The sequence below is a fragment of the Prionailurus bengalensis genome, chromosome B2 (assembly GCF_016509475.1).
Source record: "Prionailurus bengalensis isolate Pbe53 chromosome B2, Fcat_Pben_1.1_paternal_pri, whole genome shotgun sequence".
NCBI lineage: Eukaryota > Metazoa > Chordata > Mammalia > Carnivora > Felidae > Prionailurus > Prionailurus bengalensis.
In genome coordinates, this window is record NC_057349.1 from 75205963 (window position 1) to 75459775 (window position 253813).

At 39.4% G+C, this 253813-nt stretch overlaps 3 protein-coding genes and 1 pseudogene across 6 annotated transcripts; all 4 read left to right on the forward strand.

Annotated features, from left to right (window-relative positions):
• The first annotated feature begins 1996 nt into the window (after positions 1-1996).
• RIPPLY2 (ripply transcriptional repressor 2) lies at positions 1997-6440 on the forward strand. Its single transcript, XM_043593181.1, has 3 exons — positions 1997-2347; positions 2672-2736; positions 6167-6440. Exons 1-3 carry the CDS (start codon positions 1997-1999, stop codon positions 6312-6314), a joined length of 564 nt encoding a protein of 187 aa, XP_043449116.1. The 3' UTR covers positions 6315-6440.
• Positions 2385-102186, forward strand: LOC122490368 (cytochrome b5 reductase 4). 4 transcript variants are annotated; one of them, XM_043593032.1, is made up of 17 exons: positions 2385-2633; positions 12480-12633; positions 38094-38194; positions 41975-42056; positions 52639-52668; positions 56528-56588; positions 58020-58077; positions 59820-59913; positions 63303-63335; positions 65335-65457; positions 81320-81460; positions 82990-83142; positions 85950-86100; positions 86407-86493; positions 97155-97319; positions 101034-101157; positions 101658-102186. In XM_043593032.1, exons 2-17 carry the CDS (start codon positions 12507-12509, stop codon positions 101667-101669), a joined length of 1542 nt encoding a protein of 513 aa, XP_043448967.1. In that variant the 5' UTR covers positions 2385-2633; positions 12480-12506; the 3' UTR covers positions 101670-102186. The 4 variants fall into 4 exon arrangements, with proteins under 4 accessions (XP_043448967.1, XP_043448964.1, XP_043448965.1 ...); XM_043593029.1 differs by lacking the exon at positions 2385-2633 and adding an exon at positions 8804-9030; XM_043593030.1 differs by lacking the exons at positions 2385-2633; positions 101658-102186 and adding an exon at positions 8804-9030 and having other exon boundaries at positions 101034-101163.
• Positions 102187-105156: 2970 nt separating this feature from the next.
• On the forward strand, positions 105157-175542 carry LOC122490498 (annotated as a pseudogene).
• An 11360-nt stretch (positions 175543-186902) lies between these two features.
• On the forward strand, positions 186903-241554 carry MRAP2 (melanocortin 2 receptor accessory protein 2). The gene is made up of 4 exons (XM_043593034.1): positions 186903-187075; positions 210463-210596; positions 223267-223366; positions 240018-241554. The coding sequence occupies exons 2-4, from the start codon at positions 210470-210472 to the stop codon at positions 240409-240411; spliced, it is 621 nt and encodes a 206-aa protein (XP_043448969.1). The 5' UTR covers positions 186903-187075; positions 210463-210469; the 3' UTR covers positions 240412-241554.
• The last annotated feature ends 12259 nt before the right edge of the window (positions 241555-253813 follow it).

Sequence of the window (253813 nt, forward strand, 5' to 3'; positions counted from 1 at the left end):
AAGTGCTGCTCCTTCTCCTCTGCCTCCGGCACCACACGCACAGACTACACTATTTCTCTAATGATCCTTCTAGAAATCCCAATTTAGATTTCTTTTACCCTGAAAGGCTTTCCTGGTTGTCCCGAATAAACTTGTCAATTCCCTCCCTTGTACCCCTTCTCTGGTTAAAATGTGCTTTTGAATCTGGCACTTTTCAAACACCTTTGCTTATCTGGCCATTGCAATGGTCATAGGTCGCAATGACTATAACCTTCTTGAGGATAGGGGAGGATATCTTATTCACCATTACATCTGGAAAGCACAGCACTTATCCCATTACAGACACCTTAAAAGATGTTTATAAAATTGAATGATGAAACATTTCATCAGATAGCTTAGTATCTGTTAAGGGTTTAGGTTTTTAAAAATAGCTTAAGGGGCACCTGGGTAGCTCAGTTGATTGAGCATCTGACTCTTGATTTTGGCTCAGATCATGATCCTAGGGTCATGGGATCTAGTCCTGGATTGAGCCCCACATTGAGCCCCAAGTCAGGCTCTGCACTGAGCTTCAAGCCTGCTTGGGGTTCTCTCTCTCTCTCTCTCTCTCTCTCTCTCTCTCTCTGTCTCTCCTCCACTTTGCCACTCGTGTGTTCTTTCTCTAAAATTAAAAAAATATATAAAAATTTGCTTAAAATTTGTTGAGGGCTTTCCATGTGTGGCATTATAGCAGGCATTCTATAAATTTGATTTAGCCAACAATAATTCTAGGGCATTAAGACATGCATTAGGTACCTATCTTACTGATTTCATTATCTGAAGCAAACAATATGTCTCTTAATATGTGGATCATTATAGATCTTGAAGTATTAATCGCATTATTTTCCTACACAGTAGCTGAATGAATAGCAGAGACACTATGGCTTACATCCAAAAGTTTTATCTACAACTTTTAAGAAGTTCAGCTCTATTATTTAAAACATTTCGAAAAAAATGTGGCATTTGTATATCATCTTTCCTTTGAAGCATAACAGTTCTTACCAAGTATAATGGCCTTTTGTAATAAGTGAGGGTTAACTTAAATAGGAGAAACAGGGGCACAGAGAGGTTGACAACTTGTCCCATAACTTTTCAAGATTTCATTATCATTCTACACAACCCTGCCTCCATAAAATAATTTTCTCATTATCATTGAGAAACAAAATGCCAGCTAGTGACCAAAGTGTATACATGAAATTCTAGACTTATCTTCAGGGGGCCACTGATTAGATGTTGGGGAAAACCACACAAAGATACGAGAATTTAATACAGAGCTATCTGCCTAAATCACATGACTCCAATCTTCGGCTCTGGTGGCTGGAACAGTCTTTTACAATCCACCTTTTGTGAATTTTTTTATTCTCTACAAATAACAGGCAGAACCCAGTCTATCAATACATTAACAAAGATATCCCTTTGTCAGGAGCCCATTGATTCACCCAGTTTTAATTCTGCCAGAAAGAGGAGTTAAGGCCATTCCTTTTCATTTAGTCCGCATCCCAGCCTTTAGAGTACGGGGATGCCGAGCTACTTGCATTTACCACATTCTAAAAAGGCCCGAGTCAAGCAATTACCAGCCACTTGGCCTTCTTGCAGAAATACACAAAACGTGTAGAATTGCTTCATTTTATCCCCTCCTAGACTCTTCACTTGGAAATTGGCTGCTCGGGCGAGTGTTGTTTTTTCCCCCCGCAGCCATGTGTCGAAGAGCGATTAACACTCGCTCGACAAAACCCATTCCCGGGCCATTTGGGAGTTGCACGCGTTCGCACCCGAGGTTCGGCCTGCCGCGCCTTCACGCGCAACCTTTTTGTTTCTGCGGCTAGCTGGGGAGAGAGGGGCGGAGAGGGCGCGAACCGCTCAGTATGCAGCAGGCAGCCGGGGCTATATAAAGCTCGGGTCTCGGACCTGGCAGGGGAAGAGGTCTGGCTTGCCCGAGAGCAGGCAGCCGCCTTCCGCCCAGCCCCAGCCCCGCCGCGCCATGGAAACCTGGCAGCCCTCGGCAAGCGGGGCCGGCGAGCGCGCGCGCCGCCGCCGCCTACCGCCCGCGGCCCCGGACCGCCCCGCGCCGCGCGGGGGCGCGGACTCCGGCTGCGGCGCCTCCCCCACCCCGGCCCTCCCGCCCGTGTCTCCCGAGCTCCTCCCCTCCGCTCTCCGCCCCCCACCCGCCCCCGGTCCACGCTCTGTTGCGGGCTGTTCTCCCGGGTCTGGGCTCACATCTCCCCTGCGCGCCTTTTGCCCCCCACCCCGCAGATCCGCAGGCCTCTGGAGACCTTGGGTTGACGCCAGAGGCGACGGGGAGGAGGGGGCGAGGCACCACGCGGCGGAGGCGGTGAGTGAGCCGCGCGCCTCGGGCCGCGCCTCCCAGGGGCGCAGATGATGTACCGGGACTGGGTATGCCCTGCCCGAGGGGGACACACGCCCGGCCTGCCCCTCGCTTAAGATCGCGCCCGCCCGAGGCCCTACCAGAGGCCCTGTGGGTCCTGATGCTGCGAGTTTGTCATCCAGAGCAGCGGACACACGGATACGGTCGGGAGCGAGGCTGCTGACAGCCCCGGGGTCACATTCCCTGCCGGCGCGAGGAACGCTAGATCGCGCGCTTTCCCCGTTTCTACAAGGTGAGTGATAACTGCGATTCGTGTCCTTTCGTCCCCAGATGCCGGATGGCCCCGGGATGACCGAAGCCGCAGGAAAGCTTTCCCAATACAGACACCCAGTCAGGTGAGTGACAGGCCTCCCCGAAGGTCTCCCGTTCCTCCAGCGGGAATCGCACCGCCTAGCTCCACGGCTGGCCTTGCAGCATTTCTGTCTCGGGAAATCTGTCTTCAAGGATCGCAGAGGTCCTTTACTAATCGAATTGACGAACGTAGTTCACGCTCTCACCTAAAAGAACTGTTAATCCATGCACACTGAGCAAACTCTTAAAAAATATATTATAAAGACGGAAAGTGGATGGTGTCGTGAAAGTAGACCGGTGACAGCGTGTGCCAGCAAACCAATTTTTTCTTTTCTTTTTTTTTTTTTTTTGAATGCTGAAGAGGTCCGGTGAAATTGACTTCACAACAGGCAGAGTGTGCATATTCTTTTTTTTTTTTAAGGTTTTTTTCCCAATGTTTATTTTTTCGAGAGAGAAAGAGAGAGACAGAACGCGAGCGGGGGAGGGGCAGAGAGAGACACACACACGCACAGAATCGCAAGCAGGCTCCAGGCTCGGAGCTGTCAGCACAGAGCCTGTTGCGGGGGGCTTGAACTCGTGAACCCTGAGATCATGACCTGAGCCGGAAGGCGGAGGCTTAACTGACCGAGCCATCCAGGCGCCCCAGACTGTGTATAATCTCATTCTCTTGCAAACCATACGGAAGAATGATGTTCAAAGCGGCAGTTTTACGGCAAAATGAGCTTGACATGTAAGAGAAAATGGAGTGTAATGAAAATCCTAAAGATTGCTAAACACTGTAAAAAGGATAGAAGTTACTCGACATAACAATGAGGACCTACCCTGCTGTTCCTAGGCACGGGAAGTCGGCCTTTCTGTAGAATCCTTTGTAGCTTTTATTCAGGTGAAAGGTTATTCTGTAGTTTGCTTGCTTCAGAGAGCTGTGAAATGCAGACATGTATGATATTCATATGTACGTGCTTATAAACAGCATGTAGAAGGCAATATATGTTGATTAATTTCTTACCATGTGCCAGCACTAGTAATGGACACAGGAAAAAAATAATCACACCCCTTTAACAAGTGTTGTCATGGTTTAGTTTGGTCAGTTTTACCTGTATGGGCCAAACATAAGCACCTAACTCTGCCAGAGGGAGTGGGGAAAGATCTGGAAAGTGTGTATGATAGGTTGTGGTTACCTAGCTGAGTCTCAAAGTTAGCCAGATGGATGGTAGGTGTGGGAAAAGGGGACAGAAAAAATAGCATAGGAAAAGGGATACAGAGTCATAGAACACCATAGCTCCCTCTGGGAGTATCAAGGAGCTGGAATTTGGGTAAGTGAAGGTGTGGTCATTCCAGCAGGTAAGCCAGAGGCCGGATCTTGCACACCATGGTAGAGAGTTTTGTCCTAATCCTGTATGTGGCATTGGGAACCCATGGACTTAATTCTGTAGATGCTATTGGGGGTTACTCAAAGGATTTTAACCAGAAGAGAAGTGTGATCAGATTTGTGTTTCAGAAAAAGCACGAAGAAAATGGTATATAGGCTTAGTTAGAACACCGAAGTGAAGTTGGAAGTTATTGTAATTCAGGCAAGATATGCTAAAGAGCCATTCTGACGCATTGGAAGTGGGGCTGGGACTGACAGAATTTGGGGAAGGCTTGGGTGACATAATAGGGTTATAATGTATTGGATATAGTAGGTAAAGAAGAGGTAGAAAGACAGAATGGCTCCCAAGTTTGTGTCTGATGACTAGATGAATGCTGCACCAACAGAGTGGAAATTAGGGCTTAAAACAGATTTGGGGAACAAGATAACGAGTCTAGTTTTTCATTTATCACATTCAATGGGCCTATGGGATATCCAAATAGATGTGTCCAGTAAAGAGTTGCATCTGTAGGTAACGGGCCCACAGTCAAGATCTTAAATGGAAGTACGGACAGCTTAGAGTCTTCAGTAAATGAATGTTTGGGGAAATCATGGTGGTGAGTGAGGTCTTCCGGGGGACTTCGGGAGGAGAGATGATCACTCTTGATAAAACGCTTGGGAAGGCCAGTTTTAACCTGTATACACAGAAAAAGGGATCCACAAAGGAGACTGAGAAGAACCATTCAGCCCGGGGGAGAATTCAGGAAAGTGTCAAGTCCCTGAAAGAAAAATGGTCAGAGATTCTGGGAAGAGTGTGGTAACAATTAAACAACATTCTTTGGATTTGACAGTTCTAGTTAAGCATTAGAAAATCAATTGTTTCCTATATAAGAAATTCCTTTCTTCTTCTGAACTACTGTAGCCATTAATTAGTACTTCTTTATTTTATTTTTATTAATTTCTATCTTGAGTACTATTGTGTATTTCATTTTTTTTATTTAATCACCTTCTTGAGGATAGGGACCATGATTTTTTTTTATCTTTGAATGATGAATTATGTCTGGCACAAGGGATCGCTAAAATATTTACTGAACAACTTAATTATTGATGATTGCTTATTTAGGCATCAAAATTAAAAACTTTTTTTTTTTTTTTTACCGGTTGTCTAGAAACATTTATAAACGATATTACCTACTTTTCTGCCCTTTAAAATGGAGTATACTGGGCACAATGTAACCTTCTCTTTGTTAGAATCACTCTGTTATAAATGGGTGCCTGGGGCTGGGGCTAATTACCCTACACTAAAATGACTGCACTGTTGCTGGTGAGTCAGCCATATCCTTCTTTTCTTTTCCTTGTATGAAAAATAATAGAAGGCCATTTGGCAAGATTAATATTTGTCAAAAATTTGAAAATATGAGGTAATTGGGTTACATGAAAATTATTGTATAAAGCCAGTATTATTCTCAATATCTTAATATGGATTTTCCAAATTTAGTTGGATGGGGAAAAGGAAGGGAGATGTGATCAAGGTTGGGGTCAGAGGAAGCTTTTTTATACCCCTGGTGTGAGTGCATAGAAAAACTTTTTAAAATATTGCTTTTTGTACTTTTCTAAACTTACATTGGCTACATCTGTAACTAACAGTTAAATTTGTGGGTTTTAGTTGAGATACTAGATGATTTTCGCTTTTCTGGAAGGTGCATAACATTTTGTTGTCTTTATAAAATTGGCTATCAAAAATTTTAATGTAATAGTAGAATTCATTTTTTTCCCCCAAAGGAATTTGGAAATTGGAAGACAACCTTCTTCTGTATATTGTAAGAATAAATATATCAGTTATACCTGAAGAAAGCTGAATACTGATCTTATGCTCATAAAGGGTTTAGTGCGAATTTATTTGATCCAATTTATAGCTTGGATAAAGATTTAAAAATAATTAACTAGTTATTGATACTTTGGCAAGTAGACTCCCATGAAACCTGTGATAGTAACATTTTAAAACTCTATCTAAAGGCATACATCAATTGCTAAGTATATGGAGCTCTTGAAATTTGAACATTTCATGAATATAAGGATTCTGAATGTGAAAAAATAAAGCATATTATGTTGTCTGCTTCTTTCAGACTATTTTGGCCCAAATCAAAGTGTTATGATTACTTATATCAAGAAGCAGAAGCTCTTCTGAAAAATTTTCCAATTCAAGCCACAATTTCATTTTATGAAGATTCTGATAGTGAAGATGAAATTGAGGAGCTGATCTGTGAAAATTAATCTGATTAGTTACTTTTGATGACATTAAAAGCTTATAGAATTTAAATTTAGTGTACAAATGTATCATAATCCTTTAAACTAATTTATTTGTATATAAATTATTAATAAAATGAAATATTTTGGAATTACAAAGTAGTTTGGCTTTTTTTATCCTTACACTATAATCCAATTATGGAATTGAAAAATAAGTGCAGTGTACAAATGTCTTGATTGTATTGTAAACATGTGAGGCTTACAAAAGATAATTTTGATCTCTTCATCAAATTACAAATTTAACTTTAGTTATAATTCTGCAAGTATTTAGCTAAAACTTTGCAGAGAGTGAATATATTTAATTTTCACCCTAATCTTGTAACAGCTGGTATTTCTTACCGATCCTCATTAGATATTGTAGTTGCAGATGAATATTATTAGATAATGAAGAAAGTCACCTTATGTTACTAATCACACAATATTATGTGTTTGCTTGCAAATGGTGAAAAACACTTTAAATCATTGTCCATAATTGAGAGTGGGAATTAATGTCAGGGCTATTAAATTTTAGAGATGTTTAATGAATGAAGAATCAAGTCATTGTCACTTTAATACTCCTCTGCTGTCCTTAAATCCAGTAGTAAAATAGCATGGGTGTTCAATAATCGTAGTGCTACATTGAGGGATTCCCAGAACTAAAACAAAACAAAACAAAACAAAAAGTATGACTTACATGGAGTCAATAAAAGGGGAGCCAAAGGCTAGAATTTGATATTTTTCCATTTCTGTCCAAGGGGGAACGAAGAAATTTGGAAGATATGAAGTGATTTTCAACAACATCACCTTCCTTTGTTCTGGTTCCTTGCTCCTAATATTGTCATGTAAAAATTTTTCTCGTGGGAAGTGAATAAGAAATTGTCAGTGATTAGCTTTTTTAAGTTTTTTTTAAATCTTTTTAAATGTTTATTTATTTTGAGAGAGAGAGAGAACGTGAGCAGGGGAGGGGCAGAGACAGACAGAAAAGAGTGAATTCCAAGAAGGCTCTGCCCCTTCAGCGCAGATCCCAATGTAGGACTTGATCCCAGGATCCATGAAATCATGACCTGAGCCAAAACCAACAGTCAGACACTTAATGGACTGAGCCACCCAGGTGCCTCAAGCTTTTTTTTTTTTTTAATGTAGACTTATGAAAGAACACCTTATCATTTAATGAAAGAGAAAACAGGAGCACATTGCAAGGTAAAGGTAACATAGTAGAGAGACTATGCTTGTGAAGTTCTTTAGCTTAAATACAATTTTTCACAATAAGCGTTTTAATCGCCAATAAAATGTTTCCTAATATCCCAGAATGCTGATAGGTAGAGGTGAAGGTCCAAGATGGTTACCTGGCTAAGAAATCCTCTTACTTGAATGGCTAGATTCACACAATTTGCCTTCTAACCTTAAGGACAAGGCGATTGAAATAGAGTAAGTTCAAATCATGTGTCAGAGTCAGGAAAAATTAGTAATGGCCTCAATTAGAGTTATTTACAAGTATATTTTTTCTCCTGAAAACGTTTTCTCTTCACTGGATTCTACACTCAGGAGGTGTGTGTACCCCAAGGGATATACAAAAAATCCACCAGGTCACGAATCTGGACTTTGATCATTAGGGACTGGTTTTTACCTGCATAGTATTCGAGCTTCTCTCATCAATATGTTGGAATAGTATGAAGAACCACCGCCATTTATTGATTTATTGGCTACTACTAACCAATCAGGCACTATACCAGGTAGTTTACATATGACATCTCATTTAATCCTTACTGAAATTTAAACCCATTAGGCAGATGGGGAAAATGAAACTTTGAGACACTCAACTCGCATAAGGCCTTATTTATTAAATGCAGAGAGATGGCATTCAAACTAAACCTATTTGACTCAAACATAACTGCTCGTCACTCCATCTGGGGTTGTATCAGTAAGCAATTCCCTGTATCCTTCAGTGAAGATAGGAAGTTAGATGAAGAGGAAATGCTTGTGAGTGGTGATCGGAGCAGGAGACTTTACTTCTTCGACTCATTCGTTAGTCATTAGCGGGGGTTCTTAAAGGTGAAGCTTCACCTAGTAGGAGTGGCTGTTTGCATTTGACACCTTAATTCTTAAAGGTTCTCTTTCCTGTACAGACAGGTGTCTTACAGTAGAGAGTTTCAGAGAAATCAAAATGCTTTGAAAGTGTTATTTTGTGCCATATTTCAAGTAGTGTGGTGGTAGTGCTTAACAATAGACAGACACTTGTGTTCTGGTTTAACAGTCTATAAGAATTTATTTTCAGATTCTGTCAGCACCAAGGCTAAGGAACAGCTTCCCTCTGTCTTAAATGCTACCACGGAATAGCTGTCACCTCCCTGCGGTGCTGAAATTCAGACTTCAGGACTAACGAAGCATGCGTACTTCTCTCTGGTTCCTCCCCTGCCGGCGCTCCGTTCTTTCCTTTGGCTCCGCCCTCCGCGGCCTCAACGTGCTGCGTCATGGCGCGCCTCACCCCGGGCGACCCCGGAAGTGGGTCGGGGGCTTGGCCTCTGCCCGGCCTCGGAGCCGGAGCGGTAGGTGTTACCGTAGAGGGGGTCGAGCCGAGAGATCTTGTCCGGCGGCGGACCCCGGGCAGGGCCCGGGCCAGGGGTCCAGGATGCTGAACGTCCCTTCCCAGTCTTTCCCGGCCCCCAGCTCACAGCAGCGCGTCGCCTCCGGGGGGCGTAGCAAGGTAAGCGGGTGACACCGTTGGTCTCATTCAGCTCGCCGCCCGCCGGCGTTCCTTGCTACCCAAAGGTCCATTCTCTCCTAAGGACCCCTCTTCCACCTCCTGTCCTCCGCTCTCGCCTTCGTTCCCTCCTGCCCTTGCTGACGATTTCTTTCTGATCCACTTATGTCCGCAATCATTGAGTTCTCCTAACCTCCCTCCCTCTCACCTACTAGCCCCTTTCTTTCCCATCCGCAATTCCCTTAATGTGAAGTCTTTTCCCGCGAATTAAATTTAGTCGTGTATGACTGGGCCAGCACAGTGCTTGACGTTATCATATCGGTATTCAGTATTAGCTTCTTTCCCTCAGCCTATCCTCATCTCCAGTCTTTTGTTCTACACTTGCCGGAAGGAGTTGTGAGTGATGTGGTTCCCTAAGAGAAGGGAAAGGTTGGGAAGTAGCGACATTGGCCAGTGACCGTCCCTCCAAAGGTGGCAACTAGGGAAGATTGGGGAAGCGAGAACAAATGTCTACAGTCCTCCGGAGGGTTTATGGACACTTCTTTTAGTCATGCTGCCTTTCTACTTTTGGTACCTGTTTAATCACTGCCTTTTCTACTGACACCACTTGCTGACTTTGAAGCTAATGTAATACTCTTTAACTTTTAGTTAAACATAGTTACTGTTAGCAACAGGTGGAATACAAATGTATTTTATATTTACAAAATTTAATAAAATTGTCTCCTGTGTTCATTGCAACATAGATAATTACTCCAGTTATTTGTTAGTTCCTCATTCTATAACTTCATGTTTTGTTTTTGAAACTTCCACCTGCTTGGGCCACTTCCCCCCACCCTCCAATTCTGAATTCTTGGATCTTAGCATTATTTAGGATCTTTACCGACTCCCCCCCCCCCTCCACTTAAACCTGGAGTTTGACTCTGGATTAGAATTATGGATTCAGGAATCTGTAGCTTTCATTAGCTTTTCAGAAGTCTGTAACTCTAACAATAGTAATAACATGGCTAAAATTTATTCGGTGCTTACTGTGTATGGTCTAAGTGTTTTGAGTGCTTCGTGTGTATTACTCATTTAATCTTTACAGTGATCCCATGAAATGAGTGCTTTTGCTCTCTATATCACAGAAAGGGAACTGTTTAAGACATGTTGCTTTGGACCCCAAAACTTGATGTGATGTGACTCTGGCTGGGACATTTCATTTATTGCTACATGTATTATCCAGCCATCTAATCATCTGACCCCTCCTCCTTGATGTTTGACCCGTTTCTCTCCTTGAGCTAAATTCTTGGCTAAATAAGTATAGCCTTTGCAGAGAAAGAATATCTGAATTAGAATATGAGTTTCTGGCCTTCTGTTCAAACTACAAACCATGTTCTCAGCATCATTTTAAAAGAGAAAGCTCAGAAGCAAAGACAAAAGGTTCACAGATGGTGATGACAAAGGTGAGTCTTTGGGTCCAAAAAGAGAACAAAATACAATTATTGTGCAATTCAAGAGGAAACTCAGACAACCCCCCCCCCCCCCCAGTACTTTATGAAATAAGGTAATCTTGCAGTGTTAGAACCTGAGTCTGGCTTGTAGGACATGGGTAGACGTTGAGAAAATAGAAGCTAGTTGGGGAGGTTGTATATCATAATAGTTAAAAGCATAGATTTTTGAGTGAGAAAGACCCAGATTCTTTTCCCAGGTCCTATGACTTAATCTCTGAGTCTCATTTTTCTCAGGTGTAAATGAGAATAATAGTACCCATTTTATAGGGTTGTTCATAGGATTAAATGAGATAATGTTTCTCTTAGCACAATCTTGGTATATGGTATGCACTCCTCTGTGTTACTTGCCCTTAGGCTTTTATTCAGACCCCATGGATTGTTGTGGGATTGTTGTATAAAGCCCTCAGCACAGTGTGTGTTACAGAATATGTACTCAATATATGGTAGCTTTATTATTTCTACTGACACTAGTAAATAAATATTTATTGAGAACCTACCATATGCTGGAGATGTGGTCTCTGTTTCCAAGGAGGTTAGTCTAATAAGCTAATAGGCTGCACAGACAAATAGTTACAAATGTCATAAGAATTGTAACAGTATGTTATGGACACAAGGGGTTAGGGTCAGAGAAGGCTTCTGGAGGAAATAATGTCTGTGGGAGAGAGGAAGGGAATTGATCCAGGCAGAGGAGCAGGTGTTTCATACTAATCAAGGAATCAGTTCCCATTTAGCTAAAGCATGTAATAGGAAGGAGCAGAAACTAAAACTCAGAGCTAGTGAGGTAAACTATGATCAGATAGGAAGGGCCTGGTAAATGAGGGAATTTAGAGACATTATTTATTGTAGAGTAGTGTGGAGAGCCACTGAAGGAGGGAGGGCCCATGATTAGAGTTGCTTAACTACTCAGTAGATTATGGAATCCTCATAGATAAGAGAGAGAAGTGATTTTGGTTTGGGATGGGAAAAATCATTTTCTCATACTTTACTTCATTTACTGGGACCAAGAAACCTAGAGAATTTCAGGGATGGTAAGAAGGGGATGATGTAGTTGGTAGGAAGGAATGTGAAATTGCAGTGGTACCATAGACCTATTAGTTTGGTTATTTGGGGGGAAATGAGTGCCTGCAATAGGTAGGATTCCGGAAAGTGAAATTGATAAATATCTTAGTCTATTCTGTCTGTTGTAACAGAGGGCCATAAATTTTATAAGGTGACTTACAAACAATGGAAATTTATTTCTCACGGTTTTGGTGGCTGGGAATTCTAAGATCGGTGCACCAACAACTTCAGTGTCTGATGAAGGCCTGATTCCTGGTTCATAGCTATCTTTTCCCCACATCCTCACATGGCAGAAAGGCTGAGAGCCCTTTGAGGCCTTTTTAATAAGGGCACTAATACCACTCATGAAGGCTCCACCTTCAAGACTTAGTCACCTGCCAGAGGCCCTACTTCCTAATGTCACATTGGAGGTTAGGATTTCAACATATGAATTTTGGAGGGACACACACATTCAGTGTATGGCAATATGCTTCCTTGAGTGTGCCTTCTTTTACATTAAACATTTCTCTGGTACTGTGTAACAAACTAGTTATATAAGTATAGGCAGGAGCTTAATTCCGTGTGACAGAGCCGGAACTAAGACTTGTTTTCTGACTCCAGGTTCAATGTTATTGTTTTACTAGATACCATTCTGATGACTGTTTGTGTGACAGAGTTTCTAAGCCCTACCTCATAGCCCAGGTGTTTTATATTGTTCTATTTATAATTCGAATATAGCAGAGATGATTTTGACAACCACCTAAATCTATAAAAAAAAATGTAGAATTATTGATTTGAATTTTCTTATTTTTTTGAATGAGGGTAAGAGTAACGAAGCAGCCTTAAGAGAAGTGGGAGGAAGGGGAGGGGAGAGCAGCTGACTCAAAGAAGCCACATTGAATTCTTCCCTTTTCCTTTTTTCAGGTCCCTCTAAAACAGGGCAGAAGTCTTATGGATTGGATTCGACTCACTAAAAGTGGAAAGGATCTAACGGGATTAAAAGGCAGGTTAATTGAAGTAACTGAAGAAGAACTTAAAAAGCACAACACAAAAGATGATTGTTGGATATGCATAAGAGGTACGTGGTTATTTATTATGTACTGCAAAAGGTTTTGTCTGGGCTTTCCAGTTGAGTGCCATATGACCTTATGGTCCTATTTATTACTTGGTGTTACGATACACAATAAGAGAAGAAAAATATACCTTACACTGGGCTATAAAATAATTCTGAATTTGCACAGTATTTCTTAGATAACTATTTACATAGCATACCTGTGCTGTACTCCCTTTGAAAGAAAACAAGTGTTTGTGGGCAGTTTATTCAGTAATACTCTCTGTATAATAATGTCCTGCCTTAGTGCCTTGTAACAGAATCTTTTTGAATGGGAGAAATTGTTCTGCCAGAAAAAAAAATGTCTCTGAGAATCGAAAGTAAATCAGAAAGACTGTGTTTAAGCCAAATCTTCAGTTTTCACATGAAGCAGTTTTTATTATTCAATATGTTTTTCTTAGCAATATTAATTACCTAATTTTTATAGCCTGTAGAAAACTAATTTTTTTAATGTTTATTTATTTTTGAGAGCCATAGCATGAGCAGGGGAGGGGCACAGAGAGGGGGAACACAGAGCTGGATGTGGGGCTCGAACTCATGAACCGTGAGATCATGACATGAGCCGAATTTGGACGCATAACTGACTGAGCAACCCAGGCGCCCCTAGCCCGTAGCAAATTAGAAATGCCAAACCAGAAATAAGTGGATTGGAGAGAGTGAGCAGAGATAGAGGAGGGGAGCTGATAAAAGCAGACCTCATGGTAATCAACAACCTGACATCTCGGAGAGGAACAGAAGTAATAAAGGGCATGGAAATGTATGGTGGGCCTCCATAGTGAGGTCACTGAGTCATGCAGACATGGTTAAATATGCCCACTACCCTCAGTTTAAAGAGTCATTTAGTCATGCAGTGCTGTTGCACAATTGTGATTTTATCATTGTGTAATTATGGTATGTTGTCAGTTATCCTGATCAGTATCCTGATCATATCCTGTAACCAGTATGAGAGAGACCGTGTCATGTCAGTCATACTGTTCAGTCCTTCATGCCTGGCACATAGAGGACATCAATATGTGCTTGTTGAATGAATGTGCTTAACGTTGTTAAGAAGTTCTATTAGGGAGGTGTGTGGTTGTCATAGTAGGTTGGTGATGTGATCAATGGAAAGATACCAGTAGGGACGATGAGTTTGCTAGAGATGGACAGACAGAAGCACAAACTTGGTAGCTTAAGCCACAGACAATTATTGTCTCACAGTTCTGGAGGCGAAAGTCTGAGATCAGGGTGCCTTCTGAGCACTGTGAAAAAGAACCTGTTCCATGCCTCTCACCTAGCTTCTGCTGGTTTGCTGCCAATCTTTGAAGTTGCTTGGCTTATAGAAGCATCAGCCCAGTCTGCCTTCAGCTTCACATTGCATTCTCCCTGTGTGCTTGTCCGTTTCCAAATTTCCTGTTTCAATAAGGACACCAGTCATGTTGGATTGAGGCCCTACTGTACTCTAGAATGACCTCATCTGTTATATCTGCATTGACCCTGTATCCAAATAGGGTCATGTTCTGAAATACTGGTGGGTAGGCCTTCAACATACGAATTTTGGGCTGTACACGATTTAAGCCATAACACCTAATTCGAGAGTGAAAGTGTTTCCAGTGGCAGGGAGGATGGACTCTCCTAGCAGGTGATGACATAACAGAACAGCTGCTCAACCCCCCAGAGTTTCTCAGGGGAATACAACTGTGGCTAGTACCCACAGGCTGGAAGGAGGATTCTGCTAGATGCAAAAACCTCCTTTTGCCCTTTTAGAGGGTTTTTAATACCCTCTTTGCTCTCTTTCCATGCTGCCTACCTGTCTTAACAGGTATAAGTATCTGGTACACAGTGACCGCCCCACTCTGCCTGAGTGTTCTCTGCTAGACTGGGCGAAGTGGAGGTCGGTGTCCCAGGAGCATCTCTCAGCTGGTCCAGGCCACAGGCACATCTGAATTCTGTTTCTACAGTAGGAAGCCACTTCTCCAGAAAATTCACTTCTCCTCCGTATCTTAGTGATGTTAGATAAATGAGGCATTAATGAAACACAGTCATACTTTACTATTCATTTAATGTACTGCTGGAGATAAGGGACTTGTTTGCTATGTTTGAAAAGCAGTATGCACACTGCTTCCAGTTATGTATCTCCTGTAAGAATTGAATGTATGGTAAGACTGGTAAGGTTGTTGATTTGAGAATACATTTATTAAAATTTCTATTGGAGGATGTGTTCTACTCTACTAACAATAAGGCTTTTTTTCCCCTTTGCATAAAGTGTGTCTTCTCTTTTCCTTCTTGACAAGTTCAGTTAATGTTATCAAGAAACACTCAATTTAGGCCCTTCTCTTTGAGCTTTCTCTCTAGTAAGAGAGGATTAATGACTGACTGTTAGACACATCTGAGTGAAGTGTCATAAGAAGTTCTAAAGAAAATGACATCAGATTGGAGGGAGGGAGACACGTGATAGTGATAGCCTGAAAGCTGGGGACAGGTTTTCACCAGAAAATGAGGAAGTGCACCTAAGTTGAGGGAAAGGCCTAAACTATAAACACAGAAAGGCTTAAGATATGTTCTGGATGACCTCAGCCGTAGCAATTTCTTACTTGACGCATCCCCAAAGGTAAGGGAATTAAAAGCAAAAATGAACTACTGGGACCTTATGAAGATAAAAAGCTTCCGCACAGCAAGGGAAACAACCAACAAAACTAAAAGGCAACCAACGGAATGGGAAGATATTTGCAAATGACATATCGGACAAAGGGCTAGTATCCAAAATCTATAAAGAGCTCATCAAACTCCACACCCGAGAAACAAATAACCCAGTGAAGAAATGGCAGAAAACATGAATAGACACTTCTCTAAAGAAGACATCCGGATGGCCAACAGGCACATGAAAAGATGCTCAACGTCGCTCCTCGTCAGGGAAATACAAATCAAAACCACACTCAGATATCACCTCACGCCAGTCAGAGTGGCCAAAATTAACAAATCAGGAGACTATAGATGCTGGAGAGGATGTGGAGAAATGGGAGCCCTCTTGCACTGTTGGTGAGAATGCAAATTGGTGCAGCCGCTCTGGAAAACAGTGTGGAGGTTCCTCAAAACATTAAAAATAGATCTACCCTATGACCCAGCAATAGCCCTGCTAGGAATTTACCCAAGGGATACAGGAGTACTGATGCATAGGGGCACTTGTACCTCAATGTTTATAGCAGCACTCTCAACAAGAGCCAAATTATGGAAAGAGCCTAAATGTCCATCAACTGCTGAATGGATAAAGAAATTGTGGTTTATATACACAATGGAGTACTACGTGGCAATGAGAAAGAATGAAATATGGCCCTTTGTCGCAACGTGGATGGAACTGGAGAGTGTGATGCTAAGTGAAATAAGCCATACAGAGAAAGACAGATACCATATGGTTTCACTCTTATGTGGATCCTGAGAAACTTAACAGAAACCCATGGGGGAGGGGAAGGAAAAAAAAAAGAGGTTGGAGTGGAAGAGAGCCAAAGCATAAGAGACTCTTAAAAACTGAGAACAAACTGAGGGTTGATGGGGAGTGGGAGGGAGGGGAGGGTGGGTGCTGGGTATTGAGGAGGGCACCTTTTGGGATGAGCACTGGGTGTTGTATGGAAACCAATTTGACAATAAACTTCATATATTGAAAAAAAAAAGATATGTTCTGGAACTTAGGTTAAGTGTTGGAGAATTATAAGAAAGAAGACTAGAAAAGTATGCTAGGTTAGATCGTAAAGGGCCTCAAAAGTCAGGTTGATGTGTTCTTTAAAAAAAAATTTTTTTTTTAATGTTTATTTATTTTTGAGAGAGACATAGACAGAATGCAAGTGGGTTGGAGCAGATTGAGAGGGAGGCACAGAATCCGGAGCGGACTCCAGGCTCTGAGCTGTCAGCACAGAGCCCGACGCGGGGCTCGAACTCACCAGCTGTGAGATCATGACCTGAGCCGAAGTCGGACGCTCAACCGACTGAGCCACCCAGGTGTCCCAAGGCTGATGTGTTCTTAATTTAGATGGCAGTGTGAGCTATTGGAGGTATATGAATGTGGGGACAGTGTCATCCGAGTATGTCTCAGAAAGATTAGTCTGGTGGTGGATGTAGTGAATTAAATGGGACAGAAAGCATTCAGCTCATTATAGAAGTTCAGGTGGTAATAAGTGAACCAGAGTGTTGACAAAGACAATGCAAAGTAGGATGAGTGGGAGACAAACAGGTTACTGGTAACTTCTAAAACAGTCCTAAATTACAGTAAGCATGTGACTAAATGCAGTCACCTTTTTCTTTTTAGCTGTTCGAATTAAAAATATTAATGATACTTTCTGAAAAGGGGAATATATGGCAAATTTAGCTTTGAAGGGCAGAGATGTTTGGGCCCAATTTTTAATCAAACCTATACCATAGGGAAACATGGTATCATGGTATCATTTCTCCCCCTTGTTAAAATATTTAAATTCTTTACTTGTCTAACAATTGCCTCATTTTTAGTTCTGTTCAAACTTCAGCTGATTGGGTTAAGGGAGACACACTTAGTCTTTTTAAGAAATCTTAGAAAATATACACTTTGGTATGGGTTTTAATGGCTAATATTATGGAGATTATTTTCCCTTTTGAGTATATATCAGTATTTTTGCACATGTTGAGGTTTGTTGAGTCCAGTCATATTCCTGGAAATGATGGGCACAAAGAGCACTTAGCTGGCAGCAGACTAAAGCATGAACTAAAATGTGAACACTGGCGTAAAACATAAGACAGTATATGGAGTTTCCAATTTGTTCACCTAGTAATAACCATTTTCTGTGAAGTATGTAATTATTGTAATGTAATAGGAGGTAATTGGAATGTTGAGGGAATGGATAGGAGAGAGAATGCTTTTTAAAAGATCTTGTGGAATTTACCATTAATGCAGACTTTTGCAGTTTTCCTCATTATTGTTGTTTCTCTCTCAAGGACTAAAGGTGATTTATAAACATGTGAAACTTTGAGCAAACATCTAAATCACTCATCTGTGAGAGCTTCACAGAGCCTAGATCAGAATTTGTTTCCCCTGTAGTATATTTTGTTGTAGTACGTACTCAGTGTGGGTAGTGATGTAGTGATGTATTAAGTCATGAAATCATTTTTTGGCACCATGGAATACGGCCTTTAATCGTGGTGAGAGTGAGGGCGAGTGTAACCTGATACTCAGTAACAGTCATTTGAATGACTACTATTTAGAAAAAGTTGGTTACTGTTAAGTAGACTGGCCACTCTGTTACAAACTTAGAGGAGTAAGTTGTTCATAAGGGATTTAATGGGTTTCGTTTACTACTTAGAAATAAACATGCTTTGATTTCTCCTAATGCTGATTATCATATACCAGTAAACTGAAGAGGCCTGCTTGAGACCACTGTAAAAGTGACTTTGGGGGTGCCTGGATGGCTCATTCGGTTAAGCATCCACCTTCTTGATTTCAGCTCAGGTCATGATCTTGTGGTTTGTGAGATCAACCCCTGCGTTGGGCTCTTTGCTGGGAGTGCGGAGCCTGCCTGGGATTCTCTGTCTCCCACTCTCTCTGCCCCTTCCCTGCTCGTGCTCTTTTTCTCTCTCAAAATAAATAATAAACATTAAAAAAAATGACTTCGAATGGGTCGGTGTTTTTCATGTTTCATTACTGATTAGAAAATATTGGCAAATGGATTCCAAGAAGTAGTATTTAGTCCTATTGTATTTCTAGTTCATCTTCCTAGATTTCTAGGTACATTTACAGTAAACCTTTTAAAAACTTATTTGTGAGATGTTAGTGTAGATTTTTGTGAGTACAGTCAATCCTCATTATTCATAATTTCAAATTTGCAAATTTGCCTACTCACTGCAATTGCTTGAAACCTCAGAAATCAATTCTCACAGTTCTTTCATAGTCATTTGCAGACATGCACAGTGCAGGGAAAAATTTGTTTGACCCTAGCACACATTCTTACTTGAGGCCGAACAAGGCGATGCTCTGCCTTCTTATTTCTGCTCTCATACTGTAAAGATGTATCTTTTTTTGAGGTCTGTTTAGTGCCATGTTTTTCATATCTTGTGCTTTTTGTTGGTGGATTTTGGTTTAAAATGGCCCCCAAGGATAGTGCTGAAGACCGTGATGTGCCTTACAGAGAAAATACCTGCGTTAGATAAGCTCCGTTCTGGCATGAGTGACAGTACTGTTGAGTGTGAATTGAATGTTCATCAATCAGCAATACATGTTGGGTAATGTGTCTTTAAACAGAAACACACTGTAAGCACAGTTATATGTTAATTACTTGAGAAAACTGTGACCAGAGGCTTGGAAGAACTTCATGCTGTCTTTTCCCCAAGGAGCACTGTTTCAGTATTTGCTAATTCATTGTTCACAGTGACTTTGTAGAACATAACCACTGAGAAGAAAGAGAATTGACTAGGCTATTTTGTATTTATACTCCAGAAATAATAAAATAAGCTTTATTCTTTTGGGGTTAGATTAAAAGTCACCAGGAATAGAGCTGATTTTTCCAACAGTAGGCTCTTTTCTTTAGGTTTCCATAGGTCCTTGCTTTACTTTTATTTTGAGAAACTGCAGTATTATTTGTCTCCAGCAAAGAAACCTTTTTTTCTCCCCTAAGAACAGCTTTTCAAATTTTTAATTTATAACGGAATGCATTATCACAGTCATACCGAGTGTATCTAAACAATAATGTTATTACAGTTAGCTTGGCTATGCTGTACACGGTCTGCTTTGTGTGCTGTTCTCGTTACTGCTCAATGGCAGATTTCCAAACACCTCTCTTCTGGTATCACTTGCTTGTTTAGGAAATACAAATCAACATTTTTTATAGCTACATTTCCCCTTACTCATCATTTCTTTTTTTTCTTTTAAATATACTTTATTCTCAAGTTAACTAACATACAGTGTATACAGTGTGCTCTTGGTTTTGGAGGTAGATGCCCATGATTCATCACTTACATACTATACCCAGTGCTCATCCCAACAAGTGCCCTCCTCAATGCCCATCACACACTTTCTCCCGCCCCCCTCCCCCATCAACCCTCAGTTTGTTCTCTGTATTTAAGAGTCTCTTACAGTTTGCCTCCCTCTCTGTTTGGAACTATTTTTTTCCCCTTCCCTTCCCCCATGGTCTTCTGTTAAGTTTCTCAAGTTCTACTTATGAGTGAAAACATATGGTATCTTTCTTTCTCTGACTTATTTCACTTAGCATAATACCCTCCAGTTCTATCCACATTGTTGCAAATGGTAGAATTTCATTCTTTCTTGTTGCCAAGTAGTATTCCATTGTATATAGAAACCACATCTTTATCTATTCATCAGTTGATGGACATTTAGGCTCTTTCCATAATTTGGCTATTGTTGAAAGCACTGCTGTAAACATTGGGGTACATCTTCCCCTATAAATCAGCACTCCTGTATCCTTTGGTTAAATTCCTAGTAGTGCTATTGCTGGGTTGTAGGGTGACTGTTCATGTCTTCTGCCCATTTCATCACTGGATTATTTGTTTTTTGGGTGTTGAGTTTGTAAGTTTTTTATAGATTTTGGATACTAACCCTTTATCCGATATGTCATTTGCAAATATCTTCTTCCATTCCTTCAGTTGCCTTTTAGTTTTGTTGATTGTTTCCTTTGCATTGCAGAAGCTTTTTATCTTGATGAGGTCCCAATAGTTCATTTTTGCTTTTATTTTCCTTGTCTTTGGAGATGTGTCGAACAAGAAATTGCTGCAGCCGACATCAGAGAGGCTGTTCTCTATTTTCTCCTCTAGAGTTTTAATGGTTTCCTGTCTCACATTTAGGTCTTTCATCCGTTTTGAGTTTATTTTTTATATGGTGTAAGAGAATGGTCCAGTTTCAGTCTTCTACATGTTGCTGTCCAGTTCTCCCAGAACCATTTGCTAAAGAGACTGTCTTTTTTCCATTGGATACTGTTTCCTGCTTTGTCAGAGATTAATTGGCCATACATTATTGTGGGTCCAGTTCTCTGGGTTCTCTATTCCACTGGTCTATGTGTCTGTTTTTGTGCCAATACCATACTGTCTTGATGATTACAGCTTTGTAGTAGAGGCTAAAGTCTGGGATTGTGATGCCTCCCACTTTGGTTTTCTTTTTCAACATTACTTTGGCTATTCGGGGTCTTTTGTGGTTCCATACAAATTTTAGGATTGTTTGTTCTAGCTTAGAGAAGAATGCCAGTGCAATTTTGATTGGGATTGCATTGAATGTGTAGATTGCTTTGGGAAGTATTGACATTTTAACAATATTTGTTCTTCCAATCAATGAGCATGGAATGTTTTTCCATTTCTTTGTGTCTTCTTCAATTTCTTTCATAAGTTTTTTACAGTTTTCAGCATACAGATCCTTTACATCTCTAGTTGTGTTTATTCCTAGGTATTTTATGGCTTTTGGTGCAATTTGTAAATGGGATCGTTCTTGGTTTCTCTTTCTGTTGCTTCATTGTTGGTATATAGAAATGCAACCTATTTCAGTACATGTATTTTGTATGCTGCAACTTTGTTGAATTCATGTATCTGTTTTGGCAGCTTTTTGGTGGAGTCTTTCGGGTTTTCCATGTAGAGTATCATGTCATCTGCGAAAAGTGAAAGTTTGACTACTTCTTTGTCAATTTGGATACCTTTGATTTCATTTTGTTGTCTGACTGCTGATGCTAAGACTTCCAATATTATGTTAAACAACAGTGGTGAGAGTGGACATCCCTGTTGTGTTTCTGATCTCAGGGGGAAAGCTCTCAGTTTTTCCCCATTGAGGATGGTATTAGCTGTGGGCTTTTCCCAAGTGGCTTTTATGATGTTAAGGTATGTTTCTTCTATCCTTTCTTGAGGGTTTTTATTAAGAAAGGATGCTGTATTTTGTCAAATGCTTTCTGCATGTATTGACAGCATCATATGGTTCTTACCTTTTCTTCTATTAATGTGATGTATCACGTTGGTTGATTTGTGAATATTGAACCAGCCCTGCAGCCCAGGCTTACTCATCCATTTCTATTCTGATCTGTAGATTTTTACATTCTGATCCAGAGATTTCACATTCTCCACCATCAAATGCAGATAATCTCATCTTTGTTGATTTTATTTGTTCTATTCTACTGACAATTTGCTTTCTTTTACTCTTTTTCTCCTAAATTGTCGACTTTTCCTTTTTTTTTTGTTTTTTTTTTTTTTGTTTTTTAAGTTTTCCTCTTTCCGTACCTCCCTTTCATTCACTAAAAATTCAAAAAAGGAAAAAAAAAAAACTGGTGGTCTTGGGGTGTCATCTAACCCTCAGGTGTTTTGTTGGGTTGACACAGTGGTTTATGAAATTCAGCCAACATCTTGAAATTTTCCTTGTGGGAATGTTTTTGATTACAAAATTCAATTTTTAAAAGAGATATAGGACTATTCAAACTTCTTTTGTACTTATGTCAATTTTTGTAAGTTATGTTTTTTCATTGAATTTTGTTAATTTTATCTCAGTTGTTGAACATATTGTCATAAAGTTGTTTAGAACATTCCCTAATTACATCATTAATGTCTTTAGATTCTATAGTGATATAGTTCAGATATTGCTAACTTTTGGCTTCTCTTTTTTTCCTTGATCAGTCTTACTAGAAGTTTACCAATTTTATTAACTTTTGGTTTTGATTTTCTTTGTTGTTTGTCCATTTTCTATTTCATTGATTTCTACTCCTATCATAGGAAGGTGGCTATTTTAAGACTCTGTTTCCTGCGCATTGGCATCAATATATTTATGGAGATAATTTGCAATAATGATAGTTTTGGTGAATACGTGAATTACCTGATTTCTAAGTTCTTATCTTTAGACTATTAGAATCTACTGCCTCCTGTTTTGTATTCAACTCTAGATTGAGTCCTGGTTTAGCATTTGAGGGTTACTCACTTTAAGGGTTATATGTAAATTAATTCATTAAGAAATTACTATGGGGTGCCTATTACTTGTAGTTGTTTTTTTTTTAATTAACAATCATATAGGCTATACTTCTGAGACAGTTTTTATTTATAGTAACCATGAAACATGGCTTTTGCTTTTTTTTTTTTTTGTTACCTTATGTATAATTGTCATTCATAAAAAATAGAGAAGATGGAATTGAACTATTCCTCCATCTTGGCTGATTCATTTAATCAGTATTTCTTGTCACGCACTCTACCAGGTTCTAGGGATAAGTTGGAAATATAAAACGGAGATGGCTTTTAATCTTATGGAATTTACAGTGTGGTAGGGAACACAAAGCATTAATCAAGTCTAACAAGTATCGTGAAGGAAAGGTACACTGTGCTGTGAAGACGGCAGAAGATTGAGCAGAGATCTGAAAGATAAACTACAGTCAATTAGGCAAAGAGGAATGGGAACAGTATTCCAGGCTCCCAGAAGAAGCATGTGCAAGGGCTGGGTGGTATGATCATATGAGAGAGAGATCACGTGCACACACATCATAAGTGTTCACTGTGAATATAAGGTGTTTAACATTAGTGATAATCTCTATTCTTTCTTCTCTTCTCTTGTATTGGAAAGACACACTCTTTTCAAAAATGTCATTCTTTCCAAGACATTTTCTTTCCTAAGGCTAGTCTCTTTGTGCTTTTATCAGTCCTCTCCAGCCTCCTCATGATCTTGGGCATTTGCCCATCCAACATTGTTTAGCATCCTCAGTTCTTTCTTTTCTTTCTTCCAGCAGTTTCTTCCATTTAGTCTCCTCGTGACTTGGTCCTCTCTCACTGTTTCTTTCTCTGGGCTTTCTTCCTTAGCACTTGGTGCTGGACCACTATTAGGCCATCTATAGCATTTTTTTTTTTTTTTGGCCATTTTTAATAGTCTCCCTATTTAAATTGAGTTTTGGGATACTAATACACTGCTTCTCTCCCTACCCCAAGCATCTGGCACAGGGCATGGCTCCTGGTTAGTGTTCAGTAAATGTACCTTGAATCATGTGTATACAGTAAAACCTTGGATTGCGATAACTTGTTCTGCGAGTGTTCTTCAAGGTGAGCAAACATTCCTAATAAATTTTAACTTGATAAATGAGCAATGTCTTGCAATACCAGTAATATATGATGCCAAACATCACATGATCACAACTAAGCCAATGGTTCTTCTCTCTCTCTCTCTCTCTCTCTTTTTCTTTTGCTGTGGAATTGTGGGTGATTGTCTCCATGCTCAGATGCTTGGTCTCAGGCTGTGGTGTTCAGCAGAAATCAGTGATTTTTCAGAACATTGGAAGGTGCCCACAATTGGCACTAGTGTATTTTTTGTCACTTCAAAGCACCTATGGACAGACAGTCTTTTGCTTTTCCATAGAAGAGAAAGCTTAGGAATACTTTGCTTCATTCTACGTCAGGCTGCCTGCAGATATAGACCCTTTCCTCTGATGCCTTATTGCCAGTTACATTAAATACAGTATATGACAAGAATTTATTAATACTGTACTGTAGTCAGCATCCGTGCAAATGTATACAGTGGCCCCCATGCAGGAAAATGTTGAAAAGAAAGGCAGTAAGGAGAAGGAGGAAGTTTATGGAAGAAGGAGAAGATTACGGTGGTAGTTAAGAAGGAAATCATCAAGAAGTATGAATGAGGTATGCGAGTAGCCAAAATTGCAAGATTTTATAAGAAGTCTATGTCTGCATCTCGTCTGCAGAGGAGGAGGAGAGAAAGTGGAGGAATCCCTCACTTCAAGTGAGATTAGGGAGATGTGTAAAATGTGGGAAACAGTGCAAAATTTTGTAGAAAAATACCACTCAAATAAGGCTGTAGCAGTGTAAGTGATGAATCTGTCTAACAATAATGCAATGTCACATTTCCATGAAATCCTCAAAAGGAGGCAAAAACAAGTGTCATTGGATAGGTTCCTTGTTAAAGTTGTATGAAAAGAAAAAGATCCCATAGAACCAATAGATAGCAGTGATTCCATTAGTGATAGTGAAAGTTGTCATACACAATAACCCTCCTGTCTCTTGTCTCCTTCACACCAGCTACAATGGTTTTCAAAGGTAAGTGCAGGTTAATTTTTTTCTTTATATTTCATATTTTCTTTATTATTTTATATTATGTTACAGTTTGTAATCATTTTTATATGAATATTTTTGGGTTGTGGAACGAATCATCTGAGTTTCCATTATTTCTGATGGGGAAATTTGCTTTGATATACACGTGCTTTGGATTGCAAGCATGTTTCTGGAGTGATTTATGCTCACAAACCAAGGTTTTATTGTATTTTGATATGTGTAGGAGTTATAAACCACATTATGGTTTTAATTATTTGACAAAATAGTAACCAGTTGAGAAACCTGATATTTGATGTTTCTACGTTATTGGCTCTTGGAGTTTCTTAATCAGTTTGAAACTGATATTTGATGTTTCTACGTTATTGGCCCTTGGAGTTCCTTAATCAGTTTGAAACTTTATTATTTGTGGATAGTTTTCTTATATAGATTCAAGGTCCATTATTCATTTTTGAGCCCCATTTTAAAATGTATTAGTATTTCCATTAGACTCCTTTTTATGTTTCTATCTCTGTGAGGAAATTTCCCCTCCATTAAATGTCATCTACATTTTCTACTAGATTTTTTAAGATGTTAATTATAGTTATTTTAAGATCCCTGTGTAATAGTGCCAACATATGCACGATCTTAAGTCTGGTTGTGTTGCTGTTTTTCTCTTTTGACAATGAGTTCTTTTGTCTTTTTTTTTTAATGTGACTTTTAATGTTTGATTGAATGTCACGTTGGTGAACAGTAGAAACCCAAGGTATTTACCCTTAGAAACAGGTGTGCTTTTACTGGCAGACAATTAGATCGAGTCAGTCTAGGTAGTAGTTGAGCCAGTTTGGGGGTTTATTGTTGCTAGTGTTACCATCAGTATACCACAGACTTCAAATTCCTCCAGCAGTGAGTTACTGCTAACTTGTTTTTAGTGTGCAGCCTGCAGCGTTGGAGGGTTTTCTCATTGTTCCTGTTCCGCTCTTAGCAGACCGCTTGCCTTACATACCCATATAGGGTCTCCTTCCATGCTCTTGCCCCTCTCCCATTGGCGGACTTCCCTTGCTTGTTACTTGGTGCAAGACTTGTGGTGGAGACAGAAGGGGTTTTGCAATTTCCCTGTTTTAGCCTCAGTCTTAGGCAGGTCCTGTGCACCTGCCCCAGAGGCTGAACTTTTCCAGTGCTTCTGTCACTTCCCCAGTGGAGATGTTCTCTGCCTTATACTCAGTGCAGGATCTAGAAAGCAGGCAGGTTTTCTGCCTCTCCCCCACCCCCTTCCTGACAGCTGAGCTTTGCCTTGTATCTGTAGAGAAGGAGGAGGACAGGGCAGAGGGTGTAGGCTGGGAGCAATTTCCCTGTCTTCCTTCCAGTGCTAGAAGACCTCTGTTTTGTATTGGCACAGAATCTGGGCACGAGTGGGCTTTCTGACTCTTCTCCAGTGTTTATCTTGCATTTGCCTGGTGTTGGACCAGAATAAAAGAGGAGCTGTGTTTTCTTCCCTTTGCAGCAGCAGCTAACTTTTGCTTGGTATCAATACAAGGACTCGAAGGTGAGAGACTTTACTGTACCTTCCCAGCAACAGGCAACTTTTGCTGCGTGTCAGGATTCAATCTGAGGCATGGGTGAATTTCTCACTTCTGCCCCACCAGTAGCTGATAACCACCTTGTATTCATGCAGTCCGAAAGTGTAGACGGACTTTTCTTGGCACTTCTGCTTTACCCTCAAATCTTAGAGCAGGCACTACATACCGGTGCCAGCAATATCCCTTTCTCAGCTCTGCTCATGCTGATTCTCAGGAGCATCTCAGGGGGTGGGAGACTATGAAGAAGAAATTTGTGAGTGGGTACAGGATTTTCTGTGTCTGAAGCCCTCAGATTCTAAATTGGCATCAGTGCACATTTGACCCTTAAGCATTTTGTTAAAATTTCAGTTGTTTTATAGCAACATCTCTTTTTTCTGTGCTTTGTCAAAGATGAAACAATTCTTGTGTCCCATCTCCTCTGAGGGGCTCGTCACTCTGGATTTTAGATAAATGGTTGACTTATGACCTCACCTCCCTGATGGGCTCAAAAACGTTTGGTTTTTCTGGATTGTCTGGCTTTTTCTTTTTGTTAAGAGTAGGAACAAATTTTTCTTGTGGCTTTCTCTTCTGAATTTTGTCATTATATCAAGTAATCTTTGCAGCTGACTTGCTTTAGAAAATAAAAAATAATCCAAAGCACAAGGACATATTTTCTTCTTTTTTTTCCCCAAGTAGTTAATAGCAAGTCAGTCGAGTGCTGGTAGCTATCACTGTAGAACTAAAGCATGGGCAGACAGGGAAATGATCCCATGGAATAGGGAAAACCCATCTTTTAGAGAGAGGGTGTCTTGCTTAATAGGATGTAAACTTTAAATCCAGCTTAAGTAGATAGCACATGTGACTCTTGCTAATGATGTTTGCTCATTGTTCTCCCTAAGAGAGGTTTGTGAATTGTTTTCAAAATATTTAGACTATAACTGATTGCTCAGACCGTTGGTTAATTTTTAGTGCTTTTGCTGATTAATTTCCTTTTAGATAAATATCAGGGTTGTTTTTCCTTATACTAATGCCACATGAGATGATCTTTGATAATTATGCCCTGTTGACCTTCTGAAGTGCATAGAGGCCTTTTTCACATTCTATTTAAATTTTCTCATGCAAACTGAGGCATTCAGGTCAGACTCTCTTAGCTTTTTTGTAGATTGAATTTACCATCATTGAAGTTGTTTGGTGGAATTAGAAGCTCCAAGTTGTATTCCGGACAGTTGTTACTTAACTTTTCTCTAGGTTCTGTAAAGTAGTGCTCGTCCCATTTTTCATCTTTCTTTTCCTTTTTAAAATTGCACCACAAGTTTACAATTTAAGTTGTTTAGAAACCAACCTTAATTTTAGAGGCTTTATTCAAATGTTTGTCCTTTTATGTCGAGAGTGATGAAACAGAGAGCTAAATGGAAGCTGTCTGTATGTGGACAGAACTTTTCTATGAAATGCTGCACTGGCAGGTGTCCCCAGCCTCCTGTATGCAAGTCTTTAGGGGTAGAATCCTCCTCCTCATCTGTAAATAAGTATTCTGAGGGCTCTGTGGGAAATGGGAGCTGCTGGGATGGTGGTGGTAGGAGGTGGATCTTAATGTTTTGACATGTAAACTTTGCTTCAGGTTTTTAGTTCAGACCTCTCCTCCACTCCCAAGTGTGTTTCCTTCAGTAAGTGTTTCTCTGGTTCATCCTCTCCAGAGAGTAAACTACACTTCTTGCAGGGTTGGGGAGGGGCTGGTCGCTTGGTTGTGTAGGATGGGGGAGGGGATTTAAGGCTTATGTTGCTTCTTATATTGAATTTTGAGACCGTCATGCACCCTGACTTCAGAAGGGCCTGGAATTTCTGAGTCTTACAGTTTTGGGGGGTTATTTTGCACACATTGGCTTTTTATAGGTTCCCCTCCAACTTATACAAGCTTTATTTTTTTACCTTTCTTCATGCTGCTAAGTATGTTGTCACTCATGCATTTGGCTTTCAGACTTCCAAAACTTTATTGCTGTCATCTCCTCTTCTGATTTCTGTGTCTTTATGGCTTTATGTGTTATTTGCCCTTCACTGTCATTTTAGAAACTTCTCAGGAGTGTGGGAGACAAATGAATGCTTTCAATCTTGAAATGCTTTCAAATCTTGAATTACTATCCACCATCTTGTAAACCTAGTTTCTAGTCACTGTTCTTAAATACCAAGGCCACGTTTACTTTAAGTTGTTATGAAATCCATTTGTCTTTCATAAATTTCTTTTCCATATTTCTCCGTTGAAATTATCAAGGTATTATTATCTAGTTTTCTAAAATAATATGCAGGGTTGAGTTTTAGGTTATAGCTAATTGTCTCCTATTGGACTAACACTCCAGCAAACACCAACTATAAGCTCAAGACAAAATATTTTTTAAAAATAACTATATAAAGAAACTGGCAAACAACCAAAACAGACAGAAACTAGAGGTTAGGAGTTATCCGTATTTAGAAGAAGGAACTACAGGGTGAGTTTCCCATTTCAGATGGTATTTAACTTGAAGTCATGCCCAGCTTGGTACTGTAAGGATGGCTAAAACTCAGGGGAGACTCCCAGTCGTACTGGCTTGAAGAACTAGATGACAGAGTTTGGGGCATCTGGAACAACTGGAAAGTGAGGGAGAAAATCCAGAAAAAGAGAAATCTAGAGATGAATATAAACTGTCTAAATCTTGCATAGACAGACTCTGACTGTTCCAGTAAGGCTAAAAGCACCGAATGGAAGTTTCAGTTTTCATTCCCATAGAGGGGAAACAGAGTTTTGGGGTTTGAGTCCAATTAATCGCATACTAAAACAATCATTCTCTTTGGAGGAAGGTAACAGAATTTAGAGTTTCTGCAACATATTATTTACAATGGCCAGAATATAATTCAAAATTTGCAGACATGCTGAAGAGAAAAGGCAATTATCGGAGAGTGACTGAGATGATCCAGATGTTAAATTTAAAAGTATTCAAGAGGATTTTAAGGCACCTATTATAACTATACTCATGAAAATAAAGGAATGCATGTATATAATGAATGAACAAATAGGAAATCTCAGCCGAGAAAAAGAAACTATAAAGATGTGGAAATTTAGAATTGAAAAATATAACACATGAAATAAAAATTTTTACTAAATGGGCTTAATAGCAGATTAGAGGTAACAGAAGTAAGATTTAGTAAACTTGCAGATAGATTAATAGAAGTTATATAATCTGAAAAAGAGAGGAAAATGATTAGAAAGAATTTGAACAAAGGCTCAGGGACCTACAGGACAAAATAAAAATGTCTAGTATATGTGTAGTCGTAGTTCTAGAAGGAGAGGAAAAGAAGAATGGGGCAGAAAAATATATGAAAACATGATGGCCAGAAATTTCCCAAATTTGATGAAACACATGAAATTGTCAATTTAGAAGCTTAGCAGATCCAAGCATAATCAATACAAACCATATTACATAGAGGCACATTATACTCAAACTGCTAAAAGCCAAAAATAAAGAGAAAATCTTGACAACAGTCAGACACACACACACACACACACACACACACACACACACACACGGAAACAATAAAAATGATTTGTTGAAGGAAAAAAACCTACAGCATCAGCCCTGAATTCTGTATCTTTAAAGTTACAGAATTCCTTAAAGAGAAAAAGGAAATAAAGACTTTTTCAGATAAGCAAAAACTGAGAATTCAGCACTAGCTGACCTACACTGTAAGGAGTTTGACAGGAAGTTCATCAGGTTGAAGGGTAATGATACCAGATGTAAGCTCAGATCTTTAGGAAATTGTAAATATGTGAATAAAGAGGAAAAAATTACTTTTTCCCCTCTTAACTGTTAAAAAAAGGTAACTAATGTTTAAAGCAAAAATTATAACATTCTACTGAGGGGTTGCACAAAGTATAGGGAATGGAGAGTGGTAAATGGTTTTTATATTAAATGTAAAAAGGGGTACAGTATTAACTCAAGTGGATTGGTTATACTTAAGGACATATACTATATATCCCTAGAACAATCACTTAAAAAATAATGTAAAGAGGTGTAACTAAAAAGTCAGTAGATAAAATGAAATTCTAAAAAATACTTTGTTAACCCAAAAGAAGGCAGGGAAAGAGGAACAGAGACACAGGCAGAAAACTTGGAAGAAGAAAAAGAAAATTTGAGAATAAGAATGAAGACTGATAAAATGGTAGCTCTGAATTCAGCCACATCAATAATCAAGTATAAATGGACCTGTTATTTGAATTGAAAGAGATTGTGTGTTTGTGTGTGTCAAGACCTAACTACATGATGGCTATAAGGGATACACTTTGTTGGTTTGTTTATTTTAGTGTTTTGTATAATTTTGTCTTTAGTTTTACATTCCCAGTCAAAACATTGGTTTCCAAAGTACCTTAGGTCAACTCCTTCCCTTTTTTTTTCTTTTTTTATTGAAGTATAATTAACACACAGTGTTATATTAGTTTCAGGTGTATAGTATAATGATTCAACAATTCTATACATTACTCAGTGCTCATTACTATATGTGCACTCTTAATCCCCTCCGTGTATTTCACCCATCCCCCAACCCGCCTCCTCTCTGGGAACCACTAGTTTTTTTTCTCTGTATTTAAGAGTCACTTTTTTTGTCTCTTTTTTTCTTTGACCATTTGTTTTGTTTCTTACATTCCACTTATGAGTGAAATCATATGGTATTTGTCTGTCTGACTTATTTCACTTTGCATAATCCTTCTAGGTTCATCCGTTTATTGCAAATGGCAAGACCTCATTCTTTTTTTATGGCTGACCAATATACCACTGTGTATATAATATACCACATCTGTATCCATTCATCAATCAATGGACACTTGGGTTGCTTTCATATCTTGGCCATTGTAAATAAGGCTGTAATAAACATAAGGGTGCATGTATCTTTTCAAATTAGTGTCTTTGTTTTCTTTGGATAAATACCCAGTAGTGGAATTATAGATTCTACAGTATTTCCATTTTTAATTTTTTTTTTCAACGTTTATTTATTTTTGGGACAGAGAGAGACAGAGCATGAATGGGGGAGGGGCAGAGAGAGAGGGAGACACAGAATCAGAAACAGGCTCCAGGCTCTGAGCCATCAGCCCAGAGCCCGACGCGGGGCTCAAACTCCCGGACCGCGAGATCGTGACCTGGCTGAAGTCGGACACTTAACCGACTGCGCCACCCAGGCGCCCCTCATTTTTAATTTTTTTTGATGAACTTCATACTGTTTTCCACAGTGGCTGCACCAATTTGATTTCCTACTGCCGGTACGTGAGGGTTCCTTTTTCTCCACATCCTTGCTAACACTTGTTATTTCTCATGTTTTTGATTTTACTCATTCTGACAGATACGAGGTGATATCTCATTGTGGATTGATCTGCATTTTTTTTTGATGATAAATGATGTTGAGCATGTTTTCATGTGCCTGGTGACCATTTGTATCTCTTTGTAGAAATGTCTGTTCAGGTGCTCTGTATAAGGGATACATTTTAAATATAAGGAGACAGAAAGGTTGAAAGTAAATGCTTAGAAAAACATGTACTGTCTAGATAGTAAGTATAATACGATTGGACTATATTAAAATTAGATACAAGCTATAACCAGACAAAGACAAGAAATCTTACTAGAGATAAAGAGTCAGTTCATTAGGAAGACTGTTTATGCCTTGTAACAAAGTTTCAAAATACATGAGACAAACATTAATAGTATTGAAAGATAGACTTAAAATCCACAATCATTGTTGCATATTTTAACACCCTCTCTCAGCAGTTGCTAGGAGAAACTAGATAAATATCAGTAGATGTAAAATAAAAATAATGTGCTATTTCTTTATTGAACACAAGATGGCAAAGTAGTCACAGTTTCACTTGCAAAACTGGATCTGCATTTGAATACTGTGAAATAAGCTATGATTTTACTGTGTTAACCCAGTAAACATGTTTCCTTTAGAACCCTTCATTTATTTTAGAGCCAACAAAATGAACTGTGGTAAATAGAAATACTACAGGGGCTCCTAAGTGGCTGAGTTGATTAAGTGACCAACTCTTGATTTCAGTTTAGGTCATGATCTCGCGGTTCGTGGGATTGAGCCCTATGTCTTAAAACTGGGAAAACTCGGGGCGCCTGGGTGGCTCAGTCGGTTGGGCGTCTGACTTCAGCTCAGGTCACGATCTCGCGGTCCGTGAGTTCGAGCCCCGCATCGGGCTCTGGGCTGATGGCTCAGAGCCTGGAGCCTGCTTCCGATTCTGTGTCTCCCTCTCTCTCTGCCCCTCCCCCGTTCATGCTCTGTCTCTCTCTGTCTCAAAAATAAATAAACGTTAAAAAAAAAAATTAAAAAAAACTGGGAAAACTCTAAAGTCAGTTTTTAGTCTGATTTCTCATTAGTACAGGACTTAACCTCTATAAGATCTACAGACCATCATCCATCATGTACTTAAATAGTACCAGTGTCTCGGAGCTCACTGCTTATTTAAAGGTTTGAGTTCAATGTTCAGTATCATTTTTATACCTAAAAACTAATGTTGCCATTTTGCACAGAAAGAACTCTTCTCCATCTTGGTAAGTGCCCCTCGTTTTTCACATATACTTTTTATATTTGTTGTAATTTAAACCCTAACTGTTACTGCTAAAGACTAAGGCATCGTACAACACAATGTTTAACTTTATGTGTAAGAATTTTAAAAACCCACAATAAAACATAAAAGAAAAGAAAATATACCAGTTGCCTAACCTAGCTAACAATATTACTGTGATTGAGCATTAAATGTAGTCCTGAACTTCCTAGCAGCCAAGTAAAAGAGACACTAGTAACACTGGTCACATGATCTGAACTTAAAAAGTATTAAAAAGAAACAAGCAAACAAAAGGAGACTCATTAGTTTTTTGAAAAGGAGAAATCACCTTTGAGTTTTTGATACTAATGTTGTGAAGAATCTGAGTCCCTATATAGCGGTCACTGACCGCAGATGCTATGGTTTAGCAATATGCAGAAACATTCTTTAGCCATCCTCCCCAGCTCTAGGTAACCACTAATGTCCTTTCTGTCTCTTGAGACTTTTAAATTTGGGACATTTCATTTAAATGAAAGCATGAACTATATGGTCTTTTGTGTTTGCCTTCTTTCACTTAGTATACTATTTTCAGGGTTCATCCATGTTGTAGCATGTGTCAATACTTCAGTATTTTTTCTGGCTGAATATTACTCCACATATGGATATGATACACTTTCTTTATCTGTTCATCAGCTCATTGACATTTAAGTTATTATGAAGTATGTTGCTATGAACATTCATGTACACGTTTTTGCATGAGCATATATTTTTCTTTCTTTTGAGTATCCACCTAGGAATAAATCTGGATCACATACAGTCTATTTTTAACCTTTTGAGGAACTGCCAGACGTGTTCCATTCTCGGCAACATTGTGGGAAACTTTGTTTCAGAGCACTCTTTTTCAGTTACCACTCCAACTTCCCATAGGTAGAAAAAGCCTTTTCCCACCTACAGAACCTGAATCACATATCTCAGATAAGTGAACTCACAACTGGATTGCAGCAAGCCTCAACTTATTCTCATTGCCAGCTCTATAGCAGACACCACAGTGTAAGACTCAAGTGACATTTATACCTATTAATCTATCTCCCAGATGAGGCTCCCACACTTTTTCAGGTTATGTAACCATATGTGAACCCTAAAAGCTCACCAGTAAGGAGTGAACTGCATCCCCATGGTTCAGGCCACACACCCACTAATAACTTGTCATTTTTTCTTTGTTCTATTTTATGTCAGAGAGTCTCAAAGCATGATCCAGGGGTTCCTGAGGGAGCTCAAAACTCTTTCGGTGGGTGGTCCAAGGCCAAAAATTCTTTGTAGTAATACTGTTATCTGCCTTTTAAAAAAATACTTCTTTCACAGGTATATAAGATTAGGTGCAGAAGGTGACATGAGAATACAGGTGTCGACTATTAAGCCACGCTTTAAAGATATGTGCCAAGATTTAAAACCATGGCACTTCTCTAGCTTTTTTTTTTTTTTTTTTTTGGAAAATATAGTTATTTTTCATAAAAATACCTATTATTTGGGATAATATATAGTGAGCTTATTGTTTTTATTTTTAATTTAAAAATATTCTTTAAATTTCTTTCTTTTCTTTTTCTCTTTGTCTTTTTCTCTTTCCATCTTTCGTTGTTTTATTAAAGAACAGGGACAGGACCTGTGGGCAGAAAGAGCTACCTTTTTAAATTTCTTAATTTTCATTTATGAAAGGTAAAAACATCAATAGATATAACCATCATAAACAAAAGCTCCTTTGGGGGTCCTCGATTTTTTAAAGAGTGAAGAGATCTTCAAGTCCCCAAATTTGAGAACTACCGCTGTAAGTAAAAGTGGTATTTTTGTAGTCAGATTTAAAATTAATCTTTGTTTAAAATTCAAACATAGATTTAACTCTAAAGCCCCACATGGTATTCATTCAACAAAAATTTATTTACTGCCTATCACGTACATGCCAAGTATTATGCAGTATTTCTATGTTTTTAAAATTTATTTATTTTGAGAGAGAGTGTGTGTGCGAGCATAAGCTGGAGAGGGGCAGAGAGTGAGGGAGAGAGAGAACCCCAAGTAGTGTAAGTTTCTGAGGATGCAAAGCACTAACTGGTCATTTTAAAGTGCGTAATTGTTATTCTAAGAACTTAGTTGAGAGCTCAGAGTTCCAGACCTATTAACATAAAAGAGAGAGCTTACTGTGAAAATATTGGCACAGGTACTACCAGTACCTTGCCTAAAAAACTTAGTGTAGCCATTGTTCTGAGTGCATGTTTTCGATTGCACGGCAACTCTGCTAGGATGAGTTAGCTAAAAATGTACCCCTGAATATTGCTTGGGCATTTAAAAGGTGATGTATTTAAACATTAGAGCATATGTTCCTGATAAAACTGTTGTATTTTAATTTTAATTTTTAATAAGTTGTTCTTTTTTATCTATATTTTTTCCCTTACATTGAGATATAATTGACATATAGCACTTTTTAAGTTTATGATGTACATTATGTATGATGTACATAATGTATGATAACATTATGATTTGTATGTGTATATATTGTGAAATTAACTTGCTTTTATTAACAGTAGTCAGGCAATCTGTCCCTGGTCAGAATTTATAAAACAAAATCCAGAAAAAAAAAAAAGCAGTACAAAGGAGGGAATGGATAGATAAGATGGATGGATGGATGGATGGGTGGGTAGATGGGTGGATGAGTGGATGGATAGATCAACTCATCAATAAAGTCAGTAGATACTCTCCTTAAATCTTCCCCTGCAACTGAAGGTGACCCAAGTAGATGATCTAAAAGCACCAATTGGACTGTAACCAGAGGATCTTGGTCACAGCAATTTTGTACCATTCAGGATTGGTGTTTTATGAATCTCTTCCTGCCTATTTTTGTTCTTAATGTCATTATTAGGATTTAGGTTTTGCAGAATTTATTAATAGCCTAGCATAAAGTTGAGATTATGTCTGTGGGCCCCCAAATACTATCTGTTTAATAGGCAATCAGTTGTATACATCTGCCATACTTGAGCAACTAAAGCTGTAGGAAGAAGTTGTGTCGTTGCAAAATTTAGAAAGTTGCAAAATTAGTTTCTAAAAACCAGGTAGTAAGGATATAGGAAGCTAGAGGCTTGTTTTTTAAAAAGCATATATGGTACAAACAATACAGTGAAGCATAGAAGGAGAGCGTAAGGTTCGGTTCTTTGCATTTGTTTTCTTCTGCCACATTGAAGTTTTAGTTTTCAGGAATGCTTTTGAAAAGGAAAAAGGAAGGACATAAAATAGAGGAAGAAAAAGAGAGAAGAGTGAGCCTCGGCACCAGACGAAAAACATCATTTGCATTTTTGGAGCTAGGTTTATATGTCATAATTAACAAATCATGAGCCAGATGTGGTTGGATCTAACATTTCTTGGGCCGAGACATTAAGTCTCAATTCCTTATAGTGAGGGATTGTCTAGGCATTCCTGGTCTTGTCCCTTTAAAGAACATGGGGAGTTGTTCAGGTCCAGAGTGAGTTGATGAGAGAGGCTGAAGGTCAGTCTAAAGGGTCGGGAGGCTGAAGAGAATTTGTGTGGGGTGTTTTAGGCTTTCTATGCTGATTCTGGATAGCTGGCAGGGCTGCCTGCCTGGTTGTCTTTCTGCTGGTTACTGACAGGTAATGAAATTCCATCAAAGACGGTGCGTGATCGTGTGTTCTAAGTCTCATGTTTTGAGAAACTCTAGTCAAGGTTTGGTTACAGGGGAAGTTTAGGATTCTTTTGTCTGGAAGGCATTCTGTCTTTAAAAAATCAATTGGGAATAATTCTGATCCTAATCATTATCTCTGGCATTTGTGGACTATGGATTTCGAAGCACTAAACAATAGGAAAAATTCCTTCCAAATTTGGTGGAGAAGATGGATAAGGAAGAAGGAAGGGGGAAACTCCACCGGTTGCTTTTTTTTTTTTTCTCCTCAGACTTATTTGGAGGACTGCTGAAGATTTTGTGAATTTACTTCTTTTTGTTGCCTAAATTGCTTTTTAAGCAGTTTTATAAAGAAACCTACCTAGTTGGTTATTCTCTAAAATTAAACTTGTGGAAAAACTACAGTGCCTTTTTGGGTCTGAAACCCAATCACTTCTTTCCTCCCAAGATTATTCTGTAGATGAACATTTTAAGTTATCTGAGGTGATTTAAATTCATGGAAGTCATAACATAGAGAGGGAAATGTCCTGGATAGAAGAAAACCACTTGTTCTCATGGCACCCTTGAGGTGTCTTCAAGGCTGGATTTATCTACTCTGTAGTTTTCAAGTAAAGGACTAAAAAGCAACTCATTTCTTTGAGAAGGCTAGCAACTCCTAGCCTTCTTGCTTTGAGAACAAAGCAACTCCTCCTTTGTTGTTTCCTGTTCTTTTTTTAAAAAATGATAACCATACATTTAAATGTATGAACAGATGAAATAAGTACTCTGGGAAGATGAAGGGTTTATTAAGATCTAAACAATAATCTTTGTTCCTTGGGCAACTGCAGAAAAGAATTGTGCTTGCTTTCCCAGAGCATGCCTAAGTGGCCCAGGCACCCTTGATTGCTTGGTGTTCACTGAGATGATCAGACACATGGATGAGACCTTGATTCTTTTTCATCAGATTCTCCTATCAGGGCAGTAGAGGATGATGAAGTAGAAATATTAGAGAGAGAGAGCTTTTAAAAATTATAAACAGTGTTTGATTATTTCTTTGTGTTAGGCAATTTTCTATAGGGTTTTCAGATATTTGCACGTCTTATGAGCAGAAGTACTGACTGTCTTTTCAAGGATGTGTGCATAATAAACAACCTCAGGAGGTAGAGCTAGTGACTCTAGAGCAAAGGACCACTTGCCTACTGTTGGGTACAATAAAGAAAATATCTTCCTCCAGAACGAAGGACAGGTGTGCTTACTGCTCGTTATAAAAGACTCGAGTTTCCTAAACTCAAATTTCCCCTCTTGTCATGCAGCACATTGAGTGTACAGGTATGATCTGACCCTCTTCCCAAAGGTCTGTAGGAATTGAGGTTCAGGGAACTCATGCAAATGCTGATATTGTGGGTACTGCTAGTGATGTGAGTACTAAACTGTCCTCTGTGTCTGATGTTTTCTGCCGAGGACCCATGAAACTGGCAGGCTAACTTGTTAGCTTGCGAGTATGGTGAAATCTTTGACCGTTGATGTTTTTAATACTTAGAAATAATAATGATTTGCTAAAAAGGATGTATTTGAAAAGATTTATTGAAACTTACATTTCTAGTTTGTATAATTTTTAAGAAGTTTTTTTATGATATTATTTCCTCTTGTTTTGATACAGGGTTTGTTTATAATGTCACTCCATATATGGAGTATCATCCTGGTGGAGAAGATGAACTAATGAGAGCGGCAGGATCGGATGGTACTGACCTTTTTGATCAGGTAAGGTGGTGAAATTAATCATACTATTACAGTGGGAGGGTTCTCTTAGATTTAGCAGTGTGATAGTTGTAGAAAAAAATAGTTGCACAAATTTCATATGCATTGGCTTGAATATTGAAATTTGGGAAGATGCTCGAGAGTAACAACTGTTTAATTTGTCTTTGAATTATTTTACTATAATTTTAGAGATGGTTTCAAATCTGTATCCAGGAGTCTCCTCTTAAGTGCTTGCTGTCTCCTCTGCTAGCAGCTGATTACTCAGTTTTAATTAATTTTGATTATGATGACGATTGGCTTATGGACGACAGTAACAATTGGAAAAAAGAACAAGCCATTTAACTTCTCTGCCCTTAGTTTTTTCTCATTTGGGAATTGTTATATAATTGGCCTATCTTGCTGTACTGAATCTGCTTATCATGTAGAAAATCAGATGATTAATGAATAGAAAACTTATTTTTCCTAGAGTGATAGCAGAGATTCTGAATGTATATTTCAAAAGACGTTTATTTAAATTAGTCATCTTTCCCCTTACATTGACTAAAAACAAACATTGGCTCTTATACTATTTTAAAGTTACATAGAGTTATGTTTGCTGTCAATAGGGTGAACTGTTATTTTGAAACAATCTTTTTTTTTTTTTTTTTTTTCAACGTTTATCTATTTTTGGGACAGAGAGAGACAGAGCGTGAACGGGGGAGGGGCAGAGAGAGAGAGGGAGACACAGAGTCGGAAACAGGCTCCAGGCTCTGAGCCATCAGCCCAGAGCCCGACGCGGGGCTTGAACTCACAGACCACGAGATCGTGACCTGGCTGAAGTCGGACGCTTAACCGACTGCGCCACCCAGGCGCCCCGAAACAATCTTGAGAAGAACAGAAATTTGCTTTTGTCTCACATATACTTTATTTTGTATTTTGTGATGATTATCCACATTGTAGTACTGGGATTTTACCATTTCAGATACCAGAGTCAGATTGGGTTATTTTTAGAGTTGACTTCTGAACAAATATAATTTGATTTCTGTTCCTTCTACTTTTTCATCCATTTTAGGATTTAATTTTTGACCAGGTTGCCAGAAATATAGTTTGTTTTATATTTAAATGTACTTAATGTGCATCTGCTTAAATAGCAGAATCCTATTTGCAATTAGTGTTCTTCCTTGGTTGAAGAAAAGTCATGTTTGGCCATTGGTCATAATAGCATTCTCCTTGGGAGGTTCTTATTGCTGGTTTTTTTTTTTTTTTTTAATTTTTAACTTTTAATTTTTACTTATTTTGAGAGAGAAAGAGACAGAGAGACAGCATGAGCAAGGGAGGGAGAGATAGATAGAGAGAAAATCCCAAGCAGGCTCCACACTGTCAGCGCAGAGCCCAACGCTGGCTCCAACTCATGAAACTGCGAGATCATGACCTGAGAGCCATATGCTTAACCAACTAAGCCACCCAGGTGCCCCCTTATTGCTGTTTTAAGGCAAATTCTTATCGTCATTTGGTAGTTGTTATTGTCTCTCAATGCAAGCCAAATAGAAAAGTTTGGAAGCATTTGTGTGAAAAATTGTCTGCCATACTTTTTTCTTATATCTATTCTGTAACCTCTTGATTCTGAATATACTCTTCCACAAGAAGATTCCTCAGTAAAATATAGTCCTATTTATATTCCTCAGTGTTGTGAAGTTAATATGGACCTTATTTAAGCAAAATTGTTTCGGAGAAGTCACAAGAACTGCTATAGTGTTAAATTCTTTAGCAGTTTAAACAGTATGTTAGTTACCAGATTGCTGCATTCCCCTTGGCTTTCATAGGACCAGTGATGTTTATTTAAGACTTTCACTTACCACAGAAGTAAACAACTTTATATTCTAGATTCTGTGGTGAAGCTTTTTATATCTTTAAACACTGGAGAACTTATTCATGGCTAGTATTTGAGTTGCACAAAGAATATTAAATAATCTTTTCTCTGTCAGATTTGTCTTTACTTTAGATCCTGCTTCTGACCTCTTGTTGTGTATTTTCAGATGCTTGATGAGCAATTTGATAACCTGTTGGCACTTCAACTCATTTTGCTCTCAAATAATATATCAACCCATCTACTTCCCTTTTATTCCCCCTCTGTTTTCCTCTTTCTGGTAATGGGGACTTGAAGCCACTTAAGTAATTTTTGCCTTTTCTCATTGTGCACCGCTATCTGGTCACTAGCGAAATCCCATGATGCTGTCTTTAAACATTACATTCTTTTCTCTCTTCCCACTGCCTTAGATCAAGTCATTATCACCTTCTCTGGCCCTACCATTGTAACACTGTACAGATCCCTTTACTTTCCAGTACCAATGTAAATAACATGACAGCTAGATTATTGTTCTTAAAGACAGTCATCTTAGCACCTTGTTCTACAGCTCTCTGATGCTCACCATTGACAATGGGATAAATCAAAAGTCATTATCATGGCCTTTGAGGCCTTCAAAAGACTGTATTAAAGTAAATATCCTCAACATGCATTTGGCTTTGAGCAAATGGAAGTACTTTGAGCCAATCACCCATTCTATGATTGGGATACCTCATACTTTTGCCTCCTTGGATATCCTTCTTCTTCATTTATCTGTTAAAATTCTACCCAATGCTCTAGCCCCAGGGATAGTGCTTTACATGTTGTTGGATGCTCCATAAATATTTGGTATATGGAATTTTAATTTATATTAATAAATGGAGGCTCCTTTATAATTATATACATATATTGCATATTTGTTATTTTAGTATATATTTACTAACTCAGGAGTGTACACAAGCATTCTCATATCAGTATTATTTGACCTGATTATTTTCCTGATTATCTAGTATTTTATTGAATAATTTATTAGTTTTCTTTTACTGGTCTTTTACAATTCGACATCTAGGTTGTTTCCAATATTTTGCTAATATAAATAGTGCTGTGATGAATATCCTGGTACTTGCATCTTCGTGTGTATGTGAATATTTTCTCAGGTAAATTCACAAATTACTCAGTGAAAGAGCTGCGTGTCCTCCAGAGGGTGTTTAAATTTAATTCCCACTGATGAGTCAGGCAACAAATAATGGCAGTTGTTTTCCTTGACGTGACAATCTCAGTCTGTTCGTTTTCAAGAAAATGTCTGTCAGATACCCAAGTCTGAATAACCAGTTTGTTTATCAGTCATTTTTTTTTCTTTTACATATAAATGGTCTTCTGAGACAAAAGCTCAGTTCAGTTTGCAAATCCAATAATTGCCTGGGTATTTTCCTTCAAGGTGAGGATCTTACTTTGCAGCAGAAGCGTTTTTGAGAACTTCTCATTTTGTTACACAGAATGTAAGCAAGACCTCTACTCAGACATTGAGACTTAAGAAAATTAATAATTTATTCTACTTCATAAAGCATATTCTTAAATGAAACCAATCCCCCGGCCCCCATGGGTATGTGATGGTGAAGAATATAAAGATTGAAACCTCTGCCTTGACTTGCCAGCATGCAAGCAGTTTTACCTAGCATTGCCTTTTCCACGTTAGTGCAAGCATCAACACTGGTGAAAAAGACAAATAACATCTTAGTATTATTATGAAACTAGTTGAGACCTCATGGGTATCTGAAAGGTCTGTACGCGGTACTTGGAGAACATTGTACGCTGCCTTCCTGTCACTGCCTTACTGGCTAATTGAATCTGCTTAGTTTTCCAGAGCAGTCTAAGTATGTTTAGTTTTGCTCCGAATAAAATTAGAACATCTCATGGAGTCAGAGTCATGTCGCTTCTCTGTCATTTACATCCCACACCAGGTTCATCGTTGGGTCAATTATGAATCCATGCTGAAAGAATGCCTGGTTGGCAGAATGGCAGTTAAACCTGCTCTTCCTAAAGGTAAGTTGTGCCAAGTGCTAACCTGGCAGTGATGTGTAACATGCACATACTTTTTTTTACTTAGATTTTGACAGATAGATTTAAATAAATCACTATATTGTTCTTATTTTTCACCGGCTTCCTGGTCCAGCCACTGTAAAGATTTTAAATGAATGAATGAATGAATGAATGAATGAAGCAATGACTTAACCTTAGAATATTGACAGGTTTTGAGAGAGCATTCATACGTGTGAAGAATGAGCATTATGGAAGTGAATGGACTCTATTTACTTCTTATTTAGTTTTCATTATTAGTCTTTTATTCTGTTGTTACATGGGTTAGCTAGAACACTTGGTTAGAGTTGAATTTTAGACTCGTTTTTGAGAATTTATTTTTTTGAATATGTAATATAGTCACATGACTCAAAACCCAGAAATTATGATGTTATACAATGAAATTTTTCCTCCCAGCTTTGTCTCCCATTTGCCTTGAACCTTCCCCTCCTTGCCCCTGTATTATGGAAAACCCTTGTTCTGATTTTAAACTACTTTTAAAATACACCCAATTCCCTACCCTAACCTTCTGACCTGACTCTACAATCTGTATGGTGTTGGAGATCACCTCTTTGCCTCCTAAGCTTCTTTCAGAAGAGCACTCTCTGAAAATTTTGGACATGCAACAGGAATAGCAGAAATGCTGCTCTTAATTCTTGACTGTGGATAGAACGGTAGTTGTTTCTTTTAAGTAACTCCTGACTTTGACACTCAATTAAGAATAAATTGGCTTATTTGACCTGAGTCTTCTGTTTATTAGTTCAGTGAATTTTGTCACTCAAGGCCTCCGTCAGCAGTGTGGAAATAGCACAGGCATGCCCAGATTTGAACCCTAGCTCCACGGCCTATTGACTGTGCAGTCTTTGGGCCAGTTTCTACCTCTGACCCTCAGTTTTCATCTGTACAGTGATTCATAGGACTAGGAAGTAACATGAGTAAAGTTCCTTTCACCGTGAGTGTAATAGATGCTCAAAAAGGATTATTTCTTTTTCTTCCCATTGTTACAAAACAAAAAAGCAGTATGTGTGTATACCAAAAGCACACTAATGTGACTTTTAGTGTCTGGAAGTTCTTCCAAACCAGTTTACGTTTTAAGCCAATTCCTTTCTCCTTTTAACTGACTCCTAAATTCACTAATTCACTGCCAGTGGGAGACACAGTATTAATTCAAGTTTCTGAATGACTACTTTTACCTCATCCTGACTGTTCCTTATCTCATTTACATAATCTGGTACTAATGGTCATGTCTTCTTCTGTAGTATCAGAAAGTATGCGGGTTCCTGAGGCTCTTATTCCATAAGGGACGTAAAGTTAGAAAAAGGACTTTTCTGGTTTCTTTCTTCCTCTCTGGAAATGAAAGACAGATGACTCTCAAAATACTTCACCAAATATGATAAACACCATTTAAAATAAGCGGATTGGTTCAAAATCTCCAGATATTTCCCCATACAAAAAGGGTAAGTTCAGGCAGCAATCCAGGGTGATGAGCTAGCTCTGAGGCCTCCGTTTCCTTCTAGCACTTATCTAGATGATCTGGATATCATCTAGATTAAGAGCCATGCCAGAATGTTAACAGTCACACAGTGGGTGGAAGACCAGATTGTGGGTCTCTAAAAGCAGGGAGTTGGAACTGAGATCCCTTCCTATGGCTTGGACTCTTGAAGGTCTGTGTAATGAGTGAAATGGGAAAGCATGAAGAAAATCTGTCCAACACAAGGGAATGTCAGGTTATTTTGTCTGCCCTGACCTTATTTATGAGGTGACAGGGGAGAGGAAAGAGAGATTTCCTCAGAGAATTTGTAACCGCAGCCCTGCCTACATAAGAGTTGGGAATTCAAATATATTCCACCTATGTGGTCTCAGAAACCTCAAACCAAAAAATAAAATGGCCTCCCATTAGTAGTTTCCCAGGCTGTTTGTCAGAGGTGTATACACATTTTTAATCGTGAAACACGCTTATGACCTAAAGCCCTCAAAATTCCCACAGGTACACATCAGATAATTATTAGTGTCCAATAAAAAATTAGACAACACATGAGGAAACAAATCATTGTTTCTTGTTTCTGCAAGAAACAAGAGCAGAATTTCACCCTTAGGGCTTCATTATTCATATACAGACTAAAACTAGTTATATTTGAAATGTTAAGGACAGTAAGAATCTATTAGTAACATGAGTAAAAAACAAGAGACTGTTAAAATTGTTAACAGAGACTGTTAAAATTTAATTGTGTTGAATTAAAAAACAAGAGAAAATTTCTAGAAATGAAAAATAGAGGTGGTGAGTTTAAAAATTACATAGCACAAGTAACCAAAGAGTTTAGACATAGTAGAAGAGCTCAGTGAATGGCAAGATTGAGCAGCGTAAATTATACAGAATGTACCACAGAGAAACAAAGGGGTAAAAAAATATGCAAGAGGTGTGGGGGATCCAACCATTGTAATCAGATTTCCAGAAGTAAGTAGAAGTGAGAATGAGGAAGAGGCAACATCTTGAAGGGATAATGGCTAAGAATGTTCTAGAACTAATGTCATAAATCCTCAAATTCAGCAAGTTTGGCAAATCCCAAACAAAATAAAAAGAAATCCACACATGGACTCTTTGTAGTAAAACTGCAGAACACTGAAGACAATGAGAAGATCCAGAAACAGCCAGAGAGAGACGGATTTAGTAACAGACCAGTGCTTGGTGAATTGACAGCTAAGTTACTAGTGTAATTTATAAGCCGCTATAGCCTGTTTACCAGAAGAACAGTAGAAGCCAGAAAACAGTAGAACAGTATCTTAAAACTGCTGAGAGAAAATAACTGGCAACCTAAAATCATTCAGTAATGAGGAGGATTAGATACAGGTAGGTAAGACTGAAAAGGAAAAATTAAAAAATAAAACAGCAACCACAAAACCAAAATCAGGAGGTTGGAAGGGTCAAGGAGACAGGCTTTCTGAATCCTAATCACAAAGAAGTAAACTGTGGTGAGTATTCTTTCTCCTCGTCACCACCTGGCTCAGGGGGGTATGAACACATTTCCTACGCAGAATGAGATATGGAGTCAGATACTTTGTATTCATAAATTAAAAGTTTCCTTTTTAACACTGTCCTCAGCTGTCACTGTCCTTAAATATTGATTACTGAGGCAGCATAGGATCTACAGAAAGCACAAATTTCATGAAGCTGACATGGGGTCAGAGCACATCTCTGCCACTTATAAGCTGTTATGTTCTTTGGTACCAGTTGACAGATATGAGAGTTTTCCCTCAGCAGTAAAATGGGATTTAAGAAGAAAACATGCTAACGTTATTGTGAGGATTAAGCAAAGGCATGTTTGCTGACCACTAGCGCCTAATAAGCTGCAGGGGGGTGAGCAGTGGAGCTGGTAGAAGTAGTTGCCGCGGTCCTAGCTACCTTCACCCCTCCACCCCTGCGGTACTGAGGCTGCTTACATTCTGTTCCTTTGTGTGTCCCTACAGTTATCAGGCGTAAACCAGCATGGACTGAAGTGTTTCACCTCGAAAGATGGTTCTGTTTCCATAAAAAAGAAAGTATTATTGTTATTGCCAGAGCATGTGAGATTAGGGCTGTGAATCCAGGTTTCACTCTAAAGCCTTTTTGGAGTGTAAGTGTTTATGCTAGGGTGAGGCCAGTAGCTGGGAGTGATGAGACAACTTGAAAAGCATTAGGAAGCAAAGACAAGAATTTTACAAATCAGAAAGGTGTTGATTCCAAGTAAGTGGATCGTTTTTGTTATTTGTTTTGTTTTGTTAACAGTAGAGACTCAAGATACAGTTTGAACTCCAGGCTAACCAGCAGGAGTAGAGCATGTAAAATGAACAGGGTAACTAAAGAGAAAGATCTAATGTGTCAGAAATAAGGAATGTTCCTGATAATTAAGGTGAAGTTCCATTTTAACATAAGTACCAATTGTGCCTTTCGTGTATGAGCAGGGATTGATCATTGATCTCTGCTGGGCCTTATTGATAGAAATTATTAGAACAGGGTAACTTTGTAATTGTCCAAACTGGGGCAGCTCTGAGCATGCAAGGAGGCTCTGTGAGTAATCGTGGTGAGACAACAGGGGATAAACTGTGACTGGCAAACTGCAGCATGTGTTCACTCTCCGGTTGGAACTTCTGGATGAAATGGGAACAGAGGATGAAAACAGTTGAAGGAGGAGCAGAGAATGAAAACAAAGATGAAGTGAGAACAGTAGGGGGAAAGAGACTATCGCTGGCATGGGGATTTGTGGGGGGGAGATGGGCACCCAGGAGCTACACTGAAGGAGAATTTTAATGCATGGACTTCTTTCAGTACAAGATCCCTCACATACTCTTTTAAGGAGGTGGTCTGCCAGACCCCAAAGCAGGGGAATCCAGAATTGGCATTTTATGGCCGTCTCCACAGCTGGGCAGTTCTGGGAGGATAGTTTTCAATTTATCTGGTGGTTTCTAGCGTGGCGGTGGTGAAATGCACAGGTATGTAGGAAGAAAACAGCAAAGCTAACTGCACCAGAATATAAAACATGATACTGGTGGATCTTTATCAAGCAAAGAATCAGTGTTTTTTGTAATCCTTTGTTTGAAAAGCATTACCGTTTATATTGTGCTTTAAAAAGATCAATAATGAATAAAAGGAGAAACTTCCCTTGGAAAGTTAAGCTTCGGTTCTTAATTATTTATTTATGTGGAACACTACGTTGTCTGGCAAAGATGAAAAATGTTCTTGCTTCTCGCCCTATTTTAGTTCTCAGCTGCCATTATTGTAGCTGCATGCCACATGTGGCTGTTGAATGCTAGGATGTGCCTCGTCCAAGCTGAGATGTGTTAAAAGTGTAAAAGACTGCATTTTAAGACTTCGTTGTAAAAAATGTAAAACATCTCATAAGTTTTACATAGATTACACATTGAAATGATAATATTCTGGATCTATTGTGGTTAGTAAAAAGACATTACTAAAATTAATTTAACCTGTTACTTTTTGTTAATGTGGTCATTAGAAAATTTAAAATTATGCTTATGGCTTGCATTGCATTTCTTCTGGGCAGCACTGTTCGAGACCAAATTTTTTAAAGTGGGTAACTTTAATGAGTCGATTCTTTGCCTTACAAAAGGAAGCATCTATGAGTTCTATAAATGGAGGGATTCTCCAATTGAATAACCATGGCCTTTAAATAAGGTACATTTAAATAAAAACCTCAGTATCTTCACTTTTATTTTTATACTTAAAAAATTAAAAAAAAATTTTTTTTTAAGGTTTATTTATTTTTGAGACAGAGAGAGACAGAGCATGAATGGGGGAGGGGCAGAGAGAGAGGGAGACACAGAATCGGAAACAGGCTCCAGGCTCTGAGCAGTCAGCACAGAGCCCGACGCGGGGCTCGAACTCACGGACTGTGAGATCATGCCCTGAGCCGAAGCTGGACGCTTAACCGACTGAGCCACCCAGGCGCCCCTTAAAAAATTTTAATGTAAGTAAAGTAAGTAATGTAAGTAAATATAAGTAATGTAAGTAAAGTAAGTGTACTTTAAAAAATTTTAATGTAAGTCATATTTTAAAAATACTAATCATATTTTCCAGTGGCATAGTGCAGTGTCAGAAATGTCTCTCTCTCTCTTTTTTTTTTAATTTGTCTTAAGTTCATTTATTTTTTAGCTCAAGAGAGAGTGAGCAAGGGAGGGGCGCAGAGAGAGAGAGAGAATCCCAAGCAAGCCCCCCACTTGTCAGTGCAGAGCTCGAAGGGGGGCTCAAACTCACGAACTGTGAAATCATGAACTGAGCTGAAATCAAGAGGTGGACACTTAACTGACTGAGCCATCCAGGTACCCCAAAAGTGTCTCTTCCTAATTTCTCATCAGTTTATCATGGTTTCTAATACTTTATGTTTTTTGTTTTCATACCCACTCTCTCAAGCAGTTACTGACTGTAAAGCACTTGGAACCATATCAGTAGAATACTTAAAGGTGGAAGAGGGTTTAGAGCTGTTTTAACATCTTTACTTTAAAAGTGAAGATGCTATATGTTAACTCACTCGAATTTAAATAAAAACTTGAAAAAACCCCAGTAAGTGAATAAAAATAAAAGTGAAGATACTGAGGTTTTTATGTATATGTACCTTATTTCAAGGCTGTAGTTATTCATTTGGAGAATCTTGCCATTTATAGAACTCATGAGTGCTTCCTTTGGTAAGGCAAAGAATCACTCATTAAAGTTACCCAAATTTGCATAATTTTTTTAAATTTATGCCAGTGATTTTCAACAGGGGTTGATTTTGCTACTCAAGGGGCCACTGTCTGGAAACATTTTGGTTGGCACAACTAAACTAGGTGCTCCTGGCATTCTAGTGGGTAGAGGAGAGGGCAGTGATGCCACGGAATAGCCTACCATGCACAGGATAGACTCCCACAACAAAGAATTGTCCAGCCCAAAATGTTACTAGTGCTGAAGTAGTGAGACCCTCTACTTTAGTTTTCTATTCTTAAAAATGATAGTATCCACAGCACACGTATGTGAAGCTGGTATGTAGACAAGTAACTATTGAATGGGCTGGCTGCTGGCTGGAAGTTCGAAGTAAAGTCAAAGTTCTCTCATCGAGGAGCTTCAGTTTCCTCGGTAAAATGGGCTCAGTGGGTGGGCAAAATATAAGCTCAGGTGCCAACTGATAGGAGGAAAGCAAGGCCAGCCGAGGCTTAACTAGTGGAGAGAAAGAGCAAGGTGTTGTGGTGATATGGACCTTACCAGATGAGTAAATTTGCTGTGTTAGTCAGGCTGCCTTAATTTGCTTTTGCTGCTGTCAGTCCATTGTCTGAGTGATTCCTGCCAGAAAGATATAAGGGAGAGGTCATTGAAAATGGGGGTGAGAAGTCCCTGGTCAAGGGCAGGTGCAAACCTGAATAGGAAGTGTGTCATGCTTTGTGGGTGCTACTGACCAGTGTTTGGTTTAGGTTAGTATTTGTTTTGTTTTCAGGGAAAGATGATTTTTGAACATGCGTATATTCATGTGCAGGTGATGCCAAATAAGGAAGGAGTGGTTAACCCTAAGAGGATATGACAAGAATGGAAAATAACTGATAAATTGGGGGATTGAATAAAAAATATCAAGTATACCCTACCTACAGAGAAACCACGAACTTCTAAAAATGCAGTTTATTCTGTGACTAGTGAAATGAGTAGTAGGAAGAAAACTGACCGGGAGTACGTACACATTCTAGTACTTTAAAATCTCTTTAACCCTGGAATTTTTCAGAGTATGTGTTTCAACTATTAATTACTTATTTTAATTCTGCCAGTAAACTATTTCTAGGGTGAGGGGTAATTCTGAGCCTTGAAGTTTAAGGGATGTATAAAATTTAAAGGTAATTCAGAAGATGATTACAAAGATGAGTAAAGGAAAGTAAAAGGTAAAGATAGTTTAGAAATATTGAAATCATTAAATTTTATAAGATTTGAGAAATTAGTGTGTAACTTGAAACGAAAATAAGACTTAAGCCTCATTTATGTTATGAGGAGTTCCATTTAGAAATATGGAAGAATTTCTAGAGAAAAAATGATTATTAAACATATTGTAGAGAGCCAGGGAGCCATCTTCTGGCAAGCCTGAGTAGTTAAGGGAATATAGAATGCTGCATTTTGGTCTTGGTGATAAGATCTCTGGTAATAAGACTGAGCTCATATCTGGTGGTTACGTGATACCGACCTTTGGAAATAAGAAGATGAGGTATGTAGCTACATGTTAAATGCTCAAATATAAATACTCAGCATTTGTCTTCCTAGGATGCTTTTCTTCAGGGCCTCAGTGACAAATACCTGGATATTGTCAAAACGTAGCTAAAATATTACCTCCTCAATGGAGTCCTTTCAAATTCCTTCCAACTAGAGATATCCCATTCTATGCTTCTAGGTATGCTACATACCTCTTTTAAAGCATTTATCATATTGTGTGTGTTCAAGAGAATGTATCAACATTTTATTTTTAATTCCGTTTATTTAATTTTTTTGAATAAGTAATGCATTCACATGATTCAAGTATGTGTAATGCATTCAAGTATGTGTAAGTAATGCATATCACATGATTCATACCTCGGTCTCCCATCTACTGGTTTCCCCTCCCATGTATACACAAAGGTAACCATGTTATTCTAATTTCATTATGAATCCTTCCAAATTTATGGGTGCATAAGCAAACAATATATATTCGTATTTTCCTAACTTTTTATCAAAATGCTTTCACATTATGTCAATATGTTTATTAAGATGATGGCCAACAAATATTTATTTTTTTAATATTTATTTATTTTGAGAGAGAGCGTGTGCATAGGGGAAGGGCAGAGAGAGGGGGGGAGAGAGAAAATCCCAAGTAGGCTCCATGCTCTCAGCACAGAACTTGAGGTGAGGCTCAGACCCAAAAGCTGTGAGATCATGACCTAGGCCGAAGTCAAGAGTTGGATGCTTGACCGACTGGGCCATGCAGGCACCCTGATCAAATATTTATTTAAAAAATGAGTATACTGGTAAAACAGATTTTTTTCTTTCTTTATCGTGGGGGTCCTCCTGTGGCTTCACCCAACAGAGGTAAACTAGATTGGGGCCACAATTGAAAATCCTTACCTACCCTTTTACCGCAGAAGAGTAGAGTGCAGTCCGTAAACTGCAGTGCTGGCTTTCAAAATTACTCTGATCTCTCCAGAAAGCAGAGGTTCTTATCAGAGTAATGCAGTTTAACCAACATTATGAGAAAATACAAATTCTCTTGGCTATGGAATTAATGATCTAGACAGAACATCAGATTTCTTGTCAGTCTCATGTGACTAAAAGGACTCAGATGTAAATATGCTTAATAATAAAAATAGTCTTTTATTTCTATGTGTCAGTGTTTTGAAAGAGTTGCAAAAGTAGAGTTTTTAAAAGTAATTTAGATCGTGTAAGTAGAAAAATCTCTTCCTACTGGTACTTCTTGCATTAAAAAAAAAAAAAAAAAGATTCAGAAAAAATGACCTATGTAGTAGGATCCAGAAACTTCTGACAGGTTCAATCAATTCATGTCAGGCGAGAAGTAAATCATATAAGATAAACATATATTTTTCCTTAGAAACAAATTATGTGGGGCAATTTTTCAAAAGCTGTGATCCTCTTAGATAAAAACAAATTGGTTTACTTGATAAATGACATTCATCAAACTGCCAAGTATGTGGTACACCGAAAATAGATTTAATTTACTTTTATCTGTGCGTTTGTTGGTTGTTCTAAGATAAAACAAATAATTACAACTAAGTAGGAAAGACAGATGAAACCCACTGATGAAAGTAAGTGATCAAGCAAGGACATCAGTGATCCCTTGCAAACTGTAATGACTAGATTTTTATTTGGCACTTGATAAGCAGAGCTCATTTTGAGGTATAAGTCAAGTGGTTTTTAGGTCTTTTGTCTTTCCAGAAAGTATTAACACTAGCAATGGCATAGTAAGAAATATGATGCTGAGTCTTAGAGGCTATGAAGTCTAATCTTGGCTTTGTTGCTAAAAAGCTGTGGATTTCATTCAAGTCCTTGACCCCTGACTTTCAGTCTTAAATGAGGGGATCAGATGGTAATTTGCTGCATGTTGTTAAGATCCCTTTCAGCTTTGAAATTATTTTGGTAAAATAAAGAAAATAAAAAGAATAGTCATCTGGCCTCCTTAATCATGATTATTTTATGATAGTTGAGTGAAGCAGAGGTAATTATGGTATCCCTGGTTGATTGAAAATCAGAACATAAAAGATTTGAAAGCCTTCATTTAAGTGGTTTAGTTTTTGTTTCCTATAAAACAAGGTCACCTCAGCAATTGATATCTACCAGTTTACTGCTTGGATATTTTGTTGGCTTGTCATTCTTTTTTCCTCCTCCTCCTCCTTCTTTTTTTTTTTTTTTTTTTTAACTCTGTTAACTTGCTGAGGGTTTTATTTTGACCATATGGTGTAGCATCTTTGGTGGTCAAAATACAATGTAGATTTGTGAGTTGGTTGCTGCCATCCTGAAAGAAAATAACTGTTAAATATTACTGTGTTGTACATACAAGTGAAAGTCTTATACTTTCATCATTTTGCCGTTTAAATTTGGAGTAAGCAATAATCTTTTTATGTACTGACCTAGATTAGATTAGATAAGAAAGGTATAAGATGTCTTTCTTTGGGTTGTTAGCGTGAACATTTTATTTATAATGTGTAATATAATAAATTCTGAATAATTTTGATTACTTTGGAATATGATGACCTAAACAAAACTTGGGTTTTTATATGCTTTCTAAAGAAATTAACCAAGATATTAGAAAAAAGTATTCAGCGAAGTAGAGAAAAGCTCAGTGAAGTGGGATACAAACACCTGGAGAAGAAATGGCCCAGCAATTTTCAGAATGAAGCTTCCTTGTTTGAAACATCGACCATCTATTTATTAGCCTTGTTTTTCTCCTCAGACCTGAACAGAAAGCTCTTCAAGGAAGGGGCTGTTATCTTCAAATATTAACTGATACTCTCTTTGATGTTATAGTATTATTATCTGACTTTTCTTTTCTAAATCACTATACAGACTATCATGAAGAAAAGAAAGTCTTAAATGGTAAGTCATATAAATTTATGATAAAAAATGGATCGTATTCTTATGAATTACATTCACATACAGAATTGTTTTACAGAATTATTTGGGGTAGTATTTGGATTTTTTTTGGGGGGGGGGAGGATATTTTTTATACAAAAGATGTCTTTACTTACCTAAACTTAGAGGCTTTGGCAGAACTTTATAGATCCCTTACTCCAGCCATTACTCTTAGAGTAAGTAGTCCCTCCTGGAACATCCCTGAACATGGCGATCATCTGCCTGCAGCTTGAATATTTGTTAGTGATGAGCAGTTCCACCCTCAGAAGCAAGACAGAACAAGTCATATCCCCCAGGCATGGAGCTGAATGCCAGTGTTTGCATATAGATGCTGAATAGCCTATTACTACTCTTTCCAGGCTCAGCAGCTCTGGCTTCTTCAGCCATTCAGTATGACTGAGAATTATGACTGACATTCTCCCCTCCCCACCTCCAATCAATCAATCAATCAATCAATACATAAATACATACATACATACATACATGCATACGGTGTAGTGGTCAGTATTGACTCTTAGGAAATGCCTGGGGCTACGTTGATTGAACTACTTGTTTAAGGTATGGTTTTTTTTCCTATTTATTTATTTATTTATTTATTTTTATTTTTTTCAATATATGAAATTTATTGTCAAATTGGTTTCCATACAACACCCAGTGCTCATCCCAAAAGGTGCCCTCCTCAATACCCATCACCCACCCTCCCCTCCCTCCCACCCCCCTCATCAACCCTCAGTTTGTTCTCAGTAAGGTATGTTTAGAAATAGGTTTTTTTCTCCATGTTTGCAAAAGAAAGTTATAGAAATTCAGCTATAAGCTAGATTGCCAGATTAGTTACCCTTCCTTTTTTAACCTGAGGAATACCGTCGTCTGTATTGTAGACTGACTTATTTCAGTTTTTAATGTAACACCTGAAGCTTTTTGTCTGATAGTATAGCACTGTATTAAATGAAAGGCCTATCTTGGGTTCCATATAATGATTGACTCTTTTGTGATAATAGGCATAAAACCATTGCTTAAAGACTAATTACTGATACACTGGGCATTTCCATTCCCACCACATATGGCTTCCAGAACCATTAGTTTCCTGTTGCCCTCCTCTGGATGCACTGCATTTAACTAATACCTCGGTTCAAGGTGGCCTTAAGAATGGAATATTAACACGTGTCCCTAAGTGTCTGGCTGGCACAGTTACCTATCATGATCTTGTATTCTATAAGATTGTGATATTTATATTTATATTTATATTTATATTTATATTTATATTTATTAGCTGCTTCTCATTTTGGTTCATTCAAGACTATGTGGTAAGTCTGTGTATTTGCAGATGTGATCTGTCTGCCAGCAATGTCATTATTCAAATAACTATTTTAAATCCTGAATGAGATAGATTACTGTGGTATTCCACTAGAGACCTGATCCCTTCAAATTAACAGCAGTCATCAAGCAGCACTTTGGGGAAAGAGAATATCCATTCAGTCCACCTAACTTTAGTTAATTATTTTACTCCACCCCTCATTCACCACAGATTCCTTCAACTTTTTAGAATGATATTATATATAAGGTGTTTTATTTTGCTTGGCAGATGTTGAAATCAAAGCACATTCCACAGCCTATGACATTATTCTGTTCTAAAAAGACATATTTGTATGACATTGTATAGTCTTTTAGAATGTTTGGAAATTGTCTCCTTTGCTGTCTCAAGATTGCAGGGCAAATTTCTTTACTAGTATGAATTTGAGGAAGCAGAAATGGTGGTTTTTGTAAGATCACAGTGCTGATACTGACTTCAAATCCAGATTTCTTGGTCCTAATCAGGTCCTAATAAGACCCTAATAAGATCAAAATTGAGTAACAATCTGTGAATCCTGTTGATAGCTTTTTCTTATGCAAAGTCTTAGATCGTGATGCATTTGTTTTTTATTTATATATCTAAGAGGCCTCCATATGATAAATGACATTAATCTCATAGTGAAATATCTTTTAAGTGATTTTTCAAATAATTTATTAAGATTATCTTTTCTTATTTTTTGTCATTTGAGATAAAAATACATTTTCATTTTTATAGTCCTGTTGTTATACTTTTAGTTTTCTGGTAGAGCATTGTTCTTTAGGATTCACTCCTAGTTAGTTCATAACTGTGGTTTTGTTATGTCCCATCTTTGAGATTTCTTTTGTTTATCTGAATATTAATTGTGTTCTGTAGAGTTGCATAGGAAGAGATGGAAACTGAGTGAGTAAGGCCTGGACTCAGGGCTCATGATCAGCCTCATCCCCCAAAATATGGCTGTTTGATATCTTGTGCTTGCACTTAAGTTGGATTTAAACAGAAGCTTCTATGGCTGGAAACAATCTTGAAACCTCTACATTAGTTTGTCTCAAAGATGCCTCCCCTCTCTGATTTTATATTACTGTGACTTTCTTTTAAAGTTTTTAATGTTTATTTATTTTTGAGAGAGAGAGAGAGAGAGAAAGCAGGGGAAAGGCAGAGAGAGAGGGAGACACAGAATCTGAAGCGGGATCCAGGCTCTGAGCTGTCAGCACAGAGCCCGATGTGGGCCTCGAACCTACAAACTCTGAGATCATGACCTGAGCCGAAGCTGGTCGCTCAACCGACTGAGCCACCCAGGTGCCCCATATTACTGTGACTTTAAAAAAAAATTTTTTTTAATGTTTATTTTATTTTTGAGAGAGAGAGAGAGAGCATGATCAGGGGAGGGACAGAAAGAGGAGACACAGAATCTGAAACAGGCTCCAGGCTTTGAGCTGTCAGCACAAAGCCTGACACAGGGCTCGAACTCACAAACCACGAGTGAGATCATGACCTGAGCCGAAGTCGGATGCTTAACCAACTGAGCCACCCAGGTGCCCCAACTGTGACTTTTGATGTGAGACCTCCAGGATTCACCAGAGACGAAACATTAAATTTGTTTTCCTGCACAGTTTGAGGAATAGAAATGTAATTGTTGCAGTGATTTGCAACAGCCTTTTGGCAGCAGGCCTCTTGTTTTTCCAAACCGATCCTTCCAGATACCAACAGCACAGTCCTGTTGTGGGAGGGAAATACAGAATGCTTTGCAGAATCTCTAGAGTTCTTCCACATCTCTGAGTTCTCAACTAAAAATCACAGTTTTAGTGGGCTTTTAAAATGCTGTGTTGCTGCATGCTGACAGGATTGATTTCAGTGAGATTATGGAGTGACTGGAACCCTCAGACATTTCTGGTATTAAATATAAATTGGTACAACCACTTTGGGAAATTGTTAAGCAGCAGCTAGTAAAGCCAGATCTACACACACCTTGTATACTTGCAAAAATGCGGATATATGTTCTTTAAGAATGTGCAGGTACATATACAAGAATATTTATAACAGTGCTATTTATGTATAATAGCCCAAGACTGCAAACAACCCAAATGTCCAGCAACAGACTGTATAAACTCTCATATTTATACAATGTAGTATAAATACAAACTACTGATGCGTTCAACAGCATGGGTAATAGTTCAGAAGCCTCAAGGTTTGATTTATTGCTTACTATCAATCATACTTATTTGACATAATGCCAAACAAAAAAAGCCTCAGACCAAAAGAGAACATATCTTATGATTCCATTTTTATAAAGGTCAAATACAGGCAAAAACTAAGGATGCTAAAAGTCAGAATAATGGTTACCCTTGGGGGGAGGGGTGGTGCTGGCTACAAGGTAAGTTTTTGTACATCTATGATTTGTGTCCTTTTATACTATTTTAATAAGAATTTTACTAAAAAGAAGAAAAAAAAATGCTATCTAGATGAACGGTAGCTGTTTTGTTTTTCTTTGTGAAGGCATGCTTCCCAAGAGCCAAGTGGCAGATACACTTGCCAAAGAAGGTTGTAGTTCTCCAAGGTATGGATTCTTGTTGTACTTTTTAAAAGCTAAATTACTTCTACACCAAAATAGACACATTAAAAAAAATAAACAGCTCTGAGTTTGAGTTCATGCTTACTGTATTAATCATGGTGCTTTGACATAAGAACTGTAGTGCTCATTTATCAGGCATTGTTGGAGAATGGGCTGTTTTCTGTATGTGTGAATTTTTAGTATAACTAAAGTTTGATCCATTTTAAACACTTATGTGTTTAAATCTTTGTGTTTAAAAAATTTTAAGTTAAAAAATTTCAAAAATATTTTTGACTTTAAAAACTATTCAAAAATATTTTTCTGATTATAAAATATACATTCATGGTGGAAAACTTGGAAAATCTAGAGAAATAGAAAAGAAAGTGTTAAAATCAGTTGTAATCTATCACCTCTGGATGTGTACTTAATATTTGGTCTTTTCCACCCAGCTTGATTCATATAATACCTATTTCCATATTATTCTATTTTGATAATACTGGCATTGCAATGTATTTTATGAGCAGTATTCCTGTGTCCTATGTCATATTCTGCAAAAGCCATTTTTTTGTCTGCCTTCCATCATATGACCATACCATAATTTATTCAACTACATTGTTTTTCATATATTTAGTTTGTTTTACTGGTTTTTATGGAAATCCTTCAAAACGTATTGCATGGCAACTGTCTTAGTAAATTACGTGATCTCTAAATATTTTTGTTAAAGTTAACATTTCAAATGCCCTCAGGGTTATATGTATTCTTTGTAATTTTTTTTCTTCCTTTCTCCCCACTGCCAGTCTATAATATAATAGCATCCTGCTATATTTGTTAAATTTATTAAAGTATTTCATATACAGTTTTAACTTACGGGCATAAGGAAATCTCCTCTAGGATTTACCCCAGGGTGTCCTTATGTTTATAATAAGTGCAAAAACAGTATCAGTTTAATGAACATCTATTACAAAATGGAAGACTTGGTTTTACCTTAACTTTTACTGTTGAACCATTAAAAGACCTTGATGAATTATTAATCTTGATAATAATATATTTGTGATAGGGAGGAGTGAAGGTAATAAGCATGTAGATTTTGTCATGCTTCTTAAGAAAGTATGTTGTGTTACTGCTCTTATATAAAAGATTTTAATATAATGTGTAACCTTTCTAAAAAGTATCTTTTCAAGGATATTGTTTGTTTCAATCCAAGTTGGAATAATTACCCCCTAATTATAAGACCTACCCCCATTATTTAGAACAAAGTTTACCTAGAGAAATATATTTTTCACTATAGATTTTAAGCTGCATATTTAAAATCATATACTTATGTTGTCATATTGCACATTTTTAAGCCATATATTTTTAAAATCACATATTTAATGACTTAGTATGTGTTACTGTACAATTATTGATATAATTATTCATTCTTTTAATATTTTATAGCTATGACTGGTTCCAGACAGACTCTTCAGTGACTATTGTAATATATACTAAGCAGAAGGTAAACAATGTCTTTAAAATCAGAAAAAAAGTGAAGTCTTAATAAATGCCAGCTATTTTCTAAGCACTCTTTTTATATTATTAACTTATTTACTCACGGTAACTCCATGGAGTAGATCCTTTTGTTATCCCTATTTTATACATGGGGAAAACAGAAAGATTAAGTAATTTACCCAATGTCACACAGTAAGTGGCAGATCTAGCAGTTTGAACCCAGGCAGCCTGGCTCCAGAGTATATACTCTTAACAGCCATGCTATAGTGTCTTAAAAAAAGCTAGACTACAAAGTATTTTATGTACTTTTCCACGCACACACGCATCTGTGTGTGTGTATGTGTGTGTGTGTGTGTGTGTGAGCATGGATAACAAAAGTGAGAATCCCAGTTAACTTCATTGTAAGAACTAATTTCTTGTGTATAAATTGGAATTTGAAGGACAGTAGAGACTATGATACTTGGTTTAGTATGCTTAAAACACTAATGGGATTCAGACACCCTCTTGAAACTAAAATTAAGGGGTTAATTGATTTACTAAGTACGTATTGAATTTCTGCTTTATTTGCAGGACTATTTTAGAATTCAGGGATCTAATGATGGGCTAGATATGTACATACTTGGCTTTCATGGGGCTTGCATCTGAGAAATCAGATCAGTACACAGACAACTTACAACATCTGCAAACACATCCTTCAGCAACTGGCAAGGTTCTCACACTGGAGGAACCATGTAAATTTAAAGACAAGTTCTGGCAGCTAGGGATTTCTGAGAATGCGTGCTACTTCTGCAGTAGCAGAACCACAGATGAGCTGTGAGTTCCTCTGACTGTTACGGCATGATGTGACAACAGGAGTGATGGTAATCTGCTTGATACAGCCAAGAGGACCAGAGGCACTGCCTGAACCGCTTCCACTCCTTCTCTTTATTGTCTCCTCATCACACAGTCCGAAGCCAAGAGGGCATGGCCTAAGGAGGTTGGGGTCTGCTCCCATTGGTAATGTCAGTGAGGCACAGAGGATGAATGATTAAGGGAAGGGGGAAGATTTCTATGTGGAATAATGCGTGCATTATACAGTATACATGATAGGTGCCACAATAACTTGTACCAAGGCTATGTAGAAATTAGAGCTGTCTAGAAAGCTGAAGTCAAGAGGCTGTGTAATTTGCACAGCATCATGCAGTAGTAAAAACATTAAAATGAAGATACATATCTTGATTTCTGGTCTGATTCTAATTTTTTCCAGAGTATTTATTCAATAAATATTTACTGAGCACTTACTAGGTACCAAGCAATATTCTTGACAGTCTCTTACATTCAGAGCTTAGAGATGAGTGGGTGAGGTAGATATTAAGCAGAAACAAATATATAATTAAAATTGCAATATGTGCTTTGAAGGATAACTAGGTTGTATGAGAGAGAAAAAACAGGAGTAATATTTATTCACGTTGTGGGTTCTATAAAGAAATGCCTTATGGGGGTGCCTGGGTGGCTCAGTTGGTTAAGTGTCCAACTCTTGATCTCAGCTCAGGTCATGATCTCACAGTTTTGTGAGTTAGAGCTCTGGACTGACAGTGTGGAGCAAAAGATAGATAGATAGATAGATAGATAGATAGATAGATAGATAGATAGATAGATAGATAGATAAAGCCATATGAACATCCACTGATCATCTTAAAAGTATAGTAGTTATAGAAATTTGGGGCAGATTTTACATTTTAATCTTTCTCTTTCTGCTTTCTGTTTAAGGATATTAATCTAGACTCAGTAATAGTTGATCATCAGGATGATTCCTTTAGAGCAGAAATACTTATCAAGGATTATTCATATATTATACACATTGGTAAGTACTTTATTCTTTATTAATGGAAACAACTCCAGTTTCCCTTAATTCTGGCAATAAACTTGGTCTACACTCTAGGTAGAAAAAATATTTTATCTGGTGTTGTCATTTTGTTTTGTCATTTTTGATTTATCTTTTTTCTATTTTTTTCTTTACACTAACAACAGTGCAGGCAAATGGCAGCCTGACCTCACCTTTCCCAAGTTTAAACAATTCAGTGCAATCAAAGTCAGTAATGATATGAAATATTTGTTGCCCTGGCTTTGTTAAATGTCTTTTACTTGATATCTGCAAACAAATCTCTGGAGACCTGTCCCATGCTCCTAGAACAGCCATCACTAAGTGCTCATTTCATTGGCCTGTTTTTTTTGCCAGCTCCACCATGGGAAGTGCAAGGCGGCACCAAAACAGCGTGGACTGTAAAGTTGTATTGTATCCCTCAGCTGCCTGTTCCTTCATAACCTACAATTCACTCTGTCTGCTTTGAGAAATTAAAGATCAAAAGAAAGAAACCAGAGCTCAAATCTGGAACCAAAGATGCCAGGTTTAAAAAAAAAAATTTTTTTTAACATTTATTTATTTTTTGAGAGACAGAGAGAGACAAAGTGTGAGCAGGGAAGGGCAGAGAGAGAGGGAATCACAGATTCCAAAGCAGGCTTTGGGCTCTGAGCTGTCAGCACAAAGGCTGATGCGGGGCTCAAACCCACAAACCATGAGATCATGACCTGGGCCAAAGTCAGACACTTAACAGTTTGAGCCACCCAGGCACCCCAAAGATGCCAGATTCTAAATCCATATTTCACCCATAATGACTCTAGGATTTCACCCTTTTCTGCTCCAATGAAGGCGATATTGTTCTAGTTAGAAGATAGAAAAGAAACAAACAACAACAATAAGAAAATTATGTTTTAAGCAGTCATTCTTTAAAAAAAATTTTTTTTAGTGTTTTTATTTATTTTTGAGACAGAGACAGAGCATGAGCAGGGGAGGGGCAGAGAGAGGGGGAGACACAGAATCTGAAGTGGGCTCTAGGCTCTGAGCTGTCAGCACAGAGCCCAACGCAGGGCTCGAACTCAGAGTGTGAGATCATGATCTGAGCTGAAGTCGGACACTTAACCACCTGAGCCACCCAGGCGCCCCTTAAGCAGTCATTTTTATATGAAGAACATCATTTACTTTTGCAAAACAGAGACTGATTCTCCAGACATTGGGTGACTTGGGATTCTGTTTGCTGCCTTACTGTATTTTTTTTTCCTCTTTCCTTTTTATAATTTTAGTTTTTGGTTTTTTTAAATTTACATCTAAATTAGTTAGCATATAGTGCAACAATGATTTCAGGAGTAGATTCTTTAGTGCCCCTTACTCATTTAGCCCATCCCCCCTCCCACAACCCCTCCAGTAACCCTCTGTTTGTTCTCCATATTTATGAGTCTCTTCTGTTTTGTCCCCCTCCCTGTTTTTATATTATTTTTGTTTCCCTTCCCTTATGTTCATCTGTTTTGTCTCTTAAAGTCCTCATATGAGTGAAGTCATATGATATTTGTCTTTCTCTGACTAATTTCACTTAGCATAATACCCTCCAGTTCCATCCACGTCGTTGCAAATGGCAAGTTTTCATACTTTTGATTGCCGAGTAATACTCTGTTGTATATATATATACCACATCTTCTTTATCCATTCATCCATCAATGGACATTTGGGCTCTCTCCATACTTTGGCTATTGTGCATAGTGCTTCTATAAACATGGTGCATGTGTCCCTTCGAAACAGCACACCTGTATCCCTTGGATAAATACCTAGTAGTGCAATTGCCAGGTTGTAGGGTAGTTTTATTTTTAGTTTTTTGAGGAACCTCCATACTGTTTTCCAGAGTGGCTGCACCAGCTTACATTCCCACCAACAATGCAAAAGAGATCCTCTTTCTCCACATCCTCGCCAACATCTGTTGTTGTCTGAGTTGTTTATGTTAGCCATTCTGACAGGTGTCAGGTGGTATCTCATTGTGGTTTTGATTTGTATTTCCCTGATGGTGAGTGATGCTGAGCATCTTTCATGTGTCAGTTGGCCATCTGGATGTCTTCTTTGGAGAAGTGTCTATTCATGTCTTTTGCCCATATCTTCCCTGGATTATTTGTTTTTTGGGTGTTGAGTTTGATAAGTTCTTTATAGATTTTGGATACTAACCCTTTATCTGATATGTCGCTTGCAAATATCTTCTCCCATTCTGTCGGTTGCCTTTTAGTTCTGCCGATTGTTTCCTTCGCTGTGCAGAAGCTTTTTATTTTGATGAGGTCGCAGTATTCACTGTTTTACTGTATTAATGAAATACCATCAGTCCTGAATTTGATCAGAGTAGAAAAATGTTTTTCTTTCCTATTTTCTCCATTCAGTAGATTAATCAGACTGGAACCTTAAACTTTTCTTCTAAAAATAATCTGTCCTATTTTTTCTTAGCATGAGACCTAACGTATATTGCCTCTTGGGGAAGAATTTTAAACAAACACTCTAGTATCTAGAAAAGTATACATTACTCATTAGCACTGCATGATTTTTCTTTAAGTGAAACCTCCTTGCCACCATCTATTATGTTTCAAATACTTTATGGCTAATTTTGTTCACACTGTAGCTAACAATATTGTAGCACACAATACAAAAGAAAAAAAAATTCCACAATCAAAAATAGTCATATTTTTGACTCCAAAATATTGCAAGAAAATACTTTTGGATGCTGATATTGGATTGGAAGAACTAATGCAGAATGGTAAGTTCCAGATAGCCTTGTTAACACAGTGAAGTTTGAAGCAGATGTCTGTGAAAATATTTCTTCCATCTCCTCCTTCTGGAACATAATTTCCATAAGGGCAGTGGTTTTTCTTTCATTAACTGTTGTATCCATAAAGCCTAGAAAGTAATACATACTCAGTAATTTTCTTTCAATAACTGAATGAATATTCAACCTCAGAGAACAATAAGGAAGGAAGAACTAAGCCAGACCCAAGCCAGGTCAGTATACACACTCATGCTTGTGCTCACACTGAGAGCACACACGCTTCAGGTGCTACACGCCTTCCCACCCTCCTCCTGTCTTGGTCTGTAGGGACGGCAGTCTGGGACCATACTTTGGACTAGTGTGGGTTACCTACTTGTTGGCACTTGAGTATTTGCTCTTCAATAGGGAGAGGAATTGAGAAGTTGAAAAAATGTATTTGTATTTAAATACTTTGACATTTTGGTTGTGCAGTTTCTTTCTCCTGGCTCTCAGAATATGTTTTACTTATCTTGAGAGATTTGAAACAGTGCATAAAAGAACCATTTAAATGATCTTACATGGTGTTCATAGACTGTATGAATTGAAGTTGGATTTTAACTAACATATTTTTCTTTCCTAGAACTAAGCCATGAAATTGAAGAAGATTTTTCTGGTAAGCTACCAAAAAATAATTACATGTATGCATGCACACATACACACACACACACACACACACACACACACACACACAGGGGAGAGAGGGAAAGGAGGAGAAAAATCAGCATTTGTCTTATTCTTCATATGTATATTTTCATATTGCAAAACAAAGATGTGACATTTTCTTTATAAACAAATATGTTAATGTTTATAAATATATTCTCCCAGGTTTTTTCTCCGTCTTTAATTTCCCCTTATTCCTTTCATCTCTCTACCCTTTCCTTTTTCTCTCCTTAGAAAAAAATTCCTGTCTTCTTTCCATTCTTCCTTCCCTCCTTATCTCCACCCCACTCCTGACATGCAGCCTGTTAAATATACTAGACCAGACAAATTTTTCTTAGGTGTATATATTTAAATATGTAATGTTAACAGAGCTTATTAAATTACTAATTTTTCTGTATATAAAAGTGCAATGTGGATTTTACAAAGCTGTTAATAACATAATATTCATAGAATGGTGGTTTTTTGGGTTTTTGTCCTTTGCTTTTAGCTTTATTGAGGTATAAATGACAAAATTATAATATATTTAGTTGCATGATGATTTGATATATGTATACATTGTAAGAGAATTCCAAAAATCGAATTAACACATCCATCACCTCACATATTTACTGTTTGTGTGTATGTGAGAACACTTAAGTTCCACTGTCTTAGCAAATTGGAATTGAACAGTATTATCAACTGTAGTTACCATAATTATACATTAGATCTTCAGACCTTATTCATATCTTAACTGAAAGTTTGTATGCTTTTGTCATCTTCTCCCCACACCCTACCCTTAGCCACTGGCAACCACCATTCTACTCTGTTTATAGGAGTACATGACCTTTTCTTTTTTCTTTCTTTTTTTTTTTTAAGACTCTACATATAAGTGATACCATGCAGCATTTGTCTTCTCTGTCTGGCTTATTTCACTTAGCATAATGCCTCCAGGTTCATCCGTTTTGTTGCAAATGGAAGGATTTCCTTTTTTTTTTTTTTTTTCAGGCTGAATACTTCATTAGAGATATGTACACATATATCTGTAAATATATATACTTTTTTAAATATTAGTCCTTTCTTGTTTTAAAATACTGTCAGAGTACCCTATACTGGTTCTGTGCCTTCTTTTTTTCCATATAACATAGTAAACTCTGTAAATTGTATAAAGTCAAGGACCATGTTTCTGTATTTGTTAAGCTTCAAATCAATGAATGTTCATTGAAATGAATGTATTTGACTAATCTATCTTAAAAAGTTATTGTTAAATTGCTATTGAATTATGTGTTTACAGTGAAAAAGAATAGAATGTTTCTAAAGACAAAATGAAATATACTTTAGGTCTTCAAAAGCATATTCAATTCATAAAAGTTTATCAATATGTAATGTCTATATCTCATTATTATACCCATATATTCTGCACTCTCTTAAAAAGTCAAAAATAAAAAGATAATGTAAAGGGTTTCTAATTATTTAAGATTCATATGCACTTTTTAGTGATTCATGAGGCTTTTTCTGTGTTTACTAGGCTCAGTATTGATCTACTGAATTTAATCATAAGAACCTCTCAAATCTCAATTGAGAAATGTTAAGAGTATAAATAAATTAAATTTGCTCTTATGAGTCCATTCAGTGACTAATTTATATGTCAGCCAGCCCCTTCCTTTTTTGTTTTGGTTTTTAGCTATGTGTTAATTACTTGCCATGTCTATATTTGAGCTTATATGAGAACTGTCAATACATGTTAGTTTGGCCCTTGATAAATCAGTTTGAAAGAAGTTAACTTGAATCATAAAGTAAATTAAACTGGATTTATCACATAAGGCATAAACAATTTTGATATGTATACAAAGTCTTACTAATGATCCCTGTTTTTCCTATCAGATCAGGACATTTGTATTGTTTGAGAAAGATTGATTTTAGAATAATGTATTATATTTAGTTTCAATGAATACAAACGGAATTTATCTTTTCAGTGCGGGTTGTTGAGAATGTGGGAAAAATAGAAATAGTCCTAAAGAAAAAAGAGAATGCTTCTTGGAAACGTCTTGGTCACCCCCTCGAGAATCATAATTCACTTATTCTAAGGAAAGATACAGGTATGCTGTGCTGTTATTTTGAGTCCTCTGTTCATGAAAATATTTTGTCAGTAGTACAACTGTACCAGAATTTGGAAGGCCATTTTGAGATGAACCTTTAAGAAGTTGAGAAAGAACATAGTGTCTTTTTTACTCCTTTTTTAAAAAAAAAATTTTTTAATGTTTATTTATTTAAGAGAGAGAAAGAGACAGAGTGCAAGCAGGGGAGGGACAGAGAGAGAGCGAGACACAGAATGCAAAGCAGACTCCAGGCTCCGAGCTGTCAGCACAGAGCCTGACATGGGGCTCGAACTCATGAACCCCAAGATCATGACCTGAGCTGACACTGGCTGTTTAGCCAACTGAGCCACCCAGGCGCCTCTCCTCTTTTTTTTCTTTTATTGAGGTATAATTGACATATAACATATACTAGTTTCTGGTGTGTAATGTAATGATTCGATATTTGTATACACTATGAAATGATCATCACAGTAAGTCTAGTTAACATCTGTCACCGACAGATTTTTTTTCTTGTGATGAGCTCTTTTAAGAGCTACTTACTTGCAACTTTCAAATATTCATTACTGTACTATTAGTCACCATGTAGTAAATTATATCCCCATGATTTATTTACCTTTTAACCCATTCTCCTATTTTTCCCAACCCTGACCCCTGCCTCTGACAGCCACTAATTTGTTTTCTGTATCAGTGAGCTTGAGTTTATTTGTTTTGTTTTGATTTTTAGATTCCACATATAAAAGAAATCATACATGTTTGTCTTTCTCTGTCTGACTTACTTCACTTAGCATAATATCCTTAGGGTCCATCCATATTGTCCAAATGACAAGCTGACAAGGCTTTACTCTTTTTTAAAACAGCTGGATGGTATACCATTGTGTGTGTGTGTGTATATGTATGTGTGTGGTGTGTATGTATGTATATAAATATATATACCACATCTTCTTTATCCATTCATCTATCAGTGGACACTTAACTTGTTTCCATATCTTGGCTATGGGGAGGTGCATGTATCTTTTTATATTAATATTTTATATTATATTTTTGTTTTCTTCAGATAAATACTTAGAAGTGGAATACTGGATCATATGGTAGTTGTATTTTTAATTTTTTGACAAACTCCATTCTGTTTCCCATAGTGGCTGCACCAATTCAGATTCCCACCAACAGTGCACAAGGGTATCCTTATGCAACTCTTATTTTGTGTTTTTGAGAATGTCAGTTCTCAGAGGTGTGAGGTGACAGTTCATTGTGGTTTTGATTTGCATTTCCCTGGTGATTGGTGATGCTGAGTACCTTTTTATGCACCTGTTGGCCATTTGTATGTCTTCTTTGGAAAATGGCCCTTCAGGTTCCCTGAATTTTTAGATTTTAATCTATTTTTTAGTCAGATTGTGTTTTTGCCATTGAGTTGCATGAGTTCTTTATATATTTTGGATCTTAACCCTTTATCGCATATATGATTTGCAAATATTGTCTCCCATTCAGCAGGTTGCCTTTTCATTTTGTTGGTGGTTTTCTATTATTGTAGAAGCTTTTCATTTTATTTTAAAAGTTTATTTTATTTATTTTTGAGAGAGCGAGCAAGCAGAGAGGACGGGCAGAGAGAGGGGACAGAGGATCCAGAGCAGGCCTACACTGTCAGCACAGAGCCCGACGTGGGGCTCAAACTCACAAATTGCAAGACCGTGACCTGAGCCGAAGTCAGATGCCTAACTGACTTAACCCAGGGGCCCCTTGTAGAAGCTTTTTAGTTTGATGTAGTGTCTAACTTTAATTTTGCTTTTGTTGCCTTTGATGTCAGCTCCAAAAAATCATTGCCAGGATCGCAAGTAGCTTACCATCTGGTTTCTTCTTCTTCTTGTTACAGGTCTTACATTCAAGTCTTTAATCTACTTTAGTTTTCGTATATGTTATAAGATACTAGTCTAGTTTCATTATTTCGTATATGGCTGTCCAGTTTTCCCAGCACCATTTATCTAAAGGGACTGTCCTTTCCCCATTGTATATATTCTTGCCTCCTTTGTCATAAATTAATTTACATATATGTGTAGGTTTATTTCTGGGCTCTCTATAATTTTCCATTGATTTATATGTCTGTTTTTATGACTACCATATTGTTTTGTTTACCATAGTTTTGTAGAATAGTGAAAAAGGGGAGTATGGTACCTCTAGCTTTCTTTCTTAAGATTTAAGATTTCTTTTTTTTTTTTTTTTTTTTTTTAACGTTTATTTATTTTTGAGACAGAGAGAGACAGAGCATGAAGGGGGGAGGGGCAGAGAGAGAAGGAGACACAGAATTGGAAGCAGGCTCCAGGCTCTGAGCCATCAGCCCAGAGCCTGACACGGGGCTCGAACTCACGGACCGCAAGATCGTGACCTGAGCTGAAGTCGGATGCTTAACCGACTGCGCCACCCAGGCGCCCCAAGATTTAAAATTTCTTAAGATTGCTTTGGCTATTTGAGTTTTTTTGTGTGATTTCATACAAATTTTAGGATTATTCTAGGTCTGTGAAACATGCTATTGGTATTTTGACAGTGATTACACTGAATGTGTAGATTGTTTTGGGGAGTATGGACATTTTAACAATTTTTGTGGATTCTTCCAATTCATGAGCATAGTATTTCCTTCTATTTGTGTCATCTTCAGTTTTTACCATCTATATCTTATACTTTTCAGACTACAGGTCTTTTACCATCTTGGTTAAATTCCTAGGTTTTATTCTTTGTGATGCAATTTTAAATGAGATTGTTTTCTCAATTTCTCTTTCTGATAGTTCATTATTAGTGTACAGAAATGCAACATATTTTTTTTTGTATATTGATTTCGTATCCTGTAACATCAATTATTATTTCTAACAGTTTTTTGGTAGAATCTTTAGGGTTTTTTTAAATATGTAATATGTCATCTACAAATAGTGACAGTTTTACTTCTTCATTTCTAATTTGGGTATTTTTTATTTCTTTTTCTTGCTCTGGCTGGGACTTCCAATATTATATTGAATAAAAGTGGGAGAGTCAGCATCCTTCTCTTGTTCCTGACCAGCTTTTTACCATTGAATATGATTTTAGCTGTGAGCTTGTCATTAGCAGCCTTTATTAATGTTGAGGTGTGTTCCCTCTCTACCCACTTTGTTAAAAGTTTTTATTATAAATGAGTGTTGAATTTTGTGAAATGCTTTTTCTGCATCTGTTGAGGTAATCATATGGTTTCTGTCTTCCATCTATTAATGTAGTGTATCACATTGATTGGTTTGTGGATGATGAACCATTCTCGTATCCCTAGAATAAATCCTTCTTTACCATGGTGTATAATCATTTTAATGTATTGTTGAGATCAGTTTGTTAATATTTTGTTGAGGATTTTTACATTTATGTTCATCATGGTATTGGTTCTGTAATTTTCATCTCTTCTGGTGTCCTTGTCTCGTATTAGGGTAATACTAGCCTTGTAAAATGAGTTAAGAAGCATTCCTTCCTTTTCTTTTTTTGGGAAGGATTGGTATTAATTTTTCTTTGAATGTTTGGTATTATTCACCAGTGAAGATATCTGGTCCTGGACTTTGTTTGTTGGCAGGTTTTTAAATTACTGATTCAGTCCTTACTAGTAATTGGTTCATTCAGAATTTCTATTTTTTCATGATTAGGTCCTGAAAGATTGTATGTTTCTAGGAATTTAAATACATCCCATAGGTTGTCCAATTTGTTGGTGTATAATTATTCATAGAATTCTTTTATGATCTTTTACATTTCTGTGGTACCAGTTGTAATATCATCTCTTTTATTTCTGATTTTATTTGAGCCCTAATTTTTTTTTTAAGTCTAGCTAATGGTTATCCAATTTTATTTATCTTTTTAAAGAACCAATTCTTAGTTTCATTGGTCTCTTTTATTGTGTTTTTAGTCTCTGTTTCATGTATTTCTGCTCTGATAGTTAATGTTTTTTTCCGTCTACTATCTTAGTGCTTCATTTGTTCTTTTTGTCCTGGTTCCATGATATATGAAGTTAGGTTGTTTTTTTGAGATTGTTTTCATTTATTGAGGTAGGCATTTGGTACTATGAAATTCCCTTTAGAAAACTGCCCTTGCTGTATCCCATATTTTGATATGTTGTATTTCCTTTTCATTTGTCTCAAAGTTTTTTTGATTTCTTCTTTTATTTGTTGACCCATTGATTGTTCAAGCATGCTGTTTCATCTCCACACATCTGTGAATTTTTCACTTTTGTTCTTGTAATTGATTTCTAGTTTCATACCGTTATAGTTGGAGAAGGTGTTTGATATGATTTAAAATTTGTTCTGTGGCCTAACATATGTTCTGTGTGCACTTGAGAAGAATGCATATTCTATTGCTTTTGGGTGGAGTGTTCTGTATATATCTATTAAATCAGTTTGGCCTAATGTGTCATTTAAGGCCAGTGTTTCCTTATTGATTTCCTTTCCGGTGTAAGTGGCATATCGAAGTCCATTACTATTAATGTATTGTCAATTTCTCCCAATTAGGTCTGTTAATATTTGTTTTATATATTTAGATACTCTAACCTCTGTTGGGTATATAATATTTACAAATGTTATATCCTCTTTTTGGATTGACTCCTTTATCATTATATAATGCTGTCTTTGTCTCTGATTCCGGTCTTGGTTTTGAAGTCTATTTTGTGTGATAGAAGTATAGCCAACTCAGCTTTCTTTGGGTTTCCATTTGCATGGAAATTCCTTTTTTCATTCCTTTGCTTTCTATCTGTATGTGTCTATCTGAAGTGAGTCTCTTATAGGCAGTGTTTAGATGGATCCTGTTTTTTAATCCATTCAGCCACTCTATGTCTTTTGACTGGAGAATTTAGTCTATTTACATTAAAATGATTATTGATAGGTATGTACTTTTTGCCATCTTGTTAATTGTTTTCTGATTGTTTTGTAGTTCCTTTCTTCTTGCTCTCTTCTGTTATGATGTGATGACTTTCCTTAGTATTATATGTAGATTCCTTTTTTGTTATCTTTAGTGTTTACACTATAGGTTTTTGCTTTATGGTTACCATGAATGAGGCTTACATACAAAAATCTATATTTGTAATGGTCTATTTTAAATTGATAACAACTTAAGTTTGAATGCATTCTACAACTCTACGTTTTTGATTTTACATTTAACAAGAACTTTTTTCTTGTGTAAACCTTAAGTAATTATTGAAGTTGCAGTTGTTTTTATCACTTTTGTCATTAACCTTCATACTAGCTTTATAAGTGATTAATGTACTACCTTTGTTGTATATTTACCTTTACTGATGAAATTTATACTTTCATATATTTTCTTGCTACTAATTAGTGCCATTTCTTACCAGCTTAATGAAGTCTCTCTAACATTTCTTGTAAGGCTAGTTTAGTGATCATGAACTCCTTTGGCTCTTACTTGCTTGGAAAACTCTTTTTTTAATAGAGATTAAATTTTAGTCTCTACTATCTAATGTTTAGGCATTACAAAGTTATTAGGTAGTGATATCTGAATAGGGAAGCCTACTTGTTCTTAGACTGTTGTTCAACCATTTACTCCTTCAGGTTCCTTTTTATGAAAGGTGCAAAAACAAGTTTAAGTTTATGCCTCATATGCACATCACCTTTTTTTTTTATATTAAAGACAACATGTTTATTGTTTTTCTGTTTATTTAAACCATTTTCTCAGTTTACTCCTAAAAGATGTAATTCATTTCCTTCATTTCATTTCTTCATTCATTTCTATTTTTTGTTTTTTAGGTTTTTAATCTTAGTATAACATATTTATAAAAAGAGAATGCATATTATAAGTGTTCCACTTGATGAATTTTCACATAATGACATCCTCTATATTTGTTTGTTTTAAGTTTATTATTTTGAGAGCGAGGGAGAGAGAAAGGATCCCAGGCAGGCTGTATGCTGACAGTGCAGAACCTGCCTGACATAGGGCTCAAACCCACGAGCTGTGAGAGCGTGGCCTGAGTTGAAACCAAGAGGCAAATCGACTTGGCCACCCAGGTGACCCGATCCAAGAGTTTTAAAATTTCATAATATGATATGCCTTAATGTGGGTCTGTTGTCATTTATCTTACTGGCTCTTTATCCTTTGTGTTATTTTTCATTATAGAAACTTAAGACCTACAGTTCTGGGAAATATTGATTTTCCTTGTCTTCATAGTCTGTTTTTTGCTGTCCAGAATAAGAAGTATTCTTATTTGAAGCCTTTTTAAATAAGTCTTCTAAATAGCTCATCTTTTCTCTCTTATTTTCAATTTTGTCCTTTTGTTCTATATTTTGTTGGGTGATTTCTTTAGCTGTGTCTTTCAGTTCTTCTATTGACTTACTCATTTCTACTATCATATTTTTAACTTCTAAGAACCCTTTTCATTTCTGTTCCTTTGTTTTAGCATCATGTTCTTCACAGCCTCTCTTATCTTTTTAAGAGTTACTGACAGAGTTTTAGAGTTTCCTTCTCCCTATTTAACCTGTGTCCCCAAAGTTTGTTTGTTTTAGTTTGTCTTCCATATTAGATGCTTTCTTTGAATGTCTTTTGATCCCTGACTACCTGCTCATATATCTGGGGGTGGAACTCTAAAAGCTGCTTAGAAACTTTGTGCATGTGGGTGAGACTTGTTAACAATAATATTACCTATATGGATGGGTCGCTCCCTTGGAAGAAGTTCGATGCCAGTATTTTGCAAAGTCTTAAGAGTAGACAGTGTCCTACTTTGCACTCAAAATTTCAAAAGTCTTATGGGGAAAGTGGGCTGAGTGTCTAAATTTAATTTCTTTTATTTGTTTGTTATCTAGTATACTATATTAATTTGCTAGGGTATTTGCATAGCAAAGTACCACAAACTGGGTGGCCTAACAAATTTTTCTCAGTCTAGAGGCCAGAAGTCCAAGATCAAGGTGTTAGCAGAGTTGGTTTCTTCTGAGACTTCTTCTTTCCTTCACTCGTAGATGGCCATCCTCACATGGTCTTCCCTTCATGTGTCTGTGCCCCTCATTGCCTCTTTTTATAAGGACATCAGTCATACTGTATTAGGGATCACACACTAATGACCTCATTTTCACTTATTTAACCTTCTAAAATAACTTATCCCCAAATACAGACACATTATGAGTTACAACTTCAACATAGGAAAATTAAGGGGGACACAGTTCAGGCTTGTAACATATACCCAATCCAGAGACCCGTTGTTTTACCCACTCTAGAGAGTAAACTTCTAATATTTTGCCAGAATAGGAGAGGGCCAATATGTGTCTATTATAAGTAGGGCAGGATTTCATAAAGGGTGAGAGATGGGAGATTTCTTATAAGAACATCTGGAAGGTGGTTTCAGCTCCATCTTCACTCTAATTCCAGAGATAATTGGTCCTGCCAATTCCTGAGCCTTTGGGGATTTTTTTTTTGTTGTTGTTATAAATGAGTTGAGTCTGGCTTTCTTTACTTCTAGTTTAGGATTCAGCTTTATTGAGTCTGTTGAATCAATACTAGTTACTAGTTACTAGTTATCTCTTTACCTTGTCAGCTCCTAAAGTTTTGTTGCATTTTTTAATTTCCATTCTTTCGGTCCTTGTAGTCTTATGCCTTACAAAACAATCGAACAACCTCCTCTCCCCACAAAAAAAAAAAGAAAAAAAAGAAAAAAAAAACTTCACTATTTTTTTAGGGGAGTTAGGAGGAATTAACTGCATGTATTCACTGTAGCATCTTTAAATATTTAAAATTATTATAGGGGTGCCTGGGTGGCTCAGTTGGTTAAGCATCTGACTGTGGCTCAGGTCGCGATCTCGCAGTTCGTGAGTTCACGCCCCGCATTGGGCCCTGTGCTGACAGCTCAGAGCCTGGAGCCTGCTTTGGATTCTGTGTCTCCCTCTCTCTCTGCCCCTCCCCCATGCTGTCTCTCAAAAGTAAATAAGTATTTGAATTTTTTTTTAATATTATAAATATTTAAAACTATAAAGATATGTTTGTGGATAATATTTAATTTCAGTAAAGTATCAGTGTTATTTTGAGTATATGTTGTGACTAGAAGGCTGTTTTAGGCACAACGTGAATTATTTTCCCAAGTGGAAGAACATACACTGACATGAGATTGAAGAGTATTTTTATAAAGAGACAGACTAGCAACAGCCAGTTCTCTAGTACAACCTGAACATATTCTGAGGTAACCCCAAGTGAACAGATGCTGATGAATTTGTGAATGACTCCCTGAAAGAAGCAAATTTCAAGCAGTGTTGTGAAAGTAACTCTCAAAAAAGTAATAAGAAACTATGAAGGGTTTTCCAGGAAGAGCTTCAGATTGTTCCTAGGTACTTATTCTGCTAGGTATTTTGCAGATTGTAGAGAAAGAAAAATGTAGGCCATGAGTGAGGAAAAGTCAAATAGAATTCTTTTATTGTGGTATTAGGAAGGGAGAAAGAACATAGAGAAATAATAGTGTGATCTAGCAGATCAGAAGAAAATAGATAAAAGATAGTGATGATGAAAAGAGATACTATTAAAGTGAAATCTCTTCCCCTGAAATGATCTATCTAGTGATTGAAAAATCATGGCAAACCAGATAAAAGCCAAGCCCAAGAAATAAATGACGCTAGGAACTAAGAGTGACCTCTGTTTGGAAATTGTTAGAATGAGTATCTCTCAGGTTTTCTCTATAATTTCCTGAGGCTTCTAGAAACTCTTTTGTCTCTGTCATACATTTCTGCTTGAGTCATGAACCACCATGGTTAGCTTTAGCTTTCTTGTCTAAAATTGGAGCAGTGCATGTATTTTTCATTGAATTAAGTTTTTCACCTTGGAAAATGACTAAGAGTTTAGGGGATACTTTTATTTATTTGACTGAATTAGCAAAGATAATTTCTTCTTCCTTTCCCCTCCTTAAATGGTAACAGAAATTGTAGATTATTTTATTCACTAGCAAAGTTGAATACTTATATCATCAAATTATTGTGATTAACTTGCTGTCAGTAACATAAAATGTTTATAGTCCATCATGTGGTTCCTAGGTTTTCAGTTTGTTGAAATTATTGACTTTATGATACCAGCATGCTGGCTTCCTCTTACTGAAATGTCTTAACTAAAAGAATTGTTGTTTGAAATGATATGTAAGTTGAAGACTTAATGCAGTACCTTCTCATGTCAAATCTGGAATTTACTTATACAAAAGATTAAAATAGAGCAAAGAACATAATTAGGGAAGAGAAAACTACTTCATTTTTGCCTTTAATCCAAATGTAATAGGTGATATTTTAAACTGTTTATCAGTGGGACTAGACTACCACTTATAAGTTGGATGCCTCCCACTTTTCCCCCCAAGATGACAATTATGAGCAAATAGTTGTGTGTGTGTGTGTGTGTGTGTGTGTGTGTGTGTGTGTGTGTGTGTGATGGTGAGGAACTTGTTTGTCTGTCAAGGTTCAGAAACTGATAGGTAATTGGGTTTCTATACCCAACCTAAAATTTTATTTTAATGCAGTTACCTTTACTGTGGGGACTTTGATCACTAAAGTTAGTATTAAAGATTTGCCAACAAACAACTCAGTACATGAATATTGGGATACAAAATTGTAAAAAAGAATTTTTAAATTTTTGTCATAATTGTGATGTCAGTAGCCACTTATAAACCTTTATGTTAAATATATTTATTGAATCTGTAACTGTCTTTTTAATGTAAGTTGAACTATGTGAAATTGCTGATACTCTATTTTTAACCTAGGAAACTTGACAGTTTTACGTGGTTTGACGTATATTTTCATAACAGCTTCTTTTTAAAAATTTTTTAATTTTATTATTAGTTTTTATTTTTTGAAAGAGAGCATGCATGTGGGTTGTAGAGGGGCAGAGGGTGAGGGAGGAAGAGATTCTTAAGCAGGCTCCATGCCTGGTGTGGAGCCCGATGACACGGCTCAAACCCACAAACCATGAGATCGTGACCTGAGCTGAAAATCAAGAGTTGGATGCTAAGCCACCCAGGTGCACCTCATAATAGCTTCTTAACTACAAAAACCACACACACACACACACACACACTGAGGTACTGTCTGTACTCATAAATGTGCTTGTTGACATACTGTAAGCAATCATTTAATTGAGACTTTCTGTAGGCCCATGATTCTGCAGGCAAGCTGCTTGCTCTCTCAATGGAACAGACCTTCTTGAAGGTGTAGGAAGAACCACCTCCTCATTGCTCCCCAAATTTTGCCTGTATATCCATGTTTCTTTGCTGTCTAAAATAAGCATTCAAAAGTACTAGAAATGAAGAAATACTGAAAATAGCAAAGAAAAACTTCTTGTGCTTTGTTCTCTTAAATTATCTCCTCTACCCAGCAGGCATGAAGTTGTCCTATACTCAGTAACCATAGAATGCTTTCGCATCTTGCTGTCTTATTTTCAACTCTATCAAAGTGGCCCAAACGTGAAATCTGAAGAAACACAGAATAGATGGGGCAGACTGTAACTGTGTAAGAAATTATTTATTGTGTTAAGAGATAAATGGAAGAAGTTTAAAACCTTAGAATTCAGGTGATTCAGGTACTTGAGTATACAGTGTTGGCTGCATTATTAGTTGTGGAACGAGAGAAGAAAGGTGATGGGTATAGAAGTGTTCCAGTTTAGTGACAGTCTTGCTAAATGGTGTGTGGTCTGAGACTCCATTGAATCTAGTCTTGGAGAAAGAGCCACCTTTCTACTACTGTTCACTGTTACTGTTTAACTCCACAAAATCCTCACTTTGAAAGATTTAATTCTCATCAGTCTAAGGTAGTAAAACATCTTAGTATAACTTTAGGAATTTTGTTTTTAACAGCTAAGACAGAGGAATCTGTGTTTTATTGTCAGTTTGATATTACTAAATTACCAATTATGTATGAAAATTCTCAGTTTTTGAGCATTCTGCTTCATTGTGTTTTACCCCAGTATATGAAGAGACAGATGTATGCCCACAGATAACTGTCATCCTTAGCATTGGAAGACAGGTTGTGAATGTATTCTTATTCATATATACAAGAATGGTTTGGGCGAGGATATTAAAACTGTACTACTAGAGATTATGTGCAAGTTTTATCAAAATTAGTGAAAAGCCTAAATAATTTTTTAAAAACAACAAAATAAATGCAGTTATGTAACTCTCTTAAAAGTAATATAACTCAGGGTGCCTGGGTGGTTCAGTTGGTTAAGTGTACAACTCTTGATTTTGGCTCAGGTCATGATCTCATGAGTCCGTGACATCAAGCCCTGTGCCTGCCTGGCATTCTCTCTCTCTCTTTCCCTTTCCCTTTCTCTTTCTCTTTCTCTTTCTCTTTCTCTTTCTGTTTCTCTTTCTCTTTCTCTTTCTCTTTTATAAATAGATAAGCTTAAAAAAGAAAAGTAGTATAACTCAAATTTGTTATTTCTTCAGTATAGGAAGATATTCTAATGCCTTCATAAGTTTGAATTATTTTATCAGTAGTCAAAATGTTATACATTTGTACAGTGCTTGAAAATAGTTTATACTGAAGTTTTCTAAACATCATCCGTGCAGTCAGGTTCACTGCTTATCAAGGTTCACTGCTCATCAAGGTTACTGTCTTGGCACAAACAGATGGCTAGCAAGGCCCCTACAGTATGAACTGTGACAGATTCTAAGTGAAATGTCTGTTGGATTGAATGGCTGTAAGTTGTGTTTTTTTTCCTGTATGGACATATTTAGTACGTACGTATATTTTTAAGTATTATAGATGTTAGTATGTTTTGGGTTGTTTTTTCCCCCAAGACTGCATTTTTAAGTATGTAGTCCCACTAACTGATTGCCCTATGTTGTTCAGGAAGATCTGGGAGGAATCGATGAGTAAAGATAGATACCAAATTAGGAGGTAAGTAAATGACATTTAGGTGATTGAAAGTAGTAATGAGTGCTAAGAAGAAGTATCATCGATCAAAACAGAAGAGAATGGGGATATTCAAAAAGAGATATATGTGGGATGAATCTTGACTTGCTGAACTGATTCCTTAATTTGTACATTATATAGTAGGAACTTGTAAAGTTCCTTGGTAAAGGACCTTGGTTCCTGAGACCAGAGACAGAAGGGGTTGTCTCTGTTACCTTATTGTGGGCATATGGCGGGGTGCTTGGTGGCTGGGGCCCAGCAACTCCTGAATAAGGCCGTCTTTGGGATTGAGGTGACTGGCACATTCCTTTGTGGAAGTGGTCACCAAGTGGGGAAGGTCCTGGCGTCCCAGGAAGCTGAAGCTGGGTGCTCATGAGAGCTCTCAGCAAGAAGCCCAGAGGGTCAGCTCGGGTTTTATCTTCTGATTTCCCCACATGCTTTCAGGTCAAATAAGAGGAGCTTCCTAGCCTAGTAGCTGGGAAAGCAACACCACCTCGTGTCTATTTATCTATATCTATATATATGCACAGTGTTTTTCTTTCTCCCATTTATTGAAGATATTTCACTGTACAGACGAGATTCAAAAGACTATTTTAACATATACCTGTGCATTCTTAATGAATGGTATAACTTGCTTCAGATCCATTTTTTGTGTGAGAAATAAAATGTGGCTGAAACTGAAAAAAAAAAAAAAAAAAAAAGGATAATCTATAAATTTGTGCTTGTACTGAATAGTTAGAATGGGGAGGAAGGCACTAAAGAGCCATAAGCTAGTGTTGAACAGTGGTTCTCACACTTTTTGAACACAGCTTATGAACTGGGGTAAGAAACTCATTAATAACTTCTTGCCTCTTTCCACATCTTCTCCAGCTGCTCTGTGACCTTGCACAAGCTATTTACCTTCTACAAACCTCTGTTTCCAGTAGGGAAAATAAGAGTGGATAGGTGCTTTAAAAGTATGCTAAGTTGGAGTAGGAGTCGAAGACCAGATTGATGGCGGTGTGAACTCGTAAACCAGGGTTCTCTCTCTGCTCCTTCTCCCACTGAAGACTTCATCTGGATTTTAGCCTTGTGAAATTCTTTTCTTTAGAAGAACAGAAGAAACGTGTTTTTCATGTTTCTTTTCAACCAGAAGGAAAGAGTATGCCCAAATTATCATATTGGCCTTAGTATTTCAGTATTACCCTGAGTGATATCATATGTATGTTTTTAAAAGAAGTGAGGTGTTTGGGATGGAAACTTTTCTGTCGCATGCTTTTGTTTCACCATCTTATATTTACTTCAGTTTCTCATTTTCTTGTCTAATTATTTATGCTCACGAAGCCAAAAACCTGACACTTAAATGATGGCATTGTGCAGACTGAACTAGTCAGCACATCTGCTTCATAGTCTTTTTTCCTCCTGTGTTTCAGGGCCATCTGTCTATGCTGTCTCTCTCTTCAGTATAATTAAAAGATAAAAGCTTCCTTAAATGTTTCTGAAATTTTTAGAATCTGGATATTCTTTGAAATTATAGCAGACTTATAGGCAAGATGTTGAAATTATTTCGTTGGTGTTAAATAGCAAGAATACTCTATGAACTCTAACAAGAAGTGTCAGTAAATTACTGTAACCCAGGGTTTTGTTGTGTTTTAAATATAATCGAAGAGATGCATACTTCCTGTAGCACATCCTTTCTTGCAGACACTAGAGTTGGCATTGTCATCAGAGGATGAACCTTTTCATCCATCAGTAAAGTTTTCAGAAGGGCATGATTACATTTCATTATAAGAAAGCACTAAGGCCCTTAGGCCTAGGCAAGACAGGCACTTGCCCTGGACTCCAGACTTGGAAAACTCCCCAGTGGCTTTCTTCCAGTCACACCCCTCCCATAGGATGAGAAGTGTGCAGGGCCAAGAAATGGCCACCTACTGTTCACCCTCTTTCCTTCAACACTGCACTCTGAGCCAGAATTCATGCTCACATGTCCTCAGATCCAGTTGCATTCAAGGAGTGGCCAAGGCTGTTTATGAGGAAAGCAAGTAGATGAGCTTAAACATAGGGGATGTGTATCCACACCCACATAAAGCTCCACTTAGTGTCAGACAGGGTGGGGGGTGAGAGGAGAAGGGGGGCAGGCCATAGCTAGTCAGTGGGGGTGCAGCTCCCATCCTCTGCCATCTTCCTGCATGGAACTCCGAGAAATTCAAGAATCCTCAATTTAAACCTCACCTGCTAGGACATTATTTAACAGTTATTCATCTAATTTATAACTTTTAAATGTTTAGACATATAGTACATGGATCTCTGATTGTATTCTCACTCTGAGTCCCAGAAAGGAAGGGACAAGGAGATCACTTGAACCTGCATTTCTCCTTGTGGGTAAGCCTATGTCCATTGATCCTTTGTCAGTTGAATACTGGATTAGGTGCTCTAGGATAACTTTACAGTGATTCCTTTAGCTGTAGTCTGGTCCAAGCTATGCCCTGGCACTAGAATGAGGTGACTCAAAGAGTGCCCCTTGGTTTTGGTGTGCAGTGCTATACTCGAAACTTAGGTGCGTGCTGAGCTACCGTGGAAGCAAGTGGAAAGATTTAGTGACTGGGGTCTTTAGGGCCCACAGGGACAAGGGAACATGAGAAATTGGATGATACTGTGGCCAAAATGATTTCTTAGGATTATAAGTGAATTTCAGTTTTCCACTCACTATTGATTATTAGGTGTTGGGCCTTCACCCCCTAAAATCTTGAGTAAATCTGTACCTACTTAAATATTTTTAGGTGTAAAAAAAAAAAAGGTGAGAGAATAATTAGGATAAGAAATTATCAGAGTTAATTCCTTTCCATCTCTGTAAATGCTGTTTTATAAGAGAGGAAATAACAAAACAAACCAGCATCATCAGTCTGTCTGGTGTACTATTTGTGTCCAAAAAAAAATTTTGTAAGTGAAAATGTTAATGCTTCCAGAATTCCAATAACAAGTTCTTCTAACTTAAATGATATTAGTTTGTTCTATGTACAAATAATATTTCCTGAGCTTGGGATATTAATTTCAAATATTTTCAAAATTTATAGAAATACTTTTTTCTTTTTATTTGTTTATACATTAGTACCACAAACTGGGAATTTTCATTTTTCTCTTAAATTAATTTTTTGAATAATGAAAACTTACACCCTTATATATAAAAGTTTTGCTGTAATCATTTCTTAACAGTTAAAATTATATAATTTATATACATATATACATAAACATAGAGAAATAGAATGTATATTTTTCCTGTGTTTATCAAAGAAATATTTCCAAATTATTTAATAGTACTGATATTGTTAAACCTTAAATACTTTGAATTTCAAGAACATTTGGTAAGAAAAGACTTTAGAATGTAGATTTGTTGATTATCAAATATTTTTCACATCTGTAATTTAATTATATAGCTGTGAATATAAGGCTTAAAAGATGAAATTATTAAAATGAATTTAAGAAGAAATAAATTAGGCTTTAATTTCTTAGAATGTAATGCTTTTAATATGTTATAATTACAGATATGAGGAAATAAGACTTAGTGAAGTCATTTTTCAAACTACAGAGGTATTTACAGTTTTAAAAATAGATATCTCAGAAAATAAAATGAAAAAATTTCCAACTTTCAGATATTCAAACTACTGATGAATATTTATTTATTTATTTATTTATTTATTTATTTATTGTTAATGTTTATTTTTGAGAGGGGGGGGAGGGGCAGAGAGAGAGGGAGACACAGAATCCGAAACAGGCTCCAGGCTCTGAGCTAGCTGTCAGCAGAGTCCATCATGGGGCTCAAACTTAACGAACCGTGAGATCATGACCAGAGCCGAAGTCAGACACTCAACCGACTGAGCCACCCAGGGGCTCATTTTTAAAGCATGTAGGCATTTTAGTGAAATTTGAGCTTGCCTAAGTATAGAAGCTGAATCTGTGCTTTCACTTAGTCTAGTGTTACTTTATTTAATTTATTTATCAATGAGAGAAAATGAATCACTTTCTAGGTTTATACTACAGAAAGTGCCGGTTAATTTCCAAGGAAGGCGTTACTCATGATACGAAGCTTTTCTGCCTGATGCTGCCACCAAGCACTCATCTTCAGGTGCCAGTTGGGCAACATGTTTACCTCAAGTTAACTATTACAGGTAAGGTAAATAGAGGTTTTGGGGAAACCATTTCTTTCCTTATTAGCAGTTGCAAATCAGTACTAATCCTTTTAGGAAGTAACCATTTAGGTTATTAATAAATGCTTCTGGCAACTGACTACTAGCCAGGTTCTAGGTTCATAGATGCAGCGTTCCTGCGTGTTGGAGCCGCAGCCCTGCCTTATCACTGTAGGGAGTGAAGAAACTGCCGGTCAGAGAGAGAGTTCCACCAGCACGGTTACTTATTACTGAGAACACTAAGGGAAAGAGGGGAGGGAGTGCCTAAGTGGTCCTTCAGGGAGACAGCCACTAGAAACACATCCCAGTATCTCTTAGTAACCACGTATGGTTGTGTCATTTCGGAAGTTGAATGTGTAAAACTGAAAATGAGTGATGATTAGAAATGATTTCCTTACATGTGCTGCCAGTATAAGAAGTTCTATAAAGATAGTCCTTACTTGAATTCTTTCTCCCTCATTTTCATCCTAAAGTTACTTCATTTACTCATTTCAAATACCCTTCTTATCCTTCTAACATTTTCTTGGCCTTCTGAAGCTGCAGAAGGTCACATTCTCATGTCAGTTAGTCTTCCCTGCAGTCAGTCTAAGCAGACTGCCAGCCGGGGGTTGGTAGGTACAGTAGGTTCCCACAGCACTATTAAGTTTCCCTCCTCACCATCACCAGTGCCAGGCTGTCAGTCAGTAGCTGCTGTCTTCCCAGTGTGGTCATTGTCGATGTATTATAATTTTACGGGTGGATCAATTTTTAGATGTCAAGGAGCCATGTATAAAATTCTGGTCTTAAAAATGTGTGGGGACTCCTCTTTCTTTGGAATTTGGCTAGCTAAAATATAACACAAATTCTTATTAGATTCGTGTTTTTTAATAGTATATTGTTGGAAGTAGTTGGATTAACATTTTTTCTTTCAGTTGCCAAAGCAATATATATTAAAAAATTAAAACAGCTCAAAATGTATGAAGTAAAAAGTGAAATTCTTCCCTTTCTTAACCCAATAATCCCAATGGCCATCTGTAACCATTGTTAAAAATTTGGTGCATAATTAAAATTGTTATGTAAGTACCTTCTTACACCTCTGTGTAAACTTTTGATGTCTTTTTTTTTTTTTTGTGGCCCATTACAAAGTTTATATGCTGATGGAATAGATGGATGTCTACATTTATTACCATGAGTCCCTATCATACTGCACATAATAAATGTACATTGTTTATATGATGGGTAAAATATTGATTTGTTAAGTTTATTTCAGCATGCATAAGCTTCAGGGGTGTGTGTGTGTGTGTGTGTGTGTGTGTGTGTATACATCTAATGTGTATATGATTCTAACTACATGTTCTCTGTATATAGTATGTGTGTGCATCTCTAGGGAGAATATATAGTTAGAATCATATACATATTAGATGTACAGTTTTCAATATGTAATGATAGCATCATAATATTTGTATGTTTCATCTTTATTCAGGGCTTTTGAGATTTTTAAAATTGAATTTCTGTGTCATGACTTTTTCCAGGTACTGAAATTGTGAAGCCATATACACCTGTATCTGATTCCTTACTCTCAGAGTTCAAGGAACCAGTTCTTCTCAACAATAAATACATCTACTTTTTGATCAAAATCTATCCTGCTGGACTCTTCACACCAGAGCTTGATCAGCTTCAGATTGGTTCGTATTCTTTTTTTAAACCTCTTTTCTGTTCTAGATAAGAGCCCGTGTTATACTTATCCTCTGGTTATATCCATGTGGGAGTCTATCAAATATCTCAGACTCAACTTGTCTGAGACCAAAGTCGTGTTCTTTTTGTCCCACCTAATCTACCCTTACTCCCATATTCCTCATCTTTATTATTTATAGCATCACAGTTCATTTTTGACACGATCGGGAGGCTTGAGTTATCCTTGAATCTTCCCATTTTCTCCCTCCCGATCGAGTCAGCCACTAAGGTCCAGTGAATCTACCTCCCAGTGGCTTTTTAATCTTTTCTTTTCCTTCCCTTCTGCCACCTTCTCGGATCAAGCCTTCATCATCCCTCATGACCTCTAACTGCTCTCTCTCAGTCGCCTCTAATGGAGTCCTTCTGTTTCTGTTTATCTGCATTTCCAAGCTGCCCTGAGGAGAAATTTAATCATGTTTCTCTGCAGCTTTGAGACATCTGACGGGTGTCCATTACTTAACGGTTAAGTCCTCTGCATGGCCTATAAAGACTTTCATGATCTCTCCAGCTGCATCTCTCATGTAACTACTTGTATAAATACAAAGTACTTATGCTACTCAGAGTTCCACAAGCTTGTCACCCTCATTCATAGGTACATGCAGTTGCCTCACATAGGACACCCATCAGCCCTTCCTCTACCTGTCAGGTACCTTTTTTTTTTTTTTTTTTAAAGACCCAAACAAAATACCACTTCTTTTAGAAGCTGCCCTTCTCGTGAACCCCTCAGTAACTAACACTTTGTTCATAGTTCTCAGATAAGAATAAATAACGTTCCTTCTTTACAAAACTTTGAGTTTGAGGGTAAAGATTGTCTTCCTTATCTTTATAGTTCCTATACCTCAGCATGGCAATTGGCACATAATATGCTCTCAATAAGTGTACTTTGAAAGAATTAATAAAAAGACTATGATGAAATCTATTGTGATTTCAAGACCCCTGTTCCTGTTTCTATTCCTTTTTCTGTACCTTCAACTTTTCACTGCCTTTTGTTTGACAGTAAAAGTGCCCTTCCTGTTTTTAACATAGCATTAGCAGTAACATCGAGGTGCCAGTGAGATAGGTCATTAAAATTTGGAAATAAAGAAAATTTGTTGCTTTCTGGAAGTTAAGCCAGTCTCTACATAATGGATATGATTAGTCCTCTTTGGTTACAAAGATCAAAATATTGAATATGAATCAGAACCTAAAGAATCTTGGAATCCCTGCAAATCTAGTGAAGGTGACTATCATCTTGTGGTAGCCTGACATGTGACTATAGATAGCATGTGGAAACTGAACCAGTGTTATTATAATCTTTTAATAGAGATCATGTGAACAGAGCAGGGTGGAGATTTAGCCTAGAGCATGAAAGGGAAAGCCCAAAGAATGAGATGAGTGTTTTTTCAGTTTCATCCAGGGGAGCTAGACATGGCCCCAATACCTGTGTCCCTTGGAGGGACACACTGGCATGATAGTGATAACTCATGAAAGCCTCGTCATGGCTTAAATGAGCTATGCTATAAAATTATCCACGTCTTTGTTTCAACTCCATGTTCACCAAGCAACTCTTATATGATTATTTTGGCCTTCCAAGTGTTCTGATACTGAGAATGAGATGCCCTGGAAGGGGTGTGTGATGTTCAGGTCACTAGGTACAGATAGCCTTTTGTAAATGAATTGCTGTTCTGGCCGGTATACTTTTAACATCTTGTGAACTTGATTAAAATCCGGTATCTTGCCTGAGTCTAGTTTTATGACGTTGAAGGACTGGACTGTTGACAGAAGTTATCAAGTTAATTCATTCTGTGAGGCATCTTTAGTAAACAACCAGCTGACTTTTTCCTGAAGATGTTCTGATCTTATGGTCCTTTTGAACTATAATGGGGAGCTTCTGTTACCTTCTAATACTTAATTCATCACTTACTGCAAGATCCTTACTATCCCGCTGTGGACAAGAAGGAAAAATTATGAACATCCAAGCATTTAAAGAAATAAAGCAAATTATTTGAAATTGTTTTTAAAACATGTTTAACTTTTCTATTTTTAAAATTACATTGAAAATTTCTGAAATGTCTTAAAGGCAGTTCTCTTATTTGAGTGGTACATAGTGGTTATATAAAAATGCACTACAGAAAATGTTTTGCTCAAATATTTTTATTCTAGATTGAGAAGCAGCATGCTCTAAGTACAGTTTCTGATCTTGCTTTGTTTTTATAGGTGTTCAATTCAGAACAGCTGTTGTTTTAATAGGTTTTTCAAAGATTTCATGAAGGTGAAGTTAGCACATTTACTAACGTAAGATTTTAGAATACTTTTCTATTTCCATTTTCTCTCCTACTAGTTTTATTGCTATGGCTAAGAATCCATATGTAAGCAGTGAGTATATATTCTCCACCTTGTACTGTGTAAGACAGGTATACATAGACACTGCTTTTGAGGTGCTTATAATTTAGTTTAGCAATCAGTCCTTTACTGAGAATTTGTACTTAAGTGCTTGTCAGTGGTTTGTAAATTAGAGATTCCAGATGGTTTGGGAAAATAATGTTGGGAAATGAGTGTAATAAAACCCCATTATTAATTTGGTTATAAGGATATAATCCAGACATACTTGGGAGCTTAATGAGTATTCCCCAAACTCCTTACATACCTTAAAGACTAAGATGTAGTCTGAAAGTTATGAATTCATCCTGTTACTCCTCAGTGTTCTAAATTTAGCTAGGCTAACGTCAGTTTCCCTGATTTTTTTTTCTTCTGATTTAGTTTATATTTCATTGTTTAGGAGATTTTGTTTCCGTAAGCAATCCTGAGGGCAGTTTTAAAATATCCCAGTTCCAAGAATTAGAAGATCTCTTTTTATTGGCAGCTGGAACAGGCTTCACACCAATGGTTAAAATACTGAATTATGCTTTGACTAACATACCCAGTCTCAGGTATGTAACTTTATCTTTAATTACTATCCTTTATGAGGCTATTAGATTAGTGTAAGGTATTCTAAATTAATTACTCAGTGGACCTTAATAGACGTATTCTCATTTCCTCATTTATCATTTCCTTACCCTACGTCTTCTAGTCCTAGCTGTTTTACTAACTTGATTCTTTTATTTTTGATACTTTGGGTTACCTAATTGGCACTAAAAAACATTCATGCCAGTTTACGTTTAGATTTTTCCATTCATGCATATTTTAAATGTAACTGAAATAGTTCTTTTTGAGTTGTTGTTGTTTTTTCTTTTAAGGAAAGTGAAGCTGATGTTCTTCAATAAAACAGAGGATGATATAATTTGGAGAAGCCAGTTGGAGAAATTAGCATTTAAAGATAAAAGGTATTAAACCGGTGTTAGCTCTGCACTTAAATATTCAAAAATGTATAGTCAGTCTAGGCCTTATCTCCTTTGATTGGAGTGTTTAATTAGCCAGGAAGCCCCGTCAAAGAAAAAATAAACTAATCAATAATTCCCTCAATGCAAGTAATGTTAATATCCCTCCCCCAAAGAAATACTGTTCGGTAAGATTAACACGACATCATATATGTATTGATAAAATATATACTGGACGTTATGTTTTAACATGTTACTTATTCTGAGTTGAGTTTCACTGAAAATGATCTAGTATAGCCAATTTGATGATTCAAGATTTTCTTGCTATAGTGGGTGCAAATCAAATAAATGTGATAAGATGGATCAAGCAAAAATAAATACATTTCCTTACTACAAGATTTCTTAGAGCCTTTGTGACTTTTCAAGAGGGGGGCTTCCTTATGTATGTTCAGTTAAGATTTTCTTCATTTTTGTTTGTCTACATTAAGTCATTAATAGCTGTTAATACTGGTGGTCCTCAGTACGCACCTTGGGGAATGCTGGCATAGGCAATAGAAAAAAGTTCGAGCCAGGCTGAACTCTGGTAGAATGAGAAAGGATGGGAATCTGTTTCATTGAAGAAAGCCTAGCACAGTCAGCTGAAATTAGATAGTTGAAATGGGCTATGCCCTATCTCCCCTAAAGAGAGTTAAAAGCAGCAGGAAATTCTGAAGGTATTGTTTGGAAGAGTGAATTGGAGGAGCTGTCATACTTTGTAAAGCATATCTGTAGTTATCCAAAGCTATGTTTAAGAAATTCAGGACTTCATAAAGACTTCACACAAAATATCTGAAGTAAATATGTTTAAGATTGTACAGGACAGATAAAATTCCAGGCTTTTTGAAAGTTCGAGTTAAAGATGTCAACAACTCAGCTGTTCTGAGACTCCGTTTCTTGTGACTACTTTCCGAACGTCCTTGCTGTGGGAATGAATGGCCACCTTTCGTTTTTCCTCCCTCCTGTCTTCCATCCTCTTCCCCTCTCTCTCTTCATAAATACCGTTCACAAATTAAAGATGACCTGACTCACTTATCCTTGAAGTAATGAGTCTTCTTACATACTTAAACCATAAACCTAAAAGTATTTGTATTTAGGTAGCCATACGACAGTTTAGAGCATGATTTAAAGAAATACAAATTCCTAGGTTTTCAAGCGTCTTTTTCACACTTTTGAAAGTGGAAAGTTAGAAGCGGCATGTACCACAAAGCCTAAAGCCTAAATTCTGGTTTTCATTCTACCCTTCACCAGCTTGGACCTTACTCAAAAATTACTTAGCTCTGTGGGCCTGTCTCTTTATCTTCCAAATGAAATAATGACATCTTTCCTACTTACTTCGTAAGGCTAATGTGAGGATTGGAGAAGATTGTGTAACTGCTTTGGAAACTGAAGCCCTACCTCAGATATTTGAATTGTGGCTTAGAAGAACTCTACGTACGTGCGTTTCATTTCTGCATTAACTGAGCTCCTGTTGTCCTGATCAAACATTTAAAAGAATTTAAACAGCATTGCTAAGCTTTTTAACTGTAGGGTTGTTTTAAAAAAAAATGTTTCCGACAGCGTTTTGACAAAGTTATTTTTGAACGTAGTTCCCTTGTACAAGAGGATCCATTTGCTATTATTTTCATGAACAGACATTGTACTTTTAGACTTTCAGTAGGAGCTAAACTTGATTTAAAAAGTACTTGGTAAAAAGAAATGTGTTGACAGCCTCTGAACATAAAGTGTGTTTTCTTTTGTTTCATTCTGTTTTGTTTTGGTCTACATAATTTGGGTTGGTGGATTGCATAGGCTGGAATATTGAGGGTGAGGAAAGGCCCCTTTTTTTTCATATCTGGATGCCTGGCTCTAACAGCACTCACCAGGTGAGTGGGCTCTCCAGCTTGCTGAGAGAAGTGATGGCGCTCTGACTTCTGGCCTACTTTATCCTCCCTCTTCTCCTGTTTCTCTTCTTGCCCTCCCCTCGTGCTCCTGGGTGCTCGCTCTCTCTACTCGCTAACCTCCTCCTTCTTCTTGGAGACATAATTGTCCTTGCTTGAGGCACTCTGTTGGCACGGACTTCTAGTGTTGTATGATTGCCGCTCCCTGGAGACTCGTGTCATGCCCTCACTGGAAAACAAAAAGGCCATGCTTGTATGGAATGTTTACCAGGAATGTTACCATATTTTGAGGCTTTATGAGAAAATAAGCCTTAAAGGTTTATTGATGGGTTTTTAGCACTATTGTTGAGTCCCACACAAAAAAGGAAAGTAAAAACTCAGATTTAATATAAGGTTATTTTAATTAGTCACATCTGTATTTTAGTTAGTATTTATGGGCATCTTTTATATATTAAACCATCCTTTCCTACATCTTGACTTTCCTGTATCACTCCTAATTTTAGTAATAAAGTTTCTGATGACAAAATGTTGACACCTGAACATATTAAAACAATTATTGGGTTGTAAATATCTTTTTAAAAATCCTTCTAAATTTTGTAGTTAAAGCAAGTGAAATTCCTTACTCTGTAGGATTAGGTCTCAGCCTTCCACTCAGTCCTTGTGGAACAAGAAGGGACAGATAGGATGGATATTGAGGCTAAGATATGATCTAATACTCTGATTTTCAGCGAGCATGCTATGCTTGTCCTCCAAGTTTATCTAGATAATATTAACAGATGAAATTCTTAGAAAAATCATTGCATAATGGGAGCTTACTAACCTTGTGACCTTGGGCAAGTTATTTCATCTGACTGAGCCTCAGTTTTTCCGCTTGTAGAAATAAGGATATCAATTACCTACATCATAGAATTATTATTTGGCTATAGGGGTCAGTGAGACAGTTTGTGTAGGTGCCTAGCGCATAATTAGCGTATTTGTAACATTGATTCATTCATTAAATAAATGTGAGCTCTGCTATGTGCCTCTCTACACAGGGGCACAACAGTGAACAAGATACTATGTTGGCTTATTTTCTCATACAATCCAGGGAATGTATCTCTTCATTTACCCACATTGCTAAACTTAATAGAATTGCAAAACACAGGCACACTATAAGTACTTTTATGGGATGTTTCTATTTCAGTCAAGTTTCCATGTCATTAAATATAAAATTTGAACAGAAAACAGCTTACTTGAATTTTATCCAAATATGTCCAGTAGTTAGGACTCCATTCACAACATTTCAAATCTAGCAAAATCTCACACATTTATTTTTCTTAAGAAATTTGAGAGGAAACAGAAGGCAAAAATGTGTGGTAGTAGCTATAGTTAATTACTATGTAAACTGGGATCCAAATTAAATTTCATTTATCTCTCTCTTGACCTCTGAACAGTGTTATGCATGAGGTCCCATCCCTGTAGAATGCCCTAGCTCTGTGAGTTCTCAGCTTTTGCAAAATGATTTTTGAGGGGCGGGATAGCTTGACATTGAGATTGACCTCTGGACAACATTTTGTAATATATAAAATTTTTTTTAATGTTTATTTTTGAGAGAGACAGAGACAGAATGTGAGTGGGTTGGGGCAGAGAGAGAGGGAGGCACAGAATCTGAAGCAGGCTCCAGGCTCTGAGACGTCAGCACAGAGCCTGACGCAGTGCTCGGACTCATGAACCGCAAGGTCATGACCTGAGCCGAAGTCGGACGCTCAACCGACTGAGCTACCCAGGCACCCCTGTAATATATAAATTTAATAGGTATTTTCCCTTCCCTTTCAAAACAGTCATTTTTGGAGAAAACCTTCTTTTAATAAAGCTATCTCCTTGTCTCACTCTCTGACACACACATGTGTGCACTTATACACACTCATCTTTTTATTTTGTTTTTTAAATAATGTAGTCTTAGGGCTCCTGAGTAGTTCAGTCAGTTAAGCAAACGACTTCAGCTCAGATCATGATTTCGCAGTTCATGCGTTCAAGCTCCATGTTGGGCTCTGTGCTGATAACTCAGAGCCTAGAACCTGCTTCAGATTCTGTGTTTCTGTCTCTCTCTGCCCCTCCCCTGCTTGACATTCTCTCTCTCTCTCTCTCTCTCTCTCTCTCTCTCTCTCTCAATGTCAAAAATAAATTAAAAAACATTAGAAAAAAACTTTTAAATAATGTAGACATACTGATTAAACTTTTTATAACTACATTTTCTACTTAGTATATTATGCACATTCTGTGTATCGAATATTTTAATGTTTATTTATTTTTGAGACAGAGAGAGACAGAGCATGAAAGGGGGAGAGTCAGAGAGAGGGAGACAGAATCAGAAGCAGGCTCCAGGCTCCGAGCTGTCAGCACGGAGCCCGACGCGGGGCTCAAACTCACGGACCATGAGATCGTGACCTGAGCCGAAGTCGGACACCCAACCGACTGAGCCACCCAGGCGCCCCTGTGTGTCAAATAGTTTAAACCAGTTTTTGTCTGCCTCAATCTGCCTCTCCACCCTGTTCCAATGACTTTAGGGGACATTTATGTCTGAAAACATTTTTTATCATCACAACGGAGGGCATCTAGTTGGTAGAGTCCAGGAATGCTGCAACATACTACATACACACAACAATCTCCCACAACAAAGAAATAACCAGCCCCAAATTCCAGTAGTGCCAGTTGGGAAAACTGATATTTAATAGCTGCACTATATGCAGTCATGTAACCATACCATGACTTATTTAACCAATCCCCTGCTGTTTGGCATAGTGATTACGAGCTGCTCTGTACCTCCATATGCAGGATAAAAATTCATCAGAAGAATCATCAGGTCACAGAATACCAAGGCTATTGATACATTTTGACAAATAGCCTCGAGAAAGGTAAATTACCAAGCACAGAATATTGTACTCCCCACACTTGATATGTTAGTGTCATTATTTTTCCTTTAGAAAGGATGAGGTTAATGTTTAGGGCATAAGGCAAGGCGAAAGAGAAAGGGATTCCAAGCAGCACAAGGACAGGGGATTGTGTACCCCGTTATGGGCACCGGTGGACCAGGCACATCACTTCAGTCACTTGTGTGCTCACTCTTTGCAAAATGTGCTTAATGTTGGGGAAAGATACAAAATGAGTAAGAATCCCCAAGTGGTGGTGAAGTTCTCAAGTTCGGCAGTAAGTGTAAAGTCTTGAGAGAAATGAGTCATATGTTCTAGAAGTCTAGGAGGAGGAGTGATTCTGTTTTTGTGAGGGTGGGGATGTCAAAGCTTCATAGAGGAAGGTCTGGGCTTTGGGGAGCAATTAGCATTTCTGTGAACAGGAAAAGAAATTTGTATAATAGGATTTTTTATAAGCAAAAACCAAGAGGTCCAGTATGTTGAGTCCATTTATGTTGAACTGTGTGTGGAAAGGAAAACAATGTGAAATAACTTTGTAAAAATAAAACCATTAATTATATCCATATTAGAAGGAATCTTAGTGGTGATCACTTCTAATCCTCTTATTTGATAGTCAACAAAACAGGGTAGTTAAAATCTGGCCATGGAAGACCTTAAGCATAATTCTTGTATTACACTTAGTACATGGGAAGTTCCGGCAACCTGGGAAGCACATCTCCCTTTATTACTGACAGGGTCTGTAGATAATGACTATGTTTCTGTACCCTGGTGTCAGCATTAAGACTAGCGATGTTTCAGTCTAATTGAGATAGCAGATGCCGATGATCTCAGAGGCACAAGTACATTGGAAATGTTCCTGAACCCCTTTCTTTTTCTCCAGCCTGTGATGTGCTCAAATATGTGGGCCCCTAATATGGACCCATAAGGGACTTTCTTCCTCCCAGATGTTCCTCAAATGGTGTGTTTCTTGGAATGTGTTTTTTTAAACGTCCATGTGTTCCCCTGACCAAAGGGCTCTGTGATTAAATAAGTCAGAGACAGAATGTGTACTATATTACCTTCTTGAAGATTTGTTGCGAAGTTAGCATATTCAAGGTTTTGAGAAATTCTGAAGAAATCTATTTAACTTTTCTTAACCCAGTAGTCCCATACTCATTTGAGAGGTTAGCCTTCTCTCATGGATTACCACTCACATCTGGAAGAACACTAGTGTTTCATCAGATTCATTTTGAGAAATGTCTCTGTAATATGTATATTTTATCAAATTTTAACCCCTACCTGTTTATTTTGTGAATTATTACCCTATGAGCAAATAACTAGTTTTCCTGTTGTTTCTAGTATTTTTCTCTTTTTTATTGGTTTTTATTTTGATTCCAGTATGGTTAACATACAGTGTTTTGTTAGTTTCAGGTATACAATATAGTGATTCAGGAATTCTGTACGTTACTCAGTGCTCGTTGTGATGGGTGGGCTCTTAATCCCCTTCACCTGTTTCACCCATCTTCCCACCCACCTCCCCTCTGGTAACCACCAGTTTGTTCTCTATAGTTAAGAGTGGCTTCTCGGTTTCTCTCTCTCTTTTTGTGTGTTTGTTTTGTTTCTTAAGTTCCACATATGAGTGAAATCATGTGGTATTGTTCATCCATCAAAAAATGAAATCTTGCCATTTGCAATAACATGGATGGAGCTAGAGAGTTTAATGCTAAGCAAAGTAAGTCAGTCAGAGAAAGACAAATACCTTATGATCTAGTATTTTTCTTTATCTAGAGAAATCAGGAAAAGCTGGGGCTCCAAATACCCTGAAATACCCTTCTCTAGGCAGTGACTAATCACAGAAGCTTTCTGAGCAGAAAGTTGTAAGATGGGTTCTGGGTTTTTAGAAGAACTAATATAGCCATGATGTGTCAGATAGATTAGGGCTAAGGATATTAGAGCAGTATTTTAGTCGAGAGATATAAAGGCCTATTGCAGAGTTGTGGCAGTAAAAATAGGAAGGCAGGAGATATGTGTAAGAAATGTGAAGGAGGTACATTTTGGAAGCTGATTGGCCGGAGGGGGAGGGAATCAGTTGTTGATGACTGCAGGCTCTGCAGTCATTTTAGATTGAATGCATACATTTGTATTTCAGGACTTTTCATCTTGGATCATTATCAGTCTACTTTAAAATAATTATTTTCAACATGAATAGATACTTCTCTAAAGAAGACATCCAGATGGCCAACAGGCACATGAAAAGGTGCTCAACATCGCTCCTTATCAGGGAAATACAAATCAAAACCACACTCAGATATCACCTCACGCCAGTCAGAGTGGCCAAAATTAACAAATCAGGAGACTATAGATGCTGGAGAGGATGTGGAGAAACGGGAACCCTCTTGCACTGTTGGTGGGAATGCAAATTGGTGCAGCCACTCTGGAAAACAGTGTGGAGTTTCCTCAAAAAATTAAAAATAGATCTACCCTATGACCCAGCAATAGCACTGCTAGGAATTTACCCAAGGGATACAGGAGTGCTGATGCATAGGGGCACTTGTACCTCAATGTTTATAGCAGCACTCTCAACAAGAGCCAAATTATGGAAAGAGCCTAAATGTCCATCAACTGATGAATGGATAAAGAAATTGTGGTTTATATACACAATGGAGTACTACGTGGCAATGAGAAAGAATGAAATATGGCCCTTTGTAGCAACGTGGATGGAACTGGAGGGTGTTATGCTAAGTGAAATAAGCCATACAGAGAAAGACAGATACCATATGGTTTCACTCTTATGTGGATCCTGAGAAACTTAACAGAAATTCTCCATGGGGGAGGGGAAGGAAAAAAAAGAGGTTAGAGTGGAAGAGAGCCAAAGCATAAGAGACTCTTAAAAACTGAGAACAAACTGAGGGTTGATGAGGGGGGGTGGGAGGGAGGGGAGGGTGGGTGCTGGGTATTGAAGAGGGCACCTTTTGGGATGAGCACTGGGTGTTGTATGGAAACCAATTTGACAATAAACTTCATATATTGAAAAAAAAATAATAATTATTTTCACCAGCTTGTTTACTTCCATTGACATTTAGACCACATAGGTATTTACCAGAAGCAGGTCTACTTTCTCTCGCCCACTTGCTCTCTTTTTATGTTGCTTTGTTTGCACTTAATAGATTATCTAAATTTATTTTCAGGTAACCTTCTCAAGAGTTCTAGTCCTTTCCTGCATGTTGAGATCACAGGGCAGAAAAGAGTTTCAGAACATATACTCTTATGCCTCACGGCTATAATTGTTGCATACAGCAAATTGGCCCTTATTCATAATAACCCAGAAGAGAGGATTCCATAGTAATCACCTGTATCTTAATATGATAAAAAGGAATGCTTCTTTAAAATATTCTTGAATCTTAATTTGGTATTGCTCCTATCCCACTTTAAGTTCTTCTAATCCTGTAGCAGCTAAGCAGGAGAGCATCCTCTTCACAATATCCCTAAAAATTATATCCATGTGGCTGTGTGCTTTTTCCATTAAGCGCCCAAAAATTATGACCGAGGGACCGCTGTGTGAATAAATACGAAATGCATGGGAAGGTTACACCCTTTATGTAAGGATCTCAGTTATTTATCACCCTTTAGTAGATGCCTGCAGAAGGTATGCCAATGACTAGGCTTTTTTTTTTCTTTTAAATATCTCAGTAAAGGAAAATTAGGTGAGAGGGACACCAGTATTAATTTATAGATCTTAGCAGTTTTATTCCAGTGACCAACTTGTTGGAAATAGAGCCAGAAGAGACAAGTTTTTATTTTTAATTTAACCAGGTAATTGCAATCTTTTATCCAGTTGTCTGTGTATAATTGGAAATGTCTTAACATAATGGTTCTGCAGCTGCTTTTGGGTCTCCTTTGATGATCTGCTGAAAGGCTATGGATCTTCTCAGAAAAAAGCACTTATGAATTCACGTACATTTTTTAATGTGATTTCATAGATGCCAGCATATGACTTTGTTCTTCCAGGCACATTTTTGGTTTGTTTGTTTGTTTGTTTGTTTTTTAGCCAATATGGCTTCTTTGTAAATAAGTTTCTTTATTCCTTCAAGTATTTTTGCACACTTGCCTCAAGCCAAACCCAGAGCAGTGTACAAATAGTACATTCTGGAATTATCTAAAACTATTTTAAATTTTAAATGCCAGCAACAAAAAATAAGTTAGTGAAAGAAAGTATTTGGGGAAGCTGTTTTGTACAGAGTAGAATAGATTGCTGCTAAAACCACATGGGGACCTTAAAGGTAAGAAATAGAACATAATTCTGTAGGGCTTTTAAATATAAAATCAGAATATTAGAACAGAGATGATATAGTTTTCCCACCTCATTCTGCGAATGAACAAATAAGACCAAGAGGTCTGGGTCTGGGTGAGAGCCTGGACTGGTTCTCCGAGCCTCTGCAGACACTCAGCGTTGGCCTGTGCTGCTCTGTGCTAGTCAGTTTGCAGGCACCTTACCTGAGCTGTCGCACAGCGATGTGAGGGCAGCGGCACCGGCCATGTCTTGTTTCTGTTCTGACATTTGGCTCCCTGGGCCCCCTCACAAGAGAAACTGTTCGCTTCTACTTTTTCTCAAGATTGATGTTAACGTATGATTTATTTCTGCTCGTCTTGAGAAAGCATCTCAGTTATTCACTAGGAAATGTAGAAAGTCATTTGATCTGCTAAAAATGGTTAAGAATGAATTGTGTTTGCTACAATGGAGAGCAGGTACAACATAACATTTTTAATTTACTGTGATTCTTTACCAGCAATTCACTTAACAGATCACAGAGCTGTGGGAAGAAATGGTCTGGAGTACGTTGTGAGATTTGGTTTGATGTTCTTCTCTCTCATTTTAATTCTGTACCCATTTTTTTTTTCTTTCATGTGTTTCATTTCTTAGTATCTGAATGCCTCCTGTGTGTTGGCCACTAGGGATGCAGTGACAGCCAGAGCGTGATCCTTGCTCTCATGGAGCTTATGATGTAGCGGGCAAGGTAGACATTAATAGGATAATCATCTTGATCACCACATATTTACAGGCCGAAGTAAGGGCTGCGAAGAAAAGGGAAAGGAAAGCATTCCTACAACACATATAACAGAGCACTGTGGGCTGCAGTGCTTCCCCCTTTGGAAATGATGCTTGAGCTAAGAACTGAAGGGGGGGTGGTGGTTAGTAGAAGAATTTCAGGAAGAGGATGGGCAGCACGTGAAGACTGAGCCAAGTAGACACACAGTTAGGAGCCAGGACTTGGTGAGGATATGCTTATGGCAGGTGAGGCAGAGAAAGATCTCCTGGATGAATCCCAAGCTCCTGGCTTTTGCAACCAAGTGGACCATGGCGCCGTTCACAAAGATAACCTCAGGTGTGGGATAGGGAGATCATAAGTTGATGTTGAAGACAGCAAGAAATGAATCCAGTAGGCTCTTGGGTCTGGAGCTCGTTGGAGAGGTTTGGGTCGGAGATTAAAACGCACATGCCAATGGTAATTGCTCTGTTCTGTGATTTATACAGGCAGATTATGAATAGAAATGTGGAGTTCTTTGAGATCCCTTGGAACTCTCTTTCTAGTGAGTTCAGTAAATAACGCCAGATTACTCTTCTTATTCGTAGCAAAAGTTAACCCTTAGTAAATACAGATTTACCTATATGTTTTTGTTAAACTTTTGCTTATCATCTGTTCTAGTGCTTTTCTAGCAAGTGTATCAATTTATACACTTCATACACTACAGTTTAGGTATTCAGTTGTTCTCAAGGGGAAAAAAAGAAAATGTTTTCATGAACTTAAAACATGCTAATAAAATGTTCAAATAATAGACTTAAAAAAATGTTTCTTTCCTCCAGATTTGATGTTGAATTTGTTCTCTCAGCACCCACTTCTGAATGGAATGGCAAATGGGGACACATTTCACCAGCTCTTCTTTCTGAATTTTTGAAAAGAAGTTCAGACAAATCCAAAGTCCTCATCTGCATTTGTGGACCAACCCCATTTACAGAACAAGGAATACGGTGAGTAGCAACGTGGTACGGAAAAGAATGCCCAACACTGTGAAATGAAAATCTTCCGTAAGAAGCAATCGACTTAGCTCTGTTCTTCCCATTCATACAAACCTGCACTACAATAGTCGGTTACAGCCTCAGAAAATAGTAGTTTTTAACCTTCATGCAGGTGAGAGGTTGGAGGCCAGGATTATGCATAGAGTTAGATGTGGATGATGATCATTGCTAGTGACTGGCAGTGTGGATACATGGTGCCACTTTCTTATCTGGGACATAATTAATAAGCATTGTTCATCTCGTTGCAGCTTTCCACCTTTCTTCATTCTCTGCAGTTAGGCAAAAGCTAGTAAATAATACAGGGATTGAAAGCCAGACGTCAAGACAAAAGGAGAGACTAGAACATAAATAAGCTAAGACTCCAAGTTGACACTGGATGACGAAGCATCAATGGTAGTGTTCATCTTACTCGAAATTCACCTGGCTCTGATTTAAATCTAAAATGACACTTTAAAATATTTCATTATTTATGTAGGCACTGTTGGGTGTATAGGTGATTTTAAAATATGACTGCCTCAACTACCCTGTTTTTCCTTGTTTGAGATATGACTAAACCTCACATTTTCTGGTTACTTTTCTCTCTATTTTTAATTTTAATTAAGAAACATATTGACCTCAGTACATGCATTGAGAAATGTTTCTCTCTATGTTGCATTTAAAAAAGTATTTTAATTAAATTGAATTTTATTTCTGGATTGTAATACCTTCAGAAAAAATGTTCTTTTGTATAAGCACTCTCAACTTCAAATTTTTTAAAAAATTACTGTTTAAAATTTTAATCTTTCAAAGCTGAAACAAAACTATTAAATTTATAGTGAAGACTAACAGTATGATTTGAAGTAAAATAATTTTTCAGAAAGAAAAAGGCTAAAGGCTACATTCTTTTACTTTGTTGACACTGCTATTTAAAAAAAATTTTTTTTTAATGTTTATTTTTTTTGAGAGAAAGAAAGAGTGTGAGCTGGGGAAGGGGCAGAGAGAGGGAGACCCAGAATCCGAAGGAGGCTCCAGGCTCCAGGCTGTCAGCACAGAGCCCGACGTGGGGCTCGAACTCCAAAGCCCCAAGATCATGTCCTGAGCCGAAGTTGGACGCTTAACCGCCTGAGCCACCCAGGCGCCCTGACACTGCTATTTTAGATGCATCTTAATGCTTACTTCATAGCAGACTGCAATTTAATTATCATTTTAAATTATGTGAATCATAAACTCTTCAGCATTGAAAGAGACTGTGTCTTTAAGGCCATTTAGCTCAATTAACTGACTGAGGAAGAATCCCTGGTACAGCCTCCTATTAGAAGTGTGTTGTTTTCTCCCATGAACAATGGGCTATTTGCAGGCTCTTCATTTGCATACCCACTTCCTTGCATTCCGGAGCCTCAGTCTATGTGTAATTGAATAGAAGATAGCCAAGATCCTAGTACTTCTGCATTTATAAAATTGAATGTAATCTCTACAGCTTTATTTTCTCAGCTTTACCTCAGAGCTAATCTTTCCATGCTGCTAGCTGGCTTGCCAAGAATTGCTCAGGGGGATCACTGGTCATGTATGGATCCCTGCTTTTGCTCACAGTTGAACATGCTGCACAGAATTGCCTTGTGAGATGTAGCTTGATTCAAATAGTACAGACATAGCTTTTTTTTATTTCTCTCTACTTACTGTGCCTCACACATACTGCGTTTTTGTTACATACTGCAGATTGTGGCAACCCTGCATCATACAAGTCCATTGTTGCTGTCCTGCCAACAGTGTTTCTGTGTCACATTTTGGTTTGTCACAGTATTTCACTCTTTTTCACTATTCTCACGTGTGTTACAGTGATCTGTGATCGGTGATTGCAACTTGCCGAGAGCCCAGACGATGGTTAGCATTTTTTTTTTTAGTAGTGAAGTATTTTTTTAATTAAGGTATGTACATTGTTTTTTAGACACAATGCTGTTGCACACTGAATAGACTGTAGTGTAAATAGAACTTTGCTATGCATTGGAAAACAAAACAATTCATTTGACTCGCCCTATTTTGATATTTACTTTATTGCAGTGGTCTGCAAGCTGAATCCACAGTATCTTTGAACGTGCCTGTACTTGGCAGTTCATAGCCTGTGCCCTGTGACTTGTAATTTAGGACTCCTGTTTCTTTGATTTCCTCGTCTCGATCATCTTAATGAATGTCTTGTGTCTCTTACTTGACATTTACGTGGGTCTCTTATTAGATCATAGGTTTTGCTGTTCTGAGAAATGACTCCTTTGGGGGCGATTCTCACTCCTTCAGGCCCTCCAAAATGAATCTCATGTCTGCTACAGAAGTATAACCATTTCAAACACAGTCTCCATATTTGGTGAAAATTTGTTAGGTTTGTATGATATGATAAGAGAAAGACTCAGAAACTGATTTTATTGTGATATAAAGAGCAAGATAATCACTTGCTCAGTAAAGGTGCTTTCATCTACCAAATCCCCACTGTGTTTGTGGCACAGATGAATAAAACAGGCTCTGGTATCGAGGCCCACACTGTCTGGTGGTGGAAGCAAATGCGTGCATTAATAACTAAAATATGACTCTGAATATCATAAACCCTCTTACTGGAGGTGGAACCCAAGTGTTAAGGAAATTCAGGAAGAGGCAAGTTACACCTGGGCAGGTGTGTATTGGAGGGAGAGTTGCTGCATGGTCAGAAAGACCTGTTGTTTGAGTGACGGCCAAAATGCTGCCAGTCACAGGAAGCGGGGAAGGGTTGGATGGGCCGAGGAACAAGCAGACCCATTAAGGGGCAGATATGCAGAAGACTAGCCTGGTGTGGCCAGGCAGGGACAGAAAGTGTGGCTAGAAAGGTAGGTGAGTCCAAACAGTGAGAGGCTTGACCATTGCACGGAGTTGGCCCCGTGACTCCTGCGCACACCCTTACTTTGTCTAAATATGTGTGTTTGCCTAGAAGCCGCTGATTTGAGTTTGAATCCCAGCTCTGCCACTTGTAAGCATCTGTAATCACAAGTCACGTGTCCTAGAACCAAATACTTAACCTTTCTAAGCTTTAGTGCACTCACCTGTACAAGGGAATAAATTATAATACTTAGGAATGTGAAGTGCATAGCACAGTGACTATATAGCAAGTACTAAATAAATGTTTTTATTTTCGACTTCGTTTTCTTCTTTTTTACTGAAGTATAATTAACATACAGTGTTATATTAGTTTCAGGCATACACTATGATTCAACATTTCTGTACATTACTCAGTGCTCAACCTGTTTCACCCACCCACCCCGCTCCCTGCCCCCCTCTGGCAACCATCAGTTTGTTCTCTGTATTTAAGAGTCTTTCTTTTTTTCTTTTTTTTTTGGTTTCTTTTTTCTTTGTTTGTTTTGCTTCTTGAATTCCACATGAGTGAAATCATATGGTATTTGGCCTTCTCTAGTTTCAGCAGCATTTTAAACAGAGCTACTTCTAAGATTTCAGTCTCTATACTGTTTTCCAAATTGAATTATACTTCAGCGACATTTCTGCTTGTCTTGTTCAGTTTGGGAGAATGAGAATAGAGTGCTGGGGGATCAACTCCTTACTCTGAAAACTGGTGAATAAAGCGGGGGGGGAAGCATTTATTCTGCCTTTTCTGTGAGGTGTGCCACTGGGCAACTACATAATAAATTAGCAGATGTTCGTTTTTCTCTATAGAATTCCTCAGCTGATAAATGAAGAAAGAGTTACAGGAGTATCACCAACTTCAGTCCCTCATGAACTAATGGGTGTATACGTAGATCCCCAATGGTTGTTAGCATCCAAAAAGAGAGGCAACCAGGTATGATGAGCCTCCTGATAGAAGAACACTACCTAGGAGATAGTCTTGTCAAAAAGAATTGAACCCGTATCTGATCAAGCCTCGAGATCCAATTATTAAAATGTGGGAAATAAGAGACACAGCAACATATTATTAAAGTATACCACAGAGATGCAGCAAAATGGAGACTCTGGGTGGCGCAAGACCTAAAAATCTGGTTTTGTCAACAAAGAAATCACAGGACGAAGAGAGAGAGAGATGGAAGGGATCTCGCAGATCAAAAGATACCTAAAAGACATCAGCTAATCACACTGAGTAGATTTTAGTTGGCACTAAACAAACTTGAGAATTATGGCATTTATGAGACAGTTGAAAATTTGAACACTGACTAGATATTTGAAGAGAAAGTGCATACTAAGCGGGGAAAATGAAAAAATACTATGGTTATGATGGTCAACTTTGATGATCTTTATTTTTAAACATTCTGCCAAAGAAACATGTACTTTTTATTTGTTTTCCAGGTTGCTGCATGATAGGAACTTTTCCAAAGAGGAGATCCATAGTTTTACAGCATAATGAAGAGCTGTCATCGTCCTTTATTCAACTGTTTCGTCTAAGTTTGTGATTACTTAGTATTTTTTAAGAGAACATTTTTGTACATACTAACTAAAAGGTTAACTTGAATCCAGGTTTCAGTTTCTTCAATGAAATCAAATGTTCCTTCAGTAGAGGCAACTTGTTGACTTTATTTTGTACCATAACTTATTTTGCTATTGATATTTGACCTGGAATCGACCATGGCAACAAGTACATACAGGTGTCTTTTGTGATGAGTCACAGACTTCCTTACCATTTAAAGTGTATCACTGTACTACAGTAAACTCTGGTGTTTTATGACATGATAAAGTAAATGATCATTTTGATCACATTTCTATGCTGTAAAATGTCTTATTAGCAATACAGATTAAATTTTACATTGCACTGTTAACTCAGGAAATGATCATTTATGTCCTTGTTATTAACTATTAAAACATGGAATGTTTTAACTTATTAAGTGATCGAAACATTGTGTGTGTGTGTATGTGTGTGTGTGTGTGTGTGTGGCATTGATACCGAGTAGAATAAATGCATACTTAAGTACTTTTTAATTCTTGTGGTAGGAATGTATTTGAATTCAACAATATTGGATGGGTGTTTAAGGGGGACTTAAAAAGGCAGCAGGAAAAGATTCTGGAGACATTTCATATCTGCAGCTTGCAATTAGATGTGTGAGAGAGTCTAAGAGAATCTTAACAACTATTTCAATTCTTAGCCAAAATTAGGGGCATCAGGAAATGTAATGAAAGTGTAGCATCTGGTCCCATGACCTAAAATAATCCTTTGGTGCTCTGGAATGGGTTAAATTTTAATTCTTTTTGAGCCCATCTAGAACACTGTGTCCTAAATGGTACCTTCCCTGGCTGGCTGCTTTCCCCACAGCTGGTAGTTCAGCAGGGAGCCATCTTGAGCTCTGGTGTGTGGGTGATTCATTCTTTCCTCCAGCTGCTGTGCACAGCCTTCAAATATTTTCACAGATTGGGATTTAGCAGACGGTATCAAGAAGAGTCACCGTGAGCTTTTCCAGAGGAAACTGTTGAATGCATGGGTGGCTACTGCTGAAGCTAACTCAGATTTTTTTCAGTCTTAGTCAATACAGCAGCTCTGTGTGCACAGAAATGGGGGTGCAGGGAGCCAGCTCCAATTTTCCTGAAAATGATGTGAATAGCTAAATCTTCACTGAATGATATACTCAGGAGAAACACAATAGATTTGCATTCCTGAAATGACAAATACCCAGTTGATGAAGGCGCATGTGTGCAGGTGGCTGGTGGAATCCTTTCCTGTGCCTTCCTCTTCAGTATCCACCTCCAGCCACACTGTCATTCACCCAGGCAGGACAGAGCCGTCCTGAGCCCTCGTGGCTAACATGAACGTTCTCCAGCTTCTGCCTCCCTGCCATCTCCTTTTTCTCCTCTAAGAGAGATTAATGAACTCTCTAGGCATGCCCGTTTTGTAGTTTATTAGTAAATCTATCAATTCCACCTCACTCAACAGTTGTCTTTTTTGTCTCCAATCCTTTTTTTTTTTTAATGTTTATTTATTTTTGAGACAGAGAGCATGAACGGGGGAGGGTCAGAGAGAGGGAGACACAGAATCTGAAACCGGCTCCAGGCTCTGAGCTGTCAGCACAGAGCCCGACGCGGGGCTCGAACTCACGGACTGTGAGATCATGACCTGAGCCGAAGTCAGCCGCTTAACCAACTGAGCCACCCAGGCACCCCTCTCCAATCCTTTTCTAATGACCTCAAACAAAATCCTGTTTCTTTCTTCCACATTCCTCTTCTTACTCTGTTTTAAAGCAAAAGGGAACCCATAATAAGCATCTTCTGAACCTGTGTGTTACTTATTCCCAAATTGGAGTCTCTGAGAATCATTGAGCTTCAGTATTCAATATCCACACATCTCCTGGATGCTACATGGATGTTCCACAAGTACTCCCTCCCCCATAATCAACTCATACCACAGGCATTGCTCCCCAAGCCTCTCCTCTTGCATTCTCAGATTCACTGGGATTACCTTCCACCTAACTGGCTCTTCCAGAACCATTTGGAACCAGTGTCTCTCTTTCCAAACTGACTTCACCACAGCAGCTAGCCCTGCCCTATCGTCCCTCAACTGGATTAGGACAGTAGCCTGGTTACAGTCTTGATCTCACTGAAATCCATCCTCCACTCTAGGGTCTTCTAGAAGGCTTTAGAGAGAAAATACCCTGCATAGAGCTTCATTCTCCCATTGTATACAGCCATATACTGAGGGGCACAGGTGGAAATATGGATTGTAACTTCTTTTTTGATCAAAGACTAAGACTTTTTTGATCAAACATTAAGACTCCTACATCACATGTTTGCAATAAGAAAAGGGAATTCAAAATCACTTTTGCCTAAGAATTCTGCTTGCTTGCTTTAAAAAAAAAAAATGTGTTGGGGCACCTGGGTGGCTCAGTCGGTTAAGCGTCCAACTTTGTCTCAGGTCATCATCTCAAAGTCTGTGGATTCCAGCCCCATGACAGGCTCTGTGCTGACAGCTCAGAGCCTGGAGCCTGCTTCGGATTCTGTGTCTCCCTCTCTCTCTGACCCTCCCCCACTCATGCTGTCTCAAAAATAAACATTTGGGGTGGTTGGGTGGCTCAGTTGCTTAAGCGTCCAACTCTTAGTTTTTGGCTCAGGTCATGATCTCATGGTTTGTGAGTTTGAGCCCTGTGTTGGGCTCTGTGCTGACAGCACGGAGCCTGCTTGACATTGTGTCTCTCCCTCTCTCTCTACCCCTCCCCTGCTCACACTCTCTGTCTCTCTCTCTCAAAAAAATAAATGAATTAAGTTTATGTATTAGTTTTCTACTGCTGCCAGAAAAATTACCACAAACTTAGTGACTCAAAACAGCACCCGTTTATTATCTCACAGTTTCATGGCTCAGAAGTCTGGGCACAACGGGGCTCAGCTGGGTCCTCTGCGGAAGGCCTCCCAAGGCTGAAATTAGGTTGTTCAATTAGGCTGCAGTCTTCCCTAGAGGCTATGGGGAAGATTGTGCTTCTAGGTCATCGAGGTTGTTGGCCGGATTCAATTCCTTGCAGCTGTAGGATGGAGTTCCCCATTTCCTTGCTAGCTGTCAGCTGGGGGCTGGTCTTTTTGTAAAAGCTGCCCACGTTCCTTCCCGTGCTTTCTTTGTGGCCACTCCAGCACCGGCCCATCCAGTCCCTCTCGGGCTTCAAATCTTCAAATCTTGCCCAATTTCCCTTCTGCCATATCTTTTGCCCCAGCTGGAGAAAGTTCGCTACTTTTAAGGGCTCACATGATTAGATTGGGCCCACCCACAAACCAGAATAATCTCCCAATCGTAAAATCTTGTTTAACAGCTGCAGAGCCTTTTGCTGTTTAAAGTAACATATTACAGTTTGCAGGCGTTAGGGATTGACACTTAAGGATGAGCATTCTGCCTACCACAGTCTACAAAGAGAACAGAAATTGTCCAAGGTAAGACTATGTTCTGTCTAGACACTGCTCTGGGCTCTCACTTTTTACCTCAGTGTGATAGAATGGGACAGGAGTGCAGGGCGCTGTCACACTCCAGAATGCTCCACTTCCATATTCATTCTGGAGGCAAAGGCTCGGTCACACTTCCTCTGTGGTCTGCTACCTCTGCCACATAAACTTGTCCTGTCTGGGGCCGTATCTACTGAGGAACCACATGAACCAGACTCCGGCCTACTATATTTAAAATTCTAATAACTTAAAAAAGAAAAGAGAAACCTTAACCAGTGCCAATCGCTTGGTATCTTTCGGCTCTGGTCTTACTGTGAATTCTTTTCACCCAGGGTTGCCAGTGTGACAGAGCTCAAAACAATACCAGAGTGATCCGTCCAAAACGCAAAAAGAAGGTTTTCTTTCCTGGTCAAGGTTCTCTTCTGCCACCCCGTCACCACTCGTGCATGGTGTGGAGGTTTTATCTGTGAGGCAGCACACTAAGACTGGGGCCCTGCTGATGAGGCAATGGTTCCATACCAGGCAAGCTGAGAGCACCGTAGGCGGCCACATCCACGCTTCCCGCAAGCACTCGGTTCTTAGAATGAGATGTCACTCAGGGAAGCTTGCCATTCCCCAGAACAGTCCCTGGTCCCCAGAACATTCATGTCCAAATCTTTCTGTGGATGTATTTTTTAATTTCCTTTGGACGGATAACGAGAAGCACAACTTGGAGTCATACGGTAACTATATATTTGACTTTTTTTTAACCCTGTTTTGTTCTGTATATATTTCTTTAAAAAATGTTTTTTAATATTGATTTATTTTTGAGAGAGACATAGTGCGGTTGGGGGAAGGGCAGAGAGAGAGAGACACACAGAATCCGAAGTGGGCTCCCGGCTCTGAGATGTCAGCACAGAGCTCGACATAGGGCTCCAACCCACAAGCTGTGAGATCATGACCTGAGCTGAAGTTGGACGCTTAACCGACTGAGCCACCCAAGCGCCCCTGTATATATTTCTATCTCTGATGTAGAGAAAAATACTTACTAGTTAGATAATTGTGCTTTTGAATATACTGTTTCAAACTTTTAAGGATATGCCAGGGTTTCTTCCCAAAAATATTTGTGCCATTTTACAGTTGCACCAGTGTTTTATGAGATTTTCAGGTTTTCTACATCCTCATGAACTTCGAATTATTAATCTTTTAAATTTTAGAGTGTACTGGTATCTTACTGCGATTTTAATTTGCTTTTGTCTGATGCCTAGTGATGTTGAACATATTATCATGTGCTTATTGGCCATTGGTGTGTTGTCTTTTGTAGGGTATCTGTTTAAGTCTTCTGCCCATTTTCATTTTTTTTTAATTTTAAATTTATTTATTTAAATTCAAGTTAGTTAACATACAGTGTAGTATTGGTTACAGGAGTAGAACCCAGCGATCCATCACTTCCATATAATACCCAGTGCTCATCCCAGCATGATTAGTGCCCATCACCCACTTAGCCCATCCCTCCACATTCTGCCCATTTTTAAATTGGATTGTTTTTCTTCTTGTTACTGAGTTGTAACTCAGCTAAAACTGAGTATATAAAGTTGTAACTTTATATACTCTCTATATAAGGCATTATCATATAGATTTTGTATTTTCTTCCGTTGTGTGGCAGCAAATCATGTGCTTTCACAGCTATTAGTGCTTAGGGCCAAAATAAGGTTAGAGCTATTTAGATTTGACCAAAATAAAAATGTGAAATAAGAGTACAGGTGGCAACTGTGAAGTTGAACTGTGAGTGACTGAAATTTTAGGAAGAGAACTCTAATGGCAGAGTTGGGGGAGCATTCGAGAGCGGACAGGCTGAGAGGCAGGCAGCGGATGACAATTCTACTTCAATTCTACTTCAGTGGAAAACACATTAAATAATAAGTCTGTCACCATGTAGGCAAGTAAAATCCATATGCAATTTCTGTAAGCTTGGCTATCAAGAGGAACAAACCATTTATATGCAGTACATTCTGTCCATTGCTTTGTAGCAACTGGACACTTGGAGTTAAATCTGCAAATGAGATGGCAACATTTTTTCCTCCAATTCAAAGAGCTATGTTCTGAGTTGGGAATTTCTAATCAGCCATGTCAGCCCAATGTTGATTAGAATAGCAAAGGGAGTGTTTGTATCTGTAGTACTTGCTGAAGCAGTCCGCGTAGACTTCATTACAATTCCATTTCCTCTCATTTAGACCATGCTGAGAAAAGCAGTTATTTATGCTCTGCAGTTGCTCTTTAAACATGTCCAAGGGAAAAAGCCTGCTGAAATTTTTAGTAAAATATATTCAGGTGTTTGTTATGAGGATTTTCCACTTTCTGAGCAAGGTAATATTTTATTTATACAAGAAATGTCACAAGGCAATCTTCAGAAGAGCACATTCTTGTGCTGTTTAGAAAACAAAATCCCAGAAATTATTACACATCTAGATTTTCATCATTACCTTTCATATATTAAGTGTGGTGTTTTTAAGCATATCTACTTAAAATTTAAAATCTTAAATGTATTATTGTTAGCCTTCGATGAGGTGGGAATTCTGTCCAACGAACCTTTAGAAGAAGGTATTCTCCCAGCACCCAGCTAGGGAGTGGCAAAAGAAACAAAAGACAGGGTTCTCAGTACTCACTGGGGTTTCAGGAAGAACAGGGCACAAGGGTCAAAAGCAACATGTTGCAGATACCATCAGCTCACTCATAACAAAACCCCGGAGCTCTGCCCCATTGCACTGGACTGACTTCCTGAGAAACCCACTGGTTCCGGGAGTCCCACCATACTAGCTTGGGATGCAGAGGAAGGCCTTAAGTTTGTGTCCTGCACGAGGTGTTCTGAGAGATGTAGAACAATATTCTCATGGGAGACGTTTTCACTCTTAAAAGTTCTCTTTTTTGTTCTGTTGGTCATGAAATCTTAAATAAGAGTAGCTAATGTTTATATAGTGCTTTTAAATTCGACAAAGCAGCTCCCAACAACACTTGCAAGGGGTGCTGGTAAATGCTTAACAACCAGCTGTCAAAAAATCCACAAAAACAAAAAAAAAACAAACCCTGAGATGTAGAAATAGCCAATTTCTATGGTATAAATCCTTCTTCCATGATGGTCCACTTCAAATGCAGGGTGACTGTGGATTCGACAAAAGATAGGCATCATTGGCTCTGCCCAGAGGGTAACAGTCTCAGAGAGGTCACAGACCTGGCATTATGCATGTTTTCATTTATCTCAGACAAAACTGAAGAGGTGGGTATTATTATTTCTATTTGGTGAGGAGGCTTAAGAAAGCCAAGTAATGAGTTGGAAATGGTAGAGCTGGGACTAGAATTCGCTTGGTCTGATGAGCTTGCCCACGGTCACACAACTGGTGGTGGCAGCTATTTCAGGGCCTCGGGGCCAGGTATTCTGATCAGGTGGCCTCCCTTCTCCTGAGGAAGCTCTCTGAATTTTGTCTTTCAGTCTATGAAATTACAGAGCTTTTCTCTATCGTCAGTTCCAGAAACCGTCAGAAGCACTTATTTCATCTGTACTTGTTTAAAAATTATTCAGAAGTGAGAAAGAAAAATAATGGCTGCTCTGGGAGAGGCAAAAGAGAAAGTAGAGTGAAGACTCTGGAGCCCAGTCTGTCCCTGCTCTTCTGGGTGACTTTGGGAAATTGCCAGAGTCTCTTGGTGCCATGTTTTTCTCCTATGATATAGTGGGGGTGATTGGTGTCTTGTGCAGGGTAGGTGCTTAATAAGTGTTAGCCACTGATACTATCTGAAAACATTCTGGCTTTTTATGTACTTGATGAAACAAAGAAGCTGCAATGTTCAGAGGAAATCTCACAAGTTTTTGGTAAGTTCAGAAACATGTGGAGTAATTAATTAATGAAGAGGGGTGCCTGGGTGGCTCAGTTGATTGAGTGTCCAACTCTTGATTTCGGCTCAGGTCATGATCGCAGGGTCATGGGATTGAGCTCCACGTTCAATGTGGAGCCTGCTTGGGATTCTGTCTCTCTCCCCCTCTGCTGTTCTTCCCCGCTTGTGCTCTCTCTCTCTCTCTAAAATAAAAAATAAAAAAAATCAATTAATGGGCAATGTATAAACCATTGCTATCTCTTATACCAGCTGCATGTTATGAGTTGTTACAAACACATTGCAGAGTTTTGACAAACATTAGGTTTTGATGATAGTGCTTCTTTATCTTTTTAATAAAAACCAAATATTTCAGACACACCAAAAGGTAAAGAGAAAATGCAATGAACAAGCAAGTATTGCTTACCTAGCTTGAGAAACAAAGCATTTAAATATTGTTGAAGACTCCTGGGGACCACTCCATGATCCCATTTTCCTCTATACCACTCCCAGAGTTACTATTACTCTGAATTTTGTATTTATCCTTCCCGTGTATCTTTTTTTAATTAAGTATTTAATTTTAATTCCAGTGTAGATAACATACAGTGTTATATTAGTTTCAAGCATACAATATGGTGATTTTACAATTCTACACGTTACTCAGTGCTCATCATAATTGTACTCATATTGCCCTTCACCTATTTCACCCATCCCCCCACCAACTCCCCTCTAGTAACCATCAGTTTGTTCTCTACAGTTAAGAGTCTATTTCTTGGTTTGTTTCTCTGTTTTTTCCCTTTATTTTGTTTCTTAAATTCCACATATGAGTAAAATCATATGGTATTTGTCTTTCTCTCTTTATTTCACTTAGCAGTATACTCTCTAGCTTTATCCATGTTGTTGCAAATGGCAAGATTTCATTCTTTTTTGTGACTAAATAATATTCCATTGTGTATATATGCCACATCTTCTTTCTCCATTCATCTATGGATGGACACATGGGCTGCTTGCATAATTTGGCTATTGTAAATAATGCTGCAATACACATAAGGGTGCATATATCCCTTTGAATTGGTGTTTTTGTATTTTGGGGGTAAATACCCAGTAGTGCAAATTACTGGATTGTAGGGTAATTCTATTTTTAACTTTCTGAGGAATCTCCATACTGTTTTCCACAATGGCTGTACCAGTTTGTATTCCCACCAACAGGGTATACAGGTTTGTTTTTCTCCACATCCTCACCAACACTGTTTTCTTGTGTTGTTGATTTTAGGCATTCTGACAGGTAAGAGGTGATATCTCATTGTAGTTTTGATTTGCATTTCCCTGATGATGAATGATGTTGAGCATCTTTTCATGTACCTGTTGGCTGTCTGCATGTCTGTTCATGTCTTCTCATTTTTTAAGAGAAAGGATAAAAATCATATGATCATTTCAATAAATGCAGAAAAAGCATTTGACGAAATACAACATCCATTCATGATAAAAAAAAAAACCTCAACAAAGTAGATTTAGAGGGAACATATATCAACAGAATAAAGGCCTTCTATGAAAAACCCACAGCTAACCTCATCTTCAATGGTGAAAAGCTGAGAGCCTTTCCCCTAAGGTCAGGAACAAGTCAAGGATGTCCATTCTCACCACTTTTATTCAATGTAGTACTGAAAGCCCTGGGCACAGCATTCAGACAACAAAAAGAAATAAAAGACATGCAAACCGGTAAGGAAGAAGTAAAACTTTCACTAGTTGCAGATAACATGATGCTACAGATAGAAAACGCTAAAGACCATCAAAAAACTGCTATAATCAATGAATGAATTCGGTAAACTCAATATATAGAAATCTGTTGAATTTATATACTAATGAAGCAGCAGAAAGAGAAATTTAAAAAGCAATCCCATTTACATGTATACCAAAAACAGTAAGATACCTAGGAATAAGCCTAACCAAAGAGATGAAAGACCTACACTCTGAAAACTATAAAACACTGATAAAAGAAATTGAAGATGACACAAAGAAATAGAAAGACATTCCATGGTCATGGATTGGAATAACAAATATTGTTAAAATGTCTGTACTACCCAAAGCAATTTGCACATTTAATGCAATCCCTATCAAAATACCAATAGCATTTTTGACAGAGCTTGAACAAACAATCCTAAAATTTGTATGGAACCACAAAAGACCTCAAATAGCCAAAGCAATCTTGGCAAAGAAAAACAAAAATAGAGGTATCACAATTCCAGACTCATATTACAAAACTGTAGCAATCAAAACAATATGGCAAAAAAATAGACACATAGATCAATCAACTGGAATAGAAAACCCAGAAATAAATCCATAATTATATGGTCAATTAATCTCCAACAAAAGAGGAAAGAATATACAATGGGAAGAGGACAGTCTCTTCAACAGATGGTGCTGGGAGAACTGGGCAGCTACATGGAAAAGAATGAAACTGGACCACTTTCTTACACCATACATGAAAATAAACTCAAACTGGATCAAAGACCTACTTGTGATACCTGAAAATAAAAATACTAGAAGAGAGCAGAGGCAATAATTTCTCTGATATCGGCCATGGCATCTTTTTTCTAGACATGTCTCCTGGGGCAAGGGAAATAAAAGCAAAAATAAATTATTGGGACAACATCAAAATAAAGTTTCTGCACAGTGAAGGAAACAACAAAACTAAAAGGCAACCACTTACTGAATGGGAGATGATCTTTGTAAATGGCATATCCAATAAAGGGTTGGTATCCAAAATATATAAAACCTATGTATATCTTTGTACTTTTGCTATTTATGTACCTATCCTAAACAATATCCCCATGGAACATACATCTTTTGTTTTAAAACTTAATGTGAATGATATTGTGTATGGTTTTCTGCTACTTGCTTTAATAGCATGGTTTAGGAGATTATCGCGTGTTGATAGATGTAGCACTAGTTCATTCATTTTATCTGTGATATAGTATTCCATTATTAGTAGATAATATTTTTAAATCATTTCTTCTATTGATGGACATTTCATTGGGTTCCAATTTTTTACCATCCTCAAATGGTTCATATTCTTGGACATGTCACCTTGTTCATACATGTGAGAACTTTCTCAGAAATTTATATCAAGGAGTAGAATTTCTAGGTCACAGAGGGTGTGTGCACCTTCAAGTTTAGCAAGGAAAACAACTCCACTTTCAAAATTGGCTGTGTCAGTTTCCCTGCTCACTCCCAGAATGTGAGAGTTCTCTTCATTTCATATCCTTAAAATGCTTTTTAATCGTTTAACTTGAGACATATTCCAGGTCTGATGGATATGAAATGGTCTCCGTGTAGCTTTAATATGTATCCCCCTGATGTGCTGGGCATTTATTTACCTGTTTGCTCTCAGATCCTTACTCAGCCTTTCCCTCTTGGAGTGAGCTCATCTCTGAAAAACACTTCCCAAGGTCTCTTGCTGACAGGCTTCCATTTTCATTCAGCAAATGGGAAGCACAGATAGGAGACTGAAGAGGAGAAACCAGGCTCTTTCTCCCCACCCACTCTGCTTCTGGTGGGGTCTCTACCATTCCAGCTCCCTTTGTCCAGCCTGGATCATGGCTGCAACTCTGCTGAATGCCCCCCGCCCTTTCCATTCAGTGACTGCTGGGCAGCCCGAGCCCTTACCTTAGGTTCTGAGAATACCATCTCTTTTCTCTTTTCTTTCCTGCCTAGAGGTTCCTGCAGTCATGTCTCCTGGTTGCCTTACCTTTTACTTTTCAAAGCCTCTACTTAATTTGAGTAGTAACTTTTCCTATCATTTAAAATCCTTTTCTACCCAGGAATTTTTGTTTTTTACTTTTTATAACATGTGCATTTCACAGTCACATGTAATATTCTTCACATGTTGGGTATTTTGCTCACCTGAAATCAATTTTCACATGTGATGTGATGCAGAGATCCAATCATTATTTTTTTTTCCATATGTGTAACCAGTTAGGCTCGAATCACGGTGTTCTGAAGCTGCCTCCTACCAACTCATGAGAGTCTATTGTTAGATCCTCAGGAACTTTGTTAGCTGATTGGTAAACACACTGCTGGCTTGTAGTGGTCACGGGCCAACACTACAACCCAGCTCTCCCCCAGACCCTGGGGAAACTGTTCTTTTAACATACCAGCACTCTCCTGCACAGAACTCTTTATCAAGAATGCTTTTTGTACAAGTGCAGATTTTCAAGTCAAAGGCGACAACTCTGTCATGGTTATGAAATCAATTTTGTGGGTTGCAGCAGGAATTATTTGTTTAATAAAATGGGGATGAATAGAAAATGCCAGAATGCATGGCAGATAGTAATTGTAACTGTATTTCTTGAATCTTCTGTTTTAGTTGTATGCATATATTCGTGCGTGTACACACCACTGTTTGGTTTGTGATAAAAAATGCACTTGTTTTTTAAATTGTTTTTTATTTTTAATTTTTATTGAAGTATAATTAACATATAGTGTTGTATTACTTTCAGGCATACAACACTGATTCAACAATTCTATATATTACTCAGCGCTCACTACAATGGTGCAGTCACCATCTGTCACCGCATGTTACTACAATATTATTGACTATATTCCCTATACTGTACTTTTATTCCCCCTGACTTATTTTACAACAGGAAGTTTGTGCCTCTTAATACCCTCTGGGAGCCACCAGTTTGTTCTGTCTATTGAAGAGTCTGTTTTTTGGTTTATTTCTTTGTTCATTTGTTTTGTTTTTTAGACTCCACATGTAAGTGAAATAATATGATATTTCTCTTTCTCTGTCTGATGTTTCATTTAGCACAATACCCTCTAGGTCTATCCATGTTGTCACAAAAAAGTAAGATCTCATTCTTTTTTTGGCTGCATAATATTCCATTGTGTATATATAGTAACATCTTCTTTATCTATTAATAGACCCTTGAGTTGCTTCCATATATTAACGATCATAAACAATGCTAAAATAAACACAGGGGTGCAGATTTCTTTTCAAGTTAGTGTTTTTATTTTCCTTGGGTAAATACCCAGTAGTGGAATTATTGCATTGTATGGTATTTCTATTTTTTATTTTTTTGAGGAAACTCCATACTGTTTTCCACAGAGCCTTTACCAATTTGCATTCCCACCAACAGTGCATGAAGTTTCCTTTTTCTCCACGTCCTCAATAACACCTCTTGTTATTTCTTCTCTTTTCAATTCTAGCCATTTGGACAGGAATAAGGTGATACCCATTGTGGTTTTGATTTGCATCTCCCTGATTGATTAGTGACATTGAGCATCATTTCATGTGTCTGTTGGCAATCTGTATGTTTGGGGTTTGTTTGTTTGTTTGTTTGTTTTGAAAAATGTCTGTTCAGGCCGTATATCCATTTTTAAACTAGATTATTTATTTTCATTTTTGGTGTTGAGTTATATAAGTTCCTTATATATTTTGGATATATCATTTGAAAATATCTTCTCCCATTCAGTAAGTTGCCTTTTTGTTTTATCAATGGTTTCCTTTGTTGTGCAAAAGCTTTTTATCTTAAAGTAGTCCCAATGTTTAACTTTGCTTTTATTTTCCTTGCCTGAAGAGACATATCTAGAAAAATGTGGCGAAGGCTGATGTCAAAGAGATTACTGCCTATGTTTTCTTCTATCATTTTTATGGTTTTTGGTCTCACATTTAGGCTTTTAATCCATTTTGAGATATTATCACGTATGGTGTAAAAAGTGGTTCAGTTTCATTCTGTTGCATGTAGTTTCCAGTTTTCCCAGCACCATCTATTGAAGAAACTGTTTTTCCCCCATTGTGTATTCCTACCTCCTTCATCATTATTTGACCATATAAGCATGGGTTTATTTCTGGACTCTCTACATTGTTCCATTGATCTACGTGTCTCTTTTTGTGCCAGTACCATAATGTTTTGATTATTATAGCTTTGTAATATAACTTTAAATCTGAAATTGTGATTCCTCCAGCTTTGTTCTTCCTTCTCAAGATTGCTTAACTATTTGAGGTATTTTTGTGGTTCCATACAAATTTTAGTACTATTTGTTCTAATTCTATAAAAATACTGTTGGTATTTTGACAGGAATTTCATGGAATTTGTAGATTGCTTTGGGTAGTGTGGACATTTTAACAATATTAATTCTTCCAAACCATGAGCAGGGAATGTCTTTCCATTTATTTGTGGCATCTTTAAGTTCTTTCATCAATATTTTCTAGTTTTCCGAGTATAGGTCTTCTGCCTCCGTGGTCAGGTTTATGCCTAAGTATCGTATTGTTTTTGGTGAGCAGAACCAGGTGCTCCAAGGCGCCCCCACGTGGGCTGTGTGCACCTTCCATTGTGGCTGATCTGCGTTTGCCTTCAGCCCAGTTGGCTGCAATGATCCACTTTGGCTGCTGTGCGTACACTGGGAAGAGTTTTGTCCCTACCTGTTGAAGGGCCTGTCTGAGGCCACAGCAGGCTAATAAGCAGGCAGGATCAGCACTCAAGCTAGCTGTGCACTGGTGTGTACAGTTAGTTATCTCCCTTGCTCCCCAGGACAAGAGTCCCTTTGGAGTGGCACCAGCCCTTGCTGGAGCTGCTTTGGAGAGATGACTGCCTGCTGGGCAGGTTGGGGGGGGGGGCGCAGGTCCTCAGGGGGAGGAGGGTGGGGCATGTGGTGCTGGCACAATAGGTGGAGGGTGTTTGCACTGGTTCCAGCTGTGGCTGGAGGAGGGAAAGAGAAATGGCACTTGCAATACTTTTGTTCTTGACCTTTCCTGAAGACTCTGCCCCTCCAGTTCACATTCTGAGATTAGTAAATAAATCTCCTCCACTATACCCCAGATGCTTTCTAAACTGCTGCTTCTGTACTGTGTCTTGGGCTGAGCTATTTATTATGTTGGCCCTTAAAGTCCCTTTAAGGGACTCAGTGTCCTATCCCCCTCCCCCAACAGCTCTCCCAGTTAAGCCTGCTGACTTTTAAAGTACCCAAAATTAAGCCCCACTGATCTTAAAAGCTACCATAGTTAGCCCGACTGGTTTACAAAGCCAGCTGTTATGGGGACTCAACTTCCCAACTCATGTTCTCAGTACTCGATCTGGATCCCTGGTGTGGGCACTGATCCTCTTGCTTCTCCATGCTTGTAGTGTTCCCACCGTTTGTGGTTTGTCTCACCAGAGGTTTTGTTCCCAGCCACATCTCTGCCCCTCCTCCCCTTTTTGGTGTGGCCTTCTCGCTACAGTAGACCTGTGGGAGGTCTATTCTGTCAGTTTTCACTTTGCTCTCTGAGTTAGTTGTGCAGATGTAGCTATTATTTCGGTGTGTCTGTGGGATGAGGTGAGCTAAGAATCCTCCTACTCTGCCATCTTCCTGACCACCAGAAAACATATTTCTTGCTGTGGGTTGTCAGTAAAACAAGATGTGGAAAACACTAGACTACTTTGTCCTTTGCTTTTTTATTTGCACAGCCACTTCTGTCATTTGCCAGGTTTTCATATATGAATGCATCCATGCCTGAATTCTCTATTCTGTTCCTAGGTCTCTTTGTCTGCCTAGGTCTCTTGGTCCCTCTGCACCACACTGTTTCAATTCTTCTAGCTTTAGAAACAGCAACACAGCTGCTAGAATGAAGAAGTTCTCCAAAATTGTCATGTCCACTCTTGGTTCTTTGCTCTTCTATGTAAGCTTTAAAACAATGTTGTCAAGTTCCATAAACAATACTGTTGAGATTGTGACTGAGTTACATGGGCTTTATAACTTATTTTCAGGTAATTAACAACTATACAATATTTATTATTATCATTGAACATGGTCTACATCTCCACTTACTTAGAATTTCTTTAATGTATTCCAATAAAGTCTTTTTTAAGTGTATTTATTTATTTTGAGAGAGTGACAGCGTGAGCAGGGGAGGGACAGAGAGAGAGGGAGAGAGAGGGAGAGAGAGAATCCAGAGCAGTCTCCACACTGCTAGCACAGTGCGCAATGTGGGGCTTGAACTCACGAACTTGTGAGATCATGGCCTGGGTTGAAACCAACAGTTGAATGCTTAACCGACTGAGCCACGCAGGCGCCCCTTCAATAAAGTTTTATAGGGGATTCTGGCTGGCTTAGTTGGTAGAGCATGTGACTCTTGATGTCAGCATTGTGAGTTTGAGCCCCATGGTGGGTGTAGAAATTACTTAAAAAATAATAAAATAATAAAAAATAAAGTTTTACAATATCCTTCATAAAGATGTGCACATTTTCATTAGATTTATTTCTAGTACCTTATATTTTGTTGGTCTTGTATATGATATACTTTAAAATATGTATATGTATATTTTGGTATGTAGGAATGCAGCTGGTTTTTATATGTTTATCATATGTCCAGTTTACATTCTAATCTCAATTACTAATTCTAATAATTGGTCTGTTTTTCTCTGGAGTTTCTATTTAGATAATCAATACTATCTGAGAATAATGATGGTTTTGTTTCTGTCTTTAAAATTCTTACCTGTAATTTCCTTTTTCTTTCTTCCTATACTTGAAGTTGACTCCACACCACCTCCCAAAAAAGAGTGATAGTGAAAAGTCTTTAGCTTATTCTTAATTTTAAAGGAATGCTTCTAATGTTTGACAACTTAAGATATGGCTATAGTTTTATGAATTTTATCAAGTTAGAGAAATTTCTTTTTATTCCTAGTTGGCAAAGAGTTTTGTGGGGTTTTTTTAATTTTATTTATTTATTTATTTATTATTTTTTATTTTTTAAAATTGATATCCAAATTAGTTAGCATATATATATATATATATATATATATATATATATATATATATAGTGAAACAATGATTTCAGGAATAGATTCCTTAATTCCCCTTACCCATTTAGCCCATCCCCCCTCCCACCACCCTTCCAGCAACCCTGTTTGTTCTCCATATTTATGAGTCTCTTCTGTTTTGTCCCCCTCCCTGTTTCTATATTATTTTTGCTTCACTTCCCTTATGTTCATCTGTTTTGTCTCTTAAAGTACTCATATGAGTGAAGTCATATAATTTTTGTCTTTCTCTGACTGACTGATTTCACTTACATAATACCCTCCAGTTCCATCCACGTAGTTGCAGATGGCAAGATTTCATTCTTTTTGATTGCCAAGTAATACTCCATTGTATATATATATACCACATCTTCTTTATCCATTTATCCATCGATGGACATTTGGGCTCTTTCCATACTTTGGCTATTGTTGATAGTGCTGCTATAAACATGGGGGTGCATGTGTCCCTTCGAAACAGCACACCTGTATCCCTTGGATAAATACCTAGTAGTGCAATTGCCAGGTTGTAGGGTAGTTTTATTTTTAGTTTTTTGAGGAACCCCATACTGTTTTCCAGAGTGGCTGCACCAGCTTGCATTCCCACCAACAATACAAAAGAGATCCTCGCCACATCCTCCACATCCTCGCCACTTCCTCCACATCCTCGCCAATGTCTGTTGTTGCCTGAGTTGTTAATGTTAGTCATTCTGACAGGTGTCAGGTGTTATCTCACTGTGGTTTTGATTTGTATTTCCCTGATGATGAGTGATGTTGAGCATTTTTTCATGTGTCGGTTGGCCATCTGGATGTCTTCCTTGGAGAAGTGTCTATTCATGTCCTTTGCCCCTTTCTTCACTGGATTATTTGTTTTTTTGGGTGTTGAGTTTGATAAGTTCTTTATAGATTTTGGATACTACCCTTTTATCTGATATGTCGCTTGCAAATATCTTCTCCCATTCTGTCGGTTGCCTTTTAGTTTTGCTGATTGTTTCCTTCACTGTGCAGAAGCTTTTTATTTTGATGAGGTCCCAGTAGTTCATTTTTGCTTTTGTTTCGCTTACCTCCGGAGACGTGTTGAGTAAGAAGTTGCTGTGGCCAAGATCAAAGAGGTTTTTGCCTGTTTTCTCCTTGAGGATTTTGATGGCTTCCTGTCTTACATTGAGGTCTTTCATCCATTTTGAGTTTATTTTTGTGCATGGTGTAAGAAAGTGGTCCAGGTTCATTCTTCTGCATGTCGCTGTTCAGTTTTCCCAGCACTACTTGCTGAAGAGACTGTCTTTATTCCATTGGATATTCTTCCCTGCTTTGTCAAAGATTAGTTGGCCATACGTTTGTGGGTCTATTTCTGGGTTCTCTATTCTGTTCCATTGATCTGAGTGTCTGTTCTTGTGCCAATACCATACTGTCTTGATGATTATAGCTTTGTAGTATAGCTTGAAGTCCAGGATTGTGATGCCTCCTGCTTTGGTTTTCTTTTTCAAGATTGCTTTGGCTATTCGGGGTCTTTTCTTTTTCCATACAAATTTTAGGATTGTTTGTTCTAGTCTGTGAAGAATGCTGGTGTTACTTTGATAGGGATTGCATTGAATATGTAGATTACTTTGGGTACTATTGACATTTTAACAATATTTTTTCTTCCTATCCAGGAGCATGGAATCTTTTTCCATTTTTTTGTGTCTTCTTCAATTTCTTTCATTAGCTTTCTGTAGTTTTCAGTGTATACAAATAGTTTTGTTTTTAATGTTTAATGATGTTGATTTTACCAAATGATTTTTAAATTCTTCTTTTTAAGTATGATTTTACTATTATGTTAAAAGTTTTATTAGGTAAAGGAACTTTCCTTCTAAGTTTGTAAAGAAATGTGCTTTTTAAAAATGTTTTTATTTAAATTCTAGTTAGTTAACATATAGTATAATTTTGGTTTCAGTAGAATTTAGTGATTCATCACTTCCAACTTACAACACCCAGTGCTCATCACAAGTCATCTCCTTAATACCCATCACCCATTTAGCCCATCCCCTGCCCATCTCCACTCCAGAAACTCTCAGTTTGTTCTCTGTAGTTTAGAGTCTTCTGTGGTTTGCCCCACTCTCTTTTTTTTTTCCCTCCCCTGTGTTCATCTGTTTTGTTTCTTAAACTCCACATATGAGTGAAATCATGTATGACTTACAAATTCCACATATGACTGACTTATTTTGCTGAGCATAATATCCTCCAGCTCCATCCATGTCATTGCAAATGGCAAGATTTTATTCTTTTTGATGGCTGTGTAATATTCCTATATTCATATATATATGAATATTCATATTCCTATACATATACATATAATATATATGTATACACACACACATACACACACACACACACACCACATCTTCTTTATCAGTTCATCAATGGATATTTGGGCTCTTTCCATAATTTGGCTATTGTTGATAATGCTGCTATAAATATCAGGGTACATGTGTCCCTTCAAATCAGTATTTTTGTATCCTTTGGGTAAATACCTAGTAGGACAATTGCTGGGTTCTAGGGTAGTTCTATTTTTAACTTTCAGAAGACACTTCATACTACTTTCAAGAGTGGGTGCTCCAGTTTGCATTCCCACCAACAGTGTGAGTGTTCCCCTTTCTCCACATCCCTGCCAACATCTATTGTTTCCTATTGTTAGTTTTAGCCGTTTAATCTATTGTTAATTTCAGCCATTCTGACAGGTGTGAGGTGGTAGCTTATTGTGGTTTTGATTCGTATTTCCTTGATGATGAGTGATATTGAGGATCTTTTCATGTGTCTTTTGGCCATCTGGATGTCTTCTTTGGAAAAATGTCTACTCATGTCTTTTGCCCATTTCTTAACTGGATTATTTGTTTTTTGGGTGAAATCATAGTATTTTTAAAACATTTTCGGGGCGCCTGGGTGGCGCAGTCGGTTGAGCATCCGACCTCAGCCAGGTCACGATCTCGTGGTCTGGGAGTTCGAGCCCCGCGTCAGGCTCTGGGCTGATGGCTCGGAGCCTGGAGCCTGTTTCCGATTCTGTGTCTCCCTCTCTCTCTGCCCCTCCCCTGTTCATGCTCTGTCTCTCTCTGTCCCAAAAATAAATAAACGTTGAAAAAAAAAATTTAAAAAAAAAACATTTTCTTCCATCTACTAAGGCAATCTGATTGTTTTCCATTTTTTATTTTATTTATTTTAAGTTTATTTATTTATTTTGTGTGTGTATGTATGTGTGTGTGTATGTTGTGTGTGTGTGTAAGACAGAGAGAGAGACAGAGAGAGAGAGCACCCAAGTGGGGGAAGGGTAGAGAGAGGGAGAGAAATAAGCCCAATCTGAGCATGGAGCCAGACATCGGACTCGATCTCATGACCACAAGATCAGAACCTAAGCCCGAATCAAGAGTCAGACATTTAACTGACTGAGCCACCCAGGCACTCTTGTTTTTCATCTTAAATCTGCTAATGTAATCATTAATAAAATAAAATACAGACATATATTAAAAAGAGATTTTTCTGAACTTAACTCATACCTATGTTCTTGGGACCAGTTGGGTCACAATTATTGTTTGTTTTGTTTTTTTTTAACATTGAGTTTGCTTTGCTAATGTTTTATTTAGGAACTTTATTGGTCAATGTTCATAAGTGAGATTAGCATGTTATTTTTATTATTTTTTTTATCATCCTAACTTGGTTTTAATATCAAAGTCGTACTGGTCAAATAACAAGTGCTTTGAAGTAGACAATGTTTCATCTTTTTTGACTTTAAGGTAAAATCCTTATATGGCAGGAATCTGTTTTTTCAACTGTTGGTAGATCTCATTTGTCAAACTGTTTCACTATCTTTCATCAGCAGATTTTTATATTCCTGCTTGGTTGTCTTTAATATTTTTAAGTTGCTTTGGGGCTGTCTTAGTCCACTGGGTTGCTATAACAAATACCACAGACTAGGACACTTATAAACAACAGAAATGTATTGCTCACAGTTCTGTAGGCTGGAAGTCCAAGGTCAAAGCACGAGCATGGTAGCACTTTGGGGGAGGCCCTCTTCTGTTTCACAACCAGCACCCTCTCACTGGGTTCTCACAAGGTAGGAGGGGATAGAGATCTCTCTGGAGCCTTTTTTTTTTCACAAAGTATTAATCTCATTCATGAGGGCTCTACCCTCAGGGCTAAACCATCTCCTAAAGGCCCCGTCTGCTAATACTATCACTCTTTGGGGAGTAGGATTTAAATATATGAGTTTGGGAGGAAACACAAACATTCAGACTACAGCAGGGATTCTGTGGGTTTTTTTTTTTTTTCCTTTGAGTCACTTTTGCTGATGTATTTATCTACAAAATGGTTTGTTTCATCTAACTTTTGTAATTCACTGGGAAAAATTGTTCCAAGTATTTTTCTTATTTTTGATATATCTGTAGTTAATGCCATTTTGTCATTATTTTGCTCTTCAGCTTTGTTATCTACTAACTGTGGCTGCTTCACCATGACTCTTTTTCTTCTTGGGACTAGAGAGCAGAGCTTGAGAGGAAGAAGAAGAAAATGTACTATTCTTGAAATGAAATTAAGCCAAGAAAAATTGAGGCTGGCATTTCTTCTGAGAAGTACTAGACTCAAGTCATTTTTTAAAAGGAAAGTTTGAAACCCTTCTTCTAAGCTATTTGGAAAGCCCTAGAAGGTATTTTCTAGGGGAATATAGTCACAGAATGCTAATGTTGTTTTTATTGTATAACAAATTTCTATGCAATCTTAGAGGCAAAAGAAAAAGGATATTCTATTTTATTTACATGCTATGACTCATTGCTCGTAAACAATGCATTACAGCATGGCAGGCAAGGGAGAAGAAAGTAAGAGAGCAATGACTATCTATATAATTTATTTGTAAGTCACAGTCTGTGAGCTGAGCTCTTTTAGTATCCGGTATTTTGCCTACCTGAGGAGCCCCTTGGCATATGCAGCCAAGACCCATACAAATGGGTTTTCCTACCTCCACCATCTGCACGCACCCAAATGCTATGGGAGTATTAGGAAGAGTTTGTTTATGCAGTCTTTATTGTCACCTACCAATTTGGTCCCTTTTGTAACCCAGAATTTGATGTTGTTTGAGCCCACGTTGGGCTGATACTTCTATCTCTCAATATAATGGATTTTTGTAATGTTTATTTATTTTTGAGATACCAAGAGAGACAGAGCACAAGTGGGGGAGGAGCAGAGAGAAAGAGAGGGAGACACCAAATCTGAAGCAGACTTCAGGCTCTGAGCTGTCAGCACAGAGCCCAATGCAGGGCTCGTACTCACAAACAGTGAGATCATGACCTGAGCTGAAGTCAGATGTTTAACTGACTGAGCCACCCCAGGTGCTCAATAATGGATTGGTTTTTTTTTTAGTTGAGGATCTCCTAGTTTAATGTACAAAATCAGTAGACCAACAATCAAGGTGGGTTACAATAAGTGCTATGTCAGAAATATGCAAAGGATGCAATGAGAGATAGAAACACAATCCCTCACTCAGCCTTAAGGAGTCATAACAGAATTCCTGGAGGAAGAACAGCAGCTTAGGTTATCAAGCAGATAGAATCTCTTTCAGAGTGGGGATGGATGGGTAAGAGGAGTTACAGGAGGAGGAGAACAGGGTTTGGTAAGGCTGTATAATGGCAGTGAGGCCAGAACTATCAAGGAGCCAGTGTTCCCATCTGCTAAACAAGTCTAGGAATGAGGAAGAAGACATGAGAGGAGAGGCGAAGGGGGACAGGACAGGAGGGGAGGGGAGGGGAGAGAAGAGGGGAGGGGAAGGGAAGGGAGGAGAGGGGAGAAGAGAGGAGAGGGGAGGAGAGGAGAGGAAAGAGTGAAGGGAGGGAAGGGGTGAGTGGTGAAGCATTCCTTTCTTAATTGGAATGGCTGGTGGTGGCTTCCAGCACAGAAGATGCACACCAACTCTCGGGTCTCACACAAAGGGAGAGCAGTGCCACCTCTCTAGAGCAGAGACACCCTAAGAGTGAGCCATCTGTTCCCATCTTACCTGCCTGGCTTGCCATCTTCGTGTGCTCTCAGATAACTAATTTGGAGATAAGATCTCTCTCCCTACCTATCCCTTGCCTTTTGTTGCCTTTTTCTCCTACCTTGTCATTAAGAAGGGGGAGTATCAGCTGAGCCAGACCAGGGTGGTAGGAGATTGGGGCCCAGACTGACCCAATCAGGAAAAAGCCAGACACTAGGACATGAACACAGATGAGGGCTGTGTTGGCACACCAGCAGGCTGACCACACCATGTGCTTAGGGGCAGCAAATAGAGGACCTGACATTCTCAGAGAATGTTCTATTTCAAAATAACTTCAAAGCTATTGCCATAAGAAATATAAGAACATAGTGTTAGAATTTCTAATTTTTTTTAATGTTTATTTCTTTTTTTGAGAGAGAGAGAGAGACGAGCCTCAGACAGAGCATGAGCAGGGAGGGGCAGAGAGAGGGAGAGACACAGAATCCAAAGCAGACTCCAGGCTCTGAGCTGTCAGCACAGAGCCTGACATGGGGCTCAAACTCATGGACTGTGAGATCATGACCTGAACTGAAGTCAGACACTTAACCGACTGAGCCGCCCAGGAGCTCTTGTATTAGAATTTCTTACACTCACATCAGTTTATATAAAGATCTTAATCTGGCCCTCTATGAAAGTGTGGTAAATTGGGACTAAGTCTCTAATCCAAAGGGTTTCTTGGGCAGAGAAGCTGTGATGAGCAGTCCCTGGCCGACCCAGTCACACGAATAACTGAGGTCTGTAGCAAATGGTGCAAAACAATTTTGTAAGCCACATCTCCTTTATTCCTCACTAAACCCTATGAACTGCATTGTATTAATAATTCTTACTTTGTGGATGGGAAATCGATGCTAGGGGACATTACATAACTACCCCAGTTCCTCTGCTGGCAAGTGTAACATTCAGAACTCAAACCCAGATCTCTCCTGAGACAATGTTCCTTTCCCTCACCCAAACCATGGCCTCGGGTAACTCTTATAAACCTCTCTTCACCTCAGCTCTGAGAGGATGGAGGTGAGGCAGGAAGCCTTGTCCTTTAAGGTCTGACATACCAAGTAGAGCCTCAGGCAAAGGGAAGCACAATGCAAGTCCAAAGCAAGAGTAGAGTCAGAGGTCAGAGTAGCTCAGGCCAAGCCAATAAATTGATCTTCAGCCAAGACCAGAGTCAGGGCAGCGGGAATGTTCAGGTAGGAATGAAGCGGCCATATGGCAGAGTTCAGGGGCAGGGAGGGGGCAGGACTCTGCTGTTTTCACCTCAAAGTTTATTTGCATGCTGCTCGATAACCAGGAAAAAATTATTCCATTTCCCTATTCCCCTAGCTCTGAAATTGAGTATATAAGTGCCTGTTCTGTCAGGATGTAGAGATGATTCTAGTCCTCAAGGTATTTACATCTAGAAGGAAGATAATGCATTTAAAAGATTCCCATATAAGGCAGGATATTAAAAGAAAAATTTCTATTTCTTTTTTTTTTTAATTTTTTTTCAACGTTTTTATTTATTTTTGGGACAGAGAGAGACAGAGCATGAATGGGGGAGGGGCAGAGAGAGAGGGAGACACAGAATCGGAAACAGGCTCCAGGCTCCGAGCCATCAGCCCAGAGCCTGACGCGGGGCTGGAACTCACGGACTGCGAGATCGTGACCTGGCTGAAGTCGGATGCTTAACCGACTGCGCCACCCAGGCGCCCCAAAAATTTCTATTTCTTTAAAACACAGAGGGGAGGGAGCTATTTTAGATTATGAACACCAACAAAGATTTTGAATGGGTTTGGTATTTGAGTTGGCTGGCCTTTGTCAGGCAGTGGGTTTTGATGAACAGAACTGGGAAGCCAACGCAGTAGCCTGGAAGGGCCAGGGGTACAGTTTGGTTGTCTGTGTGAGGATGCTTGATGGCAGGTGAAGTCTGTGGCCAATCATGGAGGGTCTTATGTGTCAAGATAAGGGGTTTGTATATAACACTAAGGGCAGTGGAGACCTTTGAATGATTTCCAGCAGGAAAATGGCATCATGAGAAGATAAGTAGTGATCAGTGATACTCTCCCAGAGAAGAGCCAGTGATTTAGGACATAATGACAGGGAATCAATACATTTTTTAAACTTTTTAGCATTTATTTTTTATTATTTTTGAGAGACAGAATGCAAGCAGGGGAGGGGCAGAGAGAGAGAGAGACACAGAATCCGAAGCAGGCTTCAGGCTCTGGGCGATCAGCACGGAGCCTGACCTGGGGCTTGAACTCACAAACCGTGAGATCATGACCTGAGCTGAAGTTGAATACTTAACCAACTGAGCCACCCAGGGTGCCCCTCGATGCATTTTTTGAAAATCAAGTTTGCTAGGCCCTGGTGCCCAGTTTGCTCCAACATTTAGTTTAGTTGTTGCTATGATGCTATTTTTCAGATGTGCTTAGTCAGTAGACTTTAAATAATATTGATTACCCTCCATAATGTAGGTAAACCTCATCCAATAAATAAGCTGCAGGCCTTAAGTGTTAACACTGAGGTTTCCTGAAGAAGGAGTTCTGCTCAAGGCTACAACATAGAAACCCTGCCTGAGTTTCAAGCCTGCTGGCATGCCCTGAAAGTTTTGGACTTAAGACTGTGCCATCAACTCTTACCTGAATTTCTAGCCTGCTAGCCGGGCCCACAGATTTTAGACTCACCAGCCCCAAGCCAGTTCCTTAAAATACATGTTGGCAGAGATAGTCTCGTGTGCACAGTTTTCTAGTTCCAATCTGGCCAAGAATGGACCTTGCTTGGCCTTTGAGATGAAGCTCATCACCTTGTGTGGAAGCACGTTTCTGCTTCCTGCTCTGTTGACTGCTCCTTTGTTCTGCATAAGTGTGTTGTAAGTGGCCCTCAAGCACAACCCCCAGCTTCCAGTATTTCAGACTCCACAGGGGATGGGTCAGTGTCCTTCTATTGCGTTAGGAAAGAGAGGCTCTTAGGCTGTGTGTGGAGGCTGTGTGTCGGCTGTGCTGGAGGCTGACCCACTTGCCACGAAGAACCAATGTGCACTACTGGAGCTAATCTTGCTCTGTCTCTTCTCTATGTAGTGAAGAATTGTTCCATCCCAGTGCTTGACTGTGTTGTATTTTCACCCTTGGTACTCTGACACTAAACCCTTCTCTCTCTTATATGTGTGTATGTGTGTGTGTGTGTATACACACACACACACATACACACATATATATAATTTCATATCCATTCACCTATCTATTTCTATATCTCCTGTTGGTTCCATTTCTCTGGAAAACCCTAATACATGCTCCAACTATTTCCCAAAGTATTTTGAGATGGCTAAGCAACCACCTTTAGTATAATCTGGCTTTACATTTTGTAGGTTTAAACCATTTTTTTACGGCAGTCAATGAACCTTCAGTAGATTTGGGTATCTCCTTTATTTCCTCCCAGTTCATGGCTTACTGTCCCCAGGTCACTGTCCCCCATCTGATGATCCTACAGCAAATTCACTAAAAGAATAGAAATGATGGGTCAGCAGACTGACCTCTGGAATCTGGAAATAAGATTTAGTCTGCAATTGATACTAAGAAGTATTAACATAGCCTACACTGCTTCCCATTCTGCCTTAAGATTTAGATATTATATGTTTATGACAATTAGGTGGCATCTCTGAAGGAAACCAGAAGTTTGTGGAGTAAAACAGGATATACAGAGGTCTTAGAAGCTGTGACAAGAAGCTTATAGAAAGTGTGGTGATGTTGATAAGGGAAAAATGGAGAGGAAGAAATGGGACAGTATTTCTCCAGGGCTAACAAACTATGGCTGTAATGAGGACTCTGTCTCAGGCCTCCCAGATGACACTGGTCCTTTCCATAGGCACACTCTAAGATTTCTCTGTGATATGGAAGACCTACTTCCTCCTCTTGGAGCCCCATTGTCTTGTCTGTAACATGACAACATTGGGCCAGATGATCTGGAAGTTCCTTTCTAGTTCTGGCTTTTTACAACTCTGTAACTTATTTTCCCAAGTCAGCTATGTGATTTGGAAGAGATGTTATTTCAGTGGACTTTGTGTTCTCTTAGTAAATGAAATTGAAATATTTATGTTTTGGTATTCAAATCCACCTTTGTGGGCTTTGATTAGCATGAACATGTTCTCCCTCCAAATTATGTCCAGGCAGACTTACCAAATCATCTAACTAGTCCCATTCACCCTTTACACAACATCCAAGATGTTTGCACAGTGACTAAGGGGAATGGAGGTCCCTCCCTTCAACAAACAAAGAAAATAGCTTTTAAAAGTCATAAATGATGCATGGTAAAAAAAAAAAATTAGGCAATATACCAAATATAAGGAAAAAAGCAAAAAAGGCTAGAATTTCACACATCAGTGATCATTCTAACATGTATTTTCTATGTTTAGATGTACACACATACATAAATTTATGTAAATGAGATCATATATATGTAATTTTGCAATATTTTTAAAAATTTTGCAGTATTTAAAAAAATTTTGAAAACCATAATTAAAATTTGTATTTAAGGGGCACCTGGGTGGCTCAATCAGTTGGGTGTCCCACTTCAGCTCAGGTCATGATCTCACAGTCTGTGAGTTCAAGCCCCGCATTGGGGTCTGTGCTGACAGCTCAGAGCCTGGAGCCTGCTTCAGATTCTGTGTCTCCCTCTCTCTCTGCCCCTCCCCTGCTCATGCTCTGTCTCTGTCTCAAAAATAAATAAAAACATTTAAAAAATTTAACAAAAAATTTTTTATTTAAAACTATTTTAGAGTTCAATAATTTTATTGTAAAATTTAAAAAATTATAAAATATTTAAAGGACATTGACATAAAAGGGAAGATTAACACATTTGCTTTCTCAACTCATAGTTGTACCATCCATGTCTAAAGATGCTGAAAAATGTGAAAATTGACACAATGGAGAATTCTCTGACTCTCCAAAGAGACTGGGCAAAACTGTAAACGAAACCAATGACAAAACCTTTGTTTGCCTTGCTTAATAGACATTAATAATTTACCCATTGGGTCTTACACAACAGAAAAATTTCAGAAAATACAGAGTATCAACTACATTGTCCCTCTATATTGCCAATTTAGAATTGCCAGTTTTCACACCAATAACCTAGTGTTTAAAGCAGAAATAATTGAATATCTTAAATGTGGACTTGATGAGCTCTTAAATGCCAAAACTTATCTGTTACAACTTTTTGAACTAGAAATGAAAACTCCATGGATCATCTTCTAGGATATTATGAGACCAAAGGAGTACAAAGAATAATTCAGAGATACAGCCTTTTAACAATTTTACTATCAGACATTGCTCAATGCCTATTGGGTGAAGAGTAAGTCAAAGAAACAGCAGAGGTACCAGTTTCCAGTATTACGGCAACTCCGTGCAGACTTTACTGCAGACATAAAGACTGAGTTAATAGGGGCGCCTGGGTGGCTCAGTCGGCTGGGCGGCCAACTTCGGCTCAGGTCATGATCTCGCGGTCCGTGAGTTCGAGCCCCTCATCGGGCTCTGTGCTGACAGCTCAGAGCCTGGAGCCTGTTTCGGATTCTGTGTCTCCCTCTTTCTCTGACCCTCCCCCGTTCATTCTCTGTCTCAAAAATAAATAAACGTTAAAAAAAAATTAAAAAAAAAAAAGACTGAGTTAACATCTCCTCTGCAGAATTGCACATTTACCTTACAAACAAACAGCTTAATTAGCAGATAGGAGACAATGGCGCCTGCTGCTTGCGTCTTCTTACCAATACTAGGCACAAAGAAGACTTTTATGTGAATGCTTGGCCACAAGACACAGCAGCACTGAAATATTCAAAGTATTGAATAACTCTTTTTGAATCTTATGGTTTATCCTTGGGACAACCGTGTGACATTTTACTGAAGATACAAAAGCAGTGGTATGTGAAACCACACCACAGTATGACCTTCACAGGGCGATTATGAGCATTTCATGAACGAGTTTTTGATCTAATCACTTTTTCTTCTTTTTTTTTTTTTTTAATTTTTTTTAACGTTTATTTATTTTTGGGACAGAGAGAGACAGAGCATGAACGGGGAAGGGGCAGGGAGAGAGGGAGACACAGAATCGGAAACAGGCTCCAGGCTCTGAGCCATCAGCCCAGAGCCTGACGTGGGGCTCGAACTCACGGAGCGCGAGATCGTGACCTGGCTAAAGTCGGATGCTCAACCGACTGCGCCACCCAGGCGCCCCCTCTAATCACTTTTTTAAAATGTTCATGTATTTAGTGTGTGTGTGTGTGTGTGTGTGTGTGTGTGTGTACGCATGTGTATAAGAGAGAGAGGGAGAGAGAGAAAGAGAGGGGAGGGGAGACACAGAGGGGGAGAGAGAATCAAAAGCAGGCTCCACACTGTCAGACTAGAGACTGATGCAGGGCTCATGAACCTGGAGATCGTGACCTGAGCCAAAATCAAGAGTTGGACACTTAACCGACTGAGCCACCCAGGCGCCCCTTGATTAATCACTCTATTTTTTTTTCGATCTTCATTTATTTATTTAGTTTTAATGTTTATTCATTTTTGACAGAGAGAGAAAGAGACAGAGCGCAAGTGGGGGAGGGGCAGAGAGAGAAGGAGGCACGGAATCCAAGGCAGGCTCTAGACTATGAGCTGTCAGCACAGAACCTGACACCGGGTTCAAAATCATGAATCGCAAGACCATGACCTGATCCGAAGTCAGACGCTTAACCAACTGAGCCACCCAGACGCCCGATCTAATCACTTTTAAAGTGATGAAAATGGTACCTGGCCATAGTAAGCTCTTTATAAATGCTTATTAAATACATTTAAAAATAAATACGGTATGGCTTGTTTTTCCTTTAGAGGCCTGTCTGATTCACAGTGGGGCAGGATTGAGGATCTCCAGGTACCAGAGTCTCTCCCCTCCAGCACCTGCTTGCCCCAGTGAGCTGCTCTCTGGACCTGAGTCCTGGCTCACCACAGACAGCCTCAGCCTCCCACACTGGGTTGCATCTGGCTACATCTGGAGATCGACCATCCTACCTAAGAAGCAAAATTTCCACATTCAGGAAGTGGAATGATTGCCTTTCAAATACAACAGGCATATTTTCTAAGGTGCCCTTCCACCTGTGTATAAATATCAAGAAGATCAAAAGAAGACTGAAAAGAGCCTCAGAACATTTCTGTTCTGTTCTCTCAGAACAGAAATTACTCAGAGAAACAAAATAAGGGAAGAAAACTAAGTTCAGACTGGGAATAAACATTTCTGGATTATGTTACAAATTTGGTTGTTGGGACAAATAATCCTGCTTAAAAGGATTAACAAGTCTTCTTTCTTGTCTAGTGTTCTCTTCAGGCACTGTGAAGGCGTCTTGAGAAAGTTTGTCTCCTAAAAGCATATAATCTTTGCCTGCAGTTTGTTCAATAGAAGTGAGTAATTATTATACACTTGAATCAGTCACACCATGTTGGCTGAGCCTTCAAATTACTTCAGACTGGATCAGTTGCAAACCTTTCTCTTTCCTATTTAAACCATAATATTTGGGGTTTACATATGTTTAATTTCCTATGAGCTGTTAATGAGGATAATGTTCTTCTTCTGAGTTGGAATAAAAGAAAAAATTTCTTAAATAAGCCCCTGAGGCCTAAGAAGTCTCATGGAACTTTTAGGCCCTACAGACAGGAACCAGGCATTGAAGAAGAAATATTTTATTTTATTTTATTTTATTTTATTTTATTTTATTTTATTTATTTTTGGAAGAAGAAGAAATATTTTAAAATAGGTATCTTTCTGGGGCACCTGGGTGCCTCAGTCGGGGTTAAGTGTCCGACTTTGGCTCAGGTCATGATCTCTCAGTCTGTGAGTTCAAGCCCCACGTCGGGCTCTGTGCTGACAGCTCAGAGCCTAGAGCCTGCTTCGGATTCTGCGTCTCCCTCTCTCTCTGTTCCTCCCCTGCTCTCACTCTCACTCTCTTTCTCTCTCTCTCTCTCAAAAATAAATAAAGATTAAAAAAAATTAATTGAAATAGATATCTTTCATATGCTGCATCCACCATATTTTTTATACATAGGAACATTCCAGTAACTAAATTCACCTTTAAAGAATGAGTGGTCTTCAATAAACGTTTGAGAAGATGCTATAATTGCTGCATGTGCCAAGAGATAACATGAGTGCTAGCCCAACGGCCTGCACAAAGGACTATCGCTCACTTCCTGGTGTGTAGCAGCAACAGTGACACCATCGGCTCAGGGGTAGAAGGAGGAAGCTACAGTATGGCCTCCAGGGTGCCTGTGAAGAGTGACTTAGCATCTTTGAGTTAGTAGTTCAGGTGCTTAATACATGTTAGTGCCCTTCTTTGACTTCCCTACTTGACTCCAGTGACCATAGAGAAAGCTGGCAGTCTGTGTGATCTGTGCCCACCTGCGGGGACATCAGGGTCCCCTCTACATTCGGTACCACAAGTTTAGGAGCATAAACAACATTTACAAATGTCATCTCATCGGTAGGCTCTCTTGCCTGGCATTTGACCTAACGTTGAGCGAGGAAAGCACGGTGGTCATTTTCTTTACAGTTTCCTCAGAAGGCCGGAGACATTCTCCAACATGCCCATTTCCCTCTATGCACTCATTATGGCTCACTGTCAAGTTACCTACATCTATCTGGAGTCTTGCAGTCTTCCGCACATTTCCTGCTCCGTGCGCAGAGTTGTGTTTCCTTTCATTTGTTCTGTGACTCCTGTGTGCAGACTTGGGGCGTGGCACCTTCCTACCCTACCTGGGTATTCCCGAGCTCAGTGAGCAGATACACTTGCACTGCATCTACGTCCATGTAGTCGAAAAACCTCACCTAGATTTCCTCTCAGCTCTGGTCTTGCTACATCCATGAACCCTAGTCACTGCTCATTCATTTGGGGTTGTGCTCACACATGTTGTTTTTGTTGTTCAGAATATCTTAGTTCTAAGCACATGGATGGGCCTCAATACTTGTTGACCTGGCGCTGGGTTAGATTAAGTTGGCTTTCTTATTCACTCATCCCATCCGCGGTCATGCAAGACTGTGGTGGAGGCAGGGCGAGATTGTGAAAAAGCAAACAAACGTGGGTTTTGTAGTCAGACATACATAGTTTGCTTTAAACCCTTGCTCCTTGCAGGCTCTGTAACCTTTGGCAAGTTGCCGTAGAATCAGAATAACAATGGCTCTTAGTAGTGAGTGTGACAAAGAAATAAGATAATATGAGAGAGCCTCTAGCCCAGTGCCTATATCCTGGCTCCCCTGCCTGCAGCCTCTTCCTATCTCCACACCTTGAACCCAGTGCAACATGGAGGCACTGACTCCAAGCAGCACGGACATCCTCTGACTTCCTCTGGCTCTTCTCACAGGGGGCTGGGCATCTGCAGCAATGGACAATTGACACCGAGGCTCCTGGCAGATTTGATCCCTCTAATTAACAGACCTCATTAAGGACTATGAGGAAAAAAAGAAAAAACTATTTGGGGGAAAGTATTTGCAAGTCATATGATTGATGAAGAATGTGCCCTGAGTGTAAATAGAACTCTTAAAAACTCAAAAATAAGAGAACGCACTATTTTAAAAAATAGACAAATGATTTGAGCAAACATACCACCAAAGAAGATAGATAGATTACAAATAAGCACATGAAAACATGCTCAACATCATAAGTCATTAGGGGGTGGCAGTTAAAATCATAGTGATACCACTGCACAACTCTGAGTGGCTAAAGTTGAAAGGGCTGACCAGCCCGGGGTTTGGTAAGGATGTGGAGGAAACAAAACTCTCACACACCTAGTGGTGAGAATGTAAATGGTACAACCACTTGTCATTTTCTTAAAAATAAAAGCCTGCCTCTACTGTATGACCTCATCATTCCTCTCCTTGATATTTACTCAAGAGAAATGAAAGCATATTCACACGAAGATTTGTAAACAATTATTCATAGCAGCTTTATTCATAATGTCTCCAAACTGGAAACAATACAAATGTCCATCAACAGGTGAATGAATAAACAAGCTGGTATATCCATAGAATGAAATCCTATCAGTGAAATAAATAATACTAGCTCTAAAGAGGAATTAACTATTAATACTCATGGTAACATGGATTAAACCTCAAAATAATTTTGTTGAATGAAAGAAGCCAGATCAAAAGAGTACCTGCTGTAGGCTTCCATTTACATAAGGTGCTAGAAAATGCAAACTAATCAATAGTGACACAGCATATGGATCAGTGGCTGCCACGGGGTCTCCAGAGAAGGCAGGCTGGGATTATGAAAGGTCACAAGGAAACTTTTGCTGGTGGTATGTAGTTTACTCTCTTAATTGTGGTGATGGTTTCACAGGCATATGCATACGCCAAAACTTTTCTACACTTTAAATATGGGCAGTGTATTCTATGCCGATTATACCACAATAAAGCTGTTAAAAAAAATTTAAAGGAATAAGTGGAGACAAAAGAAGACTCTGAAGCAGTCAGTTCTGAGTGGCGCCGTAAGCATTTCCAATAACTAAACAGGCCACTGTGTAATCTGGTGACAAAAATGCAATCACTTTTTAAGAACAATTCCTGATTTGTTGTTCCCATCCATCGGGACTACTCATGATCCATTGCTCGGTGGCTCTGAGATTGCCCAGCACCACCCAACCCTGCGGGAAGGAGACCACACTCCAAATCGGGCTCAGGGCACCCATTCATTGTAGCCACCATCAAGTTCCTCTTCTCACCTTTGCATTTGAATGAGGAAAAAATGACATACAGTGTCCATTAGCTTCAGACAAAACCAACTTCATCTCCTCCCTCTCTCCCCCCAGAGACCTTTCCGTGTCCTTCTCTAACCCTGCCACAATCCTAGTGTCCCAATCCTCATGTGCCACAGTCCTCCGCAGTGTGTGTGCACAGGAAGACGTTTTCTGAAGATCAGATTTACAAACTTTCTTTGGTAAATTTAAAAATGAGTAAATTTATGAGCACAAGAAATCAGCCTGATGCAGAAGTTATGTGTGAACACTTGACATAGTTAATAAGACACATCAAGGACAATTAAGACCAAAGTTTCTTTGGTGCAGCTGCTCAGAGGAAGATTTTGTGACCTCCATTCCAGACTCTTGACAGTAATAATCCTGAGTTCTGGCAAAGTCGACAAAGTCACTCGTCTAGAAGAGGAGCTAATAGTGTAGAAAGTGAATAAAGAAATGAATACAATATATAATGTGAATATCAGAAAAATAATTTCTAAAAATAGGGCTTTGGTTAGAAAAACACTTCGGGGCACCTGGGTGACTCAGTCAGTTAAACGCCCAACTTTGGCTCAGGTCATGATCTCATAGTCTGTGGCTTCGAGCCCCGTGTCGGGCTCAGTGCTGACAGCTCAGAGCCTGGAGCCTGCTTTGGATTCTGTGTCTCCCTCTCTCTGCCTCTCCCCCACTCACATTCTCTCTCTCTCTCTCTCTCTCTCTCTCTCTCTCTCTCTCTCTCTCAAAAAATAAACATTTAAAAAATTTAAAAAAGAAAACACTTCAAAAAATAAAGCGGACTAGGTTTTATACCCTTGAGTATTAAGTCCTGGTTCAAAAAACTGCAAAACCTCATAAAGGAGATTCTCTCAGATGTCATACAGCAGAAAACTCCATTCTGGCAGTTGTCTGGTACATAAAGAAAGACAAGCTGGTCTAACAGGGAAGAGCAAGGATCTTTGACTCCTGCAACTTAAGTTTGAATTCTGTCTCCACTGCTCACTAGCTGTGTGACCTCAAGTTATTTTTGCTAAGTCTCATTTTCTTCCTCCATAAAATAGGGATCACAATACCTCCTGTCTCATAAGATTTATTTTCAGGTGTGTTAACATAGGAAAACATTCAGCAGTGTTTAGTAGTAAGGACTCAATAAGTATCACCTTTGTGGGGTTTTTTTTTGTTGTTTTTTTTTTAATGTTTATTTATTTTTGAGACAGAGAGACACAATGAAGGGGGGAGGGTCAGAGAGAGAGGGAGACACAGAATCTGAAACAGGCTCCAGGCTCTGAGCTGTCAGCACAGAGCCCGACGCGGGGCTCAAACTCACAGACCGTGAGATCATGACCTGAGCCGAAGTCGGAAGCTCAACCGACTGAGCCAACCAGGCGCCCCTGTTTTTATAGAATCTAAATGACATGTGCTTTAAGCCATTATCTCCGTTCAGAGTTCCCCAAACTTGCCCCATCACAACAATCTTTTGGGATGCTTGTTAAACATACAGATCCCAGGACACCGCCTCAGACCTGTTGAACCCGTATGTCCAAGGGAGGTGCCTGGGAATGTGCTTAACAAGAGGCTCCAAAGCTCCAGGCACATTTGGGAGACATAGATGATGTTAGCAAAATTCCATATTCCCTATATCCTGGTCTCATACTTGGGGATCTGATTGAAATACAGACTCCCAGAATTCCCCACCCCCAGGAAATTCTGATTTAGCTTTGAGATGGAGTCCATGAAACCGCATTTTATTTTATTTTATTTTCTTAATGTTTAATTATTTCTGAATGAGAGAAAGAGACAGAACGTGAGCAGGGGAGGGGCAGAGAAAGAGGGAGACACAGAATCCAAAGCAGGCTCCAGGCTCTGAGTTGTCAGCACAGAGCCCTACACGGGGCTCAAATTTATGAACCCTGAAATCATGAACTGAGCCAAAGTCAGATGGTTAACTGACCGAGCCACCCAGGCCCCTCTATGAAATCTATGCATTTTATTTATTTATTTATTCATTTATTTATTTATTTATTTTTCAATTTTAATTTTAATTTTTTTCAATATATGAAATTTATTGTCAAAATGGTTTCCATACAACACCCAGTGCTCATCCCAAAAGGTGCCCTCCCCAATATCCATCACCTACCCTCCCCTCCCTCCCACCCCCCCATCAACCCTCAGTTTGTTCTCAGTTTTTAAGAGTCTCTCATGCTTTGGCTCTCTCCCACTCTAACCCCCTTTTTTTTTTTTCCTTCCCCTCCCCCATGGGTTTCTGTCAAGTTTGAAATCTATGCATTTTAAATAAGCTTCCCATCCTCAGAAGAAAAGGACCCTCAGCCCACACTTTGAGAAGTGCTGCCCGGTGTTGTCATACCCCATTTAGACTAAAAAGAGAACTCTAAGAATAGTCTGTAATCTTGGGAGAAGTGTCCTATAGCTTTGCTTCTATTACCAATTCACAGAATACATGAATTAGAGAGAATCCATACCAACTTAAATTGATCCCTTCTATGCCAAGTTCTTTGATTTGGGGTCAAAAAGTAATTCAAAGTCTGTCATGCATTTGGTGCGTCTGTTCGGGGTTTGCATGGTTGTGCCTACGTAGGCCTTTTTATCTGCTCTGATCACCGAATCTGATTTAATGACTTGTAGGCACCCTGAAGGTAAGGACTGTGCTTTCTTAGCCTGTGTGGGATGCTAGGCATTTCTTATGGGCAGAAGGCTCGAGAGAAGTATGAACAAAAGAGGTGAGAGCTGGCCTGAGCACATCACTCAATTCTCAGTGAGGCTTTGGCTTTGTGGTGCTGGACTCACCAGCTGCCCCAGCGCCCCTCCTCATAGTTCTGGATTCACCTCATGTGCTGAGATAAAGCAGAAGACAGATCCTTATAGTAAGGTCAGGCTACGCGGACATTGTATATGTGGACTTGATCGCACGACACTGGATCGGTCAAAGAGAAACACACGTCATGTAAGCCGCCAAAGCATAGGTCTGGAAAGATGTGCCTGGATGTCTGAGCTGGAAAGTGTTGAGACCCGGAAAGGAAGTACAACTCTGGCAGAGAATAGCAGAGAGCATTTCTGTTGATCCAGTGGACCTTGGCCATGAACCAAGAAATACTTTCATTGGGATAAGCGCGCAGTCCTCCACATCAAGTTAAGAGCCATAACAAAACAGAATTTAGTGTATAAGTATAATCAAAACTGTGTCACCAACTTGGGGGAGCATCTTGCTAAGTAACTGACATTTCCAAATATGTATTAGTGTGTGTGACTCACAGACCTGAGGTTCGGATCACGTCATCCATCTCCTTTAGAAATGGACCTGCTCTACTCTTAAAAGCCAGCCCAGGCACTCAGTCTTATTTTTCATAAGGTTCCAATTCAAAACTACAGTTCTTGAAGCTCATCTAAAATGATAATTCAGGGAGCTTTCATTTCCGTAGCTGTCTTTTTTAATATGACAACATAAAAGCTTGTAAGTTATCTCTGATAAGCAGCATCATTTAAAGAGGATGAAGGATAAAAGTTTGGGAAGCTCTGAAGTTTATTTCCATCTCTATTCCTCATTTGCTGAGAGAATTCTGGCAAGTGATTTAAGCTCCTAGTTCCTGAATTTCCCCCCATGGTCCATAGCCAGTCACCGGGTGAATCATTTCTCACAGCTCTCCTAAGAATGGAGAGTAACATGTCTTTCTACAACTCTACAGGAATCATACCTGCTGAATAATAAAGAGGACAAATAGCTTATGTTTAGAATCATAGGTAATGTTGGAAATTATCAGGATGCAGGTCTTCTCACAAAAGTGCTAGGAATTTTAGTGTTCTGAATGAAAGGGGTTTTTTGCTTGTTTTTTAATGGCCATGCTGGTTTACACCAATAAACAGAAAATCTCATTATCCTTTTTCTCCCCACACACCTGCTTCAACTAGCTTAGAGGCAAAAGAAAGATTAATTTGTTTTGTATCATGTACAGAGAGTTATTCAGGAAATTAAACCATGGATCAGTTGGAAACAGACATAGTCGGAAGTGATCTCATCATTAAGTTATGTTCCCAAAGACACACAACTCTCCCAACTTACAGAATTCAAGCCAGTTCACAAACCTTATGTATTTCTTTCTTCCCAAACTTCCATCCATCTCCATTTCCCTAAATATTTGTTAGAAATGTTTTTGGCTGTAAGAAACAAAGCCCAACTAAGAGTAGCTTAAGTCATGAGGGTATTTATTATTTCCTTAATAAAAAGTCCAGAAGTAGATGGCTTTAGGGTTGTGTGATATTTCAATAACGCCATTAAAGACCCAGACTACTTAATCTTTTGCTTCACCATCCATAGAGTGTGGGCCTATTGTCCTCTTGTTTGTTGTCATTGGATGCTCATAAAGTGCCCAGTATGACTCCAGCATCATATCCTTTACATTATTTTCAATGGCAGAAAGCAGAAAGATAGGGACAGGTGAAAAAAGAGGTGGTTTGGCCACTGTCGAGTTATACAAGGCATGAAAAGAAGAGGACTTACTCCTTAGGGTGTAAGTGAGGAAGAGTTAGAGATAAAGAACAGTAATGACACTGAGCACTTTATGTCAAGCATGGTGCTTTACAGTTGTTATCTTTTTAAATTCTCACAACAACGCTGTGACATCAGTACTATTAAAATATGCATTTTATAGAAATAAAAATTTGATGTAACAAAACTAAAAGTGATTTAAAAAGTGCTTTTGAATGACATTTATCCTACCATTCCATGTGCGATGTTTTCATTTTTGTCCTGGATATGAGCAGGTGTGACTCATACCCCCTTCAAGGAAGGAACTGTTGGCTCAGCTACTAGGAGCGTTGTCAGCGGACAGCCTTCAGATGGAGGCCCCTGCAGGCAGATGATTGCCTTTCCCAAGGTCACCCCTCCCTGGAGTGTCCACATGTCCAATGACTGAGTTGGGTGGGAGTGTGCAGGACAGGTATTCTGGCCCAACAGGGGATAACCGATAGACTAATTCAGCTAGACTTCTCCCTCTGACCACCCTCCTTCTTGCCTTCCCTTTTCCACAGGTGATGATCCTAAGGCTCCCTGAAAAACATCTTAAACCCAATTCGGTCTCAGAGTCTGCTTCCCAGGAAAATCAAACTGCGACCATTTTGAATATCCTTTCTACCTCTTGTCTACAGGCATTGTATTTTTATTTTATATCATTGCAGACATACCCAAGTACTTTTAGTTTAATTTTTAAACTTAACATTCTATCATGAACATCTCCTCATATTCATAGCCTTTTTAATTTCCTGTTTAAGATGTAAAGATAAAATATAACCATATTACATATGTTTGAAGAAAGAAGAGAAAGTTACCCACAATCCTACTACCAAACATAGCTGATTGACATTTTGATACATTTCCTTAATTTTTTCTTCTGAATAGTTTTATAAGGTTATAATCACAATGTATAAACAGTGTCCTTTTTACATTCTTTAAATTTTATCTATGTATTTTTATGCTCTCCCTTGAGCCAGAAAAGATTAAAGGCAAGTTATTAAATTACATAAATTTAGTAAAATGTAAGCCAGACATCAGCTAGGGCCTCCTATTCTTCAGATATTTTGGTAAACATATCCAATACTTGAACACATGACAAATGAGAATTCGGAGCCCTTCTAAGGTTTTGAGAATTTCCTACTACTCACTTAGTTACAATTTTTGTTGCAGCTTCCTGTCTCCCTAAGGGAGACAACTGGCTCCCCAATCCTGCCATGTCAACCTGGGTGATAAGCATCTTCTCCAGTTGTCTTACACAAAACTCCCACAAAATAAACCAAAACCAAAATCCACTTTCAGAAAGCATTCTGTGACTTTTCTCACTTCTCTAAAGTTTGGGGGACCACTGGATGCAAAGCCTTCTGACATCTTGCTGTTCCCTAAGTCCTCTCTCTTCTCCTGGAGCAACTGACAAATTCTTCCCTTCACCTCACGTACAACAGTTCCACCCACTTTTGGGCTATTCAGGATGAGCGTCTATACCCCAAAGCAGGTGATTCCAATTCAGATAATTTCCTCAACAAGGGCAGGTCTTGACCTAAAGGAGTTTTCTGTTTTTCCAGGCTAAGAAAAGAGAAGTGTTTTTGGATATCTACATTAAAATTAGAGGGTGAGGAAATAGGTCAGAGAGAAAACAAAAGGGAAAGAATATGATACCAGGAGAGAGGACAGGACATAAAGTGTATGTTATAAAGTTTCTGCATTTGAAGACTTGCTAGGGAGGGCTGAGGAGGGGTCAAAGTTAAGCAACATGACAAGGAAGTATTCCAATAACTTAGCAGCTGGTGGGACCTGAAGACCAGAAGAGATGGTGAAATAAAAGGTAACACCAGAGGGGTGCCTGGGTGGCTCAGTCCGTTAAACGTCTGACTTTGGCTCAGGTCAGGATCTCATGGATCATGGGTTTGAGCCCTGTGTCGGACTCTGTGCTGACAGCTCAAAGCCTAGAGCCTGCTTCGGATTCTGTGTCTCCCTCTCTCTCTGCCCCTCCTTCGCTCACGCTCTGTCTCTCTCTGTCTCTCAAAAATAAATAAATATTTAAAAAATTAAAAAAAAAGAGAAAGGTGACACCAGAATTAGGAATCTGGGACTAGGGAAAGTAGCCCCACCTTGAGATAAAATGAGAAACTCTGGAAGGAAGTTCATTTTGGAGGGTAAGGCAATGCATTTACCTTCACAGGTAAGGATCCAGCTGGAATTGTTTGTAAATGGACTTGGAGTATGTATAAACAGGGTACTGAGGGTGTTGTTTGCTCTATTCTGGCTCCTGGCTGAATATAAACTTACAAACATAAGCATTTGTGAAGAACTATGGAATGACACTGTATCATCACATCAGTCCAAAGAGAAGGGAGATTTATAGTAAGAGGTGGGATGAATCAAAACATTTTTGGTAGGGATCAGATGATAGGGTGGTGTGGAGAAATGGATTAATGAGACTGGTAGAAAATTGTGTCCATGAATTCTAAAGTGTCCACAATTAGGGTTTTTCTTTTTTGTTATTTTGCCTGTCAGAGTGTTGGTGTTATTTTGTGAAAGAGGAAAGCATCGTGCTGGGAATGAAAAACGATTTTCAGCCACTTGCTGCTTTAACTCTGTTACCCTGGCAACCAATTTTCTCAGCCAGGAGGGATGATTTTACTACAGAGACACCCTATATTGGACTATTGTGATTTCAAAGGAAAATATTTACAGCTCTGTCAGTATAGCTGTTCCAGTTGAGATTGTGACATCATGGCCCAGTAAACTCAATTTCAATGATTTCTGAAGAGTTTTTCCATTATTGACTCCAAGTAACATCACTGTTTTAACCAAGAGCAAACCCCTGCAGGATGCATAGCCCATACTGGTTGGGGTTCGTTTATCTTTTTCTTTCATCTCTATCAATGATGAAATTAGTTGATCCCCTTTGAAGTTGAAATCAAACCAAAAGACTAAAATAGTTATGTGAGACAGTCGTGGCTGGGCCCAATGGACAGTTTTGTCCTCATCCCATGACCATCTTGGAAGAGAACTCAGGGGGCTTCTCATTTTTCCAAATGAAAAGCCTCTCCCCCAAGCATTGGTGAGAAATGGACATTCCACTGCAGGCTTGGTGGGGAAGCTGGTTGACATCAGAGAGCTCGGAACCTTTCACTTCCTCCCCATCTTGGGCAATTTTCCTCTTGTCTTCTGCTGTAGCCTGCTGCAGTCTCCCCTTTCTTCTCCCACCCTCCTCCCTCCAGCGTTACCTTCCTGGGGTCCCCTCAACTCCCTCCACATCTCCATTCTTAGATTGACAAAGGACACTGTAAACTCCTCCAGCTGGGCCTCATGCTCGTCTCCTCAAACTGTCCTATAAGGAAGCCACTGGTCACCATACTGCTGGCTTTGTGCTCAACAAATGAAAGCCATCTCTTACCAGAATCCTTCCTCCTTAGATAATAGGAGGTAATTATAAATTTTTTTTGTCAGTTGTTTGTGTTGAAAACTATCTGAGTTGTTTTAGATTTCTCATGTGTTTGGTTTGAAAACCAAGTTTCTTGGTTTTAGAAGTAAAACACCTGTCCAGATTCCTACATAACAAAATCTGGATGTACTGTTCTGCACCAGAAGTATAAAGAGTGAGACTAAGAGACTGAGCCTCTCAGATCCAGATCTTTTTCCTCTTTCTAGTGTAAGATTGCTTCCAATCTTAACTAGCAAGGTGTGGTTCTGATTTGAACTGAACATTTGATGATAGCATTCAGATGATTGCTTTACTATTTATTATTCTTCCCATCCCATAGTGGTATTTTTTATTTTGAAAGATGATCTTACTAATTAAATTAATCTGAATTGATAAATCATTTGTGGGTGACAGGGAGTTCGAAGGGGGAGGCACTGAGAATTCTTGCATATTTCCAGCCCCATTTGGAACCAGCCTTACTCCACTCTCAGTGTAGTTCGTCAGAGAATTAAACACATAGAATCAGCTTGCATACCCTCACTACTGAATAATTTTTTACTTTTTTCCCAAACTTTCCTTAACTTCACCTAAAACAGAGGGTCTCTCATTCACTTTTTATTCATCTATAGACTTGTTGAGACAATGTTATAAGCTTTGGCCATATGGACAAATATTATGGAAAGTACGTTGTTCATGTTACGCTTGAATTTGCTTGTGGCAGAGCTGACTTTTTTTTTTTTACTTATATTGCACTTCAATAAACCCCCTAGACCCAGAATCTGAGGTTCTTTATTTTTTTAGGTTTATTTATTTATTTAGTAATATCTACACCCAACATGGGGCTTGAGCCCATGTCGCCAAGATCAAGAATCGTGTGCTCTTCTGACTGAGCCAGCCAGGTGCCCCTGAGATCCTTTAGATTAACAGAAAACTACCACACTTTTATTTTTTGAGATAAGCAAAAACTATCTCGGGACTTCAAAAATTTAAATATTTGGCATAATAGGGGGATTTCCCTCTGGATTTTTAGTCAAAATACCATTAACATCAATGCTTTCTTTCAATTTTAGCTGTCTGAATTAAAATATTTTAAGAGCCCTTATTTTTACTTCCCTTTGAAATACACGGTGCTAGAAGATACTAATATAACACAGATGAAGACACAATCTATTTTCTCAAGCAACTTACATTAAAGTAGGGGAGCTAAAGGAGTAAATAAATATTATAGTATAATAAAGGCAAAGACAGAGGTAGACCTACAATGTTAAGGCAGAAGACTCAAGAGTGACTAACTGGCCTGAAGAGGTGGGAGGAAGTCAGGAAGTTTTCTCAGGGGTGTTGACATTGGTATTTAAGGGCCAAGATGAGTTTACTTCATTAAGGTGAGATATGCATGGGCAAGAGTGCTCCACACTGAGGAAGCTGCAAGAAGGTAAATAAAATACTGACTGGCAAATGGAACCATGATTTAAAAAACAACACAACTTATTGAAAATCTATTATGTGCCAGGCATTATGTGCCACCAGTTTCTAGGTTATTCATAATTCAAAGCTCTCTAGGGAATGTTGTTATTATTCCTCCTTTCACAGGTGAGGACACAAAAGTTTAATGAGGATGAGTACCTGCCTAATGCTCAACAGTATGATTACACTGGCTGTTCAGCCCAATTGGGTCTGACTCCATTTCTCTTGTGCAGATTCAAAATGAAACTGAACTTGCACGAGGACATAGGTATTTCTGCTTGATTCGTTGTCCCAATTAGTGATACAATAATTTATGACAATTATGGACAATTTAATCAATTATGATAAATGAAATGATTACGCAGGGACTTGGGTGTTCGCACAAGCCTTTGGAGGTAAAATATAGATTGAATTTGATAATTGGAAACTTTGGATGAAGCATAAATTCAAATGTATTTTTCTGACGTGTAAGAGACCCATTTCTAAGACCAAGACTTCATAAAGAGGTCTTATTTCTATTTGTTTTATAATTAGAGATATGGTGTTGATGAGCTCCAGGTAGAAGCATTTGTGGACTTTTTCTCCTTTTTATCCTTAAGGAAATAAGCCAAAATGCTAAAATAAATTAGTAGTACATTAAGTTTGGAAGCTTCAAAAACATGTGTTATTAGAACACACACATACAAGTTATCATATTCTTCATGTAGGATATGCAACTGATGGAGCTTCACTTTCAAAGTATGCTTTTGCACATTTATATTCCAGACGGTACGATTGCATTGATGGCAAGCCCACTGTACATCTTTTGAAATAGCATGTATTCTGATGTATTCAGGATCTATTTAGCACAGCCCAAGGATTGCCTTGGATTTTGTCCCTGACATTGTAAATATAGTAGAGCAGACTAGTAATCATCCCATTTCTTCAAAGGGTTTGAAATATATAGGCACAGAATTACTGCCTAGATTTTCTCATTTCCAAGTGTGCTTTTATACCACACTCTCCATACAGTCAGCATAATTTGAGGTCAGGTACTGTGCTAGTTAGTTATAGGCCACAATATTGGTTTCTAAGGATAGAAAGATATATCTGCCAATTTTAATGGGGCATCAAACCTCTATTCCACTAACCATCATGTAGTCTAATGAACAATAAAAGACAGAAATGTGGGCATTTGGCATGGGAAGGCATGGGGGAAACAACAAATTGTGCCACAGAGATGCTTCCAAAAGTATTTCACAAAGGTCTTACCTTCTGAGTCTCAAGAGTGAATAGGAGCTCTCTAGGAAGTGAAGTAGGATGATATTCCAGGAAGTGAGATGAGTATCAGTAGAGGAAAATGCACAGGTTTTAAAAACAGGAAGTTATCACCAGGTTGGAGGTGAGAGTATGTTGTATGGAAGGAGGAAAGCAGGAATGGCCCAGCAATAGCCCTAGGTTTAAAGGCAGGCTGGTGCAGAGTAGGAATGGCTTTGTATTCATTGTATTCTAAACTTTTTAAAAATGTTTATTTATTTTTGAGAGAGAGAGAGAGAGAGAGAGAGAGAGAGAGAGAGAGAAAGAGCACAAGCACAAGAGAAGAAGGACAGAGAGGAGGGGACAGACTATCAAAAGTGGGCTTTGCTCTGACAGCAGTGAGCCCAATGCAGGGCTCAAACCCACCAACTGAGATCATGACCTGAGCCAAAGTCAAATGCTTAACCAACTGAGTCACCCAGGTGTGGACCAAAAGCCAGTGCAGGGTATTTTGGCTAGTGAATGAAGAGTTCTGTATTTCAAGGAGTGGTGGGATTCAGAGAAAGCAAGTCTGTGTATTCTTTTGATAACCTAGCCCTGTATTTGCAGTCTTATTTGGATATTGAAGTGAAATCACTCATGCTTTAACTCTCCTATCTCCTGTTTTCAGGGAAGATGGCAAATGGCTAGCAGCCAGTTTATATGTAGGAGTTCTGTTCTATCACCTCTCAGTTTTCTCTTTTCTAAGCTGAATTATACAGACTCACTCTTCATTCCTTGCAGGGCTTATTCTCAAGTCTTTTGATATTGCCTTTTTAGCATTCCACTGACCTTGTGCCAAGTTCTTTTCCTCTGCCAATCTTCTTCATCTGAAAACTCATTAATTTATTTTTGACTAGGGAACATATTTATGTAATCCAACCATAAAACCCAAGAGAATCTTTCTCTCCCTGTCCTTCATCTGCTCAATTCTTACAGTCCCCTCCCGAAGATAATCACTATTGTTAGTTTCCTATTTGCCTTTCTAGAATTTTTAGCAAATAAAAACTGATGCAATATATGTGATTTCTCTTTTTTTTTAAACAAGTGTTAGACTTCTCTACGTAAAGTTTTGCACCTTGGTTTTTTTTCACTTAATGTCTTGAAAATATGTCCAAAGAAGTTCACAGAGTTTTTCTTTATTGTTATTCTTCCTTTTTTAAATGCAAATTTTAGTTAGTTAACACACAGTGTAGTATTAGTTTCAGGAGTACATCCAGTGCCCATCATAACAAATGCACTCTTTAATACCCATCACCCATCTAGTCCATCCTCCACCCACTTCTATCAATCTTCAGTTTGTTTCTCTGTCTTTAAGAGTCTCTTGTGGTTTGTTTCCCTCTCTTCTCTCTCCCCCTCTCCTTACCATGTGTTCATATGTTTTGTTTCTTAAACTCCACATATGAGTGAAATCATATAGTATTTGTCTTTCTCTGACTGACTTATTTCACTCAGCAGAATACATTCTAGCTCCATCCATGTCATGGTAAATGGCAAGATTTCATTCTTTTCTATGGCTGAGTAATATTCCATTGTGTTTATATACACCACATCTTCATTCACAGATCAGTCAATGGACATTTGGGCTCTCTGCGTAGTTTGGCTACTGTTGATAATACTGCTATACATTGGGGTGCATGTACCCCTTCTAATCTACATTTTTTAATCCTTTGGGTAGATACCTAATAGTGCAGTTGCTGGATCGTGGTGTACTTCTATTTTTAGTTTCTTGAGGAACACCCAGAGTGGCTATTCTCCAGAGTGGCTGCACCTGTTTGCATTTCCATCAACTGTGCAAGAGAGTTCCCCTTTCTCCACATCCTTGCCAACACCTGTTGTTTCTTATGTTGTTAACTTTAGCCATTCTGACAGGTGTGAGGTGGTACCTTCTTGTGGTTTTGATTTGTATTTCCCCGATGATGAATGATGTTGAGCACCTTTTCAACTTCTGTTGGCCATCTAGATGTCTTCTTTGTAAAAGTGTCTATTCATGTCTTCTGCCCCTTTCTTAACTGGGTCATTTGTTTTTCAGGTGTTGATTTTGAAAAGTTCTTTATGGATTTTGGATACTAACCCTTTATCGGATATATTGTTTACAAATATCTTCTCCCATTCCATAGGCTGCCTTTTAGTTTTGTTGATTATTTCTTTCACTGTGTAGAAATTTTTTACCTTGATGAAGTCCCAATAGTTCATGTTTGCTTTTGTTTCCCTTGCCTTTGGCAATGTGTCTAGTAAATATTTGCTCCAGTGAAGTCAAAGAAGTTATTGCTTGTGTTCTCTAGGATTTTGATGGTTCCCTGTCTCACATTTAGGCCTTTCATACATTTTGAATTTATTTTTGTGCGTGGTATAAGAAAGTGGTTCAGTTTCATTCTTCTGCACGTTGCTGTCCAGTTTTGCCAGCACAGTTTGTTGAAGAGATTGTCTTCTTTCCATTGGATATTCTTTCCTGCTTTGTCAAAGATGAGTTGACCATATGGTTGTGGGTCCATTTCTGGGTTTTCTATTGTGTTCCATTAATCTCTGTGTCTGTTTTTGTGCCAGACCATACTGCCTTAATGACTACAGCTTTGTGATATAGCTTGAAATCTGGAATTGTGATGCTTCCAGTTTTGTTTTTCTTTTTCAGGATTGTTTTGGCTATTCAGGATCTTTTGTGGTTCCATACAAATTTTAGGATTATTTGTTCTAGTTTGCAAAAAATTCTGGTGGCATTTTGATAGGGATTGCTTTAAATGTGTAGATTGCTTTGGGTAGTATAGGCAATTTAACAATGTTTATTCTTCCAATCCACGAGCATGGCATGCTTTTCCATTTCTTTGTGTCCTCTTAAATTTCTTTCATAAGTATTCTATAGTTTTCAGAGTACAGATCTTTTAACTCTTTAGTTAGGTTTATTCCTAGGTATCTTATTGTTTTTGGTGCAATTGCAAATGGGACGGAGTCCTTGATTTCTTTTTCTGCTGCTTCATTATTGGTATATAGAAATGCAACAGATTTCTGAACATTGATTTTATATCCTATGACTTTGCTGAATTTATGTGTTAGTTCTAGCCATTTTTTGGTGGAGTCTTTTGGGATTTCTAAATAGAGTATCACGTTGCGTGCAAATAGTGTAAGTTTGACTTCTTCCTTGCCTATTTGGGTACCTTTTATTTCTTTTTGTTATCTGATTGCTGAGGCTGACTTCCAATGCTATATTAAATAGTAATGGTGAGACTGGACATTCTTGTCTTGTTCCTCACTATAGGGGAAAGGCTCTCAGTTTTTCCCCTTTGAGAATAATATTAGCTTTGAGTCTTTCGTATATGGCCTTTATAAAATGGAGGTATGTTCCTTCTATACCTACTTTGTTGAGGGTTTTTATCAAGAATGGATGCTGTATTTTGTCAAATGCTTTCTCTGATTCTATTGACAGGATCATATGATTCTTATCCTTTCTTTTATTAACATGGTATATGATTTGCAAATATTCAACCAGCGCTGCAACCCAGTAATAAATCCCACTTGATCATGATGAATAATTCTTTTAATGTACTGTTGAATCTGATTTGCTGATATCTTGTTGAGAATTTTTGCATCCATGTTCATCAGGGTTATTGGCCGTAATTCTCCTTTTTAGTGGGGTCTTTGTATGGTTTCAGAATTAAGGTAACACTGGCTTCATACAATGAGTTTGGGAGTTTTCATTCTATTTCTATTTTTTGGAAGAGTTTGAGAAGAATAGATATTAACTCTTATTTGTATGGTAGAATTCCTCTGGGAGGCCATCTGGCCCAGGACTCTTGTTTATTGAGATATTTCTGATTACTGATTCAATTTCTTTGGTGATTATGGGTCTGTTCAAATTTTCTATTTCTTCCTGTTTGAGGTTTAGTAGTGTATGAGTTTCTAGGAATTTGTCCACTTCTTCCAGATTGCCCAGTTTGTTGGCATATAATTTTTCATAGTATTCTTTTATAATTGTTTGTATTTCTGCAATGTTGGTTGTGATCTCTCTCTTTCATTCATGATTTTATCTATTTGGGTCCTTTCCTTTTTTTTTTATTTTTGTTTTTGATAAGTCTAGCTAGAAGTTTATCAATTCTGTTAATTCTTTCAAAGAACCAGCTCTTAGTTTCATTGATTTGTTCTACCGTTTTTGTTTGTTTGTTTGTTTCTATATCATTTATTTCTGTTCTAATCTTTATTATTTCCCTTCTTCTGCTAGCTTCAGGCTTTATTTGCTGTTCCTTTTCTAGGTCCTTTAGGTGTAAGGTTAGATTGAGTATTTGGGACCTTTCTTGGTTCTTGATATAAGCCTGAATTGCAATGTACTTTCCTCTTAGGACTGCCTTTGCTGCATCCTATAGGTTTTGGACTATAGTGTTTTCATTTTCATTTGCTTCCTTGTATTTTTTAATTTCTTCTTTAATTTCCTGGTTAACCCAACAATTCTTTAGTAGGATGTTCTTTAACCTCTATGTGTTTGAGGGATTTCCAAACTTTTTCTTGTGGTTTACTTCAAGTTTCATAGCATTGTGATCAGAAAATATGCATGGTATGATCTCAATCCTTTTATACTTGTTGAGGGCTGTTTTGTGACCCAGTATGTGATCTATTCTGGAGAATGTTCCATGTGCATCCCAAAATAATGTGTATTCTGCTGCTTTAGGATGAAATGTTCTGAATATATCTGTTAAGTCCATCTGGCCCAGTGTGTCATTCGAGGCCATTGCTTCCTTGTTGGTTTTCTGCTTAGGTGTCTGTTAGGTTTCTTGCTGTAAGTGGGGTGTTAAAGTCCACTACTATTATTGTATTATTATCAATGAGTTTCTTTGTTATTATTAATTTATATATTTGGGTGCTTCAAGTTGGGGGCATATTTCTAATTGTTAGCTCTTCTTGATGGATAGACCTTGTAATTATGATATAATGCCCTTTTTCATCTCTTGTTACAGTTTTTGGTTTTTTTTTTAATGTTTATTTACTTTAGAGAGAGACAGACAGAGTGACAGAGGCAGAGGCAGAGTGTGAGCGAGGGTAGAGCAGGGAGAGAGGGAGAGAGACACAGAATCCAAAGCAGGCTCCACGCTTTGAGCTGTCAGCACAGAGCCCGACATGGGGCTTGAACTCACAAACTGTGAGATCATGACCTGAGCTGAAGTCAGATGCTTAACTGAATGAGCCACCCAGGCACCCCATGTTGTAAAATCTAGTTTGTCTGATGTAAGTATGGCTACTCTGGCTTTTTTTTGACATCTATTATCATGAAAGATGGCTCTCCATCCCCTCACTTTCCATCTGCAGGTATCTTTAGGTCTAACATGAGTCTCTTGTAGGTAACATATAGATGGATCTTGTTGATTTTGGGTTTTTTTTTTATTCATTCTGATACCATATGTCTTTTGATTGGAACATTTAGTCCATTTACATTCAGAGTGATTATTGAAGGATATGAACCTAGTGCCATTGTATTACCTGTAGAGTTGGAGTTTCTGGTGATGCTCTCTGGTCCTTTCTATTTTGTTGTTGTTGTTGTTGTTGTTGTTGCTGCTGCTGCTGCTGCTGCTTTTGGTCTTTTTCTTTCTCCACTCAAAGAGTCTCCCTTAAAATTTCTTGCAGGGCTGGTTTAGTTGCCACAAACTCCTTTAGTTTTTGTTTGTCTGGGAAACTCTTTATCTCTTCTTCTATTTTGAATGACAGCCTTGCTGGATAGAATATTCTTGGCTGCATATTTTTTTCCATTCAGCATGTTGAATATATCTTGCCACTACTTTCTGGCTTGGCAAGTTTCTGTAGACAGATCTGCTGCAAACATTGTCAGTCTTCCCTTGTAAGTTAAAGACTTTTTCCCTTGCTGCTTTCAGGATTCTTTCCTTGTCAATGCGTTTTGTGAGTTTGACTATATGTCTTGACAATGGCTGGCTTTTGCTGAAATTAATGGGAATTCTATATGCTTCTTAGATTTTGATGTCTGTGCCCTTCCCCAGATTAGGGAAGTTTTCATCCATAATTTGTTTACATAAACCTGCCCCTCTTTCTCTCTTTGGATCTTCTGGGACTTCTATGATACAAATGTTATCATGTTATAATAAATTGCTGAGTCTGTCTTCATGATCCCTGACCTTTGTTTCCCTCTTCCTTTCAGCTTCATTATTTTCCACATTTTTATCCTCTATATCACTAATTTGCTCCTGTGTCTTGTCCATCTTCATTTTTATGGCCTCCATTTGGGTTTGCATCTTGGTTATAGCATTTTTAATTTTGGCCTGACTAAATTTTAGTTCTTTTTTCTCTGCAAAAAGTGGTTCTCAGCTGTCTTCTATGCTTTTTTCAAACCCAGCTAGTATCTGTATGATTGTTGTTTTAAATTCTAGTTCAGGCATCTTATTTATATCTGCATGGACTAAATCTCTGGCCATCATTTCTTCCTGTTCTTTCTTTTGAGGTGAATTCCCCCATCTTGTCATTTTGGAGGAAGAAACAACAACAACAATAATAATAGTATGAAATAAAATTTTTTTAAAAAAATCAAATAAAGGAAGTTGGATCCTAGGTGTGTTTTGGTCTTCTTGTTAAGAGAAGCTTGATACAAAAAAAGAGAGGGGCACCTGGGTGGCTCAGTCGGTTAAGCATCGGGTTTCAGCTCAGGTCATGATCTCACCACTCTTGAGTTCAAGCCCCTCATCAGGCTCTGTACTGACAGCTCAGAGCCTGGAGCCTGCTTTGGACTCTGTGTCTCCCTCTCTCTCTCTGCCCCTCTCCTGCTCATGCTCTGTCTCTCAAAAACAAATAAACATTAAAAAAAAATTTTTAAAGAGAAAAAAGAAAAGAGAGAAAAAAATTACTAATTAAAAAAATAATAAAATAAAAAATTTTGCTGTTTCTGTATCCAAGAAACAAAAACAACAAAAACAAAAACAGAAGCAACAACAACAACAAAGCAAACAAACAAATGGACAAATAAAAATACCCAAATAAAGCTAGGTCCAGTTTCCCCTATACAGGTGAACATGGGGGCTTGATGGCTCCTGGTGGGTCTTTTGCCTGTGGAGAAGCTGTATCCTCTCCACCAAATGCACTCCAAGCAGGGGAAGCACTTCTCTCTGCAATCCAGGAGATCCTCAGACCTCACTGCTTAATCCAGGGGCTCCACCCTGCTTCCTCATGGGAGTACCACCAGGGACTGACCTTTGAAACTTCAGACTCTGTGCTCCATTGTTTATAAGAAGAAACTGGCAAAAAACCCAAAAAACAAAAAACACCTTTCCCCCCGTCAATGGTTTTGGGGGACAGTTTTCTTGTGTAGTCCCCTGTATGTGTTTTCATTCTTTCTATCTCGTTGCTTTCAGGGAGTGCTTTCTTGCACAAATCCAATGTGCTGCTCTCTCTCCCCCCTCTTTCTCCTCTCCACAAAAATGACTCCCTCCCTTCTGTGGCATTGTAGTTCTTCTCTTGCCCAACTTCTCCATACCAGCTACCTGCCGTGTTCTTTCCCTCAAATTGTGAAGATTTTCTTTAATCCCCATATCGATTTCCTGGGTGTTCAAAATGGTTTGATGTTGATCTAGCTATGTTTGGGGGACAAGACAAGTCCAGGGTCCCCTTACTATTTTGCCATCTTAACTCCTCCCTCTTCATTCTTTTTGAAGATGGTAATAATCTATTGTATGACTACAACATAATATAACCAACCCCCAATTGGTGGACAGTTAGTTGTGTGAAGATATTTGCTACACAATTTCACACCTGCAAACATATCTGGTGGATAAATTCTTGGGAGCGGAATTTCTATGTTAAATGAAATATATATACAATTGTAATTTTAATAGATAATGCCAAACCACACTCTCCCACTATAATAAGAGAGATCTTGTTTCCTCATACACTCACCAGTACAGTGTACTGCCAACATTATGATGTTTCCAGTCAAACAATGAAAACTCTTATGCTGTGGTACATTATATTTGCATTTCTCATATAGGTGAATGTGAAATACTTTCATTTATTTAAGAAACATTTTATAGACATCATTTTCTTTGAACTGTTTATTCATACCTTTGCTGATTTTTCTGTGAACTGTTTATATCCTTTGGCCACTTTTCTAAATCTTATTGACATCTTATGAACTTTTTATATATTTTATATTCATGTTGGATCCTTTTTTTTTTTTTTTGTAAATTGTATTCATTCATATCCCCTGTCATGCTTCTCCTGTATCATGGGGGCTGGAAGCTGAAAAGTACATTTATTAGGCTCACTTTCCCCTCTGGATGCAATTTATATTGTATGAATAAAATGCACACCTATATTGCTTTGGAAAGTGGAAAGAAGGCAGAAATCATGTTCTCTTCCAGCAGTGAAGGCAGATGAGTGGGTTTCAGCTGCCAGGAGTATTTGCAGGAACCTTCAGGTTCCCCTCCTGGCCACCTTCCCCATGAGTATAGAGGCGCTGTGAAGTGGACTGCAGTTTCCTGGCATGCATCAACAAAAAAAATCAGCTGAAAAATCTTCTATAGTTCAGTAAAGGAGCATAGTATAAAACTAATATTCAAAAATTATATATATATATATATATATATATATATATAATTCTCTCTATATACATACTTATAGTCAATATAACAGAATGGTGGAATGAAAGAGCCTATTAACAATAGTGACAAATAGGGGTGCCTGGGTGGCTCAGTGGGTTAAGCGTCCGACTTCGGCTCAGGTCACGATCTCCCTGTCCGTGAGTTCCAGCCCCGCGTCGGGCTCTGTGCTGACAGCTCAGAGCCTGGAGCCTGTTTCAGATTCTGTGTCTCCCTCTCTCTGACCCTCCCCCGTTCATGCTCTGTCTCTCTCTGTCTCAAAAATAAATAAACATTAAAAAAAATAAAAAAAAAACAATAGTGACAAATAAGAGAAAATATCAGAAACTAAAGGTAGTAATAATTAGGCAAAAACCTATATGAATTAAATGATAAAATGCTCCTAAGGAAAAATAAGACTTAGATAAATAGAAAGGCATTTATCTTCTCAGATGGTAAAACTCATTAGCATAAAGAATTCATTTGGGATTTTCCTTGTTACTTAGTCTGGTCAATTTTGGTGACTGTTCGGGAGTCTGGGTGGCTCAGTTGGTCAAGCATCTGACTTGATTCCGACTTAGGTCATGATCTCACAGTTTCATAAGTTCAAATCCCACATCAGGCTCTGTACTGACAGTGTGGAGCCTCTTTGGGATGCTCTCTCTCACTCTCTCTCTGCCCACCCCCGACTCATGCTTGCTCTCTCTCTCTCAAAAATAAATAAATCAACTAAAAAACTTTTTTTTTTTTTTTTGGTGACTGTACCATGGATGCTTAAAAATATATAGTCTCTATTTTTTGTTTTTGTTTTTTTAAATGTTTATTTATTTTGAGAGAGAGAGAGAGAGAGAGAGAGAGAGCGAGCGAGCAGGGGAGGGGCAGTGACAGAGGGAGAGAGACTCCCCAGGCTCCACATTGTCACAGTGAGTCCAATGCAGGGCTTGATTCCACAAACCATGAGACCAGGACCTGAGCTGAAATCAAGGGTCAGGGGCTTAACCAACTGAGCCAGCCACCCAGGCGCCTTTCTACTTTTTGAATATCAGATATCTATTAATTTATCTATCCTATTAATTTTGTGATCTAAGTTTTCTATATTCTTGTCTTTTTCCAATTTATCTCTCATGGACTGAAAGATGGATTAAAGTCTCCTGCTAGAAATGTTTTTGTCCATTTCTGGTATTTCCTATCCTTTCTGAATTATGAAAATGTATCTGTGTTATTTTGTGCTTAAGTAAATATTTCTAGCTGTCACACACTTATCATTAATTGCAAATTTTAGGAGTATAAAATGCCTTTTTATTGTCTCCTTTAATTTTCTTTTTCTGGTAATCCACTTACTCTGATATTACAGTTGAAATGCCTGCTTTCTTTTGGTTTATATTTACCTGATATGTGTAATTTTACCCAGACATTTATTTTTCATTTCTCTGAATCACTTTGTTTTAGCTTGAAACTGTGTTTTACCTTTTGATCTAGTCTACAATTCTTTTTCTTTTCATAGATGAGTTAAATCCATGTATATTTATTAATTTGAAAAATAATAAATGGGCTTCATCTTATTATATTTTTATAACAAAATTTATATACAATTTATAATTTTATAATTTTATAATAATTTATAATTATTAAATTATATTAAAATTTATAATTTTATAATAAAATTTATATATAATTTTTATTATAAAATAATAAGTGGGCTTCATCTTATTATATTTTTTATATTTGTTGGTTTTATTGTTTTAAAAAAGCATTTTACTCCATGATCTATTTTCTTTATTTTGATATGGGTGTTTCATTTTATATTTAGAAAATTCAGTGTTTTGTGGTTACTTGTGTAATTATAAATATATAATCCCCTTAGCCCTTTAATTTTTTAGACACAATATCTCTTTTTCCCTGCTATGAACAGATGATTAGCTTATTTGCACATCATTCTCTCAACTTCCTCCCCCTGCCCTCCCAATTTTGATCAATAATATATTTTTAAAATTTACCTTTGTGCAACTTATATATTCTCATATTTCTATTACTTCACTTCCAACTTTAAATGATTTCACTCAGATACATTACAGATCATTGTACTTACTCTTCCTCTCACCTTTTTCCCTTATGCCCATTTCAATCTGTGATACTTAAATTACTTTTATACTGCTGGGCATACAACATTTACATTTTTCTATTGCAGGGAGGGTATAATGTTTACCATTTTGTTTCTTTCCCTCTAATCTTTATATTGTCTTTTCTTATTTCTTTCTTTTCTTCTTCTTTTTTTTTTTTTTGGTAATTCCAAATATGTGTCGGATTTCCTTAGTCTGTTTCTGTATCATTTTCTCCCTAATTCTTTTCAACTTTTAAAGAAATAAATTTCTTTTTTGTTTTGATTATTTTACTGTGTTTATTTTATTTGATTTGTGGTCCCTCCAATTTTGCCTTATTTCTATGATTTTTTTTCCTTTTGATTCTCTGCTTGTTTCCACTAGCTCACCTTTCATCAATACCCATTGATTCGCCATCCCTTCCCTGAGTTCTTACATTGCTGTTTTCTGATCTCCTTATAGAGAGTTAATAGCTTCAATCATTTTTTAAGCCCATGTGGCTTCCTGTCCTGTTTCTCTCTCTCCACTTAATCAATGAAATTCTATGTTTACTTGCAACTTTTGCCATCAGAACAGGGATATATTATCCAGGCAATCTCTGCAATGTACAGAAATTCATGAAAATAGATGGGGCATAAATGGAAAGAAATAGTGCTTTCTCTTTAATGGAAAGATAGTGTTTGACAAATATTAATAAAACATAGGGTTAGACTTTATGGAATTTTTATTGACAAGACATCAAGTTTAAGCTTGTGTTTGAAAGAAGATTATAGTATAGGAAAGCAGTATGAGAAATGACCTAGTAGAAATGTAATGATTGTGGTCCTTGGTGAGAACCTAAGTCAGCAAATTCACTATTGTTATACAACAGCTGGGAACTCATGAGACCTAAATTGTGAAGCAATACCAACCCAAGTTCTTGTATATATGCCCAGGGAGGGATGTGATATCAATAGTTGTGGATAAGATGGTTTAATGAATTTTTTATACTTTTTAAATAAAATATATTAATCTAAGCTCTATAACCATGCTTATCTTGTATTCTAAATTTTACTGAAATGCTCAGGAAAGGAATATGCTACTTGGACACTTATGAAATGAAATATATCCTCATGGATGTGCTATTCATTCCTCCATAAATATCTCATAGTACTGTGTGTGGCCTATTCTCTAGTTAATAAAATCTCTAGTTAATAATATGCATGCTGGGGCGCCTGGGTGGCACAGTCGGTTAAGCGTCCGACTTCAGCCAGGTCACGATCTCGCGGTCCGTGAGTTCGAGCCCCGCGTCAGGCTCTGGGCTGATGGCTCAGAGCCTGGAGCCTGTTTCCGATTCTGTGTCTCCCTCTCTCTCTGCGCCTCCCCCATTCATGCTCTGTCTCTCTCTGTCCCAAAAATAAATAAACGTTGAAAAAAAATTTTTTAAAAATAATAATATGCATGCTGAAGTACTTAAGGGGTATGTACTGATGTCTGTAATTTACTTTAAAATGCATAAAAATAAGATTGATAAGTGGACAGAGGGTGGACCAATGGATACTTATATGAAAAAGCAAGTATAGTGAAATGTTAATGATAGAATCTAGGTGATGTTCACTATGAAATTATTTCAACTTTACTGTATACTTGAAAATTTTCATTGTAAAATGTTGGGGGAAATATGGACATAAAAGAGGGGCACCTGGGTGGCTCAGTCGGTTGAGTGTCTGACTTCGGCTCAGGTCATGATCTCACAGTTCGTGAGTTTGAGCCCCGTGTCAGGCTCTGTGCTGACAGCTCAGAGCCTGGAGCCTGCTTCAGATTTTGTGTCTCCCTCTCTCTCTGCTCCTCCCCTGCTCACATGCTATCTGTTTCTCTCAAAAATAAATAAAGATTTTTTAAAAATATAAAAAAAAGAAATTACTGTAGTTGTTACAATATATAATTACTACAGTTTAGTTGCTGATTTCATGGTATTTAATTCCAATTGGTAAAGCTGGAGGAGTCAGTCACAACAGCTTGATGATTTATTTCTATTCTGCCTTTTTCTCAAAGTTGTCTGATTGGCCTACTAAATTAAGAGGTTGGGTTGTCCTAACTCAAATGTCCATGGTAAGAGGCTCCTGGCCAGGATCTGTTCAAGAATGGAGGGACTAACACCCAATGGAGCCAATTTCAGTGGAACCACTGCTAAAGCAATTCTCCTATTACTATTTTGAAATCAGAAAAATTACTTCCCAAGCAATCTTGTCCTGGAATTTCACTGGAAACAGCACAATTTTTGTAGGTCATGGAGGAAACTTCCAAAGTGGGTATCCAGTTTTGTAACCCCCAGTTAGTCATCCAATATGTGGGTTCCATAAACTCCAACACTCTAAATTTTGGTCTCTTATCATAGATGGTAAGTCTGGATGCTAGATACCAACTTCAAATAGGATATTTCTAGAGCTTGCCCAAATGTAGCAATTCAAATGGGTTGTTTTAATGAGGCCAAAGGGTACTGGCCTAACAGATTTCTTATTATTTTATTTTATTTTATTTTATTTTATTTTATTTTATTTTGAGGGAGAGAGTGTGCACATGTGCGTGCGAGCAGGGGAGGGGCAGAAGGAGAGGGAGAGATAGAATCTTAAGCAGGATTCGTGGCCAGCACAGAGCCCTATATATGGGGTTCAACTAAAGATCATGAGATCATGACCTGAGCCGAAATCAAGAGTTGGATGCTTAACCTACTGAGCCACCCAGATGCCCCTAATGGATTTCTTTTAAAAGTTAGTTGCTAAGTTGTGGCCTTCTGTATAACATATAACTTGCTAACATCCAAATCTCATAGGTTAAGCCAAAGGTATACATTTTAGTGGTGGATAGGACCACAATATGGTTACATAAGATGGTTTCTTGGCTTTCAATCACTTTTGTTAAAATCAGAAAGAAAGAAAAAATTCTGACTGTTGTGAGTTGAATAGTGTCAACACAAAGATATGTTGAGGTCATTTTCCTTGGTACCTGTAACTGTGACCTTATTTGGGAAAAGGGTCTTTGCAGATGTAATTAAGATATAAATTAAGATGAAGTAGGGAGGGCCCCTTATTCAATATGACTAGCATTCTTATAAGAAGAGAAAACAGAGAGATAGGTAGAGAGGAACACCGTGTGATGATGGAGGTAGATATTAGAGCAATGCATCTGCAAGCCAAGGAATAAGATATTGGCAACCCCCAGAGGCTAGGAGGGAGGCACAAGACAGACTCTCCCTCAGAGCCTCCAGAAGGGACCAAACTTGCCGGTCCCTTGATTTCTGACTTCTAGCTTCCAGAACTGTGAGAGAATGTATTTCTGTTGTTCTAAGCCACAGAGTTTGTGGAACTTTGCTACAGCAGCCCTAGGAAACTTAGATGCTGGCCATACTAAGGAGACCAGTGGATATAACCTCAAGGATCAATATGATCATAAATAATCTCTTCCTGTTTTCTACAATCTCACCACTCATTTCTTCATTTCTTAGAGCCACACCATGCTATCAGAGATGCTTTAAACTTCACTGAGAAAAGATTGTGAAATAAAAATACAAGTAAAGATTCACCAGTAGAAACAGGTGACCCCAATATGTGGGTCATGTAGGTGGTTACTGCGACAAGACATTGTGGGTTGGATTATGATTTTACATAGAGAAGGAAGCTTATCATTCCCTTGATAAAATTCGTACTCTCCCTGCTAACAGGCTTCCTTTCTCCAAAAGAAAGAGAAAATGGAGAAAATAATTTTCTAGAAAGCCAAACAAAATTTAAGTAGGCTCTGGTTTATTTTATTGTTTCTTTTTTAAGTTTTTATTTCAATTCTAGTTAGTTAACATACAGTGTGATATTAGTTTCAGGTGTACAATACAGAGATTCAACACTTCCGTACAATACCTGGTGCTCATCACAAGTGCCTTCCTTAATCCCCCTCACCTATTGCACCCATCCCTCCACCCAACTCCCCCTCTGGCAACCATCAGTTCCCTATGGTTAATAGTCTGTTTCTTGGTTTCTCTCTCTCTCCATGTCTCTGTCTCTTTCTCTCTCTTTCCTTTTGCTCACTTGTTGTATTTCTTAAATTCCACATATGAGTGAAATCATATGGTATATGTCTTTCTCTGACTGACTTATTTCACTTACCACAATATACTCCAGCTCCAACCACATCGTTACAAATGGCAAGATTTCATTCTTTTTTTATGGCTGAATAATAGTCCATTATATTTTTATACCACAACTTCTTTATCCATTTGTCAATTGATGGGCACTTGGTCTGCATCCATATCTTGGCTATTGTAAATAATGCTGCTATAAACATAGGGGCGCATGTAGCCCTTTGAATTAGGGTTTTTGTATTTTGGGGGTAAATAACCCAGAAAGTGCAATTGCTGGGTTGTACAGTAGTTCTATTTTTAACTTTTTGAGAAAACTCCATACTGTTTTCCCCAGTAGCTGTACCAATTTGCATTCCCACCAATAATACATGAGGGTTCCTTTTTCTCCACATCCTCACCAACACTTGTTTCTTGTGTTGTTGATTTTGGCCATTCTGACAAGTGTGAGATGCTATCTCATTGTAGTTTTGACTTGCATTTCCCTGATGGTAAGTGATGATGAACTTCTTTTCACGTGTCAGTTGGCCATCTGTATGTCTTCTTTGGAGAAACGTCTATTCATGTCTTCTGCCCATTTTTTTAATTGGATTATTTAGTTTTTGGGTGTTGAGTTTTATAGGTTCATTATATATTTTGGATACTAATCCTTTATTGGATATGTCATTTGCAAATATCTTTTCCCATTCCATCGATTGCCTTTTAGTTTTGTTAATTGTTTCCTTTGCTGTGCGGAAGCTTTTTATTTTGACAGAGTCCCAATAGTTTATTTTTGCTTTTGTTTCCCTTTCCTCAGGAGACATTACTAGAAAAGAAAAAATGCTACAGCAAATGTCAAAGAGGTTACTGCCAGTGTTCTCTACTGGGATTTTTATGGTTTTAGGTCTCACATCTTGGTCTTTAATCCGTTTTGAATTTATTTTTGTGTATAATGTAAGGAAGTGGTCCAGTTTCATTCTTCTGCATGTGGCTGTCCAGTTTTCCCAAAACCATTTGTTGAAGACATTGTCATTTTCCCATTGTTTATTCTTTCCTGCTTTATTGAAGATTAATTGCCCATATAATTGTGGGTTCATTTCTGGGTTTTCTATTCCATTCTATTGATCTATGTGTCTATTTTTGTGTCCGTACCATCTGTTTTGATTACTACAGCTTTGTAATATAATTTGAAGTATAGAACTATGATGCCTCCAGCTTTGTATTTCTTTTTCAGGATTGCTTTGGCTATTTGAGGTCTTTGGTGGTTCCATACAATTTTAGGATTTTTATTCTAGTTCTGTCAAAAATTCTGTTAGTATTTTGATAGGGATTGCATTAAATGTGTAGATTCCTTTGGGTGGTATAGACATCTTAATAATATTTGTTCTTTCAATCCATGAGCATGGAATATCTTTCCATTTCTTTGTGTCATCTTCAATTTCTTTCATCAATGTTTTATAGTTTTCAGAGTTTGGTTAAGTTTATTCCTGGGTATCTTTTTTTGTGTGTGTGTGTGGCTCCTGGCTTATGTTAAGTAGGTTGTTTATTTCTGCTTTTGTCCTGATTTTCCTCACTAAACTCATACTTTTCTGGTCTTAGAAAGGGAGCACAAATATACATGAAGCTATGATAACATTTTTGTCTTTAGAAACAAAAAATGACATTTTTAAAAAATCATTTAGAACCATGGGCAGATTTTCCTTTCTTTGTTGTGATTTTCATGGTAAAGTCTTTAAAATTGGGCAAAAGGATGAAAGTAGAAGAGTAAAACTATGGCAATTTTCCTTTGTCCATTCAAAGAGCCACAGTGCTGGGAACCTGTATTTCAGGGCATCAGGAAATGAGACAGTGGACTTTGAACTTTCCCAGACTCTAGGGTCACTTGCTATTATTTGGGTTTAACACAGCTACTAATTGGCTAGGAGGAAATAATTTGTATTACCTGGGCATTTCAAAGTGTGTGGCCTAGGATAAGCAAGATCATCTTGAACAATGACAGGAGCTGGATTTTACCTGAGGAGAACTTTAAAATATAATGTTTTTTCAAGTTTTTATAATTTGCTATAAAATGTTTTTGCTCTGTTGCTACCCAGATATACCCTTGTGAATATGTTCTTACAGCTCTCTCAAAGCATACACTAGCACTTTGAATCACAGCATCAAAAATCATGATTGAATTCTTTTCCTTTCTTTTTGTTCGAAAGGCCTCAGATTCAGTTATAAAGAGACACGTGGAGCCCTAGGGTGATGCACTGGCTTGCTTAGGAAGGGGCAGGCTCATAAACACAAGTGTGAGCTCATAAATGTACTTTTCTGCTGGGATATAAAAGTGCTAGTGTTGTAGCTGCAGGGGAATTTGTTGGCACCCTTACATTAGGTGATATTGGGAGAGCCCTTTAGTTGGGGGGTCTATAAACTGCGTGGTCTTCTGAATCCCAAACCCTATACTAGTCGAAGACTATGTAATTAATTCATGGCTTTAGGTGTTGCCTCCCCAATCCTTATCTGTGTATCCACTGGGGTTAAAAAGGAAATGTTGAACATGTTTTCCTTTCCCGTTTTTCTTTTTTACACACTGAATTAAAGCCTTCATGTCCCCATTAGAATAGATGTTTTTTTTCCCTAATATTTCTTCTTTGACTCTCTAGTCTCAAATAAAAATGACATCAAAACAATTTCGGAGCACATACTGCCTTTTCCTTCAAGGTTCTGTACTCTCATACTAATCCCATTTACAAACACATTGCCTAGATTTATTTTGAATTCCCAGAATTCCCGGGTCATACAACAACAATAATTTAGCCAGACATTATTAGGGACATTAGGGAAGGTGGGGGAAAGTTGGCCTATAAAGAAAATATATCTGCCAGCTCCATCAGCATGAAGACTGGGGCCTTGTTTCTTTCTTTGGTTTTTTGTATACTCCATTGCCTTTTAGTGCTGGGTTGTCCAGCCTTACTCTACTCGCCTGAGGAGGCATCTCAGACCTTTATTTTTGGAACACAGCTCTGGAAATTGTTTTGTGGTTATTATCATTTACTTCACATTTAAATTTGTGGTTTTGTGGTTATTATCATTTACTTCACAAACTTATACATATTGCAGTACATATAAGCCGTTAAAGGAATGAAGTCTTTCAAAAGGTATCGGGCCTTTGCCTAGCGTAAGCAATACTTGGGCTGTAGCTCTCACCATTTTGCTTGGAGCCAAGGTGCTCTTCCAAGAGGAGATAATGGAGTTTAAAGTAAAGAGAAAGATGTTTGCTTGATGAGATTGTTTCTTCAAAACACTTGCTACTTGAAGCTGGATGAAACTAAGAACAGAGAACACAGCTCTGGTAAAGAAGAGGCTTTGCTTATCTAATTTGTTTTATTCTGGTTAGGAAGAGCCCTCCTTCTCTAGGAATGCTTACAGAAATTTATGAAGATTGTAGAAAGAAACGACAGTCCGTTCTAAAAAGAACATGTAGGCTGATTATACTTGAATAACACAATCTGCCAAGACTATAAAGTGGATTCTAGTTTCAACTGCCACTTCTCATTCTTTTTTTTCTAAAATTTTTAATGTTTATTTATTGAGAGACAGACAGAGTGTGAGTTGGGGGAGGAGCAGAGAGAGAGGGAGACACAGAATCAGAAGCAGGCTCCAGGCTCTGAACTTTCAGTGCAAAGCCTGTCATGGGGCTCAAACTTGTGAACCACGAGATCATGACCTGAGCCCAAGTGGGAGGCTTAACTGATTGAGCCACCCACTTGCCCCACGACTTCTCATTCTTAAGAGAATGGTGATAATTTAAAGGAAGTTGTCTTAGCTGTAGAACCTTCTGAATTCTTTTTTTTCTAAGGCTTTATTGAAGAAACTTAGAAATCGAGAGAGAAAGAGAGAGAGAGAAAGGGAGAGAAAGAGAGAGAATCCCAAGCAGGGTCTGCACTCTCATTGCAAACCTCATGCAAGGCTTGATCCCACAAACCTTCAGACCATGACCTTAACCACAACCAAGAGTCAGACGCTTAACTGACTGAGCCTCCCAAGCACCCCTACATTCTTGTGTGTGTCCCTGTGGCTCTTGTCCTCAATATTTCTATTGAATTAATTTCTGCCTTTTGTTCAGGGCACTTATTACTAAGTCCTTGTCTTATTATTTTTTTAATTGAAGTGTAGTTGGCAAATAATGTTAGATTAGTTTCAGATGTACCACATAGCGATTTGACAAGTCTATACATTATTCTATGCTCACCACAAGTGTGGCTACCATCTGTCAACATACAGCACTATAATAGTACCATTGACTATATTCCCTTTGTTGTATCTTTTATTCTTGTGACTTATTCATTCCATAACTGGAAGCCTGTATCTCCCACTCCTCTTCACCTATTTTCCCATTCCCTTCTACACCCCCACTCTGGCAACCACCAGTGTGTTCTCTGTATTTCTGAGTCTGTTTTTGCTTTTTATTTGTTTGTATATTCATTTAGTTTTTTTAAAAGATTCTACATATAAGTGAAATCATATGGTATCTGTCTTTCTCTGTATACTTAATTCACTTAACATAATACCCTCTAAGTCCATCCACATAATCATAAATGGCAAGATCTCATCCCTTTTTATGACATTTCAATTCGTGTGTGTGTGTGTGTGTGTGTGTGTGTGTGTATGTATACCACATCTTCTTTATCCATTCGTCTATTGATGGACACTTGGGTTGCTTTCATACTTTAGCTATTGTAAATAATGCTGCAATAAATGGGTATTTATAAATCTTTTCAAATTAGTGCTTTTGTTTTCTTTGGGTAAGTAGTCAGCGGTGGAATTATTGGGTCATATAGTAGTTCTATTTTTAATTTTTTTTTTTAACGTTTATTTATTTTTGAGACAGAGAGAGACAGAGCATGAACAGGGGAGGGTCAGAGAGAGGGAGACACAGAATCGGAAACAGGCTCCAGGCTCTGAGCTGTCAGCACAGAGCCCGACGCGGGGCTTGAACCCACGGACGGTGAGATCATGACCTGAGCCGAAGTCGGCCGCCCAACCGACTGAGCCACCCAGGCGCCCCTATTTTTAATTTTTTGAGGAACCTTCATATTGTTTTCTATAGAGGCTGTACAAACTTATATTCCCGCCAACAGTGCATGAGGGTTCCTTTTTTTCCCACATCTTCACCAATACTTGCCATTTCTTATTTTTTCTATTTTAGCCATTCTGACATGTACAAGGTGATATTTCACTGTAGTTTTGATTTGCATTTTCCTAATGATTAGTGATGTTGAGCATCTTGTCATGTGTCTGTTGGCCATCTGTATGCTTTCTTTAGAAAAATGTCTACTTAAGTACTCTGTCCATTTTTAAACTGGATTGTTTGGGATTTTTTTTGTTTTGGGTTGTAGAAATTTTTATGTATTTTGGAATTAGCCTCTTACCAGATATATCATTTGCAAATATTTTCTGTCATTCAGTAGATTGCCTTTTTGTTTGGTTGACGGTTTCCTTTGGTGTAGTTCCAATAGTTTAATTTTACTTTTGTTTCCCTTGCCTCAGGAGACATATCTAGAAAATTGTTCCTATGGCCAATGTCGAGATATTACTGCCTGTGTTTTCTTCTAGCAGTTTTATGGTTTCAGGTCTCACATTTAAGTTTTTCATCCATGTTGAATTTATTTCTGTGTATGGTATGAGAAAGTTTTCCCGTTTCATCCTTTTGCATTTGGTTGTCCAGTTTTGCCAGTACAATTTATTGAAAGACTATCTTTTCCTATTGTATATTTTTGCCTCCTTTGTCATAGATTAATTGGCCATATAAGCATGGGTCTATTTCTGGGATCTCTATTCTGTTCTATTGAGCTGTGTGTCTGTTGTTGTGCCGGTACCATGATGTTTTGACCGCTGTAGTTTTGTGGTAAGTCTTGAAATTTGGGATTTTGATTCCTCTAGCTTTGTTCTTCTTTCTCAAGATTGTGTTAGCAAGTTAGGATCCTTGTTGGTTCATAAATTTTAGTATTATTTGTTCTAGTTCTCTAAAGAATATTGTTGGTATTTTGATAAAGATTGCACTGAATCTGTAGTTTCCTTTCTGATAGTGTGGGCATTTTAACAATATTAATTCTTCCAAACCATTAACATGGAATATCTTTCTATTTATTTGTGTCATCTTCATTTTTTTCAATCAGTGTTTTATAGTTCTTAGAGTATAAGCCTTTCACCTCTTTGGTTCGGTTTATTCCTAGGTATTTTATTCTTTCTGGCATAATCGTAAATGGGATTAATTCCTTAATTTTTCTTTCTGCTACTTTGTTATCAGTGTATAGAAATGAAACCAATTTCTGTGTATTAATTTTGTATCCTGCAACTTTACTGAATTCAGGTATCAGTTCTTACAGTTTTTTGGTGGAGTCTTTAAGGTTTTCTATTTGTAGCATCATGTCATCTGCATATAGTGACAGTTTTACTTCTTCCTTACCAATTCAAATGACTTTGATTTCTTTTCTTGTCTGACCACTGTGGCCAGGACTTCCAGTACTATGTTGAATAAAAGTTGTGAGAGCCGACATCCTTGTTTTGTTTCTGGTCTTAGGGGAAAAGCTCTCAGTTTTTCACCATTAAGTATGATGTTAGCTGTGAGTTTTTCCCATATGGCCTTTATTATGTTGAGGAATGTTTCCTCTAAACCCACTGTGTTGAGAGTTTTTATCAGAATGCATATTGTACCTTGACAAATGCTTTTCTGCATCTATTGAGATGATCATATGATTTTTATTCTTGTTGATACAATGTATCACATTGATTGATTTGCAAATATTAAATAATTCTTGAATCCCCAGAATAAATCCCACTTGATTGTGTGAATGATCCTTCTAATGTATTGTTAAATGTAGTTTGATATTATTTTGTTGAGGATTTTTGCATCTATGTTCATCAGGGATATTGGCCAGTAGTTTTCTTTTTTTGTAGTGTCTATGTCTGCTTTCGATATCAAGGTAATGATGGCCTCCTAGAATGTATTTGGAAGCTTTCCCTCCTCATTTTTTTTTTTTAATAGTTTGAAGAGTTAGGTATTAACTCTTCTTTAACTGTTTGGTATAATTTACCCCTGATGTCATTTGGTCCTGAACTTTTGTTTGTTGGGAGTTTTTAAATCACTGATTCAATTTTGTTACTAGTAATTAGTCTATTCAGGTTTTTTATTTCTTCCTGATTCAGTTTTGGAAGATTGTATGTTTCTAGAAATTTATCCATTTCTTCGAGGTCGTCTAATTTGTTGGCATATAATTAATTTCTTGTAGAATTTCTTTATGTTTTGTATTTCTTTGGTGTCAATTATTAATTCTCCTCTTTCATTTCTGATTTTATTTATTTGTGCCCTCTCTCTTTTTCCAGCTAAAAGTTCATCAATTTTGTTTATCTTTTCAAAGAAACAGCTCCTTATATCATGATCTTTTCTTTTGTTTTTTTAGCCTCTATTTTATTTATTTCTTCTCTGATATTTACTATTTCCTTCTTTCTACTAACCTTGAGCTCTGTTTGTTGTTCTTTTTCTAGTTCCGTTAGGTATAAATTTAAAAGTCTTTTTATAGTTATGAGTTAAAATCTGTTTCAATTACAGTTTATTCACTGAATCTTTGTCAGTTGGCTTGTAAGGGAGGGTTTGCTCCCATCCAGTATGCTCTGGCTCTTGCTGACCTGTTTCTCAGGACCTGAGGCACAAATAATCTCTCCCCATTGAGAACACCCCCAGTGTGCCCCACCATAACACTGCCTGGGTAACCATTCAATCCCTCCCTCTACCCAGCAATACCAACTCTGGAAATTAAATGTAATTACTTAATGTTCAATATCACGTATTTTCCAAAAGCTCTAAAATGAGGAATTGTCAGTCTGGATAAGGAGCCCCTCAGGATATAACTGCCAGATCAAGGAATCTCAGCATTTAACAAAGTCAACCCTAGAAATGTAATTTAAAGTTTTCTATAATTTACACTTGCACTTATAATTACCTTTTTATTGTCAGCCTTCTCCAAAACTTGTATGTTTTGTGAAGCAGGAACTGAGTTTATTTGGTCCACTAATATGTCCCAGGACCTACTACAGAGCCAGGAATGTAAAGGCAATTAATGTTTGTTTTTCTTCATATTGTCATAGTAGCCAGGACTGGTGCTCAGGAAAGTGGGATGAATCACTGATATTTAGTCTGTCTGATACATACTGGATTAACTTGCATTAACTTCTAAGTTTTCCTATTCCCATTTTTTGTATTTGCAGTCACATTTTATATTTCCACTCACCTAGAAGATGCTTTCAATTATTTTTTTATGCCAAGAACAGGTTTGGCATATGGAAAGAGTTTATGGAATGAATACAGTCTTGGGAAGGTTATCTGGCATCTATAGGCAATACTAATTTGGAACCCTTGACATATAACAGAGAACAGGAAAACAAATTTAAGACCCTCCACTCAGACCCAAATGATGAAGGCAGAACTGAGACAAGAGGGAAATTTCCAGGCTTTGGCAAGATGGTTGAATCAAAGCAGCAGTTGCTCACTTTGTCTACTATTTTGTGAGTGATCTCTGCTCACTTTCTGCTGGAGGTTCCCCAGCCCACATGCCAAGGTTTCCATGCATGTATTTTCTTAAGTAAAGGAATATTTTAAGATAGAGAATAATTTGGGGGGCCTGGGTGACTCAGTCGGTTAAGCGTCCGACTTCGGCTCAGGTCATGATCTCACAGTCTGTGAGTTCGAGCCCCGCATCGGGCTCTGTGCTGACAGCTCAGAGCCTGGAGCCTGCTTCGGATTCTGTGTCTCCCTCTCTCTCTGACCCTCCCCCGTTCATGCTCTGTCTCCCTCTGTCTCAAAAATAAACATTAAAAAAATTTTTTTAAAAAGATAGAGAATAATTAAATGCTTTTAAATTTTGTGTTTAAAATATTCAAAAAGGCAGCAAAGCAGAGTGGATAAGAACGTAGATTCTGGAGCAGACTTTAGATTTGAATTAGGCAAGCTATGTGGCCTTCAACAAGTTATTTGATTCCTTTCTTTCTCAGTTTCCTCATCTGGAATGATGGTAACAATACCTATGCTACTTCATATGGCTGTCATGGGGATGAAATGAGTTAATCTTTATAAATCTTATAAAGTACTCATAATAGTAAATGATATATAAGTGTTAAATATAAACAATTGTCTTGGCGGGGAGGAAGATAAGGATGTTGCCATGTGTATTAACCTCTGAAGTTTCTTATTCTGTTGCAAATATTCTATATTTCATGTCTTCTTTAGAGTATGCATATATCCATGATATTTCCTTGCGATATCTACTTGAGTTATCAATTTAAACCTTGCATCTGGTGTAGAATTAAATGGCACTTGCCCAATGAGATATCTGAAATGGAGCCCACAGTCAATTGTTCTTTGATAACTCAGTTTTCATTCTGCTTCCACAATCTTGGGAAACATCCGTTAGAAATTGGCAGAACTTCTGCCCTCTAATCAGCACTACACCCTGAGTTTTCCTCGGAAGCTGGAGGAAAGACCTGTTTTCAAACAATGTAATTGCCATTTAAAGACATACCTTGTTTAGTTTGTCTTGAGTCAAATGATTTCACCTGGTTCTGGCAGTGAAATGACAGCTCAGGTTCTCATCCACACTCCAGAGTTTCTAAGGTGACCAAGCAATCACAGGAACATTAATATTCTGGATTTAATCAGTAGACATACTGCTTTATGATTCACTTAAATTGTACAGCAGAATCCTTTCAGGAGGACTGAAGGAAAGTAATTCTCCCTCTGTCATGAGAAAGAAGTACTTGTGAACTTTGTTGTTGTTATTGTTTTTTAAACAAGCCGGTATCTTACCAAGGTTGAGCCCAGAGGGATGAAAATGAAAATAAGAAGATATGGCTAGAAAGTCAAAATGATTGGGAAGTCCAGGGACAAAGGTGGACTATATGACCTTATGTGGTAGGGTTGTCGAGAGGCAGAGCTGGAGGCAAGATGGAGGGATATGTGCCCAGGAACTCAATGATCCATACTCCTACCTGGAAGATATTGGTATCCATACTTGACACGGTTGTCCTGCTTGATTGACTACATTGATTCAAATATTCCATCCACCTGGCAAGATTTGACAGTGTTTGGCATGACCATCCCCGCTTTGATGTTATGAGCTTAGCTAATTCAGTCAAAGAACAGTTTATAATGAAAGCCCTTTATTTTGAATTTGAGAGAAATCTGTTGGATAGGAATGGTATCTCCACTTGGGTTTCTAAATTCCATCCTTTTTCCTCTTAATATTCACCTAAACTATCTCTTTCAAAACCAAGTCCCAGGTCCTTACATATGGCCAATCTCAAAGGCGAGTCAAAATGAACACTTGTGTTCCGTTTATGGAGCCTCCCAAGAAGGCATATCATTCACTCCACATCCTGATGCCTGCTACTTGAAATTTGAGCTCACCCCTTTCTCTTTATTTACTGTATTCCTGGCTGATCACAAAAATGGAACTATCACATCAGACTCACACAAATCATAGATCTTACCTAGGGTCAAGTTTTATTAATAATTTCAAGGAGACAAGTAATCAAAAGGCATAGCATAAGCATAGGCCAGTCTAGGACTGTCAGTGAAGGTTCCTAAGCCCTTTTTCAAAGTACTGGATTGATTCTGGCCCAGATGAATATATGAGGTCTCTATAGGATGTGTGCTGGTCAAATCACTTACCCAGAAGTAGCCCATTTAAGTCTTGAAAACTCTCCATTTTATACTCAGCTGGTTATGTAGCTTGCATGACTTTTCAGAGAACTCTGCCCCCCAAATTCACAGATGCCAACTTTGTTTACCAGAAGCAATACAGGTAGCCTTGTACTCGTGCTAAAAGTTTTTTTAGGGAGACTCTTCCACTAGCAATTCAATTATTTTACCTGGCATAAAACCTGTCATTTTTCATTTAAGATAATTATAAAATTAGACCATGTCACCTTCTTTATTTCCTGGGGATAACCCTATGGAGAATGGATTACAGACCTGCTGTTAATCCTGTCCCAGACATAAAGTGGCTGCTTACTTGGAAAGCCTGGGGGAGCAATGCTCTGGGGAATCCAAGATGAAAGCTAACATCACAGAGTCCACTCTTCTTATCAAAGGAAAGAGCCACGTTATGAGACCTACCAAAAAAGCAGATAGTGGAAACTTTTCCTTTTTATTTAAGTTTTTACTTAAATTCCAGCTAGTTAACATATGGTGCAATATTGGTTTCAGATGCAGAATTTAGTGATTCATCACTTACATACAATACCTGGTGCTAATCACAAGTGCCCTCCTTAATATCCATCACCTATTTAACCTATCCTCCCACCTCCCTTCCAGCAACCCTCAATTTGTTCTTTATAGTCAAGAGCCTGGGGGCAACTGGGTGGCTCTGTCAGCTAAGTGTCCGACGCTTATTCCAGCCCAGGTCATGATCTCATGGTTCCTGAGACTGAGCCCCACGTTGGACTCTGAGCTGACAGTTCAGAGGCTGCTTGGGATCCTCTCTATTCCTCCCTCTCTGACCCTCCCCTCATCGCACTCTCTCTCAAAAATAAAATAAACATTTTAAAAAAAGGAGTTTGTTTTATGGTTTGTCTTTCTCTTTTTCTCCCTATGTCCATCTGTTTTGATTCTTAAATTCCACACATGAATGAAATCATATTGTATTTGTCTTTCTGTAAGTGACTTATTTCGCTGAGCATAAGCTATCCACCTTGTGGCAAATAGCAAAATTTTGTTCTTTTCTTTTTTTTTTTTTTTTTTAAGAGAGAGCACAAGTTGGGGAGGGGCAGAGAGGGAGAGAGAGAATCCCACACAGGCTCTGTACTGTGCATGCAGAGCCTGATGCGGGGCTTGAACTCACAAACTGTGAGATCATGACCTGAGCCAGAACCAAAAGTCAGACGTCTAACTGACTGAGCCACCCAGGTACCTCAAGATATCATTCTTTTTGATTGATGAATAATATTTCATCATATAAGTATACCACATCTTCTTTATCCACTCATCATTCAATGGACACTTGGGCTGTTTCCATAATTTGGCTATTGTGGATAATGCTGCTGTAAACATTGGGGTGTATGTCTCCTTCAAATCAGTATTTTTATATCCTTTGGGTAAATCCTTTGCACCTAGTGGTGCAATTGGTGGATAATAGGGCAGTTCTATTTTTAACTTTTTGAGGAACCTCCATACTGGAAAACCTGCTGCTTTAACTGAGGACACGATTGCCCAGAGATTTCTTTCCATCATTGTTTTGCTTGTGTTCCAGAGTTACATCATTTCTTATGAGAAGAAAGCAATCCAGCTCTAGAAAACACTCAGGCACAGAGAGAAACCACAGTATGAACCACAGGGAGCAGCTGCATTGTCTCCCTGGGAGATGTTCTGGTTTCATGGAAAGCCTAGTTGAGGCAAAACACCTTCAGATCTTATGGTGAAGTTTGTTGGAACCAACAAGTGTTGGTTCCACTTTTTATGTGGCTCTGAAATTGAAGCAGAATCAGTTGTTACTTGTGAGGTTTGGATGAGTGATGCTGTGTCATTAAAAGGAACAGAAATAGATTCACTGATTTGCCCAGAGTACAAACTTATCTACTTTTGGACCGAAACTCAAAAGTCCAGATTCAAAATCTCATCTTTTCTCTACAAGGTAGAGACTGTGGCCATGTGACTGCTGTATCATGCATAACCGAGAACAATGGCTACTGCCCTCTGATGAGCATTTACTCTGTGACGGACTCCATTGTAAGCTCTTCACATAAGTGACCTCATTCTAGTTGCAACAGTCCTGGAGACAGTGTTAATCCATACTTTGCAGATGAGGAAACAGACACAGAACAAGTTGGCACAGATCAGAAATTTGAACTGAGGTCTCTTACCCTGACCCCTGTTCTCATTGATTGTTACAGTGACTCTCCTCGATAGCTTGGATCCCATCAAACAACCTCATTTCAATAATTGATTTAAATTTTTTCCTCCACAAATGAACAAGAGTGAACAATTCTTTGGCCAGGGCACGGACAGCCATGAGTTTAGAGCTGCATTCAGGACTAAACATTTGTGGATTTTCCCATCTACATAGATAGATGTGAATTTTAAATTATTTTCACCTGATGCCCTTTCCCTTCCACTGAATATTCCCCCTCTCTCATATTCATTTTATTATGCTTCACTTTATTTCACTTCACAGATGTATTTTGTACAAATGGAAGGTTTGTGGAAACCCTGTGTGGAGCATCTATCTATGAGTACAATGTTTTCAGTGGCATTTGCTCACTTTGTGTCTCTACGTCACATTTTAAAATTTCTTACAATATATAAAACTTTTTCATTCTTATTACATTTGTTATGGTGATCTGTGATCAGTGATATTTGATATTGCTCTTGTAATTGTTTTGGGCCACCACAAACCATGCCCACGGAAGATGGCAAGCTTAATCAGTGACTGTTGTATGTGTTCTGACTGCTCACCAGCCATCTCTCTCCCTCTCTTTGGGCCTCCCTATTTCTTGAAATTTCAACAATATTTAAATTAGGCTAATTAATAATTCTACAGTGGCCTTTAAGAGTTGCAAGTCTTCTTCACTTTCAATTGAAAGCTAGAAGTAATTATGCTTAGTGAGAAGGCACGTCAGAAGTCAAATTAGGCCAAAAGCAAGGCCTCATGTATGAGTTGGCCAAGTTTTAAGTGCAAAGGAAAAGTTTTTGAAGGAAATTAAAAGTCCTTTTTCAGTGAACACACCAATGATATTAAAGCAAAACAGCCTTACTGCTGATATGGAGAACATTTTGGTGGTCTGGATAGGAGACGAAACCAGCCACAACATTCCCTTGACCCAAAGCCCAATCCAGAGCAAGGCCCTAACTCTCTTCAGCTCTATGAAAGTTGAGAGAGGTGAGGAAGCTGCAGAAAGAAAGTCTGAAACTAGCAGAGGTTGGTTCATGAGGTATAAGGAAAGAAGCCATCTTCATTACATCAAAGTTCAAGGTGAAGAAACAGGTGCTGATGTAGAAGCTGCAGCAAGTTATCCCAAAGATCTAAGATAATTAATGAAGGTGGCTATACTAAACAACAGATTTTCAGTGTATATTAAATAGTCTTCTATCGGAAGAAAATGCCATCTAGCCCTTTAATAGCTAGAGAAGAGAAGTCATTACCTGGCTTCAAAGTTTCAAAAGACAGGCTGATTCTCTTGTTAGGGGCTAATGCAACTGGTGATTTCAAGTTAAAGTCAATTCTGAAAAATTCTAGGGTCCTTAAGAATTATGCTAAATTTACTCTGCCTGTGCTCTATAAATGGAACAACAAAGCCTGGATGACAGCACATGTCTTTTTTTTTTTTTTTTTTTTTATTTTTTTTTTCAACGTTTATTTATTTTTGGGACAGAGAGAGACAGAGCATGAACGGGGGAGGGGCAGAGAGAGAGGGAGACACAGAATCGGAAACAGGCTCCAGGCTCCGAGCCATCAGCCCAGAGCCCGACGCGGGGCTCAAACTCACGGACCGCGAGATCATGACCTGGCTGAAGTCGGACGCTTAACCGACTGCGCCACCCAGGCGCCCCACAGCACATGTCTTTATAACATGGTTTACTGAGTATTTTAAGCTCACTGTTGAGACCTACTGCTCAAAATAAAGATTCCTTTCCAAACATTACTCCTCATTGACAATGTACCTGGCCACCCAAGAGTTCTGATGGAGATGTATGACAAGATTCATGTTTCCAAGCCTGCTAATAGAGTATCCATTTGCAGCCCACAAATCAAGGAGTAATTTTGACTTTCAAGTCATCTTATTTAAGAAATACATTTCATAAAGTTATAGTTGCCATGGATAGTGGTTCCTCTGGTGGATCTAGGCAAAGACAAGTGAAAATCTTCTGGAAAATATCCACCATTCTAGATGCCATTAAGAATATTCATGATTTGTTGTAAGAGGTCAAATTATCAACAGGATTAACAGGAATTTGGAAGAAATTGATTCCAACCCTCAGGGATGACTTTGAGGGGATCAAGACACCAGTGGAGGAAGTAACTGTAGATGTGGTGGGAACAGCAAGAGAACTAGAATTAAGCGTAGAGCCTGAACATGTGACTGAATTGCTGTAATCTCATGATCAAATTCAAATGGATGAGGAGCTGCTTCTCATGAATGAGCAAGGAAAGTGGTTTATTGAGATGGAATCTCCTCCTGGTGAAGACGCTGTGGAGATTGTTGAAAAGACAACAAAGGATTTAGAATATAATATAAACGTCATTGATAAAGCAGCAACGGGGTTTTAGAGGATCAACTCCAATTTGGAAGACGTTGTACTATGGGCAAAATGCTTTCAGACAACATCGCATGCTGTAGAGAAATGGTTTGTGAAAGGAAGAGTCAGTCATTGCGGCAAGCTTCATTGTCTTATTTTAAGAAATTGCCACAGCCACCCCCACCTTCAGCAACCACCATGCTGATAAGTCCACAGCCACCAACGCTGAGGCAAGCCCCTCCACCAGCAAAATGGTTAGTTTGCTGAAAGCTCAGATGATGGTTAGCCATTTTCAGGAATAAGGCATTTTTTTAAAATCAATGTATGTACATTATTTTTTAGACATAATGCTATAGCACACTTAATAGACTCTTATATAGTGTAAATATCATTTTTATGTGCTTTGGGAAACAAAAAAAATCATCTGACTCACTTTATTGTGATATTTGCTTTATTACAGTGGTCTGGAACAGTACTTGCAATATCTGTGAGGTGTGCCTGTATGTATATTTATAAATTTATATGCTATATTTTTGTTATTTATGTGTATATATGTGCGCTTATCCTTTTCTACTTTAGGTCTAATATGGCTTTGTCTTCAATTAATGAGGACTTGAAAAGGGAGCATGGTACTACCTTTTCATTAACTTCTCCCTTTAAACAGAGAGCTACTAGAAACCTGCCATGGAAAGATGTGTTTACTTTTCTTAGCTTCCAAGGGTAGAGAATGCCTGTGATGACACAAGATGATTCTACTTCTGGGTAAATACAACCCAGTGATTATAATGAAGAATTTAGTTAAAGTACTGGAAAACCAAAGACCAGAATTTAATTAAACAGAACATACTGAAATGCACTAAAAATCATGCCTTAACCAACCAATGCTCAAAATAACCAACCAATGCTTTAAAATGAAGATTAAGGCAGACCCTTGTTTCTCCAAGGCATCAGTCCCACCCACGTCTCAACCAAGCATTTCTATAATCGATACACGTATCCTTATCCTAGCCTTCTAGTTTCTTTAAAGTCATGTGAAATGTAACAACTTTCCATTTCTGAGGTACTATAATTTCACAAGAAGAGCATACTTTTTTTTTTGTAATTTTTTAATGTTTATTTTGAGAGAGAGCAAGCGGGGGAGGGACAGAGAGGGAGAGTGAGAGAATCCCAAGCAGGTTCCGCTCTGCCAGCATAGGGCCTGGATTCAGGGCTCAATCACACAAACTGTGAGATCATGACCTGAGCCAATATCAAAAGTCTGACGCCTAACTGACTGAGCCACTGAGGAGCCCCAAGAAGAGCATACTTTAAAAACACAACATAAAAATAGCATTTGAGGGGGCACCTGACTAGCTCACTTAAAGGAGCATACAGCTCTTGTTCTCTGGGTTGTGAGTTCTAGCCCCATCTTGGGTGCAGAGATTACTTAAATAAATAAACAAACAAACCTAAAAAAAAAAAAAGAATAGCATTTGATACTTATGAGTTGTGGCTATCCATTAACAAACACTGATAAAGCACATGCTATGTGTCAGGCATGGAGTTTTAAAAATGAGCAAGATACAACATCAGTCTTTGTGAACCTCATAGCTTAGAAATTAAAGTACATTAGGCTTGTAATGAGCACTGCTTCCGAGGTTTAATCTCTTTGCTACATTAAAAATGCAGTGATTTTAGGGAATTGGGGATGTGTTGCCCACCCTCGAAGTCTGTGGTGGGAATACAGGAGCACGAGTTCCTCTCCGCTGGCAGTGACAGGGCAGTGCTTGGAGCACTGGGGCAGGAGCTCATAGGGCCAGTTTTCATTTTTCTCCCACATGTGTTTCTGGGCAAGTCACTGACCCTCTCTGAGCCCTAGCTTCCTTGTGCATAGTGGGGAGAATCCTTGCTCGGCTCACTTCACCCAATCATCATGAGGTCAAATAAGAAAATACATGCAGAAACATTTTGAAGGTATTTTAAGGTACAAAGTTTTGTCTATTTTGCTCACTCCTATCTCCAGCATTTAAAACAATGCCCGAGGGGCGCCTGGGTGGCTCAGTTGGTTAAGTGGCTGACTCTTGATTTCATCTCAGGTCATGATCTCATGGTTCTTGAGATCAAGCTCTGCATGGGACTTTGTGCTGAGGTTGGGATTCTCTCTCTGTCCGCCCTCTCTCTGCTCATACTCTCTCTCTCTCTCTCTCTCTCTCTCTCTCTCTCTCTCTCTCTCTCCAAATAAATAAATAAACATTAATAAAATAAAACAGGGGTGCCTGGTTGGCTCAGTCAGTTAAGCATCCAACTTCTGCTCAGATCATGATTTCACAGTTCATGAGATCGAGCCCCACATCTGGCACTGCACTAATGGGGCAGAGCCTGCCTGGGTTTCTCTCTCTCTCCCCCTCTCTCTCTGCCCTTCTCTCTCTCTCAATAAATAAATAAATAAATACTTTAAAAATAAGATAAAACAATCCTGAAATATACTGCATGCACAATGCACACCATCATTAAAAAAACATTCACATTTTCACTTTAAACAATTCAAATTTATGGTAATTGATTATTTTCTGTTTTACAAAAGGAAAAAAGTCATTTTGTGTAACTTCTAACAGTTACCGCCCCTCAGGGCTGGAAAAGATCTCAGGGAGCCCAGCCTTGTGGAGCCGCCTGAGTTCCCTGACTCAGTCCCTGCCAGGCCCTTGCACCAGCCTGTTCCAGATCACAGCCACTAGGGGGCGGCCTCGGGGCCACTTGGCAGAAGTTCACTCAGCTGAAACCCGCCTCCACCTGAGGCCACAGATCAAGTCTCCCCAGTTCTTTCACCTTCAAATACTTAAAGACCGTCGTCGCCTCTCCCTGCCCTCAGATCTCTCATGTCCTGGCTAAATTGAGTGGTTTCTCATTTATAAACTCAGGGTGCTTAATAACTACATTTCTTGTTAACAGGATAAGTAGAGATTTACAGTTAATAAATAAAGACCAAACAAAACCCTTTACGAGTGTACATCTTCTGTTACCCACAGCGGCTTTTACAAAGACAGTCGTTGTTGGCACTACGTGTGGGTATGCATCTGAAAAATGTCTGCAAATGTGAAATGAATATTAAGGTTAGAGGGGATAACTGCTGTGACTTGTCATATCTGCCATTATAGAAGATAAATACAAATATTGCAGCAAAACTTATAGTAGAAAAAAACCAGAATCTGAGTGTCTATCAATTAGGAGATAGTTGAATGAATTATGGCACATACTTAATGAACCATTACCGTTACAGTAAAGGTGATGCTTACCAAAATTATACAATAACATGGAAAATGCTTATACCATAATGGGATTAAGTGAAATACACATATGTATGCACACATTTTTACATACAATATGATTAGTATATAAACAGCCATGTTTTACAACAGTCTAAAAGCAAATGCAAAAATGCTAAAATTGGTAGTTTCATGGTGGTGAAGTTATAGATGATTTTCTTTTCCTCTTTCAGCTTTTCATAAAATGCTGATACTACTTTAAAAATAATAAAAATTTAAATGTTTTTACATTTATTTCAACAGTTCTTTGAGATTTTATGCACAAATACATATACCTAGATACATGCATGCATGTGTGTGTGCGCACACACACACACACACACACATCTTCCTTCTGTTCCTTCTCCTCATTATTACCTACCTTCTTCACATTGAGTCAATTTCTACAAATAGAGACCTGCCTTTTGGTGGAATCAGAAATATTAAAAATAGTATTAGCAATAATTTGAGGAGAGGTAGAAGTATGCTGAATGCTTTCGCACATAGGGGCACATTTCTATCCTTGTTAAGCCTTAGTTTCCTCAACTGTAAAATGGGAATAGTGATGATAACAGCAGCTATTTCATAAAACTATTGTAAGAATTAAATGCGATGTCTGCAAAGCACTTGGTAAGGCATGGGGTAGTGCTGAGTGTTATTGGCTTCTATTCTAAGATAATTCTAAAATTGCAATGGATTGAAATTTTGTGTGTGTGTGTGTGTGTGTGTAAACGTGTTAGTTGTTAAAGAAGGCTTGAGGGAAAGGTGGACAACGGTGACAAGACAGTGCCTGAGAAGTAGAGGCAGCTGTCCCCAGGGAAGTCCCCCAGGGCCTGACTGTCTGATGCTCCTGGGAGATGAGGGAGAAACAGGAGGGTGTGGAATATACCAGACAGGTTCCAGACCGGCAGTGTTAAGGAGCCTGCAGCAATTCAGTGAAGGCAGGTGGCAGTGAGCTGCCGTTGAAGCAGGTAGGACTTTAGGGACTGCATGTGGATCAGTTTATGTTCTGTAATGGCAGGGATATACTGGCTTGGTCGTAAACTAAAACTAGAGAAAGAAATCTTTAATGTAAAGATAATGAGTGCAATAGTCCCCTGAGGCAAAGGGATCAGAGAGAAAAGTGGGAGAAAGGTAGACTTCTTCGGAAGGTGAAGCCATGCAGGGCTGCAAGATCTCATCTTGTCTTCACCTACCTTCCTGCATGGAGGCAGGCATGCAGACAGAGGCATGGATATGTGGGACATGCATGTGGCTATAATCTCTAATAGCAGAGCTAGAGATATGCTTTTCCATTTTGAAATAATTCATGCATACCTAATATTGGCTGTGATATAATTTAAGGAATAATAGAAAGCAAGGAGCCAGAACAAACCAGTCTCTGCTTTCCATTTGTTGTCAGTGAGTCAGTGAGCCCAGAGCCAATAAACAGAAGCTTCGTCATTATTGTGTGATAGTAAACACTTAAGAAGCCACCAGAAATTCACTCCAAAACTCACAATTTGATTTTGAGAAAAAGAAATACGAGAGCGTTTGAGCCTGGGGCTACAAGTTATCACCATGAGGCTATGGTTTCTCCTTGGTGCACTGTGTCTCTCTCTGGTGGTGTAAAATGTATTCAGCTTGACATTTCAGAGAGGCTCAGAGCTCCATCTTCCTGACTGAGTGCCAAACACGAACAAAAATACATTAGCTGTTTTGTCTGCTTGGTCCCACGCTCTGTAGGTGGAAGTCTGTGCAGTTCCAGGGGAACAATAGGCAGCAAGAGGAAAGCTCCAAGCAAATGTGCTGGCACTGGAAGGGAGGAACGGGATGGATACCGTGAGGAGCGGCCCTGTTTGTACACATGCAGGTGTATGGTGTGCCCTGGTGTCCTTGCTCCATGGAATAAAAGGAAACAGTTGGCAAGGGAGAGCAGTTTGCATAGACTCAGAAATAATTGTGCTAATTTAAAAACAACAATAGTATAAAGCCAAGAGATGGCAATGAAATACAGTTTATGCAGAATAAGAAAAAAGGTGACAATGCTCAAAGCATCTAGGAAATTAGGTGGAGAGGTACCACTATTAATGACTTGGGAGAGATTCATGATTAGAACATGACCAACTGCAGCCTGAACTGCTCACATCTTAGAAGCCTCAGCATTTCGAAACACGTTCTATTTTCTGAAGCTTAATTGAACAACTATGTCAATGAAGTGAGTTGTGCTTGCTTCTCCCTTGGAGAACTTTGCATGGTGGAACACCTGCGTCCATGTGTGTGGTGTGTGTGATTTTGCCTTTGATATGGGTTGGTGACGGATTATCCTATTCTTTGAAGAAAACAATCAAGTCAGAGAGGTAACTGTGTTATACACTTCAATATATGAGAACAATGTCTATTTTTCTTTCTCATCATTTCCTTTAGGGCGTCCTTGCCATGTTATTGAACTTTCTGAAACTGCCAAATTTTCCTCACCCAGACACATTAGCCGTTAGGGATGTGTCGTTCTCTCAGACAGGTCTGCATTTTTATTGCTTCCTGGCTGGGCCCTTGGCATGGGTCCTCGTTAACCGGAAAATAAATGGAGCTGTCCCAGGTCCTGGGGTTACACTGAGCCCCCGCCTTCCAGATGGTGAAAGCTGCCAGCCAACCTATTATCAGCAGGTCATGCCAGAATCCACCTTCCTTTATTTCTTCTCTGCTTCCTTTCCCCTCCTCTCCTTCTCTGCAGTAGATTTTCCTAACGTGTCCAGGTTTCTCTCCATTCATTCTGTTTCTGAATCTTTGTGGGGTTTTTTTGTTTTGTTTTGTTTTGTTTTGTTTTTTATTACTCAAACAGTTGGGACCATCCTTGCTGTGTTGCTGTGTTTCATCATTGTTTACCTTTTTCCATGAGAAATCTCTTCAACTAGATGGTGCCATCCTGAATAGCTGGAAGGAAATCGCTCTTTCACTTTCTTTTGTATCCAACCTCCCTTCCTAAAAGTTCTCCATTCCCAGTAGAGTCCAGGTTATAATTTTTTTTAGTTTATTTATTTGAAAGAGAGAGTGAACTTCAGTGGGGGGTGGGGGAGAGAAAGAATCCCAAACAGACTCTGCTTTGTCAGTGTGGAGCCCCATGTGGGGCTTGAACTCACAAACTGAGATCGTGACCTGAGCTGAAACCAAGAGCTGAAACCAAGAGCTGAAACCTTAGCTGACTAAGCCACCCAGGTGCCCCCTAGTAGGGTCCAGGATAAAGCAAGGTAGTCACCACTAGACGAATAAATGAATTTCCCAAAGGATGATTCAGATACAAAAAAATTTTTTGCTTCTAGTATTTATGTTGATTTATTTTCTTACTCTATTCCCTAGTCTCTTATTTCATCAATTCTTTCCTCTCTCAAATCTTTCTTCAACTTCTCTCTTCCTTCTGGAAGCTCTCAATCTATAAACATGTTTAAGACTTTTCCATCTGAAACAAATAAGTGAAGACAAAACAAAACAAACACAACCTGTCACTTGACTCTGCATCCCATTAATTTATTCAGCATACGTTACTGTGCTTCCTGGGTGCCAGGTGCTGCAGCTAGTCCCTGGTGGAGACAGAACAGTTCCTGCTCTCATGGAACAAGAGAGGGGGCCGCAAGAATAAACAGATAAAAAGAGAAGCTCCAGCTCCAGCTTTGTTATTCAAGGCTAGGCAGTTTGGTGCCTCTGCTAGAATACCTCCCATTGACCTGAAGGCTGATGGGGTGACAGAATGTGGGGCTGGATTTCAGTCTCCTGGACTCCTCCTGTGCTTGCACAGAGGTCCCCAGCAGTCCCACTTCCAGCCCCTCCCCAGCCCCCTTAGAGGAGTAGCCTATAATTGCCGTCCTTACTCTTTAACCAACAGTAATCTGACCTGTTTCCACCACATGACCTCTGTGCAAAGACCAATGGGCTCAAGTTCTTAATCACCTAACCTTGGGTCTTTGACACTAGTGCCCATTTCTCCATCAGGTTCCACCTTCTCTTGTTCATCCCTCAGTTCTCTAATCGTTCTTTCTCTGTCTCCCTTCCAGGTTTGTGTTCCATGTTTCTGATATCAACTCTTTCTCTTCTCTTGTCTTTTCACTTCGTGTTTCTGGGAGGCAGTCTCATCTGTTCCCACTGCTTTAGCCACACCTCTCCACTCCCAGATCCCAAATTGTCTGCAGATTGTCACTCCCCTATTTCTAAGACCTGGCTTCAGGGGGATGTGACCAGTGTAGCAGCACGACATTCCATGCTTAGGAGAGCCCTCATTTGAGATTTAATGCTCTGTGGCCACTATACTGAATTTCTTAAAATGTTCATCTTTGAATTTGAATCTACGTTTTGTAAATCTATTAGATGTTTAGGGCTGCCAAACAAAATACCACAGACTTGATGGCTTAAACAACAGAAATTTATTGTTTCATTGTTTTGGAGACTGGCAGTCCAAGATCAAGGTGCCAGCAGGGTTAATTTCCTCTAAGGCCTCCCTCTTTGGCTGGCATGTGGCTTCCCTCTTGGTGCCTCTTGCCATGGTCATCCCTTTGTGTACACAAGTGTCTGTGTGTCCTTACCTCTTCTTCTTATAAGGACACAAGTCAGATAGGATTAAGGCCCATTCACATGACCTCATTTGACCTCAATTACGTCTTTAAAGGCCCTATCTCCAAATATAGTCATATTCTGAGGTATTGGGGGTTAGGACTTCAACATAGGAAGGTAGGGTAGGGGCAAAAGTCTGGTGGGGCAATGCACCGAGGGCTTAGAATCTTGGTTCACTGTGGTCCTGCTGTCTGGTAAAAGTTCTGAGCTGTCAGCTCCCTCCTTCTGGTATGTTGGCTGCCCAGCTCTGCCTTCCTTCTGTCCTTGGAGGGGAACTGGGTGCAGGTGCTGAAGGGTAAGCGTTCAGCCATCCTTGCCCAGGGCTGGCAATGCACTCCATGTTTGGAGGTGATTTGGTGGGTGAGCCTTGTGCCCAACCCCAATCCTGATGTTGCAACCTCCTGGGGGTTACCTGTGTTCTGTGGATTGTGCAGCAGGCCACCTCCTGGCTCTGGGTCAGTCAACCCCTTTGGTAATTTGACTAAAGCTATCAAACCTCTTCCCTGGAAAATGCATGTACGTAGACATCCATGATTTTGTACATTTTAAGAGAGTAGGGGACTCCATGGACCCCTTGTGTTTTGGCTGTGCTCACCTTTCCAGCTTGCCCTCAGTACTGCTCTCACCGTGATGCACCCCCCCACCCCGAATCATTGCGGTCATTCCCTGAATGTACAGTATTTTTTCGTGCTTCCATATTTTTGCAGATGCCCTTTGTCTACCATATGCTTTTCTTCATTATGAAAAACTATATCCTTCAAAATTAAAATTATATTCTATCTTTTCAGTGAATCCTTATTGTCATTATCAAAGCTAAAACAAAGTGTCCCTTTAGGACCTCTATGCATCTCTTTTATAAGCTTTATAACACTGAAGTCTGAGTATTTTCCAATTTGTCTGTCCCTTCTACTAGATTGCAAGCAACTTTGAGTGCAATAACTCTGTTATTGTTCCTGGTCTTTGTTCCTCCAGTTTTATTGAGATATAAGTGACATACATCACTGTATAAGTTAAGTAATGACAGAATCACTGTATATATAAACCACCATAATGGTTTGACTCACATGTATTGCAAAGTGATTACCTCAGTAAGTTTAGTTACCATCTATCCTCTCATATGGATACAGTAAAAAGAACAAACAAAAACAGAAAAAAACTTTCCTTGTGATGAGAGCCCTTAGGATCTACTCTTGTGGCAACATTCCTGTGTATCCTACAGCACAGTCATCACGTTGTAGGTTCCATCCGTAGTGCCTATTCATCTTATAACTGGAGGTTTTGTACCTTTGGGCCACCTTCCATCAATTCCCCAAGAACTGAGTTTTAATCATTGCTATTTTGACAATGCCTGGTGCAGAATAGAGACAATAAATACAAATATTGATCGAAAGCTCAATGAATGTATGTGTGAATAAATGACCGAAGAAGGAGCAGCATGAGCTTGTGGCGAAGAGCATGCACTTTGGAGTCAGAGCCCTGGGTTTAAATCTTGGCTCTGGCAATGATTCGTATTCTGACCTTGGAGCAATGACTCCTAAATCTCAGTTTTCAAATTCTAGGATGGGGCAAATAGAATTTACCTCAAAGTAAACTGTTGTCAATTTCTATGGACAAGCAACAGCTATAGCTACATGTAACTCAGTCTTGTCACTAAATTACCATGATCTTGAAAGCTATTTTGGAATGAAAAGACAAAAGTAAGAGACACTGAAATTGCATTCTTATAGATTAATTCACAAAATACTCACTAAAGGTCCACTGACTGCAAGGTATTATGCTAAGACTTGTGGAAAAATTAAATATAAATCAGGCCAGGGGCACCTGGCAGGCTCAGTCAGTTAATCGTCTGACTCTTGGTTTCAGCTCAGATCATGATCTCACAGCTTTGTGAGTTGGAGCCCGGTGCTGGGTTCTATTCAGAACCTGCTTGGGATTCTCTCTCTCTCTTCTCTCTCTCTCTGCCCTTCCCCCCACTCGTGCTCTGTCTCTCAAAATAAATAAACTTTACATATATCTGTATCATCTATATCTATATATATAGAGAGAGGGGGGTGGCTATGGAGGAATAAGAGGAGACTATTTTAGAGCCAAACTCCAGGTAGGAAGATGTTGCTGGCACTGGGGGAGAGGAGAAGGGAATGGGTGTAGCCGTGGGAGGGCAGAAATACTTAGCAGAGAAACAGGAGTTCGACCATCCTACTGACGGTGCTGTTCCCACTGGATGCGGCAGTTCTAGCCTCTGAAACTGATGCTCAGTGGCCTCTGCCACATAGTGCAATGTGCCCCTGTTCTCTGCCTCAGGAGTCATTGGCACTCTGCCCCAAAGCGGCCATCAGATTCTGATTCTGAGGCGGAGACTGGTTTGCCCCTTTGCCTCTCAGCGCCCCCAATTTTGCGGCTCTGCTCTCTGATGTCGTGCTGTGCAGGCTCCACTGCATGGGTGACAGATTGTGTCTGCATAAACAGGAGCAGGAGCGATGCACAGAGTTAGGGAAGGACTCGAGAATCTCATCACAGATGGTCAGATTATGTCATTGAGAATTACACTGCCCGAGGATGAGGGTGAGGATTATACACACACACACAGCTGTAAAGATGTTTGCAAGATGTTTCATATGACACGTAATAATGGAACTAGCTTTTTCAAAAAAGTCAGTGACACGGGGAATCTTTTTCTGACACTGAGAGATGAAGTTAATCACACTGCTGCCAGCCTGCCTGCCTGCCTGCCTGCCTGCGTGCTGCTAATGTTGCATTTTCCCCACTGCCCTGTGGTTCTGGTTAAACCATGGTTCTGGGGCACCAGGCTTCCTGAGTTTGAAGGGAAGCTCCTCCATTTACCATAATCTGTGACCTCTGGCAATTCATTTAACCTCCCTAAACTACACTTTCCTCATTTGTAAAATGGTAATAATACTGCCTGATAGGGCGCCTATGCATAGTAAAGGAAATGCCTCCCACAATAAAGAACATCTCAGTGAGAGGAACGCAGCAAGGGCTTTCTCCCAGATGCCAGCAGGATTTGCTCTCTTATCTCAGTTTTTTTTTTAAATATTTTTACAATATAATTTATTGTCAAAATTGGCTAACATACAGTGTGTACAGTGTGCTCTTGGTTTTTGGGGTAGACTCCCGTGGTCCATCTCTTACATACTCAAGAGCCACCTTCACTTGGGGCCACCTCCGACCACAGCCATCAACATTCCTTATCCGCTCCCTGAGTTATTCTTTCTCGGTAGCATTTATTGCCATGGCGCATACTGCATATTTTATTTATGTTTATCGAGTGTCTCTTTACTAGAAGACAAGCTCCAGGAGATAGAATCCACAGCACCCAGATCAGCGTCTGGCATGGAATAGGAATCCAGTAAAGATTTACAGGAAGGGAGGAGACAGCCACTTCTGCTAACTTGAAACTACTCTTTCTTGGTCCAGTCCTATCCTCTTGAGGCCCTGTTTGGGGGACATTTAGACTGTCCGTTGGCACCGGTACCTGGAAGCAAGAGAAGAAACTGAAATTGAGGTAATTCTAGCAGCTCGTGCTAGAGGAGCCCGGCCTTACTGAACTTGAATCCAACGCTGAGGATTTCTCATAAATCTCATTCATGCTGCCCTCTCCTTGCTCAGCTCATTAGTCAAAATCGGCCAGAGGGACCCACTGCAGAGCTGGGGAGGGTAAAGAGTTCTCGGATCCCTTTTCCCCTTCTTGGCGGAAAGCTCTTATCCAGACAGCGAGGAGCAGGGTTCGGCAAAGCTCGCCTCCTCTGGGCCTCGGCATCCCTGGGCCAGCTCGCCTGCAGGTCGGGAGCGCGCGTCCCCGCCGCACCGCGGCGCCAGGAGCGACTCGCCAAGCCCGGGGCCGCGGGAGGAGGTGGAGGCGGTGGCGAAGCTCACGCACCTCGGAGGAGCGGCGCCCGCGGGCCGGGGAGCGCCAGCCGGTAACCGCGGGCGGGACGGGGCGCCCGGGACCACGCAGAGCCGAGGCACTGGGTGCGGGAGGCTCGAGAGAAGGCAGGCAGTCGGGCTCCGTTGGGTTTGGGGGTGGACTTTAGTTGGGGGATGTTTGGGAGGATGGGAGTGGGAAGGGGAAAATTGAGGCTTTGGAGGTGCGCAGGAGAAGAGTGAGACCCGGTGGAGAGCACCCAAGTTTATAACCTTCCTCGCAGCCCGCTGATGTGAGCGTCCCGCCGGAGGCCGTCCGAAAAGGCTGGGAGCGGTGGCGCTCGGGGCTTGGGCTTCGGCTTGGGTGGGTTTCCTCCGTTCCACTGGGAAGGCCGTGGAACACCTTCCCCCGCCCGTGAGAAAACTTTCCACGCCCTGGTCTGCCTGCCACCTTTGTGCCCTACAGCTGAGAGCCCTTCTGGGCGCGGGGACCCTACGCATCCAGGGGAAGTGCGCTGTCCGCTGGCCCGGGGTGCACGCCCCCTGCGGTGGGCAGGGTTCTCGGAGTCAACCCTGGCTTGACAGTTAATTCATTTCGTTTGCGCTAGGGAGCCTGCCCGCAGGTCATTTTACTGATTAGAGGGAAATACCGGTTTCGTTTTTCTTCCTTTTCCATCCTTGCCGCATAATTAATTGAGGAAGACAAAAGATCGTCTCGTTAGAAAGTTGTTTTGAGGCTTTGTGGTTTCCTAAGCAGTTTAGAAGACTCGAGGAATCCCAGCTATTACTCTGGATTTAATCTCATGACATAAGGAAACATTTAATGGTGTCCTGAAAGCAAAGGGGGGTTGGGAGAAATTGCCAATGCTATTCCAGGGAAGAGAGGGGAACTTCCATCTATAAATCCTTATGAAAACCCCAAAGGTAAGTGATAGTATTTCCAGTTTGCACGTGAAAAATGCTTAGGTTGAGATACAAGTTTTCCAACTGAATCCTCCAGTTAATAGTGGGAGTAGAGGCCTGGAAACTAGGACTGTGAAGCTAGTGCCCCTTAGGTACATCACAAGGGGTTCCTTACTAAGAACACAGGTAGGAAAGTGGCCTGGGCCTGCCACCGGTAAGGTCCAGGATGGGAGAGGCCACCATGAGTTGGAGTGTCCACATCAAGGGGTTATGCCCTGATCATCCAATGTTTATGGAAGATGACAGGATACCAGCAGGTGGAGGAGAAGGCAGAGTTGCTCCCAGTTTGTTTCTTTCTGGGAGCAAAGAAATAAGACCCTTTAAGAGGTCTTGAAACCCAAGACTGGGCTGGATTGCTCAAGGCCAAAAAACAGGCATCCTAGAGCAGTGAAAGCATTCACCATCGCCCTAAAGCAGGCTTGAGAGAGGAGAACCCCAACCAGACTTTTCAAAAGAGGGAAACATTGAATCCTGGCAGTGTTTCAGAACAAATTTTTAAAGGAGAAAGCTAAAGACCACCCAGGAAAGGATTTGCAAAGACAATTTATGTCAAACGATTTCTCTTTTCTAGAGACTTACCCATTTGTAGATTGGGGCATGCCATACCCCGTTGTTTTTCAAATGTGGGTTATAACTCATATAGGGTAATGATATGAATGTAGTGAGTTGCACCAGCATTTTAAAAAAAAGTTTATTTTATTTATTTTGAGAGAGAGGGAAGGAGACTGGGAGGGAGGGAGGGAGGGAGGGAGGGAGGGAGAGAGAGAGAGAGAGAGAGAAAGAGAGAATCCTAAGCAGGCTCTGCACTGTCAGCATGGAGCCTGATGCAGAGTCAGTCCCGTGAAATGTGAGATCATGACTTGAGCCAAAATCAAGAGCTGGATGCTTAACCAGCTGAGCCGCCCAGGTGCTCCATCATCAGCATTTTTTTTTTAACGTGAAATTAAATAGCAGGGGAGAGAAAACATCAAGTGCTCAAGTGCATTGTATGTGCAAGGGAGAGTATTGTTTTATCAAATGTGTGTGTGTATTGTTCTGTGTTGTCCATCCTGCTGCCTCTGTAGGGGTGTCCATACCTATCCCTGGATGTCCCTCTTCATCCTTCTAGGCTACCCCCACTCTGCTCATGGTGGGGTTTCACTTTGCAAATTGTATCATCTGCACATTCTGGAAAATGTAGCCTTCCTCTTCCCCATTTCTCTAGGCCTGATATTTTGCCAATCAGAATTCCTCTATAAATTCCTTATTTTTAACCTTTTATTTATTTTTTTAGAGTTTTTATTTAAATTCCAGATAGTTAACATACAGTGTAATACTAGTTTCAGGTGTAAAGTATAATGATTCCACACTTCCATACAACACCCCGTGCTCATCGCAAGTGCCCTCCTTAATCCCCATCACCTATTTCACCTATTCCCCCCACCTGCCTCCCCTCTGGTAACCATCAGTTCTCTATAGTTAAGAGTTTGTTTCTTGATTTGCCTCTCTCTCTCTTTTTTCCCCCCTTTGCTCATTTGTTTTGTTTCTCAAATTCTACACATGAGTGAAATTATATGGTATTTGTCTTTCCCTGGTTGACTTATTTTGCTTGGCACAATACTCTCTAGCTCTATCCATGTCATTGCAAATGGCAAGATTCCATTCTTCTTTTATGGCTGAGTAATATTCCATTGCTTATATATACCACATCTTCTTTATCCATTCATCAGTCGATGGACACTTGGGCTCTATAATTTGGCTATTGTATATAATGCTGCCATAAACATTAGGGTGAATGTATCCCTTTGAGTTAATGTTTTTGTGTTCATGGGGCAAACACCTAGTAGTGCAATTACTAGATTGTAGGGTAGTTCTATTTTTAACTTTTTGAGGAAACTCCATACTGTTTTCCAGAGTGGCTGCACCAGTTTGCATACCCACCAATAGTACAAGAGGGCTCCCCTATCCCCACATCCTTGGCAAAGCCTGTTTTGTTTTTTTGTGTTGTTGATTTTAGTCATTCTGAGAGGTGTGGAGTGATATCTCATTGAAGTTTTGATTTGAATTTCCCTGGTGATCAGTGATGTTGAGCATCTTTTCATGTGTCTGTTGGCCATCTGTGTCTTCTTTGGAAAAATGTCTATTCATGTCGTCTGCCCGTTTTTAAATTGGATTATTTGTTTTTTGGGTGTTGAGTTTTATAAGTTCTTCATAAACTTTGGATACTAATTCTTTATTGGATATGTCATTTGCAAACATCTTCTCCCATTCTGTAGGTTGCCTTTTACGTTTGTTGATTGTTTCTTTTGCTGTGCAGAAGCTTTTTATTTTGACATAGCTCAATAGTTTATTTTTGCTTTTGTTTACCTTCCCTCAGGAGACTTATCTAGGAAAAGTTGCTACAGCTGATGTCAGAGAAATGACTGCCTGTTATTTCTTCAATGATTTTTATGGTTTCAGGTCTCTCATTTAGTCTTTCATCCAGTTTGAGTTTATTTTTGAATTTTTTTTTCAACGTTTTTTATTTATTTTTGGGACAGAGAGAGACAGAGCATGAACGGGGGAGGGGCAGAGAGAGAGGGAGACACAGAATTGGAAACAGGCTCCAGGCTCTGAGCCATCAGCCTAGAGCCTGACGCGGGGCTCGAACTCACGGACCGCGAGATCGTGACCTGGCTGATGTCGGACGCTTAACCGACTGCGCCACCCAGGCGCCCCTTGAGTTTATTTTTGTATATGGTGAAGGAGAATGGTCAAGTTTCATTCTTTTGCATGTGGCTGTCCAGTTTTCCCAACACCATTTGTTGAAGAGACTGTCTTTTTTCCATTGGATATTCTTCTCTGCTTTGTTGAAGATTAATTGATCATGTAATTGTGGGTTCATTTCTGGGTTTTCTATTCTGTTCTATTGATCTGTGTGTCTATTTTTGTGTCAGTATCATCTGTTTTGATTACTACAGCGTTGTAATATAATTTGAAGTATAGAACTATGATGCCTCCAGCTTTGTATTTCTTTCTCAAGATTGCTTTGGCTATTCAAGGTCTTTTGTGGTTCCATACAATTTTAGGATTTTTATTCTAGTTCTGTGAAAAATGCTACTGGTATTTTGATAAGGATTGCATTAAATGTATAGATTATTTGGGGTAGTATAGGCATTTTAATAATATTGGTTCTTCCAATCCATGAGCATGGAATGTCTTTTCACTTATTTCATTATCTTCAATTTATTTCATCAGTGTTTTATAATTTTCAGAGTATGGTCTTTCACCTCTTTGGTTAGGTTTATTCCTAGGTATCTTATTGGTTTTCGTGCAGTTGTAAGTGGGATGGTTTTCTTAATTTCTTTCTCTGCTACTTAACTATTAGTGTATAAAGATGCAACAGATTTCTGTACATTGATTTTGTATCCTGCAACTTTATTAAATTCATTAATCAGGCCTAGCAGTTTTTGGTGGAGTCTTTCAGGTTTTCTTTATATAGTATCATGTCATCTGCAAATAGTGAAAATTTTACTTCTTCCATCCTGATTTAGATGACTTTTATTTATTTTTGTTGTCTGATTGTTGTGGTTAGGACTTCCAGTACTATATTGAACAAAAGTGGAGAAAATGGACATCCTTGTCTTGTTCCTGATCATAGAAGAAAAGTTCTCACTTTTCCTCCATTTAAGATGATATTAGCTATATACGGCCTTTACTATGTTGAAGTATGCTCCCTCTAAATCTACTGTGTTGAGAGTTTTTATCACGAATGGATGTTGTTCTTTGTCAAGTGCTTTTCTGCATCTATTGAAATAACCATAGGGTTCTTATCCTTTCTTATATTAATGTGATGTATCTCATTGATTGATTTGCAAATATGAACCACACTTGCAACCCAGGAATAAATCCAAGTTGATTATGGTGGATTATTTTTTTAATGTACTGTTGGATTTGGTTTGCTACTATTTTGTTGAGGATTCTTGCATTTGTGTTCATCAGAAATATTGATTGGCCTATAGTTCTCTTTGTTTGTGCTTTCTTTCTCAGGTTTTGGCATCAGGGTAATGTTGACTTCATAAAATGATTTTGGAGGTTTTCCTTCCTTTTCTATTTTATGGAATAGTTTGAGAAGAATAAGTATTTTATTTATTTATTTAAACTTGTTTTACTTTTTATTTTTTTTAAATTTACATCCAAATTAGTTAGCATATAGTACAAAAATGATTTCAGGAGTAGATTCCTTAGTGCCCCTTACCCATTTAGCCTATCCCCCCTCCCACAATCCCTCCCATAACCCTCAGTTTGTTCTCCATATTTGTGAATCTCTTCTGTTTTGTCCCCCTCCCTGTTTTTATATTGTTTTTGTTTCCCTTCCCTTATGTTCATCTGTTTTGTCTCTTAAAGTTCTCATGTCAGTGAAGTCATATGTTATTTGTCTTTCTCTAATTTCACTTAGCATAATACCCTCCAGTTCCATCCACGTAGTTGCACATGGCAAGATTTCATTCTTTTTGACTGCTGAGTAATACTCTATTGTATATATATACACCACATCTTCTTTATCCATTCCTCTGTTGTTGGACATTCAGGCTCTTTCCATACTTTGGCTATTGTTGATAGTGCTGCTCTAAACATGGGGGTGCATGTGTCCCTTCGAAACAGCACACCTGTATCCCTTGGATAAATACCTAGTAGTGCAATTGCCAGGTTGTAGGGTAGTTTTATTTTTAGTTTTTTGAGGAACCTCCATACTGTTTTCCAGAGTGGCTGCACCAGCTTGCATTCCCAGAGAATAATAAGTATTAACTCTTCTTTAAATGTTGGGTAGAATTCACCTGTAAAGCCATCTGGTCCTGGACTGTTGTTGTTGGGAGTTTTTTGATTACTGATTTGATTTCTTTGCTAGGTATCATTCTGTTCAAATTTTCTATTTCTTCCTGTTTCAGTTTTGGTAGTTATATGCTTTTAGGAAATTGTCCATTTCCTCTAGGTTGTCCAATTTGTTGGCATATAGTTTTCATAGTATTCTCCTATAATTGTTTGTATTTCTGTGGTGTTGGATGTTATTTCTTCTAATTTGTGATTTTATTTATCTGAGTTCTTTTCACTTTTTCTAGGTAAGTCTGGATAGAGGTTTATCAATTTTGTTGATTTTTTTCAAAGAACCAGTTTCTGGTTTAATTGATTTGTTCTAATGTTCTATTGTTTTTGTTTTTGTTTTGTCTCTATATCATTGATTTCTGCTCTAATCTTTATTATTTCCTTCCTTCAGCTGGCTTTAGGCTTCATTTGTTGTTCATTTTCTAGCTCCTGTAGGTGTAAGGTTAGGTTTTTACTTGAGATTTTTCTTGTTCATAAGGTAGGCCTGTATTGCTATATACTTCCCTCTTAGGACCACTTTTGCTGAAGCCCAAATATTTTGGACCATTATGTTCATTTTCATTTGTTTCCATATATCTTTTTATTTCTTCTTTTATTTCCTGGTTGACTCATTCATTGTTTAGTAGAATGTTATATACCCTCCATGTCTTTCTGGTCTTTCTAGATTTTTTTCTGTGGTTGACTTCTAGTTTCATAGTGTTGTGGTCAGAACAGGTACATGATATGACTTGGATCTTCTTGTATTTGTTGAGACTGATTTTGTGGCCCAATATGCTATGTCTTCTGGAGAATGTTTATTTTTGACCTTTTAATGTTTTCGGTATGGCAGTGACTTGGCAAGCTGCTTTCTAGTGCCCTAGTGCCCACTTTTGGGCACAATCTCCTTTACTTCTCACAGCTAGGTGGATGTTGCTATTTACATTTTACAAATGGGGCTTCCCAAAGCTAGAGACATACAAATAATTTAGTCATTGGTCCCTGCTCCCCATTACAGATGGCCCAAAGAGTGTCCTGCCTTTGCAGAAGCATTTTGCAAAGTCTCATACTATCCCTAAGGATGAAGTAAGGGAATAGAGGATGTACAACAAGGCTCTCTCCCTGTCCCTGCACCTCCTTGGTATTATTTATCAGGAGAAAGACATAGAGGAGACATTTATCAGAGATGTGGCAAGTACAAATCTGGCAGGATACTCCATGAGACACATTTTATATCTGGGCAAGAGATAATAATACTAGAAGGCTGAAGACCTAGTCCTGCATTTAGGTTCACAGTCAATTTAAAAAGTAAAAGATGGAGTGACCCCAGTGAGAAGCAATTCATAATTCATGTAAAAGAAAAAAAAACCCAAGGATTTCAGTGGCTCACCAAGCCCTGAAAGGACCATAATGTGAAGTAGCTACTCAGTCGCAAACTTGGGTTGCAATGACAATGACATGTCTTTTTTTTTTTTTTAAACAGACATTTGTGTGGAGCTTATTATGTGCCAGGCATAATTATGAGTGTTTCACAATTTTATCTCAATCCCTGTAACAACTTCATGAAGTAGGGAATATAATTATCACCATTCTCCGGTAACAGATGAGAAGGCTGAAGCACAGAAAGATTAAATAATTTGTTTAAGATTACATAGCCAGTAAACAGTAGAGCTGGGATTAGAACCTGGGCCCTTAACTACTACCACCTACCTCAAACCTGTGATGACTGGATCATGGGAGCCTAGGCTCCCTCCACACAGCATCCCCTTCTGGTGGCTCCTTAATGGAGGACAGAAACTAACTTTGCAGCATCCAGAGCAAAGTGACCTAGATGATGAGGATCTGAAGACTAGGCCATGTGAGGAACAATAAGTATGTAGCCTGGCAGAGAGGAGCCTTGGCCAGTTATGAGACCAGTCCTCAGATATCTGGAGAAGAGGAAGTAGGTTTGTTCCCAGTATCAGATCAAGCCAATTTTAGGTGATTTTCTGTCAGGATTGAGAGAGTGTTCCCCCCCTGGTGAGAGAGTATTGACTTCCATGTCTCTGCCCCTTTCAATGCTCAAATTCCTCAACTTTAGTAGATACATAAAAGTAAATAAACTTTAAAAATAATTGGAAATTATAGTCTATGCATTTGTATGTATGGGTATGTAAGTAGGGTACTGAAGTAAAGTTTTGACTGAGCCACACATTCAAATTATGTGAAATTCCAAAAGACAGTGCTAGACCACCAAGTAGAAATTTTAGTGTATATATTTGAGAACTTTTGCATAACATACCCCACTGGCTGCTTCAAGAATATGAGGATTATGAGAGGAGGCTTTATTAAACAGATTTATTCAGAAAGATCATTTCCTTCATCCCAAATCCAGCAAGGGGGACTTTTGAAGAAACACTAGTTGAACTGTACAGGTGTTTCTTGCATTTGGGGCTCATGTGGTGGCCTGGGCAGTAGGATCACCTGCCTTCACAGAGTTTGTTAGGGCAAAAGATATCATAGACCTTCCTGTGGGACCAAGTGGGACCATGTAGGAAAGAGGGCTGACCTGGAGCCACTCTAAATTCAGCCCAGGAGTGAGGGCACCCCAGCAGCTAGAGTTTCCAGAAATCCAGAGACTAAGGAAGAGTGAGCAGTCAGCTGAAGGAAAGTGAGTATCATTAAAGTACCCATAAACAGAGGGGCCATGTAGTCCTGGCCCCTACTTTGATTTTGGCGGGGTGTAAACTGACCAGCAGTTGCACATAAAGTGGAGAATAAGAAAAGAGATCAACATTCTCCCAATCCCTGCAGAGACTAGCGGGCAGCAGGACCTAGCTGGCATAGGGAAGGAGATTTAATGTTATAACCAGGTTGGAGTTTCTTTTATTTCCAAACTGCAAACTTGAATTCTTTTGGGACTTTGAAGTGGTTGCTTGAGCAGAAAGGTCTACCCAAGGATCTACTCAAGTGTTCATCTGAAGACAGGGAGGATGAATCCACTGAATGCATTTTAAGGGGCAACAGAAGAGAAAAATAAAATTGGCGTTTGATCAGGTCCCACAGCTGCACCAGCTCAGAGTATGGATTATATATGCTTAGGTCGAAACAGTAAAGAGTAACGGTCTATTCGCTTGATGTTACATGTACTCCAGACTTGGAGGTAGGAGCGTTTAGAAAAGGAAAGAAAATATTTACTTGCCCAGAGTGCAGGGGTGTTAGGCTTCAGAAGATTGACTCATCAAATAAAAATACAATGAATACTTGAAAGAAAATACCCCATAAGATTTTCAGAGTTCTCAAGTGTTCATTAGTCTTTTGTTCATGGTTGAAAGCAACTTTCACACATGATTACTGTATTCCCCAAAGTTATGACTTATCTTCAGACACCCCATAACAAACAATCAGGAGAAAAAAATGGTTTCCCTTAGGGAGCCCAGGCTTATGGGACATGTTCAAGGTTTTGTTATCTGGGGGACCAACTTTCAGACAGGATGGTCATGTTATTTTTAGCTTATGTCAGGGTTCAAAGTGATTTTTCTTCTTGACTAGAGAATAAGAACTGCTTAGTCCTATTAGAAAGAGGGGAAAGTATGCATTTTTGCTTCTCCTTCCTTGCAAACATGATTCTTCAATCCATTATGGTGTTGCTGAGATGTGAAGTAAAAAACCAGAAGTTGAGCATCTTTTTATGAAATACTAAAATTATGGATTTTAGTTAAAGTCTGAGTTGAATTGTTGCTTGTGCCTCTGTTACTAAGATCTATGCGATTTTCACCTGACTGGAGAACGTTAGTAAATTTTGTAACCCTTCAAGTGAAAATAATTTATAAGCTTCAGATAATCACTCTCCTCAAAGGTGCCTTTGTTTTCTTCATGTCCTTGGTAACAGCAAAAACAACAATTAAAGGCAGAGGTGGGGCAGGCTGAGGGGGCTGCTTCCTACAGGTCAGCTTTACAGTTCCCTAGTTGATCAAAAAAGAAAAATTAGAGATAAGTGAGGATATGTGGGTGTAAACAGCATCTGTATTTCTATGAATATTTGTGTAGATACCCCCCCCCCCCCATATAATTCTCTTGTGTGGAAGAAAAAAGAAAAAAAAGCAACAGGTGAATCTGAAGATCGGGATGCTGTATCATGTAAACCGACATATATTCCAACCAGTGCTCCTCTAAAGTCTCCATTAAATTACCTCAGTAGGAGAGGATAGTTAACCCATGTTTCTGCGAGTCTGAAGCATAGGCCAAGGCCACCAGAAGCAAATATGTATTTCTCTTGAACATTCATTTGATATTTGCAGTTTACTCTATAATATATCTGTACTTATTTAATTTGAAAATATAACCTTCTAAGTCTTTTAAATGCATTCTTTTGAATGCATTTTAAGAGGCACTGGAAGAGAAAAATAGGATTGACATTTGATCAGGCCCCACAGCTGCACCAGCTCAGAGTATGGATTATATATGCTTAGGTTGAAACAGTAAAGAGTAACAGTCTGTTTGCTTGATGTTACTTACATGTACTCCAGACTTGGATGTAGGAACATTGAACCGGGAGGATGAGCCAGGTATGTCCTGAGACTTCGGGGGCTGATATCCCCAGTCCTCGGCAGGCAGAGCAAGGAACTGGCATTTCTGACTCTTGCTGTGCAAGGCTCTGTCTGGCTGTCTTCTGGCCAGTCCTTCCTTGCAGTTGAGAAGGCCCGGGGGAGCCTGGAGCCTGGCTGGCCTTGCTCTGCCAGACTCTGTCTGCTTGTAATTAGGGACTGTACTAGGTTGGCAGTGGGTACGGTAGGTGGAAAAACTAGAAAAGACAAAGACATATACCTTAGTTTAAGAATCCCAGACAAAGGAGGATATGATGATCATGAGAAAGTGTAGCCTTCCTATGGGTCGGTCTGGAGCTCTTAAATAAACCACTGCTTTGGTTTAAATTTCCTTTTCCGTGGAACAGAGATTGGAATACCTGGTCCTTCTCCTTTTGGCTTATTTGTCAAAAGAATGATTCAGCTCAGGGCTGTAAAGAACAGTGTGTGCTGTTTGGAGACAGATAGCATGAGCAGTAAATACAAAGTAGGCTCGTTTGCCAGATCGTCCTCAAAGTGATTTAAGATATGGCCAGTCTCATTCTCCTTAGCCCTATTATGGCGAATGTTTCACAAACTCCACTAATTAAAATGGAAAGGGTGGTTGTTTCCCTAGTATTGTTAAAATGGTAATTCACCTGGCCATGATGTTTTATAATAACAGCTCTATAAATCAGCATGAGAGTTCAGGGAGAGGCAAAGTCTGATCCTGAGGGAATCTGACTTATATACTCATTATTAAAGTGAGAGATTCAGGTAATCCACATGACAGGATTTGAATGAAGGCAGACAATCCTCATGGGCTTGGGCAGGACTCTGGTGGGGGGGAAGTGGTGATTGAGCATTATTCTCAAAGGTTGGCAGGAATCCAGAGTAGGGGGTAGATGGCAGTCCAGGCTGGCAGGTAGAATAGAGTAGGCAAAGCTCAGAGGACTGTCTTTGAGCCCTCCCCCACCTGGCCCCTTGCTGTAATGAGCCTCTCTTTCATGATAATCCCATTCACATATTGTCTGCCTGTGTCATCAGGCTTTTGCATTGCACCTTAATGTCTCTGTGTGTGTATTTGAAAGGGTGATATTTAACAGAGGAGAGTTTGGTTTCAAATAGAAGTCTGAATTCTTTCAGGGCATAGGCCTTGACTTTTGAAACCCCACAAAATCTTTCATAGTGGAACTCATAGTGTTTAAAATATCCTCGTTGGGCTGAATGGACCCATACTCATTTTAACATGTTCTTCTTGAAGGACATGTTGATGAGAACATCACAAATTGTTGAAGATGGCATATAGTGGGGTAGGTTAATGACATTTCAAAAAGGGTTTTCTTTCCAGAAATTTTTTGTTGTTTAGTTACAGTAAAAGTGGTTGGTTTAGTAAGTCAATTTTCATGGACTTTCTAGGACAGTCCATTTTTAAAAATATTTTTAAAAATATATTTTTTTTAAATTTTAAAAATTTAAAAATTTAAAAAATTTTAAAAATATTTATTTATTTTTCATTTTTATTTATGTTTTTTAATGTTTATTTTTGAGAGACAGCATGAGAGCAGGGGAAGGGTAGAGAAAGAGGTAAAGAGAGGATCTGAAGCAGACTCCAAGCTGTCAGTGCAGAGCCCAGTGTGGGGTTCAAACCCACGAACCATGAGATCATGACCTGAGTTGAAGTCAGACGCTTAACTGACTCAGCCACCCAGGCGCCCCTATGACAGTTTAAATAATCAAAACTGTATTAGTTTGCTAGGGCTCTCATAACAAAATATCAAAGATTGAGTGGCTAAAACAATAGAAATTTATTTCCTCACAGTTCTGGAGACTTGAAGTCCAAGATCAAGGTGTCATCAGGGGCTGGTTTCCTCTGAGGGCTGAGGGAAGGATGTGTTCCAGGCCTCTCTCTCTCTCTGGTTTGTAGGTGGCCATCCTCTCGCTGTCCCTATGTGCACAAGTGGCCCTGGCATCCCTCCCTGTGTCCTTATTACTTTTTGTAAGAACACCAGATTGGATTAGGGCTCACCCTAAAGGCCTCATTTTAACTTCGTTCCTTTTGTAAAGGCCCTGTCTTCAAATGTAGCCACATTCTAAGGTTTGGGGGTGGTTAGGGCTACAACATACAAATTTTAGGGGGACACAGTTCAGCCTGTGACAGTACTATATCCATACTGCACTGTATACACACACACACACACACACGTGTACACACACACAATTTTTACAAATAGACACACATCATTGAGTTCAGGATACAAATGGAAAACACTTGATATTTTATTCAGTTACAGAATCATAGATTCTGTAGAAGAAAATCTCACCACATCCCTCTGAGTCCTTTCCTTTGCTTTCAGAGAGGATGGATGTCTAAGCCATTTCGGGCAGCTTTCATGCGAATGCAATGGACCGAGGCAGTGTAATACAGACTCACGTAAAAGTATCTGCCTCCTATGAACATGTTGATGTCACTGTCAGCTTTCCTTTCTTGCAGAGGACTGCCTTTACTGTGAGATTATCTCTTTGTTGCTTGGAAGGTGCTTAAAATGACTTTTTGCTTATGGGATGATAATTATTAATAATAGTCGTTTTCAAAAAATGTCCTTATTTGGCAAAATAAAAATATTGGCAGTCCTGTCTTTCAGATCCATAAATTCTAGCTGGTCTCCAGAAAACATTCCCCAGAGACTGGAGCCCGTTTTAGAAGATTATGGTGTTTCCTCTTTGTGACTTTAAATGCAATCCACAAGAAGGCTCTGGAAGCTTGGGAATAGTAACTTGTAATGGACTTCTGCTGAAATGAGGTTGGCTAATGACAGGGACAACAGAAGGTGAAGCTGGTCAAAAGGAGAGCTTGTGAAGCAATCAGTGTGTCTCCAGGACTGGTGGAGGTAAGGGGACGCGAGCCAGGGCTGCACCAGTATTTTCCCCCGCTGCCCACGGCTCTCTCTGGTATGCAGAAGGAAGATTCCTCACATCCTGGATAGAATATTCCTTTTACATGGAAAGGACTCACCACAAGGGCTCTGGAAAAGAACAAAGCTGAATCCTTGAAAGCTGGCCATAGCAGAAGGACCCACACCGGGAGGGATGCCTGGATGTCCCCTGGGGTGGTCTTTTGCTTCAGGAGCTCTCAATTATGCTTTCCCCAAGGACATTGGTTGGGAAGTGCTGATTTTTATTATTTTCTTATTAGAAAAATTTTTTAGAACTTTTAAAAGTTTTGGCAAAATATGTATAACATAAAATTCACATTGTTGTGCAACCATCACCACTATCTGCCTCGGGAACATTTTCATCATCCCAAACTGAAACTCTGTATCCACTAAATGGTAACTTCCCATTCCTGCTTCTCCCAGACCTCAGCAACCACCATTCTACTTTCCGCCTCTGTGAATTGAGTACTCTAGGTTCCTCGCGTAAAGGGAATCCTGCAGTATTTGTCCTCATGTGTCTGGCTTATTTCATTAGCATAATGTCTTCAAGGCTCATCCATGTTGTCGCATATGTCAGAATTTCTTTTTAAGGCTGAATAATACCCACTGCATGGATATACTGTGTTTTGTTTATTCATTCAACTGCCAGTCTGCATTTGTACTGCCCCCCGCTTATAGTTATTGTGAATAATGCTGTTGAGGACACTGGTGTACAGATAGCTGTTGGAGTCTCTGCTTTTGACTCTTTGGGGTATAATTCCAGAGCTGGAATTGAGGGATTATAAAGTATTCCATGTTTAAATTTTTGAGGAGCTAGCAGCGGCACCATTTTACCTTTCCGTCAGCAACGCACAAGTGTTCCAGTTTCTCTCTATCCTTGCTAACACTGGTTATTTTCTGGTTTTGTTTCTGTTTTTGTTTTATAACAGCTATCCTAATGGGTGTGAAGCGAAAACTCATTGTGAAATACTGCTTTGTGATAGCTGGTGTTTTGATTTGACTCTAGTACTTTTAAACATACTTTTTCTGGGAGCACCTGGGTGGCTCAGTCGGTTAAGTGTCAGACTCTTGGTTTTGGCTCATGTCATGATCTCATGGTTAGTGAGTTCGAGCCCCGCTTTGGGCTCCATGCTGACAGTACAGAGCCTGCTTGGGACTCTCTCTGTCTCTCTCTCTCCGCCCCTCCCCTGCTCTTGCTCTCTCTCTCTCTCAAAAATAAATAAACTTAAAAAAAAAAATAACAAATAAAAAAACATACTTTTTCTGAAGGCTTAGGAATAGAGCAAAAATAGTATTGGGGACCCAGAAAACCTTAACTATAACAGAGTGGTCAACTTGGGATTCCACTGTTTTGTTCAATATGCCTAGAATTTCTTGAAGTCCAGACCAAGGAAAGTGAAGTCCAGAAAAAGGTAGGAGTTAAACTTATGGCATTTCTGTGGTGGGGACCCTAGCCCACCATGGGAGTGGCCTCATTTGTGGCTACAGTAGGACGTCCGTGTTGGGATATAGAACAAATAGCACGGCATCCTGGCACTTGTGTAGTGGGGTAGAGTAGAGCCCTGTTTTATTATATGGCATAACTCCTTTGCTCTATTCCACAGTATCAGTTAATCTTTGGGTCTTAAAGTTTGTTTCCCAGACCACGTAAAGCATGTTCTCTGGTCTGCTTGGCCATTTTATTCCTTATTGTAATTCACCGAATTGATGCCATGGTTATAAATCATTCTCCTCCACTTGGTTAGTGTGTCCCAGTTCATTACCTTTCTCAGCCCTGGAGGATTGTGAAAACCTAGCTTCCTAAATCTTCAGAGCTGGGGCTGAAGCCCAATTGCTGGGAGCAGTGTGCCTGCCGCCCCCACACCTACCTCAGAGCTATGACTCGTCTCTTCTCTGGAAATCCTTTCCAGATGGAGGCTTCATGGCTTCTCTCTGGAGTGTGTTTTCCCCTGTGTGGGTATGTTTCTCTTCTCGATGTCCAGCCAAAGTTTCTGTTAGGATGGGAGAACTCTGCTCTCAAGTCCAGGGTCGACTAAGAGAATGAAAGATAATTTGGGGGCGTCTCCACCATAGGAGAAACTAATTCAACAAGTATTGCATTTCTGCTATGAGTGAGGCCTTGTGTGGGTTGCTGGAAATACAACAGTGAGCAAAGCAGAGGAGGCCCTGCCCTGTTGGTGCTTATGGAAAAGAGACAAGAGGGAAGAGGAGGGCACTGGGGCCTGGTCCATGCAGTCCTATCTTAGTCTGTGCTGTGGTGCAATGCAAAGATATATTAGCATCTCCAAAGATTCTCCAAAGGGCTCAGGGATAGTCATTGTGTCCTGGTACCTAGTAGTCATGCAGTAAGCATTTGCTGGATTGAACTAGGGAGACTGACAGAGTCAGGAAATGCTAACCTTAAAAATTACTTTCTAGTCTATTTACTACTATGTGGCTTCCCAGAGCATTAAGGGGAGGAGGTGGATTTAAGAATCCAAACCACTGTCCTCTCTGAGGCACCAGCTCGTGGAAAAGGGATGCCCACTTGTTAATGAAGCATCTCTCCATTTCAGGTGTTGGCTGAAGTTTATCTGCACAAAATCTTAAGTCCTGTTTCTGGTTTTGGAAGTTGTTCTTCTATTGGCATTGATTCTGATTTTAAGACCGAGGTAGACCCCAGGCTTGAGAAACCTGCTCCATGTTTTGCTCCTGGAAACAAGTTACTGCTGTGCAGCAGAGACATGGGGATAGACAGGAAGAAGATGCACCCAGAATTTCTCTGCCAGCTGTCAGTCACCACATTTTTGAGGTCTGATGGGTAGCTGAGTACTTTCTAGGAAATACCCAAGAACTGCATAAAACTTGATAATGTAGAGAAATTTGGGAATATGTCCATTTCAGAAGGAAAGAGGTGTGTGCATGTGTGCGTGTGTGTGTGTGTGTGTGTGTGTGTGTGTGTGTGATATCTCTAGGCTGAACTGAGTGACTAGATTCAGACTTCAAAAGTAAGATGCACACTCAAGTCAAAGGATAGTAGGAAGAGAATACTTCAAGGTCCCAGAAGCAAGATCTCTTTAATTGGAAGAAATAAAAATCCACAGCATGTGAAAGAAGTTGCTTACTTAAAATGGATTCACAGAAAAGAAATCTGCAAACTTGAGATTTAAAGTGATGAGTACAAGTAGAAGGTAGTGGGTCACACAGAATCTATAAAAAGGAAAAGTAAACTGGAGAACAAGACCATGTCTGCATTTTTTTAAAGCACTGTCCTGGGAGGACACTACAGAGACTCTGATTTTGGAAGTTAAGGCATAATTTCTTGCTGGGATATGTTGCTTTTAGAAGTGCTTTAGGAATACCCAGGGACTCTGGTCTATCATGAGCCTGACTCATAACTTTGTAGACTCATCTGATCTCTGTGTGGTCCTACCCACTCAGGTGTGGGCAAAGTGGGTGCACCATTAGTCTTGACTTGGGGGCCTAGTCACATCTCTGTGCAATAAGGGAATTAAGCTACTAAAGCTGTGATTCGGAAGTTCCAACCTTAGGCTCCCCAGCCACCAGAATCGGCCTACCCAGGCTTTACCTTTGGTTTCTCAAATGCCTTTGCTTGGAGAGAGAAGGGGTGATGGGTGAAGAGAGTGACTTCTCTGTGTTTCGCTGGGGACGGTTGTTCCTAGGAATAGAAGGAAGAAAGAGATAAGAACACACAACTAATTAGAAATTTATGGCCCAGGGGCGCCTGGGTGGCTCAGTCGGTTAAGCTTCCGACTTCAGCTCAGGTCACGATCTCGCGGTACGTGAGTTCGAGCCCCGCGTCGGGCTCTGGGCTGATAGCTCAGAGCCTGGAGCCTGTTTCTGATTCTGTGTCTCCCTCTCTCTCTGCCCCTCCCCCGTTCATGCTCTGTCTCTCTCTGTCTCAAAAATAAATAAATGTTAAAAAAAAATTTTTTTTTTTAAAAAAAGAAATTTATGGCCCAGACCGGAATGGAGATTGGCATCCTGGGTGACATGCCCACTACTGGAGTTTGGGGGTTGACGGGAAAGAAGATAGTGTGGCTGCAGTTGGGAATTTTGATCTCAGATCTGAATGGGTTGTTAGGTCTTCCTCCACACATGCTGGTTACTGTGGGGCTTTGGATCTGTGACATTGGCCAGCAGCTTCTTGGAGTGACTTTCTGGCCATGCTTTCAGGTGTGTGTGTGTGTGCATGCACATGCACGCTCATTTTTTAGGGTTTATAAACATCTTTTGGATCTTTCCTTGATGTTCCAGTCCTGTGGCTGAGTTGGTGGTCACTTGGAAAACACATCTGTTGATATTTACACCTTAATATGGAAATCAAGGTCCAACTTCAAGGAAACAGCCCCCATGGGCATATGAACCCATCATGGCCCTGCAAAGGTATCAATGAAGAGCCTTTATTCACTCCATAGAAAGGTCCATGTCCACATGCATCTTCCCAATTTGAAAGAGGTGGAGAGAATTGCTTGACCTGTCTTTACGAAGGACAGAGTGTGCCCAGGAGTGGTGTGGGAAGCTGGGTTGGAGGAGGAAAGATGAGATAATTGGAAGAAGGGATGAAAGTGTTGGGAATGTGTATGGGAGAAGGGGTGATGTTGACACGGCCGTGAGAGTGTCTGACGCCTGCTAATCATTCTGTCTGTGTTTGGGTTTGAGATCTTTCTCCCTCCTCCAATGCTATGAATTGGCCTAAACTACCACATGTGCACCTGGAAAAGGTAACTTCCTTTTCAGGTGTGGCTTTGAGGTGCCCTCGCAATTCGTCACGGTTGCTGTTATTGGCAGGAGTGCTTTCAGCTGCTCAAAAGAGCAATTGGTCTCCCTGCTGCCCCAGGAAGCTCACTTAGGATTCATTTCCTCTCAAGAAGTTGTTTCTGGTGATGCTAATATTATGAAGAAATCTGACATTCAGGGAATTTGGGGAGGGGGTTGTCAGGAGCAGCAGAGGCACCAAAGGCAGCTGTGTTTGCTGTGTTCCGGAGACAGCAGCTGCCTGCTTGTCAGCTCCCCTGTGAGCTCGCCGCAGTGCTGTCTCCCACACGAGGTGTTAGGGCCCAGACACCGGGTTCCTCACCATGTGAAAATATCAGACTCTGGAGGCTGACATGCTGGCATTTCCCAAATGGGGAAACGGTGCCAGCTTGTGTTTCTGCAAAGCTCAGATAAGCAACCCCAGGCTTTGAAAATGGACATTATACAAAATACTGCCAGACTGCAGTCTTCTGTTTCTTTCATGTCCTTGGGGATTTGGTGGCCCAGGCTAATTAATTTGGGACGTGGATGAAAAATGTTGCCTTCTGGGCTTTTTCAAGGGTTCTTGGTGACTGCTTGAGAGGAGAGGCCAGAGACACGGTCCTCCAAATCTAACTGTGGGGTTTAAGAACCAAGATGAAATAGCTCATGAAAACAGAAGCCTCACCCCTGCCCCCTTTTATCTAAAGCCTAAAATGGTGGCTGCTCTGGGAGAGGTTGTCCCGCTTGTCTTTCTGCTTCCCTGGAGAACCTCTGATAGGCTGGCTCTGCTTTTCACTCCTTCTTGTCTCCAGGTGTCTTTCAGCGCTCTACTCCTCTCTTAAAGGACGATGGCCTTTCCTCTTTCAGGATCTTTGCACATGTGACTTCCATTACGCTTTGGTCTCTATCCATCCCTAAATAGTTCTTTTAGATGAACAGGAATAGTGTAAGGGAGAGAAAAGAAGGAATGGGAAAACACTTTCTCTGTGGTGGGTAAGGGCTTGAGATTTCTAGATATCTGCCTTTTTGTACAGATATAGCCTGTTTGCTAGTTCCTGGCCAACCCTGTGAGGGTGGTGGTAATGCTTCTTTCTGACTTGAGAGAGTAGCAGGGAGACCTGCTGGGCCCGTGGGCCTGGGTAGCCACAGATGGGGGTCACTGCTGTGCAGATAGGGACAGCAGCTGACACAGAGGATGGAAAACACTCACTTTTATTTCCTTCATTGTTTTATGTACTTTTGCTATTTTTCTGTTATCCATTTTGACACTAGATGAAGCCTACTGCCTTTCTTTGCTCCGCTTAATACATTGGCTATAATCCTGATTTCCAATAAAAATGAGATGATCAAACCAGACTGCATACTATTTTGCTTAAAAAATTGGAGAGGTTGTTACCATATTTTTGACTTGATGGAATAGCGTGAATCCCATGATGTCCCTATTTCTCATTAAAACTTTTAAAACATCTAAATGAATGTCTTTTGAGTTATTTTTATTATAATTGTGTTCATTTGTGTAGGGCAGACAGATCAATGAAGCACATAGTGAATTGGATAAGAATTGGCTGACAGGGGAGTTGGTGATGCTTGAAGAAGTCTAGCTTTTCTATCTCAGACTTGCACTTCTTAGCTTATAATAATAGTGCTGGCTGCTATGTATTGATCTTAACTGGGTCCTGGCTACCCATACTTCATGCAACATCACATGTAATCTGATGAAGTTTTGGGGGGATGGGGGTTCATGGGGTCCGGAGCTGATGACCAAGAAAGAATTCTTGAAGACGTCTTTGTTGCAAAAATGTGACTTTATTAAAGCATGGGGACAGGACCCATGGACAGGAAGAGCTGTACTGGGGTCCTGTTGGGTAACACATTATATACCCTCAGGTTGGGAGGGGGTCAGGGATAGAGTAAGTCTCTAAGGAATTTTTGGAAGCAAGGTTTCCAGGGCATTGAGGGGCTAGCCGTTGCTAGGGAAACACCATTTATTACCATTTAATAAAACCTCAGTCATGAGACCCTTCAGATGTACATGGGGGGTGGTGCATAAGCTTGGGTTATGATTGCCAGCATATATCTTGGGAGCTGTTGAGATAAAGGAAGCTGGCTTACGGGATCCTGGAGTTTGGGATAATGTTAAGCTAAGGTTCTCTTTTGCCCCTGGCAAAGTGTCATCCTTGAGGCACCTGAGCTCCTAGAGGGTGGTCACTCTGCCAGTCTCAAGGGTTTATCAGTGGACTGTAGGCAGTAAGGGAATTTAATTTTTCATTTGCCTTAGTTTCCCATATTACCATGGTAAGCACTTATACCCCTTTCCTTTGTTCTTGGGTAGCCAGGAGTGTCCAAGGAATATCACACGTATTCTACCTGGGGTGTGTGTGTGGGTGGGGGTGGGGGAAATGTTACCTTGTGCTTTTCCCCTCTGTCTGCCTCATGCTCCCTCATCATAATCTTTACAGCAACTGCATGAAGTAGGTACTGTTATCATCATCATATTCCTGATGGGAAAATTGAAGCTTAGATCTTTTTTTTCCCCATTGCTATAAAGGAGGGTTAGAAAACTTTTTCCATAAAATAGCAGAAAGTAAATATTTTAGGCTTTTCAGGCCATGCTATGTCTGTTGCCACGACTCAGCTCTGGGGTTGTAATGCTAGAGAAACCATTAAAAAAATATAAAACGCAACAAGGATGGCTGCTGTGTTCCAGTAAAACTTTATTTAGGGACTCTGATATTTGAATTTGAATTTTCTTACATCACAAAATATTATTTGAAAATTACTTTCAACCATTAAAAAATATAAAAACATTCTTCAGTTGGAGGCTGTACAAAAACAGTTGGTGGGCCAGATTTGCTGACTCCAGTGTAGATGAGAGTTTGCAGGGAGGGAAGGAGGAATGAGTTAGGATGGGCTGGTAGGAAGCACATTCTTACCAGATGGAATAGCATGTGTGCAGGGACAGAGAGCATGAAGTCTTTGAGGAACTGCAGGAAATACAAGCGCAGTTTGGTAGGGTATGAGGCAAGATGAGAGGACACCAAGACCCAAGTCATGACCTTGTAGGAACTTTCAAGGATTTTAGGCTTTGTCCTTAGGGCAATGGGAAGCCATTAAAAGTATTAAGCAAAGGAGTGACAGGGGCAATTTGTTTTTTTACAAAGATTACTGGCTGATAAGTGAAGAGTAGATCACAAAGGGTCAGTAAGAGTAGAAGCAGAAAAACCAGTTAGGCAGCTCAAGAAGGGAACCGGGTGGGTGATGATGGTGTCTTCTTGATTGTACCCAGAACCATTTCCAGGCAACATATGGAATGGTGGTAGAGCAAATATGAAGACCCAGGTCTCCCAGCTTCAAATCTAGTGTCATTTCCTGCATGGTGTGAAATTCTCCACATTATTTTTTTTTTAATTTTTTTTTAAATGTTTGTTTATTTTTGAGAGAGACAGAGACAGAATGCAAGTGGGTTAGGGGCAGAGAGAGAGGGAGACACAGAATCCCAAGCAGGCTCCAGGCTCCGAGCTGTCAGCACAGAGCCTGACGTGGGGCTGGAACTCACAAGCTGTGAGATCATGACCTGAGCTGAAGTTGGACCCTCAACCGACTGAGCCACCCGGGGGCCCCTCTCTACATTCTGAAATGGACATGATGTTTATCCAATCTACTATTTATCTCTGAACCCTACGACTGAAGAGCTACTCTCTCACACAATTCTTTTCCTCTGGAAGAAGCACTCATAAGTGAGGATAGTGTTTCTTATGTTTGAGTTGCTAATTTTCATTTCCTGAGGAAATTTATTGAGAGAAATAATCTCTTGTTCAAACGATACAAAGACCAAAGATAATACTGTGGTAATGGTTTTATGTTATTCTTGTGCTGGTGCTAGAAAGGTTACTGAATACTTACTTAAAGGTCAGCTTTTCTTAAAATTTGTGTAGCTTTCTTTCCCAAATGAGAAATGGTACATTCTCATCTGCCTTTGAAAGAATGATTTGTTTGACTGGGCACTCAGTTCTGATACTGGCATGTATCTCTGGATCAGAGCACACCATCCTTTGAACAATATGATGCTGAGGGGTGAGAGTCTATTTCTATGGGGTCCAGGACCGGGGAATGAGGAAGAAAGGAAAAGGGAAAGATGAGACTCATGCCTTGGGGCAGAGGGGTGGTGGTGATTTTGCCTCAGCTTCTCTGGGGGTTGTGTCCTAGAGGCAGCAGTGGGTGATATTGACCCAAGGTGGGTAGGAGAAGGGGAACACCAGAAAGATCTTGGGGGTGAGACCCTGTGGTTATAACTTCTCAGTGAATCTTAGTTTTGGCTGATCTTTCATTCAAATTTTCCCTTATATTACTGCTATTTGTCACTTTGTATTATTTCTTCAATATAAAGCAAGGTCTGTGGGATCTGGGTCTGTATCTCAAGCATCTCCTCCCATCCCATAATGAGTACTGTCTTGTACACAGTAGGTGCTCAGTATTGAATACCGGCTCTGTTGACTTGTCAACTTTGGCATCCATGCTGCACAGTGCAACTTCTTGTCTCAATGAAGTCAGAGTTTTTAAATCTAAAATCATCACAAAGACACTCAGGACATCCTGAGGACAGGACAAATTTCAGGAGTAAGCAGTAGGCAAGATTCGGGCTTCCACTGAGGATCTTTTCCCATTATGGGACTTTTGGTTGACCACTTCTCTTTTCTCCCCTCCCCCATCCCCAATTTCATTAGACAGCAGTTGCTTGTCTTTATTTTTGCATAGCAGGTGCTCAGTATATGTATACTGTGCTAGTTCACTTCTGGTACTGATTTTATTTATTCTCTGTAGGTTCTTTATGTACTCATGTAGGTGTAGGTAGGTGATAGGGCTGAAGTTGCAAGCTTGGAGACTTTGGTATACGGTCTCCTTCCTTCTCTTCCTTCTTTTATCAGTTATTGAAAGGGGCGCCTGGGTGGCTCAGTCGTTTGAGCGGCCGACTTCGGCTCAGGTCATGATCTCGCGGTCAGTGAGTTCGAGCCCCACGTCGGGCTCTGTGCTGACAGCTCAGAGCCTGGAGCCTGTTTCAGATTCTGTGTTTCCCTCTCACAGACCCTCCCCCATTCATGCTCTGTCTCTCTCTGTCTCAAAAATAAACAAACATTAAAAAAAATTATCAGTTATCGAAAGTTGGTTATGTGCCAGGCATTGAGTTAAGTTCTGGGAGGCAACAAGAGAAGACATGGTGTCTGATTTCAAATACATTCCAATCTAGTAGAGATAAAAGGAAACAATGGCTATTTGGTATGAAGTATAGGCAGCCAGTAAGGACCTCTCCCTGACCTCATGGATGGGACCTCCCTGAGGCCTTTCCCTTCCAAACTTTTGAATGTAGGTCAAGAGCAATGAGAGTAACTGTGCAGCTGAGGATGAATTAACAGGTTCTACACTTGCCTTTCTCCATTTTTGCAGGGTAGAGATGTCTGCCCAGAGGTTAATTTCTAACAGAACATCCCAGCAATCTGCATCTAATTCTGATTACACCTGGGAATATGAATATTATGAGATTGGACCAGTTTCCTTTGAAGGACTGAAGGCTCATAAATGTAAGTCGTATATAATTCCCCATTGTAAACATAATGTATTTGTCTTAACTTGTGAAATTCCCAGTGATGAATTTTCCTGAACATTCTTTTTACATAACTCTGTTCCCCCAAACCCCAGAAAGCACCCCCTTCCAAACAGCCTGGTTGCTCAGAGATGGTATTACATGAGGGACAAAGAACTTGAAAGATTCCCTTAATGGAGGAACATGAATCAGTGTCATTCTCAAACTGAGATTCTATTCTATTTTATATTTTATTTTATTTTATTTTATTTTATTTATTGTTTAATTTACATCCAAGTTAGTTAGCATATGGTGCAACAATAATTTCAAAAGTAGATTCCTTAATGCCCCTTATGCATTTAGACCATCCCCCCCACTCCCGAAACCCCTCCAGCAACCCTGTTTGTTCTCTATATTTAAGAGCCTTTTATGTTTTGTCCCCCTCCCTGTGTTTATATTCTTTTTGCTTCCCTTCCTTTATGTTCCTCTGTTTTGTCTTAAAGTCCTTATATGAGTGAAGTCATGTGATATTTGTCTTTCTCTAACTTAGCATAATACCCTCTAGTTCCATCCATGTAGTCGCAAATGGCAAGATTTCATTCTTTTTGATTGCCTAGTAATACTCCAGTGTGTGTGTGTGTGTGTGTGTGTGTGTGTGTGTGTGTGTATCACATCTTTATGCATTCATCCTTTGATGGACATTTGGCCTCTTTCCATACTTTGGCTATTGTGGTAATGCTGCTATAAACATTGGGGTGCAAGTGCCCCTTTGAAACAGCATACCTGTATCCCCTGGATAAAAATCTAGTAGTGCAATTGCTGGGTCATAGGGTACTTCTATTTTTAATTTTTTGAGGAGCCTCCATACTGTTTCCCAGAGTGGCTGCACCAGTTTGCATTCCCACTAACAGTGCAAGAGGGTTCCCATTTCTCCACATTCTCACCAGCATCTATAGTCTCCTGATTTGTTCATTTTAGCCATTCTGACAGGTGTGAGGTAGTATCTCATTGTGGTTTTGATTTGTATTTCCCTGATGATGAGTGATGTTGAGCATTTTTTTGTGTGTTGGCTGGCCATCTGGATGTCTTCTTTGGAGAAGTGTCAATTCATGTGTTTTTCCCATTTCCTCATTGGATTATTTGTTTTTTAGGTGTTGAGTTTGATAAGTTCTTTATAGCTTTTGGATCCTACCCCTTTATCTGATATGTCATTTGCAAATATCTTCTCCCATTCCATAGGTTGCCTTTTAGTTTTGCTGATTGTTTCCTTTGCTGAGCAGAAGCTTTTTATTTTGATGAGGTCCCAGTAGTTCATTTTTGCTTTTGTTTCCCTTGCCACTGGAGATGTGTTGAGTAAGAAGTTGCTGTGGCCGAGGTCAAAGAGGTTTTGCCTGCTTTCACCTACAAATTGAGATTCTTTTCAAAGTATTGATGTTTCCAGCTCTCCCAAGCTGTGTGAACATTTGGGCCATCAAAAAGTAGTCTGGAACTATTTTGAAGAACCTTCTTTTCTAACACATGGTCAATGGCATCCTTTCATCCCTGCTGGTTTTCTGAGGCTGTAGAGAGCATTCTGTGTGTGTGTTCATAATGACAGACTAGAATCGCCTGTGACAATTCCTAACTCTGTGTGATAGGCATGAATTGTGCTTCATGTGATTGGACTGATCACAATCACATGTGATTGGCTTCATGTGATGAGCCAGCACAGAGCCAGCACAGAGCAAGGAAGTACAATTCTGTGGAAGGTTACTGTCCAACTCCAGTCATACGGCATGCTGACTGGCCAACACAAAGCTTCTTTGTGGGCTAAGAACTGCTGCCAACTCCCAGGTCCTGTTGTGTTTACTCCCTAAATATTCCAGAGATGTTAGGTTGTTTCAGAATGAATATCCATAGCACTATAAACATTTTAGGTTCTTAACCAGTTCAGTTTCATGGGGCACATTAGGAACTGTAAGAAAGACTAGAAATGGAGATGCAAATGTGGTAAAGGGAATGCTTTTGCTCTGTTAGGATTTCCTAGATGCTGCTATTCTGACCTGTCTTGGTGTTCATGATCCTTCACTTTCACCTGATCCTCCCTTGCAAGGAAGGCTTTTTACTTGTTCTTTCAGCTTTATTGAGGTATACTTGACAAATAAAATTATAATATATTTAAAAGGTACCAAATGATGATTAGTGTACACACACATTGTGAACGGATTCCATCCATCAAGTTAATTGACACACTCATCACCTCAGATATTTCCCTTTTTATTTATTTATTTTTTGGTGAGAACATTTAAGTTCTACTCTGTTACAAATTTTAATTATGCAATATGTGTTGTCAACTATACTGATCTTGTTATATGTTAGATCCTCAGACCTTATCCCTTTTATAACTGAAAGTTTATAACCTTTTATCAACTTCTCCCTGTTTCCTCCACACCAAGCTCCTGGCAACCACTTTTCTACTCTGTTTCTTTCTTTTTTTTTTAATGTTTATTTATTTTTGAGACAGAGAGACAGAGAGTGAGTGGGGGAGGGGCAGAGAGAGAGAAGGAGACACAGAATCCAAAGCAGGCTCCAGGCTCTGAGCTGTCAGCACACAGCCTGAGCAGGGCTCAAACTCATGAACCACAAGATCATGACCTGAGAGTGAAGTGGGATGCTTAACCGACTGAGCTACCCAGGTGCCCCAAGATTTCCTTCTTCTGAAGGACAACTAATATTTTAGTGTGTGTGTGTGTGGGGGGGGGGGTGTGTGCGCACCTATGTAAGTGATGGACACTTAGGTTTTTTTCTATATTTTGACTATTGTGAATAATGCTGCAGTGAACATGGGAATGTAGATATCTCTTCAAGATGATGGTTTCATTTCCTTTGGATATATATCCGGAAGTGAGAAGTCTGGATCATAGGTAGTTTTATTTTTAATTTTTTGAGGAAACTCCATACTATTTATCATAGTGGCCGTACCAGTTTACATTTCCACCAAGAGTGTGCAAGTGTTCCTTTTTCTCCACACCTTCACCAACACTGGTTATCTCTTGTCTTTTTTGATAATAGACATTCAAACAGGGATAAGGTAGTATCTCATTGAGGTTTTGATTTGCATTTCCCTGATGATTAGTGATGTTGAGCACATTTTCACATACCTATTGGCCATTTGGATGTCTTCAGAAAATATATATTCAGGTCCTTTGCCCACTTTTTAATTGGGTTGCTTTTTGGCATTGAATTGTATGGGTTCCTTATATATTTTAGATATTAACCCCTTATCAGATATTTGGTTTGCAAATATTTTCTCCCATTCCATAGGTTACCTTTTCCTTTTGTTGGTGATTTCCTTTGCTGTACAGAAGCTTTTTAGCTTGATGTAGTCCCACGTATTTAATTTTGCCTTTGTTGCCTTTGCTTTTGGTATCAAATCCTAAAAAATCATTGCCCCGACCAATGTCATGGAGCCTGCCCCCAATGTTCATGACCATTATTTTGCACTCTCTATTGGGTAAATCTCTTATTTCCATTTCATTAAGATCTGTTTTTGGACATTTATCTTGTTCATTAGTTTGGAACATATTCTTTTTCTTCATTTTTCTTGACTCTCTGGGCTTGTTTCTGTGCATTAGATAAAACAGCTACCTACCCCAGTTTTGAATGGTCTTGTGTGGGAGATCAACTAAGCTCCTAGTTGCCTCTCAAACGTTTATGATTGTCAAAGCAAACTTCTTTGTTCTTAGGCTCCTAGTAGTTGAGGGCATGTCAAGACTTGCCTGTGTCCTCAAGGGAAAAACCGTGATCAGCACCTACATGTAGCCTGATTAGGAGCTAGATCCTTAGGCAGCAGCTGGGAAAGTATGCAATTAAACCCCTCCCAGGGAGAAATTGGGAGATAGAAGTTTTGTAACAGGGGCGCAGGGGTGTAAGAGCACCTGGCTCTGGGGGGGCCTGAGTAGACCAGGTTTGGCCACTTGCAGCTGACAAAATCCAAAGGCAGAGAAGTGAGTGATAGTAAAACAAGAAAGCAGTTATATCAGTGAGGCCTATCATCAGGAAGACAGGTGACTAGCATCTCAAAGACTGGCTCCAAAGTGCTGAAAATACTTCCAGGTTTATATAAGAAAAATGGGGGACAAATGTGGGCAGTAGAGTCAGGTTATCATTGGTTTGGAGTCAATCATGGGCAGGCTCTTGCTGGCTCAGGGAAATCCTTATTGCAGAATGGGGTAGTTTCGGTTTCCAACAGGGGAAGCTTTGCCCCAGGACCTTTTGCCTGAATTAAGAGAAAAGCTGGAAAGAAATACTTAATTAATTAGAAAGTTGGAGGTCAAAATGGACGTAGTGAAAGTCCTCTTTCAGTTTTTGCCTGTTTCCTCTCTTCTAGACCAAGTGCATAGCTGCGAAAGTACTCCTGTGCTTGTTAAGAACTGCTTCTTTGTTCACTATAGTCCTGTGGGACTCCTGAATGTGGACACCATTGGTATCAGAGCCAGGTGACTGGGGACCTGTGCCTCGGGCTGTAGCCACAAAAGCTAGGATGTCAGACTTGTATACAAGCTCTTTCCAGGGAGATACTAGTGACTTGGTTTTATTACTGAAGCAGGCTGGAGGGAGAAGGCAGGGGAGGTGTTTGCCAGCTTCCCTGCCCTCTGGAGAAGATGGCGGTGGGCGCCACTAGATGTGTGCTAAATTAGAAGCTTGGCCCTGAGGCAACATCTTTTAAAGTATGCAGATAAACCCCTTTCAGGGAAAGAATGGGAAATGGGTGTTTTTGTCTGCTTCCTCTGCACTGAGCCTGGGGGAGGTGGCTGTGGTGAAGGCTTGCAAGCCCAGGAATCACTGCTTCTTTGTTTGCTGTAGTCTGTGGGTTCTCATGGATGTCAGCCCTGTTGGCTATCAGAGCTAGACATTTTAGGGGTGCATTTCTATAGCGGGAGTCTTAAAAGTGGGGCTCTAGATATCCTGTCCAAACTCTTCCCTTCTTAGGGAGAAGCTGGAAGTTGGGGGTTTCCTTCCAACTGTGTGTAGCTGTGTGTGTGTGTGTGGGGGGGGGTTATGGCAAGATTGTGTTTCAGTCTTTTCTACCCATTTTCATGTATGTATTTTCCTCATTTGCCAGAGGTGTAGGAGTGGCTTAGTTTCCAGATGTCTTTCAGAGGGAACGCCTCCATATGTAGCTGTATATTCAGTGTGTTCATGGAAGGAGGGGAGCCTCCTAAATCTCTATCCTGGTCAGCTGCCCCCTCCAGCTGACCTAGCCCATGTCCGCACTCCCCTGCTGCAGCAAGACCCCAGGCTTCATGAGTGAGTCCCTGGGGCCTGGAAGCCACTGCTGGCTGGTGGCTGGTGGCTGGTGGCTGTGGCAGGGCTTCCAGTGGGGCAATTAGGGGGCAGTGATCCGTGGCTCCCATGTTCCTGTCTCCACCAGTGGGGCTGCAAAGAGCTTCAGAGTGACTCATTTACTCAATCAAGGCCTTTCTGTATTTGTTCCTTGAAAAGTCGTTAACTGAACCATATATCCTTCATCCCTAAAGTGAATAGTGGTAATTAAATGCTTTCACTCCTTCCTTTTTTGCTGTCTACTCAGTATTTCTTTGTGGAAATTTCAAAAAGTGCATGAAATCCATTAGGATATGCTGTCATTGATTACCTGGTGGAAGGCTGTTGCTGTAAGGGTATGAAATCATCCTCCTGCATTTATTTTAATTCTTTAATCTATTACTTTTCTGGGACAATCTTTAGGTAAGGCTACTTGTTTGTTAAGAATTTTAGTGGAAATCAAAATGACGGGGCAAACTGCCATATATTTCCCTGCAATATATGCTTTTGCAGCCTGGTGGCACAAATTTTATTTTTCTGTTTTCTCCTTTCTCTTTTCCTTAGTTTATGGGGCCAAGAAGACAGGCCTGCTGCTATTACTTTGGTTGGTACATTTCTAGAGACAATTGAAAATCTTTTTTGAGGGTATTACATTCTAAAAATGATTGTAGCTGGCAAGAATTCTTGCACAATGTAGTCAGAAGTGTGACACATCACATACTTACTTTACCTACTATACTATTAATAAGAAGTGCTTTTGTTAGTTTTAACATTCACATCAGGAAAAAACCAAAATGCCTGGGTGAGTTCTTACTGTTCTGATATGAGAGATCTGATCAAAGTGGGGGTCTTTAGCTTCAGCAACCTGACAATATCTGAGACTCCTAGAGAAGAATAAGAGGCAAACAAAAAACACAGCCATACAGGAAACTAGAAAAGATGAAGCCACCTATCGTCCTGTGTATTTTGGTGCACTCTCTTCCATTTTAATATGCCGTGATTCTGACCTTCAAGTGTGTCTCCTTCTTTTGCAGAGCAAAATTCAAAGCCATTTAGGTGCAGTTTCAGAAAAAGGGAAGCAAGACCTTTCAAGGGAAAGCATTTATTAGGATATGAATGACTGTGACGATACCTGTAACGGATCATACTCTGCAATAGTAGCTCCATCTTTAGTTAGACTAGGTTCTTCTACCTGCTGAAATAAAGATTCCTACCTTCAAAGGGTCTTTCATCTGAGAGACAATCTCTGATGGTTGTTGCGAATTCTCCTTTTGCCCTCAGTTTTGCATCTGGTATTAAACCTTGAAATGTATCAGAAGTGGACCTATGTCTGACATATATTTGGTACCAGCAGAATGGACATTCACTCATTTACTCTTTCTTTCAGCAAATATTTATTGAGCACTGGTTATATGCAGCACTGTTTTAAGCATTAGAGATACAACAGTGAATAGAAAAGACAAAAATACCTCATCTTATAGATCTTGCTGTCTAGTGAGAGAGACAGGTAATAAATAAATGACATAAACAAACCATGCCAGATGGTGATAGAAAAAAATAATACATTAGAGAAAGGAGATGTCGGGTATGGAGGTGAAATTATATATAGACCAGCCATGGAAGGCCTTATTGAGAAGGAGAAATTTGAGAAAAGACCTGAAGGGAGTGAGAGGTTGAATTATAAGGTATCTGGGGAAGAGCATTCCAGAAAATTCTCCATAGCAAGAATGAAATGGGACATGCAAGGAACAACAAGGAGACCAGCACGGTGCCAGGGGAGTGATTAAGAGGCAGAGCAGCAAGAGAAGTCAGGCAATAGAGAAGAGGAAAGAGGTAGAAGAGCCTCTGATGTCATGCTAAGGACTTAGGCTTTTTCTGAGGTGTAATTTGGAGAAGAGGAGTAGAATCTGTCTTAAGTTTTTTTTTTTTTTTAACGTTTATTTATTTTTGAGACAGAGAGCAACAGAGCATGAACGGGGGAGGGGCAGAGAGAGAGGGAGACACAGAATCGGAAGCAGGCTCCAGGCTCTGAGCCATCAGCCCAGAGCCCGACGCGGGGCTCAAACTCACGGACCGCGAGATCGTGACCTGAGCTGAAGTCAGACGCTTAACGGACTGAGCCACCCAGGCTCCCCTGTCTTAGGTTTTAATAAGACCACTCTGAAGCTGGGGAAGGAAGAGGATGAGACTGGAAGCAGAATGCCATTCAGGGGAGCTATTTCAATAGTCCAGCTGTTGATGGTAGCTTGGCCATGGTGGGGACAGTGGAGTGGTGAGAGGTGCATAAATTGTGGATATTTCTTAAAGATAGATCTGATAGGGTTTGTCAATGGACTGGCCATAGAGCAAAATAGAAAGTGAAGAGCCAAGGCTTGTTTGAAGTTTTGTGATCTAATTGGCAGGATGAATTGCTGTTAATTGAGATGGAGAAGATGTGGGAGAAGTAGGGACATGAGGAGCTCAGCTTTGGACTTGTTAAATTGAGACCTGTCAGACATCCAATAGGAGATGGTGGGGGAGGTGCTATGAAAGTATGAATTTGAGAGTCACAGCATATAAATGGTACTCAAAGTTAAGAGGCTGGATGAATGAGTATAGATAGAAAACTGAAGAGGTATAAGGAATGAGCCCTGTGGCATGCTAACATTTGAAAGTTGGAGATGTTGGGAGGAAAATAGCAGAGGAGGCTAAATGGAACATACAGAGAGGTAGGAAGAAAACAGGGCAGGTGTGTTTCCTGAAAGCCAAATTAAGAAAGAGTTTCAAGAGGGGCGCCTGGGTGGCTCAGTCGGTAAGCGTCTGACTTCAGCTCAGGCTCAGGTCATGATCTCGCGGTTTGTGAGTTCCAGCTCTGCATCCGGCTCTGTGCTGACAGCTCAGAGACTGGAGCCTGCTTCGGATTCTGTGTTTCTCTCTCTCTCTGCTCCTCCCCCACTCACACTCTGTCTCTCTCTCACAAATAAATAAACATTTAAAAAAATGTTTTTTAAAGTTTCAAGTGGGGGGCACCTGGGTGTCTCAATTGGTTAAGCATCTCACTCTTGGTTTCAGCTTGGGTCATGATCTCATGGTTCGTGAGATCAAACCCCACAATGGGCTCTGTACTGATGGTGCAGAGCCTGCTTGGGATTCTGTCTCCCTCTCTCTCTGCCCCTCCCCACTTGCTCTCTCTCAAAAGAAGAGAAAAGAAAAGAAAGAAGGAGCTTCAAGGATGAGACGGTGGTTTGTGTCAAATGATGCTTCTAGGTCAAGTAAATTGAGGGCTGTGATTTGACTGTTGGATTTATAGCATAGAAGTTATTGGCAATGATTTTAAAGCAGTGTTGAGTGGGTGGGAGTGAAAGGCTGATGGAATTGGTTCAAGAAAAAAAAATGAGAGGAGAAGAACTGGAAATCGTATGTACAGACAAATCTCTTAAGAATTTTGCTATAAAGGGAAGGAGAGAAATAGGATATTTAAGAAGGCCCTGGATAGGTAAGACAGAAACAAAGCCTATGAGTCAGTAGGCTCCTAGGACACATTTAAGTGGGCCATTTGAGCTGTTGTGTTGAGCAACAACTGAAGGAGCATCCTCTTATTCTGAGCCATCAGTGGAGACCATATTCCATGCTTTTTTTCAATGCCAACTTGCAGATAATGCCAGCCACGTGCATGGATGAGTTAGCAAGAAGCCAGGTCATCAAGATGAGAAGCAGAGCTAGAGCTTGTGAATGCTTAGGCTACAACTTGTCATTGGGAGCACAAAGCAAGTTGTGGAACACCACTGTGGACTCCTTTCCAGGAATTCCCAACATAAAATTGACCCTAATGCATTAAAGCCAGAAGCAGCATGAGGACAGTGAATTAAGTATGGACAGTGAAGGGGCGCCTGGGTGGCACAGTCGGTTAAGCGTCCGACTTCAGCCAGGTCACGATCTCGCGGTCCGTGAGTTCGAGCCCTGCGTCAGGCTCTGGGCTGATGGCTCAGAGCCTGGAGCCTGTTTCTGATTCTGTGTCTCCCTCTCTCTCTGCCCCTGCCCCGTTCATGCTCTGTCTCTCTCTGTCCCAAAAATAAATAAACGTTGAAAAAAAAACAAAAAACAAAAACAAAAACAAAAACAAAACAAAACAAAAAAAAAGTATGGACAGTGAATTAAGGAATTAAGTATGAATCCTTGTTTTTCATACAACCATGAGTTGGAAAGGTCACAGTTTATTCTTAGGTAGTGGAGAGGAGGGTATTGGGATGGGGTAGTTGTTCTAGTCCTACCCGGGAGTAGAAAAGATAATCATGGAGAAAAATGATCACACCAGTAAAAAACATGTCATCATCAGCCTTCAGCTCTGTTTCATTCCATTCATTAATGGTCAGGTTGAAGGGAAGTTATTTTATTATGACACATTCCGTTTAGAATTTCCCTTGGCAATTTTCTCTACCCTTTTACTGTAATGATCTCTAAATAGTTCTGGTTCTAGACAGGACAAAAGTGACTGCTGGGCTCTATTGAAAACACCTTTGGAAGGTTTCTCTTGGCTTCTTTAACCAACTGGCTGCATTGGAGCTTTACTCTATATAAACCTTTATTTTGAATCCTTTTTAGGAAAGGGTGCTCTGGAGAAGGCCAGAGGCTCTGTTTTCCCTGCCATGCCCATGCCCATGAAACTTGGCATATAAATAAAACTGTAAGAGAGTTTGGATATTCCTAGAATGATATGGGGATCTCTGATGTCCTCTGAAAGTACATCAGGGTAAGAAAGTACCGTAGGGTCAAGTCATGTGACAGAGAACAAGGTAAAGGAAAATTAATGGGAATAATTAGAGGAAGCAAAATTCCATTTGAAGGGGAATGTGAATAAACAGAACCATTTAAAGCATATTGTGATAGGAAATGTAGATGGCATGTTATTAAGGAAGTGTTTGGAAATGCTGTTGGATCACTAGGATTCTCAATTTCCAGCCACAGCCCTGCTCCTCCCTAGTCTGCTCCCTCGGGACTTCAAGGGAGGGCCATGACCTTCTCATGTCCCACATTATTGCTGCTTTTTGATCAACTCACTGGGCCACTAGAAGGGCAGAGAGAAGGAACTAGGCTGGGTTGAAGGCACTCCTCCTCCACCTCTGCCCACCCTGGACTAGAGAAGTGAAGTACTTACTGATGGGGATCCAGCCATTGTTTCCAATGTGAAAGCTGTCCTAATGAGAACACCTTTCAATGTGAATCAGCATGACTAGGTTAAACTCTTAACTGAGAACTTCAACATAACTCTGGTGTGACCTTTTAGAATTTGCCTTTGGTATCCAGGCAATTGATGAGGTACAGCATGCTGAACTGTTATTACCTGTACGGTGGTGCTTCATAGGCTGTGCCCCCACAATTGATATATTATTGTTGCATTTGGTTGTACTTGCATACATGTATTTTTTGGTACTTGTCCTTTTGTCTTTTTTAGACTTCATTTCCACTATATTATAAGGCAAAGTCTACAATTTCTATTTCTTTGGCACTCTTAATTCAAGGAAAGATTATATTAGTTTTGTATCCAGAGTGTTGAATAAACATTGTTGAACAAAAGTTAACCTCTCAGCAATCCTATACGTGGAATGAAATATGAATTATTCGGAGTAAATTGCTAATCTGATTTCTTCATTTTAGAAAAAGGGTTATACACACATAATTTAATTAGTTTTTTTTAATGTTTATTTATTTTTGAGAGAGAGAGAGAGACAGAGCTCGAGAGGGGAAGGGCCAGAGAAAGAGGGACACACAGAATCTGAAGCAGGCTCCAGGCTCTAAGCTGTCAGCACAGAGCCCGATGCGGGGCTCAAACTCACGAACTGCGAGATCATGACCTGAGCCGAAGTCGGACGCTTAACCGACTGAGCCACCCAGGCGCCCCCACATAATTTAATTAGAATGATGGTTTACATTTAAACACATTTAATGTATAAGTGCCAACCATTTATTTAAAAAATTTTTTGTTTATTTTTGAGAGAGAGAGACAGAGTGCGAGCAGTGGAGGGGCAGAGAGAGAAGGTGACACAGAATCCAAAGCAGGCTCCAGGCTCTGATTGTCAGCACAGAGCCCAACGTGGGGCTCAAACTCACAGACTGAGATCATGACCTGTGCCGAAGTCAGACGCTTAACCCACTGAGCCACTCAGGCACCCCCCTCAATCATTTATTTAAAAAAATATTTCTAAGCATCCTTACCATAATCTCACGTAGCTAAACTTCTTAGAATAGATCAGAAAATGAAAAATAACTTAACTCTGGTGCTTCACCCAGATTTGAGACTCTATTATGTGTATGTCAGTTTGTGTAGACAATCCAGTCTCATCCTTGTCCTAAAGATACTTGTGACTATTACCCAAGATAGGATCAAGCAAGGGCCCACTGTATAGAAGCACAAATGTCACAGGGTTCAAAGGAGGGAGAAAACACATCAGTTCGGGAAGTTAGTCCAGACTTTGTGAAGGGGATGATGTAAGGAATGGGCCTCAAAGGATGGATACACTTTCATTAGCTCTATGTTGGGGAAAGTTGTTCCAGCCAGGTGATGGTAAGAGCTCCTGAAAAGGTGTGTGTCTTCAGAAGTTATGGCTAAGAGTTAAGGTAAATACAGGGACACAATGTTCCCTAGTCTAATTGGAAACATGGGGTTTAAAGTAGGGGTAAATGAAAAAATTGATGATAATTTTAATAATAATAGCTGACAAATATGGGGTACCTTTTTCTCAGATGTCAGATACCATATAAAGTGCTGTATACATGGAATCTCTTTTAATTTGGAAAAGGTCAGGTCCATTTTTGCAGAAGAGTTTTTTATAAAAGGGAAATATTATCAGAGCTGTCGTAAAGTAGATTCTTACAGAGATGAGGCAGAAGGAAAGGTAGAAGAGAGGGAGAGCAATTGGGAGGCAATTCGTATGTTCTCCTCAAGAAGTAATAAGGACTTGAATTATTCCAACATGAATGTAAGTGAAAATACAAAATGGGTTGGTTTGAATCAGAATTCATTTGAAATTTCATATTGCAGTCTCTGCTAAAAGCAATATTTTCTAACTCAGGACACTTTAGTGGAATCATAAGGACCTAGATGGTTCACCTTCTGGCCTGGATTCCTTCACTAAGATCTGGAAACCAAGAGCCAGTAAGGCCAAAGTCTCTTAGTGTTATCTGAGACAGAAACCCAGGGGCATGTGGACTCTTCCCTCTCCCTCATTCTCTGTATCTTATTTGTCCCCAGTTGACTAATGGGTCAAGATTATCTTATCAGATTGTTGACTTCCTCTCTTATTTCATGTACCAGAAAGCTCAGTTTCCTCAAATGGTCAAGTTTTAAGCTGCTGTGAAATACTAATCCCAGTATTAACTGTTTACAGATTCCATTGTGATTGGATTTTGGGTTGGTCTTGCTGTCTTCGTGATTTTCATGTTTTTTGTGCTGACTTTGCTGACCAAGACGGGAGCTCCACACCAAGAGTAAGTTTGGGCCATTCCTAAATGTCACTAAGCCCCATGGGGAACTAAATAGATGGATGTGATATCTGGGGCTGGGGTTGCTTCCAGTGGTGGAAAAAAAGAGGCTAGTTATGGATTTGCTGCCTGAACTCAGTTGCCTTTGGGTGAGACCCATCTTCCTCCTGGCACTTTGCCTCTTGCCTCTGTGGTTTTCAAGTGGACCCTTGTGAACCTAGGTTTCATGGTCCTTTCTTAAAGCATTAAAGCTGCTTCCAGGCCTGATTTTTATTTTGAAATATTTACTAATTAGGATGTATTTTCTCCTTACTCCCAAAAGAATTTAGATGTCTTGCGAGACCAAAAACAGTGAAGAAAGAAAGAAAGAAAGAAAGAAAGAAAGAAAGAAAGAAAGAAAGAAAATAGCAAAATCAGATGAAAACCAGTTTTAAAAGCATATCATGGAGCATAGAAATAGTTATTACTGGGTACTTAAATGAATTAATTATTGACAATAAACACTGAGTTCAACACTGAGCTTCCTTGAAACTAGGATAAAAAGAGAAACCCTAAGGATTATGTAATTCTCATGGCAGGATAAAGAACATTTGAGTTGGGCTTTGGATTTATGGAGGAAATTATGACACGGTGGTTAAAGAACACTGAGTAACATCAGAAGGTATTTTCTCAGTTATAGATTGCAAAAAACTCAGAAATGTTTTAGAGGATTTTTGTTGTTCCAACTCTTCAAACAAAAGGAAAAATAACATGTTGAATCCCTTTTTAGTTAGTCCCAGCCAGCAGAAATAGCACACTCAAATTAGGTAATTAGATGTGCTTTTGATGAAGGGACTATCCACAGGTTGTGGCCAGATGGGAGGATAACCCTACAGGATATTACAGGACCTCCAGGCTAGTAACACTGAGGAGTAGTTTCCACCCTAGATCTGAAGGGGACCCAGGAGTCCTGTGGCCAAAAGGAGCTGTGACTTTGAGTTGAGGGACACAACTAGCCCATGTGACCTCTCAGGGAGGGAGCCTCAAATTAAATACCAAGACCCTATTTTCCTCTCTCCTTCCCACCTCGCACCAGATCTCCATTGGATGATCACAGTAGCACAACCAGCAGCCAGTCTCCATCAGAGGTCAGCTTTCTAGGGCACAGAGCACAGAGCAGCATGGGGAATGATGGAGAGCCACCTGGGAGAATAAATGGAAGAAATTTAGCACAAATCTGAACATTTCACATTTGGTAGCTCACTTCATCCTCATAGCCTGGTAACAGGATTCTCATTGTTATATTTCATTACACACTCTCCAGCGTCTGTTCACTCTTCAGCCTGCACTTGCACTGTAACAAATGCCTGGCTAAAGAGAACAGTTCTGCCCTTCACTTAGCTATTTTCAGACATTAAGGTGTAGAAAAAAATTAAACAGTTTTTAAATGAAAGGAAAATACCATATTATTGAAGCATATGGAGACATAAGGTTGAAAATCTCTTTAACAGCCACTAAAAAGACATGGACATTTGGGGTGCTAGGGTGGCTCAGTTGGTTAAGAGTCTGATTCTTGATCTCAGCTTGGATCTTGATCTCAGGGTCGTGAGTTCAGGCTCCATGTTGGTCTCTGTGTTGGGCATGAAGCCTACTTAAAAAAATTAAATAAAAAGACCTGGATCTTTGCTTTCTTCCGTGTCCTTAAAACAATCTGTACATGCCTTTGCTTCTATTATATTGGTCCAAGGAATTTGAAGATATAGTGCAGGTTGCAACAGTAGTAAGAAAAGCTGAGGATTAATTCAGATTAGGGAACATCTCATAGAGTGGTCAGGGAATAACAACGCTATTATCTTCCTTTTGTTCAGAGGGACAGATAGATTTTTGAAGGACTATTGGGATGTGTTTGTTTAATATAGGATGCAGGTGATCTTTATGGTTGAGAACACCCTAACCCTGAATAAAACGTGACTTCATGTAATGATTAATTTTATGTGTCAAGGCCGTGATACCTAGATATTTGGTCAAATGTTATTCTAAATGGTGTGTGTTTGTGTGTGTGTGTGTTTAATGAGATAACATTTTATCCCATTTTTTTAAATGAGTTAACATTTAAGTCCATAAACTCTGAGCAAAGCAGATCATCCTCCATAAAATTAGTGGCTTCATCCAATCATTGGAAGGCCTTCCTTGAAAGAGAATGACCTCCCTCAAGCAGAAAGAAATCCTGGCAGAAGGCTGCCTTCTGACTCAAACTGTAACTTCCCTGGGGCTCCAGCCTGTCAGCCTACCCTTCACATTTTAGACTTGCTAAAGTCACAGTCACATGAACCACAGTCACATGAACCAATTCCTTAAAAAAATCGGTCTCTCTCTCAGTAGTTGGATCGGCAGACAGACAGAATACATCTCTCTCTCTCAGTAGTTAGCCACACACACACACACACGCGCACACACACACACACACACACACACACACATGTGCACACGCCTGTTGTTTTTCTTTCTTTGGAGTCCTGGCTGATACATTTCCTTAATATGTCGTGGTGACCCTGGGTAGCTGAGACTTGCATTTCCAGTCTTTCAGTTGGCAGTTCAGTCCTATTGCTACATGGTTTTTCTTTTGATGGTGGTTCTGAATAATTTCAATCGAAGAACCAGGGTCATTGTAACTCTATGCTTTCAATGAGGTTAAGGAGAAAGTCTAACCTACTTTTGCTTTAATAAAATAATGGATCAGCCCTCAGGGCCACATTTGAAATGCTTTTTTGAGTCTGAGGTAGTATAAGATCTGGCATTTGGTTGCAGTATATCATAATAGAAAACTGAAAGACGCAGACATGGGGCAAAAATCCCTAAATTGATCAGTTAAAAAGGCCTTTAGATCTTAGTAATGTTGACGTTTATTTGGCAGAAATCTTCTCTAAAGGAGACATTATTTTTTCCACCCAGTCAACTTTAATATAAAACAACCAATTTAAGCTTGCCTGTGTGATAATTAGGCATGGAGGAAAGAATGATAAATCATTGAAAATAATAAGAGCTTTTTTTTTAATGTTTACCATATGCTGGGGTCTACTAATCACTTTATATGTATAATTTCACTAAGTCCTCACAGGAAGATGAAGTAAATCCTGTAAGTGTTCCAACTGTACAGATGAGAGAAATGGATCATTTGTCTGAGGTCTCACAGGTAAAAACAACTCTTGGCCCTGGCCTCAAACTAAAGCCTCTTTGACTCTGAAGCTCCTGTTACTAACCACTACATTAAATGACCTCATATCTGTAATTTTTAATCTCTTCCTTCTATTGAACCAAAGATACTAGCAATCAGATTTGTTTTCTTCTAGCACATACTGGGCTATGCATGGGCTTTAGAGTCAAACAGTTCCAGATTTACCTACTGAGACTTTGCGCTGAATTCTTAACCTCTTTTTGCTTGAGGTTCCTCATTTGTACAAATAAAATAGTATCTGTCTCCTAGCATTATTGTAAAGATTAAATGAGCTAATGCCTACGGAACTTCTGGATTCACAGTGGTACTCAGTGACTCTTACTCCATCCCTGGGGTGCTGGTAGAGGTCCTGCTGAGAGCTGGGAGTCTAATTGAACAGTAGGAGGCAGAAGAAAAAGAAACCCATCCTCCCATGGGACATCCAGGCCCTAAGCATTCACGTTTTATTTGCACTTGCCAATATTCCACTCCAGCCTCACTTTGAGTATGTCTCTCAAACAGTGAGATGATTTTAGAAAGGAGACTAAGTAGAGAATCTTGGTGTTGGGTTGGAAGGACTGACATGTCTGAATTTTGACTGCTTTATATAGCAGGCTCTCTGGATAATTGGTCACAGAGAACAGTTATTTCCTCAAGTAGGTATCAGGCAACATCCTTTTGGAATATGACTCTGTCACTCTGGGTAAGATACCTGATCTTATCCAAAGGATACAAAAATGCTGATTTGAAAGGGCACATTCACTCCAATGTTTATAGCAGCCTATCAACAATAGCCAAATTAGGGAAAGAGCCCACATGTCCATCAACTGATGAATGAATAAAGAAGATGTGGTGTATATATGTAATGGAATACTACGTGGCAATCAAAAAGAATGACATCTTTCCATTTGCAACAACATGGATGGAACTAGAGTGTATTATGCTAAGTGAAATAAGTCAGTCAGAGAAAGACAAATATCATGTGATTTCACTCATATGTGGGATTTAAGAAACAAAACAGATGAACATGGGGGAAGGAAAGGAAAAATAAAATAAGATAAAAACAGAGAGGGAGGCAAACCATAAGAGACTCTTAAATACAGAGAACAAACTGAGGGCTGCTGGAGGGGATGTGGGTGGGGGCATGGGCTAAATGGATGATGGACATTAAGGAAGGCACAGGATGTTATATGTGAGTGTTGAATCACTAAATTCTACTCCTGAAACCAATACTACACTGTATGTTAACCAACTTGAATCTAAATAAAAAACAACAAGAACAAGAACAACAGCAACAAAGGTACCTGATCAAGTCTGCGAGCTCATAATGTACTAGTGCTGAGTCTATTGCTTAATTCTATCTTTTTCTCCGTGGAGGTATTTCAGGGAAGGATCTCATTATTGCTGGCACATGCAAAGCATATGTGCCTCTCTGAAAGTAGAGACACACAAAGATGGCAGATACCACAACCCGCGCCTCTACTCCTTGTGCCATGCCCACAACAGACATCACTAATCGGCGGTGCTATCTACCTGCATAGCCAAGACTTAGCCTCAGAATTGTTTTCAAAACACTATTTTAGGCATCCATCAGGAATCAATCACAATTTAGCCGAGAGAGTATATGTAATTGCCATCCCTTGCTGGACCTTCACTTAACAATGTTCGATGGTAGGAGTTGAGATCCATTCACTACACTGAGCCAATGACATCACAATAAAATGGGCAAGTTTCTTCCCCCTGAAGACTTCAAACTGGGATCATATTAGCCTAAGAACTTCAATTCTGGAGTCACTGACCTTTCAATGGCTTTTGCGAAGAGAGGGATCATGTAACAACCAGATGAGTTTATGAGACAGTAACGAACAACTCCTCAAATCTTAGTATGACACAACACAAGTTTATTTCTTTCTCAAGCTACATGTTTGCCGTGGGTGGACGGAAGCTTCTCCTCTTATGTCTGCACTGTCTCCAACACTCAGCCTTCTGGGTTACTGCGGGGGAGAGCACCTGTGGAGATCTCAAGCCTGCCCTTCTGTTCTTCAGCCAGGAAGTGGCACACATCCCTTCCTCTCCCAGCTCATTGGCCAGAACTAGCCACACCCCCTGACTGCCCAGGCCGAGAAGGGTAATCTGTGTGCCCAGAAGAAGAGAACCAGATACTGGCGAACGCAAGTAAAGTATACTGCAGAGGGAGAAAGACTATTATAAAGCTGACATCACCTTTCCTAAAAGCTTTTAGGCCCAAGAAACAGCTTTAATGGGGATTATTTTCCTCCTGGAATATTCGCTATTGTGTGTGTAGGGAAAAAACCCTCTTACCTGGATCCTTTATGGACAATGAAGATAAAAGAACCATTTCCCCCTGCTTTCTCAGCTAAGGAGCCATTTACTCTGGCTGTCTTGTGAAAGCATTATAGCCCCATTATCATAAATCTGCCAGAGAGAGAGCAACAGGAAAGCCTTGGATCACATTTTTATGTTGAATGTTTTGAACTTCCCCCCAAAACTATCAAACTCCAGATATCATATGTCTCAAATACCCTCCTTTTGTAGCCTTGGCTAAGTGCATCTTGTCCGAGTGGGGATGTACTTTTAGGCCTGAGTGCAGAATTGCTCATGACCTTATAAAAAAGGAAATTACATTTTACTTTGAGTTGCAATTTACCTGAATATGGCACTCACTAAAGGATAGGTATAGTACATCTAAAAGCTAATAGCAAGAAATGTCAGTGCTTAAGGTTTCTGATAATGACCAAGGCCACAGGAACTAGCTGGCAAAATGCAGACATAGTGAGTGGTTCCTGAAGAAGTGCTGACATTTTGAGAGGTCTACCACTATCAACAGGTAGAAAATATGACTATTTTATGTATCAGATTCAATTTATATCCCCCTTTTCCAGGAGTCACTTTTAATTTCCCATCAGTGAAGCCATGGCTTGCCCAGGACTGCACTAAGGGTTGTTCTAATGCAGTAAACTCTTCTTACCCCAGAGAGACTGACACCTTCCTGGTAAGTGAGAACTAGCAACTAAAGCCACCAAAGGCACTGCCACAAACAGACAGAAGGGTTGGGTTGCCACCTCTAGGCCTTGTTACATGACATGAAGCTTTTAGCACAGGCTGTGGCTCCATAAATATTAGTGGTTATTATTATTTTCTCAGTAGTTGTAGTCACAGAGGTTTAACTCTTAGTGGGTCTTTGTTTAGCCTAACACATCTCTAAAGGACCACTGGAAATGACTTCTAGAAGTACAGGTGCCTACAGGCTGAACTGCCCACCACTTTTCATGAGTAGGGTGAACCTGAAGACAATCGTGGACGTACTAAGACTCAGCACACCAGCAGGCACTTCGTTTGCAAAACATCGTGATAAATCTGAAAAATCTCTGGAGGAATAACCCAGAGAATTACAGATGTTTTCCTTCTCCAATGGAGGTGGGAGGGGTCTGTCCTCCTGACCTGATTTGTCTCTTGGGTCACAGAAGAAGGGTTCGAGAGGTCTACCACTATCAACAATGCTATACACTGGGGGTGGCTAAGCTTTTCATGGGAACCAGGGCTTTGGACCACCAGCAGATACAGCTGTTCAGTGCGCTCATTGAGGGTCTGATGACTGCAAGGCCCTTTGGGAGATGCAAGGATGAACATAATCCAGCACCACAGTGCATAGGAAGAAATGGGCCATACACAAATAGCTCTGACACGAGGCAGGAAGGGATGCATCTTGTAAGAAAAGGTCAGTGAAATACAGCAGGAGCACAGAGAAGGGATAGATTCCTTCTCATTGCAAAATCAGACAGTCTCCCTAGAGGCAGTAACATTTGCATTGGACAGTGAAGAAGGTATTTGACTTTGACAGATAGAGAAGCATGGAAGGGCCCATCAGGAAGAAGGAACAGTACAAGCCTAAGAGAGGGAGAGTCCTGAGTGCGTTTGGTGCCATGTGGCTGGACCATAGGGTTAGCAAGGGGACTGGTGGGAGAGCACACCAGAATGACCAGCTGATGTAAGGGTGGGGGGTCTGAGCTATCAGGCAGAGTCTGGGGATTCAGTGAAGGTTTGTGAGCAGGGGAGTGTCATAGGAGTAATGACAATCAGTGCAGGTGCCAGAGGACTGCAAGTTAGAGGCTGTCTGTTCGGGTACAGAATATTCCACAGGTACAGAAAATACATGACACAACCCATGGTAAGAAGAAGAAAAAAAAAACAGGAATAAGAACAGTCTGATCAGTCTTTTTATTCTGATTGGGGGATTTCAGTAATGTTGCAACAAATAGATTAAGTCCCAATTGTATTTCTCTTATTTTTTAATTTTTTTAAATGTTTATTTATTTTTGAAACAGAGCACAAGTGGGGGAGGGACAGAGAGAGAGGGAGACACAGAATCTGAAGCAGGCTCCAGGCTCTGAGCTGTCAACACAGAGCCCAGTGTGGGGCTCGAACTCACTAACCGCCAGATTATGACCTGAGCTGAAGTCAGACACTTAACCAACGGAGCCATCCAGGCGACCCCCCAATTGCATTTCTTTAAAAAAAATTTTTTTTAATGTTTTATTTATTTTTGAGAGAGACAGAGACAGAATGTGAGTGGGTTAGGGGCAGAGAGAGAGGGGGGCAGAGAGAGAGGGAAACAGAATCTGAAGCAGGTTCCAGGCTCCAAGCTGTCAGCACAGAACCCAACATGGGGCTCGAACTCAAGAGCTGTGAGATCATGACCTCAGCTGAAATCAGATACTTAACCAACGGAGCCACCCAGGCACCCCCCCCGCACCCCCCCAGCCAATTGCATTTCTTAAAACAAGATGAAAATGAGGAATATAAGGTTTTTTTAAGTTTATTTTGTGTGTGTGTGTGTGTGTGTGTGTGTGTGTGTGTGTGTGAGAGAGAGAGAGAGAGAGAGAGAGAGAGAGAACATGAACAGGGGAAGGGCAGAGAGAGAAGGAGAGAGAATCCCAAGCAGGCTCTGTGTTGACTACGTAGTACTCAAACTCACAAACTGTGAGATCATGACTTGAGCTGAAACAGAGAGTCAAACACTTACCTGACTGAGCCACTCTGGCATACTGGAATACAAATTCTTAAAACAAATAAATGAAATAAATGATTACAAGGTTCAATTTCCTCTCAAACTCTTGTAATTTTTAAAAAGTTAGGATGACACAGGAGGCCTTCTCTTGAGCACAGTAGCTAGATCATCAATTTCATAATGACAAGATCTAGAATGTAACAAAAACAATTTAAAATGCTAAAATTATTGATGATTCTAAATTTTGTGGCAAACTGTCTTCGTTTGTTTAGGCTGCTATAGCAGAGTATCATAGGATAGAAAGCTTGTAAATAATAGAAATCTATTTCCTACAGTTTTTGAAGGCTGAGAAGTTGAAGATCCAGGTGCTAGCACATTTGGTAAACTTAGTAAATTTGGTAAATCATAGATGGCATAGATTTGGTAAATCATAGATGGCAAACTTTTCACTGTGTCCTCATATGAAGGAGGGCGCAAGGGATCTTCCTGGGGCCTCTTTTATAAAGGCATATTCTCATTCATTAAGGTTAAGTATCCTTTTCCAAAGGCCCCACCTCCTAATACCATCTCAAGAGGGAGTAGATTTCAACACAGCAATTTTGGAGGGACACAGACATTTAACCTATAGCACAATATTCTTCAGTATTCTCTCCTTTCCTCATGATAACTTATAACATGGTATTAATTGCCAGACCAGTCAACATCTCAAAGCTTCTCATTCTTTCAGTGTTTCAGTTTTTGCAGCTTTTGGCTTCTGGCTTTAACTGTAATTTTAATCAAGGTAGAATTTAAGATGTTTGGCCCTTGTAGTTTTTAATTTTCCCAAGTGTAACCAAAGCTGTAGAAGAACAAGTTGACTTTAAACTCTTTTAACTGATCTAAAAGGTGCCATTGAGCATTGTTTTTCCCTATGCAACTGAATTTGAGAGAATGAGAAAGTTGAAACTTGCTGTCTTCTCTTTTTCATGGGAGCATAACAACCCACAGAGCGGTACCCAGGCCATCTACAGGCTGGAAAGGCATCCTTAACAATACAGCATGTGTTTCTTTCCTAAAAACTAAATTAAGACAACATCCAAGGGCACCTGGGTGGCTCAGTCGGTTGAGCATCCAACTCTTGATTTCAGCTCAGATCATGATCCCAGGATCATGAGATTGAGCCCCACCTCAGGCTCCATGCTGAACATGGAGCCTGCTTGAGAGTCTCTCACTCTCCTTCTGCCCCTCTCCCGCACTCACTTACTTCTCTCTCTCAAATAAATAAATTTTTAAAAAGACCACATCTGGCTGCAAACTTTCCATGCCTAATTGGTGAGAATCCTTTGATATTCACTGCATTAAATAAATAAAAGTATTTTTGGCTGTTACTCATTAGGGCTATGCTGTTTTAAAAAATGGGTAGCCACTGAGGGGCAGTATTTTCACTGGCTTTCCTTGAAGCCATTCTTACGAATAAGTGGCAGGAAATCTTCCCCATGGAACTTGAGCCCTGCAGCCTCCAAGGCTGGCCAGTTGTAGAAAGTACAAGATGCCCTTTTAGTAACTCTACGGTATATGAGTTCCAAGGACCTATGTGAGAGGCACCATGGAAGAGTATGGAACAGAGCTTGAGGATGTGGAGAGCATTGTAGGGGGCAGAGGTAGGCTGTTTCCTTGTACCGAAAGTAGGTGCAGGGCAGACCTGGGGGAGACTAGTTTGCTGGACCTCCTGTATCTCTCACTCTAGAGTCCACACTCAGGATCTATTAATGGACCATTCCTTTTTTTTTTTTTAATTTTCTTCTAAATGTTTATTTATTTTTTTGAGAGAGAGAGAGACAGAGACAGAGACAGAGAGCAAGTGGGGAAAGGGTAGAGAGAGACAGAGAGACAGAGAGAGAAAGAGAGAGAGAGAGAAGGGAGGGAGACACAGAATCTGAAGCAGGCTCCAGGCTCTCAGCAGTCAGCACAGAGCCTGTCACGGACTTGAACCCACAAACCATGGGATCATGACCTGAGCTGAAGTCAGACACTTAACTGACTGAGCCACCCAGGTGCCCGCCGATAGACCATCCCTTATTAAGGCTCTCTTGCTCTTACTTTTTGACCTTATTTGGGTATTCTGCCCTTGAATTAATTTCTGACCTTGTAGAAACTATAGAAGAGGCTACCTGCCAAGCCAAGGGTTGATTTAGTTTCAAGATCTCTTCATCATTAAGTCATTTAAAAGAAATTTATTGAGCAGCTATTATATGCCCAGTACTGTGCTAAGTATTAGGAAATAGGCAAGAAACACATGATACCTGCCTTCAAGAGATGATAATGTTAATGAGGGTGCCAGATAAGAAAAGAGTATAATACAGAGTGAGAAGACAGATGGAGAGAAGCACCCAGTCTTCCAGGAGAACATTCTAACTCAGACTGGAGGACTCAGGGAAGACTTCTAGCAGGAGGTGACACAAGACATAATTCATGAAGAGCCAAGAGGTGATAGACAGGTGGGTTCCAGTTCCAGTAATGGCACTCACTTCCTGACTAAGCTTAATCATTTCTAGCTTTTGACTGAAAGTGAGAGATTTGTAACTCTTCCTTTCACTTGAACACTTAGGGACATTGTAGGGTTATTAACTGGAATAATTTCAATATTGCTATGTCTCAGGAAATAGGGAGACCCAAGGAGAGGAAGAGAGATGAGATGGGGAGTGGCTGGTCAGTGAAGCAGTCAGAACACACAAAGCATTTATTGTTTGCCGTCCTGTGAGGCCACAGTTCGTGGTGCCCCCAAAACAACTAAGAGATAGACATTAAAGATTAATGATTGCAGATCACCATAACAAATATAATAATAATGCAAACATTTGAACTATTGTGAGAATTACTGAAATGTGACACAGAGACACAAAGTGGGCAAATGCTGTTGGAAAAATGACACTGATGGACTCACCAGATACGGTGTTCCATAAACCTTCAATTTGTTAAAAAAAAAAAAAAACAACACAGTGTCTGTGAACTTGAAAATAAAGCAAAGGGCAATAAAATGAAGTATGCCTGTATTCTACTTTTTTGATGCTATTGTGAATGGATTTTTTTCTTATTGTCTATGACTATGTCTAAGGTCGATTGAAAGGAAGGTCTCTTAACAGTCCCGGGTCAAAAGGATAAACAAAGGGGTGCCTGGGTGGCTTAGTCGGTTAAGCATCCGACTTCAGCTCAGGTCATGATCTCATGGTTTGTGGGTTTGAGCCCTGCATCAGGCTCTGTGCTGACAGCCCAGAGCCTGGAGCCTGTTTCAGATTCTGTGTCTCCCTGTCTCTCTGCCCTTCTCCCACTCACGCTCTGTCTCCGTGTCTCAAAAATAAATAAACATTAAAAAAAAAAAGGATAAACAAAGAAAGGAATCTTGACCCCTATTTCAACATGGTTCATATACCCACAGTAAAAGCTCCTAGAACAACTCTGTCCAAGAGCAGTTTTGTGATGATGCAACTGTTCTCTGTGATGTCCATGCAGGTAACCCCTGGCCATAAGTAGCTCTTAAGCACTTGAAATGGGAGTAATAGAACAGAGATTCTGATTTTTTTTTAAATTCTACATAATTTAAATTTAAATAGCCAGCATAGTTCTAGAAGAAAGCATGGGAGAATATTTTCATGAATTTAGGGTAGGCAATTATTTCTTAGAGATGATATAAAAAACATAATGTAAAATTTTAAAAGTTGATAACTTGAACTTAACTGAAATTTAAATCTTCCACTCATCAAAAGACACCTTTAAAAAATATTCATTTTGGGAGAGAGAGAGAGAGAGAGAGAAAACACCCATGGGATGGGCAGAGAGAGAGGGAGAGAGAGAATCCCAATCAGGATCTGTGGTGTCAGCATAGAGCCTGATATGGGGCTCGATCTCACGAAATGTGAGATCATGACCTGAACTGAAATCAAGAGTTGGATGCTTAACTGACTGAGCCACCCAGGCACCCCTCAAAAGACATCCTAAGAAAATGAAAATGTAAGTCACAGATCAAGAGAAAATGTTTACAATGCATTTGACAAACGGCTTGTATTCAAAATGTATTACAAAACTGTCACAAATCAATAACAAAAATAACCCAATTTTTAAAATGTGCAAAAGACTCATACAGAAACTTCACAAAAGAAGATAAACCAATAACCAATAAGCACATGCAAAGGTATTCAACATGACTAGACATCAGAGACATGCCCATTAAAATCACAACGAGATGCCATTTCCCTCCCACTAGCGTGACTAACATTGAAAAGACCGACAACACCAAATGTCGACAAGGATGGGGAGTAACTGGAACTCTGATACTTTGTGGTGAGGTTGTAAAATGGCACAACTACGTTGGAAAACTGCAGTTTCTTATCATGTTAAGCACGTGTCTACTCTGTGACCCAGGAATTCTACTCTTAGGTATTTACTCAAGAGCAATAAAAACATGTATCTACAAAGAGACTAATTAAGAGTGTTCATAGCGGGGTGCCTGGGTGGCTCTGTCGGCTGACCTTCTGACTTCAGCTCAGGTCATGATCTCATAGCTGTGAGTTCAAGCCCCATGTTGGGCTCTGTGCTGACCGCTTGGAGCCTGGAGCCTGCTTTGGGTTCTGTGTCTCCCTCTCTCTCTGCCCCTAACCCACTTGTGCTCTGTCTCTCTCAAAAATAAATAAACATTAAAAAAAAAAAAAGAGTGTTCATAGCTGTACTCACAACAGTGCCAAGCTGTCTGTCGACAAGCCAGATGTCTTTTTTTTTCATTTTTAGAGAGACAGGGTGAGTGGGGCGAGGGGCAGGGAGAGAGGGAGAGAAAGTATCCGAAGCAGGTCCCACGTCATCAGCACAGAGCCCAATGCGGGGCTCAAACCCATGAACCATGAGATCATGACCTGAGCCGAAACCAGAAGTCAGAGGCTTAACCGACTGAGCCACCCAGGTGTCCCAAGCCAGTTATCTTTTAACAGGAGAATGAATAAATAAATTGTAGCAAACTTATATGATGAAATGTCACTAAGCAAGAAGGACAAACTGTTGTTATATGTAACAACATGGATGATTCTCAAAAAACATTATGCTAAGCAAAAGAATCCGGCACAGAAGGTTATATATTATATGAATTTGTATGAATTGTAAAAACAGTCTAAACTAATCTGTGGTGATAAAAATCCACACACTTTACCTACAGGAGGTGGAAATTGACTAGAAATTCAAGAATAAGCAAAGCTTATCATTAGACAGATCAAGGCAGTGCTATCTAAAGTGGGTAGAAATTGAATGGAAGGAAACTTTCTAGGAGAAAGGAAACATTGTCTATCTTGGTCACTGAGAGTTATATGGATGTTTACGTGGGATTTTGCTTTTATGATCTGTGAGTTCCAATATGTAAATTTTACCCTATAATGGAATAAATGGAATTGAAGCAATCTGTGTCTGTGATTACATTTTTTCACATATAGGTTCTTTAGTTTACCAGTCAAAGAAAGAAAAGAAGAATAAAGGGATGATCTATTGAGTAACATTTACCAAATTCTAAGAGTACAAAGGTGAACTTTTGCCTTGTTCTCAGGGAGGGAGAATCAGACAAATTGCACTGTTATCACACCAAGAGATCATCAGGAGAAAGGTCAGAAGAGCCGGGTGGGGCAGAGAAGGCACCTCCAGGGCCTGACTGTCCACCTCCTGGCTCTGCCGTGCAGGAAGACAAAACTCTTTTGGTCTCCTCTTGGCTCAGCAAGGATGATTTTTTAAAAATTATTATTTTTTTAATTTACATCCAATTTAGTATATAGGGCCACAATGATTTCAGGAGTAGATTCCTTAATGCCCCTTAACCATTTAGCTCACCCCCCTCCCACAATCCCTCCAGCAACCCTCTGTTTGTTCTGCATATTTAAGAGTCTCTCTGTTTTGTCCCCCTCCCTGTTTTTATTTCTTTTTGCTTCCCTTCCCTGTGTTCATCTGTTTTGTCTCTTAAAGTCCTCATATGAGTGAAGTCATATGAGTTCTCTGACTGACTAATTTCTCAGCAAGGATGATTAATGGAGCCACTTCTTAATCCTGAGAAAATGTAGCCTAGGTTATGGAAGAGCTGCTGCCCACAGCTGGGTTTCTGGGTCTGCTTTCATACTCGGTAGATGCTCCAGGCAGGCAGAGAAGCCTCAGCTGCTTCTTAGTCCTGGATTTGGAAAGTGACATAAGCCCCAGCATCTTAGTCATGCCGTTTCCAAATGTGTTAAGCCCTTCTTTCCTAGGTGACATTTTATCTTATTTGGTCACAGGTTGCCGGCACACTCATTCCTACTCTCAAACATCTTTTAAACCTGGGTGAAGTGACAATTAGGAGAAGAAAACCACTTACTGAAAGATAAGAAGACCTCTTAAATGTGCATTAAAGCAGAAGTTGTCAGTCCCTCTAAAGTGATTTTTCTCTGAATTCTGAATACGTGACTTGGTGAACATTGTACTCTTGTATAAATCATTGAGCTTCACATCACATTTGCTCAGTAGGCTATGATATTTGTTCACCTGATTTTTTTTTTTTTAATTAAAAAGGATCGGGGCGCCTGGGTGGCTCATTCGGTTAAGCGTCTGACTTTGGCTCAGGTCATGATCTCACGTCTGTGAGTTCACCCCGCGTCAGGCTTTGTGCTGACAGCTCAGAACCTGGAGTCTGTTTCAGATTCTGTGTCTCCCCCTCTCTCTGACCCTCCCCCATTCATGCTCTGTCTCAAAAATAAATAAATGTTAAAAAAAATTAAAAAAAAAAAAAGGAAAACTCAGGCTTCTGAGAAGAATGCCTTGTCTGATGTCACCCAGGTAATCAGGTTGGAGAGCTGGTATAAAGTCCCTCAGCTGCTGGATTGCAAAGCTTATAGGATAACTGACCTCCAAAATCCAGAGGTCTATATGGAAGTAATATATGGAGTCCATACAGTCAGATTTTCCAGACTGTAAATTGCATCCAGGGACTGACCCCTGGGTGGCTCAGTTGGTTAAACATCTGACTCTTGATTTCAGCTCAGGTCATGATCTCACGGTTTGTGAGTTTGAGCCCTGCATCGGGCTCTGTGCTGACAGTGTGGAGTCTGCTTGGGATTCTCTCTCTCTTCCTCTCTCGCTGCCCCTCCCCCACTTGCTCATGTTCTCTCTCTCAAAATAAATAAAAATAAACTTAAAAAAATTGCATCCATGCCCTCTGCCCCATGAGAGCTTGGTCATAAGAACTTTATCCTGAGTGATAGGGTGGGAAGGAAGAGATTTAGAACTAAAATCATGGAGATCACATGCTTGTTAAACAGACTTCTAGAATCTAATTTTTGTCAGCTTCTATTCTGGATTTGAAAATGTGTTCAGTCATGATTCTTACCCTTAAAGAATCACTTACCTGTGTGTGAGCAACCTTTGTAGAAACCTGGAAAGGATGGTGATTAAAATAGATGGGTGTCAGGTTATTCAAAGCTCTAATGGGGTTAATCAACACTTATTTTATTCATTCATTCACTGACTTATTACCATTGAGTTGCTAATTGGTTCCACATTAAATAAAACAAGGAATTAGGAAAGTGGGTTTTATTCTCACTGCCATTACTAACTGGTTTTGTGACTCAGGGGGGCAATCTGATGGCTCTTTACCTTAGCTCATGTATTTGTGAAATGGGTATCATGATTCCTGCCCTAAGTGACTGCACTGGTCAGTTTTGAGAATCAAGTGAGATACATGGACATGAAAGCACTTTGACAAATATGAAACTTACCCTGTAAGATAGCACTGCTGTTCAGGCTGATCTGATGTAGGTCAAGGGTCCTAAACTTGACCATCGGTGGTGATCCCTGGCGATTCTATGAAAACACAGCCCCTACCTCTGGAGATTCTAAAGGTCTTGACCCAAGATTCTGCATTTTTTTAAAATTACGTTTCTTTATTTTTGAGAGGCATAGAGAGACAGAGCATGAGTGGGAGAGGGGCAGAGAGAGAGGGAGACACAGAATCTGAAGCAGGCTCCAGGCTCCGAGCTGTCAGCACAGAGCCCGATGCAGGGCTCCAACTCATGAACTGTGAGATCATGACCTGAGTCAAAGTTGGACGCTCAGCCGACTGAGCCACCCAAGTGCCTGCCCTGCAGGATTCTGCATTTTGAGAAGCACTTCAACTAATTCTGATGCAGGTGATCCAAGAGTCCCAGAGAAGCATGGCTGTTTGATCCAGAATATTGGGGGGATTCCTCAGCAAGGTGTCTTTTCGGGATGGTCCAGTTGTCTTGGGTTTATTTACATGTTCAGAAGTGATATCTCTCCGTTGTGGTATTTCTTTGTCCTGTACAGAGGCACGTGCTCAAGGCTCAGTGGAAACATGCTGGTCTGCCCAACATGCCAAAAACCACGATTTCTGTAGGTGAACAAGCTGGTATGTAAGCACTCTTTTATTTTCCTTCTCTCTACAGCAATGCAGAGTCTTCAGAGAAGAGATTCAGAATGAATAGCTTTGTGTCAGACTTCGGAAGACCGCTGGAGCCAGATAAGGTGTTTTCTCGACAGGGCAATGAGGAATCCAGGTCTCTCTTTCACTGCTACATCAACGAAGTGGAACACTTGGATAGGGCTAAAGCTTGTCACCAGACCACAGCCCTTGACAGCTGTGTTCAACTGCAGGAAGCCATTAGAAGCAACGGGCGGCCAGAGGAGGAGTTGAACAGGCTCATGAAGTTTGACATCCCCAACTTCGTGAACACAGACCAGAACTCCTCCTTTGGGGAGGATGATCTTCTGATTTCAGAACCACCTATTGTTCTAGAAAATAAGCCAGTTTCCCAGACCTCACACAAAGACCTGGATTGAGAAACGTACTCTGTAAAGTGTCTTCCTGGAGATGTTGGATCCGTCTTTGTAAAGCGAGAAATCTCCACTGACCAAAGTTGTTTGTGTGTGTTGGGGGGGAGACATGGGAGACAGAGATAGAAAGAAAGACACAGAGAAGAGAGCCCCCTCAGAAAAGAGCTGAAGAAGCTGAGTTTCTGTGCCTTTAAACACAGTTCAGGCTTTTTTGAGAATAAAGTATTTGCATGGTCTCATCTTCCTTGTTGAAAAGTTTGGCTGCACAGAGTGTCAGTGTTCTTGAATGGGGGTTAGCATGCTGCATTCCAGTCTGGCCCTGCCACCACCACGCTCTATTTTTAGCAAATTGCTTTACCTCTCTGGGCTGCCACATTGTTCATTGTAACATGAGGAGTTTGAAGTAGATGACTCATCCCAGCTCTAATATTTTGTGAATTTGTGACTTTGCATCCAGAAGAAGCTGGAATGTACATAACGCAGTATAAACCAGGGCACTGCCTCCTATCTCTTGTAGGGTGCCCTATGTCAGTACCTTCCACTCAGCCCTTAACTGAGCCCAGCTTTTGTCAGAGGTCCAAGCATCTATGAGGAGGTCAGAAGACACATCTCTCAGTCACCATGGCCAACATTTCTTTGATTGTACTGAAACAGCTCTTCTGAGAACCTCCAGCCACCCATGCTAAAAGCTAGGGCCAGCCCTGCCCCTCTTCTCCCAGAATGAGTACCAATTCATGGTACATCGCATGGCACTCTTGTTCCCAGAAATGTAGAGAAGGTTGTCAGCTCAGTGAGAGGAGGTGCCTTTTGTATCTCTGTGTTGGCGTGCGTCCATCACAAGAAGAGTACTTGCCATGCTATTTACTTGGCAGATGTGTAGGTGATGGTCATGTGACTAGTGTATGGACTTTGAGCTGAGATGGTGAATGGGTTGTAAATCCCCACCAACAGATATGCAGGGTGGCCTGGTGCAACACAGAGTTAATTTCATGAAAGAATCCAGTCTGCACACTGGTATTGGAAACAACTTGGTTTTGTGCACACAGTTGCTTGCATGGCCAACTGCTAATCTCTGGGTGGCATTTTCATCATGAGTTTGTTTACCACCTGTCTTGCTAAAGCTAAAAAATAAATGCATTTGCACAGGAATTTTCTCTGGTTCTTTGTTCTCACACATCCAAATTTTTCATTTCCTTTAAGAATTATTCCATGTTTATAATGCTTCCTAATTTCTGTCATCTCTAGGAGCCCAGTTGGTCTGAGTCATGCACCAGATTTCATTTGGGAGTTATACCACCAGAATAAATCCTTTTTCTATAATATCTTTTGAGGAAAATATTATTCTTTAAGACTCTAACATTAAACAGTAGAACAAAGCATGGAACATTTCTTGTAATTAGCACATTTTTGCAAATAGATACTTGCTATTTTCATTAAAGAATGCTGGTTTTATTAACTTTTACTAATATGAATATTACTATTCATCACTTAAACAACCAAATATAAACCATAGGCTATTTCTTAAGATTCAAAGCTATTTAAGTGGTATCTTATTTAGAAATAGATTCATTAGAAGAGTGTTACTAGAAGTTGGAAAAATACCTATGACCATACCATCATTCTTATTAACTAAATGTCAAAAACTGTGAAGGGTATAAGATTTTACACCTCCTGCAAGCTATCAATGTAAGCCAGGTCCAGTTTTGTGGATGCTGGCAGAAGACATGAGACTCCTGGCTCAGAGACAAAGAACTTCTTACAGCACAGCAGGCAACATGTTCTTCATGGTCATGTTGGATCCTAAATTCATTTCCTGTTGCTACTGTAGCAAAGTACCACAAATTTAGCTTAAAGCAACACACGTTTATTCTCTTATAGTTCTAGAGCACAGAAGTCCAAAATCAGTGTCAGTGGGCTAAAATCAAGGTGTCATCAGAGCCGTATTCCATCTGAAAGCTCTAGAGAAAAATCTACTTCCTTGCCTTTTCCGGCTTTCAGAGGCTACTCAAACTCTTTGGCTTAGGACTTTGTATCACTCCATCCTCTGCTCCTACTTTATACCTCTGTCTCTGACCATCCTGCCTCTCTCCTATAAGGACCCATTAGGACCCTTATAATCCAATTGCATTAGATTACCCGTGATAATCTCCCAATTTGAGATTCTTAATTGCATATGCAAAATTCCTTTTGTCATGTAAGGTAACATACTCACAAATTCAAGGATTATGACTTGGACATGTTTTGGGAGGGTGTTAGCCTACAGTCTTCCCTTTGGCCCCAAAGATTCATGAGCACCTCACATGTAAAATATATTCACCTCAACCCAACATCCTCCAAAGTCTCAATTATAAAGCATCAACTCAAAGTCCAATTTATAGTCTAAATCTTATTAGCTCAAAAGTCCCAATTTCATCATCATAATTATCTAACTCAGGTATGGGTGAGACCCTGGGTACGATCCATCTTGGGAAAAATTCTCCATCTGTGGCTTGTGAAACTAGAGAACAAGTAATTTGTTCCCAAAATACAATGGTGGGACAAGCACATCAGACCAGTTATAGACATCTGTTCCAAAAGGGAGAAACTGGAAGGAAAAAAGGACTCACCAGTCCTAAGCAGTTTTGAAATTCATATGGGCTAACTCCATTCAGTTGTCCTGGAAATAATCCTCTGTGGCTCATGGCTTTGCCCTCTGGGCCTGCAGCTCTGCCCTTTCAATCATCCTTTCTTTTTCTTAAATGTATTTGTAATGGAGTAGTTTATCAACCTGTTTCCTGCATGTAGAACTTTGGGGGGGGGGGTATCTCACAGCCTACTTTCATCTTGTCCTCTCTCTGTCCCTTAAAGCCCAATTTGGCAGTGTTTCTCCAGGTGTCACATTCTCAAGAACATTGTGAGACTTCTCACTGTGTCACATGTATTCATTCCATTAGACAAGAGGCACAAATTGCACCACAGAATCATTGCCTCTTGAGGCTGGGGCATGACCTTTTGTAACTCCAAGCTGGTCAGGGGAAGGTGGCTTTTGCTTTGATCAATGACAATTCTCCAGAGAATGGAGAACTAGTGGACCAACACTGCCCCTGAAGCTGGGAATGACAAACCGGCTAGTAAAGGAATCTGGGTGGGACATCGCCAGCACCCTTATAAACAGTAACAGATGACATTTATTGGGTACCAAGCAGCCTCTGTGCTAACTTAATTTTTGTAACCCCACTATGAGAACTCTCAATACAGAGGCTTAAATGATCCTTTTAAATATAAGTTAAGTCCAATTACCTCTCTGCTCAAAATGCTGCAATGGGGGCACATGGGTGGCTCAGTCGGTTAAGTGTCTGACTCTTGATTTCGGCTCAGGTCTTGATCCCGGGGTCGTGGGACTGAGCCCTGTGTTGGGCTCCATGCTGAGCATGGAGCCTGCTTGGGATTCTCTCTCTCTTCCTCTCTCTCTGTGCCTTCCCTGCTTGTGCTTGCTCTCTCTCTCTCTCTCAAAATAAATAAACATTCAAAATTCTGCAATGGCTTCCAGTGTCACTCAGCAAAGAAGCTAGAGTCCTTATACTGACCTCAAGGCTTTCCTCCCTCCGTCCCCCAGCTGATCTCATCTGTTCTCCCCCCCCCCCCCCCGCTCACTCTGCTCACCCTGTTCCAGCCCACTGACCTTCCTGCTATTCCTTGAAAACATCAGACATTTGTCTAAGGGCTGTTGCCCTGGCCAGTCTCTCTGTCTGGTATGTTTTTCCTTTAGATGTCCACTTGGCCCACTCTCTCACCTCTTTTAGCTTTTTCCTCAAATGCCCCGTTATGGGTCAAATCGTGCCCCCTCCCAACCTGACAAAATCACATGTTAAAGTCCTATCCCCTAAAGGTCGAGAATGTGACCTTATCTGGAAACAGGGTTGGAGCAGAGGTCACGAGGGTGGGCCCTCATCCAATATGACTTGTGTCCTTATAAAAAGGGAATATTTGGACACAGAGACACGCATAGGACGAAGTCCACGTGAAGAAAAGTCTGGAGAAGATAAGCCAAGGAGAGATGCCTGGAGCAGACTTCCCCTCAACAGCCTTAAGAAGGAAGCAGTCCTGCTGACTGACACGTTGATCTCAGACTTTCAGCCTCAGAATTGAGAGACAGCAAATCTCTGGCGTTGACATCACCTCGTTGTAGTGCTTTGTTGGATCCTGAGTAGCAACAGCCCCCTCCTCAATGTTCTTAGTGAAGCTTACGCTGGCCATTCTTTCAAACTGGGCACTGCCTTCCCCTTATTCCTGGCCAGAACCCTATCTCCCTGATCATACTCTGTTTTTCTTCCTCTACTGCACTTATCACCTACCATACTGTACAATTTGCATGATTACGATGTCTGCGGTTTCCTTCGTGTCCCTCTGACTAGAATGTAAGCTCTGCCAGGGCCAGACAGGTGCCTGAAACACAGGAGGCAGCCGGTAAAAACTGGCTGGAGGGAGGGATGGACTGTTTCTTATATGTATTTATATTTATTTTACAGGCGGGAGAACTAAGGCTCTGGGAGACTCGGTCTGTTGCTCAGGTGCAGAGTTGCCTGGGGGCACATCAAACTGGGTTCCAAGAAACGGAGAACCTGGTGAAGGCTTCAATGGGTCCCTCGCTGTTGGTTAGTATTTACTTGATTTTTTTTTTCTGTCTCCAACGTTTGACCTCTTTATGTATTCTTTGTAACTTTCAATCTGTTTTAAATTTTAATTGTGCTTTGTTTCAGGCAAACAATCTGTAAATCTTTTAACTTGCAGGTTTGTTCCCTATTGTGATTACTGATGATGTTTGCTTTCTAGCCTCTTATTTTGTGATTTCTATTTACTTCGCTCTGCTTTTCTCCTTTTTTCTTTACACCATGCAGCCGTGCTCAAGAGTACGTGGTCTGGAAATAGTCTGTTTGAGATGGGTTTCATTACTGGCTAACTGTGCCATCTTCGCCAGGGTGCCTAGATACTGTTTCCTCGTAAACAAGAAGGGATAACATCCACCTAAAAGTTAGTGAGCAGTAAGTGATAAATCATATAAAGCACTTAAAATAGTGATTAACCTATTCTACATGCTCCATTTTGGCTCATTTGTTTTTATTCTCTCTCTCTTTTTAAAATTTAATTCTAATGTAGTTTTTATTTTATTTTTAAACTATTTATCTATTTTTTAAATAACTGTTTGAGAGATTATTCTTGAATTTTAATAAACATACTGGATACTGAAAGTTCAAGTCTGTTGTTTAACTTGTTGAATTTGATGTACCAATTGTTGTATATATTTTGTTTCCATAAGTTCTGTTGGGCTCTTAAAACAACCCACCTGTTCTTTTCTCATGAGGTCCTAATATTTCCCTTAAATTTTCTATGATTTATATTTTTAAAGGAGGATTTAGCCATAGTCATGTTATGCTCTCTTTTATTGTTTCATAGTTTAAGAAACTTGTTAATGTTTATTTGAGAGAGAGAGAGAGAGAGAGACAGAGCGCGAGCGGGGAGGGCGGTGGTAGAAAGAGAGCAAGAGACACAGAATCTGAAGCAGGCTCCAGGCTCCAGGCTCTGAGCAGCACAGAGCCTGCAAACCCACCAACTTTGAGATCACGACCTGAGTCGAAGCGGGTCGCTTAACTGACTGAGCCACCCAGGCACCCCGGTTGTTTCATAATTTAGGCTCTGGAATACTAATCATCTTGGGGGGTTGGGGGTTTGCTACTTCTTATAGTCAATTGTTTCCAACTGGGGTGTGTGTGTGTGTGTGTGTGTAGTTGCATGAGCTTCTTTACAGTGAGCAGTATTTTTTTCTATGATTGTCTCACGCATCCTGGTTTTATAAAAATTTCTCTAAGTGGGGTGCCTGCGTGGCTTAGTTGGTTAAGTTTCTGACTTCAGCTCAGGTCATGATCTCTCTGTTCATGGGTTCAAGCCCTGTGTTGGGCTCTGTGCTGACAGCTCAGAGACTGAAGCCTGCTTTGGATTCTATGTGTGTGTGTCTCTCTCTCTCTGACCCTCCCTGCTCTCTCTCAAAAATAAATAAACATTAAACTTTTTTAAATTATTAAAAAAAATAAAAAATAAAAATTTCCCTGAGTGATCAATCTGGAATTATGTTATTTTTAAACTTTTGCTTGGGGCTTCCTGTCTCATAAATAGGAGTATAAATTTGGATCCCACCTCCACATGAAGCGTGAGCTTGGAGTTTAGATGTTTTTTAAGGGAGGTTTTGTTTTTCTTAGGAACCCTGGTACAACCAGTCCTCATCCCTTACCTATGTCAGTGTATGGAGTTCCTTGCCTCCCTTGCACTGAAGGGTCTCAGGAAAGCAAGACAGTTTCTATGCCTGGTATGAACCCCTTTTTTCTGAGTGGGTATTTTAACCCACTTGAGGATGCAGATTAAAACCCTGTCCCTGGGGTGCTGCGGCATCAGCTCACAAGCTTACCATTCTGGCTTTAAAAGTTTCCTGTTTATTTTTGTCATCTGAGAATTCTTTTCTTCATGGTTAGCTCTATATTATTTTTGTTGTTTTATTTTACCCAGTATTACTGAACGTTTTCCTTTGTAAAGGGATCCAAATTAACTCAGTTTCCCATATTTTGAGAACTAAAAGCTTCCGTTCTGGAATATCAGTTTTATTTTTTTTTATTTTTTTATTTTTTTTAATGTTAATTTTTGAGAGAGAGACAGCAAGCAGGGGAGGGGCAGAGAGAGAGAGAGAGAGAGGGAGACACAGAATCCAAAGCAGGCTTCAGGCTTGGAGAATCGTGAGATCATGACCTAAGCCAAAGTTGGTCACTTAACTGAGCCACCCAGGTGCCCCTCAGTTTGATTCTTTTAAAAAATACATTTCAGTATACTTCGTAGGTGCAAATCTTTATCCTTTTATCTGTTTTGTCCACCATTTCCTCTAGTTTATCGAACACATTGAAAGTGATTATTTTAAAAGTCTTCATTTGCTAACCCTGATACCTGGACCACTTGTGTTTGCACTTGCTAATGTTTCCTATTCTCATATTATTAAATCATATAGCCTGGACACTTTGCATGTCTGGAAATTGTTTACTTATTTGGCAGACATTGTGAATGAAATAGATTGATGCTACAAATGATGTTGTCTTCCATGAGAGAAGCTTCCCTACTTCCTGTTAGGCAGGTAGAGTTTGGGGTGATCATCTTGCTCCAGTCAGCCATTGAGGTAGGTCAGTACTCAATTGCTTTTTCAAAAACAACTTTGAGGTATACTTGACAGAATGATTTTTATGTATTTAAAGTGTACTTTTTAATAAACTTTGACACCCAAGAAACCATCACCACAACCAAGATAATAAATATGTTTATCACCCACAGAAGTTTTCTCATACACACTTGTAATCCCTCCCTCCCCACCTCTTCCCCAGGAAACAATTGATCTGCTGTCTGTCACTATACATTGGTTTGTATTTTCATGATATTTATATGAATGCAATCATGTGGTATGTACTCTTGTTTTGTCTGGCTTCTTACATAATTATTTTGAGATCACCCATGTTGTATTTTTTTTTTATCCATTTACTTGTTGATAGATGTTTCGGTTTACAATTTTGGCTATTATAGATAAAACTTCTATGAATATTTGTTTACAAATCTTTATATTGGCATGTGCTTTTATTTTCTTAAGCACCTAGAAGAGGAACATCTGGGTCATATGGCAGATGTTTCTGTTTTAAGAAACTGCTGGACATTTTCTAAAATGGTTATATAGTTTTAAATTCCTCACAGTGTATAAATTCTGGTTTGTTTTGCTTTCTTACCAACACTTTGTAAGATCAATCTCTTAAAAATTTAGCCATTCTAATATATGTGTTTAGTCCTATCTCATTATGGTTTTCAATTGCATTTCACTAATAATCAATGCTATTTGGCATCTCTTCATAAGCTTATTTTGCACCTGGATATCTTTGGTAAAGTGTCTTTTCATGTCTTTGGCTCATTGTCTTATTTGGGGTGTTTGTTTTATTACTGACTTTTGAGAGTTCTTTATTTTGCGTATAAATCTTTGATCAGATATATGATCTGCAAATAGTTTCTGTCAGCCTATAGCTTGTCTTTTTGTCTGCTTAATAGTGTCTTTGAAGAGCAGAAGTTGCTTATTATGGTGAAGTTGAATTTATCAATTCTTTTTAAAATAGGTCATATTTTTGGTGTCATGTCAAAGAAATCTTCACCAAACTCAAGGTCATAAATGTTTAATCTTTTTTTCTTTAAGTTTTATAGTTTTAGGTTTTATATTAAAGTCTATGATCCATTTTGAGTTCATCTTTACATATATTGTGATGTATGATCAAAGTTTATTTTTTGCATTAGGAATCTGATTGTTTCAGCACTACTTGTTGAAAAGAACCTTTTGTACTGAGTTGCCTTTGCACCTTTACTGAAATCAGTTTTCCAGCATGCGTGTACATGTGTTGGCTTATTTCTGGATATTCTATTCTGTTGCATTGTCCTATTTGCCTATATTATGCCAAATCATACTTCTTTTTTTTTTTTTTTTTTTTAAATTTTTTTTTTTCAACGTTTATTTATTTTTGGGACAGAGAGAGACAGAGCATGAACGGGGGAGGGGCAGAGAGAGAGGGAGACACAGAATCGGAAACAGGCTCCAGGCTCTGAGCCATCAGCCCAGAGCCCGACGCGGGGCTCGAACTCACGGACCGCGAGATCGTGACCTGGCTGAAGTCGGACGCTTAACCGACTGCGCCACCCAGGCGCCCCGCCAAATCATACTTCTTGATTGCTGTAGCTTTATAGTTAGTGTTATAATCAGATAGTGTAAGTCCCCGACTTTGTTCTTCTTGTTTGAAATTGTTTTGACTATCTGGGGTCCTTTGTGTTTCTGTCTGAATTTTGGAATCAGTTTTTGGAATTTCCTTACATCCTGTTCTGCCAAAATTCCACCCATTTCTTAAGATCCATCCCCAAAGCCACATTTTCCAGAAGAAGCTTTCCAGGTCCCAGGTGAAAGGGATTTCTTCTTTTTCTCCTGTGCTCCATTCACACTCCATATGACACTTAACTGCATTTATTCATACTTGGCTCTGTGTACTTTTCTGATCTTCTTGCCATCTAGTAAACTTCACAGGATCAGAAATCTTGATTTGTTCCCTCTGCTGAAAAAAGAGCTTTAGCCTTTGCAGGTGTGAGCCCTGCATTAAGAGAGATCTGCAAAGATATCTAGCTCATCTCCTGCATATTGTCAAGGAGTCCAACAGATTTAGAATGGTTTATTGTTTGCTATCTCCATGTTCTGTCAGGCCTGATTACTTGTTGCTATTACTGCACTTTCAAAGATTAATAGGATAATCATTGTCCAAATATCAAAACATATTCTAATTGACTTGTGCTGATAATTATGCAGCTGTGTCAATCTATTGTTCACAGAGTCCCTCTTCATTAAACTTTTGGGAGAATGTCATATCTTTAAAGATAGCAATGATATCTTTGTCTACTAGGGCAGGGATACCTCGACTCAGACCTACTAAATTTCCACTGGTCCCCTTCAGCTCTATTCTAGTCCTCAATTGGGGGGAACTTGTAGTAATGCCCCTACCTTCTAAAAGCCTATTATTCTCAGGAAGATTTTTTTCTAGGAGTATAGTCATGTCCTTCTTATGGGAGAGATTTAGCTCAGTGATCTGGCAGTATGGGGATATATTTAGTCTGATTTTATAGAGTCTAAACTGTTCCATACTTATTAGGAACAAATACAACAAGGAAATTCTTTTAGTTTCTAACACATTAGCAGCATAATTATATGAGTAGGGAAATCAGCTATCTCATAATCAGGCATCATGTCGTTGTGATACTCACCTTGAATAATGGTTTCTCCTGTGAGGAATTTGAGGTTCAAATTCACACTTATGAATGGCTTTTTGGTTTTCTCCCTTAGTCTTTCCATATTCATTACATCTGGTGAGATTATATAAATCCTGTTCATTTGCAAGAGAGCACTAATGTTGCTTAAAGCATCATGTTTCAAAGGCAATTTGTTAGAAGATAGAAATCTCCTTGTTTTTTCTAAAAATCTGTTAGTGGTTAAAGAAAATTTGCCTTAAAACCTTATATATATAGTGACATAAAATTTTTAAAAAATGATTGACTATTAGGTTCCATAAACACTATAGCAGTTATTTACTTCTAAGCCTATTTCTGTGGCAGCTCTGCAGTGATTCCTTTTTTATTAGAGTCCTTAAGAGGACTGTGCCATTGCTGCCATTATCATCATGGAACTGATTCCTCTAGAAGATCCTAGGAAAATAAAGAGATGAACAGGGATGAGTGTATGTGTATGTATACAAGGAGAGCTATAACCAGGCAGTAGATGTAGAATATGTGTTCCATTTAGAGAAGAATATGATCGTGAAAATCTGGTGTGGTGAACAAAGGACATGGTAGGGGGGAGATAGTCAAATGGAAAGGAGGAGGACATAAACAAAGGTGTTAGTATAGACGGCGTGGTTAGAAGATTAGAAGATTGGTTTGAATGAGAGGAGTGTGGTAGGCAGAATAATGCTCTCTGCTGACCTTCCCCAAGGTAGCCACCTGTGAAAAGGTACTCACATGGCAAAAGGGACTTTGCAGGTGTTGTTAAGGATCCTGAAGTGGGGAGATGGGAAGAGCATCTGGATTGTCCAGGTAGAACCAATCTAATCATTTGGGTCCTTAAAAGAGGAGAACCTCTCCCAGCTGGGCCTTCAGTCAGAGGTATGGAAGAATGCTCAGATGCAAGGTTGCTATGAGGATGGAGGGAGGGGCAATGCCAACATATTTAGGTGGAAAAGAAGGAAAGGCAGGACGAAACAGAGAGACATTTTCTCTCAGGGTCTGCGGAAAGAATGCAGCTCTGCTGATACTTTGATTTTATCCCAATGAGAACTGTGTTGGAACTCTGATCTACAGAATGGTAAGATGATAAATCTGTACTGTTTTAAGCCGTCAGGTTTGTGGTAATTTGTTAAAGCAGTAATAGAAAACTGGTATAGGGAGTATTTGTGTAAAAGATTAGAGGTCTGGAATAGAGTGTGGAGGGGAAGGCTCGGTCACACCGAGTAGTGCCTTGAAGGATTAGGGTAAGGATTCTAACATTTACACCTAAAAAGCAACTGGGTCAAGTGGGAAACCTGTATGCATCAAGCAAAGCTTTAGAAAGAACTGCCTGGCAATGTTGTTTTGCAGGCTATTTGGGGTGTGGAAAGCATAGGGGCAATTTCATCTCTACACTAAAAGGAGTAAAATGGTGACAGGGTTTCAGTGCGGGTGGATGTGGGGGTGGAAAGGGACAGGGAGATACAGGCATTATTTTGAAGAAATTGGCTACAGGTTTGATGACCACATGTCGAGGAGAGTTAGTTGATGTGGACTAAATATGTCCCCTCAAAATTTATATGTTGAACCCCAATCCCCCAGTGTGATGGTGGGGCCTTTGCGAGGTAATTAGGATTAGATGAAGTTGTAAGGGCAGAGCCATCATGAATGAGAGTAGTGCTCTTATAAAAGACCTGGAGAACTTGCTTCTCTATTTTCCACCCTGTGAGGATACAACAAGCAGACAGACCTCTTCAATCCAGGAAGCAAACTGTCATCGCACACCTTGATCTTGGATTTCCCAGCCTCCAGAACTATGAGAAATGAATGTTTGTTGTTGAAGCCACCTAATCTATGGTAATTTGTTCTAGCATCCCGAATTGACAGTTGAGAATGCCTCAAGGTTTAGAACTGTCTGGAGAACGTTGAAACCCAGGGGAGTGGGCAGCTGGTTTCAGGAAGAAATGTGAGGAGCTGGTTTCAAACAAGTTGACTTTTTGAGAACAGTGGGTAATTCTGGCAGGAACTGGGAATAGGGGCCAGCACTGAGAGAGGAAAGGTAGAGCTGCAGACCCAACGTTATCCTGTTGTAGAGTGCAGATATAGTCCCTAGGGACTGGAGGGAGGCGAGGGTTGTACTTGTAGATGAAGGCCAGGGAACAAAAAGCAATTTGTTTACTAAGCCCCTACAATGTATGAGGGACTGAGTTGCTGTGAAGGCTCTGATCCCAAGCCAGGGGATGAGCACCTGCTGGTTCTTATTAGGGATCCTTACATGTGGCCATGATAATGAGCTTAACAGGTAAGACATGGGCATGCAAATCTGTGATTATTTACACTTACTGCCCAGAGCTGGTGAGGAAACCCTGTCCCTGGGCTTCATTCCACTTAGTCTTTTCTAATAAGCAGGCTCAGTTTAACCCTTTTATGAATATTCTTTCCCTTATGACTTTACTTTTGCCTACCTTACAAATTCTTCTCCAAAATCCCTTCCAGACCTTTCTCCAAGAACTTAAACACAGATCATGTGCAGTCTGCTACCATCTGTCCCCTGCATCAGGATTTTCTCATTGTAATATCAGTACCCTGAGGTGGGGATTATTGGCAGGGGACCATTGGCAAGTGACCGTTAAGAGTTCAAGTGCAAGGAAGGCTTAATGAGAATAGCTTGCTGGATCAGAGTCCTGCTGTTCTTGCCTCTTCACTTTTGTGCTCTAGAGATGCTTAACTGGTACAATTACTTTTGTTTTGTTTTGTCTGCTTCTCCACAAAGTTGTCCATTTCGCTTGTTCCTGAATTTACTAATTCATTTTGTTCTGATGAAACTCCATGTTTCCTTTCCTCCTATATATTTCCCCTATCTATAGAGTAGATACTGCCCTTCAAACTTATTTCTTAATAACAATCCTACAAAGTGAGTGTGGGTGGGAAGGAATGTTCCCTCCTATCTGTATGTTTATTATTATTTTTTTAATATGAAATTTATTGTCAAATTGGTTTCCATAAAACACCCAGTGCTCATCCCAAAAGGTGCCCTCCTCAATACCCATCACCCACCCTCCCCTCCCTCCCACCCCCCATCAACCCTCAGTTTGTTCTCAGTTTTTAAGAGTCTCTTATGCTTTGGCTCTCTCCCTCTCTAACCTCTTTTTTTTCTTCCCCTCCCCCATAGACTTCTGTTAAGTTTCTCAGGATCCACATAAGAGTGAAAACATATGGTATCTATCTTTCTCTGTATGACTTATTTCACTTAACATAACACTGTCCAGTTCCATCCACGTTGCTACAAAGGGCCATATTTCATTCTTTCTCATTGCCACATAGTATTCCATTGTGTATATAAACCACAATTTCTTTATTCATTCGTCAGTTGATGGACATTTAGGCTCTTTCCATAATTTAGCTATTGTTGAGAGTGCTGCTATAAATTGGGGTACAAGTGCCCCTATGTATCAGCACTCCTGTATCCCTTGGGTAAATTCCTAGCAGTGCTATTGCTGGGTCATAGGGTAGGTCTATTTTTAACTTTTTGAGGAAACTCCACACTGTTTTCCAGAGTGGGTGCACCAGT

What these genes read in the sequence shown, in the direction of transcription:
- LOC122490368 (XM_043593029.1), top strand. Translation starts at nt 8,956, where the DNA reads ATGCTGAACGTCCCTTCCCAGTCTTTCCCGGCCCCCAGCTCACAGCAG. An exon ending in AGAAAAGAAAGTCTTAAATG is followed by an intron (nt 52,669 to 56,527) that starts GTAAGTCATATA and finishes TTCTTTGTGAAG; the next exon opens with GCATGCTTCCCAAGAGCCAA. An exon ending in ACTAACATACCCAGTCTCAG is followed by an intron (nt 86,101 to 86,406) that starts GTATGTAACTTT and finishes TTTTCTTTTAAG; the next exon opens with GAAAGTGAAGCTGATGTTCT.
- RIPPLY2 (XM_043593181.1), top strand. Translation starts at nt 1,997, where the DNA reads ATGGAAACCTGGCAGCCCTCGGCAAGCGGGGCCGGCGAGCGCGCGCGC. An exon ending in GGCACCACGCGGCGGAGGCG is followed by an intron (nt 2,348 to 2,671) that starts GTGAGTGAGCCG and finishes TTTCGTCCCCAG; the next exon opens with ATGCCGGATGGCCCCGGGAT. An exon ending in CAATACAGACACCCAGTCAG is followed by an intron (nt 2,737 to 6,166) that starts GTGAGTGACAGG and finishes TGCTTCTTTCAG; the next exon opens with ACTATTTTGGCCCAAATCAA.
- MRAP2 (XM_043593034.1), top strand. Translation starts at nt 210,470, where the DNA reads ATGTCTGCCCAGAGGTTAATTTCTAACAGAACATCCCAGCAATCTGCA. An exon ending in AGGACTGAAGGCTCATAAAT is followed by an intron (nt 210,597 to 223,266) that starts GTAAGTCGTATA and finishes AACTGTTTACAG; the next exon opens with ATTCCATTGTGATTGGATTT. An exon ending in ACGGGAGCTCCACACCAAGA is followed by an intron (nt 223,367 to 240,017) that starts GTAAGTTTGGGC and finishes TTCTCTCTACAG; the next exon opens with CAATGCAGAGTCTTCAGAGA.